Source organism: Peromyscus maniculatus, chromosome 17 (genome assembly GCF_049852395.1).
Source record: "Peromyscus maniculatus bairdii isolate BWxNUB_F1_BW_parent chromosome 17, HU_Pman_BW_mat_3.1, whole genome shotgun sequence".
NCBI lineage: Eukaryota > Metazoa > Chordata > Mammalia > Rodentia > Cricetidae > Peromyscus > Peromyscus maniculatus.
The window spans coordinates 4,847,428-5,118,608 of NC_134868.1; the positions used below are offsets into that span (position 1 = coordinate 4,847,428).

Genomic DNA, 271,181 nt, shown 5'->3' on the forward strand with positions numbered 1-271,181 from the left:
GGGCCAGTGAAGCCATTCTTTGTCAGCCCATGACCACCTGCAATTCTAATTGAGAGGGATATGACTTGTTTTTCTGTCTTTCTTGGATACCAGCCATAAAGGTAGTATACAGACATCCTATCCTGACTGTTTTATGTCAATTTGACACAAGGTACAAAGAGTTATCAAAGAGGATGGAGCCTCAGTTGAAAAAATGCCTCCAAAGGATCAGGCTATAGACAAGCCTATAAGGCATTTTCTTAACTAGTGATTTATGTGGGTGGGGCCACCCATGGGCAAGGAGTCCTGGGTACTACAAGAAAGCAAGCTACAAGTCATGGGGAAGAAGCCAGTAAGCAGCACCCCTTCATGGCCTCTGCATGGGATCTAGGTTCCAGTTTTGTTTGGGTTCCTGTCCTGGTTCCCTTCAACGATAGACTATGAATTGGAAGTATAAGCCAATCAAGCCCTTTCCCCTCCAAGTAGCTTTGGTCATGGTGTTTCATCTCATCAACAGTAACCCTAACTAAGATAAGTTGGTAACATAAGTGCGGTATTCCTGTGATAGATTTGGCCATGTACTTTTGGGGAATATTATGGAAGGACTTTGTTGACTTTGGGCAAGAAAAGCCATTGAGTGTTAACAGCTCAGTGAGCTGTTCTGTTGGAGGTTGGGAGATGAAAATTTTGAGAGCAATGTAGAGATGATGGAAGCCTGGCTTGTGAAGTTTCAGAGGAAAGCAAAGAGTCTACCAGGACTTTTTGGTTTCTGGTCAACTGGAGCTGAAGAATGTCAGGTTATTCTGTGTAGCATGAGTCAGTTGAAGAAAGGAGGCACTCCAAGATGATGTTTTAAGGCTTATATGGCAGCAAGAAGGTCCCACCTCTTTGATGGACTGAACCCAGGATAGCCAGACAAAGCATATTTATTGATTGTTACACAAAATATTTCCTCAAACCAAGGTCCTTAATTTAATTTACATATCTTACTAAAGGAAGGCATCACATGTCCTCATGACTTTATTAGTCCTTTATTATAAATTGCATGCCATACACAATAATACAAGAGCCTCGGATGTGCCTGAGGTGTCTTGTGACCAAAGTCATGGGGTGACTGCAATGCCCCTTAAGTAAAACAATTCTACAAATCATGAAAAGCAACCACTGTTTTCCACAAGGATTCTTCAGGGTCAAAGTATTTCTAGAAAACAGCTGTTCATTCTAATGTCTACCCCAGGTACAGTGACTCTGCTAAATTCCTACAATAGAAGAATCAGCTGTGACTAAGAAGAGCTCAGAACCAATAAGTAAAACCATTGCTTTGCTGGATCAATAGATGCTGCTAGCCGGGGCTGAGGAACCACCCGTGATTAAGAAGAGACTGGTGTCATTGAGGTGAAATCTTCCTGGAAGTGTCAGCACATAGAAGTTACATTCCAGAAGTGAGCAATGATGTACCTTCTGTTAGCAGCCAAACTTGGTAGTGTAAGCATCACCTAGGTAGTACTGTTTTTGAAGGCGTGTAGAGCACATGGAGAGCAGATTAAGCTTGACACTGTGTGGCAGGACTGGAGTCCCAGAAGGCAGCCCAGTGGAGACTACTGGTGAAAATATAGCCCAGTTGCAGCAGAAGTCCCCAGCAGCTTCGGAGATGACAGCACCATGGGCTGACCACCAAGAACAGAACAGTGGAGCCAGCCGGAGCCCAGGAGAAAGCTGTGTGTGCTGCAGAGGGTGCAGCTGGAGAAGTGACCCACGTCCCCTGGAGAAGCCCAGAAGACCATGCGTGGATGCCAGACATTGGACATTGTGTCATCTATACTGTTGCAGTTTGGTTTTGCTTTGTTCAGATTGTGACTGTGCCATGGTTCTCCCCTCTTGAAATAAGAAAGTACTTAATTTATTTTTAATTTAAAGGAGCCCACAGTTGAAAGACTTTAAACTTTAAAAAAAGATTTTGGAGTTTTGCATAGAATTTTATATTTTTAAAAGAGACTGGATACTTATTAGAGACAACTTTTAAAATGTTTGAATTTGTAAGGCTGTGGAACTTAAGTTTTATGTTGTAATATCTTTATTAATGTGTAATCTTGGGGATGAAGAAGATCTTTACATTCTAACCTCCCTCCCCTAACTCCTTGCTGTGTCCCAGCTCCCAACCCCAGCAGGCACCCTCTAACCCAAGGCTGTTCCTGCCAGGGCAAAAAGGAGGCTGAGGGTGGATGCACACCTCTCCTTCTGCTCCTCCAGATACAGTCCCCTCAGTCTAATCCCCAGCTCTGTAACAGAAAATCTTCTAGGTCTCTGTTTCCTCTCTGACCCCATCCCCAGTGGTTCACAAAGATCTTCTCCTTGAACCCCCCTTCCCCCAACTCACCCCATTATCCCAGCCCCCAACACCAGCAGGCATTCATTGGGAACACACAAGCTGAACAGGGAAACAGGTAAGCCAACTGAAGACTCCTCCCTCTCCTCCAAATCTAATCCCCCGGTCTCATCACTAGCACTGCAACAACACCAGCTGCAGCCTCCGCACCCCCTCATGCCCACATTTCCTACTGAGCCCAAAGGCCATCTCAGCCTAACCTCCCTCCCTCCACTCAGCGATTTACCCCAGTCCCCAACTCCCGCAAGCACCACCTGCAGATCTTCTCTTCTCCCTCTGTTCCCCTAGATCCAACACCCCATATCATCCCCAGCTCTGCAGCAGAACACCTGTGGCAGCCTCCCCTGCTTGCTGGTTTCTATCTGCTGTGGATCCCACAGATCTTCCCCTTCCCCATCCCTCTTCCTAACAGTGTAAGTGATGATGTGGTGGGACATGTAAGAAGTGTACCCTAGTGGATGATTACTGAATCTGCTGTCCTCATTAGGGATTGCTTTCTTTCTTTCTTTTTTTTTTCTAAAAGGTGTTTGCATCTTAAAATTTTTTTTTCTTTTTAAAGAAATTTTCTATTCATTTTACATTCCAACCACAGATTCCCTCCCCTCCCTCGTCCCAGCCCTCAGCCCTCTCCCATCCCAAGCCCCATTTCCACCTCCTCCAAGGCAAGGCCTTTCATGGGCAGCTAGCAGAGTCTGATACATTCAGTCAAGGCAGGTCCAAGCCCCTCCTCGCAATGACCAAGGCTGTGCAAGGTGTTCCATCATAGGCACTGGGCTCCAAAAAGCTCACCCATGCCCCAGGGACAGATTCCGATCCCACCACTAGGGGGCCCCTTAAGCAGATCAATCCCACACAACTGTCGCCTGCGCAGAGGGCCCAGTCCAGTCCTTGGAGGCTCCATAGCTATCAGTCCACAGTTCATGAGTTCCCACTAGTCTGGCCTGACTGTCCTTCTATGTTCCCCTACCATGATCCTGATGCCCCCCACTCACAGAATCCCTCCACCCTCTCTTCGACTGGACTCCTGGAGCTCTGGCTGGCACCAGGCTGCGAATCTCTGCTTCTGCCCCACATCAGTCACTGGATGAAGGCTCCGTAAAGACAGCCAGGGCATCCATCACTCCGATCACCAAGGTAGGCCAGCCCAGGCACCCTTTCCACTACAGCCCTACTAGGGTGGGGTCATTTCTGTGGGTTTCTGGGAACTTCCCTAGCACCCAGTTTCTTCTCCCTATCCCCATGGTGTTTCTCTCTATCATAGTATCTCTTTCATTGGTCTTCTATTCCATCCCTGTTCAAACTTGACCATCCCATTCCCTTATGTTCTCATCTCCATCCCCTACCCTCCATTGCTCCCCCTCACCCCCAGTCTACTCATGGAGATCTCATGCATTTCTCCTTCCTAGGGCGATCCATGCATCCCTCTTGGGGTTCTCCTTGTTAGCTAGCCTCTCTGGAGCTGTAGGTTGTAGTTTGGTTAACCTTTGCCCTCCATCTAGTATCCACTTATAAGTGAGTACATACTGTGTTTGTCCTTCTGAGTCTGAGTTACTTCACTCAGGATGATATTTTCTGGTTCCACCCATTTGCCTGCAAATTAGTCCTTCTCTTTTAAATACAAACAGATCAACAAAAAATCCAAAGTACTTTGGAAACTGCTAGATGAAAAAATAAGGAACAAACTTCAAACTATAATTACAGACAAGGACCTTTTGAGCAAGAATGCAATAGCTTTGGGAAAAAAACAACAAGGTTTGATGCACAAGACATCATGAAACTTAAAAGCTTCTTCATAGTGATTCTAGTGTTCTAGTGTTTGTTTTTTTTTTTTTTTTTTTTTTATTCTTGATGGCAGTGACTCCATGATCTCTTTCTCTGCCCATTGGTGGTACACAGAAACACTAAGTTTCGTAAGTTGATTGTGTCTGGCCACTGTGCTGAAATTCTTCATGATTTCTGTAGGTTTTCTGGTTGAATTTTTGGAGTATCTAATGTCTAGTATCACATCCTTGACTAACAGGGAGAGTTTGATTTCTCCTTTTCCTGTTTGTATCCATTTAATTTCCCTTTATGGCTTTATTGTTCCAGCTAATACATCAAGTACAATATTGAAAAGGACTGGGGTAGTGGGCAGTACTGATTCATTTTAGATTTGATTGGGACTGATTCAAGTTTTTCTCCACTGAACCTGATGCTATCTATGGGTTTGTCATTGAAACCTCCATTCTATTGAGATATGTTTCCTCTAGTACTGTGCTGTAGGACTTTTTATCATGAAAGCATGTTTGATTTTATCAAAGGTTTTTCTGTTCATATTTTAAGACGATTTGTGAGCTTTGTCTTTTTATATTATTTTTCAGAATTGAAAACAATCTTTTGAAGAAAAAAATTTTCTTATCTAGAACATAGAGCAAATGCCCATCTTGATAAAACCCTGAATCTGGAGCTGTGCATATGTAGAAAGAAACAATGAAATGTACTAGTATAAATATATCACATTTGAGAGATCACTTATTTTGTACTCACAGCTCCAGAAGGCATGGTTCTTATGGCGGGATAGTGTGGATAAAGCACCATTTGTAAGAGTTTATAAATAGCTATGTGAAATCTGTTCATGGGAAGACATCACTTTCCATTTTATACATGTGTTAGGAAATATAGGCTGATTAGAAAAAATGTTAGAAAATAATGAAAGATACTTATCTGTAGTCTCTTAGTACTCAACTCTTAACTATAGTTTCAATTATGTTTCTAATGGGAATCACTGGCCCATGAGTTGGAAACTATCAGAAGGAAGAAAACCTATTGTGAAACCATGTAGAGGGTGCTATAGCTCTCAACTTCTAGGATGTTAAACAGTAGTCATAAAAAGACAATATTGTCTCATGCAGTTAAAAGTGGGAAAGAAGAGTCCTATAAAACATAAATCCTCATGTCCTTAACAAGAATAAGATAAAATACATACACAGTGTCTGCTTTTCTGATCTCAAACCTCACATTAATTATTAAAGAAAATATCCAAAGATGAATAAAGGGACAGAGTACTTACTACTCATTCAGAAGTTTATTCATGTCATATTTCTCTGTGAGATTGGGGACCAAAATGACTGGAACACAATCTTCTTCCATGTCCTCATTTTGGTTTACTCTCCAAAAAAATTTGGTTTTAGTCAAATGACACAAGAAGAGAAGAATATTCAGGACCAAGAAGACAGTAAATAATATATGCACCTTACTCATTTTGCCCAACTCTGGGGCTGAGCAGTATAGTGTAGGGTTATGAGTGCACAGATATATCATCATATACCACAAAAGCATGCAAGCATATGTATCTATTTTACTCCCATTTCTTACTAGAAAGGACTATCTTATTCCCTACTTCTTTTCCAGTCTGTAATACTCTTACTCTCCCTATAAACTTTCAGGGTGGGGCTCTGCACCTGAGGACTTCGTGATGTTGCAAACATCACGTGAAAAACATGTGAAAATCTTCTGCTGCCTCATGTGTCATGATGTCATTCATGTACATACCATAAATGTCAAAAGGCTGAGATTCCCTTGAGAATATTCAGGACAAGGCCTGTGCCAGCAAACCATGTATAAATATTATTTTCAATCACATAAGTGGATTTCATCAGAATATCCAAAGATGAGGGATGAAATGATTGTGAAGGGGCCATGCCCATGGGATTTCATGCAAAACATGGGCCATTATTTCTACTATAGTACAAAGTATCCCCTGTGTATCCATGAAGTGCTCTACATTAGTCCTATGAGCAGAATCCTCTGTTACTGTATGTGTCCCCATGATCTTAAGATCTATTAATCCCACCACCCATTGGATCCTGTAACCTTCAAGTCTCATCCACCCCCAAACACATGGAACCCATCATCCATCCCCTGGCCAATCATCCCCTGTGGCATCAGAGGCCCCCTGAGGCACAGACACCACCTGTACTGATTGGAGGAAGAGGTGGGTGACAGGTCTGGCTGGACAGCCCCAGTTTCTAGGCTCTAGACCCTGAGGTGCATCCCATACCCTTAATTACGCATTGCAATCTGAGCAGCTGGTCAACAGGTAAGAGTCATGCAGCCAGGCTGCTCCACCATCCCACTACCCACTGGACCCTGTAACCTTCAAGTCCCACTCCTTCCCCAAACACACAGAACCCATCATCCTCTCCCCAGTCAACCATCCTCCATGGCATCAGAGGCCCCCTAAGGTGCTGACACCACCACCACCAATTGGAGGAAGAGTGGCCCTAGAGGCATAGGCACTACCTGCACTGATTGGAGGAAGAACAGCCTCAGAGGCACAGGTACCACCTGCACCTATTGGAGGAGGAATCAATACCTGTACCTACAATTACCCCAAACCAGATGGGTAGAGAGCAGTGTAATAATATAACAACATAAAGAGAAATATGGCATGACCAGAACCTAGTGGGTCTGCAACAGCAAGACCTGAATGTCCCAACACAGATGAAGCAGAAGTAAACGACCTTAAAAATAATTTTATGAAGATGACAGAGGCCCTTAAAGAGGAAATGAAAAACTCATTTAAAGAAATGGAGGAAAAGATAAACAAAAAATCAGAAGAAATAAAAAAATTCATTAAAGAAAGCTGAGAAAAAACAATCAAACAGGTGAAGGAATCACTTCAAGACTTGAAAATTAAAATAGAGACAATAAAGGAAACACAAACCATGGGAGTTCAGGAAATGGAAAATCTGGGTAAATGAAAAGAAACTACAGATGTGAACAGAACAAACAGAATATAAGAGATGGAAGACAGAATCTCAGGGATTGAAGATATGATAGAGGAAATAGACTCATTGATCAAAGAAAATGTTAAATCCAACAAATCCTTAACAGAAAACATCTAGGAAATCTGGGACACCATGAAAAGACCAAACATAAGAATAATAGGGATAGAAGAAGAATTCCAGCTCAAAGGCACAGAAAATATATTCAACAAAATCAAAGAAGAGAACTTTCCCAACCTAAAGAAGGACATGACTATGAAGGTACAAGAAGCTTTCAGAACAACAAATAGACTGGACCAAACAAGTCCCCTCACCACATAATAAGCAAAATACCAAACATACAGAATAAAGAAAGAATATTAAGAGCTGCAAAGGAAAAAGGCCAAGTAACATATAAAGGCAGACCTATCAGAATTATACCCAACTTCTCAATGGAGTCTTTGAAAGCCAGACAGACATTTTGCAGACACTTAAGAGACACATGTAAGACACCACAGATGCCAGCCCAGACTACTATACCCAGCAAAACTTTCAATTATCACAGAGGGAGTAAACAAGATATTCCATGGCAAAGCCAGATTTAAACAATACCTATCCACAAATCCAGCCTTACAGAAAGCACTAGAAGGAAAACTTCAACCCAAGGAAGTTAGCAGCACCCATGAAAATACAGGCAATAGATAATCTCACACCAGAAAATCCAAAAGGGAAACACACACACACACACACACACACACACACACACACACACACACACACACACACACCACAGCCACCATCAACAACAAAACCAAAAAATAATAGGAATTAACAGTTACTGGTCACTAGTCTCTCTTAATAGCAATGGACTCAATTCACCTATAATAAGACAGAAGGTAACAGAATGGGTACAAAACCAGGATCCATTCTTCTGCTGCATACAAGAAACACACCTCAACCTCAAAGACAGACATTACCTCAGAGTAAAAAATTGGGAAAAGATTCTCTAATCAAATGGACCTAAGAAACAAGTCTGTGTAGCTATCAAAAGAGACTTCAAACTAAAATTAATCAAAAGAAATGGAGAAGCACATTTCATATTCATCACAGGAAAAATTCATCATGATAAAGTCTCAATTCTGAACATCTGTGCCCCAAATACAAGGGCACTCACATTTCTAAAAGAAACATTACCAAAGCTTAAATCACACATCAAACCCCACACACTAGTAGTGGGAGACTTCAACACCCACTCTCACCAACGGACAGGTCTGCCAGACAGAAACCTAACAGACAAAAAAGGAAACTAACAGATGTTATGACTGAAATGGACTTAACAGATTTCTATAGAACATTTTTTACCCAATCACAAAGGAATATACAATCTTCTCAGCACCTCATGGGACCTTCTCTAAAATTGTCCACATACTTGGTCACAAAGCAAAGCTTAACAGATACAAAAAAATTGGAATGACCCCTGTATCTTATTGGATCACCAGGGCTTAAAGTTAGAATTCACCACCACCACAAATTACAGAAAGTCTACAAACTCATGCAAACTGAATAGTGTTCAATTGTATCACCACTGGATTAATGAAAAAATAAAGAAATTAATGTCTTCCTAGAATTCAATGAAAATGAATCCACAACATACCCAAACTTATGGGATACTATGAAAGCAGTGCTAAGAGAAAAATTCGTAGTGCTCAGTGCCTTCATAAAGAATGCGGAGAAATCTCACACTAGCAACTTTATAGCACACCTGAAAGCTCTAGAACAAAAAGAAGCAAACTCACCCAGGAGGAGTAGGCAACAGGAAATAAATTGAGGTCTAAAAATCAATAAAATATAAACAAAGAATCAACTTTTGAGAAAAATCAACAAGATAGACAAACCCTTATCCAACCTACCAAAAGGTTGAGAGAGAATATCCAAATCAACAAAATTGGAAATTAAAAGGGGGCCATAACAACAGACACTGAGGAATTCAAGAGAATCATTCAATGTACTTCAAAAACATGTCCTTGACAAAATTCGAAAATTAAAAGAAATGGACAATTTTCTGTATAGGTTCCATATACCCAAATTAAATCAAGACCAAATAAACAATTTAAATAGACCTATAACCCCTAAGGAGATAGAAACAGTCATTAAAAAGTCTCCCAACCAAAACAACACAGAAACAGACAGTTCCAGTGTAGAATTCTAACAGAATTTCAAAGAACTAATAACAATACTCTTCAAATTGTTTCACACAATAGAAACAGAAGAAATTGGCAAACTTTTTATGAGGCTACATTTAACCTGATACCCAAATCACACAAAGATTCAACTAAGAAAAAGAATTACAGGTCAATCTCCCTCATAAACATTGATGTAAAAATAATAATAATAAAAATACTGGCAAACTGAATCCAAGAACACATCAAAAAAAAAATTATCCACCATGGTCAAGTAAGCTTCATCCCAGAGATGCAAGGATGGTGTAACATCCAAAAATCTGTCAATGTAATACACTGTGTAAACAAACAAAGATAAAATCACATGATCATCTCATTAGATGCTGAAAAAGCCTTCCACAAAATCCAACACCCCTTCATGATAAAGCTCTTGGAGAGATCAGGAATACAACAAACATATTTAAACATAATAAAGGCAATTTACAGCAAGGCAACAGCCAACATCAAATTAAATTGAGAGAAACTCAAAGTGATTCCACTAAAATCACGAACAAGACAAGGCTGTCCACTCTCCCCATATTTATTCAATATAGTACTCAAAGTTCTAGCTAGAGCAAGAAGACAACAAAAGGAGATCAAGGGGATACAAACTGGAAAGGAAGAAGTCAAACTTTTGCTATTTGTAGATGATATGATAGTATACATAAGTGACCCCAAAATTTCTGCCATGGAACTCCTACAGATGATAAACATCTTCAGTAATGTGGTGGGATACAAGATTAAATAAAAAAAATCAGTAGCTCTCCTATATACAAATGATAAATGGGCTGAGAAAGAATTAGAGAAAATTCACCCTTTAATAGCCACAAATAATATAAAATACCTTAGGGTAATGCTAACCAAACAAGTAAATGACCTGTATGATAAGAACTTTAAGTCTTTAAGAAAGAAATTGAGGAAGATATCAGAAAATGGAAAGATCTTTCATGCTGTTAGACAGATAGGATCAACATAGTAAAAATAGCAATGTTACCAAAAGCCATTTACAGAGTCAATGCAATCCCCATCAAAATCCCAGTACAATTCATCACAGACTTTGAAAGAACAATACTCAATTTCAAATGGAAAAACAAACAAACAAAAAAACCCAGGATAGCCAATACAATCCTGTGCAATAAAGTGACTTCTGGAGGCATCACCATCTCTGACTTCAAGCTATAGTATAGAAATAAAAATATAGTATAGTAATAAAAACAGCTTGATATTGCCATAAAAACAGACCCATGGATCAATGGAATTGAATCAAAGATCCTGACATTAATCCACACACCTATGACCACCAGATTTTTGACAAGGGAGCCAAAATTGTACAATGGAAAATGGAAAGCATCTTCAACAAATGGTGCTGGCATCTTCAAGAAACTGGATGTCAACATGTAGAAGACTGCTAATCTATATATTTCACCATGCAAAAAACTCAAGTACAAATGGATCAGAGACCTCAATATAAATCCAGTTACACTGAATCTGATAGAAGAGAAATTAGGAAGGAGCCTTGAATGCATTGACACAGGAGATCACTTCCTAAATATAACACCAGTAGCACAGACACTGAAGGCAACAATTAATAAATGGGATCTCCTGAAATTGAGAAACTTCTATAGGCAAGGACACAGTTAAGAGAAAATGGCAGCCTTCAGAATAGGTAAAGATCTTTACCAATTCCACACCTGACAGAGGGCTGATCTCCAAAATATATAAAGAACTCAAGAAACTAGACATCAAAATACCAAATAATCCAATAAAAAAGGGGTTTAGATCTAAACAAAGAATTCTCAACAGAAGAATCTCAGGTGTTCAAAAGACATTTAAAGAATTACTCAACATCCTTAGTCATCAGGGATTTGCAAATCAAAATGACTCTGAGATACCATCTTACACCTATCAGGATGGCTATGATCAAAAACACTAATGACAGCTTATGTCAGAGAGGGTGTGGAGTAAAGGGAACACTGTTGGTGGGAGTGCAAACTTGTACAACCACTTTGGAAATCAGTGTGGTGGTTTCTCTGAAAATTGGGAATCAATATTCAGCAATACCACTCTTGGGCATATACCCAAAGGAGGCTCTATCATACAACAAGGACACTTGCTCATCTAGGGTCACAGCAGCATTATTTGTAATAGCCAGAACCTGGAAACAAACTAGATGCCCTTTGACAAAAGAATGGATAAAGAAAATGTGGTACATTTACACAATGAAGTATTACTCAGCAGTAAAAAACAATGAGATCATGAAATTTGCTGGCAAATGGATGGAACTGGAAAAAAAAACCCACCCTGAGTAAGGTAATCCAGACCCAGAAAGACAAACACAGTATGTCCTCACTCAAAGTGGATATTAGATGTAAAGCAAAGGATAACCAAGCTACAATTCACAGACCCAGAGAGGCTAGGTAAAAAGGAGGACCCTAAGAAGGACATGCATGGATCATCCTAGGAAGGGAAAATTGTAGCTGGAGAGTTTTCCTGTCTGGCCCACAGTCAGGACAAATCTCTGTCACCCGCCAGTCCCATAGCTGCTCAGACCCAACCAAGTAAACACAGAGACTTATATTGCTTACAAATTGTATGGCCATGGCAGGCTTCTTGCTAACTGTTCTTATATCTTAAATTAATCCATTTCTATAAATCTATACCTTGCCACGTGGCTCGTGGCTTACCGGCATCTTCACATGCTGCTTGTCATGGTGGTGGCTGGCAGTGTCTCCCTCACTCAGCCTTCCACTTTCCAGAATTCTCCTCTCCTTGTCCCACCTACTTCCTGTCTGGCCACTAGCCAATCAGTGTTTTATTTATACAGAATGATATCTACAGCACTTCCTCTTTTCTTTTTCTTTTTTTTTTTTAAAGGAAGGTTTTAATTTTTACACATCTCCAAAGCCATTTTGGTATATTTGGGAATTTGGGCATAGCTTCTCTTACTACTTCCTGCTGGAGGGGGGTGCTGTATCTTATGGGGACACAAAGAAAATTTTAGGATTATGGAGTAGTCCGTGAGGGTGTATCGTCTGAGCCAGTTGCCTTGAAACGGTTCTGGATGTTGGATCATCTGGGCCTTGGTGTCATCGGAGACCTTTCAGAGGGTCTTGGCTGGTGAAACCTGATGTATCTTAATCTGGAACAAGTCCACAGCCTCTGGCTTTCTGTGGAAACAAAAGCAGAGCCTCCTTTCCAAAGCAACATATCCTTACATCCAAATTTTGAAGTCAAGGTACCTTTAAAATATACATTTTGGCATAACTCAACAGCTTTTGCAATCAAATGTTTTTCTTCAGTTACGAATATCAAAGAGAACATAATCCAGATTCTCTGTGTGGTAGCCATCTTTACATGGCTTATTTTTTATATTACTTTGAGCCTATTGCTTTAAACTTCAGCCTTCTGAGCCTGAAACAGCGCTGGCACTGTGGCTGCTGGCTCTGCCCACTTCAGCTTCCCAACATGGTGGTGGTACGTTTTCTGTCAGCTCTGGGAGTCATTAACTCTCAGAAATAGTGGGTCGATGCTTCTATCAAAGTAGCCTGTAGCCCAGAAACTTATTTTTTTGTTTTGTACTAGCAAGGGCTAAATCCATGACGCAGCTTAATGTGCCACTTGCAGAGGCCTCATTCCTGCCAAACTGCAGGGCGAGCACACATGCCAGAAACCCGCCATAGTAGCTCAAACACGCAGGCTGCCACTAACTTGAGAGAAACAACTAGGAACTGTTTTTAGCTCCGTTTTAGAATCTTTTTTCTCAGGTTTTAGGTGGAAACTCTTGCCAACATGTTGGGTGCCAGAAAACAGATTAGATAAGATCTCCTGGGTAAAGTTGGAGACTAGAGAGGGGAGGGGATGGAGGATGAGAACATAAAGGAACAGGATGGTTGAGTTGGGGGAGGGATGGAGAGGGAGAGCAATGAAAGCGATATCTTGATAGAAGAGCCATTGTGGGAGAAATGTGGTGCTAGGGAAACTCCCAGGAATCCACAAAGATGACTCCAGCTAAGACTCTTAGCAATAGTGGAAAGAGTACCTGAACTAGCCTTCTCCTGAAATTAGATTGGTGACTACCCTACTTGTCATCATAGAACCTTCATCTAGGAACTGATGGAAGCAGATGTAGAGATCCATAGTTAAGCACTGGGCTGAGCTCCTGTAGTTCAGTCAAAGAAAGGAAGGAGGGATTATATGAGCAAGGGGGAAGGGTCAAGATCATGATGGGAAAACTAACAGAGAGAGCTGACCCAAGCTAGTGGGAGCTTAGGGTCTCAGGACTAACAACTGGGAAGCCTACATGGTACCAAACTAGGCCCTCTGAATGTAGGTGACAGCCATGTGGGTTGGTCTGTTTGTGGGGCCCCTGACAATGGTCCCAGGATTTAACCCTGGTGCATGAACTAGCTTTTTGAAGCCCATTCTCTGTGGTGGGACACCTTGTTCAGCCTTGATGCAGGGGGAGGGGCTTAGTCCTGCCTTAACTTGATATGATAGACCTTGTTGATTCCCCATGGGAGGGCTTACACTCTCTGAGGAATGGATGAGGGGTAGGGTGGAGGAGAGGTGGGCGGGGGGAGAGCAGGAAGAAGGGAGGAGGAACTGTGGTTGGTATGTAAAATGAAAAAAAAAGACCTATTAATCACAACACAGTCAATCTGACATTTCCATAATCACACTGAATCCAATAATATACTATCTTTTCAGGAGGTACATATCAAGAAGCACAAACATTATATCTGAGTTCTAAGTGACTTACCTACTCTATTTCTTCAGTTTCCATAGATGAAAAGCTTGTTATGATACATTACTTCACATATCACAGGCCTTATTATTCCATTACTTATGATTACATGATTAGAGTCAGAGCTAAGCATCAGTCTTATATTTTATGTACAAATAATATCTGTTCAATTTTATTTAAATTCCTAGTCCAGTCCCATGTAGGCTCCACAGCTATTGATCTAAATTTCATGAGTTCCCACTAGTTTGGTTTAATAGTCTCTGTAGGTTTCCCTATCATGATCTTAATGCCCTTGCTCATAGAATTCTTCTCTCTCTTCAACTGGACTCCTGGAGCTCAGCCTGGTGTTTGGCTGTGGATCTCTGCGTCAGCTTCCATCAGTTACTGGAGAAAGGCTCTATGATGACAGGGTATTCACCGATCTGATTACTCGACTAGGCCTTCTGCATGGTGAGACAGTTATGTAGCTTCATCTGCTTAAGGTGCCCCCTGGCAATAGGATCAGAATCCATCCCTGGTGCATGAGCGGGCTTTTTGGAGCCCACTACTGTAGTGGGTAGCTGTTCCAGCTTTGACCTTGAAACACTACCCCTAGAGTGACAGCAGGTAACTGCCATACCTGCCTATGACCTGTCCCTGGGGCTGACCTGCCCCTGGGGCTGACCTGCCCCTGGGGCGTGGCTGAGAGGGAGCCCCTTAAGACTGGAGGTGCTTATGTGTCCGGCCTCTTGTGGATACTTCATGGTCCTGGAAGTTGGATGGGACACCAAGCCAGAGTTTTCCACTGGATGGTACCTCATCTCGCCCTGATCCTGTAACCAACCCCTATTGGGTGTATGTAAATTATCCCAGAAATAAACCTCTCTTGATTACCAGATAAATTACATGAAATTGCCTCATTATTTACAGTAATACACTACCTATGATGGGACACCACACAGCCTTGAGGCAGGGGGAGGGGCTTGGACCTGCCTCTACTAAATGTACCTCCCCATGGGAGGTCTTACCTTCTAGTAGGAGATAATGGGGGGGTGGGTTGGGAGGGCAAGGCTGGTGGGGTGGGAGGAGGGAAGAGGAGGATCTTTGATTGGTATTTAAAATGAATAAAAAATTTTCTTAATAAAAAAAGAAATACCTTACATTTGTTTTGTTTTATAATGTATGTTGTGATTTTGAGTGTATACAAGTGAATGTGGGGTGAGAGAACTCTATAATAGTATTTTGGAGTACTGAAAAATGGTACAAATTTTTTCTAGACTCACTTGGTGTGTTTTTGATACCTTTTAGAACTTGAGGTAAAATAAAAAGGTATTAGGTTCTTCCAAACATGGTTTAGAATTTGAAATAATTTCTTAGCAGTCACAGAAGTTGGAATTTTGGGACATTCTCTTGGTAACTTTGGAGATAGATACAGATGTGTTAGATAGTAGGAGTCAAGAATTGTGGGAGAGAGAGAAGAAACAAGTTTAACAATTCCACATGGGCTTATTGAAGTTATAGTCCAGTGATGTCAACATCACTTCTTCATCATTTACCATTATGTTCAATGAGTTTCCATGTGATAGTTTCTTGTGTTCATAATTCTATATATTCCATATAAGAAAATAATATTATATTCATGTTTTTATTCTTTGATTACCCAAAATATCTATTTTGCCTTATCACTTGTATAAGTATTTAACTGTGCTAGATTCGTTCTATTGTCTTTGTGATATTATTTAAAATCATGTGTTATAACCCTTCCTACATTATACTTTCTAAGATTTGTTTGTTTCACAAGTATCCATCTGACTATTTCCTTTCATTTGTGCTTTTATAAAAATGGAGGGTTTCCTTTCATAAACATACATATATATGTAATAAATATATGTGTGTATAATTTTGGTAGGAATGCTATTGAATCTCAGCAGTACTTTTGGAAATATCATTTTTACAACGTTAACACTATTGATAACACCATTATAACATTGACTTGCTTATATATCCTAGCATCTTCTTCCCTTACTTTCTACGTTAAATTTAAATGATCTTTGTAGAGATTTTTAATCACCTGAATACAATTATTCATATTTACTATGTATTTTAGAAGCCAATTGAAATGGGGTTATTTTGCTGAATTTCTTCCATCATAATTTTTACCTGGATATAGAAACTGTAACCATCTTTGAATGTTTACCTGTGCCCTGTTAACATGTTTAAAGTGTTTATCATATCTAAGTGTTGTATGCCTTGTGCTCTTTTAAGTATAGGAGCCTATTATAGGCAAATGGTATGACTCTTACCTGCACTATTTCTTTCCTTTTTTCTTCTTTCTTTTAACTTCTTTTCTAGGTAAGTGTGTTCTTTAAATTACTTCTCACACTTAAATAATACCTGGAAGGAAGCAACTGATTAATGGAAGGTTTTAATTTGGTTTTCAGTTTGAGTAGGTCATGTCTATCATAGCAGGGAAGGCGTGATGACAATGAAGAATGAGGCTACTTAATCGTGTCTGTGTAGATCAGGATGCCGGGGGTTAACTTGACTCTCAGCTGTCTTAATTTCCCACATATCTCACCCAAGACTGCATATTGTGGGATGGAAAAGCCAATATTCAAAGATGATTCCAACTTATCATTTCATTCTCTGTGGAAGTGGCTATTTTTTTTGGTGATTGGGTGTAATATACTCCAATCAAGTAGGAAAATTATATTATGCACTGTGCTGGCTAGTTTTATATCAATATGGCATACACTAGAGTCATTTGGGAAATGAAACTTCAATTGAGAAAATATTTCCACCATTTTAGCCTGTGGGCAAGTCTGTGGGGGACATTTTCTTGATTGATGATTGATGGAGGAGGACAAGCTCAATTCAGGCAGTGCCATCCTTGGGTAGGTGATCCTCAGTGCTATAAGAAACAGGATGAGCTGGGCAGTGGTGGCACATGCCTTTAATCCCAGCACTTGGGAGGCAGAGCCAGGTAGATCTCTGTGAGTTCGAGGTCAGCCTGGGCTACCAAGTGAGTTCCAGGAAAGGCACAAAGCTACACAGAGAAACCCTGTCTTGAAAAACAAAACAAAACAAAAACCAAAACAAAACCAACCAACTAAACAAACAAAAAAGGATGAGCAAGCTATGAATAGCAAGCCAGAATAAAACACTCCTCCATGGCCTCTGTCTAAGTTCCTGCCTCCAGGTTCCTGCTCTGATTTACCAAGATGACAGACTACAAGCTTTAATATCAAATATACCCTTTCTTCCCCAAGTTGCTTTTGGTTATGGTATTTTATCACAGAAACAGAAAAGTCAACAAGACTTTTATCCACTCTGACATTAACACTGTGTAGAATGAAAATTGAAAGAATAGACATGATTGTCTAATTTGTACCTTAGTCTGTGGAAACCTCTGACATTTTTAATCCCATTAAAAATTATTTATTGTCTCTGGTTTCACACTAAGTATTAAATTTACTTAGTGATAGGTATGGGACCAGTTTCAATTTCACAGATATGTACCTCATATTTCCTTACTCATAGGATGTGGTATCTGTGCTTCAGTACATATTTTGGCTAACTGGAGAAGTATCAGATAGCTGTGAACTTTCTGCACCTACAGTGGACTTCCATTTGTTTCAATGATCTGCATGTCTCTATTGCTCCAATACAATGCTAGTTTTATTATTACAGTTCTGGAACATAGTTTGATATATATACATCTATCCCCAGCATTGTTATTTTTACTCAGCATTATTTGGGTATTTAGGGTCCTTTGTGTTTCCATATAAACTTTAGGATTTATTCTTTGTTGAATTGTGTGGTTTGGGTATCTGCTGCAAGCTGCAAAAATATACAAAGTAGAATTTCAGCTGATTATGACAAAGCTAATACCTGGAAGAAGCCAAGGGCCTTCCAGAGGTCAAGCTGAGGCTCAAGGAGCTTTGGTGATATTTGGCTTTTGATTATCAGCCATTTCCTGCTATGAGCTTCTTGTGTGCTATTGTAGCTTTTCCATCATTTATTGGGCACCATTTCTCCTCTACTAAAGGAATATTTAGATAAGCTTGTGTGTTGACAGCTATGCACAGCCAGAACCCCAGTTCAAGCCTCCCTGTAATTATTATCATTGGCAGCATCCGGCCAAGTCCATACCCAGAAGGAAGAAAGTACCTTATCAGAGACACCTCTGTACTCGCTAAGAACAGACTTAAGTGTCCAGACTACCTGTTTGAGAAAGTCTGGCAGATGTGCCAATTAAGCCTAACTTCCTCCTTTCCCAAACCTTACCTCTAGTTCCAGATCTCCCTTTAACTATCACCAGAGGCATCTAGCTGTGCACAGGTTGCCTAGCGACTGAGTTCACTTTCCCCTACCCTGCAGAAGAACAGCAGATAGCTTGGATAGATAGGAACCACAGGAAAAAAGAAGACAGTTTTATTTTCTTCCATTGACCTAGCAACTTACAGATTCTTAACATTTTCTACCAATCACATTTAAGACTATAGTGGAGCACATAAGATCCTTCTTCTTAGCTATTACCCAAATTTAGCCTTTAGTTAATTCATTTCCCCATTAGTCACTTCCCTTTTGGGTTGTAAATGATAATTAACAATTACTGCCCCTCTATGTGATTCTTATCACCCCTCTGTTTGACCCTGGAAGCCTGGTGGTCACTGCCTGAGAAAATTCTTACTTGCCTTTATGACCCTGTAGAATTCAAGCCTGGTTACCTTGCTTGACCAGGGGCTTGCTATTGCTTGGGTTTATAACTGGATTCCAGGGAGAGACTTAGGTGGAATGTGGAGAACAGAGAATGGAGAGGGATAAGGAGAGTATGTGTAGACAAGATGGAAGATGAGGAAGAGTCAGATGGGGAAGTACTAGCTGGGTAAGAACAAGATGAAAAGTACCTAGATGAGGCAGAATTAAGGCATGAGAATTAAGATAGAATTTAGAGGGAACAGTAGATAAATATAGAGAGAAATCAGGCAAGAAAGGAGCTAGGCATGAGAACAGAACTGAAGCTGTGTAGATAGGATGTTACGCCAGAGGAATTAAAGCAAGTGGACTATAGAGCTAGGTGTGCTGAGATTCTATTTCCCGAAAATAGTCCTCGCCGTTAGTAGTTTTCTCTCTTGAGCCCCTGGGATGTATAATATTAAGGCTGGTCCCTCTAATATTATACAAGAGGTATCAGGGTGACTGATAAAATAAATTTGGCATTGTTCCTTCTGTTTCTATTTTGTGGAATAATTTAAGGAGTATTGGCATTAGCTCTTCTTTGAAAGTCTGGTAGAAATCTGTACTAAAACTGTCCAGCTCTGAGCTTTTGTTTGTTTGTTTGTTTGGGAGGCTTTTATTGATGGCTCCTATTTCTTTAGGGGTTATAGGTCTATTTAAGTTCTTTGTCTGATCTTGATCTAACTTTGGTAGGTGATACCTATTGAGAAGATTGTCCATTTCTTTTATATTTTCCAATTTTGTGTAGTACAAGTTTTTAAAGTATGACCTAATGATTCTTTGTATTTCCTTGGTTTCTGTTGTTATGGCCCCCTTTTCATTTCTGATTTTGTTAATTTGGATATACTCTCTTCATCTTTCAGTTAGTGTTGATATGGGTTTGTCTATCTTGTTGATTTTCTCAAAGAACCAACTCTTTGTTTCATTGATTCTTTCTATTCTTCTCTTTGTTTCTATTTTATTGATTTCTGTCCTCAGACTATTTCCTGCCATCTATTCCTTTTGGGAAAGTTTGCTTCTTTTTGTTCTAGAACTTTCAGGTATGCTATTAAGGTTCTAGTATGACATGCCTCCAATTTATGTATATACTTAGTGCTATGAACTTTCCTCTTAGTACCACTTGCATTATGTCTTACAAGTTTGAGTATGTTGTGTATATTTTTATTGAATTATAAGAAGTCTTTAATTTCTTTATTTCTTCCTTGACCCCATAGTCATTCAGTGGGGAGTTTCCATGAGTTTGTAACTTTCTGTTGTCAAAATTCAGCTTTAATCTATGGTTTTCTGATAGGATGCAGGGGATTGTTTCAATTTTCTTGTATCTGTCGAGACTTTGTGACCCAGTATATGGTCAGTTTTGGAGAATGTTGCAAGAGGTGTTGAGAAGGTCTGTTCTTTTGTGATTGGGTGAAATGTTCTGTAGATATCTGTTAGGTCCATTTGGTTCATAACTTCTGTTAGCTCCAGTATTTATCTATTTAGTTTTTGTCTGGGTGACCTGCCTATTGGTGAGAGTGGGGTATTGAAGTCTCCTACTATTAATGTAGGAGGGTCAATGTGTGATTAAATTTTAGTAATGTTTCTTTTACAAGTTTGGGTGTTCTTGCATTTAGAACATAAATGTTAGGAATTGACACCTTATATTGGTGGACTTTTCCTTTGATGAATATGAAGTGGCCTTCTCTCTCTCTCTCTCTCTCTCTCTCTCTCTCTCTCTCTCTCTCTCTCTCTGTCTCTCTCTCTCTCTCTCTCTCTCAATACAAAGGTTGAATTTTATTTTTACTAATGTGTATGTGTCTATATCTTTGCATACTACATGTGTATGGGTGCCCAGGCCAGAAGAAGGTGTTAGCTCTCTTGCATCTTGAGTTATGGGTGCTGGGGTCAGAACTTTGGGTCCTCTGTAAAAGCAGCAAGTGTTCTTAACTGGGGACCCAACTATTCAGCCCATAATTCAGGATTTATTTTGATTTGTTTTTTTAATGATGTATTATTATCATCATCATTATTATTATTTACATCCCAAATGTAGTTTCCCTTTCCTCCTTTCCTCCAAGTCCCTCCCTACCATTTCCTTCTGCCTCCCCCACCCACTCCTCCTCTGTTTCTATTCAGAAAAGGGCAGGCCTCCCAGGGATAGCAAACCTTGATTTAAAGCCCCAGGGTTGAGCAAAGCTTTTGTTATTGTAAAGACTGAAACTACTTGACTTTGTAAACTCCTGCAAACAAAATGGACCAAGAACCTTTCTGTGGGAGGATAGATACCTCAATGGGTGCAAAAGCATGAGGACATGAATTCAAATCCCCAGCACCCCTATAAAAAGCTGCACATGGCCAACCACACCTCTAACCCCGGGGCTGTGGGAGGCAGAGACAAGAGAATTGCTGGGTTTTGTTGACTGCCAGCCTAGCTCCAGCTTCAGTGAGAAACTTTGTCTCAAAGTGCTATGGTAGAAAGTGATAAAGGAGAAATATACTCTAAACAGCAACACCCAGACATACACAGCAACACACACACACACACACACACACACACACACACACACACACACACACAAATAAAAATAAAAACAAAGCTATGGGGACGGGCACTTACTTTTGTTCTTGCTAAAGGCCTCGGTCTGGTTCCAAACACCCACATAGTATCAGCTATCATCTCTGACTCTGGTTCCAGGAGATCTGATGTTCTCTTCTGGCCACTGTGAGCCCCTGCCCACATACATACGGGAAAAGCACTCACATGAAATGAAAGTAAATAAATCTTTAAAAATAAAAAGATTTTAAAAGCAGATTAAAACAAAATAAAAGTTAAAACTATGGCCCAGCCTTGGAACACAGTCTAATTCAGAAATATTAAAATGTAAAACTCCAAACCTTACCTTTAGTATAAAATGCCTTATAATATACTATTACAAAGAGCTGAAGAGTTGACTTGGTAGTTAAGAACACAAACTGCTCCTCCAGAAGATCCAGGTTCAATGTCTAGCACTATCATGATGGTTCACAACCATCTGTAACTCCAATTCCAGGAAATCCAATGGCCTCCCTTGTCTTCTTGGGGCACTGTACTCAAACCCACACATATATACACACAATTTAAAAAATACTGTAACAAAACACATAATGCCACCCTCTCTCTGATAATGAAGTTGATTTTGTCCTTTTGACCAAGGCTGGCAGAGCAATAGGTGCCTGGGCTGGCAGAGAATGGCTCCTTGACGTCACTGTTGCTTCTCATCCTTACAAAGACCATGGTCTGTGATAGTGGCCTCCTTTTCTTTGGACCATTCCAATGATTCCTCTGTACCTGTGACTATCTAATGCATGACTAATATCTACTTCATGGGTATGCAACAAAGTACAGTTACCTCATCCCTTGCCAGCCTCTCGTACTAACCACAGCCTTCTGTTCCAGACTTAACCTCAAGCTGCCTCTCTTTGGGCATCTTTCCTGACCCAGAAGCCCACTCTGCCCTCAGCACAAATACTGACAGAGACTCATGCCTGTACATCTACCTCTTCCACGGTACCATAGTGAGGCAGGCATCAACTCACCACCACTGGCTCACCAGGTAGTGCCAATGCCTGTCGTGGACATGAAGAATGTGCACCTTGAGTTGGTAAGTCCTCTTTTTTTTTTTTTTTTTTTCTTCTTGAGACAGGGTTTCTCCATGTGCAGTTTTAGTGCCTGTCCTGGATCTCGCTCTGTAGCCCAGGCTGGCCTTGAACTCACAGAGACCTGCCTGGCTCTGCCTCCCAAGTGCTGGGATTAAAGGCGTGCGCCACCTCCATCTGGTGGTAAATCCTCTTAAAGGATCTTTGGCAGAGAAAACATGTAAATTGCTTATCCTTCTTGCCCTTGCCCATGCAGGGAAAGTACTTAGGTGTTTATTTATGTAATATGTGTAGACAAACATCTTTCCACAGCATTCACATGTGTAACCTTCTAGAAACTTTATCAAACACAGAGGTGTAAGTGCTAGAGAGTGTGTTAACCATTGTCCTTTCCTGACGGGAGCCATAAGCCTAAGCGACCCTTGACACACATGCCACCATATTTGGGCTTCTCTCCTGTTTTCTTAGATCTAGGCCTTGCTTAAGTCTCCATAACACCAGAACCTCTTCCCACAGATACCAGAACCTCTTCTCAGATATCAGGTGAATGAGCTGCAGTTAAGCAATTAGGCAGTTAGACAAGGGTAGATAGATAACCTTCAGAGCAACATTTCCTGCTGGCCGAACAGCCCACAATTAAGTCCCTTCCTGCTCACAACCCCCTTTGCCTACCTATATATGCCTTGAGAGAAAAATAAAATTTTGGAGCTTGATCAGACTTCCTGTCTTGCTCTCTCTCATTCTTTGTGTCTCTTGTCCCTCTCATTCGCCGGCCCTCCCTTTAGGTCCCTGTTGAAGACTCAGCTGGCCGGGGCACTTTCCCTTTACTTCCTCAAACAGGATTTGAAAAAACAGAAACAGACACCACATCTAGGCATGGTTGCACATACCTGTGAACCTCAGCAGAAGCATCCGGAGTGCAAGGACATCCTTGGCTACATTGGGAGTTTGAGGCCAGACTGGGCTACACAAGACATGCTTTAAAAAAACAATACCCCTTCAAACCCCTTAACAAAACAAACAAACAAACAAACAAACAAACAAACAAACAAACAAACAAACACAGAAAAACCAGACTGTGCTACAAGTTCAAAACTAATACCAGGACAGCCACAACTGGCTTCTCAGGCTTCCAAGTGCCATGTCCTCTTAGTTTATAACTCACTCTTCTGAACTTTGGGGTAAGATTCCAGAGCTAGAATGTTCACACACAGTAAGAATGAGCCAGGCATGGTGGGCAAGCCAGTAATCTCAGCACTGGAGAAGCCAAGCAGAAGGACTGCTGGGAGTCTGAGATCAGCCTGTGCTACATAGTCTATGAAGCATCTGACTGCCATTCATTCACGGGTGTTGCTTCCAACACTTGCTAAGTCTTAGCCACAGGAGTCACTGAGTGACAGGTATGCCCAGAAGGGTAAATCTGATGGAGAAGGAAGGAAGAGGACAGAAGTTAGAGACAAAGAAGTGTCAGGTGCACGTGTTCATGCCAGGAGTAAGGTCCAACATCCTGCACTGAAAGGCAGAGGCAGGAGGATCAAGGTTTCCAAGTCACACAAGCTATATAGCAAAATCTTAGCTCCAAAACAAAACAAAGCCACCCCCCCCCAAAAAAAACAAAACACCAGAGGTGTGAATGTGTTGGGGGCAGTTGCTGCTCAAAACACTCTGGATTCTAGCACCAGATACCTTATTCTCAGCCCTCCAGGGTGAGGCCAAGAGTGAGCATAAGCAAGAATCTGCAGAAAAAACTCTTTCTTAAACTCCATGTCATCCCACCTCTCTGTAACAGACTGAAACATTCTATCCTGCAAGGAATCTCTTTAAACAGGAAGGTAAATAACTCAGCATAGCTCCAGAAAGTGCCTGAAGCTGACCAGCTTCACTAGGCCTCTCCAAAACAGAGTACATTATAAAAGCTGAGAGTCACCCTCTGAAGGAGGAAAGCTGAGCTTTAGAGAATCCTCTGAGACCACAGCAGCTGCCTGGAAGCCGCAGCAGAAAGCAGTCCACCTGCTGTGAAGAGGTTAAGACCGACTGAGGCACCTGTGAAGACACTCTCCCACCCAGTGAGCTCTCTGCAGGCTGTGCAGTGGCTCCAGGCTCCCAGGTTGTGAGCTGCAACCCATGAGGAGTGGGCTTCAGTGATGCAGCTGTTTTTGAGCCATTTATGCACCATTACTGAAATGCAGGTTTGCTTAGCTATTCAAATAGCCCACTCACGATGATTCAGAGTATGACTTTCCAAATTCAGACCTAATATGGGAAGATACCCATCAGTCTCACAAAAATGTCTTTGAGAAAGGATGTTTTTTGTTTAAGAAAGAATCTTCCTGTTTAGTTGCCTAGACTTGAATTTGAAAGTATACAGCTTCCACCTCTAAAGTATCAAAATTACGGACATGGACCACTATGCTCAGCTCTTTTCTTTTCTTTTCTTTTTTTTAAATTGTCTCCCAAAATGTTGATCTTGAGCTTAGGTGTGGCTAAGTTGTATAACACGTGCCTGGCAGGCTTTAGGCCCTGGGATTGTTTCAATCCTCATTACAGCAACTGAATGAAACCAAACACTGTCATACTAACAGAAAACATAGGAAGTCACTTGTAAGACTTCTCCCAAAAAATTATCTTTAGAAGATGCCTTCCCCACAATGCCCAAAATGTGTGTCCTTGGCTGGGTGTGGTAGGACACACATTTAATCCCACCACCTGGGTGGTCAAAGCTTGGACAGCCAGAGTTACATAGTGCAATACAGTCACAAATAACTAATGTAATTAATTAACTAATTAATTAAATTGAAAAAATTTGAAAAAGAAACTTCAAGGTTGGGCATAGACTTACATGTCTTTAATCCCAGCATTTGGGGGTTAAAGGCAGGAAGATCAGAAGTTCAGCTCTCCTGGACTGCATGAGACCCTGTCACAGGCAAAATAACAAGCAAAAACCTAACGCGAACTTGGAGATCAGATCAGTGGCTCAACACCTTTGTAGCACTCTAATGTAGTCTGAGGACTCAGCTCCACGCTTCTCCTAGAAAGATCAAATTCCAGAGGCTTATCCCTAAAATGTCTTCATGGCCTTCTACCTCCTTGCCACTCAAATGTGACCCAGAGACCAGCAGCATTGCTTAGAAGCTGCGCAAGATGCATGCAGTCTCTGGCCCCAGCCTGTGATTTGGTTTTCTGGATTTCTTTCAGCTGGGAGCCTTTTGGGCACAAGCCCAGTTCTTCCACTAGTCAGTTCTCACTGGATTAAGGCAGAGGGAGACACACACACTGTCACCAGGCCCAGACATCTTCTTCTCTTTCGTGGTGACATGCAAATGCATGGGAATGTCCCAAAACATCTGATAGCAGTTTCCATAGCGCACAAGCAGCTCCTGGTCCTGGTAGATCTGGCAGCAGCTCTCATAAAATATCTGCCCTTGATGTTGCACTGCAGCCAGGTCCCACACTTTGGGGAATCATGCACAGCTGACATCAGACAATTCAGTTCCCAGAAATGTTTCCATCGACAAAATGGCTCACAACCTTCTTCAAAGATCTAAATGAAATGAGATATGATGTTTGTTTTTTATGTTTATGTTTATGTTTATTTTTTTGAGAAAGGATCTTGCTATAAACCTGATGCTGGCCTCAAACTTGTGGCCCTACCTCATCTGAGTTCAGGGACCATAGGAGCACACTGTCACCCCAACTAGGGATGAACTTTTGATTTTTACTTGTTCTCTTTGTGCCTGATCTATCAAATGAAATTTAGGATTTATAACCAAGTTTGTACAACAGAACACATTTCGAAAAATCAGATTTTCGTGGCTGAAGTTGCATATAAATCTTCTTAAACCTAAGTCAACCTTTTTTTCCCTTTTTTTGTTTGGATAGGGTCTCATGTAGCCCAGGTGGGAACTGAATTTACAATACAAAGATGGCATTGACCTTCTAATCCGTCTGCCTCTGCCTATGGAGTGCAGCTGTGTGCCAGCACACAGGGTTATGTGGTGCTGAGGATTAAACCCAGCATTTCTGGTATGGCAGACCAGCATTCTCTCCAGTCCCTGGGTAGATTAGATTATATAACAACTTATTTTTAAAAAGATTCATGCCTTTATCTCATTCTTGACCCCCGAGTTGCTGTGATTAGCCTATGTTAATTTTATAAACAAAGGAAGAGAAACAAGTAGGTTTTACTTAATCTCAGCTCCTAAAGAGTGCTGGGGAATTATCTTCTCTCTAGTGTGTGGGCATAGGGATGGAGCTGCTGTTTAATCCTCCCGGCACAACAGCTTCAGAGTGTCTCACTTTAGTGTAAACAACTGTTTAACACATGTCTTCCACATTTCCTGAATTTCAGATTTTCTTCCCAAACTGTATTCCTAGAGGTTTAGATTTAAGGTATTTAGAAGATTTTTTTTTTTTTTTTTTTTTTTTTTGGTTTTTCGAGACAGGGTTTCTCTGTGTAGCTTTGCGCCTTTCCTGGAGCTCACTTGGTAGCCCAGGCTGGCCTCGAACTCACAGAGATCCGCCTGGCTCTGCCTCCCGAGTGCTGGGATTAAAGGCGTGCGCCACCACCGCCCGGCCTTATTTAGAAGATTTTAAGTTATCTAGTTTAGTCTGGGAAACGGTTTCTGTAAATGAAAAGCTGCTATCTCACCAGCCCCCCTTGTATAGTCACTAACTTGGAGAGTGTTTGTTAGTCCTTGGCTAATTTCCTAGGAAGTCATATGAAAGTCTAAAATGTATTTTTCTTTTCTATAGAACACTTTTAGCACTCTATTTAAGACACTAGGTTTTGTCTATAAGTATAATATAGTGTTGTAATTCTTTAAATTGACATTCCAGAGTTGATCAGTAAGATTGAAATTACTTTAGTCACCACAAAACAGATTCCATGCAGAGTGATGTCCTGCTGGATTGAACAGCCCCTGTCTGTTCTCAGCAGAGGACAAGGGCCTTCAAGGTATCTCCCCCAACCTCAAGTCATCGGACCCAACTTCAGCAGACCCACTAGAAACACACTTTCCTTCACATTCTAGAATTGTCCCCATTGTTCTGGTGGAAGCTCCACCTCAACTCCCCTTCCCCATCTTTCTTTTTCTTAATTTGGTTTGATTTGGTCTGATTTGTATTGCCGCATTGGCAGAGAGGCTTATCAGGTATCACCCATGTGCCTCAAATCCGGCATTGACCACCTTACCATGAAAGGGTTCAAATCTCACTCCTTTGGTGATGAAGTTACTACAGACCAGGCCAAAGTGTGGGGCCTCACCAAATGCTGTCTTCACGAAGCAGAGACCTAGGAACTCAAGGCATGGGAGGAAAGGAGAATGGGCCAAGTGATTCAGCATTAGTTCTGGGAAATAAATCTAGGCAAGGAGTGCAGCCTGTCTTCCAGAAGCTGAAGGGGGTCTTTGTCCACAGTTTTAGGAAGATAATTAGGAAAAGACAACCTTAATTTATTTTAATTAAAAAATAACTGTATGATGAGTTGCTTGGAGATTGCTTCTGATTTGATGTGTATCTATTTCTTATTGTTTTTCTTGTTCCTTTGACACAATTGTTCATTTGAGAATTTGGGGCAAGGTTTTGTGTGTGTGTGTGTGTGTTATGATATATTACTCGAGGACCCTGAAGGTATCCTACGAATGCAGGAAAACACACTGGCATGCTGGGCAGATGCAGTAGCAGGCTGGTGGGCATGGCGGTAGGGCGGAGGGTGGACATTCGCAACCCAGACGCTACATCCATGCAAAAATGGTTTATGATAACAGAGAGACAAAGAAAAGACAGGAAAGAAGAGAGAACAAGAGAGGGAAAGAGAGGGGGGTTTGAGGGGTGCACACTTCGTGGGAGTGGAGAGAGAGAGAGAGAGAAATGGGTGGAGTTTTTCCTTAAGAAGCGGCTTCTAAGTCAGGACACAGGGTGGCCCCAAGGGGTGGGATCAGAATGGTAACGGAATGAACTGAGAGGATGACAGGGTTGCAGCCACCTTAGAGAAAGGACCGACAGGGGAGAGCAGGCCCTTAGACAAATGATTTCAGGAAAAACCACCAGAGGGTGTGCTGCCCTGCCCCTCTACCTCTAGACCCAGGCAATTAGGAGCTGTGCAAAAACAAGTTCCAGACATGTCCGGCCATAACCTGAAGGATATGATATTGGTGAAATACCATAACTGACAGACTAAACAAGCACCGGATGTGTCCTGTGGGATGTTTTCTGCTGATATAGACAGTATATCATAACTATCAGAGGAAATAAGTTTCCTGCTGATGAACGTAAGATGTCATAACTATCAGAGGATATGAATCTTCTGCTGATATAGATCCAATGACATAATTGCTAAAAGATATGGCTATTTCCTCATAGCTGCAACCCTCCGGTCATCTCAAGCTAAGCATCTCTGGTCTGAGTAAGCACCAATCCTGAGCCTCTAACTATATGGATTTGTAATTCCCCTAGCCCCCTGCTCTAACCACTATAAATATCCTACCCTGCTACTGCTTGGGGTCCCTCTTATCCCACTGCTGAGATGGATGGACAGGGGACCCGAGTTTAAACTCAAGTATAAAGACTTTGCTTTTGCAATCAGATCAGTCTCTTGGTGGTCTCTGGGGATTCTGGACTTAGGGTACAACATGAACTCCATTTTGCAAACTTGAGAATCAGAGACAACGAATGCTTTTCCAATGTCAAGAACTGTCAGGTATGAATTTCTGGAGGCCATCATGTAGATAGATATGTTGTGCATCTCCAAAGCCACTTAATGGAACCATTACCCTCCTAGTACACAGAGCTCACTAAAATCAGCCTCAGGAATTACATATCTACCCTCCCTTGCCCGCTCCAGGAAGCCTCTGGGGCCAAACAGGGTAAACTTTCCAATCCTAATTCGGAAAAATGATGCCAAAGGCACAAAAATCACCCCAAATTTCCAACCACTAAGGTAAGTCTGCCTCCATGCTGCCTACCTACTGCAAGGTGATGGTTCGGGACTTCTCCTCGGCCCCCCAAAGCACTTTGGCCAAGGCCTGCTGCTGCTCAATGCCTGCTGTTGACACCGACACCCAACTCTGTATCAGCAGAAACTACACAGCAGGGTGAGGAAGAGAGGGAACCCAACAAAGAAAGGCCTTTGCGCTGATCTGAGGAAGGAGCCCAAGGGCTTTCAGGCCCAGAGTGGGAAACCCAATTATCAAGTTCAAAACTCAAAGCTGCAAAACAAAGAACTCTTTTTTTTTTTAAGATTTATTTATTTATTATGTATACAGCATGTATGGCTGCAGGCCAGAAGAGGGCACCAGATCTCATTACAGATGGCTGTGAGCCACCATGTGGTTGCTGGGAATTGAACTCAGGACCTCTGGAAGAGCAGTCAGTGCTCTTAACCTCTGAGCCATCTCTCCAGCCCCCAAAGAACTCTTTTAGAGACCTCAGAGATCCCTCGAGGCCATGCTGGGAGCCTGTAGCCCTGGAAGGACCCCTACTACCTGGCACTGACCTTCAGGCACCCCAGTCTGTGCATCCTCCTGTTCCTAATACCCGTGCATTGAGTAAGAGGGAGAGAGCACACAGGGACTCTGGGCACTTGGACAGCAAGGACAGAGAAGGCAGCCAAAAGATCAGGCCCACCATGTCCCCAGATTGTCTGCTCTCTGTACTCCACAGCCTTTGCTGGGCACCATATTCCTCCCTTATTCCCCAGAGACCACTCACTTGATTCATTGGTCCTCCAGAAAGTTCTGTCAAGTGGCCTGGATTCACATTTATGGATCTTTGGGAGCCACTTCTGCCAGCTCCAGGAATTGAACCTTGGTCCTTGGAAACAGTGAGCGCTCCTAATCTTAGGTCATCCCTGCCAGCTCCTACTTTGTATTTTGCTGCAATTTTACCCAACATGTAGTTGTCACCGTTCCTCATGAGTGTGTGTGATGTGTGTGCAGTGTGCACGTGTGTTTATGGTGCACATGTGCAAATGAGTGAGTGGTGCACAGTATTCATGTGTGCAGTGCACGTGTAGATCATGCATGTGCGATGGTGGGCATGTTTGTGTGTCACAAGTCCTCACTGCTAGGAAATCCTCAGCCCAAGAGAGAGCTATTTCCTGTATACACATGCATATATACCTTTCTGTGTCCCCTCTCTCTCTCAGGAAGTCCTCTGTGTTACTTCCTCTCTCTGCCCAGCTACCTCACTTTCTCTTTCCATCCAGCTCTATCATTTCCTGCCTGTACAGACCTCCAGACCTCTATGGCTAACTAGTGCTGGGATTAAAGGAGTGTGCTACCACACCTGGCTCTGTTCCCAGTGTGGCCTTGAACTCACAGATATCCAGATAGATCTCTGCCTCCTGAATGCCAGCATTAAAGGCGTGTGCTACCACTGCCTGACCTGTTTAATATAGTGGCTGGCTTTTCCCCCTGATCCCCAGGCAAGCTTTATTGGGGTGCACAAATAATATATCACTACACCAAACAAAGCAATCCAAAATTTGATCTCCTTGTCCTCATTTGTTTTCTCACTAGGAATACATTTACTTTACTCAGACTTAAGAAAACTATGTATGGCAATCTATCTTTCAGAAAGTACCCACTAGGTTCCTAATACTACTAATACAGGAGCAGAATCCATTATAAAATTAGAAGCATATGAATTATAATGGGAGATTTATATTGTGCTATCCAGAGAAGGTATTATATTATGCAAACAGAGGAATAGAAATTGAATACTAGTACATCCGTACATAAATATGCAAAAGAGGGAGTGGCAGAAGAACAGACTTTATAATGCATTTATATTTATGGGAAGAAAACTAAAGGGAGAAACTAGACTGCATGACCACTTTGTGGAAAAGAGGAATGTCTGTTTATATAAGGCAACTGTTATATTAAATTATAGCAAGAGGACTCTCATCTGCTCTTACGCCATCTCCACACAGCTACCTCTAGAACTGTGGCTCAGGAACTGACTTTCGTGGCTCAGGCACTGACTTTGTATGTCAATTTCCTCTTCCCCCCTCACCACTTTCCACACCTGCAGACCTACCCCCAATCAAGCAGCTCATGGACCTTCTTCTCTGACTACACAGCTTCTGCAGTAGACCAAGCTAAATTCTCACATCAGACAAACAACTGGAGAAAGAAGTTCTTTGAATCACATTACTTGTCATGGAGGGAGAGCCACTGGTTAAGCAGGGATTTTGTAGGTCTGAGCTGCAAAGGGGTCTGCACACCCTACAGTGGTTTGGTGCTCCTCCTTAGTTCCACATCTAATGGGAAGACCTCTACCGCCGCAAGTTCTTCCTTCAGGTGGGGTATTTCTAGAATGCTGTCTGAATTTCCTTGCCTGAATGTCCCATTTCCAGGTTGAGCTTTGTTTCTGTTTATACTATGTGGAGAGCTTTTCCAGTTATTCTGACCAAAGATATCAGTGGTATGAAGCATTATATACTTATTATTTTGTCCTATAGTGGCAGATTGAGATCTCTCTTTCTTTCTTTCTTTCTCTCTCTCTCTCTCTCTCTCTCTCTCTCTCTCTCACACACACACACACACACTTTCCCTTCTCTTCTATTTTTTATTATTTAAAAATGTTTTAGTTTAAATGTATTTTTATTATGTTTTCCCCTCCCCCAATCAATAGCCCAAGGACCTATTCAAAAATGAAATAATGCTGCTCTAAAAAATCATTAATAAAATGACTCCTAGCAATATTATGATATACTCATAGATCAGTGCCTTGTTCAGCCATCACCAGAGAAGCTTCCTCCTGCAGCAGATGGGAACAAATACAGAGACCTACAGCTAAACATTGCACACAGAATTGAGAGACCTTGGAACATTTAGCCCAAAAGGATCTCCTTGAGATCCATGCCCTCAGAACTCAAGGAACTCCACAGAAGAGGAGGTGGAAAATAGTGTAAGAGCCTGAGGGGATGGAGGACACCAAGGAAACAAGGTTCTTTAAATCAGCAGGAGCAAAGCTCCTATGAACTCACAGAGACTGAAGCAGCATGGGCAGGGTTTGCATGGGTCTACACCAGGTCTTCAGAGTATATATTACGAGCTCCAGTTTAGTGTTTTTATGGGATTGCTGAGTTTGTAATCAAGTGGGTTTCTGAATCTTGTGCCTTCTCTTGGACTCTTTTCCTACTGTTGTTTGTCTTGTCCAACTTCCACGTGATAGTTTTTGTTTTGTCATATTTTATTTTGTTATTTTTTTAATGAATGAATGAATGCTTTAATGAATAAAACCTAGACATTATGGTAAAGGTCAACAACTGTAATGTCAAGAACTGAACTGAACAACTTATATCTGCTGAGAGAGGAATAATCACTTTCGCCAATACAGTGACACTGGATTGGATATTCATCCAGGACAGGCCTCATTTTTAGGAGTAATTGACCAACATACAATGGACTTCATATTTTGTATGTGTGTTTTTATTTGGCTACAGTTTTGTGAGTTGCTTTTTTTTATTTTACTTTTTGGATCTGGTTTTATTTTATTTTATTGGTTGGGGAGGTTTTTTGTTTTAACAGGATTTTATTTATTTATTTATTTATTTATTTATTTATTTATTTATTTATTTATTTATGTTTTTTTCAAGACAGGGTTTCTCTGTGTAGCTTTGCGCCTTTCCTAGAGCTCACTTGGTAGCCCAGGCTGGCCTCGAACTCACAAAGATCCACCTGGCTCTGCCTCCCGAGTGCTGGGATTAAAGGCATGCGCCACCAACACCCGGCCAACAGGATTTTATTTTATTTTATTTTATTTTATTTTTATTTTATTTTATTTTTTTTTTTGTTTTTCGAGACAGGGTTTCTCTGTGTAGCTTTGCGCCTTTCCTGGAACTCACTTGGTAGCCCATGCTGGCCTCGAACTCACAGAGATCCGCCTGGCTCTGCCTCCCGAGTGCTGGGATTAAAGGCGTGTGCCACCACCGCCCGGCAGGATTTTATTTTTTTAGAAAAAAAATAAAGTTGGATGAGTAGAGAGGTGGGAGGGCCTGGAAGGACTTGGGGAAAGGGAAGAATATGGTAAAAATATATTTAAGTTGAAAAACTTTTAAATAATAAAAACTATAATTAAAAGAGGAAAAACAAAATATAAGTATTTGTAAAATTGCAGATTCGGTTGTATTTTTAATATAGCAGAAAGAATCAGTCAATATATGATATGACCTTTTCCAATTTCCTTAATGTTAGCTATTAGGATATTTGACAAAGCCATATTTTTAAGCTTCATATATATGCATTATATATATGCACACATATATGGACTCTCATATATATGGGTTTAATTGTAGTTACTCTACAAAAAAGCTAATGCTCCTCCACAAAGCTATCGGCTGCCTAATTAACAAGAACCCCTGTGCTCATGTGTGGAATACTTTCTCTTGAGTTATTGGTCACAAGTGTCCTGGAGATCTGTAAAAGAATGCGGGCTATTCCCATTTCACTTGGTTGCCCACCAGAACTTCATAGTTAGACTCTATTACTCAAGATAACACCCCAATTTGTCAAAGGACATGGAGAAATCAAGGTGGTTCTGACCTGTAAGTTTCCATCCTGCTTTCTCATTTTTGTGGTGATGGAAGGTGCTATGTAGGCTCCAAGGAGTGGGGAATCATCAGCATCATTACCCATCCGCGAACCCTGTGGCCTGCAATAATGGCCAACATGTGAATCTATGTCCACTGGCGCAACAGTGACATGAATGTTATGGGTGCAGCCAATGCTTTCAGCTTGGAGTTGAGGCCCACTTCATAGGGGGGAACAGAGGCCTTGTACAGTAAAGCTGGTTAAGACACTATGGTTGGGGAATTTATATGTCCCAGGTGGGAGAGAGGAACTTACCAATATGATTCTGCTCAGATACAACTGATACAACAAATGATACAACTTCCCACTGTCACTTTCTAAGAAATTGAATCACTGTTCTTATCAGAATGCATCTCCCCTACCTTTGATATGAACCATCACTCATCACACACACACCTATGTCCACATGCCTGTGTTCATGACTCAGTCATATACGTGCCTACAGTATTTTTTGGGGCGAAGAAGCTGTGCATATTTTAGAGTTTTGCTGCAGAGCTTGGATAGATGAAAACCCTGAGACTTTCTTCTCCCCACACAAGTGCCTCACTGTCACTCTCCTCTTGTGGTTAAGTCTCCATCAAGCACCGGTGAGCAAGCCAGCAAGTGCAGAAGAGGAAGCCTCTGACGTCTCCTTGAAAAATTCTGTCTTATATATTTGCCAGATAATAGAACTTGGAAAGCCACCAGGCTTTCATTTTCTCTTTTTCTTTAAGAAACCCTGAGGAGGATCCTGTCCATTTTTCCCTGTCTAGATGAATTCTTAATGTTAAGATTCATTGATTCTTTGGCTGATCTGAACTTCAGTATTTGTGTATTTTACTGTCTCTAAAGGATGAATGAAAGATGCCACACAGATGTGTTTTCCAAATCATCCACGTTCCCTGCAGCCATGTAGCAATGATTGTGTTTATATATTGTTGTGACACAGGGCAGGATTGTGCATCTGTAAGTTCCTACACTCAGAAAAGCACCTAAGTTTATTAGATGCTAACCATTTTCCCCTGTAATTCATTGGCTCTCCCTTTGATGAAGGGCAAGGTTGCTATGTACATGATCTCTGGAATAATTACTCAGACTCAGGCAGAATATTTTATTATTTGACATAGTGTACAGCGTACCTTCATTTTTACTATTTATTATCAGTTGGTGTGGCAAAACATACTTACACAACCATTTTCACCAAAGAGAACATGTTCAATCCTGGCTCTGTTTATCACTGGTTTATTCTGATGTGTTTTGTCATCAAAACGAATAAGAGTGGCCTGTTGATTAAAATACTTCAGCAAAGTGTATAAAAGTCAATCTTAATCAAGATCATCAAGATCCCCAAAACAACAATTGTGTTTTTGTCCTATGTGTAGTGGAGATAAAAATGTCATTTGAGGCCATTTTCCCTCCTTGATCTATACTAATTAATAAAATTTATGAAGCCTATCATCTTCGCCATGATAAAAACATAGCAGCATTCTTCATTTATCTGACATATTAAGGATCTTTTCTTTATCTCATAAGAAAGACAAAATACTTTGTGTCTTAGAACATTCAGGAAACTCTGTTAAAATAGCATTGAACAGATCATTGATAAAAGCCCAACTTCACTCCTGACAGTTCTGTAGAAAATGCTCAAATGGTACCCTTGTTTGTGTCTTCACATTCAAATGGCAGAAACAAATCCCCCCCCCTTAAACTGATTGATAAGAGAGATGATTTTACGGAGAAAGGCGAACAAGTTAGCACAAGGTATCAAAACATGGAATATCTTAGTGCTGACAACATTAGGTTTATTATGTATTAAGATACAAATTGGAGAACATCCAGTCACTATTCACCCACCTTATACACCCGTAAGTAATTAGTCCACTCAATGGTCCAGAACTTATTGAGAAAGCAGCATGAACAAGATATTTTGCCCACTGGCAAGGCAAAATACTTAACACAAAAAGAATGAAATGTAGTACCATGCTTCACTTTTGAAACATTAGTTTTCTACTAACGTGAGTGTTACTAGTTTTATTGCAATTCCATTATATCATTATATAAAATTGGAAAATAGGGGATATTTCCTTCATTGTGTTTTTTTTTTCATCAAAAAGATACCTTCCCCTCATGTATCTAAATCTTCTTGCTCTATATTTTATTCTTTAAAAATATGGCCACATGCTGGCTGGTGGTGTTCTACACCTTTAATCCTAGTACTCAGGAGGGTGAGGCAGGTGTATCTCTGTGAGTATCAGGCCAGCCTAGATTATATATTGAGCTTTCTACAGAGAGAAAACAAAAACAAAAACAAACAAACAAACAACAAAATATGGACACCCATAAATAAACGTTTTTATAAATTCTGTTTAGGTATATAATTTGTATGTTGACTTATAGATATTCTCTTTCCCATAAAGCAAGATAAACAAGGAGCAATTCAAAACATTGTCTGTTGGTTAATATTCTCACCAGTGGATAGAAAATTCCATAAATAATTTAATATGATAACTTTAATAATTAAGTATAAAACAGATGACTATGTCTTTTATATGTATTTGACAGTATCACCCAAATAACCAGATTTTGCAAAGTTCCTTTTCAACACAATGTTATTTTAATATTTTTCGTCTGGTTGTACTCAATAGGTTTTATATTAAAAATCTCATGCACCTTTTCCACACCATCATTTACATTATCATCTAATTTCTTCAATTTCAAAGTGAAGATTTTCTACAAAGCACACTAGGTAGGAAAAGAAGTTGCAATTTCTAATACTTAGCTGCTTCTATTAATTCCATTAAAAATTACTGCTACCCATCAAAACCATGATCTTAAAAAAAATGTATTGGTACCATCCCACGAATGTGGAAATAATCATTTATATCTTCCCATAGTTTTCAATACAGACATTGACTGCAGCCTTGAGACATTAGCCTGAGTTTGCATCTCTACCTATTCTTTTCACTAGGGACTTATGAAAAGAAGAAGAGAAAATGAAACCTACTCACTGGCGTTATGCTCTACCATGGCAGGTTTTACATATACAACAACCACTCCTTTGAGCAAACACACTTTGGTCATCTGCCTCTTGTCAATCACTTTACTGGGCATTGGAAAGTAAAGACATGGAAGATTACTGTGTTGGATGTTGCATTTACTTAGCTTCAGTGCAGATTAAATGTAGGTGCATGTGGGGAATTCTCTGTGGAATATAAAATCCACATTAGTGTTTGTGTGTTAAAATGTTTCCTTCATTTATACTCATAGATCAGTACCTTACTCTGTTGTCTTTAGAGAAGCTTCCTCCTCAATAGATGGAAACAAAACAGAGATCTGAGACAAACAGCAGCGGAGACAGGGTTCAGTTTTCCCATTCCATACAACTTCACATGTGAGATTTGATACTGGTAGATAAATGGCTAAATCCTGACAGAGGTTGACTACAACGATCCTGTAACTATTGCTTGGAATTTCCTGCCTTCGAATACATAATTGCCATGTTTGTGAATTCTTTGACAAACGGAGTCATTAGACTGAAAAACATCTTCATAGCCTGATAGATACTAAAAAAGACAATTTAAAAAGATATATTGAGCAAAAGACTGGATTCTTGTTCATCTCCTCAATGGCAAAAGCCAATGCCAAAGAAGCTATTGCTTTGGAGGTAGCAAGCTTAAAAGAAAGCAGAAGAATCTTAGAGCTAGGAGTTCAAACAATATAATTTTCTATCCAAATGTAATGCGCAATGTACTAAATTTTGTCTCCCTCAGAATATAGTGGTGAAGCAATTTTCTTTAACTGAGATTGTAGAAATTGATATCTTTTGGGCATGAAAGTGTTTTGACAAGTAATGTAAAAGGATTCCTCCTAAATGGGCTGGCAACTACACAGCTCCTGTACATATGAACTCACAATAAGAGTAACTAATGGTGTTGGCTATAGCCTCAGATGTTTGAGGAGTGCGTGTCTATGGAAACTTTGGGGGTTATGATTGCACTTTCTTTTTTCTTTCTCTCTCTCTCTCTCTCTCTTTCTTTCTTTTTTTTTTGTTTTTTTTGAGACAGGGTTTTTCTGCGTAGCTTTGCGCCTTTCCTAGAACTCACTTGGTAGCCCAGGCTGGCCTCGAACTCACAGAAATCTGCCTGCCTCTGCCTCCCGAGTGCTGGGATTAAAGGCGTGCGCCACCACAGCCCGGTTGATTGCACTTTCTTAATTCTCAGTTTGTATTGGACAAATATGCTCTTTAGAAAGGATTTGAAAGTTATTTGCCTTACATGTTAATAGTGGTAGACTTTAAAGTAAATCACTAAATAGTTGTATGACAAAACTTCTCTTAGTACGATGCAACACAGTCTACTCATCCCATATAGGGAGCCCACAACAGACCAAAGCATGTATGTCACACAAGTCCACTTGATGAACCAATGAGTTGTATTGGGGTTTTACTTGGACAGTATTACATACAGAAATACTGATGAGGGGTTAATCACCAGTGCAGAAATGACTCAAGAACACTTGCATCATGAAAGCCCACTCCAGCAACAACTCACAAATGCAGGGAACCTGGAGCACAGAGAACAGCCTGAACACAGCTCACCAGGTTGGAGACAGTGTCCTTTTTGGGGGATTCAATTAATCTGTATCTATTTCAGGAAGCTGGGCTGGTTTTTGCTTCTTCCTAGCAGCTGGCCTGGTCTTAGTCTTCTTTGCAGCTTGGTTTAAGATTGACTCTCAGCAGCTTGACTTTTTATTGTTGGGAAGACAAGGCCTAGTAAATCTGGTCAGTTTCAGGGACTCTTGTAGCTATTTTGGGTTGTTTACCTTCCTGCAGGAAGAAGAGTTCCTGTAGGATGGAATATGTTTCAAATAGTTTGCTTGAGCAAACTGTTACACAGTAAGTGTCCAAAACTAGATGGAAGGTTGTGTGAGGTGTTTTGTCTGATTGTGCTTTAGAAAGGATGGACACCCTGTAGACCAGGCTGGCCTCGAACTCACAGAGATCCGCCAGCCTCTGCCTCCTGAGTGCTGGGATTAAAGGCATGTGCCACCACTGGGAAAGGTGCAAAGCTACACAGAGAAACACTGTCTCAAAAAACAAAAAACAAAAACAAACAAACAAAGAAAAAGAAAAAGGATGGACACAATTTAAGTTACTAACCTAAAGAATAAGTGTAAAGAGCACAAGTCCATGTTGATTCTGAGAGAACTTTCATCTTGTATAACCACATGATTCAATGCCACTGATGGATGAGTGGAAATCATTTCTGAGATTGATGATGCCAGAGTTACCACTGTCTGTTTTCATTTGAGATATTTTCTCTGGATTTCTTAGTTCTTTAAAATAGTTAAATTAAATGCTAAGTATGCCTATTGGTCCCCATCCTCAGTGGGGTGTCATTTAACAAGTAGATTAATGCTGTTAAAAATTTTAAAGGTGTACACAAATGATTTTAACAATGGCTATTTGCAAAATCTTCAAACTGGAGGCTGCCACATATCCTTCAGTAGTGAAATAGTTAAAATGAAGTATATACATATATGTTCCATACATATGATGCATACTTGATAGTCTATCAGTAAACCTCCATATACTACGCAGTAATACAAATCATTAAATGAACCTCCAATTATGATTGTTGGAAAAGAAAATCCAAAAGCCCAAATACAGATTATGCTCCTCAATATACTGTGTTCTTGAAAAGAAACCACCACAGAAATGGATAGATAATGCTTTGACAGCCACAAAAAGATGGTCAACATGAGAACTCAATTGATGTGATTATAAAACCAGGACCAGGCATGAGAAATGTCCTTTCAAATTATTGGTCAGGGCAGTCTAAATGACTCTTCAAGCAATGCAGTTCATTGGTCTAGCTGATGGTTTCCTTTCAGGGCTTGATCACGAGCCCACATAGCACAAGATACCACACATTATGGACACAGGACTCAGAAGATTTGAGCTGAAACTAACCTGAACGTCACTTCCTGTGGTCTAACTTCAATGGTTACAGAGAATAGTATACAAATTTCCAAAGGAGGAAAGTAAATATACAGTCCTATCTAACTATAGCATATATGGATCACAGCAATTAACAGCCTAATAAGATATGTATGTGTGTGTGTGTGTGTGTGTGTGTGTGTATGTGTGTGTGTGTGTGTGTGTGTGTGTGTGTGTGTGTGTGTGTGTAAGAAATAGCATTCACTTAGTGGCTATCCACAACTGTCTAAACTTATGTCTAACTCAAGGGGAGTGAAATCATAACTGGTTATAGAGTCCTAGCCAGCTTTTTTTTTTTTACTTTTTTTTTTAAAGTTTTTTTTTTTTTAATTTTATTTTATTATGTATACAGTATGCTGTCTGCATATTTGACTGCAGGCCAGTAGAGGGTACCAGATTTCATTACAGATGGTTATGAGCCACCATGTGGTTGCTGGGAATTGATCTCAGGTCCTCTGGAAGAGCAGTCAATGCTCTTAACCTCTGAGCCATCTCTCCAGCCCACTAGCCAGCTTTTTGAGGATAGTGAGGCTATGAACCTTCGAAAAGTGTCTCCTACCACTACTTTGCTAGACCATCTCAATTCCTTGCCAAGTTTGGTTTTTTTTTTTTTTTTAATTTATTTGTGGCTCTGCTTCTTCCTTGGGATCATTGGCTGCATTAGTCCACCAGGGTGGAATGAACAGAAACAGGGAACAGGGTTCAAAAAGGCTATGGGTACCAATGAAGACAGCCCTCTGGGAGACTACGTTTGGTGAAACAGCTAAACTTTATTCCAGAGTATAAGGAATATATAGGATTGGGAACCTGGGGACAAACCCTAATTTGTATTAAGTAGCACACTCCTATCACAAGGCTTTGTATATGGCAGTAGGTTCCTATAGCAGAGCTCCGAGCACAAGTCTTAGCAGAAATCTGTGCCAAGGGTCAAGCTAAAGATTAATCAGTTATCTGGCTTAGAAACAACTTTTAGATAAGGTCAATCCTCCAGGTCCAGGGACATTCTCCAGATAAGAGCAGATAGAGACAGGAAGTTCTGCTGGGGGGTGGGGGGGAGGGAGTCCCATGTTGCTGAGCTATTGAGATAAACTGCCAGGCCATGGGGAGGCTACAACCTCGACCAGTCAACAAATGCCTTCCAATATCTATTCACAGACAAGCATAATTACCACTACCCCCCCATCCTAAGAAGCCACTCTTCACAGCAAATGGAGACCATCTCAGAAAACCACAACTGAAAACACTACACCAAATCATGGGGTGCCCAGCCCCAGTGAATAATACATCTATATACAGCCTCTGCATCTTTGGATCAGGGAACATCACAGAAGGGGTTGGAAAGATTGTAAGAGCCAAAATACCAGGAAATTTGCTATGAAACTGTCTTTCCTATAAATGGCTTCATAAACAATGCCAGAACAATGGCACTATCAATGGACATGTTAACACAAAGGGAAAACATCTCACAGGGTCCCTTGGCGAGAAAAAGAACTACAGAAAACTAATGACTGCTGGGAAAAGGAAAAATAACATCTCTGTTCATCCTTAAAACTATTTTTAATCAGAATTTTATCTTGATAAAAACAGATGAAAGGCACATGTCATTTTGTCAGGCATGTCATGAGCCTCAGAACTGTGACGTCACAGTGGTCAGTCACCTTGACTACTGTAGAATCCCCAGACTTCAGTAGTTGGTTTGCCAACTGCTGTAGCTAACTTGGATATTTAGTGTCAAGGAGGTGTAAGAGAATTTCAAGTCCATTGAGTGGCTCTCCATTCCAGGCTCTGCTGAAAAGGTATTCTTCTAATATCTACTTTTGATCCTTACGCTAGACTGGTGGTTTCAGGAGATGTCCTATCTTGATTCTTCCAGATAATGTGAAATAATTCTTACACTTTCAGTTCTAGCTTTATGAAAAGATACTTAGGATAATAATGTTAAGTGCTGTCCCTTAAAGAAAGGAGACTTTACATGTCAGGGGAGATATGTTCTGAACTACATGGTAGGAAATGTTTGCAAGTCTCTTAAAATGGCCGTTGGAGTAATGGGGAGGATTTATGTTGTGCTTAGTCTAGTTTTAACTATTTTGACCGTAGAACATTACTGTATAGTAGTCACAGTTCATCCAAAGTTCTACAAACTCTACTGTTTTTAGGAATTTTTTGATGTTTCCAAAATTATTTGCTGTTTGTCTGCATCTGTTTCCCCAAATTTGAGCAGTGCTTATGACCAGAATGACTTTCCAAGAATCCTCATTCACTTGAATTTTTGAGACAGGGTTTCTCTGTATAGCTTTGCGCCTTTCCTGGAACTCACTTGGTAGCCCAGGCTGGCCTCGAACTCACAGAGATCCGCCTGCCTCTGCCTCCCGAGTGCTGGGATTAAAGGCGTGTGCCACCACCGCCCGGCTTGTTTGTTTCTTTTTAACCCCTTGTCCTTTTTGCCTCAGTCCTTGCTTAGTAAATGTATTATATTTATGTTATTTTTCCTTGAAGAATAGAGCATTGAAAATTAGCAAAATATGTATGGACACACACACACACACATATGGAGGTGTATATGCAAACATACTGTATAGGCAGTTATGGTGCATAGGTTACTGGGCTTCTAGTCTGGTAATTTATTCTTCAAGGTTGTGTGACTGTACATTTTCATCCCTTGATTTTAGTGATGTCTATAAAGACTGAACATGTACCTAATTGAAGCCTTTTCTTAGTTTCAACCTTTTTTTTTGCATTTTAGAATTTAATTTATTCTAGTAGTTTTTCCACAGACATTAATGCTTAAGTAATTGTGAATAGCAGTCTGATCATATACTCTAGAAGTTGCTCATTTTCATGATACCACCAAGGAAGGCAAGTTTTTTCCTTAACTTATGAAAAGGGACCTAAATACTTTTAGAATCATTTTTTTAACATAGCAGCTGTTTTTTCCCAATAACAATTAAGTTAATGTTTTTCTTTAAGTAATATAATGATTATTATTTACAAGAAAGCACTGTGACCCATGTTATTGTGTTAGAGTTCTAGTGCCCCCTGTTTTATAGTATCCTTAAAATTTTATAGCATTATAATGTTTTTTTTCTGATTTCTCTGTTTTAACCTTTTATTAAAAATAGAATTTTTCTCCTCATATAGTTTATTCTATTATGGTTTCCTCTCCCTCTACTCCTCCCAATTGCTTTTCTCCTCCCCTCCCATTCCAATCGACTCCCTCTCTGTTGCTCATTAGAAAACAAGCAGGCTTCTAGGTGTTAACGATAAAATAAAATTGCCGGGGAGTGGGAGGCAGCGCCAGCACCAGCAATGAACTGGTTCCGCAGAGGGTGTAAGGATCAGGACAGGGGAAGGTTGAATCAGAAACACCCAGATGGGAAGACTTTGTAAACCTGACTGATTAGCAATCAGAAAATTTCTTATTTATACAGATTCATGATTCCTAAAGAGATACAGATCACATCATTTTGTCCTGGGTATACTTCTCTAGTATGCCTGGGGTTTTAAGTTAAGTACAGATAGAATAGATTTTATTATCAATCCCATATCCTTATTCCTAGAATTCTATAGACCATTTCAGCTTAAGCAAACATCATATAGCAGTCTATTCTCAGGCTGGCAACAGTTTACGGTTTTAAGATGTTTTAGATAATATCTGAGTAGTTCAGATGAATCAGCATGATTTGAGCAGTATTTTATTAACTTTTAATGTTCAATCATATTACTTGCAAATTAGCGTAAGCCTGAGAGCTTTGTCAGGATTAGGAACTGTTGTAGTTGTTATTCTATTATTTATAATGTTTATATTTATAATCTCATAGGAATTTTTAAATAAAAGAATTCTTTTGTTTCTAAATTAATGCCACAGATACTTGATGTAAATCAATCTTTTTAGGAATGACTTATCTTATTTTTTTTAATTTTTTTATTTTTAATTTTTAATTTTTTTATTTTTTGGTTTTTCAAGACAGGGTTTCTCTGTGTTGTTTTGCAGCTTTCCTGGAACTCACTTTGTAGACCAGGCTGGCCTCAAACTCACAGAGATCCGCCTGCCTCTGCCTCCCGAGTGCTGGGATTAAAGGCATGTGCCACCATCGCCCAGCAAGGAATTCTTATACCACCTCTACATACTGTTATGTTTTCCTAGTCATTCCAGCTATTATGGCTGAATTCCTTTTATAGGCTTAATATACATGATCTTACAGGTTATGTTTCTAAGAAGTTCGAAGTATAATGTAAAAGGAGTACCATGCTCTGATCTGATGCCAATTCTTTTATCCTGCTGAACCTTGTCAGCCTCTTCTGAATTCATACAGTTCTGTTTTGTTCTTGAGTTTGCATAGGGGCAGAGAACATTCTCCAAGTCACAGAAAAGACTCCCAAGTAGGGTCAACTGAGGTTACTTCCCTGAAAGCAGGGGGGTAGTACATTCAGGATTTCTTCAGGGGGATACAAAAACAATTTTCTTGAAGACATGGGTGAATCATTGTGCTAATATTCCCCCAAATGTGTAACACACAGAGATTCAAACCAAAAGTAAAGGGCATCAGGTCAACAATCGTAGCATGTGGCTCAGCTTTGCTGGAACTTTGTCAAGCAGCTATGCTGGCTTCCTGACTTTCACAACTCCCCTAGGTGATGGTTGTGCCATAAAACATAATAAGATAAAAGAATATCTAACTCATTGGTATTGAAACAAGCAAGCAAACAAACAAAAACAAATAAACAAACAAACAAACAAACAGTAGGAAATGACTAAGAGAAGACACAAAAAACAGAGATCCACTTGTTTGCACATTCAGGAACGTGATAAAAACCCTAAACAATAAGTCATAATATATATGCAAAGGACCGGGTACAAATCAGTGCAGGCCCTGTGCAGGCTGCCTCAGTCTCTGTGAACTCATATGCCCAATGGTCATGCTGATTTAGAAGGCCGTGTTTTCTTTGTGTCCTCCATCCCTTTTGGCTCTCACAATCTTTCTGCCTCTTCTTCTGCAAGGTTTCCTTATCTCTGAAAGGAGGGTTTTGATGAAGTCCTCCCATTTAGGGCTGAGTGGTCTAAGATCTTTCACTCTCTTCATAATGTCTGGCTGTTGATCTCTGTATTTATTATCAGTTGCTGTAGGGGGAAGCTTCTCTAGCACCACCTGGGCAAGGCATTAATCTAGTATTTATAGCAGATTTCATTGCTACATTATTTTAATAGAACAACAGTATTGAATTCTCCCCTTGGTCTCTGGGATATCTAGTGACAGGTTTCTGTCCACCCAAATTGTGTTGGTTATGGATTACATATTGTGGGATGGGCCTGAAGTCAAATCCAGTACTAATTCTTTACTCCCACAAGCTGTGTGCCACCATTGCAGGCGGGACACCATTGTAGATCTAAAGGTTTGTGGCTGGCTTGGTGTTTATATTTCCCTCTTGGTCATGTGTAACGGAGGTGTTAGAACATAGGGATGAAGTCTCTATGTAGACATCAGCTCAACTTCTCTGTCTTCAATGAGTTGCTTAGGTGTTTTCCTCAGCAATGGGACCTTGTGATCAGTTTGTAAAGAGTAGCCTGTAGCCTTGGCAACATCCTAGTTAATTAGGGATTTCTAAGGGACCATGGGAATCCTTTGAGCAACTCAGTTAGATGCAGCCCGATCAAGGTACTGGAAATTTCATTTGGTGACAAGATATGGCTGGTTAGGACCTGTTGCCCCCATTATCTGGCAATTGCATTTAGATAGGAGATATATATATATATATATATATATATATATATGTGTGTGTGTGTGTGTGTGTGTGTGTGTGTGTGTGTGTGTAAACTTCTACTGTATTCATCTTCCACACTACCCTTCACATGGCCCTCAATTTTAGTAGATTCTCCCCATATCCCCTCCATGTCACCATCTCCCACCACCCCCTCCCCACCTGATCCTCCAGTTTGAGGCCCCATTCCATCCATCCATAACTATCTATTTCCCTTTGCTTTGACATCCATTCTCCCTAGCCACTTAATCTATGCTTAACATCTGTCGTTATATATATTTTGGTTGGTTATCATGAATTTAATAACGAACATCCACTTCTGAGTGAATGCATACCCTATTTGTTTTTCTAGGTATGGGTTACCTCACTCAGAATGATTTTTTTCTTTTTCCATTCATTTGCCTGAAAAATTTTACTTTTCTTAACAGCTGTGTACCCTCAATTGTGTAAACATTCCACTTTTTTTTTTTTTCGAGACAGGGGTTCTCTGTGTAGCTTTGCACCTTTCCTGGAACTCACTCTGTAGACCAGGTGAACTCACAGAAATCTGCCTGGCTCTGCCCCCCCCCCCCAGTGCTGGGATTAAAGGCACGTGCCACCACCACCCGGCCCACATTTTCTTTAGATGTCCCTGTTGTGGAACATCTAGGTTGTTTCCAATTTCTGATTATTATGACTAGAGCCACAGTGAATATTATTGGGCTAGTGTCTATCTGGTAAGATGAAGCAATTTTTGGGTATATGCCCAAGAGTGAGATCGCTTAATCTTGTGGTATATCAAATCCCATCTTCCTGAGGAAGCAACACACTGATTTTCACAGTGGCTATGTAACTTTGCAGTCACTTTAGAAATGGATGGGTATTCCACTAACTCCATTGACATCCTTGCCAGTATGATTTGTCACTTTTTAAAAAATTAATCTTAGCAGTTGTGACAGATAGAAGGTGAAATCTCAAAGTAGTTTTGATTTTCATTTTGCTGATGGCTAAGGATGTTGAACATTGTTTCTTAGGCATTTGAGTTTCTTCTATTGACAATACATTGTTTAGATCTATACCCCATATTTTAATTGGTTTATTTATTTTCTTTATATTTACGTTTTGAAGTCACTATATATTTTTGATAATAGACTTCTTTTGGATGTGCAGTTGGTAAAATTTATTTCCATTCTGTAGGTTGCCATTTTGTTTGGATGATGGAGTTCTTTGCTGTACAGAAGCTTTTCAGGTTCATAATAATTGATCTAAGTGCCTGTGCTGATGGTGTTGTGTTCAGAAAATCTTTTCATGTGCCCATGAGTTCAAAGTTCTTCCCTGCTCTCTCTTCTGCTGTGTTCAGTGTATCTGGTATTATGTTGAGGTCTTTGATCTATCTGGAGTTGAATTTTGAGCAGGATGAAAAGCATGGATCTGTTTGGATACTTCCACATGAAGTCTCCAGTTTGACTAGGACCATTTGTTGAAGATGCTGTCTCCTTTTCAGTGTATATTTCTGGTTTGTTTATCAAATCAAGGTTTCAATAAGTATGTAGATTTATGTATGGTTCTTCAATTTGATTCCATTGATCAATGTGTCTGGTTTTTTGTTTTGTTTTATTTGCTTTGCCAGCATGATGCTGTTTTTTTATTAATACAGCTCTGTAGTACAACTTGAAATTGGGAATTTTTTTGATCATTCAACATTGTTTTAGTGATTCTGTTTCTCTTTGTGTGTGTGTTTCACATGAAGCTGAAAATTGTCCTTTCAAGATCTGTGAAGAATTGTGTTGGAATTTTGATAAGTATTTCTTTGAATCTGTAGATTGCTTTTGGTACTGTGGCCATTTTTAGTATCTTAATTCTACCAATCTATGAGCATATGATTTCTTTCCATTTTTTGATGTCTTCAATTTTTATTCTTCCATGTCTTGATGTTCTTATCATACAAATCTTTCTGTTGCTTGGTTAGTGATACTCTATGATATTTTGTATTATTTGAGAATATTGTGGAAGGTATTGTTTTCCTGATTTCTATCTTAGTCAATTTGTCATTTGGATATAGGATGGCCACTGATTTTTGTGAGTTAATTTTGTATCCAGCTACATTCCTCAAAGTGTTTATCTATGTCTAAGTTTCCTGGTGGAATTTTTTGGCTCACTTATTTATACCATCATATTATTTGCAAATAAAGGTACTTTGACTTCTTCCTTTTCAATATATCCTTTCTAATCTCCTTTAGTTGTCTTATTACTTTAGTAAACAGTTCAGGTACTATATTGACTAGCTATGGAAAGAGTTGACAAGCTTGTCTGGTTCCTGATTTTAGTGGAATTGCTTTTAATTTCTCTCATTTAAGTTGCTGTTAGCCTTGGACTTGCTGAAAACTGCCTTTAGTATCTTGAGGTATGTCCCTTGTATCCCTTATCTCCCCAAGACTTTTATGATGAAGTAGTGTTGGATTATGTCAAAGCCCTTTTCTACATCTAATGAGATGACCCTGTGGCTTTTGTCTTTTGGTTTGTTTATATGGGGGATTACATTTATCAATATACATATGTTGAAACATCCCCACATTTCTGGGATAAACATTACTTGATATTGGGGGGTAATCTTTTTGATTTGTTCTTGGATTCAGTTTGCAATATTTTATTGAGTATTTTTGCAAATATGTTCATAAGGGAAATTGTTCTGTAGTTCTCTTTCTTTGTTGGGTCTTTATGTTGTTTGGGTATCAGGGTAAGTGTGACCTCAGAAAACAAATTGAGCAATGTTCCTTCTGTTTCTATTTTGTAGAATAATTTGAGGAGTATTATGATAACTTTTCTTTGAAGCTCCAGTAGAATTCTGCACTGAAACTATCTGGTCCTAGGCTGTTTTGGTTGGGAGACTTTTAATGACTGCTTCTATTTTAGTACAAGTTATAAGTATGTTTAAATTATTTATATTGTCTTAACTTTTGAAAGCTGTATGTATAGAAAATATTATTTTCTTTTAGATTTTCCAATTTGCTGCAATACAGGTTTTTAAAGAATGTCCTTATAATTCTTTGGAATTCCTCCATTTCTCATGTTATGTCCCTCTTTTCACCTCTAATTTTCCTCATTTTGATATTCTCTCTCTGCCTTAATTTGGATAGGGGTTTGGTAATCTTATTTGATCTTCTCAAAGAACCAACTATTTCATTTATTCTTTAAATAATTTTGCTTTTTTCTATTTTCTTGATTTCAGCCCTGAGTTTATTTTTGGGCATCTACTTCTTTGTGTGTGATTTCTTCCTTTTGTTCTAGAGTTTTCAGGAGAGTTACTATTATTGGATCTCTCCAAGTATTTATGTAGGCACTTAGTGCTATGAACTTGCCTCTTAGAACTACTTACCTTGACTTTTAATATAAGAATGTTATGAACAGAATACCATTTTTACATATCTTTCAAATGACTTGACTAAATATGTAATATCATTTTAAATCTGTGTGTTCTGCATAATCAGAGACACAATTATAATATGGATACATCACTTACAAAAACCACAAAAATACTTACAATCTCTTCCTGGAGCCTTCATTATGTGTTCTCAAGATTGTATATGCACAGTATCTTTACAATTATTACTACTACCAATATAAACTTATGATGATTCATACATACTTTAAGGAAATAATGCTTCAATTTAATGATCCATAATCCTTTCAGAGTGCTCAATAGCTGAATATTTACTTCACAAAATTCTTCATGTGGATACCAATTTGTTTGAATTAGGACAAATTTTCTTCTTTAAAATTCAACTTTTTCAGGAATCAGTTTCATGTTTCTTCCACATTTTTGGCATTGATGCAGCAGCACCAACTCATCTCCAAGTGCTATGAAATATATGTGTAACTGTTGTTAAAATCTGAATCACTGAAAATGGCACTGATAAGCTTCAAATCTATAGGTAGTAAGGGCAGGTAAACTTCAGAGTTTTATACTCAGGGTACAACAGGTTGATCAAAGATATGATAGGGCTGTATCCTTTCTTGGGGACTCAGAAGGATCTGTGAAGATGAATTTCTAAACAGTCTTATAAAATAAGAAACGTAGAGCCAAATACAGAGGAATTAGCTGAAGAGATCAGAGTGAATAGCCATGACTAGCCTTAGCTTACCACCAGCAGTAGCTTCCACAGAGAGAGCTTCTTCCCATCTAACCTGTGTTTTTATTGCCTTCCTGTTCTGTCTTCTCATTGGCTCTAAGCCCAGCCACATGACTTCCTTGTCACTGCCTGTCTATACAGACCTCCAGGTCTCTATTGTTGGTACTGGGATTAAAGGCTTGTGTCACCAAGCTTAGCTACATCCTTGACCATACAGAGACTCTGCCTGTCATGTGATCGGATTAAGGGTGTGGGCTACCACTGCCTGACTTCTGTTTATGGCTATGACCTCTGATCTCAAGGCAAACTTTATTTATTAACATACAAATGAAATATCACATTTCAGCACAAATAAAGTATCACTACAGATCTGGTTCTTGGCTCATTCAGAGTTTGAATTTGATTATTGCAGACGATGGTCACCTTAGGACTGTGGTTTCCTTAGAGGAAACTGTATTTCTTCCCATGCATTCCACTCCACTTCAGACAACAATCACAGGTTGAATCCCTATTATTCTTCAAATCTGACTCTCTCTAGAGTGACAGCTGTCAGATTCTATCTGGGTAGATCATTATGATTTATAGTATCTTAGGTGATGAAAATGGAGCTGATGGGTTTTGTGATCATAATGTTAGTGACATCTGCATAATATGTGTTCCACCTGACATATTTATAGTTTGGAGGAATGAGGAATTTGGGATCATTGAGGAAAATTCTGCATTTCGTGGTCTTTTAGACTAGGATTTCTATCATAGTACATATATTGTTTCTCTTTGGCTTAATATTCTCAGTGGCTTAAATGTTAATACTCCATTGGCCAATTCTCAAGAGTTACATGTCTTGGACTTGCTGTAGTATTTGACACAAATATTGTACACTACTTGTAATATGAATATTTCTCTTTTCTCAATTTTGCTGATTGTTTTTCCTCCAAGCTATATTACTTTTCAAATTCCAAGTCTTGAATTAGTTCTCAGTACAACTTCCTAAATGTTCTCATCTATTCTCTATCTTTAAAAACTGTTACTCAGTGGTGTCCTGCTACAAAAATTGAGCCTTGGTGGGTAGTGGTGGTACACTCCTTTAATTCCAGCACTCTGGAGGCAGAGCCAGGCAGATCTCTTTGAGTTTGAGGGCAGCCTCATCACCAAAACTACACAGAAATGAGTCTTTTTTTTTTGGGGGGGGGGTTCAAGACAGAGTTTCTCTGTGTAACAGTCCTGGCTGTCCTGGATCTCACTTTGTAGACCAGGCTGGCCTTGAACTCACTGAGATCCAGCTGCCACTGTCTTCCAAGTGCTGGGATTAAAGGTGTGTGCCACCACCGCGTGGTTTAAGAATTGAGTCTTCAGGAAGGGGGAGAACAAGGGAATCTGTGGCTGTTATGTAGAACTGAATGGTATTGTAAAATAAAATAAAAGGGAAAAAAAAAGAATTGAGTCTTTATGATTAACTTCCTGCAACTACTCAACTTTTGTGTTAGGTTATTTTCTTGACTATTGACTATCTGTTCTGTTAATGTTTGGCCTGTAACAAGAAAAGTCTCTCTACTGCAATGGAAACTGTAAATGAGAAAGTCACAGCTGGGGAGATGAATATTCAATACCTGGTATTCCATGGACCAGTGGAACTCAGAAGAGGCTGCAGCAGTAAGAAGAATCATCTTCATTAGTACAGAGACTTCTTGGTTGTGACTAATAGTTGTTATGTATTTACTTCATATTTTACTGATTAAGAAAGATTGTATTGTCTCCAACCCTTACTGTAAAACAAATCAAAGGGATTTTTACCATTCTGTGATCAAAAAAAGTTTTATTCTTTATTCATTCAATAATTTGTTAAGGTCTTATTGTGTCCTGTGCCCTTGTAGAGAATCTCATCAAAAATTTACCAAAGTATCCATTATTTGTGGCACATGTCAGTAACCCACCACTTTAGAAAATTATTGTCATAACCAGGCAAATGTGGCTCTTAAAAGGAAGAAACACATTAGGCATCCTATGAGAAAGTGCTTGAATAAAAAGTCATGTTATGGTACATTTTATATATTTCTAATATAATTGTAGATTTATCGGTAATAAGTTTATGTAATTTATCTTCTCACCTCTAATATAAGTTTGCAATCCCAATAGAAAGTCTGGTTGTTTCAGGAAGAAAAAGAAGCCAAGGCTATATAAATGAAAGTTACTTTCCTGAGCGGTGCTCCCAAACAGAAGCTTTAGGAGGCAGGCAGATGATGGGCCAGAGAGCCCTTGCAGTTCTGAGCTATCCTTGGCTATTTGATTGCCTGGTTCCAACCCTGCCTTTGCTACTTTGGGCTATTAGCAAATAGAGATCAGGTGATGTTATTTGAAGATTAAATACTTTCAAAGGTTTTTCATAAGTGGCAAGTGCCCATTAAGTACTGAAGTACAGGATATATGGCCTTGGCTTTTATACAATTTACGTATGTAGGTTTTGAGAAAGTGTTTTATTGATATAAGGGGAGTTTTTTTTTTAAATGAGTTTTTCCTGTCTATATGAATAATTTTTCAAAGCACTGTATCAAATTCACAGTATAATCTATACTTAGCATTCAACATTCTGAATATACAGACCATAGATGTTTGCAAACATGAAAAAGGTATATTTAGAACCCCCTGCTAGGCAAGCTTCCTCCAGCCCATGCTTTGTTAAGGTGCATTTGCTCATTTGCTGAGCTGCGTCTGTGGTGATAGGTATGGGTGAGTCCTGCTTTTCTGTAGCAGGAAGAATTAGGTTTTCTATTAGCCCTACTGCTTCTTTGCTTAAGAAGCAAACTAATGGATCTTCAGTTCTCATATTAGCTATAAGATAACTTTAAGATAAAATATATCATCCCACTGACTTTGTAGGCCGCAGTCAGGCCAGGAAATCCATTCTCCTGGGATGGCCCATGGAGAATTCTAGGGCCACCTTTGGTAAGATCCATAGCTTGGTCTTGTGCTGGTTGTGGAAGGACATTGTCTGTTATATGAATTGCTAAACGGTCTTATTAATAAAAATCCCAAAGCCAGATACTGGGGTGAAAGCTGAAAGATCAGAGAAGCAGAACAAGCCACAGCCAATTTCACCTCATAAACTCCTCAGTTGACTCTGTTTCCTCAGGTTGAGAGCCTCTGAGACCTCATCCGAATGGGGCTCAGCTGAACTGCTGCAGCCGCTGGCTTACTTTTATGAAATCATCAGTCTAAAGAGAGCTACTTCCTGTATACTCATGCCTTATACGCCTTTCTGTGCTGCTATCTCACTTCCTCTCTCTGACCAGCTACGTCACTTCCTGTCCGTCTGTACAGATCTCCAGACCCCTATGGTTAACTAGTACTGGGATTAAAGGCATGTGCTACCACTGCCTGACCTCTATATATGTCTAATATAGTGACTGGCTTTGTCCTCTGATCCCCAGGCAAGCTTTATTTGTTAGAGCACAAATAAAATAACACCACAATAGTCAACTTTATATTGTCCAGAACAAGTGGAAAAATGTAGATGGAAATTCTTTTTACTAGAACATTTTAAGGATAGAAATCAGTTTTATTTGGTTACAAACACACTTCCAGGTCTCTTTCTAACCTGATGTTTTGGCATTTGCTTTCCTAGTATTTACCTCCAGAGAGCTATCTTTATGAAAACATGTCTAAGTGGATCAACAGTTGACAGTTCTGAAGTCCTTCCTAAGATACGTATCCAAGGTTTGCTAGTCAGGATCTCAGCCTCCTTGTGTCAGGGGTGAGAGGGGTCTTAATGTACTGTGGAAAGAAATTGAGTGAACAAGTACTTGGCCTCCTTGCCGTCTTCTTATCCAACAACAATCTGATGTTATCTGTTTATTAAAACCACCTGAATAAGTATTTTGAGTAAGCAAGTTAGCTTTGAAAAGTTCCTTTTATATTTCCAAATGAACATTGTTTTGTTTTATAAAAAGGTAATTAGAGTGTAAATTTGTTATTCTTGAATGTCTGTATGGCAGGTTTCCAGTCTTCGCATCTACAAACAGCTTGGGAGACTGGTGTCATTAGACCATCAGAATTAGAGGTGACATGCGGGGCGCATGTTACTGTCTAGTTCACATTCTCAGGGTGGCATGGTAGATATGGAGTACCTCTGTGTCCTGGGAAGCTCTCCAGCAGAGCTGTTGCACTCAGAGGGGTCCCGCACACAGACCTGCTGCTCTGGACACCCACACAGCAGCACTTGCACTGGTTTGCACAAGAGCAGTTCATCCTGTGCACTCGACACCCTCCTTCACTCACCCTCACTCCTCTGCGCAGACCTCAGCCCCCATCAGAATTCAGTCAGCTAACACACATGCCTCCATGGTTTGTAACCTTATGGATTACCTATATTGTATTGATTACCTATATTGTTGCTGTGAAATGTTGTTGGCTTGAAGAAAGTATTTACAAAGCTTTTTAGTAAGACATTCATGCATGTGCCATTCCATACAAAAAATTTAGAATTTTTTTATTTATGATTCTTTTTTCAGTTTTGCCTAATAATATGAGCAGTTTACACTGGACATATTTGGAATGTTTGAGAGAGTCCCAAGATTTTTTCTTAAAATGTGGACATCATCTTTTTATAAGATAGGCTGGATTATATAAACATATAACTGAATATTGGGCATTTGTAACCATGTCTGACACCCAGTGTATTTCATGTTTGCTATTATTTTACCTCTATCTCTTGGTGTAATTAGAAGTAGTATCCATGCACACGTGCATTTTGGGAGTTAAAAGGATGGTCTAGATGTCAGATGAAATGGGTCTACACTAAAACACTGGTGGAAAGTCGGGGACAGCTAGCAGTACAAACAAAAATTGAGCTAGCTTTTGGGAAAAAAGAAACCTGGTGGTTCCACCGAAAGTTAAATAGAATTTTGGTGTGACTTAACAGCTCCTGCTCTGGGTGTAAACCCATGAAAATGATATTACACCACCACAAAGATATCTGTAAGGAAAGTTAACTCACAGCATGCTCCACAAATTCCAAAAGAGGTGAGAAACTAAGTATTCAGCCATGGAACGTATAAAAGAAATTTGGAGTAGAGTGTAGGAGAAGAAGAACGAGAGTAGTGAATTGGTTTAGGAATCATCTATGATAAGGAAAATGTTCCTGGCATGACCATGTTAGTTGCCACTACTGTGAGTGAATAAATATTGTCACTCTCGATCAATTATATGCTTTATGTAATTTAACTCACTTTAAAAAAAGGTAGGGTCAAGTTCATCCTCAAAATACTCTTGTTACCAGTACTAAGATCCACAATGAAGTAGCCTATTGGTGATTAGCAATATAGCATATAAATTGATCTTGGTGTGACAATCAATGTGTGAAGAATGAATATTCCATAAACTATTTAACAAAATCTGTGTCTACAATTTGCCTAAAACAGTAAGATAATATGTCTGGTATTTCTCCAAAATATATTATTTCTGTCAAGTGTTCCACTGATATTTAAAGTTCCTGAAGCATGAATTAATCTAATGCAAGCAATGTGCTTTTATATTTGAAAAGATATTCAACCAGTGAGGCTGCTTTGAAAAAGAGTTACCCCTTTAACTGTGGGGAACCTGAAGCTTAGAGAAGTTGCCTTACCTGCTTGAAATGAGATAGCTTGGGTCATAGTGTTCTTTATCATCACTGTAAGGTCACCAAAAAGGGCAGGTTCTAACAGAAACCCTAATGTGAGGAGACATTTTTATATCTTTACCCATATTGATGACTACTGGGCACTAATATTTCAGTTATGATGCATACCCTTGAAATATAACAATTAATTTAGCTTACTTTAATGTTCTTACTTTTGTATTATAGTTACTCAGCCCAATAAAGAGAGTAGTATACTTTGCTTCAAAGGGTTCTTGTAACTGTCCATATTTTACTTCTTTAATTCATTATGAAAGAATGAGATTCTCTGCTAACCAACACTCTCATCTGTTCACCTTTTTTGCTTTTGCATCTTCGAGAATTTCAAGTTTCTTAGCATATTATTGAAAAATTTACCTGTTCAACTCTTCTCAGATCTGTCCCCTATCAATGCAACATTATGCCCTTTTTCATAAAATACATTTTATCATGTTTTTCCCTCCCCCACTTTCTCCCAGATTCTCCTTAAATACCCAGCTTTAGGTAACTTTTCTCCCCTTCTCTCTTTCAAAACAAACAAATCAAAAACTAAGAAACAATCTGTCCACTCAAAATAGATACACACACTACATAAACAAAAATTAAAAGAACAAAACAAGAGGCCATTAAGGCAAAAATGCTGTAACAATGTAAAATAAAACAAAATTCACGAAATTACTATTGAGTTTGTTTTGTGTTGGCCAACTACTCCTGGAATGGGGCCTACCCTGTTGTGTGGTTGATATACCCAGTAACACCAAATTGGAGAAAACTGGTTTTCCTTATACCAGTTGTGGTATAAATAGCAGACAGCTTTGTGGTTATGGATGGGAGTTTGTATATATTTCTCCTTCTCAGTGCTGACACACCATCTTGCTTGAACCCGTACAGGTCTTATACCTGCTGTCACTATCTCTGTGTGCTCGTATGTTCATCAGCTCTGTTGTGTATGGAAGACACTGTTTCTGAGTCATCTATTACCTCTCACTCTTACATTCTTTCTGTCTCCTCTTCTCCATAAGTCCCTGAGCTATGAAGGGGGAAGCAGTTTGATGAAGACATCCATTTAAGACTAAGTGCTCCAAAGTGTCTCACTTTCTGCACATTTCCCAGTTGGGTATCTCTCTCTCTCTCTCCTTTTTTTTTAATTTTACAATATAATGCAAGAAGAAGCTTCTCTGATGATGATTGGAATGATGTGTTGATGTAAGGTATAGCAATATGCCATTAGGAGTCATTTAATGTTCCTGTAACAGAATATTTGTAGTCAGTTTTCCTCAAGGTCTATGTGTTATCTAGTCTCAGATTCTGGCTACTGTATCAGTATAATTTATGGGTACCATTTCCTGGAGTTAGCATTAAATCAATCAAAAAGTGGTTGGTTAATCCCATCACATGTGCTATTTCACCAGTTCTCTTCCAGGCAAGTCACTGTTCTAGATTGTGGAGTTCATAGCTGGATGCTGTTGAGGATTACCTTTGTCCTGTAATGGTGTGTAATACCTATACTACTTCTATGAGATTAAAGGTATCTGTTTTTATGCTGAATTTTTGAGTTTAGTTTTGGGTGGAATGATGGAAATGATTCTCTCTGGTTGGCCTACTATCATTTGTTGAAGATGCTGTGTAGTACAAATTATAATTGGTCTTATAATAAAAACCCAGAGCCAGATATTGGAACAAATGCTGAAAGATCAGAGAGACAAATGAACAAACTGCAGTCAGCTCTCACCTCACCAACTCCTCAGCCAAAAAGACTGAGCTCCTATCTCCTCCTACCTTATATTCCTTTCTCCACCCAGCCATATCACTTCCTATCTCAACCTTCCTAGTACTGGGATTAAAGTTGTGTGCCATCACTGTCTGTCTTCTATGGCTAACAAGGGGCTGGCTTTGCCCTCTGATCTTTAGGCAAGCTTTATTTTTTAGGTCATATGCAAAATATCATATTTCCACTTTTTATCTAAAATAAAAGTTATAACTAAGAAAAATGATATACAATAAGTACAATTACTATATGCAATATGTACAAAAAATTACATCAACAATGTCTAGTCCACATTTGACAAATTCAGAGAAAATGCTCCATTATTTATCCTATTTTGGTGAGTTCAAAATGTTGTACCTAATTCACTTTCTATCCTAAATTGTACTACCAACCAAAAATTATTTTTTGATATCTCTTAAACTTATATACTTTACACCTCTTTATTGAATTTCTTATCTGAATTTGTTAACAAAGAGAACTACAACTATCTAGTCTTCAACTCCATAAGAGACCCGGGAAGTAAATAACATTAACTGAGTAAATAGGAAGTGCAAGCAAGCAACTTCCAAAAAATATGAGAAATGACAGAAACAAGTGGCTATCTGGACTGTCACCCAAGGTTCCTCTTCAACATTGGAGCATCCATCTCCAGCCTACAGACCTAGTATATCTGACAGACTTTTCTGTGAAGCAGGATATTCTTGCTTTGGCAAAGTTCAGCAGTCCTGTTCTTTGTGTCCTGCTTGTCCATTGGACAGCAAACTGTGAGCAGTCAAAGCAACAGCATTTTCTTGCCCAGTGGCTAACTTTTGTCACAAAGAAAGTAAACTCCATAGGGAGTTTCTTTGAGGCCCATCATCTTCTCTGAAGTACATTGGTGCTGCCAGGAGCAGACAAGTGTCATGTCATAAAAATAATAATAACCTATATTATTAAACCATCTTAAGTGCCATATTCTGTAGGTCTCTGAAGTGTTTGAAGATGACCTTTATATCTAAAATATGTCTCTGTTTGACCTTGAAAACACACCTAATATGACTACAGGTTTGATTGCAATAACTAACTACTAACTTATATTTCTTTATATCCTAATTAGTTGGTAATAACTTTCAAGGACTAGCAATTTGCATTAGATTGTTAAATGAGATGTATAGGTACAATACCTTGATCAAGACTAGAAATGTATGTAAAGTATTTTCTAACAAAAATAATCTTACCTTTGTATCAATATACCAAGATCCATTTCAATGTAAACTATTGAAATGTAGTAGTTGCTTTTTAAAAGTAGATTCAATAATTTACCCTTTTCTCATATCATTTCTATATCTTTTTTTTTCAGAGTAGCTTCAATAATCTGTACTTTTATCATATCTGTATCTTTTTTTTTTTCAGAGTAGATTCAGTAATATACCCTTTTGTCCTATTATGTCTGCATCCCCTTTTTTCTTTTTCATTTCTTTCCAAACAAGAACCCTGGATCTATTCTCCTTTGTTTAGCTTTTTTACTGACCATTACCAATAACAACTTGTAACCAACCACCCTAAACAATGACAAATATCCATAACCCAATGAAAGACCAAAAACCACCCACCACACCTCTTGGGAATGTGGTTATCATGTTCTTAAGTTTACATCTTGCTCTCTGGGGGAAACGGCATCTTTAGGGGATCCTGAAAAAATTTGGGTTAATAGTCAAGTCCTGGGAGAGGTAGATATATCATTTGTCGTCTAGTCTCTTCATAATGGTAAAGTGCAGGGCTTGTCTCAAGTCCTGGCTAGAGTAGTCTGTGAGGTTGGATCATCTCAGCTAGTCACCTTAAAATTGCCCTGAGCAGTTTGTAGTCCAAAGCTAATCTTTAGATGGTATTTGTCAGCTTAGTGGCATTACCATAGTCCATATGGAATCATCAGTGTGGGATCCCATCATCTTTTTGGAGACCTCAGAGATTCCATTAGGTTCTTTAATTGCTCTGAGAAGGAGTTTCCTCCAAGCTGACAGGAAATGACCTAATCAAATTTGACATGGATGCCTACAAGAGGCCCCTCAAGGCATTTACTGATAGCAAAGGGTTATCTTGACTGTCCCTTGTTGATCTACATTCATTAGTCCAATGTCTGCCACACTTTATGCATAATCCAGAGGAAGTAGTGTTCTATTTGGATTATTCTTAGAAAAAACATTGTTTCTAGGAGTGCCCTGTTTACAGTCCCTTTTAGGTGACCTTATTTACCACAATTGAAATACCTAACATTTCAATTTTTCTTCAAACCTCTGGAAGTCACCTTTCCTATCCAAGCATCATTATGGTTATGAGATTCAATACTGATTGTATTTCAGATCTATTTTTCTAAGGATGCTGATCTTGCCTTTAATTGCCTAATTACCCATTTGCATTGTGCATAAGCATTTTCAAAAGCTAGAGATTAAAATTATTATTTATCTAACTTCTGAATTTGGTATCATTCTATTTACTGTTGAAGTCAATCTCTGTAAAAAAGTCAGTGAAGTTTTCTTTTGTACCCTGTATAACTTTAATAAATGACTCATTTTTTTTTTTTTTACTTCTTCAATTCTTTCCCAAGCATTCAAGGCTGTTGCATGGCATAAAGCCAGGGTATGGTCATCATATAGAGATTGCTTTTCTACATTAACATAATCTCCCTCTCCAAGGAGTTGGTCTTGGGAGATTTTCATACCTCTAGCCCTACTTTGTTGTTCAATGGTCTTAGTCTCATCTTTTCATCAGCTTGTAATTGGGGACCAGCCTTCAAGACTGCTATAACCAAATCTCTCCAGTCTTGAGGGATAATTCTATTACAAGTTGACCACGAGTTTAACATCTGCTTTACAAAAGGTGAATGCATGCCATATGAGACTATCACTTCCTTGAATCTCCTTAAATCTAGCATTTGCACAGGAATCCATTTAGCTCTTATACAGCCTTAAGGATATCTATCATTTGGAAATTCCTGTAAGGTTACTGGATAAATTAAGGCTGGTTGTTTGAAAACTTTAGACTTTCCTTCTCTAACCTTATAATGTAATACTGAGATTTTTTTCTTCTTTAAATTCCTCTGTCTGGGTCTGAATATCTCTATGATCTGTTTTAGTAAGTTTTTCTAAAAGTTTTATCTTGGCACCCATATTAACCAACTTTTTAAATGATAAAACAAAAATGATCAAATAATATTTATAATTGACATTACATAGATTCCATCTACATTAATTATGCTCTCATTTAATTGCTCAATTTTCAAACTGTCTAGCATATTATGAAACAGAGACCTAACTCCCTTCATTGTAATAATGTTCCCCATTTTTTAATGAGGGAAAAACCTCTCTATTTTTTTTTTAACTAATTCCCCCCTTTAAGAAGTCCCAATTGACTCACTAAATATGCTGACAATGACAATTCACATGACAGTGAGTGAGACAGCTACCTAGCATGGCAAAAGCCCAAGTGTGGGTCCAGTGAAAGCCACAACCCACTGAGAGAGGGAAGAAGCCAAGGAGCCTGCATCTGCATGGGGTAACATGTTAAAGCAGCTAATTCTTATAGCCTGTGGAGTCTGTTGCAGAGATGCTACAACAGAAAAAACATACCAGACTCCCTAAGAGTGCTTGGGGTAGAAAAGAAAAATCCAGCCAGTAGGGTAGGCACCATGTATGTAGCTCTGGTTTGAGCTGGTGGCTGCAATGCCACAGGCAAACAGCTTTTTCATGAATTCATGCCCCACAGGATGCATGACAAATGTAGCACGAATTCTAACTGGTCTTATAATAAAAACCTAGAGCCAGATATTGTGGCAAATGCTGAAAGATCAGAGAGACAAAGGAGCAAGCTACAGACACCTCTCACCTCATCAACTCCTCAGGCAAAAAGACTGAGCTCCTGTCTCCTCCTGCCTTATATTCCTTTCTCCATCCAGCCCTATCACTTTCTGTCTCTACCTCCCTAGTGCTGGGATTAAGTGTGTGTGTACTTTCCAACTATTGGGAGCAAAGGCATGAGATTCCAAGTGCTGGGATTAAAGGTGTGTGCCATTACTGCCTGTCCTGTATGGCTAACTAGTGGCTACCTTTGCCCTCTGATCTTTAGGTAAGCTTTATTCGTTAGAGCATACACAAAATATCGCCAAAGTGCTGTCTTTTATTCCATTGTGTGTTTTTGTTTTTTGTGAAAAATCAGGTGTGCTGATTTATGCCTGGATATTAACTTCAAGTCCATCGATCAACATGTCTACTTGTATGCTAATTCAAAGGTAAAACCCCCAGGGAACAGAGGTTATGTGGAAGGAGTAGCTACTGAATACAGGCTGCAGCAGAACTAAGTGCAGTCTACTCAGACTGGAATAAAAGAGGTGGTAGGATCCTGAGTGTGCACCAAGAGGTGGAGTCCCCAGGGAATGGAGTTAGGCAGGGAGAGGGGCTCCTGCAGGCCAGCTATAGTAGGACTCAATTGTGTCTTTAAAAAAATCATTCAAGACCTAGTATATATGAATGTTCTACACAAGTAGGTTTTCATGACATTCTTGATAGTCTTTAGTGTTGTTTGTCTTTCCCCATATTTCATTATCTTATCAGCTTCCTATTCACTCAACCCTTCTTGATTCATTATTCCCCTGTAACCCAATATACAAGCATATTATATATCTCTTCCCTAGAACATGCCCCCCTACTATCCCTTAGTAATTTTCTGATCGCTAATGATATTTCAAATTAAAGGCACATATCTCAGGAGTCTGTTTGTTTTTCAAGACAGAGTTTCTTTGTGTATCCCTGACTATCCTGGAACTTGCTCTGTAGACCAGGCTGGCCTCAAACTCAGAGATCTGTCTGCCTCTTCCATTCCATATGCTGGAATTAAAAATATGTGCCACCACCACCCAATGTGAAGAGTCTTAACATTCACAGAGGAGAGAAAATGGGTGGCTTTTGTCTATCTGCATCTGACTTGACTTACTCAAAGTAATTTGTTTCCTGCCTTATGCATTTATCTGTAAAGTTCAAATGTTCCTTTTTTTAATAGATGAGTAGTATTCCGTTCTGAAAATATACCATATTTTCCTCATTGATTCACCATTTGATGAACATTTGGCCCTTTTTTGTCTATTAAGGGGAAAGCACAAATGAACATTGATGAGCTGGTGTCTGTAGAGTAGGTTACAGAGTCCTTCAGGCATATATGGAAGAACAGTATAGTTGAATCATGTGGTAAGTTTCTTTCTTTCTTTTTGAGCAAATTGCACACCAATTTTTGTAGGGGTTTTATGGATTTCCATTCTTACCAGAAGTAAATAAGTGTTCCCCTTTTCTAATGTTTGCATCAGCATTTGTCATCATTTGACTTTTTATTCTTAGCCGTCCTAATTAGGGAAAGATTAAATCTTAAACTTAATTTTTATTTTTTAGTTGGCTAATGATGTTAAAATTTTAAAAAGTATTTTTTCTTTGTATCTTTTGAGAACTCTTTTCGTCCTATACCCCAATACCCCAACTTTTATTTGGGTCATTTACTTTCTTGTTTTTTTTTTTTTTTTTAAAGTTCTTCATTTATTCTAGATACTAACTCTATGATAACTCACAAAAACACTTTCCCATTCTGCTGGCTGCCTCTTTGCTCAAACAATGGTGTCTCTTGCTGTACAGAAACTTCTTAGTTTCATGAGGTCCCAAGTACTAGTTGTTTGTTTATTATGTCTGTACTATTTGCGTTATGTTCAGAAATTACTTTCTTGTGCCAATGAGTTTGCATTTATTTCCTAATTTCCCCCTATATAAGATCAAGGATACCAGAGGGCTTTGTGTAGGGTGAGAGATAAGGTTCAAATTTCATTCTTCTAAATGTAGTGATTCAGTATGAACTGCACTATTTATTGGATACGGTATGTTCTCCAACGTGTATCACTACCTTCTTTGTCAAAAATTAGGTGACTGTAGGAATGTGGGTTTATATGAAGACATCAGTTCTATTCCTTGGGTAAGTGCCTGTTTTTATGCCAGTACAATTTTTGTATTTATTATTTTACTGCAGCATAGCCTGAGATCTGTTATGATGATGCCCACGGCTTCTTTGCTGTGGTTTTTGATGATGTATTATTAATATTTAGGTTTGTCCTGGATATCCTCAGTCACTTGTATTCCCATATGAAATTAAAAAATGATTTTTAATTGCTTTGAAAATTTTCACTGGCTGTTTTCACTTTAATCCTGTCAATCCATGAGCATGGGAGGTCTTCCTATATGCTGGTATCTTCAATTATTTTTTCAGTGTTTTAACATTTTCACTGCAGAAATCATTAATTTCTTTGGTCAGATCTATTTCCAGGATTTTTGTTGTGTTTCATTTTATTATACTATTGAGAATGGACTTGTCTTCTTGATTTCTTTCTGTGTTTGTCATTTGTATAGAAGAATACTGCAGATGAATTTTTAAATCATCTTAATAAATAAAAAACAGAGCCAGAAATTTGGGTTAGAGATTGAGAGATAGATCAGAGGAATAGGACAAACCATGAGCTAATCTCACCCCACCAACTCCACAGTTTCCAAAGAGGCCTCCTTCCTGTACACTCACATTTACATGCTTTTGATGTTCTGTTCTCTCATTGGCTCTCTTAGCCCAGCTACATCACTTCCTCTTCTTGTCTAGCTCTGTCACTTCCTATCTGTACAGACCTCCAGACCTTTATGGTTGACTAGGTGTGTGCCATCACACCTGACTCTGTTTCCAGTGTGGCCTTGAACAAACAGAGATCCTGCCTGCCAAGTGATAGGATTAAGGGCATGTGCTACTGTTGCCCAACTTCTTTGTTTACATAAAATGGCTTGTTATTTTCTCTGATCTCCAGGCAAGCTTTATTTAAAGCACAAATAAAATATCACTGTAGGAAACTGTTACTTTTCTGAATATTTATCAGCTCTAGGAGGTGTGTGTGTGTGTGTGTGTGTGTGTGTGTGTGTGTGTGTACTCTAGGTTCTTATGTATAGAATTGTATTATCTGGAAATAAATATACATTGACTTCATCCTTTCCTGTTTGTATCTGCTTCATCTTTTTCACTTTTTTATTGCTCTAGCTAACATTGTAAGAATTATTTTGAGAAGAAGTGAAAAGAATGAACTTGTCTTGTTCCTGATTTTAGCACAGAGGCATCTCTGCATGAACTAGTATGAGTGGAATATGCCACATCCATAAAGAAAAGCACAAGTACAACATCTTAACTGCTCTGAAAACACAAATGATTCCTCATAAGATGAGAGGTCTTCAGCTGGGAATCTTATGGCTTCACTCTGCCCATTCAACACCAGAAACCAGAAGTGACATGTGTCTTTTGGATACTTTTCATGAAAAAGATCCTGATAGATTCCACTTCTTTCTTCAGTATATTCTAAAGGAATTACAATAGCAAATCAAGCTAATTTTAATTTTTAAGTTCTCATCTTTTAGTTCAAGCAATGGGATGTCATTAACTAAAACTGTTCTATGATAATTTAATTAAATCTGATTAATTAATATATTAGTTAATATAATATATGTATAATTTATATATTATACATTAATTAATGTTAATTAATTAACATTATAAGTTAAGTAGTTAAATTAATATTTCTCAAGGCAAAAGCACATATTCCCCTTGTCACAGTGGACTAAGAAAAATGGTCACATCATCTAATATCCACTATATCACTCTGAGTAGTTCTGAAAATATTTTTGAGACAGTACTGGTTATATGATTTTTGTTTTTCTTCATTGAGTTGCTAACACACATTTCTAAATCAAGAGACAGAAACTAAATCAGGGTTTCTATTGCTGTGATAAAACATCATGAGCAAAAGACACTTTGGAAAGAAAGGTTATATTTCAGCTTGCATTTTCACATCACAGTCCATCACTGAGGGAATTCAGGGTAATAAGTTTTCTGCCCCTCCTCCCATAAGAAATTTCTTCCCTGATGTAGTAGGCCAGATTAAGCTGAATTGAAAAAATATAACAACAGTGCCAGGAACCATCCCTGATGGTGAACAGGTTGCAGCAGAGGATATAAGGAGTTGGCAGGGGACAGAGGTGAACCAGGCCATGCTGGTGGTGAGAATCTTGCAGCCTGACTGACTAGCAGCCAGAGTGCTTCTTTATTTATACAGAATTTAGTAAAGAGGGATACATTCATGTTTTTCCAAACCATAGATCATATCATTTTTTTGTTTTGGACATGTGTTTCACTTCCTCTTGTTCATCTTTTAGTCATAATTAACAAACTATGACAGAACAGAGTCATCATTTCTAATGATTTTACCCTAAAGTTTTGACATCATTAATAAACAGCTATCATTTTTACTCATTAACCCTATAGCCTGATTTTTAAGACTCTAGAGGCATATGACAGCCTGTTCTCAGGCTAGTAGCTTTTGTGGCTAGAAGGACACTAACCAAAACAAAATTTCCATGCCAGCCTGGCCATATTGCCATGTCCCAAGCAGTGTATTATTAACTCTTAATGGTCAGAGTGCCCAAGAAAAATCCTCAGGCCAAAGCTGCTGCAATTATTGTTTAAATTCTGGCATAATACAACGTTTATATTTTTTATCCTTATAGACAAGTTTTATAAGGATATAAAATGTCTAATCCTGGCATTCTGTTGTTCCTTGGTCACATGACACCACATTGACTCTCTGTGTGCTGACTTTTCTAAGAAAGGGAGGTCCTGACATTTCATTCTTTTATCATCTTTCCACTCCATTCTTTGCTCATCAATAAAAGTCTCTGTGTAGGACAGAGGTAACTTCAGCCAATCTAATTGTGTTGCTGTATTTATCACATAATTGCCTGAGTGTACAGCGGAAAGAAGCTTGCAATCTGAATGGTGGTCAACTCCTCTAGCCCACTGAATCTGGCTGACCTTTTTGAGTTTACTTTGTTTTGAATATCTTGTTTCTTCATAAGTACAGGGGCAGATGGTTCAAGAATGTCTCATAGCCTCATAAAGAGACTTCTGGTTTCTTTATGTGTGTTGCAACCTCCAAGACATAAGGAAGACCTTCAAGTAGATAAGGATATCTCCCTTAAAGCAAGAGAGGGTAGTATATTCAGGACTTTGCTGGGGAAGTTTAGAAGCAATACTCTAAATAAATGATTCATAAGAAAATTTCCATCAATCCAATCAATCCCTAAATTGTACAAATATTAAAAGTTCCTCAAGTGTGCAATAGAGAGAGATAAAAACCAAAGGTGGCACAGCGGCCATCATGTGGCTTAGCTTTGCTGGATCTTTGTCAAGCAGCTGTGACCTTATGACTTTTTCCATTCCCATCAGATATGGCTGTGCCACACCAGGTATTTTTGAACTCTGCAACTCCCAGGTGGGTCCTCAGGTACCAGAGATCTCAGCCAGAGGAGTCTTCCATGGGGCCTGGATTATGTGCTTTTTGTAGGAGCAGTGTGGGAGGCAGTGACATGCATGTTAAGGTAATGAGGTATTGGTCAGGTCTGGGGTCCCATAGATATGTCCTGGGTTCAGTGGTCACTTTGGAATCTGGAACTAAGGGTCTCCTTTGCCCATTGTTGTTCTCTGGCTTTTCTTAGTACATGTTTCTGGTGGGAATCTCTCTGTTAGTTAGCGGCTGCAAGCACCAGCTTCTGGCTGGAGGGGGAGGGCAAGGATCTTTTTGTCTGGAAATCTCTAGCCTAACAAAAGGAAACACTCAAACAAGTAAAGAACCTGGCAGCAGAAGCCATGGCAGAGTGCTATTTACTGGCTTTCCCTTCATGACTTGCGCAGCTCACCTTCTTCCAGAGCCCAGAACCACCATTCCAGGGGTGACACCACCCACAGTGAGCTGAGATTTTGGACATCAACCTGAAGAAAGTTCACAGGAAAAGAGACTACAGTCTTTTTTCCACAGGCCAATTTGGTGGTGGCATTTTCTCAATAGAACGTCCCTCTTCCCAAATGACTCTTGCTTATACAAAGTTGACACAAACCTAGCTAAGACAGAGCCTTCCTTTTACAGTATGTACATTAAAATTAGGGAGTAGAAAAAAATTCGAATGGTATTCAAAAGAATAAATTCAGTGTAAGAACAGAGATATCAGGTTGCATAGAAAACCTGAAATGTCTAACTCCATGTTTAGTTATCAAATATTTGTACCTATTGACTTGTAGAAACATCCTCCTGCATGTAAGGATGTGTGCTTTCTCCCTTCTCTCCTTTTGAAGAGGATGGGGCATTAACTGCAGTAATGGGACCCGTTAGTGGCTCCTCATGCAAATGGAGTACAGCTAAGGTGGCAGTTTTGGTTAGAATGCAAAACTCACCTAAGTAAAGGTTAATATTTTATGAACATTTCTTTGACCATACCTCGAACTGTGCAGTGCTTAATATCACTCATGGGTAGGTATTCTCATTCATAATAAAAGTGATTAGAGATAAGAGCAGACAGATTTTTATTCTTTTGAAATTTTATGTATTGTATATTTATCATATTTAATCCTAACCCCTCAACTGCTCCCACATTCATGCCTTTTTTCAAACCCATCAATTTTGTGTCCTCTTTATTTTCCCTTAAAACAATTTTAAACATCTGATTTTTTTTATTGACCATATACTCTTGGGTGTGTGACCCTCCACTGGAGCATGTTCCACCAACTGGAGACCACATCCTTAAAGCAGACTGAATTTCACTATTGGGCAGATAGAAATTGTCCATAGCTCATCACATTTGGTTAAGACTTTCTGCCCAACTCCATTCTCTGTGCTGGGATTACTTCTAGAATTTTTGAGCTTGCACATGTCTTGTGCATGTTGTCACAACTATTGAGAGTTTATCTTTGCAACTGCTGTTTTGTGTGCAGAAAACCTTGTTTCACTGTAGTCAACTACTTGCTTTGTATCTTTCAGTCTTTATGCTCTTTTGTGAAAGTATCACTAAGCCATAGGAGGAAGGATTATGATTTATTGATATACCATTTAGGACTCTGCACTCTACAGCCCTGTATTCTCCTCACATTGACCAGGTGTGGATCTCTATGTTAAGTCAATATCTATTGTCAAAAAAGTAACTCTAATGAGGACTGAGAATTGCATTAATATATTGCATTAGTTATTAGGAGTTGATTTAATACTATGTACACATACCAGTAAGAAGATAGCGATAGTTTTTTCCCTAAGGTCTCAACCCATCTAGCTAGAGGTTATTGGCCCTGATAATGGTGCCAGATAAATCTTCCTTCTTGAGGATTGGACCTTAATATATTCAGAACATGATTGGTAACATCATGGCATTTGTACCACTATTGCACCACTGGGCAAATTTTGCAGCACAGTTATATTGTAGCTCACAGGGTTACTCTGAGGTAAGACTGATGATTATTCACATTCTCCAGTAGTGTACATAGCACAGTTGGAAGAAAACTTCCAGGCCATTACCAGGTTGATTTCTCCATTTCTGTGAGACAATCATGTTATCTCCAATAATAGGAGCTTAGTCTCAAGTTTGGAAAGGTAACCAAGATCAATGTCAGGAGCTTGTTGGGAATCTATGGGATTCACTAGCCAACAGCTCACAAATAGTATCCCATTTCTAGCACCACACTTGTATTTGTTAGACTATGGAGTCTAGTGTAAGCATCATCACCTGTTAGTGGGCAACTTCACTTACACTATTTTACATATGTACATGTATATATTTAGGCAGCTTCTATAATAGCTGCCAGATGGCTTTAAAAAAGTTATCCTCCTAGTAGTCATTCCTCTATGATGCCTTCTCACTCCTACATCATTTATCCTCTTTTTCCATGATTCCTCTTTCCTCCTTTATATCATTGTATGAAATTTCCCCTGCCTTGAAATTTCTCCCCATTGTCCTTTACTAATTTTCTGACCTCAATGTCTATTTCAAGGGAAACACACTTATCTAGAGCTTTGAATAACTGACTTAGTATTGGTTCCCAGAGTCAGGATGATATCTAGTACCTTGAACAGTGAGCTTAGTTTATTGAAGGAATCAATTCCAGAAAAGACAATTAACAAGGTAGATAATATATTTGGTGAAATTTCTCACGTTTTACACCATGCCCCCTCTGTTCAGTTTTAAATTATTTGATATATGCAGCTGATTTAAGCAAGCATTATAGTACCGTGTTGGGAAATCATCAAACTACTACAAGTAATGCCCTCATTCTTGTTTGGATTGAAAGAAAATAGAAGTTCTTGATAAGCTGGAGTTTTCAGTGAGGTGCTAACTATGTCCTTCTGAACACACCAGCCCCAAACTCTAGGCACCTTTTTCAAAAGACCATTATGGCTATTTGAGAAGATAGTGAGTTGCCTGATCCAATTCTGGTAAGCATCATTTTTTTTTTTTCCTTCTGTGGCCACAGTATTTCCAGAGAATATAGCACTTTCAAATCTTTTCTCTAATTGGAAGAACTATTAGACAACCCAAGATTAGGGAAGAGAAACTGTAAAATATCACTTTTAAAGAGAGAATACCCCATTTTGATTTTACTGATTTATATTAGGCAAGCATGAGAAGAAAATACATACTTGTCTTTTCTGCTGGTTTAAGCATAGACACCTCCTTCTGGATGATGGCAGGGGGCACAATGGACATGGCTCTGTGGATTTACCTCTGCCTCACATCACCTTGTCACCTTCTTCCTTGAACTCCACACTAGTCTGATATCTCCTTTCATGGCCAATGATTGCAATGAGGGTGCTCATTTTTCTAATGTGAAAAATTTGACAAGCTTTCATTTGCATTTTAAGTGATTCAACATGCAAAAAGTTTCACGTGGTGAGTATTAATCCTTTAATCCTAACAAAATGCATTAAAATATGTCCCATATTTGAGCTTCTTTATTTCAAATAAGCTACTAAATTATCTGTGGAAATATTTATTGAATATCCAACATCCCTCCAAGCACTATACTAGATATAGGAAAGTTTATGCTGCATGGGAACAAGTTTATCATATTAGGAACAAGATTTACTACAGTAAGCCTTAAATGTTTTATAAAATTTAGCAATAGCCATGACTGCCATAATCCTACTTCTGAAAGTTAAAAAAAAAATTCAGTAAGTTTTGTGTCATGCTCACTGTAACAATAAATCAGTGGCAGGATAGATTGCTGTCACTGTGGGTTTGTGACTCTGACAGCATCTTTGTACACTGAAAGCTATAAATACTAAGAGAGTAGAAGGAAATGAAAGATTTATTCAAAAGAAGTATCATCAATAAGACATCCATAAATCCAGATAGTTGCTAATCAAATGATAGAAGGATCTGGTCATACCATTTTATGACTAGATTTGGGAACTTTTACAATCAAATCTGTAAATGGAATCTATGCATTTATATGATCAATACTCCCAGTTGAATCCTATGTGAGGTGCTCACTATACTGAAGTTCATGCCTTAACTTTTTACTTCCTAATGATCCATGGGACTACACAAGATGGCAGAGTGCTTTGAAATGAATGAAAGAATTAAAATCTTTGAGAAAAAATTACTTGATTAAAACAATCATTCTAAAGAACAAAACCCTGTGGCAATATTTACTGTGCTGTTACTTTCAAAATATTCTGTCACCCTACTTGCTTCATCTCAAATACAGATAAAATACCTGAAAAATAGCCATGCTAAATGGTGTAAATAAAATATATTCCACAATATTTTTCTGAAATAATACATTGAGTGTGGTAAAGTTTTCTTTGAAGTCAGCAGTTAGCATCACACAAGCCCAGAGATTTACAGCTAACTACCAGTTCAGAATTCACTGTCTTGAATAGAGATGAGATTCATAACTTGAAGTTGTATATATTTATTCCTTTCATCTTCATATTCCTGACATTTCTTTGCTTGATGGTATTTGTCTAATTGTTTTTAGAAACTCTTTAGAGTTGGGCGGTGGTTGGCACACGCCTTTAATCCCACCACTCGAGAGGTAGAGTCAGGCAGATCTCTGTGAGTTCAAGGCCAGCCTGGTCTACAGCAGTGAGATCCAGGAGAGGCACCAAAACTACACAGAGAAACCCTTTCTCAAAAAACCAAAAAAAAAAAAAAAAAAAAGTCTTTAGAATCTATTTCAATAAGAACTAAGGTAAGTCTAGTTTCTCATAATATATTTGTACTAAAATAACATATTTTTCATTCAACAGTGATTATGGAACAACCTTTTGAAGACCATTAAATTCCATAGTGGCCTGCACAAGAGACAAATGCAGGAGGGTGTCTGAGGCTCCATATGGATAAGTCCAGTTAGTTAGCTGTCCATAATTTTTTTCATTCATTTTGAGACTAGAATCCCTGTAATCACATATTACTTCTTTCTTCATTTATTGTTACACTATTATTCTTTCTTTTTCATTTGGAAATAGGATTTATTATTCAATTTCTCCTGTTTTTCATTATGCTTCAATGAAAATAGTGTACAATTTAAAAAGAAGACAATATTTTACTGATTTAATGTTTCAGCTAATCTTATTTGAGTATCAGTAAGACAGCTCTGTTGGAAATATCTGTCTTGTGCAAGGCTGTAACCTCATCTTGATCACCACATAAAGCTAGACAAAAGTAGACCCCACAAAGTTATCTTCTTGTCTCCACATATCTGTCATGGCTTAAAAAACCGGTAGTCACATTACACAAATACACAGCAAAATGTTTTTAAATAAATCTCATTGCCATTACATTATTCAGCATTTCTGGATAATTCCCTTAGAAGGCAATACTTCAAGATATGATGCCAAATAGATAACTGATGAGGACATAAAAATGCATGGAACTTCAAGTCATATATACATACCCATAGTACATTAAGTTATATTGTGAAATATACAGTTGATTGCTGATTATATCTTATTACATCACTTGCAGATAGATGAAAATGTTTCTTTGGATACACACATGAGGCATTTAATGTTTCCTATATTCTTTTCTATGTTTAAGCATTTTAACATTAACATTCTTTTTTTTTTTTTTGGTTTTTTTCGAGACAGGGTTTCTCTGTGTAGCTTTGCGCCTCTCCTGGGACTCACTTGGTAGTCCAGGCTGGCCTCGAACTCACAGAGATCCACCTGGCTCTGCCTCCCAAGTGCTGGGATTAAAGGCGTGCGCCACCACCGCCCGGCAACATTAACATTCTTAATATGTGTTGACAAACAGAAAATGTTGGGAGTCCATTTTCTACCCTTAGACTTGTACTGAGAAGACTGACACATGAGGATCATGAGTTTGATTTTATCTTTAATTACTACCATCCAAGTGAGGTTGGATAAAAATAACATTTCTAGGGAATTTTTGAAAAAATATGAAAAATAAAATCAGAAATAAAAACCCACCACCCTTTCACAGACACACTTACTTGAAAATATGACCACATATTGCCTAATATTTATATAAAAATGTACAACTTAGATGATGGCCATCCCATTCTATACAGTGCAGCAGAAAAATACCTTTCACTCAGTGAAAGCACAATAGAAAAAGAATAAAAGCCACAGAAGGAATATAAGGGCTACAAATAAACTTCACTAAATGAATTTGCCACACATAGAACATACTATAATATCTGCCTCAAATGTTGCAAAATCAAAACAACAATAGAATCTTCACATCAGTCTTTAGTGAACTTGGTTAATAATATATTCACTTCAAGGTTATGATGAAAAAGAGGTGAAAAAAGGTTTTTTTTTTTCTTGAAACTGAAGACAATTGTGATGTCTAAAGTCTTTACCAAATTATTTATGCAAACAGGGTTTACCTCTTGTGTAAGTTCCTCCCTATTTCCTGATATAAAGATGATATTAAAAAGCTATAGAATATTTACAATATTCCAGATATTAATATTGTATTAATATATAGAGACATGGCTAAGCCTTTAATTCAAGTCCATTCCCAGGAGCAAGGTCAGGTTTTTGACAACTTCCAGTAATTTGTGCTACAAAAAACTCCCAGGGACTGACCTGTTTGGGAACCAGAATGCACATGCACATACCCACAAAAAGACACAATAACATTGCATTATTAAAATTAAAACAAATCTTTGAATTAATTTTCACTTATGAATGTTTATCCCTTGTAATTCCTGTAACACAGATGGTGAGGCGTCTGAAGGCTTACAGCATTTTTCCCCATCATGAATTGGTTCATATAACAGAAAGTAAGCATTTAGGCTTGAAGACAGAGAAACAAATCATTCTCAGTATGTGGTATCATTTGGGAAGATTTAGAAAATGCTGCCCTGCTGGAAGAAATATTTCACTGAAGGTTGGGCTGAGAGTTTACATCTGCACGCCATTTCCAATTTACACTTTCTGCTTCATGCTGCAGGTTAAGGATGTGAATTTTTAGCTTCCTACTTTAGCTGCCGTGTCTGACACTTGTTTACATGCCACTTTCATGGGGATTCTGCATCGCTCTGGAACCAGGGGACAAACTGAACACTTTTTAAAGCAAATATAGATATGATGTTTTATCACAGCAACAGAAAAGGCACTAATACACATCCATGAAATTTTACATCTGGATTCATTATCTCATGTAACTGAGGAGTTATGAAATCTAAAAGGGTTACCTGTGGTGATATTTTATTTGTACTGAAATGTTATTTTAATTTTATGTTAATAAATAAAGTTGCCCTGGGGTCAGAGCTATTAGAGCCATAGTAAGAGCGTGGTGGTTAGAAGAGCTAGGTAGATTTCTGTGTGTTCAGGGATACAGCCAGTATTGGAGACATACGCCTTTAAGACCTGGAGGGCGGTACTTACAGGCAGTGATGAGGCAGTCATGTGGTTGGGTTTACAACCAATGAGAAGGCAGAACAGAAAGATTATTTAAACAGGGACACAGGAAGTACCTCCCTCTCTCGGGGAAGCTAGGAGCACTGCAGGAGGTAAGATTTTATCTCTGAGCTCTGACCTCTCGGCTTTCTCTTTTACCTTGGCTCTGTGTTTCTTATTTTAAAAAGACGATTGGTTACATCAACAGTTACCTTGTCATTTAAATTCATAGGACTTGTGTCTATGTGAGCTTGCAGGTGTAAACAAAATAAAGAGGCACATCATATTGCTAGAACTAGTTGTTGACACTTGTCAGATTGTTTTCTACAGAATAAATCATCTTGTGTAACTGAATGTAAGTGGGCTGGCTAAAGATCTTACCAAATCCTTTATATTCAGATTCCTTTCAGCATGAGTTTTTCCAGATCCTCAAAATCTAATGTTATATTCCAAGGCTTTAAAAGACCAATTACACACAAAAAGTGTTGCTCATGTAGAGTTTCTCTCCAGTGTGTGTTCTTTTATGCATTTGAAGAGTACTATGAAATGTAAAGGATTTATCACATTGATTACATACACAGGGTTTCTCTGCAGTAAGCGTTCTTTCATGGTTTCAGTGACTACTGTGACATAAAAAAGCTTTACTTCACTGATTACATTCATAGGTTTCCTCTCCAGTAAGTGTTCTTTTATGCACTTGAAGAGCATTGTGACGTGCAAAGGCTTTAGCACAGTGATTACATTCATAGACCTTCTCTCAAGTATGTATGTGTTCTTTTATGCCTTTGAAGATGACTGTGTCCTGCAAAGGCTTTAGCACACTGAGTGCATTCATAAGGTTTCTCTCCAGTATGTGTTCTTTTATGTCTTTGAAGATTACACTGTTGTGCAAAGGCTTTACCACATTGAGTGCATTCATAGGGTTTGTCTCCAGTGTGTGTTCTTTTATGCACTTGAAGACTTTTGTGCCTGGCAAAGGCTTTACCACACTGAGTGCATTCATAGGGTTTCTCTTCAGAATGTGTTCTTTTATGTTTTTGGAGATAACTGCGTTGTGCAAAGGCTTTACCACATTGAGTGCATTCATATTCATAGGGTTTGTCTCTATTGTGTGTTCTTTTATGCATTTGAAGACTTCCGTGCCATGCAAAGGCTTTACCACATTGAGTGCATTCATAGGGTTTCTCTCCAGTATGTGTTCTTTTATGTTTTTGGAGATAACTGTGTTGTGCAAAGGCTTTACCACATTGAGTGCATTCATAGGGTTTGTCTCCAGTGTGTGTTCTTTTATGCATTTGAAGACTTTTGTGCCTTGCAAAGGCTTTACCACATTGATTACATTCATAGGGTTTCTCTCCAGTATGTGTTCTTTTATGCAGTTGAAGATCACCATGAAATGTAAAGGCTTTACCACATTGATTACATACATAGGGTTTCTCTCCAGTATGTGTTCTTTTATGTCTTTGAAGAAGACTGTAATATGCAAAGGCTTTACCACACTCAATACATTCAATACATTCATAGGGTTTCTCTCCAGTATGGTTTATTTTATGAATTTTGAGAGAACTGTGTTGTGCAAAGGCTTTACCACATTGATTACATACATAGGGTTTCTCTCCAGTATGTGTTCTTGTATGCCTTTGAAAATGACTGTGATATGCAAAGGCTTTACTACATTGATTGCATTCATAGGGTTTCTCTCCAGCATGTGTTCTTTTGTGCCTTTGAAGTTGACTGTGTCGTGCAAAGGCTTTACCACATTGAGTGCATTCATAGGGTTTCTCTCCAGTATGCATTCTTTTATGCCTTTGAAAATGACTGTGATATGCAAAGGCTTTACTACATTGATTGCATTCATAGGGTTTCTCTCCAGTATGTGTTATTTTGTGCCTTTGAAGTTGACTGTGTCGTGCAAAGGTTTTACCACATTGAGTGCATTCATAGGGTTTCTCTCCAGTATGTGTTCTTTTATGTATTTGAAGATGATTGCGACAACCAAAGGCTTTACCACACTGATTACACTCATGGAGTTTCCCTCCAGTATGTGTTCTTTCATGCCTTTGAAGATGACTCTCACATGCAAAGGCTTTAACACATTGAGTATATATGGAAGGTTTCTCTCCAGGTTGACTTCTTTCACACCTTTCATGTCTTCTAGAACTTTGACAATGTTCTTCAATATTATGTTCTTCCCAACCATATCCCACAGTAGTGAGGTTTCTGTAGGTTTCCAGCATCACATCTTTGTAGAGATTTTTCTGGGAAGGATCCAGCAAAGTCCACTCTTCCCAAGTGAAGTCAACATGCACATCATCATAGGTCACCACTCTCATATCATGGTTTTCCCACTCACCCATGTTCTCTGCTCAGCTCCCTGAAGCAGTCCTTGCGGCACAGTACAAAAAACCACTGGCACCAGCTTCTCTTCAAAGCCAATACAATATTCTTCTAACAGCTATTTTTCAAAATGCTGGCAGGATTTGTCCGAACTTGATTTAAAGCACACCTGTACAGAAATAAGTAAATTCTTCAACAAAAGAATAAAAACACCGAGCCAGCAGATGGTGGCACACGCCTTTAATCCCAGCACGTGGCAGACAGAGGCAGGTGGATAGCTGAGTTTGAGGCCAGCCTGGTCTACAAAGTGAGTTCCAGGACACCCCAGGATACACAGAGAAACCATGTCATGAAAAAAATTCCCCCAGAGCAGGCAAACAAACAAGCAAAAAAAGAATTAAAACACCAATAATAAACTAAAAGAAACATCTGAGTTGATGCCTCCTTCCATTTATTCACAACTGAGGAACATCTACCTCCAAAATATATCCTCTGTTTTTCTGTTTTATATTATTAATTCTATTCAGTATATTATATGAATTAAATATATTTAATTATGTTGTATTAAACATATTCTTTATTTTAATAATAAATATTCCATAATTTGATGTCTAGACAGTCATGTTTTGTTTATGACTCACATAGTTTTTGTAGGATGATCAGCTGAGCATATTATCTGGTCTTGGCTGTGGAACTCATGGACATGTAGTCATTTAACAGCTCAACTGGGGTTCATTAACATGTCTGTCATTTGAACTGGCTAGTAATTTTTTTTCACAGTCTTTATCAGGTTAGTTCAGCCTTCTTCACATGGCAGAAGTTTTCAGAAGCAAGAGTAGTCAATGTTTACAAATGTTCCATTTGTCAAAGATTATTATGCTGCCACACCAACTCCAGTGCCATCCATGTGACATGAACAATTATGTCAATATTAGCGGACGGGAGATACGTGTCCCATGGGATTAAGCTCCCTGGAAGTCCGTGGCAGAGTGCCCGTGTTATGCCTCCTTCTTGAAAGAGACGTGCTTCACAGATCATGAGCTCCCTGGGCTATGGGTTCTGTATAACTGCTTTTCTGATAATAGTCTAATTAATCTATGAAGCATGGCCAAAATTAATGAATGCTTGGGTTGTGAACTATGGAGGAAAGGGGAGGTTGGACATGGATCTTAATCGATACAACAAAATGAGCTATTTTTTAAGGCCTCAAGCTGCTAGATAAAGAAAGTATAATAATTCAGGCCTTCTAGGGAATGAACACTCACCCACTAGGAATCCTTTAGGAATCCCAACTAAAGTGATTTATGGCAGAAGACCTTATTTCATAGGAGGCAGATGGTGGGCCCCTCTGTTGAGGAAGTTCAGCATAGGAAACTTGAGGACTACAGCAAAACTCCTTCCCCTTACAGGCGAAAAAGTATGAGTCCATATTCCATCAGGTAAAAATGTTTTATATTAGAAGAGATATGTGGTGGAAGAACTAAAGAAAGACTTAGAGAGGATCTACAGCATCCAAATTGGCTAAGTGGGTCATAAGAACCAGAAAAGTAAAAACAAATACTAAACTAGAGAGTGGTTGAGATAAAGATGAAGGACACAGCTGCAACCACAAGGAAGTCTACACAAGTCTAGGGACCATACTAAGTTTAAAAAACACAGACTGCTCGTTGGGTCATAAAGTTCTTGTAGGTGAAGGGATATGTCTAGTGCCAATTAATAATTGTGTGCTTGCTGTTTTTTTAAAGATGATGTAATTGAATTATTGCCAAGCTCTTGCTGTTCCTTGTATGACTTGATAGTTTTCTGTATATAAACTACTGATTTGCAGAAGTAAAATTGCAGCAGATTCAAACCACTTCTGAGTGTGTTGTCTGTCTGTCATTTGCCAAATCCTTGCCTTCCTGACTACCCAAGCCCTGGTTCCCCTACAGTCGTGGTACCCCCGATGGGTCAGTCCGTGGCATTATGCCATGGTTCAATCAAAAGTTGACTTAGAAGGTACCTTTGAGATGCAATATATGATCAACTACAATAGATAAAAAAAAAAAAAGACCTTCATGGGCTGGGCAATGGTGATGTATGCATTTAATTCCAGCACTTGAGAGGCAATGTGGATCTCTATGAGTTTGAGGCTAGCTTCATCTACGAGCAAATTCCAGGACAACTAAGGCTACACAGAGAAACCATGTCTAAAAAAAACTAACTAAATAAATAAATGAATATAAAATAAAATCTTTATTTTTATGGAAGGCTCTTAGTGATTATGTGTGATACTGTTAACCAAAACTGAACATAACTAACAACACATAACTTTCTTCAGATTTAGGGACTCTGAATGCACTGAAAACCTAGTGCTAAAAAATTGAACACAACACAGATTTGGAGAAATAATTTAATTAACTCAAATGGATCAAACAAGACCAACAATACAAAAGCTTATTTAAAGTTGGTGTGTTGTATACTATATATATTATAGAAATAAAATCCTCAAAATTCAGAAGAATTCTAGGCCTTGAGTGCTATATGGAAATAGACAATAACAGAGGATCCTGTAGACACGAGAATAATTAAATCTACAAAAGCTCAAATCAAGAAATATTTGTGATCCTGCCTGGAGTCCCCATCTGGACCAGAGCTCCAATCCGCCTCAGAACTCCCATCTGGACAAGAGAGCCCCGCCACTTCCTGAGACTTAGAGACCAGCCCCCAGCTTCCATCTAGCCCGGAGATCCCATCTAGACAAGAGGTGAGTGCCTGGGGTCATATCCAGAAAGGCCTGCTCCTAGGTCCCATCCCTGGGCGCCAGCCATTTTGGGGAAGACCTGCCCAACTTGGGCCCAGGTTCTGGCCATAGGGCAGGCCCCCCCACCCCCACTGGGAAGGTTCCCCTTCTCGAAGACCCCCGGCAGACCCTGCAATCTCCACACCCTGCCCCACACTCATCTGCCTGAGACCCCAGCCACTTCCTGAGACTTAGAGACCAGCCCCCAGCTCCCATCCTGTCCGGAGTCCCCATCTGGACCAGAGGTGAGTGCCTGGGGTCATACCCTGGGAGGCCTGCCCCTAGGTCCCATCCCTGGGCACCAGCCATTCTGGGGAAGACCTGCCCAATGTGGCAACAGGTTCTGGCCATCCGGCGGGACCCCCCTGCCGGAGGTTCCCCTTCTCCAAGACCCCCCCAGCAGACCCAGCAATCTCCATGCCTTGCCCCCACACCCAACTGCTGGAGACCCCAGCCACTGCCTGAGATTCTGAGACCAGCCTCCCAGCTCCCATTTGGCCCAGAGCTTCCATCTGGACCAGAGAGAGGCTTCCTGAATCTGTCAGCTCTGTCTGGACCAAGAGCACTGATAAGACCAAGAATGAATCCACCAGTAGATGGGGAGACATCAAGGCAGAAGTACATACAACAAAATGAAGAGCAATACAGCATCACCAGAACCTAGCCCTCCTCCAACAGCTAGACCTGAACATCACAAAATGGAAGAAACAGAAGAAAGCAACCTTATGAATAACATCACAAAGATGTTAGAGGCTTATAAAGAAGAAATCAAAAATGAAATTGAGGAAAAGACAAACAAAAAATGGAAAGAACACTATAAAAAAATAGAGGAAAGGACAAATAAAGCAGAAGAAAACAATAAATCCCTGAAAGAAAATCATGAAAAAGCAATGAAACAGATGAGGGAAAGTCTAAGACCTGAAAAGGGAAATAGAAAAAATGAAGAAGACACAAACAGAGGGAATGCTGGAAATAGAAAATCTGAGTAAATGAACAGGAACTTCAGATGCAAGTATAGCCAACAGAAGACAAGAGATGGAAGAGAGAATCTCTGGTATTGAAGATACGGTAGAAGAAATAGATTCATCAGTCAAGAAAACACCAAAGCCAAAAAAGTCATGACCTAAAATGTCCACGAAATTTGGGACACCATGAAAAGAGCAAATCTAAGAATAACAGGGATAGAGGAAGGAGAAGAATACCAACTCAAAGGCACAGAAAATATATTCAACAAGATCATAGAAGAAAACTTTCCCAACTTAAAGAAGAAAGTGCCAATGAAGATACAAGAAGCCTATACAACACCAAACAGACTAGACCTCCCAAAAAAGTCCCCTCACCATATAATAAACAACTAAACGTACAGAATAAAGAAAGAATATTAAGACCAGCAAAGGAAAAAGGCCAAGTGACTTATGAAGGCAAACCCATCAGAATAACACCCAATTTCTCAATAGAGACTTTGAAAGCCAGAAGGACTTGGACAGATGTAATGCAGACACAAAGAGACCATGGATGCCAGCCTAGACTAATATACCCAGCAAAACTGTCAATCATCATAGACGGAGTGAACAAGACATTCCAAGACAAAGTCAGATTTAAACAATACTTATCCACAAACCCAGCCACAGAAAGCACTAGAAGAAAAATTCCAACCTAAGGAAGTCAGATACACCCACAAAAACACAGGCAAGAGATAACACCACAGCAGTAAACCCCAAAGAAGAGACATGCACACAAACTACCACCAAAAAAATAATAGGAATGAACAATCACTGGTCATTAATATCCCTTAATATCAATGGACTTAATTCACCTATAAAAAGACACAGGCTAACAGAATGGATATGAAAGCAGGACCTATTTTCTGCTGCATATAAGAAACATACCTCAAATTCAAAAATACACAACCTAAAAATAAAAGGCTGGGAAAACACTTTCCAATTAGTCTTAAGAAGCAAGCGGGTGTAGACATCCTGATATCCAGCAAAATAGACTTCAAACTAAAATAAAAGAGATCAAGAAGGGCATTACATACTTATCACAGGAAAGATCCACCAAGATGAAGTTTCAATTCTGAACATTTAAGCCCCTAACACAAGGGCACCCACATATGTAAAAGAAACATTACTAAAGCTTAAACCACATATAAAACCACACACATTAATAGTGGGAGATCTCAACACCCGACTTTCACCACTGGACGGATCTCCCAAATCGAAACTTATTAGAGAAATAAAGGACTTAACTGATGTTATGATTCAAATGGACTTAATCGATATCTACAGAACATTCCATCCTAACAAAAAAGAATGTACCTTCTTCTCAGCACCCCATGGGACCTTCTCTAAAATCGACCACATACTTGGCCACAAAGCAAATCTCAGCAGATACAAACAATTGGAATAACCTCCTGCATTCTATCATACCACCATGGTTTAAAGTTAGATTTCAAAACAACAAAAACTACAGAAAATCTACAATCTCACGGAAACTGAATAATGCTTAACTGAATCACCAATGGGTTAAGGAAGAAATAAAGAAATGAAAGACTTCCTCGAGATCAATGAAAATGAAGACACCACATACCCAAACTTATGGGACACTATGAAAGCAGTTCTAAGAAGGAAATTCATAGCACTAAATGCCCACAGAAAGAAGTTGGAGAAATCTCAAACTAGTGACTTAACAGCACACCTGAAAGCCCTAGAACAAGAAGAAGCAAAGTGTCCCAGGAAGAATAGACGCCGGGAAATTATCAAATTGAGAGCTGAAATCAATAAAATAGAAACAAAACAATACAAAAAATTAATGAAACAAAAGAGTTGGTTCTTTGAGAAAATCAACAAGATAGACAAGCCCTTATCCAAACTAACCAAAAGACACACACAAAGAGAGCATCCAAATTAACAAAATCAGAACTGAAAAGGGGGACATGACAACAGACAATGAGGAAATCCAGAGAATCATCAGGTCATACTTCAAAAACCTCTACTCGACAAAACTGGAAAATCTAAAAGAAATGGATAATTTTCTGGAGAGGTATCACATACCTAAGTTAAATCAAGACCAAATAAACTACTTAAATAGTCCAATAACCCCTAAGGAAATAGAATCAGTCATTAAGAGTCTCCCAAACAAAAAAAGCCCAGGACCAGATGGTTTCAGCACAGAATTCTACCAGATCTTCAAAGAAGAGTTAATACCAATACTCTTTAAATTGTTCCACACAATAGAAACAGAAGGAACAATACCAAACTCCTTCTATGAGGTTACAATTACCCTGATTCCTAAACCAAATAAAGATGCAACAAAGAAAGAGAACTACAGACCAATCTCCCTCATGAACATTGATGCAAAAATACTCAATAAAATATTGGCAGACTCCAAGAACACAAAAAACAATTATCCACCATGATCAAGTAGGCTTCATCCCAGGGATGCAAGGTTGGTTCAGCATACGAAAGTCCGTCAGTGTAATACACCATATAAACAAACTGAAAGAAAAAAACCACATGATCATCTCACTAGATGCAGAAAAGGCATTTGACAAAATCTAACACCCCTTCATGATAAAGGTCTTGGAGAGATCAGGAATACAGGGTACATACCTAAACATAATAAAGCTAACAGCCAATATCAAAGTAAATGGAGAAAAACTCAAAGCGATTCCACTAAAATCAGGACAAGGCAAGGCTGTCGGCTGTTCCCATACTTATTCAATATAGTACTTGAAGTTCTAGCCAGAGAAATAAGACAACATACGGTGATTAAGGGGATACAAATTGGAAAGGAAGAAGTCAAGCTTTCCCTATTGGCAGATGACATGATAGTATACATGAGTGACCCAAAAAATTCATCCAAGAAACTGATACAGCTTATAAACACCTTCAGCAACATAGCAGGATACAAGATCAAGTAAAAAAAAAAATCAGTAGCCCTCCTATATAAAATTGACAAACAGGCTGAGAAGGAAGTCAGAGATACATCACACTTTACAATAGCCACAAATGATATAAAATACCTTGGGGGTAACTCTAACTAAGAAAGTGAAGGACCAATATGACAAGAACTTTAAGTCCTTGAAAAAAGAAATTGAAGATGTCAGAAAATGGAAAGATCTCCCATGCTCATGGATAGGCAGGATTAACATAGTAAAAATGGTAATCTTACCAAAAGCAATTTACAGATTCAATGCAATCCCCATCAAAATACCAACACAATTCTTCACAGACCTGGAAAGAATAATACTCAACTTCATATGGAAAAACAAAAACCCAGGATAGCCAAAAGAATCCTGTACAATAAAATAACCTCTGGAGGCATCACAGTCCCTGACCTCAAGCTCTACTACAGAGTTACAGTAATAAAAACATCTTGGTACTGGCATAAAAACCATGTGGACCAATGGAATCGAATTGAAGACCCTGACATTAACCCACACACCTATGAACTTATAATTTTTTGACAAAGAAGCCAAAAGTGTACAATGGAAAAAAAGAAAGCATCTTTTCTGTGCTGGAATAACTGGACATTAACACGTAGAAGGCTGCAAATAGATCCATATCTGTCACCGTGCACAAAACTTAAGTTCAAGTGCATCAAAGACCTCAACATAAATCCAGTTACTCTGAATCTGACAGAAGAGAAAGTAGGAAGTAGTCTTGAATGCATTGGCATAGGAGATCACTTCCTAAATATAACACCAGTAGCACGGACACTGAGAGAAACAATCAATGGGACCTCTTGAAACTGAGAAGCTTTTGTAGAGCAAAAGGACATGGTCACAAGACAAAGTGACAGCCTACTTTATGGAAAAAGTTTTTCACCAACCGCACATCTGACAGAGGGCTGATATCCAGAATATATAAAGAACTCAAGAAATTAGACATCAAAATGCCCAACAGTCCAATTAAGAAATGGGCTATAGAACTAAACTGAGAATTCTCAACAGAGGAAGCTCAAATGGCTGAAAGACATTTAAGGAATTGCTCAACATCCCTAATCATCAGGGAAATGCAAATCAAAACAACTCTGAGATACCACCTTACGATTGTCAGAATGGCTAAGGTCAAAAACACTAAAGACAGCTATGTTGGAGAGGATGTGGAGCAAGGGGAACTCTCCTTCACTGCTGGTGGGAATGCAAGCTTGTATAGCCACTTTGGAAATCAATATGGCGCTTTCTTAGAAAATTGGGAATCAATCTCCCCCAAGACCCAGCTAGACCACTCTTGGGCATATACCCAAGGAATGCTCAATCATACCACAAGGGCACTTGCTCAGGTATGTTCATATCAGCATTGTTTGTAATAGCCAGAGCCTGGAAACAACCTAGATGCCCTTCAATGAAGAATGGATAAATAAAATGTGGTACATATACACAATGGAGTACTACTCAACAGAGAAAACAATGACATCATGAGGTTTGCAGGCAAATGGGTGGATCTAGAAAAAAAATCATCCTTAGTGAGGTAACCCAGAGTCAGAAAGACAAACATGGTATATACTCACTCATAGGAGGATACTAGATATAAAACAAAGATGACTAGACTGCTAATCACAACTCCAGAGAGGCTACTTAGTAAAGAGGACCCTAAGAAGACACAGGGATCGCCCAATGACAGAGAAATGGATGAGATCTACATGAACAACCTGGACTCGAGTGGGGGTAATGAAGGGCAAGGTTTGAGGGAAAGAGAGCTTAAGGGAGTGGGAGATTCCAGCTGGATCAAGAACAGAGAGGGAGAACAAGGAATAAGAGACCATAATATTGGAAGACCACATGAGAATAGTAAGAAGCAAAGTGCTAGAGAGGTCCACAGAAATCCACAAAGATACTTCCACAATAGACTACTGGCAATGGTCGAGAGACAGCCCGAACGGACTTACTCTGGTGATAGGATGGCCAAACACTCTAACTGTCGTCCTAGAAATCTCATCCAATGACTGAGAGAATCGGATGCAAAGAGCCACAGCCAGGCCCCAGGTGGAGCTCCAGGAGTCCAATTGGCGAGAAAGAAGAGGGATTGTATGAGTGAGAATTTTTGAGACCAAGATTGGAAAAAGCACAGGGATAAATAGCCAAACTAATGGAAACACATGAACTATGAACCAATAGCTGAGGAACTCCCAACTGGATCAGGCCCTCTGGATAAGTGAGACAGTTGATTAGCTTGAACTGTTTGGGAGGCACCCAGGCAGTGGGACTGGGCCTGTCCTTAGTGCATGAGCTTCCTGTTTGGAACCTGGGGCTTATGCAGGGACACTTCATTCAGCCTGGGAGGAGGGGACTGGACCTGCCTGGACTGAATCTACCAGGCTGAACTGAATCCCCAGGGGAGTCTATGCCCTGGAGGAGATGGGAATGGGGGGTGGGCTGGGGAGAAGGCGGGTGGGGGGGGGCGGGAGTGGGAGGACAGAGGAATCTGTGGCTGATATGTAAAATTAAATTAAATTATAAAATAAAAATTAAAAAATATTTGCAACAAATACGTGTATTAAATATAAAATAATAAAACAAATTATTTTCACTAGTGCATCCAAGCATCATATTTATCCTCACACAATCTTAAGTAGTAAGTCCCTTCAATGCCATATTTGCTAATGATGAATAAAGGATTATTATTCTTAAGAATAAGCAATACAATTCACCTCAAATTCTAAAGTTATAAAGGCTGATAAAAATGCACAATGCAATAGTCAAGAAAAATAATATAATACTTTTAAATTATTGTTTAAAGAAACTTATTTAGTTTCCACATTATTGGCCAAATTCACTTTGGTCTTTTACATGAAGCAATGGTGGTGACTGGATATAATTTGTCACTTGTCCACAAGACAGTGATGTTCATTTAACATCATACCCAGGAGAAAAAGGATTCCCTGTTTCTACGAATATTTTATGAAAATTTAATATATGTATCTCACAGTCATATAAAGTTATGAGATTCTAATCAAATTTATTAAATTACCTATCAAGTATCTTTCATACATAATCTTTAAGAGTTAGAATAAGTTTTAAGTCTATAGCTTTCTGATGACACTTAGAAATTCTAATTTCTTTTATAATACTCACGCATTTAAGTATTAAACATCATGGACAAATTCAAGTCCTAGAAGAGATGATGTGTCAAGATGAAAACAACTAAAACTGTTTCTATACAGGATGTCCCCAAACCAGCAACACCTCAAGGAACTCATAATATAGTAAGTTTTTAGAACACAAAAATAGGTGGAGATCCAGTATTTTCCAGAAATGACAATATAATTAATAAAACCAGATACAATAGATGGCACCACTGATAAAAGGAGACAACAGATATACATACAAATTTAACATGGTACCTTAAACAAGAACTACCAGACTCTAACCAAAATCAAAATCAAAGAAATTACTGGCTAGCACTCACCCTGTGCACTCTGCTTTTATTCCTTTTTCAATAATAGAAAATGGGTTTGGTGAGGAAGGATCTTCCACCAAAATTGAAGAGATTCACTTGAAGCCTTCTGAGGTTTCAACATTGTTGAAAATAGTTTTGACTGCTAAAAGTATCATATTCCTTTAGAGTAAAAAAAATATGTCTGTTAGGATTACCTAGAAATTATTTTTTTCCAATGATTGAAGATTGGATGTAAGGCTGCACCAGAGTGAGAAAATGTAAACTTTTAAAAAACAAATGCAAGATAACAGATTTTTAAAGAAATGATGTATGATTTGTATTATATACCTAAAACAACATATTTTGCTCAAATTGCTTTATAATCACAAGCACTTTTGAAAACAAGTCTATCTCCATCTTTGTGTGTATGTTTGTATGCGTAAGAATGTCTTCTATGTGTATATAGGTGACACACCAGAGAAGAGGATGTCAGATCCCCTGGATCTGGAGTAGCAGGTGGTTATGAGCTTCCCGACTTGGATGTTGGTGTCTGAACTCTGGTCAACCCCATGAATAATGTTGATTGGCCTGTCCTGACCACCCAGTAATTTGTATCCAATAAACTGAAAGTCCTTTACAGATTAACAACAAAAAACTAAATAAACAAAGAAAAATATAAATGATCACTGTGAACCTGATGCCTCAGTATTAAGATATTGGGTATGAGACCAGGTAGGCTGCCCACAGACATTCACCACTCTCTGTGACTAGAGACAAATACTCAAGGTTTTCCCTAGTGCTGCAACACCAGGTGCAGGTTCCTCTCCCCCATACCCACACCTCTTATAGATTCCACAGACCATCTCTACCTGCACTTCCCTTCACTTCCTGCCCCCAACTTGGGCAGATAACCCCTGCTCAATCATAGGCCATGCCTGTCAGAAGGCTAGGTAGGTGCCCAAAGAACTACCCCAACTGTCTGTTACCACAGACCAAATTCTCACAGTTACCTTTAGCACTGGAACAGAATACCAGGAAGAGACTACGAGGAGTACCTTTATCTTCCCCTGTCCACATGTCCACTCATACCATCCCCACCTGCCTCATCTCTATGTTCCAGCACTCAACTCAGGCAGGCAGCCCCTGATCAGCCAAATGTCATGCCTGCCAGAAGACCAAGTAGGCTGCCTGCAGATCTACCACACTATCTGTTACCACAGATCTAATTTTCACAGTTGCCCTTAGCACTGGAATAGAACACTAGGAACAACTTCCCGCCCCCTTCTCCACTCCTGTAGATTCCTAAAATTTTCTCCCCCTGACCTGCCCTTCACCCTGCTTTGAACAGCAGCAAGCATTCCCCCATGAACACACAGCCAAGCATGCCAGTAAGAAATGCAACATTCATCCAACACACCCTCTGAAAATCCAGAGAGAAAACAGGAACAAAACCACCACACAACCAAGACAATCCCAGAAATCGGCACCTAGGCCTATAATCACCTCCAAACCAGATGTCTAGATGCCAGGGTAGTATGTCACCAACAGAGCCCAGCTATGTTACCACAGCAGGTCCTGAAGATTCCAACATAGCTGAAGCAAAAGAAAAAGACCTTAAAATCAACTATATGAAGATGATAGAGGTTCTTAATGAGAAAATGAATAAACCCCTTAAAGAAATCCAGGAAAACAATTGGAGGAAATAAAAAAAAAAATCACTCAAAGAAAGCCAGAAAAACACAAGCAATTGAAGAAACCAATAAATCCCTTAAATTAACACACAATTGAAGGAAACAAATATAACTGTACAAGATCTGAAAATGGAAATAGAAGCAATAAAGAAAACACAAATTGAAGGAATACTGGAAGTGAAAACTTTAGGACTGCAAAGAGGAACTACAGAGGCAAGGTTCACCAACAGAATACAGAGCTGGAAGAGAGAATCTCAGGCATTGAAGATATGATAGACTAAATGGGTATACCAGTCAAAGAAAATATTAAATCTAAAAAATTCATGACACAAAATACCCAGGAAATATAGGAAACTATGAAAAGACCAAACTAGAAGATGAATGCCAGCTCAAAGGTCCAGAAAATATTTAACAGAATCATAGAAGAACAATTTCCTAAACTAAAGGAGTAGGTGCCTATCAAGGTACAAGAAGTATACAAAAGAACAAATAGGTCAGTGTGGGGGCATTCACCCACCAACCCCACAGCTCTCCAGAGTTTTCTTGAGTGTGAGCAGCAGGAAATATTAGATAGAAGGATTTATTGCGGAGAATATTGCAGAGATAAACAGATAGAAAATATAAAGGATAGCCTCGAAAGAGCCTGGAACCTTTTCCAATGGGCCCTGACTGTCTCTGCCCCAGGGTATTTATAGAGATGCCAAGGGGTGGAGCAAATGACCTTCCCCCGAGCACAACCAAGTGCAGACCATCTCAGACACCTGGGCCCGTGGTCCTAATCATCCTCTATGTGGACATGCTGGGTAAAGCCATGAGGAACCCGAGAACAGGCTCCCACAGGTCCCCCTTCTTAATATATAAAGAATAACTAATTATTAATGGCTTACAGCAATCTCCATAGCTGTTACACCTGGGAGTAGAGGATGATATAGAGGCATTTCTCTTTTGAATTAGGTCCAAGGTGACTACAGCAGTCTTAGCTGCCTCAAGCCCTTTCCAAACCCAAACTACAAACTTAAAGAATCCCTTAGCTTCATCATTACCATTAACAGGTTAACATAAATATTGCTACACATAGTCACAATTCTCCCAATCTTACAACACAAAGCACGCCTTTAATCCCAGCACTCGGGAGGCAGAGGCAGGCGGATCTCTGTGAGTTCGAGGAAAGGCACCAAAGTGAGTTCCAGGAAAGGCACAAAGCTACACAGAGAAACCCTGTCTTGAAAAACCAAAAAAAAAAAAAAAAAAAAAAATCCTGAATAAGTGTCAATGGTCACATGTACATATTTTAATTTGCCAAATTCTACAATATTTGTAACATCCATTTGCCATAGATGATTAGAAAGAAGACCTTGAGGGTTTACCCCTAAGTGAGGGGTAGGAAAATATTTTGGACATACCCCCACATCGCTTAATTATTTGGCAAGCTGCTTCTTTGGTAAGATTGAATTGCTTTCTTAAGCTTTTGCTATTCTGATAAAGAGCATGTGACTGTTGAGCCATTTCCACTTGGGATAATGTTACTATCTTTGTTAACTTATCAGCCATTGCATTACCCTCAGCTAAAGGACCAGGAAGATTGGAGTGAGCTCTAATATGGCCCACAAAGCATGGCAGCTTTCTTTTGTGGAATAGCGTCTTGAATTTGTTGAAACATTTTGACTTGATTGTTGTTAGTTCCAATGTTTTTACCAAAACTGTTACTATTCAAAGGAGTCAAGAACATAGATGTTCTTTCGTGAAACATAACCTTCATTAACCTCTTTGGGAAAAAGCATTTTCAAGATTTAGTATTTTCTCTTCATTAGCTTTAACTCCTGATATTAGCAGCTGTGATATTTAGCTGGCCACGAACTCACAGAGATCCGCCTGGCTCTGCCTCCCGAGTGCTGGGATTAAAGGCGTGCGCCACTGACGCCCGGCGCAACTATGTTTTTAAGACAAATTTTTCTGAAGTTTGTTTCTCATCTATAAAGCAGTCATTTCTTTTTGAATGACTGTTTCCTTGTCTCCTTATTAGATTTGCAAAGGAATTACTCATTGCAGGCAGTTTGTTCAAAAGGCAAAGAACTTTTTAAATTTCAACATAAGTTTCTTCATATCTAAGACAACGTTCAGTGTATAAACTGCTTTCTCTTGCTTTCTTAAGGATTTTAAAGTGGCTTGTTTGCTCTTATAGATAGCTTTTTGTCTTCCAACTACTGTAAAAACCTTGCACAGCTATTAGGGTAAATAAGGCATTTTACCAACGGAGCCCCAAACCGCGAAGTACCTAGTTCCTTATCCTTTCAATTTTTCATTGGAACTGACACTTAAATTCTTAGATGATTTTCCTCCTTATTCTTTTAAAAGCTGTATTTTATGTTTACCATGAACCTATTTTCGAGCTGACAAAAGTGTTTCAGGGCAATGTCACCATCTTTAGCGGAAAAACTACCTTTCCCAGAATGCATTTCCCTTATATCAGTCCCTTATTGCAAGCTAGCTTTTGGACTTCATTTCCCATAGTTCTTTTCAGGTCTGAGAGTCAACTTCTAAGTTCCTTTTTTTTAAGCAGACTTGCTTACAAATTCTTGCTCGGGAGGGTTTTGCTTTTGCAACGGGAGATTTGAACAAGCATTTTACATTTTCAACTATGGGACATTGGGAGGTTTCTGGTCTCTCCTCAGCTGGCTTTAACAGGTGTCTCTCCTTCATTTGACACTGGCCCTGGATCAGAACCGCACCTGCCTTGTTAGTGCACACTGAGGCTGGCATTTCTGATGGTAACTTTCCTCGGGGCTTGTGTTTGCCTTAGCCAGTCAGTGAAAAACAAACATTTACAACAGAGCTTTTCCATAGCTCCTTCAGAGAGATTTTCTCCCACTGATCTATCTCATTTTGCTTGTTACCACCACCACCCCCCCCCACCGCCCCCCCCCCCCCCCCCCCGCCATGCAGAGCTTTCAGGTATCTCAGGCTGCTTTGTTCCTCTGCTAGCTGCCTTTGGAGGTAGGGGCTTTCTTCACCCCAATCTGCCTCAAATTATTAGCAGCTTTCACAGGTCATGCATTTTCTGGGGAGGATTATGTCCCTTCTCTGTTTCTTTAGAGTCTTTCTCCCAGACAGTTCCCAGTTTGGGCTCAATTTATCCCCTCTACCCCAGAAACAGTTTCCGACACTACAGTGGCAGCTTTTTTGCTTCTGAAGGTAGGGGCTTTAGTCCATTTCTGTTTTCAGGGTCTGTGTGGTTTGTGTACAGACTGAAAATCTAACAAGGGAGGTTTTTGCCGTTTCTAAACTCCCATTAGGACAGGTGTTTTGCCTCATCAGGCCTTCACCTGGCCCAGTCCCCCAGTGGGTTGTGTTTGCTTGTCTGGGTGCTCAAGGACTGAGCTTATATCAGAGGCAATCACCCCGCAGGGCTATACTCCCTCATCTCACTGGGAGTCAGTTGAAACAAAGCTTTTCTCAAAGAGATGCTTTCTCTGACAGAAAAGAAAGCTTTACTCCTAGATAGTTCTGTTCTGCCCTGGCTGGGCTCTTTCCCCAGACAGTGTTCTGACTCAGTAGCACGACTGCTTCAGACACAGTTCCCAGAAAGGTCCTTATTCTGACAGGAAAGCTTTTTCTCAGATTTCTTTTTGCAGCTGTGGACCTATCAACTCGGGGCTTGTAGGAAAGTGCACAACTGTGCCGTTCCCACCGGCTTTAGCTTTGTTCATTAGCAATCTTCCCCTGGGTCCTGCACCTTCCTGCCTCAGCTCTGGGCTCCTTCAGGAAGTTTACAACTGCAGGAACCCTAGTATCCCTGAAATGTACTCCAACTCAGACGCTGGCCAGTTGCTTCTTAGTTTTTGGCTAGAATCGAGGATACAATGCTAACAGTTTGCATTGCTTCAGGGGATCTTTGCATTAAGACGATTAGGAGCACCTTTTCATAGCTCACTCAGAAACAAAACCCTTGATGCCTCAACTGAAAAGCTTGGCTTTTTTGCTTTTCTCAGGTAAAGTTTCCTGCCCTTTTGGGCTCTCTGTAGCTCTTCACCCACACTCTCCCAAGTGTTCCTCAGGGGACTTTGACCCACTGTCTTTTACTAGCTTGAGACAGAGCTTAGAAGAAGATTTTAGGAACTCCATCTCTGCCTCCTGTATTGCAGGGAGGATTTTTAAAGCTTGAAAGACAGAACTTAGAGAGGTTTTGCTGTCTTAAGAGGTTTGTTGTTTTCCCTTAGAGCTAATCACAGGTGGTCCCCATACTAATATCTTCAGGTGATTCCTTCTGAGAGAGAGTTCTGAAAGGCTTTTCCCCCAAATTTTCCAAGAAAAGCTTTTTAGTTTAAGAGAAAGATTTTTTCCCCAAGACAGAAAGACCAACTTTCCCCCAAAACTTCTGAACTTAAAACTTTTTGGCTTTTTACACCCATTTTTGCCTCAGAGAAAACAGCAGAAATTTCTGCTGCTGCTTGGACTTAGCATTTCAGCTGTCTCGAGGTCAAAAGCTTCCATAGGAAACTTTTTCTTCCCCATAAGCTCAAAGAGCTTTTATACTACCCATAAAGCTCAAAGAAAGATTTTTCCCCCCAGTTTGCGTGCATAGCTTCCAAAGTTAGAAAACTGAAGTTTTTCTGTCTAGTTGCCTTTTTTTTCTACATGATCTTACACTTATAAGTTTTTCCTACACTATATTACTACCCTATACCTTATACTTATTTTTCACAGAAATTGAGAAAGGGATAGAAGATAGAAAATTTTGACATAGAATTTTGCACTGCAGCATCGGACATCCTTCTAGTCCATTTTCCTTTTCTCTCGAGGATAAAACCCCTGCCCCTCAATACTATATATATTTTTTTCCATAACCCTGGCATGCCACTTTCCACTGGCAGGGCTGACTCAGTACTTTCGCCAAAAACTCTGTAATAAAACTATTATTTTCCTTTTTCTATAGTCCCTATTACTTTGTCTTTAGTCCCTGTTCATTTGTCTTTAGTCTTTTTTTCTTTTGCCCCCCCCCCCCAATTTTTCTTTAGTCCCTGTTCAGGCGCCATTCTGTGGGGCATTTACCCACAAACCCCACAGCTCCCCAGAGTTTTCTTGAGTGTGAGCAGCAGGAAATATTAGATAGAAGGATTTATATTTCGGAGATAAACAGATAGAAAATAAAGGATAGCCTCGAGAGGGCCTGGAACCTTTTCCAATGGGCCCTGACTGTCTCTGGCCCAGGGTTTTTATAGAGACGCCAAGGGGTGGAGCAAAAGACCTTCCCCCCAGCACAACCAAGTGCAGACCACCTCAGACACCTGCGCTCAGGCCGTGGTCCTAATCATCCTCTTTGCGGACCTGCTGGGTAAAGCCATGAGGAACCCGAAAACTGGCTCCCCCAGGTTAGCCCAGGAAGAAAAAGTCCCCTCACTACATAATAATCAAAACACTAAACATACAGAACAAAGAATATTAAAAGCTACAAAGGAAAAATATCAAGTAACATACAAAGGCAGACTTGTGAGAATTGCATTCGACTTCCCAATAGAGACTTGAAAAGCCAGAAGGGCTTTGGAGACATACGTGGCAGACTCTAAGAAACCACAGATCCCAGCCCATATTACTATACCCAGAAAATTTTCATTCACCATAAATGGAGTATAAGATATTCTATAATAAAGTCAAATTTAAGCACTATCTACCTACAAACACACTACAGAAGGTACCAAGAAGGAAGAATCCAACGCTTGACTACACACATGAAAACAAAGGAATAATTTCACAGCAGCAAAACCAAAATAAGAGAAACACACACACACACACACACACACACACACGTACACACACGTACACACACGTACACACATTAACATACCACCACCACCACCACCAAAGTAACAGGAATTAACAATCATTGTTTATTGATATTGCTCAATATCAATGGGCTCAATTCTCCAATAAAAGACACAGATTAACAGACTGCATGTAAGAAGAGGATCCAACTTTGTACCTCATACAAAAATATAAAGGATAGACATTATCAAAAGGTAAAAGCTGGGAAAAGATATTCCAAGGAAATGGACCTAAGAAGCAAGCAGGTGTAGTTATTTTAATATCTCACGAAATAGAATTCAGACAAAACTTAATCAAAAGAGACGAGGAAGGACACTACATATTCATCAAAGGGAAAATCCACCAAGATAACATTTCAGTTCTTAACATCTATGCCACAAATTCAAAGTCACTGTTAGCATTCAGACCCACCCATCCAGCATCCTGACAACATCATTTTATGTAAAGTCCTCTTTAAGAGAAAACTCCTTGTAGTTCAAATCTTAAAGGGTCTTATTCATAAAGACAAACCTGGAGTGAGGTATTGGGGTGAATGCTGGAAGATCAGAGAAGCAGAACAAGCCACAGCCACCTCACCTTGCCAATTCCTCAGCTGATCCTGTGTCCTCAGACTGGAAGCTTCTGTGTCCTCATCTGAATGGATGCCAGTTGAACTGCTGCTCAAAAGCCTAAAAGCTTAATCAGCCGAAAGCTTCTAGTTCCTGGTCTTCATGCCTCATATACCTTTCTGCTATCTGCCATCACTTCCTGGGATTAAAGGTATAAGTCACCATGCCTGGCTGTTTCCAATGTGGCCTTGAACTCACAGAGATCCAGAGAGATTTCTGCCTCTGGAATGCTAGGATTAAAGGCGTGTGCTACCACTGCCTATCCTCTGTTTAATATTGTGGCTGTTCTCTGACCCCAGATAAGTTTATTAGCGCACAATATTTTGGGGAACACAATACCACCACAAACCCTCCCCCCTTCGTTTTTATTGCTACACGGGTGTGCGCACCTCCTCCCTCCCCTTTCTCTCTTTCCTTCTCCCTTCCCCCTTTAATAACAAAACTTTTCTCACCAGGCGGTGGTGGCCCACACCTTTAATCCCAGCACTTGGGAAGTAGAAACAGGCAGATCTCTGTGAGTTGGAGGCCAGTCTGGTCTACAGAATGAGATCCAGGACAGGCACCAAAAGTACAAAGAGAAACCCTGTCTCAAAAAACCAAAACAAACAACCAACAACAACAACAACAAAAAAAAAAAAAAACAAAAAACTTTTCTCATTAGCACTATCTCATGGTGTGTATAACTTTCTACCATGCTCCTTAACTCCACTCACTAAGGCTGCCTCAGCCATTTTTAAAATACAACAGTCACCACCTTTGTAAAAGTAATACCTCTGCAGCTTAAGTCACACATTGACCCTCACACACTGATAGTGAGAGACTTCAATACCCCACTCTCATCAATGGAGAGGTCCTCCAGACAAAAACAAAACAAAGGAAATGCTAGAGCTAACCAGAGTTATAAACCAAATGAACCTAACTGATATTTCCAGAACATTCCACCCAAACATAAAAAAATATACCGTCTTCTCAGCACCTCATGAAATTTTCCAAATTGATGACATACTGAAAGACAGTGCAAGTCTCAACAGATATGAGGAAATTGAAATAATCTCCAGCATCCTATCAGACCACCATGGATTAAAATGAGACATAAACAACCACGGAAACAACAGCAAGCTTAAAAACTCATGGAAACTGAACAATTCTCTACTGAATGACTACAGGGTCAAAACAATAATAAAGGAACTAAAGACTTTCTAGAATTCAGTGACAATGAATACACAACATCCCCAGATTCCTGGGACACAATGACAGTGGTGCTGTGAGGAAAGTCCCTAGCGCTAAGTGCCTACCTGCTATCAACTTCCCAGCACACCTGAAAACGCTACAACCAAAGGAAGTCATGTTGATAAACCATTTCATGCAGGACAACCAAAGAAAGAGAGACACCTGAGGACATAATGACGTCTTAAAGGGGCAGATAGGTGAGCCTCAGTGGACTCAACCCCAAGCAGCCTTGCAGAAGCCTTTTTATTGATTGTTACACAAACAGTACTTTTTTAACAAGTCAGTATTCACATACTAGAACATTTGATCTGATCTAGGAGTTGTCTGAAGGAACACATCACCCAAATAATTCTTAGCCATTACATGACTTCCTTGTTTGCCAGGAATGTCTTGTGACTGAAGTTTTGCAAAAGCTCTGGAAATACTACAGGAAAAACAACTCTATAAATCTCAGATAATAATTACTGATTATTTACGAAACAATTACTTCAAAGCTTAGGTGAGACATTACTCTGGAGTTTACACCAGAAACAATAGCCCTACTCAATTTCTCACTACAAAGTAAGCATACTAGAAAGGAGCAGACAACAACCTATACAATTGACGGCTAAAATTAATAAAACAGAAACAAAAAGAATACTGCAAAAAATAAATGAAACACAGAGTTGGTTCTTTGAGAAAATCAACAAAATAGACAAACTCTTATCCAAACTAACTAAGAGACAGAGAGAAAATATCCAAATCAATAAGATCAGAAATGAAAATGAGGACCTAACAACATACACCAAGGAAATTCACAGACTTATAAGGACATCACTTTAAAAACCTGTACTCCACCAAATTGGAAAATCTAAAAGAAATGGATAATTTTCTCGGTAGGTACCTCTTACCAAAGATCAATCAAGACCACGTAAACAATTTAAATACATATTAAACACCTAGTGAAATAGAAGCAGTCATTACAAGTCTCTTAAACCAGGGCCAGTTTTAGTGCAGAATTCTACACTTGAAAGAAGAGTTAATGGCAATACTCCTCAAATTATTCCATATTATAGAAACAGAAGGAACATTACCCAATTCTTTCATGAAGCCACGGTTGCCCAGATACCCAAAGCACATAAAGACTCAACAAAGAAAGAGAATTACAGACCAATTTCACTCATGAACACTGGTGCAAAAATACTTGACAAAATACTTGGAAACAGAACCCCCAAATACATAAAAAGGAACATCCATATGACCAAGTAGGCTTCATCTCAGTGATGCAGGGATCATTCAATGTATGAGAATCAGTAAATATAATCTACCATATAAATAAGCCAAAATTTAAAAAATGCACAGGATCATCTCATTAGACACTGAAAAGGCATTTGACTAAATGCAACACCCTTTCATGGTAAAAGTCTTTGTTGAGCCGGGCGTTGGTGGCGCACGCCTTTAATCCCAGCACTCGGGAGGCAGAGGCAGGCGGATCGCTGTGAGTTCGAGGCCAGCCTGGGCTACCAAGTGAGTTCCAGGAAAGGCGCAAAGCTACACAGAGAAACCCTGTCTCGAAAAAAAAAAAAAAAGAAAAAAAAAAAAAAAAAAAAGTCTTTGTTGAGATTAGGGATACAAGGTACATATCTAAACATAAAGAAGACAATTTACAGAAAGCCTATAGCCAACATGAAATTAAATGTAGAGAAACTCAAACCAGTTCCCCTAAAATCATGAACAAATCAAGGCCATCCACTCTCTCCATATTTATTCAATAAAGTCCTTGAAGTTCTAGCTAGAGCAAAAAGACAGCTGAAGGAGATCAATGGGATATCATTTGGGAAAGAAGTCAAAGTATTATTCGTAGGTGATATGATAGTATACATATGTGACCCTAAAAATTCCACTACTAATTCCCTCCTATATACTAATGAGACTGAAAAAATAATTCATGGCAACAATATCTTTCACAATAGTCTCAAATAATATAAAATATGTTGGGGTAACTCTAGAAGAGCAAGTTAAAGTCTTGTATGAAAGACTTGTCAGAAAAACCCTTGGAAGATGATTGCTTCAGCTAGATTCTGTGTTCTTTGTGTCCTTCAGTTTTTATTTATGTAATGTAGACAGGATGTCTGAAGGTCTCAGAGCTGGCTGACAAATGAGAGTGCATTAGAGACTAAAATTGGATGGGAGAAAGAGGTCGGTTGACAGCCTAAGTTGTAATTACATGCTGTTCCATCACCAATACAACACTGACTGTCAGAGTCCTCTATAAGTGTCTAATCTTTTAACCATTGCTATTGTCCTCTTTCATGTACCATAATGTCCTCCTGAGATACCCAGCTTGTTCTTAACAAGTAATCATTTAGGTTATTTTCAAATTTAGGCAGTCATTTTCCTAATTGCCATGAACATGGGAATTCTGATATTTTATAATACTACTTTCAAGTGTATGGAAGTTACACTAAAACAGTTGCTGGGATCCATAGCAATTCTGTCATTTTATGAGAACTCTGTATACTGTAGACACACATGAACACATGGATAGAAAAAGGAGGTCTGGTCAATATGGTTTACTCTGTTGTTTGTGGTAATGTTGTGGGGTTGGTGAATTGAGGTAATATGCCCAAATGTATCAGAACACACACACTAAAAATGTGCAGTTTTACATCAACTATAACAATGCAACATGGTTTTAACTAATTATATTTGCCATCTGTGGAAAATTCTAAAGTACTGCTTTCAGAGTTCTCAATAGGATTATGAAGAAATAGTACACACACACTGACAATGGACTTCAGCTACAACAATTAAGCTACAACAATTAAGAATATATACAATATTTGTGAAAGAATAAGAGGATAGAGAGAAAAAGCCAAAAAAAAAAAAAAAAGACCCAAGGCAACTCAGAGAAAATGTACTCTTGACCAATGTAACTTATGATTGTAGGTGTATAGAAATTAAACAAAAATAGACTTCACAAAAATAACTCAAAGTGGTCCCTAAACTCTTATATTTCTGACCCTTCAGTTAGTGATCTCTCATGTAAGCAGAGAGGCCCCAGGTTCTGGAGCTCTCTCTGGAAATGGAGGTCTTCAGAAAAGGTAGGTATAGTTCCATAGTCCCTTCCTGTTGCCCACTGTGATTTCAGTCAAACCCAGCCTCACAGAGGCCCACACACAAAACAATGTTGAGGGATAGTTTAAAGTCTGCTTCCTGCAACATGAACTATGGCACAATATATGGAATCTACTCTATCTACCTGCTCAACCCCATGCACCCCTGAAAAACCTCTGCAGTTCAGAAACTCCTTTTGTCCCCTGGAACTGAATTTTCCCAATCAAGTATTACTGAAGTATGCTCCCCCTTACTTCCTTTCTACCACTTTTTAAAGTAAAGTCTGTCACACAAAAGTGAATGTGAAATGCAGTATTCAGAACTTCTAGAAACCAGACTTTCAGTTTCCCAATCTCTCTTCCCACTGCAAACCAAAAGCAACGCCTGTGTGTGCACACTGGACAGTGATATTACAAGCACCACAGCCTCCCATGGCAGAGCAGCATAGTCTTCCCTCTCCAGGGAATCCATATTCCCTGGCTACCACATATAGCAACATATAGCAGGTCACCACATATAGCAACAGAATCAGTAGGGCTCATGGTCCATCCCAGTCACAGTACTTGGGACTCTGATAGCAGAGCCAACATGCTCTTCCTGATCTGGGGACAGTGGCCACCACATTCACCATTGCATGGCTGTGGTTTTCCATACAGCTGCCTATAGCAGAATCAAAGAAAAATCCTGGAAAGAACCTGCAAGCTACCCGCCACTAGTCCTGATTTCTAAGCCTTCCCAGAGTACAATATTAGCTAGAGTCACCCAGCTGGGCCTCAAGACATTAGCAGCTCCCCTACTGGATGAGCAGAGATAAAATGACTCAGACAACTCATGCCTTCCCAGCTCTGTCCTTGCATCCAAGGAGTAGACGGGGCCCTAGTCTGGGAAAATTGTCTTTCAGTAGAATCTTCTATTCTCCTAGCAAATTTCCTGTTCCTCTTCCAGTGGATAGGGTCTTTTGTGTGCACATTACAGTACACACTCAATGTCCAGTGCAGTCAACCCTTCAAACCTCAGAAGTCCTATAGCCAAACACAGGTCACATTCAAACAGTAGGTGTTGTTAAAGCCAAGAGAAGCCATGAATTACAAAGAAAGGAGGAGTGTATGAGGGGTCTTGAAAGCAGGAAAGAGATGGTGGAAATGGTGTAATTGTAATCCTAAAGAATTATTTTTAAAAGATGAAACAGTCTTTATTGTTATGTGCTCTAGAGAACAGAAATTTGTATTAGAGCACACCAAGTATTATTACTCATGCCTCTTCTTTTAGGCTGTACATCTTAAAACTGGAAAATATAGTAATGTTAGGCAGGGCCACACCATTTTACCCAGTTCTTCTATTTTGGTTGAACGGGTGTAACTACAGTAACTTGGCTTCACAATAAGTTCAGTTCTTTATCCAAATTCTTGATGTCCTCATCTGTGGACCAGAGAAATGGCCAGTCAGGACACTTATCGATCATCTAAAATTGATTACCTCACTACAAATTGCTGATGTCAACTCCTTTCATAGCAGGAAAGCTTTCACCTTCCTTTTTGCCATCTTTTTCTGTGCTGTGACCACATCTACTTTATAGTTGGCCAGTGAACTCATTGCTTACACAATTTCCTCTCCATTTGTAAGTTCCAGTAAAAGCCAGAAAGGTTGGAGGACATTCATTCTAGTTCTAGTTTTCCTTCTCAATGGCCAGTCAAGGACTAGCCTTGAAGCAGGTGCAGAACTGTCTTTCCAGCACTGGCCAGAAGAGGCAGGATTAAATGTTCAAAGGAATTCTCAATTACATAGTGTGAAGCAAGCCAGAGCTACAGGAGATATTACTCCAAACTAGTGGTTCTAAACCTTCCTAATGCTGTGAGCCTTTAATACAGTTCCTCTCATTGTGGTGACCACCCCAGCTACAAAATTATTTCACTGCTACTTCATAACTATAATTTTACTGTTGTTGTGAAACATAATATAAATATCTGTGTTTTTGGATGGTCTTTTCGAGACAAGGTTTCTCTGTGTAGCTTTGGTGCCTGTCCTGGATCTCGCTCTGTAGACTAGGCTGGCCTCGAACTCACAGAGATCCTTCCTGGCTCTGCCTCCTGAGTGCTGAGATCAAAGGCGTGCATCACCACCACCACCCGGCTATCTGATGGTCTTAGATGAATCTGATAGGATCATTTGATTACCCCAAAGGGAGCCAGGATTCTCCAGGTTTAGAACCACTGCTTCTTCTTTTTTTTTTTTTGGTTTCCTAGACAGGGTTTCATTGTGTAGCTTTGCGCCTGTCCTGGAACTCACTCTGTAGACCAGGCTGGCCTCGAACTCACAGGGATGCACCTGGCTCTGCCTCCCGAGTGCTGGGATTAAAGGTGTGCGCCACCACCGCCTGGCCCTAGAACCACTGCTTCTAACTGACATAAATAAGTAAATAAATAAATAGCACTAAGGAAAAAAATGGAATGACAGTTTAATGACTGGGAAACATTGGAAAATATAAACAAATAGAGATTAGAGCAGTAATTTAAAGAAAATGAAATTTAAAAGAGGAAACTAATAATTCAATTTCTAAAATCATAACAAATAATTAGAAGAACACTTAGCTATATTGACTTTGAAAGAGAGTAGGTACTTCCTTGGTAGGGAGAACGCCATTAATAAGACATTTTATCACTTGTCCATGTAAAATGTTAGCTGCTGAGTGCTGTAAGCTGATCTAGATTTATAGCCAATGGCCTGTATCTCAAACCTCTGAGCTGATTTAACTGTGTCAATCAGGACTGCACATATCTACATAGAAGAGTTCCCTAACTGAAAACTAAATACTTAATAGTTCAAGTTACCCACCCTAAATTGTATAGCCATCAATTCTGTCTGCCTTCATTCACAAGGAAGAAATTGATACATGCTGGGAAATTACATATACAGTCCCTCACCCTGCCCCAGCAGGTCCTTCTTTATGATGGAGACCCCTGCAGCTCACTGCCTTAAACTTCAGTCTAGATCTAACTATTGCCTAGTCTATTTTTCACTGCAGGGCACACAGTACACTGTTCTTCCTCTTCTGGTCTGAAGAGAGAAGCAATGCTCCACACACAATACTTTTTCCTGTTACTGCAATAGACAGTCCACTATGTGACACAAACTGGTAATTTTAGAACTCTGTGTGCTACAGACATGTAATCCAAAAATTTAGGGTAGTTAGTCAGAAGGATAGCAAGGGCAATGCCCTGTGGGGATGCAGAAAGGGTTCAAGTCCACCTCAATCAACGTAAGAAACCTCAAAACCACTTTTCAAAAATGCTGGAGATGTAGCTGTTAGAAAATTAATATACCTTTATGGCACACTGGTACTTAATGTTGGTTGTGACCCTTTAATGGCCCCTTGAACAGCATATTAGAGGTTTGTTCTTTGATGGGGGTAGAGAGGAGCTTTTGGCTGGTTGTAAATCAGGGTCTTCACCTTTGTTTTGGAAATGTAGTTTAATGGCTGGTTAATCCTGGTGAACAAACATTTACAATCTTATCACACTATTCTCTAACAGGCATGGTTAACATACTACTTATCCTTGGGGATTTGGGAGGCAATTACCTAAATTCTACTTTGTGTGACTTAATGTCTCCTAAGAATTGGTAAATGCGTATACCATCAATTCTACTCATCTACATCACAGTTTAGCAGTGGAGTACTACTCTACATAGGAGATAACATTTACAAGTTCCACAAAATAACTTCAGATGGATCCTAAAAAAATGTTAAATATTAAAAGTGCAGAATTTCTGGAAGATATTAGAGAGACCAGGGCTCTCCGAATTTGGCATTTCTGTCTTCCATACAAGCATTGTAGGCACCAGCATTTTACAGTGATGTCGACAACAAGGAATCGCTAAACACAGAACCACCACAACAAGGATATCTCTAAACACAGAACCACTCCCAAGGCTCTGCACAGAGGCAGACCTTGAAGAGAAGTTATTCACAGGCTGACACTCAGCCACAGGGAGTTACAAAGAACACATAAGAACACACAGGACCACACAAGATTATGCTGAACTCTGCATTTGGCGCTGGCTCCCACCCAGTCAGAAGAGGATCCACCACACCTTCTCCCATAGCTCCACTGGCCGCTTCTCCCAGTTTGGGGATGGAGGTTCCTTGCTCACCTTGGTGCTGCAGCCTAGATCGCTCATGCTTTTCCCACCGTTCCCCTTAGAGAAGCCCAGGGCACAGCACACAGGTCAACTTCCTACTTCCGGAGCCAGAAGACTGGCTCCTGGAAGAACCCTCCCATCTGACTGGCAGGTCTGTGTGAGGCCCTGATTGGCTAGTCAGGCCTGAGTGACAGGAATAGTTCCTTTGGGGACCAGGTGAGCTGAAAAGGTCACCAGCTCTGGCTTCCACCCCAAGCACAGACCTACCCTATATTGGGTGGAGATGTGTGCCAAATTCCACAGCAAGTCTCTTTTTAATGTAAACCAATGGATTCCGTTTTAAAAGAAAGTATACAAATTCAGAAGGTGAAAACAAATGTTTCACAAAAGAAACATAGGATATCTCAAGCACATTGTAAACAAAGTCCACAGTGGTGTTGGGAGTGGTAACCACAACCCTATGTTTGGAAAGAGTTGGGTTCTCAGGACCTGAAGAAATGCCCCCAGACCTTCACCAGCTCTCCCAAGCATATTCCTGGTTTTTGAGAAGGAGCTCTGTTTTTACTTTATACATCAGGGCCTTAAGAAAACCTCCCAAGGCCTGGGCAGGTTGCCAAACTCAGTGAGGCCTAGTTTTTCAAGTATCTTCTAGAAGTTCTGCATTTTGAATTTGATATTTAAGTATAAGATCCATTTGGAATTAACTTTGTGGAGGCTATAAATGGCATCTCATTAACTGGGTCATGGATATAAAGGATTTAGCAATGTTTGGGAGATAGTAAGTCACACAAAGTGGAATTAAGCTATGGGAGGGCTACCTTTAAAATACCCAAAGGTAAGTAGTATGTTAACCAGGCCTGTTAAGAGATTAGGATGCTAAGATATATTTGTTCACTATTTATGTATATTGTTATTGATCATATGTCTATGGTGAAAAAAGCTAATGGGATGCTAATCCACAGAGAAGATAGAGAGACCCTCTGTGTAAAGCTCTCTCTGTAGTAAGATGGAGCATCATAGCTTTAAGAAGGATTTCTTAAGTTGTGTTGTGCTAAATGCTGTAACATTAATTTGATTTTTTAATGTATTTGTTGTTTATTTGTATTGCCTATACAGACCCATTAAAAACCAAAAGCATGGTTATAGTAGTGATGCCATGTATTGTATGAAGACTGTCTTGTGTTTTTTCTAAGCTTTAGTTTAACAGCTTTTACCTAGGAAATATTAATTTATTACATTATCTTATATACAGTCTGTTCAGCTTTCTTTTATTTTATTCTTGTTGCTCAGCATCAGTATCTTAAGACAAACAATTGGCACCTTCCTAAGATCAGCTGTGCCTGCTTACAAAGGGTGACCACCACCAGGTTTGCCGACTGTTGATATTCCATCATAAGAGGCATCCCCTCCTTCTGAGTATATAGCCTCTTTCATAGAGGCAGTGCAATTAAGCCCTAATGACATCTTACCCTATGGTTTGGGGGAGGAGATAGAGTACATAGCCTGGGGGAAAAGACCTGGAAGGAGGTGGATTCTGTATATGCACCTATGAGGAAGCCATCATAAAAGTGGGAATTTAGGCCGGGCGGTGGTGGTGCACGCCTTTAATCCCAGCACTCGGGAGGCAGAGCCAGGCGGATCTCTGTGAGTTCGAGGCCAGCCTGGGCTACCAAGTGAGCTCCAGGAAAGGCACAAAGCTACGCAGAGAAACCCTGTCTCGAAAAACAAAAACAAACAAACAAAAACAAAACAAAACAAAACAAAAACAAAAACAAAAGTGGGAATTTACCTTGAGGGCTTACTGGCTGTGTATGCTGAGGAATGTAATGTAATGCTAAGTGTACGGGCAGTGGAAGTATAGAGAGAAGGTAGGGTCAACATATGCAGCTATGGGAAAGCCATTGTACATAGTAAGTGGAGAGAGACATTCCTGTGTGGTTGCTTTTGGGTATGCATCTTAGAGTTTTTCTTTCTATGAAGAGACGCCATGACCACGGCAGCTCTTATAAAGAAAAACATTTCATTAGGGTTGACTTACAGTTTCAGAGGGGTTAATCCATTATTGTTATGGTGGAAGCATGGTGGTGTTATGCCTACATCATGAGTGGTCCCCTCTCCCCGCCCCCAACAACATTACCAAGGAGCCAACTTCTGATGCAAAAACAAAAGGTTTCTTATTCAAGCCAAGTCCAGGCAGGGACTTTGTCTGATACTCAGTTACAGTGAGTGAAAGAGGAAGCCCCACATATTCATCACAAGGGGTCTATACAGGAAAAGTTTACATGCAGTGGGTTACATATCTTAGTGTCTTAGAATTGGATGAGGGAGCTAGGAATGAGGTAGTTCTCTGAAGTTACTGGCTGAACTATAGGCATGGAATTACAGCCTGCATGGCTGACAGGATGCAGGGTATCTACAGAGACATAAATTTCTCACTCCCCATATCCTGTTCACTGGGTCCAGGATATATACATTCAAATTTATTATTCCAGTCTAAGTTCACCTACTGGTCAGTTTCTGGGTTCATTTATAGGCTAACTCTAAATTATGGTCAGGTCTAAATTCATCTACAGGTCAGCAGATACCTTGGGATGGGAGCTGACTCTTTAAAGGGCTACTGATTTTTCCCCTTCAGTGGTATGCAGGCAGCCATGGTGCTGGAGAAAGTGCTGAGAAATCTACAGCCAGACCAGCAGGCAGAAGAAAGTGACAGTGACACCAATCCTCCAACAAGAATACACCTCCTAATAGTGCCACTCCCTATGGGACTAGGAGGGCCATTTTGATTTAAACCACCCCAGTATCCAAACTCCTATAAGTACTTCCTCAGTTATGTCCAGTAAGTAAATTTCATAAACTCATTGGTTCCCCAGGGTGGACTTAGGTGAAATTTTCCTTTGCAATGTCATTGGGACTTATGGGGATGGGATAGACATTGCTTTGTACCCCTCCACTGGGGAGAAAATTCTCACAATAGATCATAAATATATTTGTTTATGACGCTATATCTCATGGTATTAGAATAAAGAAACAGTACATAAAAGAACATGTTAGAAGAATGTAAATATGGAAATGGCCTTAGTAAAGAAGGACTTAGATATATGAAGATGATAATGATTGGATTGCTCCAGAATAAAAAAAGGCAGAAAAGCTTTTGCAAGTTATGATGTTCTCAGTAAGTTGTTTAAGGTACATAAAGGATGAGATTTAGAGATCATACATTGTGCCGGGCACTGGTTGTGTACGCCTTTAATCCCAGCACTCGGGAGTTAGAGGCAGGCAGGCGGATCTCTGTGAGTTCGAGGCCAGCCTGGTCTACAGACTGAGTTCCAGGAAAGGTGCAAAGCTACACAGAGAAACCCTGTCTCGGAAAAAAAAAAAAAAAAAAAAAAAAAGAAAAGAAAAGAAAAAAATTGTACTAATGTCGGCAAGGTCACATATCAACTATTTCAAATACTCGCTAAACTGTATGTCAAACAAAAGTTTGTTATGTCTGGCTATTGAAATGTTATACATCAGTTAAAACTGGTGTAAAAAGTGATCTTGTAGGTGTTTCATAATCATTCTTGGAGGTTATACTAATGTGGTTAGAGGTACTAAATGGAAGAATATTTCTCCTCCTTCCCTACAAGGTCAATGAGGTCCCTGGAGACTAAGGCTATTGATGGAGGCCATGGAGTTCCCACTCATGAATTTGAAACATTGTTCAGTCTACAAAAAGGAGGGTTAATGTGGGAAAGATTTCCTTAAGGCTTCAGAAGAAGCTACAGTACATAAAGGAAAGCCTTTGACTTACCCTCACATTGATGGACATCTGTAAAGTAAAGGCTAAAAGAGTCTGAGGTTCCTCTTAAGCCCAAGTGACTCACTGAGGACTAGTTGCTCAACTGGCCTTGGCAGTACAGGAGGAAATACTAATTTTGGCCTTGTGCATGGTCTTCAGCACTCAGCAGAAAAGGTTAACAGGACTAAGAGAATTGCTAACACCCCAAGGGCTCGCACTCTACAGACATTAGGTGTGAGTCTACATGAGAGATTATTTAGAACGACCAATCTCATTACTACTTTCTTCATCACAAAAGATGTTGCCCAGATGTGAGATGTCAGACTTGGCTTACTGAGCACCTGCTCACAGCCAAGGAAGACAGATCCATGATTGTCTTAACACCCAAATTAAATGATGGCTAAAAACCTCTTTTTTTTCCTTTCCAAAAGCCCCATGGGAGGGGCACCATCTGACTTTTGGCTGATGAAACAGTTATGAAAAGGTGTGAAAGCTGATTGTGGGTTCATTACTTTGAAGACCAACCATAGAAGACAAAGAGAAACATCTGATAGATGAGGGATACCGGAGCCCATCATGGATGTCTTAGGGACTTTGGACATTTTAGTTCTTTCCAGGCACCAGTGAAGGAATTCCTTTCCTGCCTATACATCTGAGAGTTTGCATTTAATGAGAGGCCCTCTGGAAGGGCCACCTGATACCAAATTCAGCTGGAAGAACCCAGATTGGTCATCATCCCAACCCCTTAATGGCAGTTAGAGTTACCTCTTAAGAAGGACATGGGATAAGAACTGTAGTCAATACTAGGCAGTTTAGGGTAAAAAAAGACCCCCCCAAAAACTAACTGGTTGTTTCTTTAATAAAAGCCAGAAGTGTCACTGGGACTCTTAGCAGTTTTACCTTGCCAGAGGCCAAAGAGGCCAAAGATGCCAAAAGTGTTTTGGGAGCTCTGATTTCTGATGCTAAGTGATTCTGGGGGCCTTAGTAAGGAGAAATGTTAAAAGTGATAAGGAAGGCCTGTTAAGAGAAAAATGTCCTTGTTCAAGAGAACAGAATCTCCAGGGCAAGAAACCTGGACTGTGGAGCTTAAGAAATGGCCACTCAGGACATATATAGATCACCTATAATTGATTAACTGATTGCACATTGGTAATCCAAACTGCAGACAAAACTGGAAAACTTTCAAGCTCCTTTATGTGACCATAATGGCTTGTCATGTGTGTGCTGTGGGATAAGGCTCTTGTACACTGTAAAAATTTGTCACTCAAATGGGTTTAATAAAATGCCAATTGGCTAGTAGCCAGGCAGAAAGTATAGGCAGGGCAACTAGACTAGAAGAATTCTGGGAAGAGAAAGGGCAGAGTCAGGAGTTGCCAGCCAGGTGCAGAAGGAAGCAAGATGGGAATGCCACACTTAAGGTACTAAAGGTACCAAGCCATGTGGCCAAACATATATAAGAATTATGGGTTAAATTAAGTACAAGTGCTAGTTAGTAATAAGCCTGAGTTACTGTTGGCAGGAAAGAAAGTTCTGCCAACATGTCGTGCCCAAACTTTTGGCAAGAATTTTCATATAAAACCTGAGAAATCTTAAAAAAAAAAAAAAAAGGATTTTAAACATACAAAATTGGAGTAAAAAGCAGCTTCTTGGTAACCATCTTTTCTCTGGTAGGCTCTGTTTGCTGGCAGTGAGCAGAGGTACAGCTCCTTTAGGATATAGTTTGCTGACTCAGTATTAGTGATAAAAATGGTGTGGCTCTTTTAAGAAGCCCTGTTGCCAAACACTTAAATGGAGTTTATGAGCAGCAGGTGGCACACTACTCAGTGGCAGCACAGACCCAAACTTCTCAGAGTTGGAGCAGTAAACATGGCTTTCAGAGCTGGTGGTAAACATGCCTCTGACATGAGACTAGTATCTCAAGGAACCAAGGATTAGGGCAGAGTCAGCCACCAAAGTTGCAGCTTTAGTACTAGCCATGTCCAATTAGCAGCTTAAATGCTCATGTGGTCAGAAAAAGATTGAGATATGCAATAAAGACAGATTAAAACAAAAACAAAAACCCTCTAAGTGGATTATAGTGTGTTTAAAAAGACTCTCACATAGGCTTGGGAGAGTAAAGAGAAGGTATAGACAGTCATAAAAAAGGAACATACAGTTTTAAAATAATAAAGTAAAATTCTTAAAAAGAGTAAATAATATAAGAAGCCATGTAAAGATGGAAATACAGAGAGTCTGGATACTGTATGCTATTGTGCTGTCATTGAAATGTTTGACAGCTGAGGAATGAGCAACATCTGCTAAGAAATATTTGATTATAAATGTTGCTGGTTAAGCTATATATTTTGAAAATGCTTTCCTTGACTTAAAAAATTAAGTCAAAAGATGTTATTTTGGAGAAGAGGTTATGCTTTTATTTCCACAGGAAATGAGAGGCCATGGATTCATTCTGTGTTAAGAAAAATCAGACTTGATCAAGGAAGACCCCCTGAAAAATCTCCAATGGGAATGGATGGCCCAGATGATCCAATGTTTCAGAGCACCTCTGATGCAGATTCCTCTGAGTTCTGCATCCAGAAAGGTTTCAAAGCTGCTGGCTGAGGTGATCCACAGACTACTCCAGTCAAGACTTGACCATAATCCTAAATTTTCTCAGGGTCCCCATAAGATTAACAGCACCTCCAGTCAGCAGGAAGTAGCCTAAAAAGCTACACCACATTCTCAAAAAATGGATTATGGGTGTTTGTCTTTGTTTAGGGGTTTGGTTACAAATTGTTATTGGTCATAGTTAATCTCTTTATAAAAGAAGAAAGGGGGGTATGATATAGGAATGATGGGGGAAAAGGGTAGGTTATTAAATCTACTTTAATCCAAAAGACAACTGTTAATCTTAAATATTTTTACATTAGTATGAATTTTAGTTTACTGATACAAATTTAAAGTCAGTTTTGTTATACTGTATGTATCCTTCAACTCTTGCTTATGCAGCTTATTTAAGAATGTAATAAGTAGCCGGGCAGTGGTGGCGCACGCCTTTAATCCCAGCACTCGGGAGGCAGAGGCAGGCGGATCTCTGTCAGTTCGAGGCCAGCCTGGGCTACCAAGGCGCAAAGCTACACAGAGAAACCTTGTCTCGAAAAACCAAAAAAAAAAAAAAAAAGAATGTAATATGTAATTAAGAAATACAGATTAATAGTCATCTATAATAGCAAACTTAAAGACATGTTAGATATGTTTTCAAGGTCATACAGAGATATATTTCAGATAGATAGGCAATCTTCAAACACTTCAAAGACCTATAGAATATGGCACTTAAAATGTTTTTTTAAGAACTTGACTTTTCTCCACAGTGAGACATGTCTGTTCCTGGCACAACAATTACTTCAAAGAGGATGATGAGCATTGAAGAAATTCCATATGGGCTTGTTTTTTTAATGGCAAAAGCTAGCCATGTGGGCAAAGAAAGTGCCTTGTCTTGACTGCTGACAGTATGCTGAACAAATTGGACAAGCAGGACACAAAAGTAAAGACTAGCAAACTATAACAAGACAAGGTGGGACAGTCCTTCAAAAATCCTGTTTCATAGATAAGTCTGTCAGATATGCTAAGCTTGTTTGCTGAAGATAGATGCCCCACCACTGCAAAGGAACTTTGGGTAACCATCCAGGCAGCCTGATGTCCCTGTCATTAGGTAACATGACATCCTTCTGAAGTCTTTAATGGAGTTGAAGACTAGACAGCTATAGTTAGTTTTTTTTTTTAGTTATAATAATAGACAAATAAGATACAAAATTTTAGACTTGCCAAGATAGATAATTAAGTGTTTTCTCTAATTTTGTCAAATGCAAAAGGATAGGCTGTGTTACTTTTCTTCTTAGTAACTGTTTTTGCTTTACTATATTAAGGTTAAAAATCTTCCTATTTAATTAGACAAAAAAAGAGAAATGCTCTGGGATAACACTCTTGTACACTGTAAAGATCTGTCCCTCAAATCAGTTTAATAAAATGCTGATTGGCCAGTAGCCAGGCAGGAAGTATAGGTGAATTCTGGGAACAGGAAGGGTGGAGTGAGGAGTTGCCATCTAGTTGCAGAGGAAGCAAGATGGGAATGCTGCATTGAGTGAAGGTACCAAGTCATGTGGCTAAGCATAGATAAGAATAATGGGAGCTGGTTGGTAGTGGTGCATGCCTTTAATATCAGCACTTGGAAGGCAGAGCCAGGCGGGATCTCTGTGAGTTCAAGACCAGCCTGGGCTACAGAATGAGTTCCAGAACAGGCTCCAAAGCTACACAGAGAAATCCTGTCTCAATAAACCAAAAAGAGAGAGAGAGAGAGAGAGAGAGAGAGAGAGAGAGAGAGAGAGAGAGAGAGAGAGAATTGTGCGTTAATTTAAGTGCAAGAGCTAGTTAGCAATAAGCCTGAGTTACCAGTTGAGCATTTATAAGTAATATTAAGCCTCTGCGTCAATTATTTGGGAAGTGGCTGCTGGGTGTTTGGGAACAGGCAGGCAGGAGAGAATCTTCCACTTACAAGTGTGAACAATAAATTCCCATTCTTAAACAAGCACCATTCTTCAATAAAAGCCTGGGCTGCATTAGGACACTTACTCCATTTCTTTTTCCTTTTCAGTGACCAGTCAAGGCCTAGTCTGGAATGACTTACACATTTGGGCTTTGAGGCAGGAAAGAGATGGTGGAAATGATGTAATTATAATAAAAAAAAATATGTTTAAAAGTTAAAACAGGCTTCATGGCCATGTGCTCCAGAGACTAGAGATTTGTATTACAGCACATCAAGTACCACTCAGGATATTTCCCTCAGGCTGAACATCTTAAAGCTGGAACATAACAGTCCTGTTAGGCAGGGGCACACCATTTTACCCAGCTCTTCTGGTTTTGTTGAACTGGAGTTAACTACAATAATTTGTTTTCACAATAAGTTTTATTCTTTATCCAGATCCTTGGTTACCTGGTCTGTGGCCAGTCTGGACACTTACCAATCATCTAAGATGGATTACTTCAGCACTCATAGCTAATGTCAACTACTTCCAACAGGAAAGCTTTCACCCTCCTTCGTGCCTCTCCGCTTCTGTGCTGTGGCTACACCGGCTTTCAAGTTGGCCAATGAACTCAATTATTGCACAGGTCTTCTTCATTTGTACATTCCCAATAAAAGCCAGAGGGATTGAAGGACACTTATTCACTACTTTTTTTTCTCACTGACTAGTTAAGGCCCAGACTGGAAGGAGTTGCAGGACTGTCTTCCCAGCCCTGGGCAGCAGAGGCAGGATTAAAATGATCAAAGCAATTCTCAGTTATATAGTATAAGGCAAGCCTGAACGACAGGAGAAATTTCTCTAAAGAGAAATAAATAATCAACATCACCTGAGAAAAATCGAAAGGAATTCTTAATGACAAGGAAACATTGGAGAATAAAACAAATAAAAGATTAGAAAAGGCGTTAGGGAAAATCAAATTAAATAGTGAAACCAATAACTGACTTTTTAAAATGAAATTATAACTGAAAAAACATATAGCTATCTTGACTTTGGAAAGGAGGAGTCCATTCCTTGGGAGATGGAATGATATTAATAAAATACTGTTTGACCTTGCCCTTTTGTGTAATGTTAGCTGCTGAGATCTGTAACCTGACACACACGGCTACAGCCAATGGCCTGTGTCTCAACCCTCTGAGCTGACTTCACTGTGCTGACCCAGATTGAACATATCTGCAAAGGAGAGCCTCCTAGTAGAAAATCAGATGTTCACTGGCTACAGATAACCTCAAATTATACACCCATCAATCTGGCCTGCCTTTATTCACATAACATGAATTAGTATATGCTGTGAAATTACAAAAATCACTAACCCTACTGTGATACCTCAGTAAAACCCCCCACTCTATGCCTTACAGACAAAGAGAAGCTTAAACCAGGATTCCTAAGTGTAGATAAGAACTTAGACCCCCTTTCCCCAGGTGGCTGTATCTGCTACAGGGACTTTGGAAAACAGTCAGGATATTCGACCAAAAGACTAAAAAGGGAGGCGGATTAAAATAAATTATATGGTCTGTGCCTTTAAGAACTAGCCTCACAAAGAAAGGAGAGCACTCCTTCCAACCTCCCTGCTGTGAGTGAGAGATTTGGAAGAGCCTCCCTGGAGGCTTGTAAACTTAGAAAACGCCTTACTTTTGCATTCTGTACCTAAAGTCTCCAGTGGCGGCTTTGGGGACATGATCCAGGCACAAGACCCTCACTCTATTGTCTCAAAAAGGGAGCCTTAGACAAAGATATCTCAATATAGATAGACCCAGGCCAGTTTCAAGTCCCCAGAAATGATGGCGCCAGCCCCAGGAACAAAGAACAGAATCAGGATGTCTGATGGTAACCAATTAACCACGAGATGCCCCTCTCCGGAGATAACATGACCAGACCCTGGAGAGGAGTTGTAAAACTCCTGACAGGGCAAACAGATAAGCTAGAATAAGATAAAGTCCAGGCCCGGGAAAAACTGGACCAATCAAGGATGGACCCGTACTAACCCCCTCCCCTCTAAGAAATTTTATGGGTTTTGCCTATAAAAACTAACTTCCCCAAGAAAGAGGAACTCTTCTCTGCCTCACTTGAGATGGCTTGAGTTGAGTTCCCTGTCATGACTTGTAACAGATAAACCTTGCTTTTGCATTCAGGTATGCTTGTCCTTGGTGGTCTCTCTGGGGGTTACGATCTGGGCACAACACCTACCACAATCAGGTCTTTTTTCACAAGGTGATTCTACAGCTGATTGCCTATCCTGTTTCCCCCTCCAGTGTACACAACAAACTATTCCTCCTGTTCTGACTTGAAGACAGAAGCCATGCTCCACACACAAATCCTACAGTTGACTACATGACGCAAATGCGAAATTTTAAAACTCAGTGGTCATACAGCTCTTTAATTTAAGAATTATTGTGGCTTAATCAAGAGCAAAGTAAGGTCATTCCCTGGGGAGCAACAGGCTGGGATTAAGGACATCTGGACCAACCAACATAAGAGATTTTTGTCTCAGAAACATTAAAAGGCTAGAGTTACAGCTCTTCTAGAATTAATATGCCTTCCCAGGGAGAAATAACCCCACAAAGTTAAAAGATTAATGAACAAAAAATCTCTTTAATAACAGCTTGCATCCAGCTCCAGCTAATGCTAAAAGTGGAGCCACCCTAGAACAGATTTTGCATTCTATATATGATATCATCCTTAAGTCTTTTTTAGGATCAGGCCTCAGGTTATAATTGAACAATTTAAATAGGAACAGGAGACTGCAAGTCTAGCCACTTAGGCAGATGAAGATTTACACAGAAAATCTATCTTTTAGATCATACATTATGATCTACATTTAAAAGATGTATCATTGCCTTTAATCCTCACACACACGAACAGCAGAGAACAGAAATACAGAAAATATCAGGGAAAAGTCACCTATCAGCACTGTGGATGATGTTCTTAGATGAACAGTACTGCCAAGCTATTCTGACCTCAGAAAGAATGATTTTTGCCTCTAGGCATGCTGGCTCAGAGGAAGCCCACGGTTGCTTCAATGCAGTCCCAGAAGGAGTTCATTTTAACTAGCCTTGCCTGCAGTCTGTTTCAGGGCTGTGACATCACTTCAGAAAATTCTATTTTTCTAAACTTTATTTTTGTTTTTGTATATGGGTGTTTGCCTGCAAGTGTCTGTGAGCAGTACCTGCAGAGGCCAGAAGAGGGACTGTAGTTACAGGTGGTTAGCTACTAGGGGGATTCTGGGAATGGAACCTGGGCTCTCAGTGCTCTTAACTGCTAATCTATCACAGTGGCTGCTTTTTTCTTTAAAATTTATTTTTATAATTTTAATTAAAATGTATATATCACTTTCCCCCTTTCTTGTCCTCTATCTTTTCCCAATTCCTTCCCTTTCAATTTCTTCCTTGTTAAGCATGTGTGATTAAATATGCACAAATACATGAATAAAATCTGCTGGGTCCACTTCTGTTCACTGTGTGTATATGGTTTCAGGACAGAACATGCTGCCCTGCATATGCCATTAGAGAGCTCATCCCTGCCTGAGGCTAATTCTCCCACCTGCTGGAGAATTCCACATTTCAATGAGCAGCAAGTCTGACCCCAAAGTGACCTAGGCTACCTTAAATAGGAAACATTAAGAGTAGAAAAATTGGGGAGTAAATACCTCAGCTGACAGTTGCTAGTGTCATGGCTCTGAAGTTCTGGAGCTGCAGGGAATAGAGACATTGTCCTGAGCCAACCACAGTCTCCCGTGGTTCCATCGGCCTCTCACCATACCCCATTGATCATTCTCACCTTGGATGACTTTGAAATCCAGAAATTCCTGCCTCCACTTTCTAAGTACCATGATTACAGGTCTATACCCCATAACTGGCTTAGGTGGCTTCAACTTCATTTGGTGAGGGATTAGAATGACAATGAGTAAGATGAGCAATTACACTTAACTATATTCAAAAACTACTTATCTGTATGCCTGGGTTTCACCATCTGTGAAATAAGGGCAGAACTCTGTGCAGGTCCTTTGATGAATTATAAAAGACTTAGTGATAAAGAAAAACAATACTACTCATAGTTGGAAGACAGGGGAATTTAAGGAAGGAGGGCTGCATGTGTTGGTAACCTTCTTCTGTTACTGGAATTAGGACCAGAGCCTGTGTATTGGCTACCCTAACAACTAGGCTCAGTCACTCATCCTCAGTAAGCCAAAAAGAACCAAGTTATCCAGTTGTGACCTGCCTACCTACATAATATAGGCACACTGGAGGCAAGGCGGGCAGATCTCTCTGATATCCTAGGACAGTGTAGTAGGACTATTCTTTAAAAAAAGAAAAAGAAAAGAAAAAAGTATATTATTAATGAAAACTGAAGACATGATATTTAATCAGTGTGACCAATTTGGAACAGTGATAAAAATAAAAGTTAGCCTATCCATCCTTGGGGTGCTAACAGGTTTAGATAGAATACAAAAGATATGCAAAACTAAGTAATCTAATGAAGCCATATAATGAAAATTTCCCATCCCCAAAACCCTTCCCCATTCTCAACTCGTTTATCCTGCATGGTGGTCAGATAAAGAATAAATATTTCTTCAGTAGAGACATTCTCATCTGGGGTACTCAGTCATTTTCCACAATGAGACTTCTAGGTAAATTAGAATTTCATGGGGTGTACTGTTTCATTAATTGTTAGCCAAAGGGAGAGATATAAATATCTCTTTAGAATATCCTTCTTCCTGGCAGGAAGGCAGGTGACAGGGATGACAGGGTGAAGACTGAGGAGCTTTAAGGTCCAAGTGGGTACTGCAAGTGGGGGCCTTCAGGGTATTGTCACTGACAGGTAGTTGCCAAAAAAAGGAAAGAGTTGAAGATGTGATTGGGGCTGACGCTCCATAGCTGAGTGGAAACAGCCTAGCAGGAATCAGCTTGTCCTCGGGTACACCCTGGGCATTGCCTGCTGGCCATTTGATCCTCAGCCTTTCACACCTAAAGCTGCCTGATTGCTCCAGCCTTAGAATGACTTCTGTTTAAGTCTCAGGACCTCCTGATAACCTTGATGTCATCTGAAGTCACCATTACTCAGGGATCTTATATGAAGGCTTTACAGGCATCAGCCAAGTCAATCTTCATGCCTGCATGTTCCTTTTCTATGCTGGAGGCATAATCTCCAGTAGGGATACTCCTGACATGTGTACTTTTGGGGCTCCCATTGCTGCCTATTTATCACATGGGAGATAAACTCAAGTCTTGTGGGTTTGATTAAGCATTCATCCACTTTTTAAAGACTTGTGTTAGTTTCTCTCCTGGTCATTTTTGTACTCTTCCCTCATTTTGTGGAGATTTGGGCTCAGAAACTTCTTTAAGCACCATGTCTAAGAGTTTCTGATGCCATAAATCTTGTATTTCTTCTGGATCATCAGGACTGACATAAAGATGAACTCAGGATCATACATTCACACCTTATTGCTATAATGACATATTGATGGGGCCAAATAGATGGCTCAGCAGCTAAGAGCACTGGCTGCACATTCACAGGCTTAACTTTGATTCCCAGTACCCACAAGACAGCTCACAACTGTCTATAACTACAGTCATGGAGGACCAGAAATCCTCTTTGGGCGTCCACTGGTACCTGACATGCATTTGGTATAAACATTGGCAAAAATTACACACATAATTTAAACTTTTTTTTTTTTGTAAAGTAACATACACAAAGAAAACTTTTTAAAAAAAATACGGAATCTTGTATATGTCTTTTCACTATTTGTACATCTAAGCCCCAGAAGGCCAGAGAATGCATCAGATCTTCTGGACCTGTAAATGCGGGTACTTCTGAACCATCTGAAGTGGGTGCTATGAACCAAACTTGGGTATCCAAGAGAAGCAGTACTACTGAGCAAACTCTCCAGCTCCCATATATGTCATAATGCAGATGAAAATGTCCCATTACTCCTTTTGTCTCCTGTCACTTGAAGATGGGAAAAGTCCCCATTAGATTGCTTTCAAAGGATTCAATGGATTTCTAGCCCTCTGTGAATTGACTCTACACATTGCTTCTCATTTTCATTGTTAACACAACTTTCTTTTTTTTTTTTTTTTTTGGTTTTTCGAGAAAGGGTTTCTCTGTGTAGCTTTGCGCCTTTCCTGGAACTCACTTTGGAGACCGGGCTGGCCTCGAACTCACAGAGATCCGCCTGGCTCTGCCTCCCGAGTGCTGGGATTAAAGGCGTGCACCACCACCGCCCGGCTAACACAACTTTCTTAACGTGAATAATAACAAAAGGTTCTGTTGAAACCAGTCAGAGTATATTAGAAGAAGTTCCATAATTTGAGATGTGCCTTTTCTTTTGGGATTTTTTTGAGACCGGATATCACTACATAGCTATGGCTGTCCTGGAACTCACTATGTGAATCAAGCTGACCTCAAATTCAAACACATCAGCCTGCCAATCTCTTCCAAGATCTGGGATTATAGGCATGTATCTATAAACCCAACTGAGATGTTGTAAAATTGCCCTATCCTTGAATCAGAGAATTAAATGATAAAATATTAAAAAGGAGCCATCAATGTTTTGATGAACAGTAATGCTTCTTGAAATTCTATAATAATTTAAACTGGCAGATGATTTCATATGTTCTCAATAATTGGCCTATTTTCTTTGTTAATTTAACCCATTCAAATATGTTTGAACTATGTTTGCATGTATATTCCTGTGCCATGATGTGTATGTGGCAGAAGCAGGACAAATTAGAGATGTCTATTATCTACTTCCCCTATGTGAGTTCTAGAGACGAAACCAGGGAGTCAAGTTTGGCTGCAAGTGACCTCAATTTCACTTATTTGGGTTTAAAATTTATTTGTGTATGTGCTAGTATGGAAGTGTGCATATACAACAGTCCAAGTGAAGAAATAAGATAAATTTTGTAGGAATAATATGGGTCTCCCAGAGATTAAACTCAGGTAATCAGGTTTAGTAGCAACCAACTTTACCCACTGAGACAATTCTCTGGCATTCATTTGTGGGTCTGAAAAAGTGTTATGAGCAAGTGTTTAGTGCCTCAAATAAACTAATACATTCCAAAAAAAAGAGAAAAGAAATATACAGAAGTATTATCATTATCACTTGCAAATCAGATTTATTATTCAAACTGTCCTGTTTTATTCCATCCTTGGATGAAAATATGTTTACAATCTGAAAAGATAATATTTTACTGATGTAATGTTACAACTAATTTTATTTGAGCATCACTGAGACAGCTCAATGGGAAACGTCTGGTATACAAGGATGGTAACCTCATCTTGATCACCATATGAAGATGACCAGAAACCCCACAAAATTATCTTCCAGTCTTCACATATCTGTCATGGCCTAATAATCTCTAATCACATTATACACGTGTGCGCGCGCATGCACACACACACACCCCAGAAATATTTTTTAACTTTGTTTTTTATTTATTCTGTGTCTTTCACATCATGTATCTCAATCCCATTTACCTACCCATTCCTTTGCATACACACTTTGCCTTTGCAATCTGCCCCATAAAATAAAATTTAAGAGAAAAAAAAAAAACAAAGAAAAATCTTGTCATGGAACCTGTAGTGTGACACAGTGAGTCACATAATTTACCCTTTTATCCATATATCTTTACTTGCAAGTGTTCATTGCAGACACCTCTGGTTTCTGCTACACTACTGATACTGGGCCCTCATTGGGACTCCTCTTGGATATCCTGTTGTCGACCTGTGTCATGGAGATCCTGCAGAGTTGGGTCTGTAGGACTGACCCCTTCATGTACTCCAGGAGATAAAAAACAGTGGACTTTGGGGTGTGCTAACTCATAACCCTAGTTCAGAGTTTGAGTAGTTGCAGGGTTGGTCAGCCTACCAGCTCTCCCTCATCCTCAAGACCACAGTGAGCTCTCTGTCATTGTCCTGGCCAGTTCATCCCTTGCAGGAATGGGCAGGGGGTGTGGCCAGTCCACCTGCTCTCATGCCCTCAGGTTTAGCACTCCCACAACGACACCAGCAGGGTCAGCTTTACTGTGTTGCCCAGGCAAGGTACGGGGGTCACTCTTCCAAGTGCTGCAAATGGTGATGGGCAGGGATAACTTCCATTTTCTTGACCTCAGGACAAGTTCTCCCACCTACTGCAGGTATCACGGGGCATCTCTTCCCTGCCCACATTACCATACTGCAGACAGGAGGTGGGACCCGATCTCCTGAGCTCACATTCTTGGGGTCGGTTTATTCTCACCCATGCCAATAGGCTCAGCTTTACTGTGCTGCCAAGGTGAGGTGCAGGACCTGCTTTCCCAAGTGCTGCAGCTAGTGGGGGAGGGGGGGTCCCAGATCCCTCACCTACCACAGGTGCCAGCATGAGTGGGGGATGGCATCTTTCTTTTGCCCTCCCTACTACATGTCAGATGTGGGTGGCATGGCCAACTATCCCACTCTCAGGTCCAGCTCACCCACATCTCCACCAACAGTTTCAGCTCCACTGTGGCTGCCCAGGAGAGAAGCAGGGCACAATTTCCTGAGTGTCCCAGCTGGGAAGGAGGAGGGGGTCAGCTCTGTCTGCCAAAGACAGCAAGGGGTGAGGGGGAAGGGGGGCATCTCTCCAACCGTGCCATGGCATGAGAGATGAGAATAGTGGGGCTAGCTCTCCCATCCTTACAACTTTGGGGCTGGCTCGCCTGCACTCCCAACAACAGGGCTGGCTCTACTGTGCTGTCCAGGTGAGTAGCAGGACTTGCAGTGCTATAGCTGGTGGGGGGCAGGAGCAGCTCTCCTCTTAGAACTTCAGGGCAGGCTCTCCCACCCACCGTAGGCCACGGTGGGTGGCAGGGGTGGGTGGCAAAAATGGGTTTTTAAAAAATAAACCTCATTACCATTACATTATCTGGCATCTCTGAATAATTTCCTTAGAAGGCAGTACTTCAAGAAGAAGTGCCAAATAGACAACTAACGGGGACATAAAAAAATACATGGAACATCAACTGATATATACATATCCACAGCACATCAAGCTATGTTGTGAAATATACAATTGATTGCGGATTATCCTACATTATTACATCTCTACCAGACAGATAAAAATGCTGCTTTGGATACACATATGAGGTATATAATGTTTCTTATATTCTCTTCTATTAAGCATTTTAACAAAAAACATGTTGACAAAACAGCAAACATTGGTGGTACATCATCTGTGCTTGGACTTGTACTCAGGAGGCTGCCACATACTGTCATGAGTTCAAATGTATCCCGACTAAATACTGACATCCAAGCCATACTGGATAACAAACAACATTTCAAAGGAATTTGTAAATATGAAAAACAAAACTGGGAATAACAACCCACCACCCTTTTACAGTCACACTGCCTGATATTTAATAAAAAATGAACCACTTAGATGATGGGTATGTCATTCTATACATTACAGCAGGAAAATACCTATCAATAAATAAAAGCACAATAGAAGATGAACAAATGCCACAGATGGATTATAGAAACCATAATATACACACTTCAGCAAATGGATTTGCCACACATATATCATGCTTAATATCTAGCTCAAATGTTCCAAAATATAAAACACAATACAGTGGTCTCCACCATCGGTCTTGAGTGAACATGGCACGTAATTTACTCCCTTTAAGACTATGATGAAAAAGAGAAGATAAAAGATTTTTTTTCTTGAAACTAAAGACAATTGTGATGTATAGACTCTTTAACAAATCATTTACATGAATAGAGTTTTTCTTACCTATTTCCTGATATAAAGATGATTTTAAAAGGCCTTAAAGTATTTACAGGGCTAGAGACAGAGCCAAGAAGTTATGACAAGTTTAATCCTAGGACCAAGGTCAGGTTTTGGACAACATCCTGTAATTCCTGCTACAAGAAAATCCAATGGTCTAAACCTACTTGGGAACTAGCATGCACATGTCCATATACACACAAAGACACACTGACATCACGTAATTAAAATTAAAACAAATAAGCAAGTAGGAATGAAATCAGAAAAATCAATCCTTCTTAGTTGGTGGTATCATTTGGGAAGATTTAGGAAATGCTACCCTGCTGGAAGAAATATCAGTGGGGGTTGGATCTGAGAGTTTACACCCACACATCGTTTTCAGTTCCTCCTGTGTGTTTCATGCTGCAGATTGAAGATGTAAGTTCTTAGCTTCCTGCTTTAGCTGCCATATCTGGTACTTGTTGCATTGCCACTTTCATGGTGATCATTTATCCCTCTGCAACCAAGGGCCAACTCTTTCATAGGATGACTTAGACATTATGTTTTATCCCAGCAACAGAAAAGGCACTATTATATATCTATAAAGTTTTACACATGAATGAGTTATTTCACATAATTGAAGTGTGAAATCTAAAAGGGCCACCTTATCATTTAAGTTCACAGGGCTTTTGTCCACATAAGTTTGCAGGTACAAACAAAATAAAGAGAGATATCATAATGCTTGAATATATTGTTGACAATTGTCAAATTTTTTTTCTCCACAATAAATAATCTTCTGTAATTGAATGTAAGTGTGCTGGCTACATATCTTAACAAATCCTTTATAGTCAGAGTACCTTAGTACGAGGTCTTTCAGCTTCTCAAAGATTATTGTGATATGCCAAGTCTTTAGCAGACCAATTAAACACTAAAAGTTTTACTCTTGTATAGACTACCATGAAGTACAAAACTGCCACACTCACTACATTTATAGTTTTTCTGTGATGATTTGTTCTCATGATTTCAAAGGCTGTAGATATATGCAAAGACTTTATCATATTTATTACATTTGTATGGTTTTCCCTCAGTATGTGTTCTTTTATGTCTCTGGAGACTGCTGAGATGTGCAAAGGCTTTATCACATTGAGTACATTCATAAGGTTTCTCTCCAGTATGTCTTCTTTTATGTATTCTGAGACTACTCTGACATGCAAAGGCTTTACCACATTGATTACATTCATAAGGTTTCTCTCCAGTATGTGTTCTTTCATGTATTTGGAGATAACTGTGATGTGCAAATGTTTTACCACATTGATTGCATTCATAAGGCTTCTCTCCAGTATGTATTCTTTTATGCCTTTGAAGATGATTGTGACGTCCAAAGGCTTTATCACACTGATTACATTCATAAGGTTTTTCTCCAGTATGCGTTGTTTTATGCATTTGAAGATGACCATGACATGCAAAGGCTTTGTCACATTCAGTACATTTGTAGGGTTTCTCTCCAGTATGTGTTCTTTTATGTATTTGGAGATAACTGTGCCGGGAAAAGCCTTTACCACATTGGTGACATTTATGGGGTTTCTCTCCAGTATGTGTTGTTTTATGTATTTGAAGATGAGTGTGACAAGCAAAGGCTTTACTACATTGATCACATTTGTAAGGTTTCTCCCCAGTATGTATTCTTTTATGCATCCTGAGAGTACTGTGACACGCAAAGGCTTTACCACACTGATTACACTCATAATTCTCTCCTGTATGTGTTATTTTATGCATCTGAAGATGACTGTAACATGCAAAGGCTTCACCACATTGATTACATTTGTAAGGTTTCTCTCCAATATGTGTTCTTTTATGTATTTGGAGATAACTGTGCCGGGAAAAGGCTTTGCCACATTGATTACATTCATGGGGTTTCTCTCCAGTATGTGTTGTTTTATGCCTTTGAAGATGACTATGACGTGCAAAGGCTTTGCTACATTGATTACATTTGTAAGGTTTCTCTCCAGTATGTATTCTTTTATGTTTTTGGAGATAACTGTGTTGTGCAAAGGCTTTGCCACATTGATTACAATCAAAGGGTTTCTCTCCAGTGTGTGTTCTTTTATGTATTTCAAGATGACCATGACTTCCAAAGGCTTTACCACACTGATTACATTCATAGTGTTCCTCTCCAGTATGACTTCTTTCATGCCTGTGAAGATAAGTGGCATATGTAAAAGCTTTAATACATTACACAGTTGAATCTTCATATCTCTATAAATTAATTTTACAATTTGGTCTAGTTTTAGAGATCAATCAGATATTAAGGTTTATACTTTTGGTGTTCCATTTCAGTAAGGGCTGTTTTGTGTCTTTAAAGATACCTGTAATAGTAAGAGCTGTTTTTACATGGCCCACATTTATACCATCTTTTTTCTATATGAGATTTTTCACATATTTGAAAAGAACTGGAAAAACTCAGAGCTTGACCACACTTATTGCATTCATAAATTTTCCTATAGTGTGAGTCATACATTTGCAAAGTGAATCATGACAAACAGACATATTCATATATCCGAATACTCATAGAGATTTTTCTGCAGTATGAGGTGGTTGATATATTCCCAATAAAGTTGGAAAACCAATTAATTGTAAACTTGTAAATTCTAAATTGTATCACATTTAACAAGTCTACTCAGAGTGGGGACTGCTACATATCTTCTAATTGTTCTGGGAGACAGGGAGGAAAACTTCTTCTTTCCATATCCCTATGTGCACATGGCTTCTATTCAGAGTGACATATGGGAAATCTATTAAAGAAATGGTTTCCACATTGTATATACAGTTTGACTTTCTGTGGTACAGGGACTAAGGTTTCTCCACAACAACCTTCTTGACTCTCATAAACTGCCCCTCTGAATAAACTTAGTAAAGTAACAAGTACATGAGTAACACTAGCCTTACTATGGAAGATTGCTTATTAGAAGGTTTGAAACATATACTTATGACCTACTCAATGTCTATACCTTTTGCAATATCTGAGTATTATGAAACTAAATGGATTGGCAGTTCTACAGTACAGTTCTCATGGGACTATGATTCAAATGGTGATATCTGTTAAGGCATTGTTTCCTTTTCTTCTTTCTTAGAGGAATGTCTTGCAAACATAGATCAGCTACCTGACATGGAGGTATATGGTTTTGTGAGAATTTAATAATCATCAACACACGTTAAGCTGTGTTTATTTATACTGTTGCTTTTCTTTAAAACTTGCAGGACACATTAAATTTTCTTCAGAGGCACATTTGCATCATGCTTGTACATGAAAATTACCTTTCATGTCTTCTAGAACTTTGACAACCTTCTTCAATATTACAGTCTTCCCAACTGCAGCCTAAAATAATGTATGAGAAAACGTATGATATATTATTGGAAATTGTGCAATATTTAAGTCACGATTTCCAGTGAACCTTAAAACCGTACCTGATTTATTCACCTCATACTTCCATTTTCTCGATCAAAATTATAGAAGTGTATCAACAACCAAGAAACAGTTCTTCTCTTATTTTAAAATGTGAAGGAAAATTCAGTATTACCTATAGCAGTGAGGTTCCTGTAGGTCTCCCGCATCACATATTTGTAGAGACTCTTCTGGGAAGGATCCAGCAAAGCCCACTCTTCCCAAGAGAAGTGAATATGTACATCATCATAGGTCACTCCATTCTAAAATATCCCATACATGTGTAGAAAAAAAAGCATGATGCTGAAAAAATTATAAATTTATACTTCTTTGACAACATATTTATAAAATTCTGGTGCTCCCCACACTTATTCCATGACATAGAACTTCAAATGTAATCACTAAGTCATTTTAGAAGGAAACTAAACAAAAGGTTCACCTCTGTCCTTTTTGCACCCTTTGACTAGGATATAATCTTGAAAGAGAAATGCCTATTAACAGACATAGAGAGGCAAGCAAACAGGTCAACAATACTGAGAACACATCAGAGTAATTGAGTGAACAATTACAAAGTATAAAAAAGGTGGGCAAGCTGGGTGTCTTCACTCATGCCTTTAATCCCAGGACTCTGGAGGCAGAGGTAGGTGAATAATTGAGTTAGATGCCAGCTGGGCATAAGCAATGAGTTTCAGGACAGCCAGAGTTACATATTAATAAGACCCGCCGGGCGGTGGTGGCGCATGCCTTTAATCCCAGCACTCGGGAGGCAGAGGCAGGCGGATCTCTGTGAGTTCGAGGCCAGCCTGGGCTACCAAGTGAGTTCCAGGAAAGGCGCAAAGCTACACAGAGAAACCCTGTTTCGAAAAACCAAAAAAAAAAAAAAAAAAAAAAAAAATAAGGAATAAGACCCATCTCCACCAAAGGAAAAAAAAATCAATCAAACAAAAAAAAGGTAGAAAGAACTGAGAGGTTTTTACTAAAGTTCTTACAAAGAGGTATGCACTCACTCTAGTTCTGTATTACTCTTCCAGAAACCTGAAGTGCCTCAGTTTAAACTGTGACATTAAGATCTTACTAAAAGGGAGTGTAGTTACACATGAACAGGTGAAAATATTAATAATGTAAATGTTGGTCATTAATATACAACATAGGGAAGGATAGATGGTTCAGCAGTTAAGATCTCTTACTGCTCTTACAGATAGGAGGTTCAATGGCCAGTACTTACATGGGGGTTAACAACTGTCCATTACTCCAAATGCAGGGGTTTCTGAGGCCATTTTCTGACTACTGTAAAAACCAAGTACACATGTGGTGCAGATCCATGCATACAGGCAAAATATTCATATTTGTTCATATGAATTCAAAATAAACACATAGGCAAGAAGAATGTCACACATCTGCAATCCAATGACTCAGAAGGCTCAGGCAGTATTAATGTCATGAGTATCATCAACATGGGAAAGGGAATACCCTCTGCCAAATTTCAAAATTCAAGATGTGAGTGGGTGGAACTTGGCACAACAGCATATGCTTGACATGTACAAAAACCTATATTCCAGGCCTACCAGCCAGTTTTATACATATTTCAGGAATGTTGGCCCACCTTTAAAATCCAGCACTCCAGGATCCAGAATCAACTGGATCTCTAATTTGAGGCCAGCCTGGTCTACTGAGCTACTTTCAGGACAACCAGGGCTACACAGAGAAACCTTGTGTTCAAAACTAAAATTAGAACAACAATAAAAAAAAAAATCAGGCTAGCAAAATGGCTCACCACTGAACAGCAGTTGTTTAAACTGTAACTTATGTGCCTCAGTGACATCATGTATAACAGTGGTGAAGGCATGACAGCAGGACACAAGGACCAAGAAATGGGCTGAGGCCTTGACATGCAAATCCTATCCCCAAAGAGGAACTTTACCCACAAAGACTCTTCCTACTAAAGGTTCCACAAAGATAGCCACCAAAGGGAAACAAGAATTCAAACCATCCTATCTAGGAGATTTTCATTCAACTGGCTACATTCTGACCCAAGTCATTATAGGTTTAGGGTCATCCCATGATAAAAATGTATCTACTCTAACTTCAATGATTATCATAGTCTGCAATAGGCCATATATGTTTAAATGTCCAAAGTCTCTTCTGGCATTCAAGGCAATAGTTTGACAGTGACATCTTGTGAATTCAGAAAGCAAGTTACAATGGCACGGAATGCCCAATCCCATTCCAAAAGAGAATAATGGAGACAGTGAGGGAAGACTGGACCAAGGCAAGACTAAAAGACAGCAGGGTAAACATCAAATCTTTTGGCTCTGTCTCAGACACACGGGGCTTCTGTTTCAAAGGCCTTAGATGGCTCGTTTTTTCCTGCAACTTATCATATATCTCTCCATTTGGCTACTTCTACTCCCTATATGCAGCAATCCATGGCACATATCTCATAGCTTAGATATTTCAACATCTTGTAGTCTCAAAATGCAACCCAGGCTTCATTCTCACAGCTTCATGCAATGAACTCTCAACACTGGATCTCTGAATCTGCCAAACATAGATACGTGCAACAGTGCTGAACTGAAACCACAGACTAAGAACTCATAACCTGAAATTTTGATTCCTTTTTGTTTCTAGCACCAGCACAACATGAGTGATCCTGCCAAGTTCGGCTTCTTAATTAGGATAGACAATTCCTCACTTGGATCACAACTGCAACTGGTTCTGTATGAAGCTGCTTTCTGGGACTAGGAATCACTTTGACTCATCCTTCCATTAACTGATGGAGTATTACCCTTAGAGCACCTTCCTAGGCTTCCACTGAAAATGCAAGGGCATTTTCTTTAATGGTGAAAATCTCCTTGAAAATTCCTGTCTCTATTTTAGTACTTCATTGCCATCTGAAACCACATTTTCATTTATTTCTGCCCCACTTGTTGATACTTTTCACTGTAGTCCTAAATGAGTCATCATTAAGAGCCATCCCACAGATTCAATATTCCATCTAAGAAATCAGTCCATTACATTTTAATGTTACCTTACTCAATTTCTCAGGGAATAGGCAAAATGAGAAAGATTTCTGGTCAAAATATCACACAAATGACCTTTAACTTAATTTTTCATGGACTCTATTTCCAACAGAAATCCCATGACCTCAACTTCCACTGTCTGCATTGCTCTCAACACTCCCATCTTCTGGGTTTTATAAGAAGAGCCAGTTAAGCTCTGTTTATGCCTTGTATACATTTTGCCAACTAACGTCTGGATATCTTCCATTTTCCTCCAAAAGACAATATTCCCAGGTTCTGACCAGTAACAACATCACTTTTTTGTTCCATTTTTTTTTTATTCTAACTTGCTTCTTTGTTGCTGTCATTAAATTCTTTAACCAGATAATGAATTTTTTTTTTCTTGGCTGATTCTTGTCAGATTATAGTCCATCACTTTGTGAGCTTAGGATAGAAACTCAAGCTAGCAACTGAAGGCAAAAACCATGGACAAACATTGTTTTCTGGCTGTCTCACTGGCTTGGTCACTGTCTCATATCAACTAGCTCTCATATCCACCTGAGGCCCACTTGCTAAGGAATACTCCTCAGTGGAAGAGCCTTCCCCCATCAATCATCAATCAACACACTCTCTGATAGACATAGTAGTTTCTGGCTAGTATGAATAAAGCTGCTATGAACATGGTTGTGCAAGTGTCCTTGTGGTATGATGGCAAAGCATCTTTTGGGTATATGTCCAAGAGTGGTATAGCTGAGTCTTGATGCAGATAGATTCCCAATTATCTGAAGAACTGCCATACTGATTTCCACAGTGGCTATACAAGTTTGCACTCCAACCAGGAATTAAGGAGTGTTCCCCTTGCTCCACATCCCTGCCAGCAAGAGCTGTCACTTCTGTCATCTCTTTTAGTCATTCTGAAAGATATAAAATCTCAAAGGAGTTTGGATTTCCATTTCCTTGATGACAAAGAATGTTGAATATTTCTTTAAGTGTTTATCAGCCATTTTAGATTTCTCTGTTGGAGTTCTGTTTAGATATGTACCCAATTTTTATTGAATTATTTGGTTTGTTAATGTCTTTTTATTTATCTATTTATTTTTGATTTTTCGATACAGGGTTTCTCTGTGTAGCTTTGTGCCTTTCCTGGAACTCACTCTGTAGCCCAGGCTGGCCTCAAACTCACAGAGATCTGCCTCCTGAGTGCTGGGATTAAAGGTGTGCACCACCACCGCCCAGTGTTAATTGTCTTGTTTTATGAGTTATTATCTCAAGTGAAGCAACTCAAACCACATAGACACATGATATGTACTCATTATAAGTGGATAATAGCTGTTAAGTAAAGAATAATCACAGCAAAATCCACGGATCCAGAGAGGCTAAGTAACAAGGAGGGCTGCAGGGGGCATGCATGTATTTTCCTGTATCTTACTTAGGGTTTCTATTGTTGTGCCAGAACACCATGATCAAAAAGCAAGATGGTTAGAAAAGGGTTTATTTGAGTTACACTTCCACATCATAATCCTTCATTGGAGGAAGCCTGGAAAGGAACTCAAGTAGGGCAGGCACCTGGAGCAGGAGATGATGCAGAATCCATGGAGAGGAGTTGCTCATTGGCTTGCTTTTGGCCACAGTATTTTGGTACAGCAATAAAATCCCTAATTAAGACAAATGGGTACCAGAGACTGGAGTATTGTTGTGATATGCCTGACCATGTTTTAGTTTGGAGGAATTTGGACTTTGGTACTTTGGATTAGAAAAGCAGTGGAATGTTTTAAGTGCTGCTTAATGGGCCATGCTAGTAAAAGCATGGAAAACAGTGGTGCTGAGTATGATTTGATGCCTGGATCAAGAGATTTTAGAGATGAAGAATTTTAGTATGCTGCCAAGAGATTTTTTTTGTGATATATTGGTGAAGAAAGTAGCTGCTTTTTGCCCTTGTCCAAAAACTTTGCCTGAAGCAAAAATGAAGAGTTTTGGATTAATTCCATTGGCAGAGGACATCTAAACAACCTAGTATAGACTCTCTTGTATGATTACTAGTGTTAACTGTAATGAAGATATATAATACAAAGGAGCAAGCTGAGCAAGGAAAAAATATTTGAGGAGAAAGGGAGCACCAGAAGGTGGAATGGAGCAAATTCCTGTATTTAAGGAGATAAACAAGTTAAGAAATAGAATAAATGGAGTGATGACTTCAGGGCAAGATCCCACTCAGCTAAATTTCCAATCTGTGAAAAGGAATTAAAGAAAAGCTTAGAGCCAGGTGTGATGGTGCATATCTTTAACATCAGCATTCAGGAAGGCAGAATCTTGGGGGATCTCTGAGTTTGAGGACAGCCTGGTCTACAGAGCAAGTTCAAGGACAACCAAGTTTAGGCAGTGGAGAAAAAGAGAAAGAGGCTAAAGATGTAAGTAAACGAGGTGGCCATGTTCCAGGTCCAGCAAGGAGCAGAACTTGGCAGCTTTGGCCACATGGTTCTGAATTAAGGATAGAAGAAAGGGCCTATGAAATCTGCCCCTGAGACTAAGGAAATCCACTGAGGCCAGGTATTTGTCAGTGAAAACCATGAATGGAGGCCCAAAGTGGCCATTGCATGAGCTGTGAAATTAAAGTCTGGATTGCCTTGGATACCCCAATATGTTAGAGATGCTAGAACCCTGAGATACCTGTCAAGGAGAGTTGCTAACAGAGAATGGAACTGGCCCAAGAGAAAGAAGTATGTTACAATCACGAAGCTGAAAGGAGTCGGAGATCTGAAGAATGTTTTGACATCAGATATGGAAATGCAGAGTTTGCCCAACTGGTTTTCAGTGTTGCTTTGGTCCAGTATTTCTTTACTATGCTCCCTTCTCTATGTTTTGGAATGGTAATGTATATCCTGTGCCACCACATGTTGGAAGTATGGGATCTGCTTGATACTATAGGAGATTATAGTTAAGAGAGTGCATGAATCTCAGAAAAGACTTCGAACTTGGGACTTTTAAACATTGTTGAGACTGTGATACACTATAGGGACTTTTAGATTGAATCCATGTTTGCATCATGATATGGCTCTAAGTCTTTGGGGTCATGGAAGTGGAATGTGGTGGTTTGAAAGAAAATGACCCCCCAAAAGGAGTGACACTATTAGAGGATGTGGCTTTGTTGGAGTTGGTGTGGCCTTGTTGGAGGAAGTGTGTCACTATGGAGGCAGGCTTTGAGGTCTCACATATGTTCAAGCCACACCCAGTTTCTCACTTTACATCTTATTGCCTGCAAGATGTAAGACTATCAGCTACCTCTCTAGCACTATGTCTGCCTGTATGCTACCATGTCCCACTATGATGATAACAGACTGAACCTCTGAACTGTAAGTAAGCCACCCGAATTAGATGTTTTCTTTTATAAGAGTTGCTGTGGTCATGGTATCTCTTCACAGTAGTAGAAAACCAAACACAAGAGAAAGAGAAAATAGATTTTGTAGGTGGATTGGTGATAGGAAATGAAGGATCAGGTAAGTAAGGGAGAGACAGAGGAAGAGAATGCAAGGAGAGACGACTAGAATAGGGGAGCTTTTAGGAGGTGATGTAGAAGCCTACCTAGTGCAGTGGAAACTTCCTGGAAGCTATGAGGGTGATCCTAGTAAGAACTACAAGTAATCAAGAATATGGAGCCATATAAGGTTCAGAGCTTGTGTAGTGGCCAACCAATGAGGTTGTGGCTCAAGCCAAGAGGAAACCCATGCCCAACACTGCCTGGATGAATAGGAACCAGAAATCAGATGGCTTAGAACTAGGGTAGAATCAAATATAGCTGACCCAAAAGACAATCAATGAAATGATTCCTAACTATATTCTACTATAATTGAAGACTTATGCTTAGTCCAATTGTCATTAGAGGGGCTTCCTCTAGCAGCTGATATGGAGATCCTCATCTAACACGAGCTGGGGCTCTGAGAACTCTACTGAAGACTGGTGGAGGGGAATGTAGGAACCAGAGGCTAGAGGGGATTGTAGGAACCAGAGGGTAGAGAACACTAGGAGAACATGGACCACAAAATCAACTAAGCAGGGACTATATGGGCTCACAAAGACTGAAGCAGCAATCACTGATCGCATGTGTCTGTACCAGGTCCTCTGCATACATGCTGTGGTTTGTTAGCTTGGGTTTTTTTGTGGAACTAACAGTAGGAGTAGGCGGTGTCTCTGACTCTTTTGCCTGCTCTTCAGACTGGTCTCCTCCTGCCGGGTTGCCTATTCCAGCCAGGAAATGAGGACTCGTGTCTAGTCTATTGCACCTTATGATGTGTTTGGTTGATGATATACCAAGAGGAGCAGTGGATCTGGGGGAGTGGGAAGGAGGAGGGGCTGGGAGGAGTAGAGGGAGGGGAAGCTGTGGTAAGGATGTATTGTATGAGAGAATAAATAAAAAGAAAAACAAACAAACCAAAGAAATGAAAATGCATTTAGCAAAATTTCAGTGACCCTCATAATCTGTAACAGCCCCAACACTGTTTAAATGTCTCTTCTGATATTAAATACAATCTCTTGACAGTGACATTTTATAAAATCAAGAAATGAATTAAACCTTTCCAACATACAATGGCACAGGATTTATTCCCATTTAGAAAGAAAGGAATGAGGCCATGCTCCAGCCCCTAACTCAGGCAGACATCCCATGCTCATGTGCATGCTACACCAGCTGGAAGAGGTAGGTAGGCCAGCAACCCAGGGAACTTGCTCATTCCTTCAATTCCCACAGAAACAATCCTCCACCAACACTTCAGCCACCACCCCTGTAGCCAAATCCCCACCCCAAAAACTCAGTGGACATCCCCTGCTCAAGTGCAGGCAACACCAGGAAGAAGAACAAGTAGGTAACTCCTTGATTGACCAGAGGCCAAGCCAGCCAACAGAAATCCAAGTTGAATGCCCACCCATCAACCTCTTCCACTCTTTCCATATCCCTCAACACTATTTCCAGTCCTACTTGCCTCTTTGTTGCTGTGTCCTAGCCCCCAACTTGGGCAAAGATGCCCTGCTCAAACAAAAGACACACCAACTGTCAGACATCCATGTAGGCCACTTGCTCACAGACCTGCCCCCTCTCTTGTGGTGCCCCCCAATACTATTGCCAATCCAACTCCTCTCTTAGCCTTTTCTCAGCCCCTAACTAGGGCAGAAACTTCCTGCTGGCACAGAGACTACACCTGCTACCAGGTTTCCAGCCCTCATCATGGGTGGATGGGGAACCTCTGTTCAACCATAGGCCACACAGTCCAGAAAAACAGAGAGCAAATAGAAGCCAAAGAACAAAATACCCACCCATCCAACAAAGACAAACTGAGATTTAGTCACCTAGACCCATAATCACTCCAAAACCAGATACCTAGATGACAGCTTAAGAACACAATCTATAACAGCCAAGGTAACATGTCACCACCAGAGCCCAAGTATCCTACTGCAGCAAGCCCTGAATATTCCAACACAGCTGAAATACGAGTAAAAGATATTAAGACAAACTTTATAAAAGTGACAGAGGACCTTGAAGAGAAAGTAAATAAATCCCTTAAACAAAGGAAAAGATAAAATATTGGAAAAAATGAATAATTCCCCTAAAGAAAGCCAAGAAAAAACAGTTGAAGGAAATGAATAAAAGTGTTCAAGACCTGCAAATAGAAATAGAAGCAATAAAAAATCACAAACTGAAGGAATTCTGGAATGAAAAACCTAGGTAAGTGAATAAGAAACTACAGAGGCAAGCTTCACAAACAGAACAGAAGAGATGGAAGAGAAAATCTCAGACATTGAAGATATGATAGAAGAAATGACTATATTGATCAAAGAAAGTATTAAATCTAAAACATTCCTGGATCACTATGAAAAGACCAAACCTGGGAATAAAAGGAATAGAAGAAAAATTCCTGCTCTTAGGCCAAGAATATATTTTCAAAAAAAATCACAGTCCAAAATTCTCCTAACCTAAAGGAGGACACCAAGAGAACACAGCCCACAAGATCAATTAAGTAGAGCTCATAGGGACTCACAGAGACTGAATCATGGAACCTGTATGGGTCTGTGCCAGTTCCTCTGCATGTATGTTTGTGTATCTTTGTGGTTCTTGAAGGACTCCTAATAGTGGAAGGGGGGGGGGGTGTCTCTGACTCTTCACCTGCTCTTGGGCCTCTTTTCCTACTGGGTTGCCTTGTCCAGCCTTGAGGTGAGGATTTGTGCCTAGTCTTATTATAACTTGTGCCATGTTTGGTTGACATCCCTGGGAGATCTGTTGTTTTATGAAGGGAAACAGAGGAGAGGGGATCTGGGGAAGAGGAGATTAGGGAAGGGCCCTGGGAGGCATAGAGGTAGGGGAAATATAGTAGGTTGTATTGTATGAGGGAAGAATAAATAAAAAAAAAGAAAATACAGGAATGTTGACACAGTGAGGGAAGATTGGACCAAGGGAAGACTAAAACTCTTCAGGGCAAACATCAAATCAAATCCTGTAGCTCTGTCTCAGACACATGGGGCTTCATTCTTAAAAGGCTTAGATATTTCTATGCCTGCAACTTTTCATACATGTTTCTCCTTCCACTTCCAGCATGCAGCTCTCCACAGCAGATGTCTCATAGCTTGGATATCTCAACATCCTATGGTCTCAAAACAACACAAGCTTCATCTTCATAGCTTCATGCAGTGAACTCTCAGTCTCCTCACTGGGTTTCTAACTATGAAAAACATACATGAATCTAACAGTGTAGAACAGAAACCACAGAGGAGGAATACATGGCCTTTAAGTTTTGCATCTTTCTAGTTTCTAGAACCAGTACAACATGGGTGATCACCTCAAATTTGGCTTCTAAATTGTGATGGACCTTATCACACTTGGACCAGAGTTGCAGCAGGTTCTGTATGAAGTTGCTTTCTGGCACTAGGAATCACTTTGCTTACTCCTTCCATAAATTGAAGGTTTAGCTGGATGGTGTCTTAACCTTAGGGCACCTTGATAGGCTTCTACTGTAGAGGAAGGGCGGGGACAATCTCCTTGAAAGTTCCTGCCTGTTTCACCAATGGACTACTACTCAAAACTACCTAGTGCTGTTTTTCTCTACAAAACACAGACTTTTCACTTCTTTCTGCCCCATTTGTTTTGTTTTCACAGTAGACCTGAAATGAGATGAGTCATCAGTATTAACCATCCAATAGAATGATGGAGTCTATTTCCCACTGAAATAGTATGACCTTGACCTCCACTGTCCGCATTACTCCCAACACTCCTATCTTTTCAGTCCTACAGGAATAGCCAGTTATGCTCCATGTACAGCTTTCTATGACTTTCCCTATTTAAAGTCCTAATATCCTCAACATTCCTAAAAAGTCATCAATCTCTGGTCCTCTGCAGCAACAAAATCACTTTTGGCTCACCATTTTTTGTTCTATATTGCTTGTTTCTTACTGTGATTAAATTCTCTAATCAAAAGCATCTCAGATAATGAATGGGTTTATTGACTGATACTGCCAGACTACAATCTATCATTGTGGGAGCTTAGGAGAGAAACTCAATTTATCAGCTAAAGGCAAAATCCATGAGAGAATTTTGTTTACTTGTTTTCTCTCCTCTTGGTTTCTGTCTCTTTCTCATGTTCAACTAGCTCTCTTATCCACCCCACACCCACTTGGTTAGGGATATTGCCATGCTCAGTGAAAGAGCCTTCCTATATCAATCATTAATCAACACAATTTTTCACAGGCATAGTAACTAGTGATTCTTATCTGGGCATGCCCTCAATTGATGTTCTCTCAAATGATTCTAAGCTATCATGTTGACAGCTAAAGCTATTTAAAACAAAGAGACAATAATATATGAGAAAGTTCTAAAAACAAAACAAAACAAAAAACCAAAACCAATGTATTAAGCATATCAATAACTTAAGCAGCAAAAATCTAAACATGAAGACAGAAATAATTGGAAAACACAAATATGCCTAGAAATGAGGATAGGCAAGCCTCTAAGACCAAGAAGAGGAAACTAAAACTGTGACTCTACAAAAATTTCCCAAACCAACAAAAACTCAAGGAACTCATAAAATAATACAGTAAGATTTCCAAATACAAAATAGGTGAAGGTCCCATCATTTTCCAGAGAAAGAACAATATAATTAGATGATAATAAAACTAACAACATAGATGACACCACTGGGAAAAAAAAATGACACATAAAGACATCCACACAAATATATAACATGGCCCCTTAAACAAGAATGACAAGATTACATTCAAAATCAAACTAAAAGGAACCACTCACCAGCACTCATCCTATGCACTCTGATTCTCACCTTTGCTAATAAAAGAAAGTGGGTTGTGTGAGGAGGGCCGTTCCACTAAAACTGGAGAGATTCACTCAAAACTGTAGAAAATAGTTTGAGTACTAAAATGATCTCATTCTCTTATAATAAAGAAATGGATATTTGTTAGGATCACTTAGACACAATTTTGTTTCCTGAAATTGATAACTGCCTGTAAGTCTGCATCAGACTGAGGAAATAAAAACTTTTCCAAATCAAATGCAAGGAAACAGATTTTTAAAGAAACATTGAATGACTTGTATTACATGCCAAAAGCAACTTGTTTTGCTCTCATTGTTTTATAAATCACAAGCAATGTTGAAAACAAGTTTATCCTCATTTTGATGTATATATTTGTGTGTGAGGGAGAATGTCTTCCATGTGTGCAGGTGACACACAAGAGAAGAAGATCTGGCTCTGGATCTGGAGTATCAGGAGGTTATGAGTCTCCTGACTTGGGGGCTGGGATCTGAACTTATGTCATCAACCAAGATTATGTGCTGACCTACCTGCCAAACCTCATAATATTTTTATCCAATAAAAAGTTTTTCACAGATAACAACAAGAACAACAATAACAACAACAAAACCCCCTAAATAAATAAAGTAAATAAATCCCTGGAATGTGATGCATCAGCATTAAGGGGTTGTATATGGTCAATTTGCAGCATATATTGAATACAATCCAAAGAAAATTCCCAATAATTTGTAACAGGATACCTGATTCCACAGCTAAATGCAAAGTGGAAACACATAGAACGTTGAATAGGATTATGAAAAAATAGTGCACACACTGACACAGTGTAACTTCTATACTTACCACAAAGCTACAACAGTCAAGAATGTGTACAATATTTGTGAAAGAATAAAGAGTATGGAGAGAAAAAGATAAGGATAAAAGCAGGAGAATATAGTCTACTTTTATTCAAAAGACCAAAGGAAACTCAGTCAGGAAAAGTGTTATCTTTACCAATGTTACCCAACTACCAACGATTCTAAAAGTAGACACTGACTTCACAACTCCCACAAAATTAACTCAAAGGGACCCTTAAACTGTTATGTTCTTGACCCTCCATCTACTGGTTTCTCCCAAAGAGGCCCCATGCTCTAGAGCCCTCTCTGTAAGTGGAGGACATCTCATGCTATGCCTCCATAAACTCTCATGTCCCCTATGGTTTCAGGAAAATCTGGCCCCACTGATGCTCAATTACAAAACAATATAGAATTTAATGTCTCCTTCCTACCACATGGACTATGGCACAAGATGTGGAATGTGCCCTATCCACCCATACAATACCACGCACACCTAAAAAACCTCTGTAGCTCAGAAACTCCTTTTGTCACCTGGAATTGAACTACCCTGAACCAGGCCATTGTGGCTGGTGGTAGTATAAAGTTAAAGGCATTCTAATCATGTATTGCTGAAGGATCACCTTTTTCTACCAGTTTCTAAAACTGTTTATAACATTTATAAGACAAACCCGAAAGTGGAATGCAATGTTCAAAACTTCAGGAAATTCAACTTTCAGTTTTCCAATCTGTCTTCCCACTGCACAACAAAAACAATGCCTGTGTGTGCATCCTGGACAGTGATTATTATAAGCACCACAGATTCCCACAGCCAAGGCTGCAGAGCCACCCCTCCTCAGGAAACCCACACTCAGCAAGGCTCAGTGGCCCAGGACCTCTGCTCCGGTAACCACATCCACCAACCAAACCACAGACTAGCTCAGGGTCCAGAAGCTCTGATAGCTCAGCAGAGCTGCTCCATCTGCTTTGTGTCATTGAAGAGAGTGAACCCATACCCTTCAAGGCATGGGTTGTGGTCTCCTTTACAGCTCCCTACAGCTGCTTTAGAGGAAATCCCTAGAAAGAATCTGAAAGCTACCTCCCACTGGGACTCCTGATTGCTAAGCATTCTGAGGATCCCACATTAGCTAGGACCACCCAGCTTGGCCCCAGGACATTAGCAACTTCCCTACTAGGTGATCAAAGATCAAATGACTCAGACAGCACCTGCCTTCCCAGTTCTGCCCTTCCACCCCAGCAGACAGGGCCCTAGTCTGAGAAGTCTCCTAGAGCACTTCCTGTTGCTATTCCAAGCCACGGGATCCTTTGTGTGCACACTCCTTTACACACTCAGCATAGCCAACCCTTTGCTCCATAGCAGTGAAGTCTTACAGTCAAACATGTTGCATTCAAACAACAATTGTTTTTACTGTTTAACTGTTGTTAAACAAAAGACAGTGAGGGGTCAGGGTAGGGCTTGGAAGCAGGGAAGAGACTGTGCACATGATGTAGTTATAATCACAAAGAATTATTCTGAAAAGTTGAACTAGGCTTTATGGTCATGTGCTCCAGATACTAGAGATTTGTATGAGAGCACACCAAGGATTACTCACACCTTTTCTATCAGGCTGAACATCTTAAACCAGAAAGTAACAGTCCTGTTAGGCAGGGCTACACCATTTTATCTATTTCTGTTGAACTAGTTTAACTGCAGTAATTTGGTTTCATGATACGGCCAGTCCTTTATCCAGATTCTTGATTTCCCTGTTGTGTGGACCCCAAGAAATGGCCAGTCAGGACATTTATGGATCATCTAAAATTGATTACCCGACTCCACCTTGCTGAGTCCAACTACTTTCAGTCTCCTTCAGCTCCTCCCTTTCTGCACTGTGACTCCACCAGCTCTACAGCTGGTCAGTGAACTCAATACTGGCACAGGTCCCTCTTCATTTGTAAGTGTGCAATAAAAGCCAGAGAGATTGGAGGACGCTCATTAACTGGTCTATTTTTCTTTCTAACTGACCAGTCAAGGGCCAGCTTGGAAGGAGTTACAGGACTGTCTTCCCAGCACTGGGCAGCAGAGGCAGGATTAGGTGTTCAAAGCAATTCTCAATTACATAGTGTGAGGAAACATGAGCTACAGGAGACATTGCTCTAAACAGAAATAAATTAGTATCATTTGAGAAAAAAAAGAATGAAATTCTTAATGACTGAGAAATATTGGAGAGCAAAAACAAATAGAGATTAGAGAATGAATGCATTTAAAGAAAATGCAATTTAAAAATAACACCAATAATTGATTTTTTAAAATGGTAAAAATATTTTTAGATGAAATAACTTAGCTGTATTGACTTTGAAAAAGAGTAGGTGTTTAGGTGGAAGCTCCACCTCAGCTCCCTCCCCATCTCTCTCTCTCTCTCCAAACCCTGCCTCATCTCAGAAAGCCCACCACACAGTGGCCTCTGCCCCAGAGATGCTCAAGACCACCCCCACAGGGTATTTAAATTGCCCTCTACAGAATAGATGTGATTTTTCGGCCCCTTCCCCATTTCCTCTCGGGGGCTGAAAAATCATCTGGGAGCATTTTACTCATTAAACCTGGGCTTTTTCTTAATTTGGTTTGATTTGGATTACTGCATTGGCAAAGAGGCTTAATGTAGGGGTAGGGAAACTTTTCAGTAGGTCCTTCCTAGTTGAGGACGTTGAGGAAATGCCACAAATAAGAGACAGATTAACCTCACCCATATGTACCTGTTGGCTACTAAAATCTGTAATCTGACACACAGAGTTTCAGTCAATGGTGTTTCTTAAACCTCTGAGCTGACTAAACTGTATCAAGCAGGATTGAACATATCTGCACAGGAGAGTTCCCTAATTGGAAATTCAATATTCACTGGCTGAAGGTAACCTTCCCAATAAGAATACCCACCAACCTGTTCTGTCTTCATTCACATGACATTGATTAATACATGCTGGGAAATTAAAAAAAAAAAAATCACTCTGCCTGCCACAACCAGGTCCCTTTCATAATTGTGACTCCAGCAGCTTCCCTGTTTCCCCTCGCAGTGTACACAATCAACTATTTCTCCTATTGTAGTCTGAAGGCAGAAACCAGGCTTCACATGCAAATCTTTTTTCTGTGATCACAACGGATAGCTTACTACATGACTCAAGTGCATAACTGTAAAATTCTGGGGTGGTATAATCATTTAATTTAAGAATTTTGGAGGTGTAATATAGAGAACAACAAGGTCATTGACCTGAAGAGCAAAAGACTGGGAACAAATCCACCTGAGAAAACATGAGAGCTTGTGACAGAAACATTTTCCTGAAGGCTGGAAGTACAGCTATTCTAGCATTAATATACCTTCCCGGCGGAAATCACTCTCACTCCACACATTTAAGCTATTAATAAAAAAAAATCTCTCTAACAATTTATCAATGGCTAATGTTCAAAGGGCAAATAGCCTAGAACATATTTTGGATTCCACATATGCTGTCATCCTTTGTTTTAGGTTCATGCTGCAAGTTACATTTTGAACAATTTAAATATTGCCTGGAGACTGTCACTTAGTCTAGTCACTTAGGCAGATGGGAGATTTAAACAGCAAAGATATTCCTACAATTTTTTTTAAGTATACCAGTGATGTAAAACATCAGGTCACTGTTCAGTGATGAGGTAGAGGTGCCAGAAGATGAGAAAGATAGGAAAAGTAGAAAGAAAAGAGAAAAGGTGAGGCAGGGAGGTCTTGTACAAGCTATGGGTATGCCATGTTAGCTTCTTAAGAATAGCATCTTATATACTATTGCTAGTGGGAGAACTGGAAGGAAATAGGGGACTTCTATGAAGTAAGCAGAAACTATTCATACAATGAGACAAACTCAGGAGAAGGCTATTCAAACACTGCTACACAAGGGGAACACAAAATATCTCAAGAAAATTACTGACCAAGCCAACAGTGTCCTTGGGCCTGATAACTACAGCCCCATGTGATACAAAGAGTTGGGTTCCCAGGATCCGAAGCAACCCCTTCACAAAGACCCTGGCCCCAGACCATTACCCGTTCTCCCAAGCATATTCCTAGTTTTGGAGAAGGAGCTGTTTTATTCTCAATACATCAGGCCCTTAGGGGAAGTTCCCAAGGCCTAGGCCCCAGGCTGTTACTGGCTCTGCCAATCATGTTCATGGATTTGAGAAGGATCTATGCTCCTTCTCCCTGCCTGAGTGCTTATAGGGAGGTCCGGTTGATCAGGTCAGCTCTCAACACAACAGTGTTTTTCATTTCCAAATAGTTGTCATGCAGTTTCCTGCCTGACAGAACATACTTTTCTCAAGTAGAAAAGTGGAACTTTATGGCACACCAGGCCTTAGTGTTGGTTTTAGCTCTGTAATGCCCCATTGAGCAACTTTCAGAAGCCTGTTCTTTGATATGGAGATGGGCCTAGTGGCTGGTCATAAATCAGGGGTGTCTCCTGTGTTCTGTTTCGGAGACAAATGCCTGGACAATCGTGGTGAACAAACATGTATCCAAGTATCCTAACTTCTCTCAGGCCTGATTAGCATACTACTTACTTTTGGAGTATTTTAGAAGCAGCCCTCCCTTAGCTAAATTCTACTTTGTGTGACTTACTATCTCCCAAGCATTGGTATATCCTCTATAACACCAATTCTACTCTTCTATATAACAGCATAGTAGTTGAGTGCTACTCTACACATGAGATGCCATTTGCAACCTCCATAAAATTAACTACAAATAGATCTTACACCTAAATGTTAAATGTGAAGTGCAAAATGTATAGCAGACACTAGAAAGACTAGGCCCCTCCAAGTTTGTCAACCTGCCTAACATGGATGTACCAAATGCATGCTGACATTGACTACAAAGATGTTTCTACATACTCCCTGTTCTCAATGCTCTGCATTGGTGCCGCCCACAGGGCAAAGTTTTTCAGAGGCAGGCTCCCGGGTCCAGGGAATAGAAAGGGCTGCATAGGACCTCACAGGACACCTATTCTGGCAGCAGGTTCCCAACCAGCCCCAGGAAGAATCCACCATACTAACACCAGGGGCTCGCCACCTATGGCTCTTGGAAGGCAGAGACAGAAGGGTCAGAGTCCAAATAAAAACCTGCCAATAAAAAGTAAAAGAAAACATCCCTGTTATGGTTGTTGGGGCTTGCCTTATAGGGCCACTACATGTGAGCTTTACTAAAGATGGTGCATTTGCCCCCCACCTTTAATGTTACCCCAGGGGCTCACCTATCCTACCCATTTGGAGACAGCAGATGCTCACTCATGTTATGGCTTCCAATCTCCCCCATACTCCCTTCACAGCTTCCCTCCCTGCAAAGGCACTCACAGCATACACATAAAACCACTTGTGCCTGTTTAGCTGCAAGGCCAAGACTGCAGCCTGGCTGCCAGAAGGACCTTCTATCACTTCTGATTGACAGATTGGCCTGGGATGCCCTGATCAGCTAGTGAGGCCTGAGTGACAAGAGCACCTCTCACAGGGTTAGAGTGTGCTCAATGGACACAGCACAATGGGTATCGGTTATGGCTTCCACCTCCACCCAGAGCATTAAGATTCAAAACAGGAGTGATAAAATACAAACACATGATAGTAAGAATGTTTACACCAGTTCTTAAAATATTTATTATTCCTTCAAAAGAAACCATTTCAGAGCCTCTAACATCCACTCAAATATAACCTAATTCCTTTATCAGTAATGACAGGCCTAACAAGGGAAATTAATGAAAAAATTGTGGAATACACAGCTTGGTTTTCTGTGTTTCATGTGAAAATCGATTGTGATTGAAGAGACATTGAGTTATCTACCAAATGGCTTTGCAACATTCATTAGTCAAATCAGTCTCAAAGACATTTAAACACTGAACCATGCTGAATGAGGATAGCTTTTATGCTTTCAATGGGTTTACTTTCAATAGTAAATTTATTGTAAAAATGAGAAAGACAACGTTTCTCATGTAGTACTGGCATTCTCATCTTTTTCTGATTCAAAAGGACTATCAGTTAACATTAATCACTTCAGGAATAACATCCCAACCACAATTCTCCAGCACCTTATTACTTTAATTTTTAATGATATGCACTGTGTTTGGGAGTTCTCGTAGGCTTTTTCTCTTAGGCTTTTTCCTTTGGGATATTTTGTGTAGGCCTTGAAGGATGAAAATGGATACAATGGCAGTCCCTCTGAACAAAATAATTCTTTGGAAAAAATCCCCATTACAGTGCAAACATATTCTGTGTGATGACTGCACACAGGACTCCCCATTGTGCCCTCCTGGTTAACCAAGAACAGGAAAGTTAGAGATTTAAACAGTTAGTAAGTATAGAGAAATCAGAATGGTGTGGTATAATTAAAAAGGAGTAAGACATCAGGACCTTCTCTTTTGAGAGCACATGAGGGAAATATGCCCGTATTGTAAGACTAGGACACAGAGGAATGCATTAGCGAACAGCTCAGTGCCGATGCTGCCCCCTGAGGAATGAATATTGCTCTTAAACTGGAGTATAATGTCTGTCCCTAAGGAGGTCTGCTTCCCAAGGTCAGGTATTTGGATAAGGACCTCCATTCCCTCAAGGGCTTAAGGAAACTATCTGCTTGATAAAAGCAGTCATTCTCCTTAGCTCTGGCATGAGGAACTTGTGGCCCTTCCACTGATCTAAGAAGGTACCTGGTGGAGTTACTGAACCTTTGAGAATAATAAGAATTTAGATATTTGCTCAATAATGGATTGGATCTGCTCAAAGGCAGAGTCCTTTGCAGGCTTAGCTATGGAAGGAAAGGTACCACAGTGGAAATGGTACCTATCTGGATTCCATGGTGACCAGGATGTGGTAACAAAGGAGTCTGAGCCTTCAGGCACTAAGGAAATAGCTCAGGTGCCTCCTAAGTCACTCACCCCTCACCCAAAAGAAGCACCTATTGGACTGTGGGAACCAACAGAATGGTCACAGCATTTGGCCAGCAAATGGTTTACTGATGACTCATGAACCACTCAAGGAACCAAAACTGAATGGAAAGCAGCGGTGGTGGGGAAGGGGAAGGTAGGGGATGGGAATAGGAAGGTGGAATGGTAATTACTGAGGAAGGAACTACCAAATCAGCACAACATGCCGAATAGCAACACTAGCTATAAGTCAAACAGCAAAGAAAGGGAAAGGGAAAATCTTTATCTTCTCTGATTCATGTGAGGGTGCAATGGTACAGCTACTGGTCATCAAAATGGAAAACCACTAACTAACTGGTAGATAAATGACAAAACATTTGGTCAAGGGAGGCATGGATGGAAATGGCAGAACATAGCAAAGACATCAAAATTTATATAACCCATGTAAACTCACACATAGGCAACACAGACAAGACATCCAAAAATAATAAAATAGCAGAAAAATTGGCATAATGTTCAATTAAGATTAGATTATCAAAACGTCCTGGGGAGCAAGTTCAGAATAAATTATCAAGGATGCACAGCTGGTAAACTTGAAAGTTTACTCCTAACACTAAAAACTGAGGGGGAGGGAGAACCAAATTAAATCCAGACAGATCTATGAGAACGACTATTAAAAGGAACCCAGACTGGAAAATTAAGAAACCTGAGAATGTTAGCATAATTAGTAAAGAAGAAATTCTAAGATCACATAAAACATTGGGACATATAGTCACATATGCTTTGTTCCAATGGTTTTATAAAAGTATCCTTAAGTTATCCTGGCAGGCCTGTAAAGAAGCCATTAGACACTGCCTCCTTTTTCCAGCACTTGAAACTGGATTCAGACATCGAGTACCAGCTGTAACATGGTTTCCTAAACAATTTAATTATGAACTACAAATAGATTTCATTGAACTCTTGAGTACTCACAGGGGCCTATATGCTTGCACTCTTGAAGATGTAAGCACAGAGCTTGGATTAGCTAGAGAAAGTCAGACCAGACCAATTAGCAACAAAATACACACTCTGGTGTTGGATAGCCAGATATAGCCCCTCAATAATTACTTATATACATCAAGGAACACACTTCACAGGTTCTAAAGGCCAGAGGAGGTTGCAGACTATGGACACACAGTGGATCTTTCATTTAGCATATAACCCAAGTGCAGCTGGCAATATAGAAAGATGGAATGGACTGCTTAAAATCAACTTATTACAACTCAAAGATTTCCCCTTGGAAGATGCTATTGAAGTTGCATGTTATGAGTTAAATAGTAGACAAAGATTGAATAGAGCTTCTCCATATGAAGACACTTAAGTCAGACTTAGAGAGAGAATAACAACCAGATATTTCCTGACTGTGCAGAATAATTCCCCATAAACATGTTTATCAAGACAGAAATACCAAGACTGAAAGGAGACAAGCCATGGCACCAGTAGTAGGCAATACAATCTGGACTACAGATAAAAAGGGAAATGTGGACCCTAGAAAATTAGATGACGTACAAACATAATGTGTCTAGGACCAAACCCAATATATATGATTTGCACTTTCATAAGGATAGTAAGTCTTAAAATTAATTTACTCAGCACTGGTGCTAACTGGGCATTATACAGAGAGGGAAATAGAACAAGGCAATTCCATAACAAATTACACCCTATGTCTCATAGAAACTTTAACAAGAAAATAAAAGATAACACAAGATGGAACAATGTCATAGTATCCATCTCCTGGGCCAAAGAACCCAGGACACTATTCCTGGGACTCCTCTTGTTAAATTCTGTAGGTTTAACATTACCCAATAAGCCAAGCTCAGGATCTCTGACAACACCATTGTTCACTTTACTGTCACCATGACCACTGAGATGGTCAAAGTCAGAATAATCATCACCTTAATCAACAACCACATCTACAGCATCAGCAACAATGAATGAAATAACCACTATACCAACTGCTACAATAGAAATCAACCAAGAGTAAAGTGTGATATTGTGACATACCCTACTACATCTTGGATGGATTCCTACCATAAGACTGGGACCATGAACCTCACATACACCAGGAATACATTCTATGTTCAATATGCTCATTGTGAAGCTTTTGGAAATACAATTTATTGTAGTTACTGTGATGAATGAGAAAGGCTAATTGCCATATTGCACCAAGTTTGAGAGCCATTGCCATCAATGACCAAGAGGATACTGAAAACACCAGTTTTAAAGAAAGAAACACATTGAAATGCCATTTAACACAGATTGGGAAAAATATCACAGCAGCATCAGCCATCTACAACTTCCGCTGAGAGAAATTGCTCTTAAATCATCCTTACACCTTACAATTACAAAGAACAAGGGAGAATAAGATTTGAGATTATTAGACATTGAAACAGCAGCAAACACAAAATTCTGAAGAGGAACCCTGTGTTTGTCCCCCAGCACAATAAAACTACCAAGATTGCAAATTAAAATGTATACAATTGCTGGGCAACAGTGGTGCATGCCTTTAATCCTAGCACTCCGGAGGCAGAGCCAAGTGTATCTCTGTGAGTTTGAGGCCAGCCTGGTCTACAGAGTGAGATCCAGAACAGGCAACAAAACTACACAGAGAAACCCTGTCTTGAAAAACCAAAAAGTATACAATTATCTAGATTGGGGCCAGAATAAGGAGGCAGGTTACTTGACTGAGGAGACATCAACATCAATCACAACAAATCCATGTGAACACATGATTTGGCAGAATTGTATGTACCTTTGACCCAGACACTGATAGGAGAATACCCAGAAGCATTTTCTCTTTTGTAACACAATACCACAACCACATGGATTCAAATGCCCAAATTCACTTTTTAGACTATACCAACAATTGAATAGGCCAAATGTGACTGTAGTGTTTATGGCCAAATTTCCCAACCTACCCTACTATGGTAGGATGAACATATGAAATAACCACCTGATAGGGAAGGCAGAAAAATGATTCATTTCTACCTATTAATGACTGACTAGAAATTATATCACTGGGGTCACAACATTATAGATTTCCATGATCTTGATTGACATGCTACCACAATCCTTCACATCTTATGACAATGAAGCCCCACCTCCTGAGGAGAATTCATGCAGATACCCAGACACTTTGTGCCTACATGGGACTCAGATAATACCTTAGCACAACCAGCCGTATTTTGTACAGACATGGCCTATATACCACCAGTTTTTAATGCAAAAGGCCTCAACCTTCATAAGAGAATCTCTGGGATGGTTACCAACCATGGTAAACAGGACTACTGTCTACTGTCACCTCTTGCATACTGGGATTACCTCAATGAAATCACCCACTTCACACTGGACTTGTGAGGGTAAGTCTGACCAAATGCCTTGCAGTCCATCAATGCTCTAACATCAACTGGACCACCACTACACAAGGTTTAATACACCACCAATGAAACAATAAACTTACTGGTGGAAGAGACGATGGAGTAACCTAGCTGACCTATCAGTCTTTTTCTTACATCACTGCCAGAAGATTTACAACTTGACAACTACATTTACTGACATATTTTTAAGAAAATGATGAAACCAAAGGCACAATGGACTCCACTAATTATCAATGACACACTGGAAACCATTTTTATAACCAAAAAAAGAAAAAATCTGCTTGCTAAATGAGAAAGAATTTTTGTACCTGTGATATCATGTATACACTCTCTATAACAATGAAGCAATAGATTTCCCAATTCCTCTGGATATACATGCCAGGAACAACAAATTGTCCATTCCTCCTAGAATATGGAACATTAGTTCCTGGCCTGTTGAAATTCCAGTCTGAACTTATTATACTCGCTACCAAATTGATTCCATTAGTTCAAGAGTGGACATGTTACAACTGGCAACCAGAGGATGCCCTAGATCCCATGATTTTGTGCCAAAGTATCACATAAAAAAGGCAGACAATAGCCAGGCAGTGGTGGCGCATGCTTTTAATTCCAGCACTCGGGAGGCAGAGGCAGGAGGATCTCTGTGAGTTCAAGGCCAACTTGGGCTACAGAGTGAGTTCCAGGAAAGGCGCAAAGCTACACAGAGAAACCCTGTCTCAAAAAACCAAAAAAGGCAGACAACAGAAACTTACATTGGTGGAAAACAGCAGGTATGGATCTTTCAAAACTGGAACCCTGGAAACATACACACCCCAGACTTTCCTATTATTTCTACATGATTCTTCCGCTACCACAGGTCAAGACATGGGGCATTGGAGACTTTGTGGCCCATAAGCCTATACTCAATATATCACATGCAGGGACTCTGAAGAAAGGACCTCAATTTGATGAGGGGTATGTCTTCACCATGAGATAGAAATCCTGAGAAATCAAAGAAGGTAGCCTAACACCGTGCATCACTGATAGAGGAAGATGGGATGAAAACAAAATTTTCACAGCCCACTATAAGGTGGTATTTGTCAATCCCTTTATTTCCCCAACAATTGTTACTTGGGAGACCATGGTGATGCCTGATCTTAGCATAACTGCAAGACTTATAATTACACCTAGGGTCCAGAAGATCTTACTTTCAACTCCAAATCATGGCTCCCACCTGAAGAAATCTGCCCAGAGCCCGAATTCAGGAGACTACAAATCTTCTCTTATTCCCCAGGAAATAGATTTGCTGCAAGAAAACCTTTACAATTGATGGTTGCTGGGCTGGTCAGCTCCTTATATGGAGCTGGCATAGGATCTTTAGTTCTTTTGGACATCAATGCAGATACAGCAATCATCATCTTACTGAATAACAAATATGGGCTATTAACTCCTTGTCTGATGGACTAGCTACTTCTCACAAACTGATTACATGCAACTTATCTGCAACTAAATGTATTAAAGCAATCATTGGCAGAGTCTACGCCAATTTGTATACAAATATACAGCTAAAAGTTTGATGAGACTAGCTGTAGCCAACCAGATCTCTCAAAATTTTCTGCTACAACTTATTTAGAGGAACAGACAGAGAAGAATGTATCCAAGCAATATATCAAGCAAGACTCACTTTTACATGAGCACAGAGACCTATCTCTGAATTTTTGAAAAGGATTTGGAACAAAATCAAGTGATCTGTAAGTCTCTACTGGACCCAAGGCAAATTTCTTCATGTTATTATGGATTCTACAAAATACATTTACTTAATCTTAGTCTATATGAATGATGCAGTATTAGCTTATCACAAACACCCATTGCCTAGGAAACCTGGGGATGGATTTGTTATACCCACTGATTCTTCCCTATAGACTAGGTGGACTAATACAGAGGTTATCTACTACTCAGAATATACCATCTCATTTGGGGCCAACATCTTTGGGGCCACCCATCCTCTGTCTAATGAGCTTCAACTGTGAGAACTGACCACTTAGATCTTTGCAAGCCAACTTACAGACCTTGGCAATGGAGTCTTTACTGCATGCTCCATGAAGGCCTTCAACCTCACAGTTGACATCTATAACATCACCAGGCATATATTGGACTCCACTTTTTATTCTGAAGAACTTGGTTGTCTGACTATATAAAATGCTACTAGAGCTTTTTCCTAAGGACAGGTAAATATATCTAAGATCTCTAGCCTAACGTTTGAACAAAGACATGTTTTTGACTCAGGTACCCTATTCTAATAATGAACACAAAGATGACTTGCTAGGAAATGCTAGGAAAGCCATTAATGATATTTTTACTGTTCTTTCCTTTAACATACCACAATTACAGTCAATGGATTATCAGATTACTACGGATATTGAGAGTACAGAAAAACAGATAGACTAAGTCCAACATTTATCAGCTGTACTCAAAGCAGACACTATTGCCTATCCCCATAAATTTATCAAGCTTAAAATATGCTCTTTATCTGATGTGATTGGTAGGATATTTAGCTTTGACTATACTTGGTTCCCCTCATAGATTATTTGACTAGCTAAAGGAGAGCTTTTGGCTTTTTAAAAAAAATACATCATATTAGCCCCTTTGAAATATAAATTCCTTATTATTTTGAGTTTTTTTAGTAAACATCATTTTAGGAGCAACTATGACAATGAGCTCCAGAGACTACTATCACCCCAGAAGGAAAAAAACAGCTATTGCTGATTCTAGCAGACATATCTGTGCAAACCTTGATAAATAAATTCATTCAGGAAATGTTTCATCTCCATTATGACACCCTAGGCCAGAAATATTGTAGTCCACATTCTTGGCTCTGCCTTATTACAATATTATCATTTTTGGCAAAAGAGAGGGTATATATACATTGGTCATAGACAGTAGATAGATCCCTCTGGAAACTCACCAGATTGCCTGGTGCTTTATATTTTTCATTATTTGCTTTCTCATAATACTAACACACAAAAAAACAGAAACAACACTGGAAGCTAATTATGAAGCTTACTGGACTTTTAGTTGCTCTTTTCCTTAATAAAAGAAGAAATACCTGTCCCACAGCCATAGGCCACATGCTTCTACCCGACACTGAAGAAGTTAAGATGATGCTCTACTATGATTTCCTTAGCTCTGAGTCCTACAGCTCAAACCCTGCCATGCCCCCCTTTACAACATTTTTGTTTGAAAGTAATTGCACTTCCTTTTATTTCTGAAAGTATCTTCAAATTGGTGCATGCCAAACCTAGAAAAATATAAATTTGGAAAAATACATATATGCCAGCAGGATCACAGCAATATCCTATAATCTACATTGATTTGACCATTTGGCTTAATTATTGTTTTAGTGCCTGCAATTTACTTTCTTGCATTTATTTGTCTATTAGTAATATGCTTTCTTCTTTTCCTGCTGTGGCCCAAATTTGAAGATTCCTAATAATTATTATGTGTGGTCCTCATTGTCACTGTGTATGCCTCAAGGATCATGGGAAGGAATATAATGAGCATAGGAAAAAAAAGTCTTTTAGTTATATAAAAATAGATTAGTCAAGAACCCCACTGCACCTAAAGCTGTACCTGATAACAAGAGACCAGTGTTACCACTCACTCAAGATAACCAGTCACAGCCCTAGAATACTGATGCCCATTGGACAGTATATAAGCAGAGACCAAGAGCAATGCTCTGCTCTGCATATCTAGAAAGGCATCACTTTGATCTGTCCTGCAGCTGGAACATTTCTCCCAGGATCCTGACCCTTGAATCAGAGACTTCTATTAGAGACTGAAGCTGACCTTCAGCTAAATTTACATCACACAGGTGAGCAGCCTTTGGGATACAGCCTTAGGATCTTAGTTTGGAATTGAGAGTATAAATCTAATGTGATGACAACCAGCATAATAAAATATAACATTTGTTACACTAATGACACATATCTACCTTCTTACTCAGGAAAGTTAGGATCACTTTTCTATGATGGATGATTAGATGTAGTTCTGCATCAGTGTGAGGAAAGGAAAACTTTTCCAAACCAACTACAAGGTAACCGATTTTTAAGGAACCATTGTATGGCTTGTATTATACCCAAAGCAACTTGTTTTACTGTAGCTGCTTTATAAGGTACAAGCACTTTTGAAAACAAATTTATCCCCATTTTTATGTGTATTTTTAAGTGTTGAAGTGAATGTATTCCATGTGTGTACAGGTGACAAACCAGAAAAGAGGGTTATCAGATTCCCTGGACCTAGAGTAAGCAGGTGGTTATGAGCCTCCCAACTTGGGTGCTGAGATCTGAAGTCATCCCTAAAAAGAACATGCACTGAGCAACCTACCAAGCCTCAAATGATCCTTGGGAATAGGATGTATCAATATTAAGATGTTATATATGGTCAATTTGCACCAAAAATTTAATACAATAAGGCAAAAGTACCCAACCATTTATATCAGAAAAGCTGATTCTAAATCTACATGTAAAGTGGAAACACTCAGAAGGCTCAGTGGGATTATTAAAAAATAGGACACAGATCGATACAATGTGACTGTGCTATATTTAGCACAAAATCTACAATAATCAGGAATACGTACAATATTTGTTAAAGAATAAAGGAGGAGAGAAAAAGCCAAGAAAAACGAAGGAATATATAGTTAACTTGTAATCAAAAGACCAAAGGGAACTTACCCAGGAAAAGTTTGATCTTGACCAATGTGTATCTATGTGTATAGAAATTAAATAAACACAGACTTCACAACTCCCACAAAATTAACTCAAAGAGACCCTTAGCCCTTAAACTGTTCTGCTCCTGACCCTTCGGCTACTGATATTTCTTCCAGAGAGGCCCCATGCTCTAGAGCTCTCTCTGCAAAGGGAGGTCATTCCCTGCAGCACCTGCTATGGCTCTACAGCCACCCATGCTCCTTTGTGGCTTCAGGCAAACCCAGCCCTAATCACGGCCAATCAAAACACAAAGTGGAAAAACAACTTAAGATCTACTTCCTGCCACATGAATTATAGCAGAAGACGTGGAGTCTGCCCTATCCCCCTGCTTAACACCATGCTAACCTGAGATACCTCCAGAGCTCAGAAACACCTTCTGTACCCTGAACTGAACTTCCCTGATTCTCACCATGGTGGCTGGTGGTAGCAGAAAGGTAAAAGCATCCCCATTATGTATTGCTGAAGGATGATCCCCATCACCTCCTTTCTACTGTTTTCTAAACCATCTGTAACATTTATAAGACAAACCTGAATGTGGAATGCAATGTTCAGAACTTCTAGAAACCAGACCTTCAGTTTTCCAATCTGGCTTCTCACTGCACACCAACAACGCCTGTGTGTGCACATTGGACAGTGATATTACAAGCAGCATGGCCTCCCATGCCAGGGCGGCAGAGCCTCCCCCTACCCAGGAGATCCATACTCACTGAGGCTCGGAGGCCAAGGGCCATTGCCCAGGTCACTACAGGGACCAAAAGACCCACTGTCTAGCTCACAGTCCATCCAGTCCCAGCAGCTTGGATTCTGACAGCTCAGCCAACTTGCTCTTCCTGGTCTGGGGACAGTGGCCCCCTCACTCACCATGGCATGGCTTGTGGTCTTCCTTATAGCTCTTTACAGAAGAACCAGAGAAGAATACTAGAAAGAAGCTGTAAACTACCTCCCCTCCCACCGTTACTCCTGATTACTCAACCTTCCAGAGTCCCTCATTAGCTAGGACTACCAAGCTGGGCCTCAGGACATTTGCAGCTCCCCCACTGGGTAAGCAGAGATCAATTAACTGGCAGTAACAGGCCTTCCCAGCTCTGGCTTCCACCCTAGCTAGGGTCAGACAAGGCCCTAGTCTGAGAAATTTATAGTTTAATAGAATCTTCCATTCCCAGAGCACTTCCTGTTCCTCTTCCAAAGGCACAGGGTCCTTTGTGTGCACATTCCATTACACACTCAATGTCCCATGCAGCCAACCCTTTGCTTCATAGCTGGGAGGATCTACAGCCAAACACAGACCACATTCAAACAGTAACTATTGTTAAAGCAAAAAGAGGCCATGAATTAGAAAACAGTGAAGGGTCTATGGGAGGGCTTAGAGGCAAGAAAGAGGTACTGAAAATGATGAAATTATAATCCTAAAAAATTATGCTCAAAAGTTGAAACAGGCTTTACGCCCACATGCTCCAGAGATGAGGGATTTCTATTAGCACACACCAAGTACTATTCATGGCATCTATTTCAGGTTGTACATCTTAAACCTGGAAAATACAGTCATGTTAGATAGGGCCACACCATTTTATACACTTCTTCTATTTTGGTTCAACTAGTGTGACTACAGTAATTTGGTTTTGTGAAAGTTCAATTCTTTGTCCATATTCTTCATTGTCTGGTCTGTGAACCCAAGAATTGGCCATTCAGGACACTTACATATCATCTAAGATTGATTACCTCACTACTCATTGGTAATGTCAACTACTGTCATAGCAGGAAAAGTTTCTTCTTGCCCCTCCCTTTCTGTGCTGTGACTACACCTGCTTTACAGCTGGTCAGTGAACTCAATTCTTACGCAGTTCCCTCTTCATCTGTAAGTCCCAATAAAAACCTGAGAGATTGGAGGACACTCATTAACTGGTCTATTTTTCCTTCTCACAGACCAGTCAAGGCCCAGTCTGGAAGGAGTTGCAGGACTGTCTTCCCATCCCTGGGTAGGAGAGGCAGGATTAAACGTTCAAAGCAATTCTCAGTTACATAGTGTGAGGCAAGCCTGAGCTACAGGAGACATTGATCTGAATCAGTGGTTCTCAACCTTCTTAATGCTGTGACCCTTTAATACATTTCCTTAGGTTGTGGTGACCCCCCCCCCTTAACTATAAAATTATCACTGCTACTTCATAACTATACTTTTGTGACTGTTATGAGTTGTAATATAAATATCTGTGCTTTCCAATGTTCTTAGGCCACTCCTGTGATAGCGTCATTTGATCCCCCAAAGGGAATCACAATCCCACAGGTTGAGAACTACTGCTCTAAACTGATATAAATAAAATAAAAAAAAAATAAATAAATAGCACTTAAGAAAAAACTCTAATGAAATTCTTCATGGCCAGGAAACATTGGAAAATAGAAACAAATGAAGATTAGAGCAGTAATGCATTTAAAGAAAATGAACTTTAAAAAATGATACCAATAATTGACTTTTTAAAGTGATAAACATAATTACAAGAACACTTAGTTATACTGACTTTGAAACAGAACAGGCATTTCTCTAGTAGAGAGAATGCCATTAGTAAGACATTGTATGACTTTGTCCATGTAAAATGTTAGCTGCTGAGTGCTGTAAGCTGACACAGATTGACAGCCAATGGCCTGTGTCTCAAACCTCTGAGCTCACTTAACTGGGTCAGCAAGGATTGCACATATCTGCATAGGAGAGTTCCCTAACTGGAAACTGAAGACTCAGTAGTTCAAGTTAACCTCCCTGAATTGTACACCCACCAACTCTGTCTGTCTCCACTCACATGGAAGGAATCAATAGACACTGGGAAATTACACAGACAGTCACTCACCCTGCCCCAGCAGGTCCTTTATAATGGAGACCCCTGCAGCTCACTGCCTTAAACTTCAGCCTATGATCTGGCTATTGTCTAGTCTGTTTCCCCCTGCAGTGTACACAGTACACTGTTCCTCCTCTTCTGGTCTGAAGGGAGAAGCCAAGCTCCAAACAAATCCTTTTCCTTTTAATGCAATGGACAGTCCACTATGTGACTCAATTTAAATTTTTTCAACTCTTCGGTGCTACAGATCTCTACTCCAAGAATTTAGGGTGGTTAGTCAGGAGGATAGCAAGGGCAATGAATGCCCTGTAGGGCTAAGAGACAGGGTTCAAGTCCACCTCAATCAACGTAGGAAACCCTGACTCAAAGCTACTTTTCAAAAGGCTGGAGATGCAGCTGTTCTAGAATTAATATATCTTTCTGGCACACCAGGACTTAATGTTTGTTGTAACCCTCCAATGGCCCCTTGAGCAGCACATCAGAGGTTTTTTCTTTGATGGGGGGCTTTCCAGTAGTTGTAAGTCAGGGTTGTCTCCTTTGTTTTGGGAATGGAGCTTAATGTTAATCCTGGTAAACAAACATTTACATCTTACCATACTAATCTCTAACAGGCATGGTTTGCATACCACTCATCTTTGGGGTATTTGGGAGGCAGTCCTCCCTTACCTAAATTCTACTTTGTGTGACTTAATGTCCCCTAAGAATTGGTAACTCCGTATACCATCAATTCTACTTGTCTACATCACAGTTTAGCACTGGAGTGCTATATGCACGTGTGATATCATTTACAACCGCCACAAAAGTAATTGAAGACAGATCCTAAACCTAAATGTTGAACGTTAAAAGTGCAGAACATATATGATCCTAGATAGATCAGAGCTCTCTGACTTTGGCAAATCTGCCTTCCATGGTAACAATATAATCTCTACAGGCACCAGCATTTCACAGTGATGTCAACAAAAGATATTTCTAAGTACAGTCCCATTCCCAACGCTCTTCGCAGATGCAGCCCACGGAGTGAAGTTATTCAGAGGCTGCCGCGCAGGCCTGGGGAGTTGCAAGAACCACACAGGACCTGCAGGAAGAAGCCAAACTGTCTGACCACTCACTGCTACCCAGTCAAGGATGCACCAACCCCACCGGCTCCCCCTGGCTCAGCCAGCTGCTCCACCGAGTCTGGAGATAATGCACCCTCGCTCACCATGGCTGGTCACTCCTCGTCTGGGGACAGCTACCTGTCGCTCACCACGGCATGGCTGCAGAGCTCACCCACGTTTTCCCTAAAACCGAGCACACAGTGGCATACACAAGCCAACTTCCGACTTCCTCAGCAGACCGCTAGAGCCTGGCACCCGGAAGAACCCTCCCATCTGACTGGCGGGTCCACTAGGAGCTCTGATTGGCTAGTGAAGCCTGAGTGACAGGACCGGTGAGTCGCAGGAGCAAAGCACGGGGATACCCAGCCCTGGCTTCCACAGTAAGCACAGACCTGTCCCAGATTGGCTGGAGATTTGTGCCCAATTTAACAGCAAGTCTCTTGTTAATATAAACCAATGGGTTCAATTTTAAAAGGAAGTATGCAAATTCGGAAGGATGTTAATCAGACAACTTTGCACAAGAGGAACACAGGATAACTCAAGAAAATTAAAAACAAAGTCCACAATGGCATTAGGACTGGTAACCACAGCCCCATGTGTGGAAAGAGTTGAGTTCTCAGGATCTGAAGCAACGCCTCACAAATGCCCTGGCCACAGACCTCCACCAGCTCTCCCAAGCATATTCCTGATTGAGAGAGGACGCTCTGTTTCCTTCCCTTTCTACCAGGGCCTTAAAGAAAACTCCCAAGGCCTAGGCAGGTTGCCAAACTCAACAAGTCCCAGTTTCTCAAGGATGATCTAGAAATTCTGCACTTTGCATCTAAACTTAGGTGTAAGACCCATTTGGAGTTAATTTTGTGAAGGTTATAAATGGCCTCTCATGTACTGGGTAGCACTCCACTAAAGCTGTGATGTAGAAGAATAGAATTGTTGATATAAAGGATTTACCAATGATTAGGAGGTAGTAAATCATGCAAAGTAGAATTTAGCTAAGGGAGGGCTGCCTCTAAAATACCCCACAGATAAGGAGTATGTTAACCAGGCCTGTTAGAGGTTAGGATGTTAGGATGTAAATATTTGTTCACCTTTTATGTATACTATTATTGGTCACACATCTGTGGTAAAAACAGCTAATGGGATGCTCACCCACAGAAAGGATAGAGAGACCCTCTGTGCAAAATTCTCTCTATTGTAAGCTGGGGCATCATAGTTTTAAGAGGGATTTCTTAGTTGTGTTGTACTAGATGCATACACATCAATTTGATGATGTTTTGTTATGTATTTGTTGTTTCTCTGTATCACCTACATACACCCATTAAAATCCAAAAGCATGGTTATAGTAGTGATTCCATGCACCATATTAAGACTGTCTTGTGTTTTCTAAGGTTTACTTTAACAAGTTGTACCTAGGAAATATTAATTTATTATATTATCATATGTACAGTTTCTATTCAACTTTATTTAATTCTTATTGCTCAGCACTATATTAAGACAAGCAATTGCACTTTTCCAATGATCAGCTGTGCCTGCTTACAAAGGATGACCACCACCAGGTTTGCTGACTGTTGATATTCCATCATAGAAGGAGAAATCCCCACTTTCTGAGTATACAGCTTCTTTTCCAATTCAGCCCTAATGACATGTGGCCTTGTGGTTTTGGGGAGGAGCTAGAGTACATAGCCTGGGAAAGACTTGTGAGGAGGTGGAGTCTGCATATGCAGCTATGATAAAGCCATTGTAAAAGTGGAAATTTCCTTTGAGTAACATCAGACTTACCACCTATGTACACTGAGAAATGTAGTATAATGATAAGTACATAGGCAGTGGAAGTATAGAGAGAAGGTGAGCTCCACATATGCAACTATGGGAGAGCCATTGTACATACTAGGTGGAGACATGCCTGTGTGGCTGCTTTTGGGTATTTGTCTTAGTTATAGTTTCTATTGCTGTGAAGAGGCACCATGACTACAGCAACTCCCATAAAGGACAACATTTCATCAGGGCTGGCTTACAGTTTCAGAGAGCTTAGTCCATTGTCATGATGGCAGGGAGCATAGTTGCATGCAGGCAGACATCATGCTGGAGGAAGAGCTGAGAGTTCTACATTCAGATCATCAGGCAGCAGAAAATGACTGTGACACACTTCCTGCAAAAAGGCCATACTCACTCACACAAATCCACACCTCCTAATAGTGCCACTGCCTATGGGTCTACGTGGAGCATTTTAATTTCAACTACCACAGTATCCAAAGTCCTGTAAGTATCTCCTCCACCATGTTCAGTAAGTAAGCTCAGTAAAACTCATTGGTTCCCCAGGGTGGACTTGGTCAAATTGTACTTGCATTGTCATTGGGACGTATCGCAATGGGACAGATATTGCCTTGTCCCCCTCCACTGGAGAGAAACTTCTCACAACAGATTATAAATTTATTTCTTAATGTTCCAATGTCTCGTGGTATTAGAAAAAGGAAGTGGTACATAAAAGAACATGTTAGAAGAATGTAAATATGGAAATGATCTTTGTAAAGAAGGACTTAGACGAATGGACTTGATAATGACTAGACAGCTACAGAATAAAAAAGACTAGAAAGTTTTTGGAAGTTATGAAGGACTGACTAAGTTGACTCAGGTACATAAAGGATGAGATGTAGCGATCACATATTGTATTAAAGTTGGCAAGATCAGATAACAGCTGTTTCAAGGACTGGCTAAAATATATGTCAAATGATAGTGTATTGAGTTATGTCTGGCTATTGAAATAGTATATAGTAGTTGAAATTACCAAACTGGTGTAAAATGATCTCGGTGTTTCATAATCATTCTTTGAGGCAATTCTAATGTGGTTAGAGAGACTAAAACAGAGTATTTCTTGTAGATGTAACTAATCGTCTTATTAAAATAAGAAACACAGAGCCAATGTAAAAGAGAAAGCCGAGAGGTCAGAGCTCAGAGCTAAAATCTTACCTCCTGCAGTGCTTCTAGCTTTCCCGAGAGAGAGCTACTTCCTGTTTGTCTGTCTTTAAATAGTCTTTCTGTTCTGCCTTCTCATTGGTTGTAAACCCAACCACATGACTGCCTTGTCACTGCCTGTAAGTACCACCCTCCAGGTCTTAAAGGCATATGTCTCCAATACTGGCTGTATCCCTGAACACACAGAAATCTACCTAGCTCTTCTAACCACCACGCTCTTGCTATGGCTCTAATAGCTCTGACCCCAGGGCAACTTTATTTATTAACATACAATTAAAATCACATTTCAGTACAAATAAAATATCACCATTATTTCTCCCCTTCCCCTATGAGGTTGATGAAGTCTCTAGCTGGGAACTAAGGCCATTGATCACTTGTCTTGTTAATAGAGGCCATGGAGACCCCACTCATTGAATTTGAAACACTGTCCAGTCTACAAAAGGAGGGTCAATGTGGGGAAGATTTCCTCAAGGCTTCAAAGGAAGCCATAGTACCTAAAGCAAAGCCTTTAACTTACCCTCACATTGATGGACAACTGGTAAAAGAAAGGCTAGAAGAGTCTGAGGTTCCTCTAAAGCCCAAGTGATCCCTCAGGACTAGTTGCTGCACTGGCCTTGACAGCATAAAAAAGAAAGATTAATTTTAGCCACCTGTATGGTCTTCAGCATCAGCAGTAAATTTTAACTAAAGACTAAGAATTGGTAACAACCCATGGGATCACACTCGACAGAAATTAGACATAAGGCCACATGAGATGTTATTTAGACAACCAATCTCACTAATATTTTCTTCTTTACAAAAAGATACTATGTAATTGTGAGCCATAGGACCTTAGTGTAGCATAAATTCTAACTGGTCTTAATAATAAAAACCTAGAGTCAGCTATCAGGGTGAAATCTGAAAGGTCAGAAAGCAGAACAGCTAGCCAATAGAGTTCTTACCTCTACTGAATCCTCAGCCTGAAAAAGACCGAGTTCCTGTCTCCTACTCCCTTTTATTTCTTTTCTCCACCCTGCCATATCACTTCCTGTTTCAATCCTACCCACCCCCCCAGTGCTGGGATTTAAGGTGTGTGTGCCCCCCAACTACTGTGAGCAAAGGGGTAAGATCCTAAGTGCTGGGATTAAAGGTGTGTGCCACCACTGCCTGGCCACTATGGCTAACTAGTGACTGGCTTTGCTTTCTGATTTTCAGGCAAGCTTTATTTGTTAGAGCATACATAAAATATCACCACACCTTGGCTCACTGAGCAACTGCCAAGGAAGACAGGCCCATGATTATCTTCTCTCCCTATCCAGAAGACACATGGGAAGAGCATCATGCTGACTTTTGGCTGATGAAAAGCTATGAAAGGGTGTAAAAGTTAATTGTGGATTCATCACTCTGGTGACCAAATATAGAAGTCAAAGGGAAACATCTAATAGATGGTAAATATTGTGAGCCCATCAAGAATGTCTTATGGACTTTGAACATTTCAGTCCTTTCCAGACACCAGTAAGGGAATTCCTTTTTTGTCTGTATTTGAGAGTTCAGTCTTTATGAGAGGCCCTGTGGAAGGGTATCCCAATACTGCCACTTGATACCCCCAATTCAGCTGGAAAAAGTCAGATCAGATTGTTCATAGCCCCAATCCCATAATGGCAGTTAGGGTTACCTTTTCAAAGGGAGGTGGGATAAGAACTGGAGGTAGAAATTGACTAGGCAGTTTAGGGTTAAAAAGACCTCAAAGAAAAGTAACCAGTTGCTTTCTTGACTAAAAGCCAGAAATGTCATTGGGACTCTTAGCAGTTTCATCCTTACCAGAGGCCAACGATGCCAAAGTGTTTTAGGAGCTCTGATCTCTGATGCTAAGTGATTCTGGGGGCCTTAGGAAGGGGGACTGTTAAAGGTGATAAGGAAAGCCTGCTAAGAGTAAAAGGCTCTTGTTCAAGAGACTATAGTATCTCTGTCCTGGATGCAGACCTAACATTTCAATAGAGAAAGGTCAATCTTATGGCCAAGAAACTTGATCTTTTGGAGCCAAGAAATGGCCACTCAGGACATTCATACATCATCTATAATTGACTAACTGATTATAAACTGGTAATTTGAACTGCAGACATAACTGGAAAACTTCCAAGCTCCTTCCTGCCTCTTTCTGTACTGTGAAAGTAATAACTTGTAATGTGTGGACCATGAATTCCCATTCTTACAAAAGTGCTTCTGTATTGTCATGACCCAATAAAAGCCTGGGCTGCGTTAGGACACTCCTTCCCCATCTCTTTTTCCTTCTCACTGACCAGTCAGGGCCCAGCCTGGAATGACTGACACATTTGGGCATGGATGCAGGAAAGATATGTTTAAATGATGTAATTATAATCTCAAAAATTATTTTAAAATGTTAAAACTGGCTTTATGGCCATGTCCTCCAGAGAGTAAGGATTTGCATGAGAGCACACCAAAGATTACTCACATCTTTTCTCTCAGGCTGAACATCTTACACTTGGAAAATAACAGTCCTGTTAGGCAGGGCCACACATTTTACCCAGATCTATTTTGGTTGAACTAGAGTAACTGGAGTAATTTGGTTTCACACAACTTTAGTTCTTTATCCAGATTCTTGATTGCCTGGTCTCTGGCCAGTCGGGACACTTGTTGATCATCTAAGATTCTACTCATGGCTAATGTTAACTACTGTCACAGCAGGAAAGCTCCCACCCTCTATCTTATAAATCCCTGTCTGTGATGTGACTACACATGCTTTAAGGTTTGTCAATGACCTCAGCTATTGCACAGGTCCCTCTGAATTTGTAAGTTCCAAGTAAAAGCAAGAGAGATGGGAAGATACTCATGCACTGGTCTATTTTGACTTCTCACTGACCATTCAAATCCCAGACTAGAAGGAGTGGCAGGATTGTATTCCCAGCCCTGGGAAACAGAGGCAGGATTAAATGTTCGAAGAAATCCTCAATTGCATAATGTGAGGCAAGCCTGAACTATAACAGAAATTGCTCTCAACAGAAATTAATCAATAGCACCTGAGAAAAATGGAAATAAATATTTAATGACTGGGAAACATTGGATAAAAAACAAATATGAGATTAGAACAGTGATGCATTTAAAGAAACTAAAATTTAAAAAGTGTAACCAATATTTGACTTTTTAAAAAGAAAAATATAATTGAAAAGAAAAACCATATAGCTATCCTGACTTTTAAAGAGAGCAGGCCATTACCTGGTATAAGGAATGGCATTAATAAAATACTGCTTGACCTTGTCCTTATATGCAATGTTAGCTGCTAAGGTCTGTAACCTGACACACACAGCTACAGCCAATGGCTTGTGTTTTAATACTCCAAGCTGCCTTACCTGTGGCAAGCAGAATTGAACATATTTGCTAAGGAGAGTCCCTAGTTTGAAATTCAATATTCATTGGTTCAAGCTAATCTCTCCAAACTGTACACCTACCAATCTAGCCTGCCTTCATTCACATGATATGAGCTAATATATGCTGGGAAATTGCAAAATCACTAACACGACCACAATTAGATCCTTTTTCCTTCATCAGCTGATTGCTTATCGTGCTTCCCCCTAGAGTGTACACAAGAAACTATTCCTCCTAGTCTAGTCTGAAAGGACAAGCCATGGTCCATAAGCAAATCCTTTTCTTGTTACTACAATGGACAACTGACTGCATGACTCACATGGCTACTTTTAAAATCAGTGGTGGTATGGCCCTTTAATTTAAGAATTTAGTTGGTTTAATCAAGAGGACACTACTGCTTTGGGGAGCAACAGACTGGGATCAAGGCCACTTGAGTCAACATAAGAGAGTGTGCCTTAGAAACATTTTTTAAAAGGCTGGAGGGACAACTGTTATGCTTTCCCAGGGAGAAATCATTCCACATACTTAAAAGATTAATAAATAAAAATCTCTTTAATAACAATGTGCGTCCATCTCTTACTAATGTTAAAAGAGGAGCCAGCCAGAACAGATTTTACATTCCATATATATCATCCTTAAGTCTCCTTTAAGGTCAGTCCCCAGGTTATACTTTGGCAATTTAAATAGGGACAGGAGACTGCAAGCCTAGCCACTTAGACAGATGAAGATTTACAGAGAAAATCTATCTTTTAGATCATACACTATGATGTACATTTAAAAGATGTATCAATACATTTAAGATGCATCATCACCTTTATTTTTTATTTATTTTATTTTTTTTGGTTTTTTCGAGACAGGGTTTCTCTGTGTAGCTTTGCGCCTTTCCTGGAGCTCACTTGGTAGCCCAGGCTGGCCTCGAACTCACAGAGATCCGCCTGCCTCTGCCTCCCAAGTGCTGGGATTAAAGGCGTGCGCCACCACGCCCGACCGCATCATCACCTTTAATTCTCATACATACAAAGAGCTGAGAGCACAAATACAGAAAACATCTAGGAAAAGTAACCTATCACCATTGTGGATGCTGTTCTTAGAGCAACAGTCCTGCTGAACTATTTTAACCTTGGAATAAGGCTGCTTTTTGCCTCTGAGCATGCTGGATCAGAGGAAGGCCATACTTGCTTCCATGAAAGACCAGAGGAGTTCATTTTAACTCACCCTGCCTGCTGTGTGTCTCAGGGCTGTGACATCACTATAGAGAATTCCATTTTAAGCTTTATTTTGTTTTATATACATGGGGTTTGCCAATGAGTGTCTATGCTCAGTTCCTGTAGAGGCAAACAAAAGGCATCATATCCTTTGGAACTACAGTTACAGGAGATGGTTACCTACAGTGGTTGCTTGAATTAGAATGTGTGTCCTCTGTAACAACATCCATTGCTCTTAAGTGTTAAGCCATTTCTCTAGCTGCTTTTTTATTTAAAATTTGTTTTTATATATTATGATTAAAATATATTACTTCACTTTTACCTCTCTTCATCCCTTCCCAAATTTTTTCTTCCAATTTCTTTCTTATAAAATATGAGGATATGTATGTACAAATATAGGAATGAAACCTGCTGATTCTATATCTGTTGGTTGTACGTATAGGGTTTCATTGCTGAACATATTACATTGAACAGGAAACTGCCTGAGGCAAATTCTCCCACCTACAAGAGAATTCCACTCTTTAATGAGCAAGATGAGTCTGACTTCTAGATGATCTAGGCTGCCTTGGACAGGAAACATTATCAAGGGTAGAAAACTTGGAGTGGTAAATACCTGAGCTAACACTTGCTGGTCTCATTGCCCTGAACTTCTGGAGCTGCAGGGAAGACTATGGACACTGTCCTGAGCCAATCAGAGTCTCCATTGGTTTCATGGGCCTCCCACTCTGTTGACCACTGTCACTCTGATATCCTGAAATTCCTGCTTCCACTTTCTAAGTACTACGTCTAAGGGCCTGTGCCACTATGCCTGGTATAGGTGGCTTCAGCATAATTTAGTGAAGTGTTAGAATGACAGGATGAGTAAGATGAGCAGTTACACTTAACTATATTAAAAAAAAACACTCATCTTTGTGGGTCTGGGTTTTGTCGTCTGTAGAATGAGGACAGAACTCTGCCAAGGTCCTTTGATGAGTTATAACAAATTCAATGATAAAGGAAAACAATATTGCTCACAGTTGGAAGACAGTGGACTTTAAGGCAGGAGGGCTGCATTAGATGGGGGGAGCCTTCTTCTGTTAGAACCAGAGCCTGTGTCCTGGCTGCCCTAACCAGCCAGACTCAGCCACTCTTCCTTAGTAAGCCAATCAAAAGAACCAAGGTATCCAGTTGTGACCTGCCCATCAATAATGCAGGCACTCTGGAGGCAAGGTGGGCAGATCTCTCTGTCCTAGGACAACCTAGTCTATAGACTGAGTACCAGGCCAGCCAGGGATTCATAGTAAGAATATTCTTTAAACGAGAAAGAAGTGAAAAAAAAATAGAAAAGAAAAAACCAAATTATTAATAAAGACTGAAAATATGGTATTTATTTTGTTTGACAAATTTGGAAAAGTGATGTAAATGTAAGGTAACTTATCCATCTTTGGGGCCCTAACAGGTTTAGATAGAAGGCTGGAGATAAGCAAAACTAAGTAATCTGATGAAGCCATACAATGAATTTTTGTCTTTATTTATTTTTTATTTTATTTTTTAAAAGAAAATTTCTATTCATTTTACATACCAATCACAGATACCCCTCTCTCCCCTCCTTCCACCCCCCAGCCTTCCTCCCCAAACCACCCCCCATCTCCACCTACTCCAAGGCAAGGCCTTTCATGGGAAGTCAGCAGAACCTGGTACATTCAGTTGGGGCAGGTCCAAGTCCCTCCCCCTGCATCAAGGCTGCACAAGGTGTCCCCACCATAGGCACTGAGTTCTAAAAAGCCCACTCATGCACCAGGGATGAATCTTGATCCCACTGCCAGGGGGGATCTAAACAGTTCAAGCTAAACTGTCTTGCCTATCCAGGGGGCCTTGTCCAGTCCCATGGGGGCTCCACAGCTATTGGTCCACAGTTCGTGCTTTTCCACTAGTTTGGCCTGGCCATCTCTGTACTTTTCCCCACCATGATCTCAATGCATCTTGAGATCATAGATCTCATCATAGATGCATCATAGAATCCCTCCTTTCTCTCATCAAATGGACTCCCGGAACTCGGCCTGGTGCCTAGCTATGGATCTCTGTATCTGCTTTCATCAGTTACTGGATGAAGGCTTTATGATGACAGTAAGGATATTCATCAATCTGATTACCAGAGTAGGCCAGTTCAGGCACCCTCTCAACTATTGCTAGTAGTCTAAGCTGGGGCCATCCTTGTGGATTTCTGGGAACTTCCCTAGAACCCTGTTTCTCCCTATCCCCATGATGTCTCCCTCTATCATGGTATCTCTTTCCTTGCTCTCCCAACTCTGTCTCTGTTCCAGCTCTACCATCCCATTCCCTTATGTTCCCATCCCCCATCACCTACCTTCTATTGCCCCCTCCTCACCCCCAGTTTGCTAATGTAGATCTCACCTATTTCTCCTTCACAGGGTGATCTAAGCATCCCTTGTTAGCTAGTTTCTCTGGAGCTGTGGGGTGCAGTCTGGTTATCCTTTGCTTTACATCTTGTATCCACTGATGAGTGAGTACATACCATGTTTGTCATTCTGAGTCTGGGTTACCTCACTCAGGATGATATTTTCTAGTTCCATCCATTTGCCTGCAAATTTCATGATGTCATTGTTTCTTATTGCTGAGTAGTACTCCTTTGTGTCACCTCTCCCTGATCACCTGCTCACTGTCATGCTCTATCACCTCTGTTGTGTCCTATGGAATTACACTGATCATTCTTTACCCCAGCCGCATGATAATCTGCCCCGGCCAGTGGGGTCTTCAATGGGGACCTGAAGGGAGGGCCGGTGAATGAGAGGGATAAGAGACACAAAGAATGAGAGCAAGACAGGATGTCTGATCAAGCTCCTAATTTTTATTTTCCTCTTAAGGCAGATATAGGTGGGGGGCAAAAAGGAGTGCAAGCAGGGAGGGCACTTTAACCATGGGTTGTTCAGCCAGCAGGGGATGTTGCTATGGGGATTATCTATCTGTTCTTGTCTAACTGCTTAACTGCAGCGTAGTTACCTGATTTCTGAGAAGAGGTTCTGGTGACTGTATGACTGTATTAAGGTTCTGTATGAACACTTAAGCAAGGCCTAGATCTAGGAAAAGAAGAGAGAAGCCCAAATATTGCGGCATGTGTGTCAAGGGTCATTTAGGCTTATGGCTCCTGTCAATAATCCATGCCCACCCCCAATCCACATTGGGGATCAGGCTCTTCTTTCCCCTCCAGGCCAGTACCCCTCACCCCTTCCCCCTAAATGGCAGGGACCTTTCAAGGTAATTCTTGTAGCCCCCACAGCTGCTAAGCTCAAGGGCTTTCCCCACTGGATTCATCTGTCTCACCTGAAGCCTTTTATCTTACCTTCACCCCAGGAGAATTCCTCCTCACACACAGTGGTGCAAACAGGGCCCTGCTCTGTTAACTTCCAGAGGACACCAGGATCAACTGCCTTGTTTCCAATTCCAGAGGAATGAGGTTTCATCTCACAACTGTACTCAATCCCACTGGATTGGGAACCCCATATGTTTTTTCTTCCTGATTCCCACTCCGAGTTCTCCTATCTCTACTAACCATGTTCTGCTTCATCAGTTTCCCTCTGTGTCTCTAATAGCATATTCCATTTTCTAATTAGTACTCAGCTAATTGTTACAGGACCAACATCAGCCATAGAGCTGGAGGCCCAAGACTCAAAAGTGTCTGAACTCTACAAAAAACAGACTTTAATACAACAATCTATTACTGTTAAATACCTTCAGCAATCAATCACCTGTCTCTCCTGAATGATAAAATAATAAAGGAAACAGGTGCTTTAACGTGGTGAAGATAAAAAGCCTAATTGATAATAATTTAAAAAGCATGTTCCAGATCTCTCTCTCTCTCTCTCTCTCTCTCTCTCTCTCTCTCTCTATCTCTATCTCTATCTCTCTCTATCTCTATCTCTATCTCTATCTCTTTTCTACAGTGTGAGTTTGTTAATATATTTACTGCCAATGAAATTGCAAAACCAAATAATTGTAAATTTGTATCATATTGACCAAGTTTACTCAAAGTGGGAATGACTACATAGCTTCTAATTGTTCTGGGGGAGAGAAAGATATGTTGCTTCTTTCCATCTCCCTATACTCATATGGTTTGTATCCAGAGTGACATGTGGTAGGCCTATTAAAGGAAAAATAACAAATAAAACATTTCCACATTGCATCCACACAGTTTGTCTTTTGGTTCCTGAAAGACATTTGGCATAGGAATTAAGGTTTCTCCACAACAACCTTCCTGACTAACATAAACTGTTCCTCTCACTAAACTTAGCAAGTACATGCGTAACACTAGCTTTACTATGGACTATTTGATTATTAGAAGGTTTTCGACATATACTTATCAACTATTCAAAGTGTATACCTTGAGTGGTATGAAACTAAACAGATTGGCACTTTTACAGCATAGCTCTCGTGGAGCTATGGTTCAAATTATAATATCAGTTAATGCATTGTTTCCTTGTTTTCTTTCTTACAGTGTCTTGCAAACCCAGATTAGCTATCTGACATTGAGGTACATGGTTTGTGAGAATTTAATAATCATCAATACACTTTAAGCTATGCTTATTTACACTGTTGCTTTTCTTTAAAACCCCCAGGTTCACATTAAAATTTCTTCTGAGGCACATTTGTGTCAGCTTGCACTTGAAAACTGCCTTCCATGTCTTCTAGAACTTCAAAGATGTTCTTCAGTATTATGGTTGTCCCAATTGTGGCTTAAAAAATAGTACCAGAAAATCTATGATATATTATTGAAAATTGTGCAATATTTAAGTAACTGTCTTCAGTGAACCTTAGAATCATGCCTGATTTATTCACCTCATTCTTCCTCTTTATCAATTATAATTATAGAAGAGCATCATTAACCAAGAAACAGTCACCCCCCCCTTTTTTGTTTTGTTTTGAGACAGGGTTTCTCTGTGTAGCTTTGGTGCCGTCCTGGATCTTGCTCTGTAGACCAGGCTGGCCTTGAACTCACAGAGATCCACCTGGCTCTGCCTCCCAAATGCTGGGATTAAAGGCATGCATCACCACTGCCCGACCCCTTATTTTTAAATGCAAATGAAAATTCACAGTCTTACCTATAGCATGAGTTCTCCAGCATCACATCTTTGTAGAGAATCTTCTGGGAAGGTTCCAGCAAAGCCCACTCTTCCTGAGTAAAGTCAACATGCACATCATCATAGATTCTAAAATATCCCAAAAATGTGTACAAAGAAAGTGTGATACTGACAGCATTGTAAATGTATACTTCTTTGACAATATAGTCATAGATTTTTTGGTCCTCCCCACACTTATTCCATGACACAGAAGTTTTATTCTAATCACTCACTTTAGAAGAAAGCTGAAAAAGAGGTTCATCTCTGCATTTCTGCACCATATGAATAGGATATAGGCTTGAAAGAGAAATGCGAATTAACAGACATAATGAGAGAGACAAACAAACAAATCAATGTACTGAGTACACATCAGAGAAATTGTATGAAATATTACCAAGTAGGAAAAAGATGGGCATGCTGGATGTCATGGTGCATGACTTTAATCCAGCACTTGGGAGGCAGAGGCAGGTAAATTTAGTTGAGTTAAATGCCATCCTGGCCTGTGTTGTATGTCTCAGGACATCCAGATGTACATATTAAGAACCTTTCTCAAGTGCAGAAATCAATTAATCAAACAAATTTTCCATTATAGATGATAACACTAAATCACATAAGAAACAACTGAAGCAATTGCTAATCAATGCTAAGCCATTTTGCTAGCTTGTATTTTTTTTAAATGTTACTATTTATTCATTTTTTTACTTTACAGTTTTCTCCTTCCCCCCTTTTTTTTAATTAAGAAGTTTTTTTCATTCATTTTACACAGCAAAGATCCCCCTCTTCCCTGCTCTCACCTCTCCAGCCTCCCCTCCCAACCCATTCCCCACATTCTGTAGAGGCAAGTCCAAGCCCTTCCCCCAGCCTTAAGACTGCATGAGGTGTTCCATCATAGGTGTCTCACAAAGCCTGCTCATGCACCAGGCATGGATTCTAGTCCTACCACCAGGGGTCCTCTCAAGCATATCAAGCTATACAACTGTCTCACCATGCAAAGGGCATAGTCCAGTCCCACATAGGCTCCACAGTCATTGATCCAACTTTCATGAGTTCCCTCTAGTTTGGTTTGGTCATCCCTGCATGTTTTCCCATCATTATCCTGATGCACTTGCTCCTAGAATCCCTCTGTTCTCTTTGACTGAATTCCTGGAACTCTGTCTAGTGATTGGCTGTGGATCCCTGTATCTGTATCCATCAGTCATTGGAGAAAAGTTCTGTGATGACAGTTAGTGTATTCCCCAGTCTGATCTCTGGGCAAGCCAGTTCAGTTCAGTCACCCTCTCCACTATTGCTAGCAGCCCAGGCTGGGGTCATCTTTGGTGATTCCTGGAAACTTTCCTACCACCGGGGTTTTTCTCTATCCCTATGATGCCTCTTTCTATCATGGTATCTCTTTCATTGCATTCCCCCTCCCTCCCCGTTCCAGTTTAACTATCCATTCCCTTATGCTCTCATCCCCTATCCCCTACCTTCCATTGCCTACCCCTCATACCCAGTTTATTCATCTAGATATCATCTATTTCCCCTTCCCAGGGCAGTCCATGCATCCCTCTTTGGGTCTTCCCTGTTAGTTAGCTTCTCTGGAGTTGTGGGTTGTTGCCTGATTACCCTTTGCTTTATATCTAGTATCCACTTATGAGTGGGTACATACCATGCCTGTCATTCTGAGTCTGGGTTTCTTCACTCAGAATGATATTTTCTAGTTCCATCCATTTGCCTGCAAAATTCATAATGTCATCGTTTCTTATTGCTGAGTAGTACACCATTGTGTATATGTACCACATTTTATTAATACATTCTTCAATTGAGGGGCATCTAGTTATTTCCAGGTCCTGGCTATTATAAATAATGCTGCTATGAACATAGTTGAATATGTGTCCTTGTGGTATGACTGAGCATTCCTTGGGTATATGCCCAAGAATGGTATAGCTGGGTCTTGAGGTAGATTGATTCCCAATTTTCTGAGAAACCACCATACTGATTTCCAAAGTGGCTGTACCAGTTTGCACAACAGTGGAGGAGTATTCCTCTTGCTCCACATCTTCTCCAACATAAGCTGTCTGTGATGCTTTTGATTTTAGCCATTCCTGCAGGTGTAAGATGGTATCTCAGAGTCATTTTGATTTGCATCTCCCTGATAATTAAGGATGCTGAACAGTTCCTTAAATGACTTTTGGCCATTTGAAATTCTTCCTTTGAGAATTCCCTGTTTAGCTCTATAGCCCATTTTTAATTGGATTTGTTGTTATTTGTCTAGTTTCTTGAGTTCTTTATATATTTTGGAGATTAGCCTTCTGTCAGATGTGGGGTTGGTGAAGATCTTTTCCCATTCTGTAGGCTGTCATTTTGTCTTATTTACTGTGTCCTTTGTCTTACAGAAGCCTCTCAGTTTCAGGAGGTCCCATTTATTAATTGTTGTTCTCAGTGTCTGTGCTACTAGTGTTATATTTAGGAAGTGATCTCCTGTGCCAATGCATTCAAGACTATTGTTTACTTTCTCTTCTATCAGGTTCAGTGTAACTGGTTTTATATTGAAGTCTTTGATCCACTTGGACTTGAGTTTTGTGCATGGTGATAGATATGGATTTATTTACAATCTTCTACATGTGGATGTTCAGTTATGCCAGCACCATTTGTTGAAGATGCTTTTTTTTTTCCATTGTGCAGTTTTGGCTTCTTCATCAAAAATTAGGTGTTCATAGGTGTGTGGGCTAATATCAGGGTCTTCAATTTTATTTCATTGGTTCACATGTCAGTTTCTTTTTTCTTTCTTTCTTTCTTTCTTTCTTTCTTTCTTTCTTTCTTTCTTTCTTTCTTTCTTTCTTTCTTTCTTTCTTTTTTTTTTTTTTTGGTTTTTAGAGACAGGGTTTCTCTCTGTAGCTTTGCGCCTTTCCTGGAACTCACTTGGTAGCCCAGGCTGGCCTCGAACTCACGGAGATCCGCCTGCCTCTGCCTCCCGAGTGCTGGGATTAAAGGCATGCGCCACCACCGCCCGGCCGCACGTCAGTTTTTAATACCAATACCAAGCTGTTTTTATTACTGTAGCTCTGTAGTAGAGCTTGATGTCAGGGATGGTGATGCCTCCATAGGTGGTTTTGTTTTGCATGTTTCTTTTACCTCTCCTGGGTTTTTTTTTTTTCATATAAAGTTGAATATTATTCTTTCCATGTCTGTGAAGAATTGTGTTGGGATTTTTATGGGGATTGCATTAAATCTGCAGATTGCTTTTAGTAAGATTGCCATTTTTTACTATGTTAATCCTCCCTATCCATGAGCATGGAAGATCTTTCCATTTTCTGACATCTTCACTTTCTTTCTTCAGAGACTTAAAGACTTGTCATACAGGTCTTTCACTTGCTTAGTTAGAGTTACCTCAAGGTATTTTTTATTATTTGTGGCTATTGTAAAGGGTGATGTTTCTCTGATTTCTTTCTCAGCCCATTTATCATTTGTATATAGGAGAGCTACTAATTTTTTTTGAGTTAATCTTGTATCCTGCCACATTACTGAAAATGTTTATCAGTTATAGGAGTTCCCTGGTAGAATTTTTGGGGTCACTTATGTATACTATTGTATCATCTGCAATTTTGAAAGTTTGATTTCTTCCTTTCCAATTTGTGATTTCCTTTTGCTGTCTTATTGCTCTATCTAGAACTTCAAGTACTATATTGAATAAATATGGGGAGAGTGGACAGCCTTGTCTTGTTCCTGGTTTTAGCTGAATTGCTTTGAGTTTCTCTCCATTTAATTTGATGTTGGCTGTTGGCTTGCTGTAAACTGTCTAATTATATTTAGGTAAGTTCCCTGTATTCCTGATCTCTCCAAGACCTTTATCATGAAGGGGTGTTGGATTTTATCAAAGGCCCTTTCAGCATCTAATGAAATCATCATGTGATTTTTTTTCTTTCAGTTTGCTTTTATGGTGTATTTATTACATTGACAGAGTTTCCTATGTTGAACCATCCTTGCATCTCTGGGATAAAGCCTCCTTGATCATGATGGATAATGTTTTTGATGTATTCTTAGATTCTGTTTGCCAATATTTTATTGAGTATTTTTACATCAGTGTTCATGAGGGAGCTAGGTTGGTAATTCTCTTTCTTTGTTGAATCTTTGTGTGGCTTGGGAATCAGAGTAACTATAGCCTCATAAAAGGAGTTTGGTAATGTTCCTTCTGTTTCTATTGTGTGGAAGAATTTGAAGAGTATTGACATTAACTCTTCTTTAAAAATCTGGTAGAATTCTGCGCTGAAACCATCTGGTCCTGGCTTTTTTGGTTGGAAGATTTTTAATGACTGTTTCTATTTCTTTAGGGGTTCTTGGTCTCTTTGTATTGTTTATCTGGTCTTGATTTAACTTTGGTATGTGGTACCTATCTAGAAAATTATCCATTTCTTTTAGATTTTCCAATTTTGTGGAGTACAGGTTTTTGAAGTGTGACCTGATGATTCTCTGGATTTCCTCATTGTCTGTTGTTATATCTCCCTTTTCATTTCCGATTTTGATTTGGATGCTCTCTCTCTGCCTTTTGGTTAGTCTGGATAAGGGCTTGTCTATCTTCTTGATTTTCTCAAGGAAACAACTTTTTGTTTCATTGATTCTTTGTATTGTTCTCTTTGTTTCTATTTCATTGATTTCAGCCCTCTATTTGATTATTTCCTGGCATCAATTCTTCCTGAATAAGTTTGCTTCTTTTTGTTCTAGAGCTTTCAGGTATGCTGTTAAGTCACTAGTGTGAGATTTCTCCATCTTCCTTATGTGGGCATTTAGTGCTATGAGTTTCCCTCTTAGCACTGCTTTCATAGTGTCCCATAAGTTTGAGTATGTAGTACATTCATTTTCACTGAACTTTAGGATGTCTTTAATTTCTTTCTTTATTTCTTCCTTGACCCAGTGGTGATTCTTTTGGGCATTATTCGGTTTCCATGAGATTGTAGGCTTTCTGTAATTTTTGTTGTTGTCTGATAAAATACAGGTGGTTATTCCATTTTTTGTGTGTCTGTTGAGATTTGCATTGTAACCGAGCGTGTGCTTAATTTTAGAGAAGGTTCCATGGGGTGCTAAGAAGAAGGTATATTCTTTTTTGTTAGGATGGAATGTTCTGTATATATTAATTGATTAAGTCCATTTGAGTCATAACTTCTGTTAGGTCCTTTATTTCTCTCTTAAGTTTCAGTCTGGCAGATATATCCAGTGGTGAGAGTGGAATGTTGAAGTCTCCCACTACTATTGTGTGGGATTTGATGTGTGATTTAAACTTTAGTAATGTTTCTTTTACAAATGTGGGTGCCCTTGTATTTGTGGCTTAAATGTTTAGAATTGAGACTTTATCTTGGTGGATTTTCCCTGTTATAAGTATACAGTGTCCTTCCTGATCTCTTTCGATTGATTTTAATTTGAAGTTTGTTTTATTAGATACTAAGATAGCTACACTAGCTTGCTCCTTAAGTCCATTTAATTGGAAAGTCTTTCCCCAGACTCTTACTCTGAGGTAGTGTCTGTCTTTAGAGTTGAGATGTGTTTCTTGTATGCAGAAGGATGGGTCCTGTTTTTGTATCCCTTCTGTCAGCCTGTGTCTTTTTATAGATGAATTGGAATTGAGACCATTGATATTAATGGATATTAATGACCAGTGATTGTTAATTCCTGTTATTTTTTGTTGGTAGCGTTGTGTGTTTCTCTTCTTTGGTATTTGTTGGTGTGGGATTATCTATTGCCTGTATTTTCCTGGTAGTATCTAACTTCCTTTGTTTGGATATTTTCTTCTAGTGCTTTCTGTAGGGCTGGATTTGTGGATAGGTATTATTTAAATCTGGTTTTAACATGGAATATTTTGTTTACTCCGTCCATGGTGATTGAGAGTTTTGCTGGGTATAATAGTCTGGGTTGGCATCCATGGTCTCTTAATGTCTGTATAACATCTGTCCAGGACCTTCTGGCTTTCAGAGTCTCCATTGAGAAGTCAGGTGTTATTCTGATGGGTCTTCCTGTATATGTTACTTGGCCTTTTTCCTTTGCATCTCTTAATATTTTTTTCTTTATCTGTTGCTAGCATTTTCCTGGTCTTGCGTGGCCCACAGTCAGGACAAATCTCTCTGACCCACCAGTCCCACAGGCTCAAACCCAACCAAGTAAAAACACAGAGACTTATATTACTTATAAACTCTATGGCCATGACAGGCTTCTTGCTAACTGTTCTTATATCTTAAATCAACCCATTTCTATTCGTCTGTAAGTTGCAACATGGCTCATGCCTTACCGGTATCTTAACATCTTCTCATGGCAGTGGCTGGCAGCGTCTCTCTGACTCAGCCTTCCTGCTCCCAGAATTCTCTTCTCTGCTTGTCCCATACTTCCTGCCTGCCTACTGGCCAATCAGCATTTTATTTATTAACCAATCAGAGCAACACATTCACAGCATAGAGAACATCCCACAGCACCTCATCTTTTCTTTTTTTCAAAAAGAAAGGTTTTAACTTTAACATAGTAAAATCACATACAACAAAACAATTATCAAACAATAATCATATCTATAACATCTAGTCTATTTATAATATCTAGTCTATTTGTATTTGGAAAAATTAAAGAAGATATCCTATCTACCCTATATTTGTGAGTCTAAGGTTTCATATCTAATTTATCTTCTATCATAACTTGTAGCAGGAATCTTAAAAGTTCTTATTAATAAAATCAAACCTGAGGCCAGTTATTGGGGTAAATGCTGGAAGATCAGAGAAGCAGAACAAGCCACAGCTAACCTCACCTGGCCAACTTCTCAGCTGGTCTTGTTTCCGCAGACTGGAAGCTTCTGTGTCCTCATCCCAATGGCTCTCAGCTGAACTGCTGCTTGAAAGCCTGAAGCTTAACCAGCTAAAACTTCTAGTTTCTTGTCTTCATGCCTTATATATCTTTCTGTTTTTGCCATCACTCCCTGGTATTAAAGGCTCACTTTCTGGGATTAAAGGAATTAGTCACTATGCTTGACTGCTTCCAGTGTGGCCTTAAACTCACAGAGATCTAGAGGGATTTCTGCCTCTGGAATGATAGGATTAAAGGTGCATGCTACCACTGCCTATCCTCTATGTTTAATATTGTGGCTGTTCTGTCTCTGACCCCAGATAAGTTTATTAGGGTGCACAATATTTTGGGGAACACAATATCACCTCAATAACTAAGAAAAATATAACTATCTAGTCTTCAACTACATCAAAAACCTCAGAAGGATATACTATTACCTGAGAAATGGGAAAAGTATGCAAGCAATTTTTGGGAGTCTTGCAAGAGTAGACAGAGACAGCTGGAAACCTGGACAGTCATCCAAAGTTCCTCTGTAAAGTTGGGGCATCTGTCTTCAACCCACAGGCCTAGAGTCTCTCAGTCACTTTTCTTAGTGTCTTGTAGAATGTCTGTTAGTTTACTCTGCGAAGGAGGAATCTGAAGGACCATTTCACCAAGCAAAGTTCAGTGGTCACCTTCCTATGGGTCCTGCATGTCCAGTCAATCAAGCAGTCCAGGCAAGAACAGTTTCTTGCCCAATTGGCTATTTTTGTCAAGGTGAAGATTAAACTCCATATGGAGTGTCTTTGATGGCCATCTTCCTCTCTGAAGTAAATTGGTGCTGCCAGGAGCAGACATGTCTCATTGTCCAGAAAGTCCAAATTTTTAAGATATTTTAAATGCCATATTCTGTAGGTCTTTGAAGTATTTGAAGATTACCTACCTAATTGAATTATATTTATGTATACCTAGAAAACTTAATATGACTATAAGTTTGACTATCATAGAAGACTAATTATTAATCTGTATTTCTTAATTATCCATTACAATTTAAATGAGTTACATAACCATAATACCTCAAACAAGAGTAGAAATATACACACAGTATAATAAAATTGAGTTTAAACTTGCATCAATAAACTAAAATCCATAGCAATGTAAAACATTTTAAACAAGTTGCTCTTTAAAAGTAGATTCAATAATCTACTCTTTCATCTTATCATATCCCCTTTTCTTCTTTAGAAGGAGATCGCATTTATAATCAACCTGATTTAAATAAAAATATTGGTTTTTCTCTGTCCCACACCAGAGGGCTCTTCTGATATGGGACACAAGAATCTCTTAACCTTTTCTTTTAGTAATATGCTTGGGTTTAGTGAAGGAGTGAGCCAGTTCCACCTCCAAAGCCAGCTTGATATATTTGGGAACTTCGGTGTAGCTTCTCTTACTACTTCCTGCTGGAGGGGGGCGCTGTATTTTTATGGGGACACAAAGAAAATTTTAGGATTATGGAGTAGTCTGTGAGGGTGTATCATCTGAGCCAGTTGCCTTGAAACCACTCTGGATGTTGGATCATCTGGGCCATGGTGTCATCAGAGACCTTTCAGGGGGTCTTGGCTGGTCAAACCTGATGTATCTTAATCTGGAACAAATCCATAGCCTCTGGCTTTCTGTGGAAACAAAAGCAGAACCTCCTTTCCAAAGCAACTTATACTTATATCCAAATTTTGAAGTCAAGGTATCTTTAAAATATACATATTGGCTTAACTCAACATCTTTTGTGATCAAATGTTTTTCTGCCGTAAAAAATCCCAAAGACAACACAATCCAGATTCTCTGTGTAATATCCTTCTTTATGTGGCTTATTTTTATACTACCTTTACTGTCTCTTTAAAGACTTTATTTTTTAAACTATTTCTCTATATAACTGTATATATTTCTTTTTGTCTCTCTTGGAAGCCTACTTAGACTTTTACACATATTGTAAACTATTTCATCTGAATATGTCTTATTGTGAACCTATTGCTTTAAACTGCAGCATTTGTAAGACTGAAACAGCCTCTGTGGCTGCTGGCTCTGTCTACCTCAGCTTTCCAACATGGTGGTGGTACAGTTTACGGCCAGCTCTGAGTCTGGAGCCATGTGTGCCATCAACTATCAGAAGCAGTTCTATCAAAGCAGCATGTAGCCCAGAAACCTTTTTTTCTTTTTTTGTACTAGCAAAGGCTAAATCTACCACACAGCAGTGTAATGTGCTGCTTGCAGGCAGCTCACTCCCACCATACTGCAGGTCAAGTATGCATGCTGTGGATAACTTGAGAGAGACAACTAGGAAGCTGTTTTAGAATCATCTTTCTCAAGTTTTAGGTGAAAACTCGAGCCATTGGGCGCCATTTGTTGCTAGCATTTTCCTGGTCCTGCCTGGCCCACAGTCAGGACAAATCTCTCTCATCTGCCAGTCCTGCAGCTGCTCAAACCCAACCAAGTAAAGACACAGAGACTTATATTACTTATAAACTGTATGGCGATGGCAGGCTTCTTGCTAACTGTTCTTATATCTTAAATCAACCCATTTCTATTCATCTGTAAGTTGCCACGTGGCTTATGGCTTACCAATATCTTAACATCTTCTCATGGCAGTGGCTGGCAGCGTCTCTCTGACTCAGCCTTCCTTTTCCCAGAATTCTCTTCCCTGCTTGTCCCACCTATACTTTCTGCCTGGCTACTGGCTAATCAGCATTTTATTTATTAACCAATCAGAGCAACACATTCACAGCATAGAGAACATCCCACAGCATTTATCCTGTATGTTTAGTGGTTTGATTATTATGTGGCAAGAAGACTTTTTTTTTTTTTTTTTGGAATTTAGTCTATTTGGTGTTTTGGAAGCTTCTTGTATCTTCATAGTCATTTCCTTCTTTAGGTTGGGAAAGTTTTCTTCTATGATTTTGTTGAATATATTTTCTGTGCCTTTGAGTTGATATTCTTCTCTGCTGTGGATGTCTTTTATATGCTGTGAATATGTGTTGCTCTGATTGGTTAGTAAATAAAGTCATTTGACCTATGGCAAAGTAGCTTAGAGGCAGGTGGGAAATCCAAACAGATAAACAGGAAGAGAAAGGAGAGGCAAGGCAGATGCTGTGAGCCACCACCAGGAAAAGCAAGATATAATGGTACTGGTAAGCCACAAGCCACGTGGCAAAATATAGATTTATAGAAATGGGTTAATTTATGATATAAGAGCTAGCTAGCAAAAGGCTGGCCATAGACTATACAATTTGTAAGTAATATAAGCCTCTGTATGTTTAACTGGGTTTGAGTGGCTGCAGAACCTGGAGTGACACAGAAAAATTTCCAGCTACACTTCTCTTCCTTCTATCCCTATTATTCTTAGGGTTGGTCTTTTCATGGTGTCCCAAGTTCCCTGGGCATTTTGTGTTATGACTTTTATGGCTTTAATGTTTTCTTTGACTGATGAATCTATTTCCTCTATTATATCTTCAATGCCAGAAATTCTCCCTTCCATCTCTTGCATTCTGTTGGTTATGCTTGCATCTGAAGTTCCTGTTTGTTTACTCAGATCTTCCATTTCCAGCATTCCCTCAGTTTGTGTTTTCTTTGTTGCTTCTATTTCAGTTTTCAAATCTTGGACTGTTTCATTCACCTGTTTAATTGCCTTTTCTCGGCTTTCTTGAAGGGATTTATTGATTTTGTCCAATATTTGTTTGGCTTTTCTTCAATTTCTTTAAGGGAAATTTTCATTTCCTCTTTAAATACCTCTATGATCTTCTTAAAGTCATATTAAGGTCCATTTCTTCTGCTTCTTCTGTTTTGGGATGTTCAGGTCTTGCTGATGTAGCACCATTAGTTTCTTATGGTGCCATATTGGTCTTTATGTTGTTGACTGTATTTTTGCACTGGTGTCTACACATCTCTTCCTTCACTCCATGCAAGTGGTGTCTCTGTCTGAGGGAGCCTTTTTTGGTCTGATTGATACTCTTGGTTTAATGGGAGTTCTTGGTTTAATCCGGGCTCTTGCTCCAATCGATGCAGATGGATTCTGTGTCTCAGGGAACAGACCTTAGTCCAATGGACACCAGTGGGCTCTGTCTCAGGGAGCAGCTATTCTCAATCTGTACAGGGTAGGACATGTTTTCTTGGTGAGGGGTTGGGGAAAGAGGCAGCTGGCCAATCTCTGGGACTCCAATGGATTGAGGGAGGGGCACAGTATGTGCCCCAGGGGCCTAGGGACTAGGAACCTGGTCTGTCCATCCCTGAGATGAGGCTTTACTGTTCCCAATCAGTGAAGGGTGGGCTTATTGACTTTAATTTTCTCATTGCTGCTTCTTAATATGTTCAAAAATTTTCCAATTTTGAGAGAATCCACCTGGACAGGTCAGTGACCTCTGGAACCAGCTTGAATCCACTTGGACAGCATTTTGTCAGATGATTCCCAAAGCAACAGACAACATCAACATCAGGATGGTTGTCTACCTCAGAAGCCCCCTTCCCTACCTTGCCAAGAATCAACCAATGCCCACCAAGTCAGCTGGAAGCAGTTTTTTTTTTTTTAAGGAGAAATGACATCCCTATTCCTGTTCACGCACTTTTTTATAATAAACAAAAAGTCGGGAATGGTAGGATTCTAGCCACTCCTCCAGCTATATGACCGCACATGTGCAGTTCGGTAGCTAAGTAAGGGGTAGCTAAGTAAGCACACAGCATGGTCATGTAATCTGCTCATGTGTGGCATAGTTCCATAAGCTCACATGCGCATGGGTAGGGAAATTCTTAAAAAGCTGGACACAGATTCCTCCCCTCTCTTCTGCTCTCTCCTCCTCCCCACTTTGTCCCTTCTCCTTATGTGTCTCTTCCACAGGCCTGGCCATGCTTTATTCTGGCCCCTCCTCCTAATAAAGCTCTGATATTGGCTTTTGTCATGCCTTGTTTCCTATCTTGCATGGCAACAGTGCCACTTATTATTTAAAACCAACACATAGGAAACCTCAAACTCCACCCAAAGTGACATACTTCCTTCAACAAGGTCAAAACTCTTCTAACAAAGCCACACTTTCTAATAGTGCCACCCTCTATGAGCATATAGGGGCCAATTATATTCAAACTACCACAATCCCTGACAAAATACTGGAGAAACTAGAGCTACAAAGGACATACCTCAACATAATAAAAGTTATTTACAGCAAGCCCACAGCCAACTTCAACCAAAATGAAGAGAAAAATTAAATATCGTACTTGTAGTTTTAGCTAGGGTGCTAGGGTAATAAGAGAACTGAAGCAGATCAAGGGAACACAAATAGTAAAGAATAAGTCAAAGCATCTTTATTTTCAGATGATATGGTTGTATACATGAGTGACCCTAAAAATTCCCTTGAGAAAATTCTACACCCGATAAATGCTTTCAGCTAAGTAGCAGTATCCAAAATTAACATACAATGTTAGTAACTTTTCTGTATAAAAGTATAAAGTAGACAGAGTAAGAAATCAGGGAACTAGTTTCGTACAAATACTCATAAGATTCCTGCTAACTCAAACCAAAATAAGTCAAAGACTTGCATAATAAAAAACTTTAAGATACTGAAGAAAGTAATTGAAGATATATCAGAAGATATAAAGATCTCCCAAGTAAAAATGGCCATCCTATCAGAAGCAACTACATATTCAATGCAATTCACATTCAACTTCCAACACAATTCTTCACAGAAATTGGGAGGATACTTTTCTACTTCTTATGGAAACACAAAAAACCCAGGATAGCTAAAAACTCTCATGAATAATAAAAGAACTGCTGGAGGGATCACCATCCCCAAATTCAAATTATACTGCAGAACTCTAGTAATAATAATCATCATGGTATTGTCATAAAAATAGACCTGTTGATCAATGGAAATGAATTAAAGAACCAGACATAATCCACAAACCTAGGGAGGACTGATTTTTTTTTTTTATAAAGAAGCCATGAATACACATTGGGAAAAAGACAACATATTCAGTCAAACTGGCTGGCTGCATGAGGAAGAATGTAAATAGATCTATTTTTATTATCTTGCACAAAACTCACCTCTGAATGGATCAAGAATTTAACATGAGTGTAGAGATACTGAATCTGTAGTAAAAAAAAAAAGGGAGAATAGTCTTGAACTTATTAGTGCAGGAAAAAATTTTTCTGAACAGAACACAGGCACTAAGATCAACAATAAATAAACATCATCCCATGAAACTGAAAATTTGCATGGCAAAGGGCAGTGTGTTTCAGACAAAGTGGCAATCTACAGTGTAAAAAGCTTTATCAACTCCACATCTAATAGTTGGATAATAACTAAGTTGTGTAAAAACTAAAAAAAAAGTGATCATCAAGGAACAAAAAACTAAATTAGAAAATTGTATACAGGTATAAACAAGAGTTCTCAAATGATGAAAAACAAATAGTTGGGAAACATTAAAAATTTGTTCATCATCCTTACTCATCAGGGAAATACAAATCAAAACTATTTTGAGATTTTATGTTAAACCAGTCAAAATGGAAAAATTTCAAGAAAACAAATGACAACTCATTTCAGACACAGATAAGGGGTATATGGAACACTCATCCATTGCTAGATGGCGTGCAAATAACCATTATGGAAATGAGTGTGGTCGTTCCTCAGGATGGTGTGTAACACAAATTGCTAAACCATCTTATTAATAAAAAACCCAGAGCCAGACATTGGGGTGAAAGTTGAAAGATCAGAGAAATAGAGCAAGCGAGCAACAAGTTCTTACCTCTATGAAATCCGCAGTCCCAAGAGAACAAGTTCCTGTTTCCTCATGCCTTATATACCTTTCTGTTTCCTGCCATATTACCTCCTGGGATTAAAGGCATGTGTCCTTCCGAAACAAAGTCATAAAATCTCAAGTGCTGGGATTAAAGGTGTGTGCCACCATGCCTGGCTCTGTTCTCAGTGTGGCCTTGAATGCACGGAGATCCCGATGCATCTCTGCCTCCAGAATGCTAGGATTAAAGGCATGTGCTGCCACCGCCTGACCTCTATGTTTAATAGAGTTGCTGGCTTTGTCCTCTGATCCCCAGGTAAGCTTTACTGGGGTACACAATATATCAGCACAACGGAGAGACTAATTTTACCTCAAGATGCAGCTATCTCCCTTTTGGGTATATATCCAAAGGCCTCTACATGCTACTGTAGCAACACTTGATCAACTATGTACATTTGTGATCTCTTTATTAGCAATAGCCAAAAGGTGGAAATAGTTTACTTGTGGGTTAAATAGTTTACAGTGGGTTAATGGATAATTAGAATGTGGTACATTTACACAATGGACTACTACTTGCTTGTTTAAAAAATCATGGAATTTTCAGGTAAATTGATGTAGCTAGAAAAAAATAATCCAGAATGAGGTAACAGACTACAATAGACAATATTGTATATTTTCACTTATTTATGACGCTAGCTGTGAAATACATGATAAACCAGATGCAATCCATATAACCACATAGGTTTTCATTTTAGAGTAAATGACTGGAGAGAGGGGAGAATCTTCTTCAGAACAGAAAATAGAATAGATAGTTATGGAAAGACTGGGAGGGAATATGTAACAGGGGGACCAAAAGGGGAGGGAGAGAATAGAGAAGGATAAAACAGGGAATACAGGGAAGGACAGCTAAAACTAAGGGCCACTTTAGGGGGACATATGGAAACCTACTACAGTAGAAGCTTCTTAAAATATGTACAAATCTGAAATAAATCTCAATGGAATCATAAATAACGGGGGAGAGAAAGCCCAGCTAGATGTCTTCCACCAGCAAATGAAAGTTCCAGTGCCAGTAATGCCTTATTATGCTTGATTTATTGGCCAATTGGGCAATAAGGAAACATAAACATAGTGCAGGCTATTGGTTGCTTTCCACAGACTCATACAATGCCCAGTTGCTGAGAACAATGCCGGGATAATTCACTGGATATTGGAGAAGCTGGGCTGGTTCCTGCATAGAGCCTTCAAACTTTATGTCTAATATTCATGGTACTTGGAAGGCATTTTCCTGTTACCATAGGAGAAAGCTACAAGCATCAACCTGGCTACAAACCCTTTGATCTGCAATGAGAACAAACCACTCCTAAGGGCAGGCTCCATGCCCACTTGTGGATGGTCAACACATAAAGAACTCAGTGGCATCTTTGGAGGGTCATTGTCTCATAATGTTGTGGCAGACAACTTTACTTTTTTTCTTTTTCTTTCTTTTTACCCTACAGGTATGTTAGGTATGTATTATGGTATTCAGTTTTGTGTTTTCCTGGGCTTCTTAAATATCAAAACTAGTGTGTCTCTGCATCTATATGGGTTGTTTTTTAACTTCTGTTTGTATTGTCAAATTCTAATTAGTTCAGTTTTGTTAAATCTTACTGTACTTTCTTTTATTTTTATCATTATTCCCCAGATATGTGTGTATTTTCTAACGTGAGAGAGAAGGAGAAAGATAAAGTATGGGTTTAGGTGGATAGAGAGGTGTGGCAAATCTTGGAGTAGGTCAGGTAGAGTAAATTGTAATCTAGATATATTGTATAAAAATCTATTTTTAATATAAGAAAAAAGAAAATAATACATACTTAACCACTGTGATGAGGCTGTGGAGAATGATCATGACAAATATTGATTCATGATGGAGAAATACACATTGCAACCACAATCAAAAAGACAAATTTCAAGAAACAAACAGGAGAGTTGACTTATATATTGACCTGGGGTAACTGACTTGAAATTTCTAATCAATATGAACTTCCCAAACAAGACAAAACACATACATGTCTATTGATATTTTTAGATGAGTTTGGTACTCATATTTGAATGTGTTATAAAAAAGTTCCTTGACTCCACTGATCACTGATTGAGTGTAGCTGCTCCACTTTATGCATGACTGAATGATCTGGATAGACGTGATACACTAATAACTTTGAGCCCTAGCATGCTAGGGCCTACTTTCATTCTTTCATCTACTATCTAAAAGGCATCATCATTTGAAATCATTTTGAAATATTTTCATGCTATAGTTTCTTTGGACTGGTTTTAGAAAAACTGCCCTAATGAGGTGAGATATTTTCTTCAGCCTTATTCTATGTGGTCTTGAATATAACATGACACCTGGGAATGAGAATAACAATCCTCAATCATATTTTTCAACTTGTGATTCTGTTTTGAACAAGTTCCTCAGATGCAGAGCCCCAGGGTGGAAAGTGTTCCACACTCCTCTAGAGGATTTTAGCAATCTAAGTAGAGACACATTGACGGGGGTGGCGTTCAATTGGGCATTCCAGTCAAGATAAAATATGCTCACATATACATACAAACTTACCAGGTATTCAAACATCCCAAAGTTGAAGCCACCAACTCAACCTCCACTAAGGCTTAGGTCTTTTAATACTTATTAATGATGTTTCTGATGGTTTTTATCTTCCTTATCTTGCTGTTTCCTCAGCTTATGTATTCTTATGACCCTATTTCATGTGCTTTGATGAAGAAATCAAGTCTATTCCAAGAGGGGGATGTCATGATTGCTGCACTGCTCCCTTTTTATTCTTGGCAAAGACAAACCAAAGCCACAGGTCATTATCAGAATGTCAGAATGTGAGTACCTTCTTATATTTACTCATTTTTTTGTACTAGGTATCAAGGATATGATGATGAATTCATCAACGCCTGTTGTAGCCTTTCTTCTGAATTCTTTCCCAAATCCATAGAACAGTTCTTAATGCATTTCTTTCACTATTGTTTGGTTTTATAAATTAGTGAAGGACAGATTTTTTTTGACATTTCTTCCTTAGCTTTTCAAGGATTAATGCTCTCAACTTACTCTAGCATGCTCATCCTTCCCTAGTATGGGATGTAATTGCATAGGATCATGTGATATACACTAAAGTATAATATGAGCCAATTTTCTAAGGTTTGTTATGAGAGTTTACAGCAAAATTTCTGTGCTCAGATGTCCAGTAGATGATTATGTCCCTTTAATCACATGTGCCAGTTTCACCTGAGAAACCACTGCTACTTCTGTTCATATATAACAGCAGGCTTAATTCTATAGGGTCCACTTATACATTTCTATGAAATTTATACTTTTACTTCATGTTATGCAATAGTTTAAGCATCTGGAACAGCAATCTCAGAAGGAGAAAGAGAGCAGGCAGTTGTGAGATATTTTTATTTCTGAAATTTATTTGTTTTACTTGGACACATTCATTTCTGCATGTAATAAAGACACTCAATGCACTTTTGCAACAAAAGTCTGATTTGTAGATGCTTAAGAATAAATTCACTAGAATCACAGCATTCTGTTTTTGCCTGTGAATGAATAGAGTATTATTGAAATCAGCAATCACTGAAATTCCTGATTAGATGCTAGACTGACAGTTATAGCCCAATATTTGTTAGCATGGAACACAGTTATAAACTGGAGCATCTTTCCAGTTTTAGAAGACTTTTCTTCCTCTTATATTTAAGTGATAAGGTATTTGTATGCTTAACTTTATTCAGTTTAACACTTTCCTAAGGTTCCATGCTAAGTTGATTTCAACATTTTCTGAGGTTGAATTTCATATTATTAATGTGTAGCACTTTTATTTCTGGTAGCTATTACTGAAAATTATTGTAACTATAGGCAAATTAGTAAGGTTATCAGAGATTTCTGGGGTAATTCTTGTAAGACTACTTAGATAGATTTCAGAGACCTGTGGTTCACGATAGCTATAGTGAGGAATAATTTATTTCATCGAGGGCGTATGTGGATATTTAAACACTTATAAAGGTGTTTTTCATGGAGAAAGAAAAAGTATACTCTGGTATGGAATGGATGGTTAGAATCTGTATTCCACGATGATTCTAGTGTCAGTAGTAGTACATTTTTTAAAAGAATAGACAGGAGTTATTCTGTCTTAAATAATATTAGAACATTCTTCTAAAAGCCAGTTTGTTACAACTTAATACTTTGTGAAAGATAGATGAGTGAAATAACTAGAAATAATATGCTATATGGAGTATTTTTTTTATCTAAGACAATTGGACAGAACAGGAAATTTCCAATACATCCACTGAAATACAAAATTATAGCTCTAAAGCCGGGCGGTGGTGGCGCACGCCTTTAATCCCAGCACTGGGAGGCAGAGCCAGGCGGATCTCTGTGAGTTCGAGGCCAGCCTGAGCTACCAAGTGAGTCCCAGGAAAGGCACAAAGCTACACAGAGAAACCCTGTCTCGAAAAACCAAAAAAAAAAAAAAAAAAATTATAGCTCTAGTACAGTCCTGGGAGGCATTAAATATTCTCAGGAATAAACTCTTTTCAAGATCTCTAGGCACAATTGTTGTTAGAGGGAAAGTTCATTTATCTTGGTAGCAGAGAATGTACTTGGGTGTTTTCATCTTTGCTTTTCAGTCTCACTACCCCATACACCAATGTGCCCCAGCTGTTTGCTTTCTCCAAAAATGCAGAGTTGAATCTAAGATAGAAAAGAATCCACTTCCAATTTTCCAATAATTTATTAAGTATAAATCATTATTGAATGTTTTATTCAGTAGAATAGTACATTTTCAAAGCATAATTTGCAACCTTAATGTTAGATGTGGCAGGAAAGTGCATGGAAACCTCTGGACAATGAAATTATTCCATGTATTGTTAATTGCTAACAACATTCACATTGTGTGCATGTGGAAATCCATTTAAAAAATTGTCTTATCCTCTTCTGTAGTGGGTATTTGCTCCACCAATGACCTTGGGCTACCTGGCCCGATAGAGGTGGTGCGTCTTGTCTGCCTACGTGACCTCATAAAAGGGAAGAGACAGGGGGATCACGCTCTCTCTTGGGTGGTAAAGAACAGGTCAGGCAGCATGAAGCAGCTTGTTATCGGTTCCCAGTTTTCCAAAGGCTCTGCAATGGGATTTACCATATCCTGTATTCATGAGTGTATTAACTCATTTCACATCCTAATAATTTCCTGAAACGCCTTAAACAAACTCTTGTGAATTTTTCTTACACTCTTCCATTTATCTTGCATTGTTTTAAAAATAAATATTTCCTTTTTAACAATTTATATACTATAATTTCTGGTTTACACAAAAGTGTATTCTGTAGAAAGAAAAAAAAACCTGTTTATTCCTAATACAATGTCCAATTTGTGTTTGTTAGACTTTGTAGCTTCTTAAAATCAGTATGATGCTATCATATAGTTTGACTTCTGCCTGTGCTGTTGATATATATAATTTACTATCGAGAACCTGGAGAAGTGGAAAGAAGGACATCAATGTTTACATGTTTACTTTTAAATTATATTTATTCATTGGGGAGAGGCATTGTTGCAATTTATGTTCTCACAAACAGGATGTAGCATTTTCTGATCCTCAACATTCTTCCAATTTTTTCTCAGTTTTATACTTGCTTTAAAAGCTGGCTTATGATGATAAGTGGTTTTTATTTGCACATTCCTGACAGGTAATGAATTTGAGTAATTGCTGGCATTAATTTAGTAGTCAATTGAATTTATCTTTTATTGAAAATAGATTTTTTTCCATACAACATATTCTGATATGTTTCTTTTTTGGAAAATTGTTTATATCTTCAAGCCCTACTTCATTTAGGACTTTATCATGAAATTATTAGATTTTTGCCAAAGACTTTTTCCTTATCTGTTGAGAAGATCATTTAATTTTCACATTTATATCCATTTATGTGGATTTTTTAATTGACTTATGTATGTTGAACTGATGCTTCATTCTGGAACAAAGCTAACATGATTATGGAGAATGACCTTGATATGTTCCTGTATGTGGTTTGCTAGTATTTTATTGAGAATTTTTACACTTATGTTCAACAGGGATGTTGGTCTGTGTTTATTTTTCTATTGCTGTTGTTGTGTCTTTATCTGCTTTGGATATTAAAGTAATTTGGGCTCCACAGAATGACTTTGAGTATTATTCTGTTTCTATTTTGTAAAAGCACATTGAGAAGTATTAGCTGTAATTCTTCTTTGAAAGTGTGCTATAATTCTGCTGTCAATCCATATGTGCCTGAATGTGGGTTTTGTATATGTTGTTTTTAGATTTTTGTTTTTGTTTATTTTCAGTTAAAGGATTTTTATTACTCTTTTTGTCTTTTTAATATTAAATTATATAATTTTTTCTTTTATTGAAAATAGATGGCTCATGAGTACTGGCAGCTCTTCCAGAGGACCCAAGTTCAATTCCCAACACCCACATGGTGGCTCACAGCTGTAACTCCAGTTCCAGAGGATCCAACACATTCACACAGACATATATTTCAGACCAAACACCAATGCACTTAAAAATAAAAGTAAATAAATAATTCTTCTAATGAAGGAGAAAATGGATTTTTTTCTCATAAAATATATCCTGATATTCCCCTTCCTATACTCCTCCCAGGTTGTCAGTACCTCTTCTCAAGTCCAGATCTACTCCCTTTCTGTTTCTCACTAGAAAAGATCAAGATTCTAAGAGATAGCAATCAAACATAACAAAATTAGATATAATAAGATGAAGAAAAACTAGCATAAGTACAGTGGACAGGACAACTCAACAGGAGGAAAAGAGTCCTAAGAGCAGGTACAAGCATCAGAGACTCACTTGTCTTCATAGTTAGGATTCCCATACAAATACTAAGCCAATAGCCATAGTATATATGCTGAGGGCCTGGTGCAAGCAATCTGGGCCCTGTGCTTGCTGTTTCAGTCTCTGTGAATCCAAATGATCCTTAGCTTTGTTGATTCAGAGGGTCTTTGCTCTCCTGGTGTCTCCCATACCCTCTGTCTCTTAGAAACTTTCTGCTTCCTCTTCCACAGGATCCCTGAGATCTGATGGGAGGGATTTGATGGAGACCTCCAATTTAGACTCTCTCTCCACATAATGTCTAACTGTGGGTCTCTGCATCAGTTCCCATCGACTGCTGGAGGAAGCCTCTAATGATGATTGGATAAGGCACTAATCTACAAGTTTAGCAGACTATCATTAGGAATTACCATATTGATTTTTTGAACATTTTTCCCCCCAGGCCTCTGGGCTATCCAGTATCTAGTTCTTGGTTATACAAGCAGTGTCCTGTTTGGGTTCCTTCTCAGTGGGCCTTAAGTCAACCCAAGCATTGCTAGACTACTCTAGCAAGATCAATGCTACCATTGCCTTAGCATATTTTGGAGAGAGGATGGATTGTAGTTAAAAGGTTTGAAGCTGGGTTGGTCCACATATCTCTGTTGGTAGCCTCCAGAGTACCTTTCTATATCAGAGATGGGAACATAGGGGTAAGGACTGCATGTAAGCACCAGCTTGGCTGCTGCCTGTTCAATGAGTTGTGTGGTGTTGTCCTTGGCAAAGGAGCCCCACTGTCGATTTGCGGATATCATCCTTTTATTTTAGCATCAGCCTGGATTATATTTCGTGATTTCCATGGGATGTTTTTGGCCCACAACTTAATTGGCAAACACCAGCACATTCCCTCCCCTGGAAACCTTACCTGTCTACAAGAGATGGCCAGTTGAGACTCGGTATCCTCCATTACCAGGAGTCCTCATTAGGATTACCTTCATAGATTACATGAAGTTTCCACTGCACTTGGTTTCCATATTACCCACCAATATCTTTCCAATTCAAGCCTTCTCTCCCTACACTATCTCCCTTTACCTCATCTCCTCCCAAACTGATCACCCCACACTTATACCCAACAACACCAAGTCTACCCATAAAATTTATTTCTCCCTCCCAGGAAAATCCCTCCATCCCCCCAAATCTCTTCAAACTTCTCATGGTCTAGTTATTATAATTTGGTTATAATTTTCTTAACAGATAATATCCCTTTATAAGTGAATACATGTTATATTTGTCTTTCTAGGTTTGGGTTACCTCATTTAGAATATTTTCTAGTTCCACCCACTTGCCTGTTAATCCATGATGTAATTTTTCTTTTTCCTTTTCTTTTTCTTCGTTTTTCTTTTCCAGACAGGGTTTCTCTGTGTAGCCATGGCTCTCCTAGAACTTACTCTTTAGATTAGGCTGGGCTCTAACTCAGAGATCTGCCTGCTTCTACATCCTGAGTGCTGGGACTAAAAGCTTGTATTACCACCACCCATCTTTAATATCTTTTAAAAAAAGTACCTGAGTGATACTCTTATAATTTTTGCTGTGAACATACCCTTTAACTGCTGAGTCATCTCTCCAGCTGAACCTCTTAAACTTTACTCTTTTATGTGTATAGATGCATGTCTGTGTAGTGGCCTTGGAAACCAGAAGATTTTGGAATTCCCTAGTGTTACAGATGGCTGTGAACCACCATGTGGTACTGGAAGTTGAATTCATGTCCTCTGAAAGAGGAGCCAGTGCTTTTAACCATTAATTCATCTCTCTAGCTCCTGAGTAATAGTCACTGTGTAAATAAACAACATTTTCTTTATCTCTTCTTTGGGTAAGGGTCATCTAGGTTGTTTCTAGTTTCTGGCTATTGTGAATAAAGCCACAATAAATATAGATGAGCAATTGTCCTGGTAATAGGATGGAGTGTCCTTTTTGTTTATGTTCAAGATTAGTATAGCTGGATCTTGAGGTAGAAAAGTTCCCAGTTGTCTGAGAAACCACCCTATTAGTTTCCATAGTGGCTATATGAGTTTACATTTCCACCAGTAATGGAGGAGTATTCCTCTTGTTCCATCCTTTCCAACATGAACTGTGACTTGTGTTATTGAACTTAAACATTCAATGGTGTAGGATGGAATCTCAAAGTAGTTTTGATTTGAATTTCCCTGATGGCTAAAGATGCTAAACCTTTAATTAAGTATTTCTCATCAATTTGAGATTTTTCTAATGAGAATTCTCTGTTTAGATCACACCCCATTTTATGACTGGATTATCTGGGTTTTTTTGAACTTTACTTTGTTGTGTTGTTTATATATTTACTGTATTATTCCACTACCGGATGTGGAGTTGGTAAAAATATTTTCCCAATCCATAGGCTGCTGTTTTGTCCAGATTGACTGTGTCCTTTGACTTATAGAAGATTTTCAGTTTCATGAGTTCTCATTTATTAAATGTTAATCTTAGTTCCAGAACTATTAATGTTCTTCTATTCAGAAGATCATGTCCAGTGCCAATGCATTCATGAATATTCCCTATTTTCCCTTTGATCAGGTTCAGTGTACATGGTTTTATGTTGAAATATTTGATCAACTTGGGATTGACTTTTGTACAGGGTAATGGATGGTAACCTATTTATATTTATCTACATGGAGACATGTAGTTTGACAAAAACATTGGTTTCAGATACTGTCTTTTTTAAAATGTGTATTTTTGACTTCTGTATCAAAAAATCATGTGCCTATATGTGTGGATTTATATCTCAGGCTTTAATTCAGTTCCATTAAACAATGTGTCAATTTTTGTGCCAATTGCATGCCATACGGAATGCTATATAGTTCTGTAATACAACTTGAAATTATGAATGGTAGACCATACATTAATGTTCAAGATTGTTTTATTTACCCTGCTTTTTATATGAAGTTGTGAATTGTCATTTCAATATTTGTGCAGAATTGCATTGGCATTTTAATGGAGATTTTATTGAAGATATGTATATTCCTTTTGGTATGGTGGCCATTTTTACTACATTAATTCTACTGATCCATGAGCATGGGAGATCTTTTTTATCTTCTAATATCTTATTCAACTACTTTCTTCAATGACTTGAAGGTTGTTTTTTTTTTTTTAATCATACATCTTTCCCTTGCTTGGTTAGGTATTGCTATCCGGAGGGCCACCGTATAGGCAGAACTAGCTTATGCAAAAAAAAAAAAATCCATGAATGCAGTGGGGGCTAGACTTTTTCTGAGGGGTAATAGGAGAAAAGCACTCATGCATTCTGATGGTAACTTTCTCTTTTACTTCATCTTAAAAAATCCTCTCTGAAAATCTTTCTTGCTCTCTCTCCTGCCTAGCTATTCATCTGCTCTCCTCAGCTCCCTCTACACACACACACACACACACACACACACACACACACACACACTTCCACAGACTCCCACACACTCTTCCACAGACTCCCACACACTCACTTACTTTGCTTAGCTTTTTACACAGAAACTCTCTACATAGCTCTACCCAGAACCCCCCACCCCCCAACACACACACTCACTAGAGCCAAACTCTGGACAATTGTATGTTACATTTTTAGGGTCTGACCCATTCTTATAATACATGATAAGTCACCCAGTTTTACTCAGGCTAGGGAGGTGACATTGAATGACCAATAGGTGATACTTGTCTGTGCATGTAGCTCTTACCCAGACAGAAAGTGCCATTGAAATTCAGGACTTAAAAATAACAGAGCCAGGTGTGGTGGTGCATGCCCTTATTCCCAGCAGTTGGGAGGTAGAGGCAGGTGGATCTCTGAGTTTGAGGCCAGTTTGAGAGTGAGTTCCAGGACAGGCTCCAATGCTATACAGAGAAACCCTGTGTAGCTTTGAAAAACAAAAACAAAAACAAAAACAAAAACAAAAACAAAAACAGCAACAGTTAGTTGGTTGAACCTTGAATGGTAGGGATATGTGCAGAAAGTCAGTTGCTGTGTGGGATTATGTCTACCAGAGTTGCTTCATGTCTGACCTCGATTCAGCAAAAAGCACCTGGGAATTTGTCTTTGTGTATTCTCCGCAGGGGCAGCTAGTCTGTTTTGAATTTGATCTGAAGTCTAAAATTAGCTGTACTTGAGACTGAAAATACTGTTACTTTCCTGTATCAGCTATGAAAAATATTCTAGTATTATTTCTCTTCATCAGAATTATACAGTTTAAGCAGAATTCATCTTCCTGACCACCCACAGCTATATGTGTACCCAACATGGAATATTTTCATGAGATAACCAAACCACAAACCAGTGGGGAGAATACCCATGACAGTTATTGTGGAAGAAATGTAGTGGCACAGGAGTGAAATTACAGACATAAGCAACCAGTCATTTACAGTCAGTAACTCCATGGCTTTGCCAAGTGGGTCTCCCCATGAGAGAATTATTCATCTGGTAGATCGACCTGTTGAACACTATTTGTTACCTGCTATATATTCCCATGGCCCTTGGCAGTTAAGCTTTGACCATGATATTTTATATTATTTGAGGCCATTATGAAATGTGTTATTTCACTGATTTCTTTATATGCCCATTTTTGCCATTTGTGTATAGGAGGCTATTTATTTATTTTCATTGATCTTGTATGCAGCCACTTTTCTGAAAGTGTTTATCAGCTATGGGATTTTTTTGGTGAATTTTTAAGTCATTTATGTATATGATCATATCATCTGCAAATAATGATACTTTGACTTCTTCCTTTCCCCTTTAATCTCCTCCAGTTGTCTTATTGCTCTAACTAAAAATCGAAGTACTATATTGAATAGATATGGAGAGCATAGAAAACTTTGTCTCAATAATGATTTTACTGGAAGTGCTTTGTGTTTCTCTCCATTTAATTTGATGTTGGTTACCAGCTTGATTTAAATGGCCTTTAGTATGTTTAGATATATCCCCTGTATCCCTACTCTTTCTTGGACTTTTATAATGAATTTGTGTTGACAAATGTCAGAGGCCTTTTCTAAATGCAGTGCAATTGTTGTGTTTTGGTTTCAGTTTGATTACATAGTGGATTACATTTGATTTTCAAATATTAACCATTCCTGTATCTCTAGAATGAAGCATACTTGATCATGATAGATGATCTTTTTATGTGTTCTCATATTCAGTTTGCATATTTTTTGAATCCATGTTCATAAGAGAAATTGGGCTGTAATTCTAATTTTTTGTCAAATGTCTATGTATTAGAGTAACTGTGATGAATTGGCAATGATTGATTTGGGCAATGTTCCTTCTGTTTCTATTGCGTGGAGTCACTTGAGAAGTATTGGCATTAACTCTTCTTTGAAATTCTGGTAGACTTCTGTACTAAACCCTTCTGGCCCTGGTGCTTTGTTTATTTGTTTGTTTGTTTGTTTTGTTTTGAGACTTATATTTACTGCTTCTTTTTCCTAAGGGGTTATAGGTCTATTGAACTTTTTCATCTGATCTTGATTCAACTTTAGTATGTAATATCTACTGAGAACATTATCCATTTCTATTAGGTTTTCAAATTTTGTGGAGTTTAGGTTTTTAAATATGTACTTATGAGTCTCACAATTTTCTCAGTGTCTGTTGTTATGTCCCTCCTTTCTTTCTGCTTTTTTAAAGTTTAGATGTACTTTCTTGGCCTTTTATTTAGTTTGGATAATGGTTGCCTATCTTTTTTATTTTCCAAAAGAACCAACTCTTTGTTTCATTGATATTTGTGTTCATTGATTTTTAACTCTTAGTTTACTCACTTTTTGCAGTTTACTCCTCTTGGATGTGATTATATCTTATTCTTTTAGAGCTGTCAGGTGTTCTCTTAAGTTGCTGGTATGAGATCTTAGCATTTTTTTGTTTTATGTAGGCACTTAGTGCTAAGAACATTCCTCTTAGCTCCACTTTCAGTGTTCAATAAGTGTGGCTGCATTATATATTCACTTTCATTGAATTCTAGAATGCCCTTAATTTCTTTATTTCTGTCTTGACCCGTTTTTCATTTAGTAGGGAGATATTCAGTTTTCATGAGTTCATAAGCATTTTTGTTTCTGTTGTTGGTATTCACCTTTAATCCATGGTGTTCTGATAGGATTCAGGGAGTTATTTCAATTTTCTTGCATCTTTTGAGATATGCTTTGTTACTGAGCATGTTAGTAAATTTGGTGAAAGTTCCATTAGGTGATGAGAACAAGATATATTCTTTTGTGTTTTATGAAATTTTCTGTAAGTATCATTAGTCAGGTCCATTTGGTTTATAGTATGTATTATCTCCAATATCATTCTTCTATTGTATTTTCAATGTCTGATATTCCCACCTCCAACTTTTGTATTCTACTGTTGAAGCTTGTGTTTGTAGTTCCTGTTTGAATTCCTAAATTATTCAGTTCCAGAATTCCCTCAGTCTGGATTTTCTTTGTTAATCCTGTTTACAATTTCAGGTCTTGAATCATTTTATTTATTTCCTTACTCTGATTTCCCCTGAATTTCTGTAAAGGATTTATTAAATTTGCTCTATATGGATTTTTATAATATTCATAAAGGCTGTTTTAAAGTCTTTTCCTTACATTTAGCTATGTTATTGTATTCAGGTCCTGCTTTTTGGAGGGTAGCTGGGCTCTAGTGATTGTGTTTTTACATTGTCTGTTATTGATTGTGTTTTTACACTGGCATCTCAGCTTCTGGGTTTGGAATAATTTTTAGGTCTAGGTGCTGAACCTGGATTTGTCTTTGTTGAGTGGGTGATTTGTCCCTTGGTTTCTGTTTACTGTCTGGTGTTTGAGAGTGTGTTGATTGTTTCCTGTCCACTTTCCTGGCCTATTCTGCTGGTGAATTCCCAGGGATGGCTGCTGGGTATTGCAGGCTGGGATACTGAGTTGGAGAAAGGATGTCTGGAGAAGACCACAGTGGGGATGTGATCAGAGAGAAAAGTGAAAGGACATTAGGTTTTCTGCTACAGAGCTGCATATGAGACTGGGGGCATTGGATCTCAGAAAAGGTAGGAAAGGTATGGGTCCTACCTTTAAGCCTACTTGTTGCCCTGGACAGAGCACCCCTTGGGTTAGCAGGCAATGTCTACCAGAGTTGGGGTCTGAATCTGTTGGGGGAGGGATGATAGAATGGGTGTCTGTGGAATCCAGAGATGTTGTGGGAAATTTTGAAGGAAGGCTGAAACTGGTGTTCTGTTGCTGTGCTAGGAACAAGACTGGGAGATTGGATTTGGGAAAACACACAGAGAAGAGGTCTGTGGGCAGCCTACCTGGCCTACTGAGCTACTGTTCTCGTCTCAGTTTGGTCTGGATCCATTATTCTGTATATGAGCACTAATGTTCTGTCTTCTCATTGAGTCATTCTAATTGCATGGCTGTCCTGTGCCGTGGATGATTGATTGATAAATAAAGCTGATTGGCCAGTAGCCAGGCAGGAAGTATAGGTGGGACAAGGAGAGTGGAGAATTCTGGAAGTGGAAGGCTGAGGGAGAGAGACGCTGCCAGCCACCACGATGAGAAGCAGATGTTAAAATACCGGTAAGCCACTAGCTATGTGGCAACTTATAGATTAATAGAAATGGGTTAAGATATAAGAATAGTTAGCAAGAAGCCTGCCATGGCCACACAGTTTGTAAGCAATGTAAGTCTCTGTGTGTTTACTTGGTTGGGTCTGAGTGGCTGCGGGACTGGCGGGTGAGAGAGATTTGTCTTGACTGTGGGCCAGGCAGGACCAGAAAAACTCTAGCTACAGTCCTGTCAGCTTTTACATTAGGATACTGAGTTTTTCAATTCCATCTTTATTTCAGCTAATGTTCTCTTCAATATATATATTGAATGTATATATACATTCTTCATAGTATGTATATATCAGTTCTTATATCCCAAATTATCTCTGTCATTTTATTCATTCATTTATTTATTAATGTATTTATATCTTCTTGAATGTCACTCAGCCATTATTATTATATTCTTAGAGTTCAATGAAATGTATGTTAGTATCCTTTTAAAATTTTTTTTAACAGTGTATTACTGCTACTTTAAAATCTTTGCCTTGTGGTTCATTTAGGTACTTTTCACAAGAGAACACTTCCATAATACTTGATAGTTTAATGGTTCTTAGCAATTATTTCTTCTTTTCTTCCTCCTCCTCCTCCTTCTCCTCCTTCTTTTTGTTTTTGACATTGGCATACACACTTCTTTGTTTGGGTGGCTGATGTGAGAATATTGTTTTCTTAGATGGGAGCAGTTCAGATCTGTGAACTGAAATGGTTAACCAGTTAAGGCTGGTAGGTGATCTGTTTAATTGGATTGGGCAAAAATGGCACCCAAAACATGGGTCTGGAGCTAGGCCTGTTTTTTAAGAGATGGCAGTGGGAAGAGGGAAGGATATGGAAGGAAAAAACTTCTCACCAGTCAATTGCAGTTCTTGAACTAAGTGAGTTCAAAGGTCAAGTATACCTAATGAGGCTTCTATATGGTAGACATAGCTGCAAGCAAAGTGGAAATGGGAGAGGATGGAGAGAGAATGTGAAAGGGAAGGAGGTCCTTAAGCAAAAAGTTAGTTTACAAATAATAATGGATATATGCAGTATCATTTCTTGGTTTCTATATTTCTCTATATGTTTTTCTCAAAATATGCACTGTAATAACATTTAATATTTTTGATAACAGTTAAAATTTTCATTGTTGTTTGTTAGATTATTGGGAAACTATTAGGAGGACTTGACAATGAACAATTCCTTGGCAATTCTGTTATGTTATTGGCCATATCACAACTCCATAGTTTCCATTGACATCCCAGGTAAGCAGTCTCATTTTCTACAAAGTAATACATTCCTCACAGCCTTCTCTATTCTTTAGACCTCAATTTTACAGCATATCTTGTGGCTAAGGAAATTCAGAAACATAATAAACAGGAAAAATGTTACAATGTACCTTTCAGTGTCATTATTTTTTGCTGGATACTAAAATAAAGACATTATTATTGACATTGAACTCATGTGAAATTTCAGTGACACTACATCAATAGTGTGCTTCATATAGTACACAATGCCAGATCTCCTAGATACTGAGGAATCCAGAGCAGAGACATTCCTGACAGGACAACATTTCTTTTCTTCTCACCACCTTAGTATGGTTTTATCTTAGTATCTTAGTATTTTATTTCATTATTGAAAAGAATTATTAATACAATGTCTTCTGATAATGGTTTTCCCTCCCCTGTCTTTTCCCAAGTCCTGTCCAAAATCTATCTGTCTGTCTGTCTGTTTGTCTCTCTCTTTAAAAAACTAATAGGCATATGAAAATACAAATGAGGTTAAAACAAATCAAACAAAGGAACGGAAAAAAGATGCAAGGAAGACATACACATGAAGAGACAAACACATGTTTACACACACACACACACACACACACACACACACACACACACACAAAACTCATAAAAATCAGAAAGCATTATGTATAAGCGAAAGTCCAGTAAGATAAAAAATACTCAAAGAAAAAGTTTCCTGACAAAAGAAATCTTTAAATTTACCAGGATTTACACTGTCTTGGTTATCTCCTGCTGGCCATGGGGCCTGTCTACAAGTATGGTTTATATACCAAGTGAGAGTCCATTTGGAAAAAATAATTTTCCTTTGTGTGTGGTTATCAAATTGGGATAACTTCTGGATTAAGGATGAGGACTCATATCTATCTCCCCTCTCAGTCCTGGCATCCTATCTGTGCAGGGACCTGTGCATGCTGCACAGTCTCTTTGAATTCATATGTGCATCAACCCTGCCTCCTCCTCTACATACTTCTCTGAGCCCTAATGGTAGGGGACTGATGAAGATACCCCATTTATGTCTTAGTATTCTAAGATTTCTTCCTCTCTGAACATTGACTAGTTCTGATCGCCTGTATTTTTTCCCATCTAACTGCAGGAGGAGGCTTTTCTGATGATGGCTGGACCATTGACTTATGCGTATAGCAGAGTGTCATTAGGAGTCACAGATTTCTAATTTCCTTTAGCAGAACAATAGTATTGTGTTTTCTCATAGGTCCATGTCCTATTTAATGTCAGATCTTAACTATCCAAGTAGTGCCAGGCATGGGTTCCCTCTCATGAAGTGAGACTTAAATTTGATAAGACAGTGTTTGCTTACTGTGGCTTTCTTTTAATAATGGCTCCTATAGGCTCATGTGTCTAATTGCTTGATTGACAGTGCATGGAACTGGTTTCCAAGGAGTAGTAGGTATGGCCTAGCTGGAGTTAATATGGCCTTGATGGAGTTACAACATTTTTAGATGGGGCGTGTCACTGGGGCTGGACTTTGTGATTTTAAAAGTGCTTGCCACGCCGGGAGTCTAATTAGCGAGAAAGAGGAGGTTTTATATGAGCGAGAATTGTTGAAACCAAGATTGGATAAAGCACAGGGACAAATAGCCAAACGAATGGAAACACATGAACTATGAACCAAAGGCTGAGGGGCCCCCAACTGGATCAGGCCCTCTGAATAGGTGAGACAGTTGATTGGCTTGATCTGTTTGGGAGGCATCTAGGCAGTGGTACCAGGTCCTGGGCTGATTGCATGAGTTAGCTGTTTGAAACCTGGGACTTATGCAGGGACGCTTGGCTCAATCTGGGAGGAGGGGACTGGACCTGCCTGGACTGAGTCTATCAGGTCGATCTCAGTCCTCAGGGGAGGCCTTGCTCTGGAGGAGGTGGGAATGGGGGTGGGCTGGGGGAAGGGGAGGGGGGCAGGAAGGGGGAGAACAAGGGAATCTGTGGCTGTTATATAGAACTGAATAGTATTGCAAAATAAAATAAAATAATAATAATAATAAAAGTGCTTGTCATGCCCAGTCTCTCAATGCCTGTGGAATAATATGTATCTCTCAGATACTGTTCCAGTACTATACCTGCCTTCCCAAGGCCATGTTACCCAACATAATGATAATGGACTAACATTGTGAAGTTGTAAACTTCAAAATATTAAATCCTACAGTTAAATGCTTTCTTCAATAATTTGCCTTGGTCTTGGGATATCTTCATAGCAACTAACTAAGACAATTACTTCAATAATTCTTGTGCTAATATTACACAGGCATATCATGTAGGCATCTCACTATTGTGGACACAGGTTTGTAACTGGATTTATAATTACCTTTTTTCTCGGTTGGTGTACAGAGTACCTTCCAGTAACATGAACACTAGTCAGCAGGGCTGAAGGCACTAGGTAGGCACAACTGGCCTACTCTGTATTCAGTTAGATATGTGGATGTATTCAGCAATAGGGCTTTACCATTAGTTTGTAGAGTGCAATAATCTTGGCAATAGCCTGAATTATTTTTTTGAGGGGGGGGGGGGTTCTATTGGCCTATTTGGCAAAAAACTCAAATATATGTAACCAATTCTTGGAACTGGAAGTTTCATTTGGGGGCAAGAGATGTCTAGTTGGGTCTTTCTCCCCCGTCTTATTTGGTAATTCCATTGACATTATTTTTATATGTATTTTAAGATATTTATTAGTTTTCTATACAATCCCCACATTGTCCCTTAGTTTTTCCTGCCCCTCCCTTCATTCCATTTTGTATCTCAATATTCCCTTTTCTCCCCTTTGGATTCTCCCCAAATGTTTCTCCATAACTATATTCTATTTCCTGTCCCTAGGGAGATGCTCTATAGCTTGTCTCTGTGGTTGTACATATTTTTGTGTCTACAGAATGCCTTTGGAAGGCTAAAAATCCAAAATCTACGTTAAGTGATACATACTACATTTGTCTTTTCTGCTGAGTCATATCACACTTGTATTTTTTCTAGCTCCTTCTGTTTACCTGTGAACTTCCTAACTTTGTTGTGTTAAACATCTGAGCAACATTCTATGTATAAATGTTTCACATTTTCCTTATCCATCCATTGACTGGCATTTGGGCTGCCTTCATATGTTGACTATTATGAATGGAGTGGAAGTGAACATGGTTGTACAAGTGTCACTGCAGTCTGATGGAGAGTCCTTTGGGCATCTTCCCAAGAGTGGTATGGCTGGACTTTGAGGGATATCTAGTCCCTGATTCCTGGGGAGTCTCCACAGCTTTTACAATGATTTATTAATTCACACATTTAAGAGTAATGGGTAAGTGTTCCACTTTCCCCACGTCTTTGTCTATATGAGCTGTCATTTGTGTTATTTTCTTGATGATTCTGACTGGATTAAAATTAAATCTGTTTCTAAAAAATTGTTCTTTTCTCATATAATAATACTGACTGCATCCTCCCCTCCCTCCACTCTTCCCAGTCCCCTTTACTTCCCCTCTCCCCCACATCCACTTCTACTCCATTTCCCTTCAGAAAAGAGAAGGCCTCCCAGTGATATCAACATAACATGGCATAACAAGGTGCAACAAGACTAAGCAAAAAACCTCATATCAAAGCTGGATGAAGCAACATGGTAGGAATAAAAGTTCCCACAAACAGGCAAAAGAGTCAGAGATACCCCTACTCCTATTGTTAGGAGTCCATCAAAAACCCTAAGCTAAACTGTCACAGAATGTATGCAGAGGGCCTTGTGCAGATTCATTCAGGTTCTGTGGTTGCTGCTTCAGTCTCTGGGAGCCATTATATTTAGTTGATCTCATGTTCCATGTTCTCCTGGTTTCCTTGATATTTCTAACTCCTACAATCCTCCCTCCCCTTCTTCTGCCTGATTCCCTTAGCTCCACTTAATGTTTGGATGTGGGTATCTGTTTATGATCTCACCTGCTTCTGGAGGAACCATTTGATTATACTAGGGCCACGCACTGATTCTATGAGTATAGGAGCATATTAGGAATCATTTCATTGACATTTTTATCAGTTGGGTTTAGTTCTACCCTATGTCTGTGAGCAATCCATCTTTGAGATCCTGGCCATCTAGGCAATCTTGGGAATGGGCTTCCTCTCCTGATATGGGCCTCAAGTCATTGGTTAGACACTCCCACAAACTCTGAGCCAGCATTGCCACAGAGCATCTTAAAGGTACAACATGTTGTCGGTCATAGGTTTGGTGACTGGGTTGGTGTCCTAGTCCCACCTTTGGGTGCCTACCCTAGTTACAGAAAATGACCTGGTTCAGGCTTTATGTCCTCTAGTGCTAAGTGTTCTTACTAGGGTCTCCTATCCTCTGATATACATATTTGTTACCAGTGAGTTCACAGTGGTTGCTACCTCCTACTAACTTGGTCCAGTCAGGATAATGTCATTCATATGGTGCACCAGTGTGATATTTTGTGAAAGAGACAGATGATGAAGATCCCTTCTAACTAAGTTATGAGAAAGGGCAGGGCATTTAATATACCCTTGAGGTCAACTGAAAGTGAATAGCTTCTGGTGTTCCATATGGACATGTACAGAGACAAAGGCATTTGCAAGATTAACAGAGGCATACACTGTACCAGGAAATATGTCAATTTGTCAAATAAGGACACTATGTCTGGTACAGTAGCTGCATTCAGAGTTACTACCAGATTGAGTTTTCCATTGTCAACTGTCATTTTCTAAAATCCATCTGTCTTCTTCACTTGCCAGGTAGGAGTGTTAAAAAGGATATATGTTGAGAATCACCACCTTTGCATCTTTCAAGTCCTTAATTGTGGCACTAATTTCTGCAATATCTCTAGAGATGAGATAGTGTTTTTGATTTGCTTTTTTCTTTGGCAGAGACAACTCTAAAAGCTTCCATTTAGCCTTTCCAACCATGATACCCCTCACTACACAAGGCAGTGAACCAATCTGAGAATTCTGCCAACTTAAGTATATCTATTCCAATCATACATTCTGGAACTGGAAAAATACTCACAGGATGAGTTCAGGGACCTGCTAGACCTACTGTCAGTCGGACGTCATCCCAAAACTCCATTAATCACCTGGCCTCCATAAGCCCCTACTTTAACTGAAGAGCCACAGTGTTTGTTGGAATCTTCTGTAATCAACTCATAACCAGTATCCAATAGACTCCAGAAAGTCTGATTATTTCCTTTTCCCCAATATACAATTACCCTTGTGAATGGCCATAGGTTCTCTGCAGAAGTACTGAAGAAAAGCTAACCATAAAATTTTTAGGTGTCTTACGTAGGTCTTGTACTGTGGGTCTGACCCAGCATTTGACAGGTTTCAGACAGGAGGCAATGAATAAGAAAGGGACAGTTGAGACAGGCACAGTGGTCAGTAGAATCTTGTAGCTCTGACTGCCTGGGAGCCAGGGTACTTTCTTATACAGAACTCAATAAGCAGGGATAGATTTATGATGTTCCAAAATACAGATCATGTCATTTGTATCCTCAGACATGTGTTTAACTTCCTCTTGCATATCTGGTGCCATGAGTTTATTAAATATCAATAAACACTGATAGAACAGTATTATTTTTACAATGATTTCTCCTCATCAACTCCATAACTAACTTGTAAGAATCTAGAGACATATATTGTCAAAACAAACATATATAGTAAATGACAGCTCAATCTCAGGCTGGAAGCTCTTGCAATTTCAAAGGCACTTGGGAGAAAGAAAACATTGAAGCTAAAACAAGCAGATTGGCAAGTCCCAAGCAGTGTATTATTAACCATTAATGGTCAGAGTGTCAATTAGCAATAAGTCCAAGAAAAATCCTCAGGCCAAATCTGCTGCAGTTCTTATTCAATTTCTGACATAATACAATGTTTACATTTTACATATGTATAGAATTTATTTCTATGTCTAATGCTGGCATTATTTTGTTCCTTTTTTGTATGACACAGTGGCTCTGCACCAGCTAACTTTTGTAAAAAAGGGAGGTCCTGACACCTCATTCTTTTATCATTTTTCCATACCATTCTTTGCCCATCAATATAAGCCCCTGTGTAGGGCAGAGACAACTTCAGCCAATCTAACTTTGTTACAGTATCTTTTCCTTGAGGGGCATACCATATGCAGCCCCCAATCTTCTCTGCCATGTAATCACCTGAGCATAAAGTAGGACGAGACTTGTAATCTGATCTGCTGCCTACTCTTCTAGTCCACTGAATCTTGTTGACCAATTTAAATTACATTATTGTGTTTATCTTGTTCCCAAGTAAGTACAGGGGCAGATGTCTTAAGAATATCTCAGAACCTCATAAAGATATCTCTGGCCTTTTTGGGTGAATAACAACCTCCAGGGTGCAAGGAAGGTCTTCATGTAGACCCGTAGACCCCTAAATGAAGGAGGAGGAGTATGGTCAGGGCTTTCCTGGAGAAGCTTAGAAGCAGTACTCCTGCGGAAAGCATCAATGATTCATATGAAAATTTCCATCAATCCAATATACCCAAGTTGCACAAATATTAAATCTCCCCCAGTGTGGAACATATGGAGAATAAAATCAAAAGTGAAAGAAGACCTGATGGCAATCATGTGACTCAGCTTTACTGAAATTTTGTCAAGCAGCTGTGATGATTTTACGGTCACTATTCCTGTCAGATATGACTGTGCCAGTCCAGCCTCAGGGGAGCTTGGCCACCCCTTCCTTCAAGTGGTTCTGGGACTGAAAACAGGCACAAGTCTGGACATTTGTAGACTGGCTGACATTGCCTTTGTTATGATACAATGTAGCTTTTCTTATGTTTGTTTAATTATTTTCCTGATTACATAAGTCAAATGAAAGTGTAGTAGATTTCTTATCAATTTCATGGTTTGAAACACCATGATTGGTTAGTACAAAAGTGCATATGACTCATGCCACTATAAAATTCACCTTTCCTATGTTGACCATTATGTTTTAGGTCATTATGAACATTATTTTTGTCTATGCTTCCCATTATGTTAACATTGCCTTTGGTGGTACAATGCCACCACTTGGTCCCCTTTACCCCAGGTCCCAATTAAACCCATTGCATTTAATTCACCCAATTCAGCAGCAGCATTTCCAATCTTAAAGTCTGACATAAAAAAATGCTTGAAAAGGAAACTCCTCAAATGTGAGGGTGCCCTCTCACTGTTTCGCATCTTATAGGATTATTGAAGGGTATGTCTTCTTCCTCTTTCCATTGTGGAGGATTAAATTTTACACTGTACCACTCTAGCATTGCAATTTCCCTGGGTCTATTTGTTTTGTTTTCTTTTCTTTCTTTCTTTCTTTCTTTCTTTCTTTCTTTCTTTCTTTCTTTCTTTCTTTCTTTCTTTCTTTCTTTCTTTCTTTCTTTCTTTCAAGACAGGGTTTGTCCATGTAGTTTTGGTGCCTATCCTGGATCTTGCTCTGTGGACCAGGCTGGTTTCAAATTCACAGAGATCCGCCCAGCTCTTCCTCCCAAGTGCTGGAGTTAAAGGCATGCACCACCATTGCCTGGCCCCTGAGTCTATTTTTATCATTATTAATTGTTTAATTTATTTTATATACCAAGCACAGTTTCCCTTCCCTCCTCCTCTCCTGTTCCCTCCCCCATCCTCTTTCTACCTCCCCATCCATTTCTGAGTGGGTAAGGCCTCCCATGGGAGTCACTAATACATAGCATATCAAGTTAAGGCAAGACTAAGCTCTCCCCTATTTGCATCAAGCCTGAGCAAGGCATCCAACCACATGGAAAAGGTTCCAAAAAGATAGCTCATGTCCCTGATACAGAACCTGGTCCCACTGCTAGGGGCCCCACAAATGGACCCCACCACTGTCATCCACACGCAGAGGGCCTATGTCGGTCCCATGCAGGATCCCTAGCTGTTGGTCTAGAATCTGTAAGCTCATACAATGTCAAGTGATTTGTCTCTGTGGGTCTCCCCTTCATGATCTTGACCCCTTCTTGCTTATATTATTCTTCCTCCCTCTCTTCAACTGGACACCCAGAACTCAGCCCAGTGCTTGGTTTGTATCTGCATCAGCTACCATCAGTTACTGGATGAAGGTTTTAGGGTGACAATTATGGTAGTCAGCCACCAATCTCATTACAGAAGAAGGCCAACTCAGGCACCCTCTCCACTATTGCTAGGAGTCTTAGCTGGGGTCATCTTGGTGGATTCCTGGGATTTTCTTGGGCACCATGTTTCTCAATAATACCATAATGGGTACCTCTATCAAGATATCTCTATTGGTGCTCTCCCTCCCCATCTCTCCCCCAGCTGGACCATACCAATCCCTCTTGTTCCCATCCTCTTGTATAATATTAGAGGGACCAGCCTTAATATTATACATCCCAGGGGCTCAGGAGAGAGAACTACTAACGGTGAGGACTATTTTCAGGAAATACAATCTCAGCACACCGAGTTCTATAGTCCACTTGCTTTAATTCCTCTGGCATAACATCCTTTATACACAGCTTCAGTTCTGTTCTCATGTCTAGCTCCTTTCTTGCCTGATTTCTCTATATTTATCTATTGTCCCCTCTAGGTTCTATCTTAATTCCTTCATCTAGTTCTGTCCCTTCTAGGTTCTCATCTATCTAGTTCTTTCCCCTATCAGCTCCTCTCACATCTCCTCTCTCATCTGGCTCTTCCTCATCTTGTTCTTCCCCATCTGACTCTTCCTCATCTTCCATCTCATTCCTCTAGTCCTCTCTTTTACCCCTCCATTCTAGTTCTTCCCCATCTCATTTTGTTCCTCTCAAGTTCTTACCCATCTAGTTCTTCCATTCTCTTTTCTCTTCTCCTCTGCCTCCTGGAAGTCTCGGTATATAAAGGGAGGGTCCGAGCTAAATTGTGTAAAGCTATTACTTAACGTCCACCTCTCCAAGGCGGTGTCTCCTTGTGGAATTTACCGTAAATCAGGATACTTGCATGTAGGCTGTTATCATTGTTAGTCCACCTGGGACTAACAATGGGCGCCCACCTGGGTGGTGTTTCCTGTAGTCCTTGAAAGTAGCTAAGGGAGATAATCTGATTCCAGAGAAAGTCTTTCCTGAGGCTGTTCTCCAAATACCTGGAATGTGTATGTCCAGAGAGTGATCAGTCCACACTGTTAGCCCTTCTTAGGGAAAAGTCAATTGGGAAAGCTATGAAGGCACACATGATTTTCATAACAGAATACAGCTGATATATAACAAGCCAAGTAACACCAAAAACTCCTTGGGATTTGGCTTCCTTGGAGGAATTCCCTGATCCCTCCAGGTAGTGACTTTGCCATAACCAGCTGAGTTCTTATGATATATTCCTGCGGCCCGCAGCACCATCCCCCATCCTCTCTTTGTATACCTCACCTTTAGTTTGCCCAGGAGATATTACCTAACTCCCCTTTCCATGGCAATTCATGCATCCTTATTAGGGTCCTCCTTATTACCTACTTTTTAAAGGCTGTGGATTGTAGTCTGGTTGTCCTTTGTTTTGTATCTACTATACACTTATGAGTGAGTACATACTGTGTTTGTCTTTCTGAGTCTGGATTACCTCACTCAGGATGATATTTTCTAGTTCCATCCATTTGCCAGCAAATTTCATGATGTCATTTTTTTTTACAGCAGAGTAATACTCCATTGTATAAATGTACCACATTTTCTTTATCCATTCTTCAGTTGAGGGGCATCTAGATGGGTTCTAGGCTCTACTTACTATGAATAATGCTATTATGAACATAGCTGAGCAAGTGTCTTTATGGTATGATTGAGCTTCCCTTGGGTATATGCCCAAGAGTGGTATCATTAGGTCTTGAAGTAGATTTATTCTCAATTCTCTAAGAAGTCACCATACTGATCCCCAAAGTGGCTGTACAAGTTTGCATTCCCACCAACAGTGGAAGAGTGTTTACCCCTTCTTCCACATCCTCTCCAACATAAGCTGTCATCAGTGTTTTTGAACTTAGTCATTCTGACAGATGTAAGATGGTATCTTAGAGTTGTTTTGATTTGCATTTCCCTGATGACTAAGGATATTGAGCAATTCCTTCAGTGTCTCTTGGCCATTTGAGATTCTTCTGTTGAGAATTCTATTTAGAACTGTACCCCCATTTTTAACTGGATTGTTTGGTATTTTCTGTCTAATTTCTTGAGTTCTTCACATATTTTGGAGATCAGCCCTCTGTCAGATGTATGTGGGGTTGGTTAAGGTCTTTTCCCATTCCGTAGGCTGTATTTTGTCTTATTTACTGTGTCCTTTGCCTTACAGAAGCTTCTCAGTTTTAGGAGTTCCCAGTTATTAATTATTGTTCTCAGTGTCTGTGCTACTGGTGTTATATTTAGGAAGTATTCTCCTGTGCCAATGCATTCTCAACTACTTCCTACTTTCTCTCTGATCAGGTTCAGTGTAAATGGATTTATGTTGAGGTTTTTGATATGTTTGGACTTGAGTTTTGTGCATGGTGACAGATATAGAACTATTTGAAATCCTCTATATGTTGACATCCAGTTATGACAGCACCATTTGTTGAAGATGCTTTTTTTTCCATTGTAGAATCATAGGTGTGTGGATTAATGTCAGGATCTTCAATTCAATTCCATTGGTCCATAAGTCAGTTTTTATGCCAATACCAAGCTTCTTTTTATTACTATAGCTCTATTATAGTAGAGCTTGAAGTCAGGGATGGTGATGCCTCCAGAAGTTGCATTATTGTAAAGGATTGGTTTTTTTGTTTTTCCACATGAAGTTGAATATTGTTCTTTAGAGGTCTGTGAAGAATTGTGTTGGGATTTTGATGGGGATAGCATTGAATCTGAGGATTACTTTTGGTAAGATTTTCATTTTTATTATGTTGCTTCTACCTATCAATGAACATTGGAGATCTTTCCATTTTCTGATATCTTCATCAGTTTCTTTCTTCAAAGACTTAAATTTCTTGTCATACAGGTCTTTCACTTGCTTGGTTAGAGTTACCCCATGTATTTTATATTATTTTGGACTATCATAAAGGGTGACGTTTCTCTGATTTCTCTCTTGGCCCATTTATCATTTGTATATAGGAGGGCTAATGATTTTTTTGAGTTAATCTTGTATTCTGCCTCATTACTGAAGGTCTTTATCAGTTGTAGGAGTTCCATGGTAGAATTTTTGGGGTCACTTGCCTATACTATCATGTCATCTGCAAATAGTGAAAGTTTGACTTCTTCCTTTCCAATTTATATCCCCTTGATCTCCTTTTGTTGTCTTACTGCTCTAGCTAGAACTTCGGGTACTATATTGCATAGATATGGGGAGAGTGGGCAACCTTGTTTTGTTCCTGATTTTAGTGGAATAGCTTTAAATGTCTCTCCATTTAATTTGGTGTTGGCTGCCAGCTTTTTGTAAATTGCCTTTATTTTGTTCAGCTATGTTCTTTATATTCCTGATCTCTTTAAGACCTTTACCATGAAGGGGTGTTAGATTTTGTCAAAGGCTTTTTTCAGCATCTAATAAGATGATCATTTTTTTGTTTATATGGTAGAATATATTGACAGTTTTGTATGAAGAACCATACCTACATATCTGGGCTGAAACTTACTTGATTGTGGTGGATCATCTTTTTTATATGCTCTTGGATTCAGTTTGCCAGTATTTTATGAGTATTTTTGCATCAATGTTCATGGGAGAGATTGATCTTTAATTCTATCTTTGTTCCATCTTCATATGATTTTGGTGTCAGGTAGCTATAGCCTCATATAACCCATATGGAAATAGAAGCAGCCTTAATATTATTAATGATTTTAATAAATAATCAATAATGTCTAGTCCATTTGCATTTGAAAAATTCAGAGAAAATTCTCCATTATTTATCCTATCTTTGTGAATCCAAGGGATTGTATCTAATTCACCTTCTATCCTAATTTGCATTACCAACCAAAAACTTTTGATGTCTTTCAAACTTATACACTTTACACATATTTAGTGAGTTTCTTTTCTGAATTTGTTAACAAGGAAAATTATAACTATAACAATGTAATCTTAAACTCCCTTAGAGACCTAAGAAGGAAATAATATTAACTGAGTAAGCAGGAAGTGCAAAGAAGGGACTTCCAAAAAATGTGAGAAATGACAAAAACAACTGGCTGCATGGATGTCACCCAGGCTTCCTCTGCAATGTTGGGGCATCCATCTTTGACCTACAGGCCTAACATACCAGACATATTCATCTGTGAAGCAGGATTTTCTAAAGGGCCTTCCTACATTGTCTTGGCAAGGATTGGTTGTACTTTCTTTTGTGTTCTGCTTGTCCATTTTGAACAGCATACTATCGGCAGTTGCTGTAAGGGAATTTTCTTGCCCATTAGCTAACTTTTACCACAATGAAAGTAGACTCCACATGGAGTTTCTTCAATACCCATCATTTTCTCTGAAGTAGATTGATGCTGCCAGGATCAGACATGTCTCCTAGTCATAAAAAGAGAAAAAAATATGTGTTATTGAAACATCTTAAATGCCATATTCTGAAGATCTCTGAAGTGTTTGAAGATGACCTATATATCTAAAATATATTTCTGTTTAACTTTGAAAACATACCTAATATGACTACAAGTTTGATTGTAATGATTAATTATTAACTTGCATTTTTATATCCTAATTAGTTGGTAGTAATAAGTTTCAAGGACTAGAAATTTATATTACATTTTTAAATTATAATATATACAATATTTTCCAACAAAATAAATCTCAAATTTGTATCAATATACATAATTTGTATACAATATACAAAAATCCAATCCAATGTAAAATATTTAAAACTAGTAGTTGCTTTTTAAAAGTAGATTCAATAATCTACCTTTTTATCTTGTATCTAAATCCTCCCCTTTTTCTTTTCAGAATAGATTTAATAATCTACCCTTTTATCCTCTCATTTCTATATCTTCTTTTTAAAGAGTAGATTCAATAACTTACCTCTTATCTATATCATCTTTTTCCTTTTTTTAAACAAGAATTCTGAATCAAATCTTCTTCTTTAGTTTTTTTCCTTACTATTATCAATTAATAACTTGTAACCAACCATTCTGAACAATGACAATTATCCATAACTCATTGAATGACCAAAAACCACCCACCTCACCTCTTGCAAATATGTGTGTCAGTTTCTTAAAAATACTTCCTCCTGTCTGGGGGCAATGGTATCTTTAGGGGATCTTGAAAAAGAATTTTGTGGTTAAAAGTAAAGTCCTAGGAGAGTTAGCTGTATCATTTGTCCAGTCTCTGCATAATGGGAAAGTGCAGGGCTTGTCTCAAGTCCTTGCTCAAATAGTCTGTGAGGCTGGATCAGAGTAGTCTTCAAGGCTGGATCATGTCAGCTAGCCATCTCAAAATTGTTCTGAGCAGTTTGTAGTCCAAAACTGATCTTTGGATAGTGTTTGCCATCTTAGTGATATTATCATCGTCCTGATGGGATCATCATTGTGGAGTCCCATTAATTTTTGGAGACTTCAAAGTCACCAGTAGGCATGGTCATGATTCCGTGCAGAAAACTGATAAAGACTCAAACCCAAAATCGTGTATAGGAAGCTAGATGAAGCATTTTTTTCTAGAATTAGTTAGTATTCTATATGACCATTAACATCATGATGAATGTTTATTATGTATATCTTATAAATTTTGATATAAAACTTATACCCTAAGAAAAGTTTTAAAGAGTAAGGATAAAACCAAAGAATTATGAGATTAATAGCAATAGAATAGTCCCTTAAGTTTGGCTTTTCTTCTGTACCATATCAGGTGGCTCTTCTGACATGATACAGAGATTTGCATTTTCTTTTAACAAGCATGCTTGGGTTTAGAGAAGGAGAGATCCATACTCCAACTCCAAAGCCAGCTTTAATTTTTTTTTTTTTTTTTTTTGGTTTTTCAAGACGGGGTTTCTCTGTGTAGCTTTGCGCCTTTCCTGGAACTCACTTGGTAGCCCAGGCTGGCCTCGAACTCACAGAGATCCGCCTGGCTCTGCCTCCAGAGTGCTGGGATTAAAGGTGTGCGCCACCACCACCCGGCTCCAGCTTTAATTTTTAATTGAACTGGGACTACATAAAGATCATTTACATTGTATGTCTGTAGAGAACAACAGAAACAAACATTTAGGAAGACTTAGGAAATTTTATCCTGTTAGATATGTGATATACCAAGAGGCCAATTTACTCTTTTTCTTGGGATATTTTTTCTGGATGATTTGTTCTTTTTCTTCAGATGTCTCATTTGTTCAGTGTTCTTCAGACTCCTTAGTCTTCATTCTTGTGAAAGACAAAAAACAAAAACAACAACAACAACAAAACCCCCAAAAAACAAACAAAAACCCCCAAAACAAAACAAAAAAACAAAACAGAACAAAAACAAACAAACAAACAAAAAAACAAAAAACCTTCCCCAACCTTAATTTTGGGGAGGTTCCCTTTTGGCAAGTTATATCTGATTAAATGAGCATTTTTTAGTGGTATAAATTAGTTTAAATTGAATAGTCATGCTGGTTAATGAACTCTCACCTCTTTGGTTTCATATATATATATATATATATATATATATATATATATATATATATATATATATATATTGGTTTTTTGAGACAGGGTTTCTCTTTCCTGGAACTCACTTTGGAGACCAGGCTGGCCTCGAACTCACAGAGATCCTCCTGCCTCTGCCTCCTGAGTGCTGGGATCAAAGGCGTGCACCACCACTGCCCGGCTTCTTTCATATTTTTTGTTCTCTCTTCTATAGCTGTTCTATCGCCCTGAGCAGTATGGTTTTTAAAATAGGCATTAGGTTCTTATTTATTTATTCATTCATTCATTCATTTATTTATTTTACAATACTATTCAGTTCTACATAACAGCCACAGATTCCCTTGTTCTCTCCCTTCCTGCCCTTCTCCCCTTCCCCCCAGCACACCCACCATTCCCACCTCCTTCAGATCAAGGTCTCCCCCGAGGACTGGGATCGACCTGATAGACTCAGTCCAAGCAGGTCCAGTCCCCTCCTCCCAGATTGAGCCAAGCGTCCCTGCATAAATCCCAGGTTTCAAACAGCTAACTCATGCAACGAGCCCAGGACCTGGTACCACTGCCTAGATGCCTCCCAAACAGATCAAGCCAATCGACTGTCTCACCGATTCAGAGGGCCTGATCCAGTTGGGGGCCCCTCAGCCTTTGGTTCATAGTTCATGTGTTTCCATTCATTTGGTTATTTGTCCCTGTGCTTTATCCAACCTTGGTTTCAACAATTCTCGCTCATATAAACCCTCCTCTTTCTCACTAATTAGACTCCCAGCACTCCACCCGGGGCCTAGCCGTGGATGTCTGCATCCAGATTCCTCAGTCCTTGGATGGTGTTTATGGCACAACTATTAGGGTGTTTGGCCATCCCATCACCAGAGTAGGTCAGTCCTGGCTGTCTCTCGACCATTGCCAGCAGTCTTTTGTGGGGGTATCTTTGTGGATTTCTGTGGGCCTCTTTAGCTCTTTGTTTCTTCCTTTTCTCATGTGGTCTTCATTTACCATGGTCTCCTATTCCTTGTTCTCCCTCTCTTTTCTTGATCCAGCTAGGATCTCCCGCTCTCTTTCCCTTGACCATCGCCCTTCATTGCTCCCTCTCATGTCCAGGCTGTTCATGTAGATCTCATCCATTTCTCCGTGTCTTTCTTGGGGTCCCATTTTCCAGGTAGCCTCACTGGTGATGTGAGTAGCAGTCCAGTCATCCTTGTTCCACATCTAGCATCTTCCTATGAGTGAGTACATACCATATTTGTCTTTCTGAGTCTGGGTTACCTCACTCAGGATGATTTTTTCTAGATCCATCCATTTGCCTGCAAACCTCATGATGTCATTGTTTTTCTCTGCTGAGTAGTATTCCATTGTGTATATGTGCCACAATTTATTTATCCATTCTTCAGTTGAAGGGCATCTGGGTTGTTTCCAGGTTTTGGCTATTACAAACAATGCTGATATGAACATAGCTGAGCAAGTGCTCTTGTGGTATGATTGAGCATTTCTTGGATATAAGTCATTAGGTTCTTTAACTGCTCTGAGAAGTCATTTCATCTATGTCAGTAAAGGACTGAACCAAATTTGTCATGGGGGCTTCTGAGAGGCAAAGGATTACCTTGTCTGTCACTTGTTGACCTACATTTTTTAGTCCAATGTTTGCTTTACCACATCTTCTGCATAATCCACAAGGGGCATTCTGTTGCCATTATTTCTTGAAAAAAACATTGTTTTACTAGTTTTCTTCAAGCCTCTGGCGATCACTTCTCCTATCCTATTCTCATCATGGTCATAAGATTCAATATTAATTGCATCTCAAATCCATTCCTCTAAAGGTGCTCTTCTTGCCTTTAACAAGCTAATTATTCTTTTGCATTGTGCATTAGCATTTTCAAATGCCAGAGATTCAATTATTATCTGTCTAGCTTCTGAATTTCATATTATTCTATTTACTGCTGAGGTTTCTTTAGGGCCCTGTGTAACCTTTGTAAATGACTCAGTTTTCTTTCCTACTTCTTCATTTCTGTCTCAAGCACTCAAGGATACCATGTGGTATAAAACTAGGGTATGGTCATCATATAAAGATTGTCTTTGTATATTAGCATAATTGCCTTCTAGCCCTACATAGGTATTCAATAGTTTTAGCCTCATATTTCCATCAGATCCTCCACTGTAACTGGGGACCAGCCTCTAAGACTGTTGTAATCAAATCTTTCCAGTCTTGAGAGATTATTCTATTACAAATGGACCACTAGTTTAACGTTTGCATCATGAATGTAAAATGCATACCATATGACACTATAGCTTCTTTGAAGCTCCTCAAATCTAACATATCCACAGGAGTCCAATCAGCTCATACACAGCCATGAGCATTTGGCAATTTTTGCATAGATTAAGGTTGGTTATTTGAAAGCCTTAGGCTGTTTCTCTGTGACAGAATAATACAACATTGAGATTGGTTCACCTTTAAATTCTTCTGTCTGGGTCTGAATTTCTCTATGATCTGTTTTAACAAGTTTTTCTAACTTTTCATCTTGTCACTTACGTTAACCAACTTTTTAAATGATAAAACAGAGATGATCAAATGAATAATATTTATAATTGACAGTACATCTATCCCATCAACATTAGTTATCCTCTCATTTAGTTGTTCCATTTTCAGACTGCCTAATAACACATTAGGCAAATTGATCTAAAACAGAGACCAAACACCCCCATTGTAAACATGTTTCCAATTTTTTTAATGTGGGGAAAAAAAATCTCTTTTAACTAATTTCTTCCTTTAAGAAATCTTAATTGACTCACCAACTCTGCCAACTGTGTAGAACAGTAGACGTTCAAGTGGATTTCAAAGCAGCTACCTAGTGTGGTAGTAGTCCCTGATGAGGATCCACGGAGAGCCCACAAACCACCAGGAGAGAAAAAGTGAAAGATACAGCTGTCCAGATTTAGCTGGTTAGGGACTCTGGCCACGTGCAGCTCAAGACTGAGTTGGGGCCTGCAAGGCCACAGGCAAGCAGCCTTTTTGTGAATTTGTGCCAGATCTAAAATAAATCTTAAAAGAACTTGTAATAAAAACCCAGAGCCAGATATTGAGGTGAAAGCTTAAATATCAGGAAAGCAGAATAGCCAGCCACTAGCTTACCTCTACATAATCCTCAGCCTCAAGGGAGCAAATTCCTGTTTCCTCATGCCTTATACCTTTCTGTGTCCTGCGAAATTACTTTGTGGTATTAAAGGTATGTGTCACCACTGCCTAGTTCTGTTTCTCTCATGTAGCCCAGAGTGGCCTTGAATTCACAGAGATCCAGATGGATCTCTGTCTCACAAGTGATAGGATTAAAGGTGTGTGCCACCACTGCCTGACCTCTATGTCTAATTTAGTGGCTGAATCTGTCCTCTGATCCCCAGGTAAGCTTTGTTGGGGTACATAATATATCACCGTGTATCTCGTATATATGTTGTCATAATTTCCATGATTTACTATCTGGAGCTGCCTGTTCTGTTGAGAAGACACTATTTTCTTATAGTCTTTCAACTCATATAGCTTTTAGATTGCTTCTTTCTCTTGTTTTGCAATGATCCTTGAAGTTGAGAGAATATGTAGTATACCTAGGCCAGAGCATCCATAATTTCTTATTCCCTGCATTTGGAAAGTTGCAGACCTTTCTGATAATCATTATTTATCACCAAATGTATCTTTTATAATGGGGTTTGAGAGATGCATTAACCTGTCAGCATCACCAGAAGTTATTAAGAATTTAATACTTTGTACATTTAGACAAAAAAAGAATTATGTTCTTCCCTAAGACCTCTCTTTCTACAGGTGTTTTTTGTACCATTGACAGCAAATGCCATGGCTTTTATGTTTTGGGACAGGACTTAAATATATTCTGAAATGTATTGTTTTCTGTCACATCACTGTTGTACTACTGGACATGTATTGACAGGCCAATCAATTACTGTTGCATCTTGCAATGTTATTATGGATGATTACTTTTCTTTGGTGGTTTATGGACATTCAAGCAGTGGGCAGCTACTCAGTGTAAATAAAGCTTCTGTGTCAATACCAGCTTTATTTCTTCATGTTCTATGACTCGTGTGTGTGTGTGTGTGTGTGTGTGTGTGTGTGTGTGTGTGTGTGTTTTCAGCATTAGGATCTTACTGATCTTACTGTCATGTAATAGAGAGCAATGAAGGACACTGAGAGTAGCCTGTAATATGTAGGGGTATATGGAATCTTATGTCTATCAAGTCTAAAACAAAAATAAACTATTGCAATTTCTATTTATTTGTTAGCCTAAGGTGTCTACTAAATCCATTGTTGCCCTATTAGTATAACTACATTTTAAGGCTTTACTATCTCATATTTCTAACAATATATCTATATATCTACATCCATATGTAATTTTATATCTGTATATATACTATCAGAAATACCCAGATATATCAGGGATACACACAAACACACAGACACACACACACACACACACACACACACACACACACACACAAACATATACATATAAATATATATATGAAATATTTTACAGTGTTAGAATTCCTTTTGTCTTTTTCAAAAGGTCTCCCTCCTGTATATGGTCCTCTGCCTTTCCTATCTAATTTAGGACTTCCTACTATATTATTAACTTTGAAATTTTATTTCAGTGAATTCTATCTCAACTTCCTTAAAAGCATACCTTACCATATGGCCAGTTCTTCATTCCCTGACTTCCATGTATATTCCAGTTGAACCATACCCTTCTGCAAATTCAAATGTAGCATGTACTAATGAAAGAATACATGCATTTTTTTTGTCTTTCTGGATCAGTGTTACCACAACAAATGGTTGTTCCACTCTCTCCATTTACCTATAAGTTTCAAATTTCATTTTTCTCAGCAATGAATAACATTCAGGTGTGCAAATGTACCCCACTTTTTTTGTCCATTCATCAGATGATGAACATCCAGGCTGTTTTAATTTGTAGTTGTAAGTGGAAAAGGTACACAAATAAATAAAATGTTTTATTATTTAAAATTAGTTTTGTAAAAGTATGAGTGTTTCACTGTTCTTTCTGAAGAATTAATTGTGTTTGTTTTTTCTGTCATATTAGAAATGTGTTTTATAAATTTTTACATGTACTTTGATTCTCATCCATTGTAGATGTGTTTTAGATATATTTTTTTCTAATTTTTTTAGTTGAAATCTCAAATACCTGGCTACATTTTAACTTTTAATTTATGCTGGATAATACTCGATTGCCAAATTTTCATTTAGCAATCAAGGTTTTTAATTTATTTTCAGTTTCCTTGTCTTTAAGTTTCATATATATGTTGCTATCATGTTCTAAACATATATGTGGTTTATTTTCACATTAAATTTATTCATCATTTCAGGCGTTGATTTAGGCGTTGTATATGTTATTTAGTGGACATCAATATAGAATGTCACTTTTTAGTCCTTGCCTATTTCAACTATCCCTGTCAATGTGATAAACTACACCTGAATGTTCGAAATTACAAACAACACATATTTCTACTTTGATTGCTTAAGTGATCCAACATAATGAATGCAAAACTTTGGAAATTGTGTATTGGAGAAATTATTTTGGCCACTCCACGTATAAAAGGATATTTATTTAATGGCATAACTCACAAATTAAGTGAAAGGTAGGTCACAGGGTCTGGGGAAGGTATATCGCAGTCCAGCGGTGTTCTCCGGAGCTCTGCCCAGTCCATCTTCTCCGTTCAGCGTCCCGGCACAGAGAGAGCACACAGAGAGAGAGCTGGCCCATCCAGCTCTTGGGTCTCCAGGTGCCTCCCCTGGCCCCGCCTCGTAGGCGTGACAGTTGCCAGAGTCTCAATGGGGATTGGAACTTCCAGATCCAAGCTGGAATGGCTACCCACTACAATTATGTCCTCTGCATCTAACCTATTAATGTAGTTATTCACAGGTTTCTACTTTTCCTGGATACTTTTTTCAAGTTTACATATGCTATGGTCATATGGGAAGTTGCTACCTCAACTTACAAAATTCCTCCATTAGATTAACTGTAGGTGAGACCATAGGACATTTTTTATTAATGACTGATATGGGAGGGCCTATGCCAACAGAGGCATCACCACCCCTGGGTAGATGGTCCTTGTTTTATAATAAAGCAGGCTGATCAAGTCATGTAGAGCAACAAGGTTGACAGCATTCTGCTATGGTCTCTGTTTCATTTCTTGCCTCCAATTCCTGCCTTACATTCCTGTCTGGACTTTCTCAGTATAACCTGAGTGTTCTAAGCTGAAATAAACACTTTACTCACCAAGTTGCTTTTTGCCATGGTCTTTTATCACAGTGACAGCAATCTTAACATAAAGAGTGCTGATGTTGATGTTGTTGACATCAGTAATAGGTGGGATATAATATCACATTTATAATCATTGCAGCAAGATTTTGAAAGTGGCTACAGGTTATCTTATTCTTTCTGCTATCTGGTCATGTGCATGGTGTTGTTTTCCCAAAGGGTCCTCCATAATGTGCTCTATTAGAGACGGCATAGAAGAAATGAAAAAGGCCAATTAGACAATGAGACCTCTGAATACATGAGCCTTAAAAAGTCTTTTCTCTAGGTAATTGGATAATATTTAGGTATATATTATAGTAGTGGAAAGATGAATTACACAGAGAAATTTCACAAAGAAGTGAGCTCTCTTTTTCATCAATACATACATGATATCAGGTGAAGAATACCTCATAGAAGGAGACTAGGAAAGATTGAAGGTACTGAACAGGGAAGTTGAAAATGATTCAAGAAGTGAATAATTTTCCCTGTTAATACTAGTATTATTTCATATGAAATCAATCTTGTAATTCAATTTTTATGAAGTCAGTAGGAAATAAATAATTATTTGATGGCTAATTAGGAACATTTCCAGTGAAAATCAAACATATTCCTGATAATTTCATCAATTACACGATACATTTTACATTTGTGTAAAAAAAGTTCTGAATTTTACCTTAAATTCAAATTTAGAATGTCTATTATTTCTAGCTTTGGGCAATACTATCTATAAATTTGTTTTCCCCATTAATAAAACTGCTTTGTATTTTACGATCTACTTCAATATACATTTATCTTAGTATGTTTGAAAACATTTTTCTATGTTTTGGCATATACATTAATTTTTGTGATAGCATTTTTGTATTTTAAAATATATTCTGACATATTATAATAGTATACTTTGACAAAATTCCCATGCTTTTGCATATACATTAATTTTTGTAATATCATGTCATTTATCTTTACTAATAATTCTGAGAATTTATCATGAATCACAATCAGTGGCTTATTGAAATAACTGGACTATTGGAATTAAGAGACATCTTTTCTGATTTCTTACATTTTGTTGGTAGACATAATTAGAACTTCCCCTTGGAGATAGAAATCTAATATTTATCCTCTTTCCCCCCTCATATTCCCTAGGATAGTATAAAGTTTAACAATTGAAGGCTCTTTCTTTTCCCCATCTCTCTTCTCCCTCCCCACCTGTTTCTCTTTGTATTGATTATATCACAATGTAAGCTCAATATAAGTTTTTTTTCACACTTTAAGCATTGCCACTAAGACAGTCTTCAGATATAGAAATAAAAGAATTAACTACTGAAAAATGTGGTCAACATGGAGCTAGTTGAAATTACAGAGATTCATCATCCAAGTACATGCAGTTGAAATGCAATTGTATGGCAATAAACACAGTTGTATTTAATAGAATTAAATTATCTGGATCATGAAACTCAAATAGAGTCAGGATAGAATTAAAAACAATCTACACGTGCCCTGCAAAGTAGCATTCAATGCTTGCTGTTAGGCATGGTCATGCTTCCCTGCAGACTTTCTTTTGTGTGTGTATGCCTCTGTGGTTTGGAGCAATCACAGTCTGATAAATGTCTGTCTCTCTGAACCATGAACGTTATTCCCTAGAAGAGAAAATCTTCACAGCAATTTCCCCCACCATTTGTCTTGCCAAACTTTTCTAAACTGACCTTTGCCAATGCTTTCTTGTAACATGATAGTCCTGGCAATTCTTCTCTGAACAAGCAGCAGTAAACCCTTTGTTCCAGGTAGGAGCATCACCGCAGCCACCAACATGATGAGAAGGAGCCAGCAAGTCAGAGCAGCAGCCTCTGCCTCCATGGTCCCACCACTGTTTGTGACTTGGCCCCGGCCAAAGCTTCTCCTTAGCAAGCCTCAAACTCTGGATCCTCCTGCCTCTGCCTCCTTCAGCAAATCCCATGGGAATGAACCACCACAACTGGCCGAGTATAGATAGGGGCAGAGCTGGGGCCTGCAAGGCCACAGGCAAGTGGCTTTTTCATGAATTCATACCATGAATGTTGGGTGCCAGAGTGAGGAGGCATTCCATGAGCAAGAAATATCATGACCATGATTGGAAAAAGTACAGAGACAAGTAGTCAAACTAGTGGAAACACATGAACTGTAGACCAATAGCTGAGGAGTCCCCATGGTACTAGACTTGGCCCTCTGGATAAGTGAGACAGTTGTTTAGCTTGAACTGTTTAGGGGGCCCCCAGGTACTGGGATCGGGATCTGTCCCTAGTGCATGAGCCAGCTTTTTGGAGCCTAGTGCCTATGGTGAGACACTTTGTACAGACTTGGTGCAGGGAGGAGGGGCTTGGACCTGCCTCAACTGAATGTACTAGGCTTTGCTGACTCCCCATGGGAGACTTTGCCTTGGAGGAGGTGGGAATAGGGGATGGATTTGGGGGAGGGGGAAGGCTATGGGGTGAGAGGAAGGAGGACAGGGGAATCTGTGGCTGGTATGTAAAATGAACAGAAAAATCTCGTAATAAAAAAATTTAAAAAAAAAGAATAATAGGGATAGAAGAAGGAAGATACCAGCTCAGAGGCACAGAGAAAATATTCAGCAAAATCAAAGAAGTAAACTTTTTCAACCTAAAGAAGGAAATGCCTATAAATATACAAGAAGATTACAGAATACCAAACATAACAGACTCCCCCTCAAATCTCCTCACCACATAATAATCAAACCAGTAACATAAAGAATAAAGAAAAAATATTAAGAGCCACAAAGGAAAAAGGTCAAATAACATATAAAGGTATATCCATCAGAATAACCCACAACTTCTTAATGGAGACTCTGAAAGACAGAGGTCCTGGAAAAACATTATGCAGGCACTAAGAGACCACAGATGCCAGCCCAGATTATTTTACCCAGCAAAACTCTCAACAACCAGAGGCAGAGTAAACAAGATATTTCATGATTAAACCAGATTAAACAATACCTATTCACAAATCCAGCCCTACAGAAAGCACTAGAAGGAAAAATCCAACCAAAGGAATTTAGATGAACCCATGAAAACACAGACAATAGATAATACCACACCAACTAATCCCAAAGAAGGGAAACACACAACACTACCACCAAAAAATAACAGGAATTAGCAATCAATGGTAATTAATATTTATTAATATCAATGGACTCAATTTGCCTATAAAAGCTAAAAGAATGGATGTGACAAAAGGATCCATCCTTCTGCTGCATATAAAAAACACACCTCAACTTCAAAGACAGATACTACCTCATAGTAAAAGTCTGGGAAATGTCTTTCCTTTCAAATGGACTTAAGAACAAGCTGATATAGCTATCCTAACATCTAGCAAAGTAGACTTCAAACTAAAATTAATCAAAAGACATGAAGAAAGACATTAGATATTCAACACAGGAAAAATCCATCAAGATGAAGTCTCAATTCTGAACATTTATGCTTCAAATACAAGGGCACCCACTTATGTAAAAGAAACATTACTAGAGATGAAATCACACATGAAAACTCACACACCAATAGTGAGAGACTTCAACACTGCCCACTCTCACCAATGGACAGGTTTGCCAGACAGAAACATAATAGAGAAATAAGGGAACTAACAGACATTATAAATCAAAGGGACTTAATAGTCATGTACAGAACATTCTACCAAAAAAAAAAAAAAACAAACAAACAAAAAAAAAAAAAAAGAGAATAAACCTTTTTCTCAGCACCCCATAGAACTTTCTCTAAAATTGACCACATACTTGTTCACAAAGCAACTCTCAACAGATACAAAAAAAATTAGAATAACCTTCTGTATTTTATTGGACCACCATGGCTTACATTCTGATGAATTAAAAACAACACAAATTACAGAAAGCCTACATACTCATAGAAACTGAATAATGCTCAAGTGAATCACCACTGGGCCAAGGAAAAAATAAAGGAAAAAATTTAAGACTTCCTAGAATTCAATGAAAAAGAATGTACAACATACCCAAACTTGTGGAGTACTATGAAAACAGTACAAAGAGGAAAGTTCATAGCTCTAAATGCCTACATAAAGAAATTGGAGATCTCACACTAGCAACTTAATAGAACACCTGAAAAGTCTAGAACAAAAAGAAGCAGACTCACTCACCCAGGAGGAGTTGATTCCAGGAAATTATCAAATTGAGGGCTGAAATCAATAAAATAGAAACAAAGAAAACAGTACAAAGAACTGATGAAACAAACATTTGATTCTTTGAGAAAATCAACAAGATAGACAAGCCCTTATCCAAACTAACCAAAAGACAGAGGGAGAATATCCAAATTAACAAAATCAGAAATGAAAAGGGAGACATAACAACTGACAATGAGAAAATCCAGAAAATCATCAAGTCATACTTCAAAAACCTGTACTCTACAAAATTGGAAAAACTTAAAAGAAATGGTCAACTTTCTGGATAGGAACATATTCAATTAAGTCAAGACCAGATAAACAATTTTAATAGACCTATAACTCCTATGGAAATAGAAGCAGTCATTAAAAGTCTCCCAAACAACAACAACAACAAAAAAAAAGCCCAGGGTCAGATGGTTTTAGTGAAAAATTCTAAGTGAATTTCAAAGAAGAACTAATACCAATACTTCTCAAATTGCTCCACACAGTAGAAACAGAATGAACATTGTCAAACTCTTCTATGAGGCTACAGTTACCCTGATACCCAAACCACATAAAGATGCAATAAAGAAAGAGAATTACAGACAAACCTTCCTCATGAATATTGATGCAAAAATACTCAATAAAATACTGGCAAACTGAATCCAAGGACACATCAAATTATACACCATGATCAAGAAGGCTTCATCCCAGAGATGGCTTCAACATATAAAAATCTGTCGCCAGGCGGTGGTGGCGCACGCCTTTAATCCCAGCACTTGGGAGGCAGAGCCAGGCGGATCTCTGTGAGTTCGAGGCCAGCCTGGGCTACCAAGTGAGTTCCAGGAAAGGCGCAAAGCTACACAGAGAAACCCTGTCTCGAAAAACCAAAAAAAAAAAAAAAAAAAAAAAAAAAAAAAAAAAAAAAATCTGTCAATGTAATACACCATATATACAAACTGAAAGAAAAAAAATCACAAGATCATCTCATTAGATGCTGCAAAAGGCTTTGACAAAATTAACACCCTTTCATTATAAAGATCTTGGAGAGATCAGGAATACAAGGAACATACCTAAACATAATAAAGGCAATTTACAGCAAGCAGACAGCCAACATTAAATTAAATGGAGAGAAATTCAAGGCAATTCCACTAAAATCAGGAACAAGACAAGGCTTTCACTCTCCCCATATCTATTTAATATAGCACTCAAAGTCCTAACTAGAGCAATAACACAACAAAAGGAGATCAAGGGGATACAAAATGGAAAGGAAGAAGTCAAACTTCTACTATTTGCAGATGACATGATAGTATAGACAAGTGGCCCCCAAAATTCTGCCAGGGAACTCATACAACTGGTAAACCCCTTCAGTAATGTGGCAGGATACAAGATTAACTAAAATAAAATCAGTAAGCCTCCTATATACAAATGATAAAAGGGCCGAGAAAGAAATCAGAGAAACATCATTTTTTTTTTACAATAGCTACAAATAATATAAAATAGCTTCGGTAACTAACCAAACAAGTGAAGGACCTGTATGACAAGAACACTAAGTCTTTGAAGAAAGAAACTGAAGAAGATATCAGAAAATGGAAAGATCTTCCATGTTCATGGATAGGTAGAACAAACATAATAAAAACGACAATCTGACCAAAAGCAATCTAAAGATTCAATGCAATCCCAATCAAAATCCCAACACAATTCTTCACAAACCTCTAAAGAACAATACTTAACTTCATATGGTAAAACAAAATACCTAGGATAGCTAAAACAGTCCTTTACAATAAAGCAACTTCTGGAGGCATCACCATCCCTGACTTCAAGCTCTACTATAGAGCTATAGTAATTAAAAACAGCTTGGCGTTGGCATAAAAACTGTCATGTGGACCAATGGAATTGATTGAAGATCCTGACATTAATCCACACACCTATGAAGATCTGATTTTTGACAAAGAAGCCAAAACTGTACCACAGGGAAAAAAAGCATCTTCAATAAAGGGTGCTGGTATAACTAGATGGCAACACATAGAGAATTGCAAATAGATCCATATCTGTTACCATGCAAAAAACTCAAGTCCATGTGGATCAAAGACCTCAACATAAGTCCAGCTACACTGAACCTTATAGAGGAGAAAGAAGTAGCTTTGAATGCATTGGCACAGGAGAACACTCCCTAAATATAGCACCAGTAGCACATACACTCAGAGCAATTCATAAATGTGACCTACTAAAACTGAGAAGCTTCAGTAAGGCAAAGGACACAGTAAATAAGACAAAGCAACAGCTTACAGAATGAGAAAAAAATCTTTACTAATCCCACATCTGACAGAGGACTGATCTCCAAAATATATAAAGAACTCAAGACACTAGACAGCAAAATACCAGCCAATACAATTAAAAAATGGGTTACAGATCTAAACAGAGATTTCTCAACAGAAGAATCTCAGGTGTCCAAAAGACATTTAAAGGATTACTCAACATCCTTAGCTATCAGAGAAATACAAGTCCAAAGGACTCTGAGATACTATCTTACACCTGTCAGAATGGCTAAGATAAAAAACACTGATGACAGTTTATGTTGGAGAGGATGTGGAGAATAGGGAACACTCCTCCACTGTTGGTGGGAACTCAAATGCGTACAGCCACTTTGGAAATCAGTACAGCAGTTTCTAAGAAAATTGGTTATCAATCTACTTCAAGACCCAATGATACCACTTTTGGGCATATAACCAAGGGATGCTCAACCATACCACAAGGACACTTGCTCAACTATGTTCATAACAGTATTATTTGTAATAGCCAGAACCTGGAAGCAACTTAGATGCCTCTCAACCAAAGAATGGATACAGAAAATGTGGTACATATACACAATAGAGTATTACTCAACTCTAAAAACCAATGACATCATGAAATTTGTTTGGAAAATGGATGGAACTAGAAAGTATCTTCAGTGATGTAATCCAGACTCAGAAAGATAAACATAGTAAGTACTCACTCATAAGTGGATACTAGATGTAATGCAAAAGATAACCAGACTACAACCCACAGCTCCAGAGAAGCTAGAAATGTCTTGGGAAGGAGAAACAGCAGATCTCCATGAGTAAACTGGAGATGAGTGAAGGCAATAGAGGGGAGAGGATGGGTGATGAGAACATGTTGGAATGGGAAGGCTGAGCTAGCTGTGGGAGGGATGGAGTGGGAGAGCAATGAAAGAGATATTTTGATAGATGGAGACATTAAAGGGTATGGAGAATCCTGGTACTTGGGAAATTTCCAACAATCCAGAAGAAAAACTCCTAGCAATAGTGGAGAGGGTGCCTGTTCTGGCCTACAATGATCAGATTGGTGAATGCCTTGTCATCATAGAGCCTTCATCCAGTAACTGATGGAAGCAGATGCAGACATCCACAACCAAGCACCAGGCCAAGCTCCAGAAACCCAGTAGAAGAGAGGGATGAGGGATTTTAAGAGCAAAGGAGGGTCAAGGTCATGATGGGGAAATCTACAGAGACAAATGAATTGAGCTCATAGGAACTCACAAACTTTAGAACAATTGCTGTGGAGCCTGCATGGGAGTGTACTATACCTCTGCATGTGGGAGACCATTGTGTAGCATGGTCTGTTTGAGGGGTCCCTGGAAGTGTGATCAGGATCTATCTCTGGTGCATGAGCTGGTTTTCTGGATCCTATTACCTATGGTCAGACACCTTGCTCACTCTTGATGCAAGGGGGGCGGGTTTGGTCCTGCATCAGCTGAATTTGCCAGGCTTTGCTGTCCCTCATGAGAGGACTTACCATTTTGGAGGAGAGAGTAAGAGGTTGTCAGGGGGAAGGCATGGAGGAGCAAGAGGAGGGAAGAGGGAGTTCTGGGGTTGGTACGTAAAATGAATAAAGAAAATTTAATTTAAAAAGGAAGAAAACAATTTCTGAAAGATGTTCTTGGCTATCTCTATTTGTGTTTTGGTACTTACATGTCTTGTTCCCAAAGACAGAAACAAAGATATACTAACATCAACAAGTAAATAAAAATAAAAACATAGCCAAACTATGATTTGAGTTCCTATTCAATACTCATTTTTATAATAGTTATTTTTCCTTTAAGTGAAATATCATAATATTTTACCTTGCACAAATTAGGACATAAAATTTTATCATGAGATAGTCAAATGTTGAAGTAGATAGGCTCAAATGGCTACATGGTTATCTAAATTTCAGTTATAAATTAGATAGCTACAGCAGCTATTTAACCACATATCCAGTATTAGGGGAGTTATATAGGAAACATTTAGTTTTCTCAATATGGCAGCTGAGAAATCAAATAAGAAAATAGGGCTTGAAGTGTGTGTTCATTTTCTGATTCTGCAATTTAGTATTTATATGTATTTATGTGGTGAAATGATAACCCTTACTCCTCAGGAGGACAAAAATCTCATCTCTAACAGATGCACCTTCCTGAACTCACATAAACCTAATAACACATTATGTTCTCAAATTCTTAGTCCACAGAGTTATGATTTATTATCTAAGTATAGATGTCGATATCCATAATCCTGCTGTTGCTAGACTTAGATGATATTCCCTTCACAATTCATCTCCCTTCTTATGAAAGGTACCACCAAAACATGGCCTGTTTTTTTATGGGACCATATAGGCACTACCCATGCCAATGATCCAGGTAGGCTACATTTACTGTCTGCCTTCATACCTCCTGAATTGTAGTACCCTTCATCCTTTTACCACTCACCTGGGGCATTCCTCTTATACCATCTACTTCCTCTGAGACTCACCACCAAACTGAACCACACTTTCTATAAAGGCATCTGTAGCCTGCTCATGTGGCATAGACAATTTTTGTAATGTTATTCCTACTTATCCATAAGCCTGGAACATCTTTCCATCTTATGGTATCTTCTTCAATTTCTTTCTTCAAAAACTTGAAGTTCTTGGGATACAGGTCTTCACTTGCTTGATTAAAGATGCTCCAAGATATTTTATATTATTTTTGACTATTGTAAAGGGTGTTGTTTCCTGATTTCTTTGCAACATGTTGTGGGAGATCCTGATTTTTTTTGAGTTAACATTATATCCAGCCACTTCCCTGAAGGTGTTTATCAACTGTACCAGTTCTCTGATAGAATTTTTGGGATCACTTATATAAAATAGCATATCACCTGCCAATAGAAATATTTTGATTTCTTCCTTTCTAATTTGTATCCCCTTGATTTATTTTAGTTCTCTCATTGCTCTAGCTAGAACTTTCAGTACTATATTGAATACATGTGGAAAGACTGGACAGTCTTGTCTTGTTCCTGATCTTACTGGAATTGTGTTGAATTTCTCTCCATTTAAGTGTTGGCTATAGACTTGTTGCAACCTGCATTTATTATGTTTGGGTATGACCCTGGTATTGTTGGTCTTTCCGAGACTTTTATTATGAAGGGTCATTAGATTTTGTCAAAAGCCTTTTCTGCATCTAATGACCATGATTTTTTTTTTTCAGTTTGCTTATATGGTGAATTACATTGACAGATTTTTGTAAGTTGAACCATCCCTGTATCTCTGGGAGGAAGCTTACTTGATCATGGTGGATTATCTTTTTTATGTGTTTTTGGATTCACTTTGCAAATATTTTAATGAGTATTTTGCATCAATATTCACGAGGCAAATTGGTCCAGAATTCTCTTTATTTGTTGAATCTTCATGTGGTTTGGGTGTCAGGGTGACTCTGGCTTCATAAAATGAATTTGCAATGTTCTTTCTGTTTCTATTTTATGAAATAATTTGAGTAGTGTCAGTAGTAGCTCTTCTTTGAAGATCTGGTGAAATTTTGTGCTAAAACCATCTAGCCCAGGCCTTTTTTTGCTTGGGAGATTTTAACAACTCTATCTATTTCCTTAGGGATTTTAGTTATATTTAAGTTGTTTATCTGATCTTGATTTAACTTTGGTTATTGGTATTTATTGAGGAAGTTATCCTTTTTTTCTTTTAGAATTTCCAATTTTGTGAAGTACAGGTTTTTGACGTCTGACCTAATGATTCTTAGGAGTCCCTTGATAACTGCTGTTATATCCCTCTTTACATTTCTCATTTTTTAAATTTGGATATCCATTGTCTGCCTTTTAGTTAGTTTGTATTGGGGGTTTCCTATCTTGTTAATTTGTTGTGAAGAACCATATCTTTGTTTCATTAATTTTTGTATTGTTCTCTTTGTTTCTGTTTTATTGATTTCAGCCCTCGCTTTGATTCCTGCAGTCTTGGGTGCATTTGCTTCTTTTTTCTAGAGTTTTTAAGTGTGCTGTGTGGTCTCTTGCATGAGATCTTTCTAATTTCTTTATGAAGGCCCTTAGTGCTATGAACTTTCCTCTTAGCACCACTTTCATTGTTTCCCATAAATTTGTCTGTGTTGTGATTCATCTTCATTGAACTCTAGGATGTCTTAGTTTTTTATTTGTTCCTTGACCGAGTGGTGATAAACTAGAAAGTTGTTCAGTTTCCATAAGTTTGCAGGCTTTTTGTCATTTCTCTTGTAGAACTACAACTTTTATCCACAGTGGTCTGATAAGGAACAGTGGTATATGTGAATTTTCTTGTATCTGTTGAGACTTGCTCTGTGACCAAGTATATGGTCAATTTTGGAGAATGTTCCATGAGGGGCTGAATAGAAGGTATTGTCTTTTGTGTTCCTATAAAATGTTCTATAGATTCTGTCAGCTTCATTTGTGTGAAAATGTCTGTTAGTTCCATTATTTCTCTTTTTAGTTTGTATCTGGATGAACTGTGCACTGGTGAGAGTGTGGTGCTGAAGTCTTCTCCAATGTGTGAAGTTCAATGTGTGATTTTTTAAACTTCGATAGCTTATCTTTGACAAATATGGATGTTCTTGTGTTTGGGGCATAGATGTTCAGAATTGAGACATCATCTATGTGGATATTTCCTTTGATAAGTATGAAATGTACTTTTTTTAAAAATCTCTTTTGATTAAATTTGTTGGAAGTATATTTTCTTTGATTAGAATAGCTACACCAGCTTGCTTCTTTGGTTCATTTGCTTGAAAAATCTTTTCCAATCCTTTATTCTGAGGTAGTTTATCTTTGGTGTTAAGGTTTATTTCTTGAGTGCAGCAGAAGGATGGTATCTATTGTGTTAGCCTGTGTCTTTTTATTGACAAATTGAGTCCACTGATATTGAGAGATATTAATAACCAATGATTGGTAATTCCTGTTATTGTGCTGGTGGTAGTGTGTGTGTGTGTGTGTGTGTGTGTGTGTGTGTGTGTGTGTGTGTTAGTATTTCCCTTCCTTGTATTTTGTTGGTGTGAAATTATTTATTGCCTGTGATTTTGTGGATATAAACTCCCTTGGGTTTGTGTTTTCTTTCTGTTACATTCTGTAGGGTTGGATTTGTGAAGAGATATTGCTTAAATTCGACTTTGTCAAGAAATATCTTGTTTCTCTCTCCATCTATGGTGACTGAATGTTTTGTTGGTAGTCTTGGATGGTATCCATGGTATCTTAGGGTCTGCAAGACATCTTTCCAGGCCATTCTGGCTTTTGTGTTCTCTGATAAGAAGACTAGTGTAAGCCGGGCGTTGGTGGCGCACGCCTTTAATCCCAGCACTCGGGAGGCAGAGCCAGGCGGATCTCTGTGAGTTCGAGGCCAGCCTGGGCTACCAAGTGAGCTCCAGGAAAGGCGCAAAGCTACACAGAGAAACCCTGTCTCGAAAAACCAAAAAACCAAAAAAAAAAAAAAAAAAAAGAAGACTAGTGTAATTCCAATGTATCTGCCTTTATAAATAACTTGGAATTTTTCCTTTGCAGCTTTCAATATTCTTTCTTTATTCTGTATGTTTAATGCAATTATTATATGCCATAGGGACTTTTTTCTGGTTCAATCTATTTAGTTTTCTGTTAGCTTCTTCTATCTGTATAGAAATATACATTTTTAGGTAAGAAAAATTTTCTTCTATGATTTTGTTGAATATATTTTCTGGGTCTTTGAGTGGGAATTCTCCTTCTATTATTATGTTTAGTCCTTTAATAATGTCCCAGATTTCCTGAAATTTTGTGTTACAAATTTTATAGATTTAACATTTTCTTTGACCAAAGAATATGTTTCTATTGTATCTTCAATGCCTGATACTGTTTCTTCCATCTCTTGTATTCTGTTGGTGATGGTTGCATTTTTATTTCTTGTTCTCTTGCCCAGGTTTTCCATTTTCAGAATTCCCTCTGTTTGTAATTTCTTTACTGCTTCTATTTCCGTTTTCAGGTCTTGAACAGCTTCCTTCACCTGTATGTTTTTTCTTGGTTTTCTTCAAGAGATTTATTGATTTTATCCAATTGTTTTTGGTTGCCTTTTCCTCAATTTCTTTAGGAGATGCTTTCATTCCTCTTTAAAGATGCTATTATCATCATAAAGTAATTCTTAAGGTCATTTTCTTGTGATTCAACTGGGTTGGAATGTTCAGTTCTTGCTGTCATGGGATAACTGGGCTCTGGTGACGCCATATTGCCCTTTCTGTTGTTAATTGTGTTCTTAGACTGGCATGTAGGCATCTGGGATGACTGTAGCTCTAGTTGTTGGTTCCGGAGTTTGTCTTTGTTAGATGAGTGTTTTCTTCCTTGGTTTCTGTTTCATTTCTGGTCTTCTGGACTATGAGGCAATGGGTTCTGGTAATTAGTGAGTCTTCAGGTTGAGCAGAATGTCTCTGCTTTTGTTTTTGTCACCTTCAAGACCTCTGAGTCTTTGGATGAAAACTTTACTTCTGAGGCTCCAAGAACCTCTGTGGCCTTTGGGGTTATGGGTACCTGCTTGGTCTCTGTGATTTCTATAATTGTATAGTTTCCAGTAAAGTAGAAGTTTTCTGTGGAAGTTGTGGGCTGGGATATGTAGCTCAGGAGAGAGGATACAGCTGGGGGCTGTTGGACCAGCTTTAGAGATTGTTAATTGGCAGTGGACATTATCTGACCTAGGTTCCCTAGAATCAGGCTTTTCTTGGGTTAAGCAGAAGTTTTGTGTCAAAGTTGTGGGACAGATTATGGAGCCCAGGCAAGGGGGTACAGCCTGGAGCTGTTGGGTAGGCTTTATGGAGTGTTGGTGGGCAGTGGGTGTTGTCTTACCTGGGGTTCATTGGACCAGCCTGGCTTCTGGTAAAGAAGCTGGAGCTGTGGGTGGGAGTATGCAGCCCCATGGAGAGGGTTCAGTCTAGGAATAGGTTTCCTAGATCTATACAGCCTCTGGTAAGACAATTAGAGTTGTGGGCCAGAGTATGAACACAGGGGAGGTAGTTAACACTTTCTTAATCCAGTATCATTTCTAAGCACATTCTAAATACTTACTTTTGTACTTATAGATAAATGTAGTTTTCATTCTCAATTTTCATTGAAGAAATTTCTTTTTGCAATAGATACAGAAAAGTAAATTACAGAAATCCACAGTTTGTTGGTATACAGAGAACAAATGACTAAGGGGTGTGTAAACCCAATGAATAGATACATCTTCAATTCCTATACATATGTCTGGGAAATACCATGGAAGAGGGATTAGAAGTATTCTAAAAGACAGAGGATGAGGACATCTTTTGTGAGACTGTATACTCTACACAGGAAGGAAAGCTGTTCAAATGAACTCTCAATTGTATGGTAGCCTAAATAAGGCTTGAGTAATGGCAACACTAGAAGACATAGCCACATGAGTAGAGAAAATACCATTAATCCCTAGCCCTTGTCCTATAGGTAATTAGAGACTGCCAAGAGAAGGAAAATCAGTCTTTTACAGGAATGAATCACCTAATTGGTTATCCAATACCCACTATTCTGTCCTAAAAACATATATAAATTAAATATATATGAATGATAACAACTCATATTCATATATGCATACATTATGAGCAAAATTAAATGGAGTCAGCAGTATCTAGTCTTTCAGGTATCAGTATGTATACACAAAACAGTGTAGTTAAAGATTTCCTGTGTCCACCTGGCTCCTGTAGCCACTCTGATCCAAGTAAACACACAGAGACTTATATTACTTATAAACTGTGTGGCCATGGCAGGTTTCTTGCTATCTAGTTCTTATATCTTAAATTAACCCATTTTTATTAATTTATAAGTTGCCATGTGGCTTGTGGCTTACTGGTACTTTTACATCTTGTTTCCTTTGTGTCTGGCTGGCAACTCCTGACTCAGCCTTCCTGTTGCCAGAATTCTCTTCTCTCTTTGTCCCACCTATACTTCCTGCCTGGCTCCTATCCAATCAGTACTTTATTTATTAAACAATCAGAGCAACACATTCATAGCATACAAAGCAATATCCATAGCATTTCCCCTTTTCTTTTTTTCAAAAAGGAAGGTTTTAACTTTAACATAGTAAAATTGCATATAAGAAAACAATTATCAAGCAAGAATTATAGTTACAATATCTAGTCTATTTATAATATCTAGTCTATTTGTGTTTGGCAAAATTAAAAAAGATATACTATCTATCCTATATTTGTAAGTCTAAAGTTTCATATCTAACTTATCTTTTATCATAACTAAGGAAACTGTAACTATCTAGTCTTCAAGTACATCAAATACCTCAGGAGGATATAATATTACCTGAGAAACAGGAGAAGGACACAAGCAACTTTTGGGAGTCTTGCAAGAGTAGACAGAGACATCTGGCAGCCTGGACAGTCATCCAAAGTTCCTCTGTAAAGTTGGAGCATCTGTCTTCAGCCCATAAGCCTGGAGTCTCTCAGTCACTTCTCTGTGTCTTGTAGAATGTTTGGCAGTTTCCTCTGTGAAGCGGGAACCTGAAGGACCATTTCGCCAAGCAAAGTTCAGTGGTCACCTTCCTATGGGTCCTGCATGTCCAGTTGATCAAGCAGTCCAGGAAAGAACAGTTTCTTGCCCAAATGGCTATTTTTGCCAAGAAGAACATAAACTCCGAATAGAGCGTTTTCGATGCCCATCCTCCTCTCTGAAGTGAATTGGTGCTGCCAGGAGCAGACATGTATCATTGTCCAGAAAGTCTAAATTTTTAAAACATATTAAATGCCATATTATGTAGGTCTTTGAAGTGTTTGAAGATTACTTACCTAATTGAATTATATCTATGTATACCTAGAAGACTTAATATGACTATAAGTTTGACTATCATAGAAGACTAATTATTAATCTGTATTATTTAATTATCCATTATAATTTAAATGAGTTACATAAACATATACCTCAAATGAAAGTAGAAATATATATATAGTATAAAAAAATTAATTTTAAACTTGTATCAATAAACTAAAAACCATAGCAATGCAAAATATTTCTAAACAAGTTGTTGCTCTTTAAAATTTAAAATTAATTTACTCTTTCATCCTATCATATCTATACTATCCCATTTTTTATTTAGAAAGAGATTACATTTACAATCAAACCGTTTTAAATAAAAATACTGGTTTTTCTCTGTCCCGCACCAGAGGGCTCTTCTGATATAGGACAGAAGAATCTCTCAACCTTTCCTTTTAGCAGTATGGTTGAATTTAGAGAAGGAGTGAGCCAATTCCATCTCCAAATACAGCTTGGTATATTTGGGAATTTGGGCATAGCTTCTCTTACTACTTCCTGCTGGATGAGGGTGCTGTATTCTTATGGGGACACAAAGAAAATTTTAGGATTAGGGGGTAATCAGTAAGGCTGTATTGTCTGAGCCAGTTGCCTTGAGACCATTCTGGATGTTGGATCATCTGGGCCAAGGTGTCATAGGAGACCTTTCAGGGGATCTTGGCTGGTCAAACCTGACGTATCTTAATCTGGAACAAATCCATAGCCTCTTGATTTCTGTGGAAACAAAAGCAGAGCCTCCTTTCCAAAGCAACATATCCTTACATCCAAATTTTGAAGTCAAGGTACCTTTAAAATATACATATTGGTTTAGCTGAGCAGCCTTTACAATCAAATGTCTTTCTGCAGTTAAAAATCCCAAAGACAATACAATATAGATTCTCTGTATGATATCTATCTTTACATGGCTTATTTTTTATATTACTTTTACTTTCTCTTTAAAGACTTTAATTTTTAAAACTATTACTTTATATAACTGTATATATTACCTTTTATCTCCCTTCCAAGCCTATGTGCATTTTTACACACATTGTAAACTATTCCATCTGAATCTGTCTTGTTGTGAACCTCTTGCTTTAAACTGCAGCATTATCAAGACTGAAATGGCAGCTGTGGCTGCTGGCTCCACCCACTTCAGCTTCCCAACATGGCAGTTATACATTTACCACCAGCTCTAGATCTGGAATCCATGTGTACCATCAACTCTCAGAAGCAGTGGGTTTATGCTTCTGTCAAAGCAGTGCGTAGCCCAGAAACCTCTTTTTTTTTTTTTTTTTTTTTTAGCAGCAAAAGCTATATTTACCATACACCATATTGCCCAGCTTGCAGAAAACTCTGTAACTTGGCAGGAATATGCCATGGTGTAGCTTCAGTCCACATGTCGCAAACCCACCATAGAGTAGCTCAAGCCTGCATGTTGCAGCATCTCGCCACCCGCATGAGACATGAAGTATTTTTAGGTTTAAGGTGGAAAATCAAGCTATTGGGTGCCATTTGTAGTTGGAGTTTTCCTGTGTCCACCTGGCTCTTGCAGCAGCTCTGACCCAAGTAAACATACAGAGACTTACATTACTTGTAAACTATACGGTTGTTGCAGTCTTCTTGCTATCTAGTTCTTATATCTTAAATTAACCCATTTCTATTAATCTACAAATTTCCATGTGGCTGTGGCTTACTGGCACTTTTACATCTTGCTTACTCCTGACTCAGCCTTCCTGTCCCCAGAATTCTCCTCTCTCTTCGTCCTGTCTATACTTCTTGTCTGGCTACTGGCCAATCAGCACTTTATTTTTTAACCAATCAGAGCAACACATTCACAGCATACAAAGCAATATTCACAACAAAATGGTAGCTATTCTACTAAATATAACAGTGGTAATAGAACAAAGTATAAGGAGAACTTATAGTGAAGGAAGGGGAACCATAGGACAGGGAGGACTATTTTGCTAATAGCAGATTTAAAAAGAGAAAATTATATTTTAAACATCTATTAACTATAATGATAAAATCCATTAATTTGTACAATTAATAAGTGCTAGCAAAATAAAATTTCAATGTGTTAAATTGGTCAATATATGAGCTATAAATCTATAAACTCATTACATTTTCATTAAATAAAATCATGACTTGCACTTTCCTCTGAATGATTCTTTGTTATCTTTACAGAATTAAGCCCAAGACCTACTTGTTTTTTCTGTCCCTTCTCTTTGCCATTGAAGAAATCAACAGAAATGCTCATATTTTACCCAATATAACTTTGGGATTTGATGTGTATAATATCCCATTTATTGATGCAGACACAATGTATGTCTTTTTAAAGTGGATCTCAGGGATTGACAATATGATTCCTAATTACAACTGTAAGAAAGAGAGCAAGTCTGTAGCATTGATTACAGGACCATCATGGACAGTATCTACTCTTATTGGAGAACTGTTAGAGATGTACAAGTTTCCACAGGTAAGTATTGTAGCCATGGAGTGAAATGAATTGATTATTTGTTCAGTGATAATGACATATTCATGAGTAAAATGAAAAGTGGAGACTGGATTTATGCATTAGGCAAAATGTATGTTTAAATGTAATTACTCAGGAGTCTTCATTAGAAATAGACCACAGGTAGAGGCTGTAGAAGACAATGCATTTTTCTGAATCTGAGTCTAGTCATTAATATTACAAAAATTCTGAGGAAAAGGATGGTGACTATAACTATGAGATAAACCAATCTTCCTTCCTAAAACTTATAGCTATTGTTAAGTGCAAATCAGGTCTCATAATTGTGTAAGACTTACCTTCATATTACTATTAATATTACTTACTGTTACTATTAATAATCTTAATATTACTATTAACTCTCTTATTCCTTCAGCTCACCATTGGGCATTTTGATCCCATCCTGAGTGGCAATGTCCATTTAACTTCTATATATCAGATGGCACCTAAAGACACATTTCTGACCCATGCTATAACCTCTTTAATCCTCCATTTCCACTGGAACTGGGTGGGGCTTTGTATCTCAGAAGATGAAAGAAGCATTCAGTTTTGGTCTAACTTTAGAATAGAATTGGACAAGAACAGTATCTGTGTGGCCTTTGTGGAAATCATGTCAATTGGTAGATCATCATTATCTCCAGATATTAAGGTGGATCATCTTCATCACATCTGGAAATCATCAGTAAATGTGATTATAGTCTATTTTGACTCTGATTCTCTGGTGACATTCTTTTACATGGTCGAACAATCTCTAATGACCCAAAAAGTCTGGGTCATGGCCTCACCATATTATTCTTCCAAAATGAAACATAGTGTATTTTTACACCCAGTTCATGGATCTCTGATGTTTTCACACCACCATAAGGAAATAGCAGGTTATAGAAAATTTATCCATAGTGTTAACCCCTTAAAATACCCAAATGACATTTACTTAGCTATATTCTGGTCTTTCTTTTTTGATTGTTCATTTTCTGAGTCTGACTGCACAAAACTGGAGAACTGTCCACTCAATGCCTCCTTGGAAATGTTACCTAATCCACTTATTGGCATGGCCTTAAGTGAGGAGAGTTACAACCTATACAATGCTGTGTATGCTGTGGCCCATGTTCTTCATGATTTATTTCTTCACCAATTAGAATTTCAGGGACTAGGAGGTGTAAAGAGACTTGTGCATTTCCCCTGGAAGGTAAAGTGCATTCTTGGATGGCACAAATTATAAGAAAGACAGTTTCATAAGGAAAGAATTTATGGGATCAGAAAGTGAGCAGTTTAGGGTGTGTTTTGACAGAAATCTCAGAAACAAATCCCTTGAAGAACAAAGTACTATCATGAAATAGGAAATGCACTTTAAGTGAACATTCTCATTTTGTTTTTTGTAAAATTTATACACACGCACACACACTCACACAGTGTGTGTGTGTGTGTGTGTGTGTGTGTGTGTGTGTGTGTGTGTGTGTGACTACATCAATGTAAATATGGGGCTGGGTTTCACAGCACTCACATAGAAATCAGAAGACAAATTGCTAGAGTCGTTTCTTTCCCATTACATGTATTCTGACGATTAAACCAATATTTTCCAGCATGGTGTCATTAACCATGTCTGGTATTCCATTCCCCTGATCTTAGGGTTTTGCCATTTAAGTAAGTTAACATCTTCAGCAGAAAATATTTTCTATATAAAAATGATGATTTAATTACAATTTGCTGAAGAGCTGTCAATATACAAAATAACTTCAGGAATGTCTAAACGCTGATGAGATAACATGGGCACTGTATATAAATGATCTCTTATAAAGTGAATTTTATGTATCCCTAGATACACAAGTATCCTTATGTCCTGTATACATTTTGAATATGTCAAGCTTTCACTACACTACTGAGATCTGGATGAACAACAGTTAACCATGTTCTGATTCATAGTACATTTTGTTTCATCTTACTGAATCTTGTAATATTTTGATATTTCAGTTTTCATACCATTGAACTTTTTATGCTTTACTATTGTTCTAAATCTGCCTTGTGATGTAATAGATAAAAAACAAGAAGGGCTTTTCCATACATTGCTTTCTTTGTTAACCTGAGCCATTCATCTCTCGTAGCTGCACTCCTTTCTAAGGAATATTCACTTTTACCATTTGGATTCTAACCAAGTGATTTTGGATGAGAAAAGGGAATCTGTGGCAGAATATGATATTCTCAACTATTGCCATTTTCCAACACATTTTGTACACGTGTTGAAAGTAGGGATGTTTTCTCCATTTGCTCCACCTGGTCAGCAATTGTCCTTACATGAGGACATGATAGAGTGGGCCTTAGGATTTACAGAGGTTGGTGGAAGCTAACATAATATTTTGAACTACAAACAAATAAGTAGCACCATAATTATGTTTTTATTATTCTTGATTTCTGGTTTCTCTGTTATTGGCCTTCAATGTACTTTTCTCAACTACAATTTAAGGAATTTTTGTTTACACTGATAGAATTGGTCTTGTGTATTTGTCAATCTTTGCATAAGATTTATGTCTTTCATAAGATCCAAATACAATGCCTTTGTCAACATTTAGCACTATGAAATTGTCTAAGGAACTGAACCTATAAAAACACACATAGTATAGATCACTGTGTACCATAGTCAGTTATTTTATTGATATTTGTCTTGTAGGGTAGTATTACAGTGGAAGTCCATGGCAGAAGAAAATATGTGGGGACATGATAATCAAGGAGCAAGTGAAAAACATCTGGTACCAGGTTCAAAATATCCACACTCAAAGCATCAATTTAGTGAGCTTCTGTTTATCAGGATCCAAATTGTACAGTTTCCACCAATTCTCAGAGAGTTTCAGGATTAGAGCACTATCTTTAGGCCATGAACATATATACAAACAAAAAACTTCTAAAGAATCAGTTTAACTGAAGAACACAGTGTTATGTTGTAAAGTTGCTGTTCACTGAGTCACTGTATTTATTGTTATGTTGCATGAATGATGAAGTAGTTACTAGTGCATCTCTGATTTTCCTCAGACCCCACAATCACTGTGCAGTGAGAGTTGCAGTCCTGGATTCAGGAAAGCACATATGGAAGGAAAGGCTATCTGTTGTTTTGATTGTACTCCTTGTCCAGAAAATGAGATTTCTAATGAAACAAGTAAGTGTAAACCTTATGAACACAGTCATCCTTTCTCTTTAGTATTCCTCTTTAAATCCAATAAATGGATATCACTTAGAAAATATCTAAAATCAAATTAATGTCCTTGTATTTAGTTATTTATTTTAAAAATCTATTACTAAAATGAATTACAAAATTACATGATAAGCAGAACACAATCACAAATCTGTCTTGATAATTATTATATTTTTGGGAAAGTAGGTATCACTGTGTATGCCTTTGGTGACTAGAATCCTTGTGCTGTCTTGTTTGTATAAAAATTAGAGGCACCTCCCACCTGTGTTTCATCTTCAGTTATTTCCTTCCTTCCTTCCTTCCCTCCTTCCTTCCCTCCTTCCTTCCTTCCTTCCTTCCTTCCTTCCTTCCTTCCTTCCTTCCTTCCTTCCTTCCTTCCTTCCTTCCTTCCTTTCTTCTTTCTTTCAGTTTTTCAAGACAGGGTTTCTCTGTAGTTTTGGTGCCTGTACTAGATCTCGCTCTGTAGACCAGGCTGGCTTCAAACTCACAGAGATTTGCCTCCTGAGTGCTGGGATTAAAGGTGTGGGCTACTGCTGCCTGGCTTCAGTTATTTTCAAAGGTTTTATTTTATTAATACATTGGTTTTCAAATCCTGGGTTGTCTCCATTTTTGTCAACCTTATGTTTTAGTTTCTGTGAAGATCATTCAAGTGTTTTTTCTCCTTATGTTAATGCTTCTTAAAAATCATTCAGCTCTTTCTTCATGTCATCTTTAAACTCCATTTATTCTTTGATGCTTATGATGGTTCTCTCACATTCTTTTTCCTATATTTTATCTGGGTGATTCTTGTTTGAGAACATTTCTGTTAGACTTTTGAATTCAGAGAGGATGGGATACTGTCTTGCTCTTATTTATTTTATTTGTATTTTTATGATCAGTTCAGTGTATGCAGAATCTTTTTTCCCCAATTTTCTGACTGTCATAGACAGAGTAGGGTGGAATAGATCACAGAATGTACAGTTTGGGTAGGGAATAAAGGCTGGAGATGGCTTAAGGGAATGAAATCAGATGGACACCATAGGTTGGGCTGGCATTCATGATACATGTACAGATTTGTGTGAAAGAAGTGTTGTCCTTTCCAGACAAGGTGTATGAAGAGGGGGATCACACAGACTCATATGTCTAGAAATGTCTACAAGATATGTAGGCTCTGTCTGGCAGAGAATTTTGGTGTGGTATTCCAGGGATATATAGGTTGTGGGAGGGAGACATGAGTTGTGTCCAGACCATGAATGCTGGAGTACAGTGGATTGGTTATTCAGAATAGGCCAGGACACTGGATGTGGGGCCTTCTGTAGATCTCAGGGTTGGGAAAGTCATGGGGAGGAGAAGATAAGGTAGTTTTTTCTGATTAGAATACAAGATGTCCAAAATGTGGGTTGGAGCAGTGGTTATATGAATGCATAAGGGAACTTTAGTTTGATTTTTTATCTTGTGAAAACTGAATGAAAACATGTCTAACATTTCTTTCTCTGAATATAATGTATCTGTCTCTGTAAATGTACTGATTTTGATCTAACAATTTTAAAAAATGGCATGTTCTTAATTTACAGTAAGTTTTCTGGTGCTATTTATTGATCTTTTTGTATGTATGATAACATATGTAAACAGGGAAAATTTAAATTATTTTCCTATTTATATTCCTTTATCTTCTTTATCTATTTATTTTTTCCAGCTATGATTGAACACTGTAATTAAGAGTATACATAGTGAACTTATTCCTGATTTTATTAGCATGGTTTTATTTTTTTCCTCTTTAGGACAATATTGATTTTGGGCTAGTCAAATATATCCTGTATTATGTTGAAGTATGTGCCCTTACATCATTTCCTCCCTAGATATTTAAGCATGACAGGCTGATTTTTATTAATGCTATTTACTCAACTATCGTGGTCACCATGTTATTTTTGTTTTTTAGTCTATTTGCATAATGTACTATTTTTATTGACTTTCATATATTGCAACAGGAAACTTGATTTGATGGATGATCTATTTGCTTCATGTCAATATTTGATTTGCAATTGTTTTACTGAGAATTTGACATGAATTTCATCAGTGATACTGGTTTATAATTATTTTTTTCATTGTTAAATTTTTACCCTGCTTTCTTATTGGAATAATTTTGGTGTCTTAGAAGCAGTTTGCAAGTATTCCTTCTATTTCGATCTATTTTAAATAAATATTTTATTTTATAATTAATTTAATTCTACATATCAGCCACAAATTCCCTTATACTCCCTCCTCCCACCCCCCCAGCCTTCTCCCCCAATCCACCGCCCATTTCCACCTCCTCCAGGCAAGGTCTCCCCTGCGGATTCAGCACAACCTGGTAGATTCTGTTGAGGCAGGTCAGGTCCAGTCCCCTCCTCCCTGCACCAAGGCTGAGCAAAGTGTCTCAGCATAGGCCCTAGGTTCCAAAAAGCCACTTCATGCACCAAGGACAGGTCCTAGTCCCACTGACTGGGGGGCCTCCTAAACAGTTCAAGCTCATCAACTGTCTCACTTATCCAGAAGGCCTAGCTCAGTTCCATGGGGGCTCCTCAGCTATTGGTTCACAGTTCATGTGTTTCTGCTAGTTTGGCTATTTGTTCCTGTGCTTTTTCCAATCATGGTCTCGATATCTCTTGCACATATAATCCCTCCTCTCTCTTGCCGGATGGACTCCTGGAACTCCAAAGATTCAATAAAGAAAGAGAACTACATCGATCATGAACATCTATGCAAAAATACTCAATAAAATATTGGCAAACAGACTCCAAGAACACATCGAAACAATTATCCACCATGATCAAGTAAGCTTCATCCCAGAGATGCAAGGGTGATTCAACATACAAAAGTCTGTCAATGTAATGCACCATATAAACAAACTGAAAGAAAAAACACACATGATCATCTCACTAGATGCTGAAAAGGCCTTTGACAAAATCTATCTTTTGAAAAATTACTGAAGTACTGGTTGTAATTCTTCTTTGAAAGTCTGTTAGTTTTTAATTTTGAATGCATTTGAAACAGGGCTCTTTTATATTGAAGACTTTTTGATTCCTGGAACAATCAGCTTATTTGTGTTTGTGTGTTTACATTGTTCATTTCTTCTTAGATTTTCTTTGGTCATTCAGATCTGTAATGAAATTCATTTGCTTGTTATACTTTTTCCAGTCTAATGAGTTGTAGGCTATTAAGTATTCCCTTAAAACATTGTAAAATACTTTGGTGCTTGTTGTAATATTTTCCTATTATGTATGACTTTTATTTATTGAATCTCTTTTGTTTGTTAGTTTAATTTTGATAAGATACTGTCAAGATTGTTTTCTTTTGAAGACCCAGCTCTTAGTTTCATTTGTTGTGTTTCTCTTACATTAATTTCTGTACAGGTTTTTATTATATAGTTTAATGTACTGGATTTAGGATTGTTTGGTTTTGCTTTACCAAATTCTGGAGTTTAAAAATAAAGAGATGTATTTGCACAATTTTAAATTTTTTTGCAGGCATATATATTTCTCTCAGAGCACTGCTTTTTGCATGTTCAAGATATTTGGTGTTTTTCTATGTGTTTCTAAGAATATTTAACTTTCCTTCTTATTTACTTCTCGAAACACTTATCCTTTGATAGTGTTTCATATAGTCTCTATAAGTTTATGTATTTTCTAGAGATTTTTATTGTTTATTCCAATTTTATTATATTTTGAAGAGACACAATCAGTGAAGTTACTGAAGTTTTATTGTATTATTGACTTTTGTTTTGTGATATTAATATATGTGACTTGTCGTCTATTTCACAGAAACTTCCATGGGCTGCTGGATGCAATTTATAGTCATTAGTCTTTAGTTTGGAGTATATGTGAGGTATTGATATATAGTGTCATTTAGATCTTGTGTCTCTACATTTATTTTTATCTAGGTGAGCTGTGTATTTCACAATGCAGGATATTGAAACCAATAATACTGAATCGAAGTCAATCAGTCCCCTGAGTTCTAGTAATATATTACTTTAGAAATTGGGTGTGTCAATGTGTAGACTTCATGTGCTTAAGATTGTAATGTTTTCTTGGCTTCTTGGTCCCTTGACTAGAATGAAGTATCCTATAGAATGTCTTCTGATTAATTTTGCTTAAAGTTCATTTTGTAAGATTTTAGGGGATAGAAACCAGCTTGTTTCCTGGTTTCATTTGATTGGAATTGTTTTTCCAATCCTTTAATTCTATGGTGTTAACTAACTTTGTAGACAAGTTGAATTTCTTGAATGCAATGAAAAGATATATTTTGTTTTTTAATCCATTGAACTTTCAGTGTCTTTTGGTTGGGGAGTTGAATCTTTTAAAATTTAGTTACTGAAAGATGTGAGTTTATTGCATTCACCTTGATGCTTTTGGGCTATCTTTGTTCTTAGTCTTATTTTTACTTCAATAATTATACCTTTGTCCTTTGTTTTCTATCCCTCTTTGGTATGCTAATTCCTCTCTTCAGGCCGAAGTATTACTTCTAGTATTCTCTGTAGATCAAGCTTTTTGTGCATGAAATCCTTAGATTGTTTATATCTTGAAAAGTTTTTCTTTCTTCTTCAATGATGCATATAGTTTTTAATGGTAGAATAGCCTGCATTGGCATCTGTGGTGTTTTTGAAGTTGAAGTACCTTGCACTGGGATCTTCTGATTTTAAAATACTCTAATGAAACTTTTCTCTCATTCTAATTATGTCATGATTTTTGTTTGTTTTCTGTGATGAATGAGTGTACAAAATATATTAAATTCTAAAAGTGTAAGATTTGATGTGAAACTTTCCAGTTTCTCTTTCCGATATAAATTCTAACAGTATTTAAGTACGTTATATTGTATATGCTTTTTGTATGCTTAATTTTGGTTTGCAATTCTTATATTCATTTACAGACCCTTTTGTAATAAAGATTACAAAAATAAAGTTTATTGTTTTTTAAATTGATTTTATATCAAATATTCTGAGTATGTTTTTATCATCTTCCAACTCCTTTCAGATTTTATCTACTTTTCTATCCACCCAACTCACACTTTCCTTTTATCTTTCAATAGAAAACAAATGGAAATACAAAATAAACTAGAAAGAAATAAAAATAAATAAAATAAACCAGAATAAGACAAAACAAACAGAGAAATAGGAAAGTAGAGTAATAAAAGTGCACAAGAACATATGGAGATACACACATTCACACACTGAGAAATCCCATAAAAGCACATAATCAGAAACCTGCAATACAATAAAATAAAAAATGCCCAGGCAGAGCATTGTGAGATGAAAAAATAGCCCAAAACACCAAACCAAAACTACAACAAAAAAACATTAAAACAAACAAAAACTAAAAAAAAAATTATACTTTGGTTTTTGCTATTTATCTATTCCTTGTCATAAAACCCCCACTTAAGTAAGGAGATATATATAGAAACTTGTGTCCATTTTCCTTCTCAGCATAGAATCCCCATCTTGCTTATATGTGTGCCAGCCCTGTGCATACTGCTACAGGCTGAATTCTTATACATGTCATTCCTCTTGTGCCTATAAGGCCTTGTTTCCTTGATGCCTTCCATCCCCATTGGCTTTTACATACTTTCAGCTTCTTCTTTGGCAAATATCCTTGAGCCCTGATGGGAGGATTTAATATACATCTCATTTAGGACTGAACATTCTGTTTTCTCACTCTGTATATTGTTAGTTCTGGGCCTTTGCATTTGTTTCAATCTACTGCCGGATGAAGCTTTTCTGATGATTACTGAGAAAGATCGAGGATGTTTTTAGCTGTCATTTTATTGCTGCATTCCATTAGCTAAACCGTAGTGTTCGGTTTTCTCTTCTTGGGAACCAGAGCAGTGTCAGGCATGGGTTCCCTCTCATGGAGTGGGCCTTAAATCTGAATAAATAGTTACTCCCACAATGTTTGTGACACTGCTACACCTGTTTATCTTGCAGACACATCACCATGTTGATTAAAGTGTTTATAACTAAAGTAGTGTTTACCGTTTTCTTTTGGTAGATTTCAGAGTAAGTTCTAGTACCATCAACATTAGTAATTAGGGCTGAAGGCTCTAGTTAGACAACCTGTCATTTTCTCTATGTTTAATGTATTATCTAGGCATTGTCTTCAGCAAGAGGACCTTTCTTTTAGTTTTTTGAAGAGGAAAAATTAGCCTAGGTGCCTATGTTGTTTGACGGAGTTAATGGAGCCCCCATTGACAAAAATTCCATTTGATGTAAACCGTTCCAAGCACTGAAGGTTTCATTTGGTGACAAGAGATGACTAAATGTGGAATCTCTCCATTTTCTGGTCTCTTACTAATAAATTTCCCTCAAAACTTTTTATTTCACAACAGATATGGGGCAATGTTTGAGGTGTGGAGATAAGCAATATGCCAATATGCAGAGAATTCACTGCATTCAAAAAGGTGTCACCTTCCTATCCTATGAAGATGCTTTGGGGATGATTTTAACCTCCTTATCCTTGTTCTTCTCTGGACTGGCAGTTTCCATTCTTGGGATCTTTGTAAAACACCGAACCACTCCAATTGTCAAAGCTAATAATAGAACACTTAGCTATATTCTGCTCATCTCCCTCACCCTCTGTTTTCTCTGTCCTTTGCTCTTCATTGGTTATCCCAACACAGCCACTTGCATTCTACAGCAGACAGTATTTTCAGCTGTGTTCACTGTGGCTCTTTCCACTGTCTTAGCCAAAACTGTTACTGTGGTTCTGGCATTCAGCGTTACTTCTCCAGGAAGAAGGATGAGATGGTTGTTGATATCAAGAGTACCTAACTTCATAGTTCCCTTCTGCACTCTGATCCAACTTATTCCCCTTGGCATATGGCTGGGGACATCACCTCCTTTTGTTGACATAGATACACACTCAGAATATGATCACATCATCATTGTGTGCAACAAGGGTTCAGTCACTGCTTTTTACTGTGTCCTTGGATACCTGGGCTGCCTGGCAGTGGGGAGCTTCACCCTGGCTTTTCTTGTGAGAAACCTGCCTGATACTTTTAATGAAGGCAAGTTCCTGACCTTTAGCATGCTGGTTTTTTGTAGTGTCTGGGTCACCTTCCTTCCTGTCTACCAAAGCACCAAGGGCAAGGCTGTGGTGGCTACAGAGGTATTTTCTATCTTGGCTTCTAGTGCTGGTCTACTAGGATGCATTTTTCTCCCAAAGTGCTATATTATTTTGTTAGGGCCAGAAAGAATTTACAGTTATCATTGTAGGAATAAGAAACATTTTGAAACTAAAATGTCTTCAGAAAATTAAACTTGTTTGTTTCCTAATTTGAGGATCTTGGGACAGTTACAATACACTTCAATCATCACACTGTACTCTTTGTTTTGCGGGTATGGACATATGGCTCTGGGACTATTCTAACATTTGAAGCACTACAAACCATAGCCATCAGCCCTTCACCTCTTATTCCCCCCTCCATTATTTTTAGAAATATATGATTCTTACTTTATATATGAACCTTGTGCTTGTCACCTTGGAATATACAACAGGCATTTTGTTTATCCAGTCTAGATATTTACTTTCCTGACACTATTTTATCCAAACCAAACTTTGAATATCTGCAGTCCATTATCTCATATTGTGTTTTGGAAAATAACTATTGTTACATTGTATTTTGTATATACTAATGTATTAAAATTTGCATGCATTTGTGTGTTTTCTAATTTTCATTAAATGTCCACATGTACTTTTTTCATATACTAACTGTAACCCTATTATTTAAGAGCAATTATTGGATCATCTTTCAATTTTTCAAACAGTTTCAAACTTTAACTCTCTCTGAGTCTTCACCTGTTAATCACTGACTTAATTTGCTATATTGATTTTTAGAGATTATTCATTTGTGCCTATTTTATCTTCCACCATTTGCTGTTTGAAAAAACATCAAACTCAGCCAATCATAGCAGCAAACCCTCAGCTAATCCAAAGAATGTATAAACAGTGTGTCCAAATGAAAAAAATGCAGAGCTTTTATCGAGCTACCCATATCTGCAGCTTAAGCAGTTTCTGTACTTAGAAGATTTCCTGTCTGCTCAACTCCCCCCCACAGCCCCCGCAAAAGATCACTCTTTGTTTTGGTAGAAATGGTCTTCAAAACTAATCACCTTCTTAGAATAAGAAGCTGGACATTACTTTTAGTGATTCACCTCTTTCTAAATCTTTATAATGGGCATCTTTCTGCCATGATCCTACCTATAACTTTGCATTTTCACTTTTCAAAATAATGTCTACATAATTATTAAAATTTGCCAATAAACATACTATACTTTATTCTTTGTTTAAAATGTGTCAACACAACTAGGCTGTCCCTTACACTACACAGTAATATAGGAGAATGTCTTTGAGAATCATTTCATAGTAGCAGAATGCTTGAGAAAAATGCATGCAGCTGGTACATGGTAGTACTTCAGTTCCTTTCTCTAGAAGGTAGTTTTTGCAAATTTAGGTAATAAATTTCTAGAAGATTGAGCTATTCAAACATGTAGACAATGGGCATTAAGCTGGTTGTCAAGATTACGTGATGAAATTCGCAGGCAAAGGAGTGTTTTTTTTTCTTATACAGCAAGAAGAAATGTCTTTTCTCTGAGAAGGGAAACCTGACTGCTTTAGCCCGTGGTGATATTAGGCAGGGTTTTCTGAAACACCAGAGAACAGAGAATAGTTGTATATTTCAAAAAATATTAACTGATTATGTTTGTCTAGGCAAAAGTGGCTGTGTAGTCTTTGTCAATACTCATGGTCAAGAGTCTGAGGACCTACATCTACTTAGACCACCCCATCTTCACTCATCCTGATCAATGTCCTTCAATCATTAATCATATGATATTTATTGTGGTAGTTAATCTATACTGTTAAGTTGATAGGATCTAGAATCTAGTAGGAAAAAATGTGTCTTGAGGGTGTTTCCAGAAATGACTCCTCTGAGTTTGTAGTATGTTCCTACGAGTGAACTAAATATGAAGACAAGTGAGGAAAAATCATTGCTAGCTTCCAACATTTCTGCAGTTGATTTTTGGTTAGCATGTGTCTCAATACCTATTGCTGTTGCTCCTTCAATCATTAACTGGCATAAGAATTTTAAGTTCTTTAGTCATTCTCTAACACTGAATATCATGAACTTCAAGGACTCTCCAGGTTTAGTGCCAGAGAAAGATTTCTCATGCCACTAGTTTTGTGTTCTAATTGGATATAGGTCCTCAGACCCTTGACCATGACCATTGCCAAAGACTACACAGCCACATTTCTCTAAGCAAACCCAGTCAGTCAATTTTTGTCATATATTGTGGTGGTATTGTGTTCCCCAAAATATTGTGTACCTTAATAATCTTATCTGGGGTCAGAGAACAGAAAAGCCACTAGTTAGGCAGTGATAGCACATGCCTTTAATCCTAGCATTCCAGAGGCAGAAATCCACCTGGGATCTCTGTGAGTTCAAGGCCACATTGGAAAGAGCCAGGCATGGTGACTCACACCTTTAATCCCAGGAAGCAAGCCTTTAATCCTAGGGAGTGATGGTAGAAAGCAGAAAGGTATATAAGGCGTGAGGACCAGAAACTAGAAGCATTTGGCTGGTTTGGCATTTGGCTGGTTAAGCAATCAGGCTTTTGAGTTCAGCTGAGAGCCATTGGGATGAGGACGTAGAAGCTTCTAGTCTGAGGAAACAGGACCAGCTGAGGAACTGGTGAGGTGAGATAGTTTTGGTTGTTCTGTCTCTCTGACCTTCCAGTATTCATCCCAATAACTGGTCTCGGGTTTGATTTTATTAATAAGACTCTCTAAGATTCATGCTACATCTGGCCCCAAAGCAGAAAGGTATATAAGGCATGAGGATGAGAAACTAGAAGCATTTTGGCTGGTTAAGCATTTGGCTGGTTAAGCTTTCAGGCTTTGGAGCAACACAGTCCAGCTGGGAATCATTCTGGATGAGGACTCAGAGGCTTCCAGTCTGAGGAGAGAAGACCAGCTGAGGATCCAATGAAGTGAGATAGCTGTGGCTTGTTCTGTCTCTCTGATCTTCCAGCACTCACCCCAATAACTGGCCTTGGGTTTTATTTTATTAATAAGAACTTTTAAGATTCCTGCTACATCTGGCGCCCAATGTTCGTGTTACGAATTCATGAAAAAGCTGTTTGCCTATGGCCTTGTGAGCCCCAGCTCAGGCGCAAGCTACACTCAGCCAGTTGTGGTGGTGCACGCCGGTAATATTTGCTGAAGGAGACAGAGGCAGTAGGATCCCAAGTTTGAGGCCAGCCTAGGAGGCTAGGGAGCTTTGGCCTAGACTGAACCACAAACATTGGTGGGACCATGGAAGCAGTGGCTATTGCTCCACATTGCCAGCTCCTTCTAATCATGTTGGTGACTGTGGTGATGCTGCTACCAGAGACGAAGGGTTTACTGCTGCTGGTTCAGAAAAGAATTGCCAGGACCATTGTGTTACAAGAAAGCATCGACAAAAGTCAGTTTGGAAAAGTGTGGCAAGACAAATGGTGGGGAGAAATTGTTGTGAAGATTTTCTGTTCTAGGGAAGAATGTTCATGGTTCTGAGAAACAGACATTTATCAGACTGTGATTGCTCCAAACCACAGAGGAGGCACAAAAAAAGTCTGCATGGAACCATAACCATACCTAACAGCAACTTTGAAATCTTCAAAAGGACTATGGTAAAGCCATTAAGCTGATTAACACCACGGAAAGATCTGCTTTGGACTACAAACTGCTTAGGACAGTTTTGAGATGGCTAGCTGAGATGATCCAGCCTGACAGACTACTTGAACAAGGACTTGAAACAAGCCCTGAACTTTCCTTTTATTCAGAGACTGGACAAATGATACAGGACTTGACAATTAACCCAAAAATTCTCTTTTCAAGATTCCCTAAAGATATCTTGACCCCTAGAAAGCAAAAAGGAAAAGAGAATATAGATATGAGACAGATCATTGAATCTACTCTGAGAAAAATGATAAAAATAATAGGATAAATAGGTAGATCATTGAATCTACACTGAAGAAAAAGGGGAAGATATAAAAATGACAAAAGGTAGACTATTGAATGTATTATGAAAAGAAAAAAGAGAGAATATAGATATGAAAAGATAAAAAGGGAGATTATGGAATCTACTTTTCAAAAGGAACTACTTGTTTTAAATAAGATAAGTAATGAAAATTTTTTGGTCTGAGTTTATCAGATGTTACTGGACTGGACATTGTTAATATATATAATGGAGTTTTTATCTGAATCTGTCAAATGTTAATGGACTAGACATCATTAATGTAATTTTTGGCTGTATATATTGTATATACTTTTTGGATAGTTTTTCTTGTATTAGTTATAAGTTTTCTTTAATTTTAGACACAAAGAGAGGAAATGTGGTGGTATTGTGTTCCCCAAAATATTGTGTACCTTAATAAACTTATCTGGGGTCAGAGAACAGAAAAGCCACTAGTTAGGCAGTGATAGCACATGCCTTTAATCCTAGCATTCCAGAGGCAGAAATCCACCTGGGATCTCTGTGAGTTCAAGGCCACATTGGAAAGAGCCAGGCATGGTGACTCACACCTTTAATCCCAGGAAGCAAGCCTTTAATCCTAGGGAGTGATGGTAGAAAGCAGAAAGGTATATAAGGCGTGAGGACCAGAAACTAGAAGCATTTGGCTGGTTTGGCATTTGGCTGGTTAAGCAATCAGGCTTTTAAGCAGCAGTTCAGCTGAGAGCCATTGGGATGAGGACATAGAAGCTTCCAGTCTGAAGAAAAAGGACCAGCTGAGGAATTGGCAACGTGAGATAGCTGTGGCTTGTTCTGTCTCTCTGATCTACCAGCATTGACCCCAACAACTGGCCTCGGGTTTGATTTTATTAATAAGAACTTTTAAGATTCCTGCTACAATATATGTACATTCTTGGTTTTCTTTTGTTCTAGAAAACCCTGTGTAAAATCACCATGGGCTAATATTGTCAGCTGTCCCTATCAGAGAATGAATATTTCTTCTTGCTTTATAGGAATGAAACACTAATTTCTCAGAAAATTTCATGATACTCTATTTTTAACAGCTGAGTAATACTCCTTTGTGTAAGTGCACCACATTTTATTTATCAATTCCCAGTTGAGAGACATCTAGGTTGTTTTCAGTTTCTGCTTATTTCTGATAAAGCTGCTAAGAATATAGTAGAGTAACTATCTTTGTGGGAGGATGAAGTGTCCTCTGGGTATATTTGCAGGAGTGGTATAGTTGGGTCTTGAGGTAGATTGGTTCCCAATTTTCTGAGGTGTCTGCATAGTGATTTTCATAGTGGCTGTACATATTTGTACTTCCAAGCAATGAAAGAGTGTTCCCCTTGCTCCACACCATTAGCAGTATGAGCTGTCACTTTTGCTTTTGAGCTTAGCCATTTTGACAGATGTAACATAGACTCTCAGAGTCATGAAATTTGCAGGCTAATGGATAGAACTAGAAAAAAACATCCTGGGTGAGGTAATCCAGACCCCAAAAGACAATAATAGTGTATACTCACTTTTAAGTTTCTATTAGCTATAATAGTATAATAAGAATAATAAGTAAAGATAGTCATGATACAATCCACAAACCCAGAGTAACAAGGGGAGATGCATGGATCACCCTGGGAAGAGGATACAGAATAGAATCCATGGGAAGACTAGGGGCATATACGGAAGGGAACAGGATTGATTAGGTAGGGGGATTTGAGGGAGAATACAAGCAGACATGACTGGAATTGAGAGATATTTTAGAGGTGAGATAGAAACCTAGATCATTGAAAACACCCAGGAAGGCATGAGGGTGACCCTAGTGAAGACTCTGAGTAATGGGTATATGGAACCTGGACTGGTCATCTTCTGTAAAGAGGCATTGTAGATGACTTGATAAATGGTCTTATTAAATAAAAAAAACATGGAGCCAGATATAGGGGTAAAAACCTGAGAGATTGGGAAAATAGGAAAAGTCACAGCTAACCTCACCCCACCAACTCTGCAGCTTCCAAAAAAGAGCTACTTCCTACACACTCATGCCTCTATGCCTTACTGTTCTGCTCACTCATTTGCTCTCTGAGCCCAGCTACACCACTTCCCCTTCCCTCCCTGTTCTATCACTTGCTGTCTGTCTGTACAGAACTCCAGACTACTATGATTGGTGCTAGGAGTAAAGGCATGTGTCACCATGCCTGACTCTCTTCCCCAGTGTGGCCTTGAACTCACAGAGATCCAGACAGATCCCTGCCTGCCAAGTGATAGTATTAAAGGCATGTGTTACTGGTGCCTGACTTCTGTATAGTGGCTGGCTTTTCTTCTGATCTCCAGGTAAGTTTTATTGGGGGACACAGTGTATTGGTGAACACAGATAAAATATCACCACATTTCCACTTTTTTGTCTAAAATAAAAAGTTATAACTAGTATAAGAAAAATTATATAAAATAAATACAATGACTATGTAGAGTATATATGAACAATAAATACATCACAATGTCTAGTCCATTTTCATTTGGAAAATTCAGCGAAAATATGCCATTATCTTTCCTATTTTGATGAGTCTAAAATGTACCTAATTAACTTTCTATCCTATCTTGTATCAACAACAGAAAACTATCCTATGATGTCTTTCAAATTTATACACTTTATACCTCTTAGTGAGTTTCTTTTCTGAAACTGTAAACAAGGAAAACTGGAACTACAACTATCTAATCTTCAACTCCCTCAGACCTGAGAAAGACATAATATTATCTAGTAAAACAGGAAGTGCAAACAAGCAACTTCCAAAAAAATGTAAGTTTTAACACAAATAGCCAGCTTCCTGGACAGTCACCCAAGGTTTCTCTGCAATGTTGGGGAATCATCTTTGACCTACAGTCTTAGCACATCTGACAAACTCATTTGTAAAGCAGGATGTGCACAGGGCCTGCAGCTTGATCCCACAATCAGTGTCAGTATTCCATGTACCTGATACACTTGAATTTTGTCAGTGTCATGTCATGACTTAGAACTTTACATTCTGGAAATTGGTGGTATTTTTGAATTTGGCTTTCCATTCTTCTCAGCTTCTGGGTGACTTTATCTTTTTACTAAATGCCAGTCTACCATTGAGAGGTCAGACTCTCTCAGCTTAGTTACTCTTCCAAGAATAAGCCTCAGAGGCTGCAACCACACTTGTCTTGGCAAGGATTGGCAGTCACTTTTTATTTATTTGTGTGTGTGTGTATGTGTGTGTGTGTGTGTGTGTGTGTGTGTATCCTGCTTGTCCATTTTGGACAGCATACTGTCAGCAGTCAATACAAGGACACTTTCTTGCCCAGTGGCTAACTTTTGCCACAATGAAAGTTAACTATATGTGGAGGTTTTTCAGTGCCCACATCTTCTCTGAAGTAGATTGATGCTTCCAGGAGCAGACATGTCTCATAGTCATATAAAAAAGAAAAAAAATCTATGTTCTTAAAACATCTTAAATGCCATATTCTGTAGATATCTGGAGGGTTTGAAGATGACCTGTCCATCTAAAATATATCTCTGCTTGACCTAGAAAACATACCTAATATGACTACAAGTTCAACTATAAGGTCTAACTACTAACTTTCATTTCTTTACATCCTAATAGTTAGTAATAATAGCATTAAACAATTAGCAAATTCCATTACACTGTTAAATGAACTATATAAGTACAATACCTTGAACAATATAAGAAATATACATTCAGTATTTTCTAACAAAATCAATCTCAAATTTGTATCAATATAGACAATTTGTAAGCTACATTTTTATCTTATCGTATCTATATAAATCTATCTCAAACTTGTAGCAATATACCTAATTTATATACAATATACAAAAATCTCATCCAATGTAAAATATTTAAAACTAGGGGTGCCTTTTAGAAGTAGATTCAATAATCTACCTTTTTATCTATATCATATCTATATCCTCTCTTTTTTTCTTTTCAGAGTAGATTCAAAAATATACCCTTTATTCTATCATTTCTATATTTTTAAGAGTAGATTCAGTCATCTACCTCTTATCTATATACTCTTTTCATTTTCCTTTTTGATAAACAATAACATTAAACCTAATCTCCTTTGTTTAGCCTTTTCCCTGACCATAAACAATAACAAGTTGTAACCAATCATTCTAAGCAATGATAATTTGTAGGGCAAACAGGATGAGGTTGGCTGCAAAGGTGGTACTAAGAGGAAGTTAGCCCAGGTTGTTTATGCTGAGATTAGATGCAAAGATCAGGAGATGATTTCAGTGCATAAACAACTTGTAAACAAATGAGAATATGGTGATCTTTAAAACAATTGGTTGGCTCCTTCTATTCCTTCCTAGGGTTCTGAGGTTTTTGCTATAAAAGAGGGTTACTGCCTGATAAAAAACAAGTTCTTGCTTGACTTGACTCCCCATTGCATCTGATTGTCTCAGGGTAAGAGGAAGGCTGGGAAACAGGCAAGCAGCTCACTTACGGTTTCTCGGTTCCAGGCCACCTCTTCAGAGGTGACCTCAGTTCCCAGTGAGGCAAGACCCCAAAGCTGGCTATCTAATGTGGGGCTCAAAAGGACGTTTAGCCAAGGCCAAGCAGCCTTCTAGGGTAAGTGAAACCATCAATATAGGTAATGCAACATCCTCAAGTGATAAGCCAGCTCTGAATGCCCTGTATTATATGCTTAAGTCTAGAGGGCTCACCTGGGAGACTATAATTCTCTTTGCCTCTTGGATACCTAGTGCCAACCTTTTCTTCTGCAGCACCTGGGCCCAAAAGGAAAAGCTGGCAAGAGAAAGGAAGAAACATTTCAGCATACTGCCACCCCTGGGCTTCTACACCACTGTCACAGCCCTTAAGGCAGCTTTTCACCTGGATTCTCTGCCACCCCCTACTCAGGAGTCAGAGAGAGAGAGTGATTCTCCCTAAGGGTTAAAAAGGAAAAGAGGCCACTGCTGGGGGCTGAAAATGATGGGGAAGGTTCTGAGAGTTAAAAAAAAAATTGGGCCAAATTCGGCTAGGAGAATGTGAGATGCACAGAAAACTACATGGTAGAGGTTAAAGCAGTCATAAAAGTCACTGCACTCAAGCCCTGTGATCCAAAGGATTCTGGCCCTCTGCCTTGCAACCCCAGGGTTGAGGCTGCTCAACCCTCATACATGGCATTAAGGACAGATATCAATGATGTGGGCACCTACAACCAGCCCCTCACCGGGAGCCATGGGTCAGGAGAAAACTTGGCCCCAGGCCCTAATAGACCTCTGGAGTGGTACCCCTGGAAGGCAAAATATCTCAAAGAACTCCACAAAGTAGGCTCTCCATGGGCTCATACCTTACTACCGGGTATTGCCTATAATCCCTGTGTCCCCAAGGACTGGTTAGATCCGGCCAAGGCTTTCCTTTTCAGCACCCAATGCATCTTCTATCAGGAGGAATGCCGGACCAGGGCAGAGGCCAATTGGGTGGCCAACACTTCTATCCCTATCACCTATGGCATGCTAGCAGGTACAGCTGAAGGGTATTTGACAGGGGTCCAACAGGTGGTCCTGCAAGGGCTGCACTGAGATCAGGTTTGACAAGTGGGGCTTGTAGCCTGGAGCAAATTAGATGAAGGGTCTACCAACTCTCCCATAGCATGGTAAGACAAAAAACCAACAAACCCCTACTGGAGTTCATAGATAGAGTCCAATAGAGTATGTAGTTAATTTCCCCACTCATGGTTGCCTTCAGGAAATTACTGGAGGGACAAGAATGCCCCATACAACATATGAGGGGGCATTCTGGGCTATCAGGATTTTTATCTGTGGGAAACCATCAAGCCAATGAGCTGGCATCAGGATCTAGGATACTGACCTTAAAAGATAGTTTAGGAAAGGCATGTCAGCTCTTCCTAAAGGTACCACCCTTTACACATGCAGGGAGTTAAGCACAGAGGCCTAGAGCCAAATATCCTCTGACAAACAGATGTTATATTTTGTTTCAATAAAACAAATAGGGAATTAGCCCCCATATTCAGTTACTCTGCACCCCGTGGCCATCACACTCTAGCCTTGGGGCTACAAGGACACCTGCATTGGGCCCCAGTCAGGGTCTTCTGCTCCTCAGCCACCCCTTCAAGGGCCTTGTGGGGCAGGAGCTCCTGGACTGACAGTCCATATAGAAGTGATGACAGAATACAAGTTGTAGTGGTGGGTGATGGAGGCATGGGAAAGAGTGCCATGACCATCCAGCTGATCCAGAAACATTTTGTGGATGAGTATGACCTCACCATAGAGGACTCCTATTGGAAACAGGTGGTCATTGATGGGAAGACATGTCTTCTGGACATCTTAGACCCAACAGGTCAAGAGGAGTATAGTGCGATACAGGACCAGTACATGTGCAAAGGAAGGCTTCCTCTATGGGTTTGCCATCAACAACATCAAGTCCTTTGAAGACATGCATCAGTACAAGGAGCAGATCAAGTGGGTAAAGGATTCCGACTATGGATGTGCCAATGGTGCTGGTGTTGAACAAGTGTGACCTGGCCACTTATACTATTGAGTCTCAGCTGGCCCAGGACTTTTCCTGCAGCTATGGCATCCCCTACACTGAAACATTAGCCAACACCCAGCAGGGTGTAGAGGATGCCTCCTACACACTAGTGCGTGAGATTTGGTAGCACAAACTGCAGAAGCTGAACCCTCCTGATGAGAGTAGCCCTGCTACATGAGCTGCAAGTGTGTACTATCCTGATGCCAGATGGCAGTACTCTTGCTGATGGTCATCCTTTTCTTTGTGTCTATGGCTGAAGCCCAGAGGAACCAATACCAACCTCACCATGTGATCTGGGCAGTGGTCAGTGCTGGCAATGGACCTGGCCAGAGGATCCTGGGACATTGGGGATTGGACCGCCCTTTCATAAAGGACTTCAGTTCTCCCAAGTCCCTTAAACCTGGCACCCATAGTGGGGACACAGTGGGCTTCATGAGTGGCCTTCTTTCCCCAGAGGTCTCATCCCCCTATCCACCACTGCTCCCAATGTTCTTTGGCTTCCCCCTCTTCCCTGCAGCAGCCTCTGACACCAACCCCAGGAGAGATCTACCACCTGCCTCCAGCATCCACTACCACTTCTCAGGGCCCCATTGCTGGCTCCTCAAGGTCCTTGGAGCCTGGGAACAATGGTGACTATACCAAGATAGCCCTTGGTGTGGCTACATCTCACCGCCAAGACCCACCCACTCTTCTACCATGATCCTCACACTCATGGCCAATGGTGGTGGCAAAAGCTAAATGTGGCACCCCAGGGCTGGGGCTAAAGCTGTTTTTGATGCTCCTGCTCCTGGAAAAAGCCCCCCCCCCCACCCCGGGGCCTCTACTTCTCAAGAGATGCTTACTGGGAGAGGCTGTATGTGGCCCAGACATCTGGCACACATCTACTCTATGTCCATGCTCTACAGGATACCCCGAAGTAGTCCCCAGTGTAGATGTATCCAACTGTCTTTTTAAATAAGAAACACAGAACCAATGTAAAAGAGAAAGCCGAGAGATCAGAGCTCAGAGCTATAATCTTACCCTTCCTCCTGTGTGCTTCTAGCTTCCTGAAAGAGACCTATTTCCTGTGTGTATGTCTTTAAATAATCTTTCTGTTCTGCCTTCTCATTGGTTGTAAACCCAAACACATGACTGCCTCGTCACTTCCTGTAAGTACAGCCCTCTAGGTCTTGAAGGCATAGGTCTCCAATGCTGGCTGTATCCCTGAACACACAGAGTTCTATGGGATTAAAGGCTTGAACCACCACCACGCTCTTTCTATGGCTCTAATAGCTCTGACCCCCAGGCAATTTTATTTATTAACATACAATTAAAATCACATTTCAGTACAGATAGAATACCACCATATTTCCCCTTTTCTATTTTAATAAAAAAAGCAAAAGGTTGTAAATAACAAAAGAAAAACTATATACAAAAGTACAATAACTATATACAATATATACAAGTAATAAATACCTAAACAATGTCTAGTCCATTTGTATTTCACAAATCAGAGAAAATAATTCCATTATCTATTCTATTTTGGTAAGTCTAAAATGTATCTAATTCTCTTTCTATCCTAGTTAATCTTCAACTATAACTAACCTTCAACTATAACTAACTAATCTTCAACTCCCTCAGAGACCCAAGAAGGAAATAATATTAGCTAACAAAAATAAAAACAGGAAGTGCATGCAAGCAACTTCCAAAAAATTTGTGAGTTGACAGAAACAGGCAGCTGCCTGGACAGTCACCTGAGGTTTCCCCACAGTCTTGGGGCATCATCTTCAGCCTATAGGCTTAGCATATCTGATAGACTCATTTGTGAAGTAGGATAAACACAAGGTCAACAGTTCAACCTCACATTGGGTAAGAGCAGTCCATGTACCAGAAACACCTGAATTCCACTAGTGTCATGTCATGATTCAGGATTTTAAATTCTGGAAATTGTTGGTGGTTTTTTTAATTCAGCTGTTCATTCTTCTTGGCTGTGTATATATGGCTTCATCTCAGCATCCCCTTCTTCTCCACATCCCTCTATTAAATGCCAGTCTACTATCGAGAGGCATGAGCTTTCAGCTGCTGTTCCATTGCACAAGAGAAGCCATCGGCCCTCTTCTTGTTAAGCTGCCTTCGAAGAAAAGTGCATTATACCTTTTCTGGATTGCAAAGACCACTTCAGGGATGGTGCCATATTGTCCTGGCCTCAGAAGATGCCTTTTGATAAAGCCATAACCACACTTGTTTTGGCAAGAATCAGTAGTCCTTTGTTTCATGTTCTGTCTGTCCATTTTGTCCTGTTGATTCGAGGATACTTTGTTGTCCAGTGGCAAACTTTTGCCACAATGAAAGTTAACTCCATATGCAGTTTCTTCAATGCCCATATTTTCTCTGAAGTAGATTGGTACTGCCAGGAGCTGACATGTCTCAAAAAAGAAAAATTTTCTAAGTTATTAAAACATTTTAAATGCCATATTCTGTAGATCTCTGAAGGGTTTGAAGATTACCTGACTAAAATATATCTGCTCAATTTTTAAAACATATCTAATATGACTACAAGTTCTATTGTAATGTCTAACTACTAACTTTCATTCATTTATATCCTAATAGTCTGTAATAGTAACATTCAATGATCAGAAAATTGCATTACATTGTTAAATGAATAGTATAAATACAATTAGAAATATACATATAGCATTTTCTAACAATATCAATTTCAAATTTGTATACAATATAAAACAATCCAATCCAATGTAAAGTATTTAAAACTAGTAATTGTCTTTTTCTTTTCTTTCTTTTCTTTTCTTTTTTTTTAAACAAGAACCTTAAATCTAATCTCCTTTGCTTAGCCTTTTTCTTAACCTCTGACAACAACTTGTAACCAACCCCCCTAAACAATGAAAATTATCCCAGACCCCAAACCCATTAAAAAGACCAAAAACCACCCACCCCACATAATCTCTTTGGGAATGTGGGCATCATATTCTTGAAATTGCTTCCTGCTGGGTATGGGCGAAGTTATCTTTATCCTGAAAGAAAAATTTTTGGTTAATTGTCAAATTCTAGAAAAGGTAACTATGTCCTTCATTATCCAGTCTGTTTATAATGCCAAAGTTCAGGGTTTATCTTAAGTCCTTATTCAAGTAGTCTTTGAGACTGGATCATCTCAGCTAGTCATCTCAAAATTGCTCTGAGCACCTTGTAGTTCAAAGTTGATCTGTAGATGATATTTGTCAGCTTAATGATATTATTATTGTCCACGTGGAATTGTTGTTGTGGGGCCCCATCTTCTTTCTGGAGACTTCAGTTGATGTTAGCCCTGGCCGTGATTTCCTGCAGAAAACTGATAAGAGACTCGAACACAAAGACATATATATGCAGCTAATTGAAGCCTTTTTTTCTAGAATTAGTTAGTATACTATATGACCATTCATATCTTAACAAAGTTTAAAATGTACATATATATATATAAATCTTGTAAATTTTGATATAAAATTCATACTTTAAGAAAAGTTTAAAGAATCAGAATAGAATCAAAGAGTTGAGATTAGTAATAGAATAGTCCCTTAATTAATTTGGCTTTTGTCCTGTCCCATAGCAGAAGATGGCTCTTTTATTCTGGCATGATACAGGGAGTTTGCATTTTCCTTTTAACAACATGCTTGAATTTAAAGAAGGAGAGAGCCATTCTCCAACTCCAAAGTCAGCTTTAAATTTTAATTGAACTGGGACTATTAGAAGACCAATAGTGTTCAATCTTTAGAGAAAAGCAGAAACAAACATTTAGGAAGACATTCAATTTTTTAGATAATATATACCCTTACGCCGTTTCACTCTGTTTCCTGGGATAGATAATTTGTCTCTTTTCTTCAGTTGTCTCATTTGTCCAGTGTTCTTCAGATTCCTTAACCTTCATTCTCCTAAAAGACAAAAACAAAAACCTTTCCCCAAGACTAATTTTGGGGATGTTCCTTTTTGGCAAGTTATCTGATTAAATGAAAAGGTATGTGTTACTGGTACAAGTTAGTTTAAATTGAATGTTCATGCTGGTTGATGAACTATCACCTCCTCTAATTAAGAGGTGTCTTTTGTTCAAATTGAACCTTTATCAATTTTGATGGTTCCCACAGCTTATCTTCTCCTGTAGAAACAAAAGCAAAACGTCCTCAATGTTTCCATTCTGAGGTCAGCACATCCTTAAAGTATATAGGCTGATTTAATTCTGTAGTTTTTTCTATTATCCAATGTCTCTCTGCAGGTGTTGTTCCTTTCTCATTGGCATTCAGAAAATTCAAAGTTAATAGAGCATTATGCACTCTATTTCTGGGGTTTTTGTTACCCCTTTCTGTATATTTAGCATATCCTTTAAAGTTATGTTTAATCTTTCTACAACTGCTTGACCTGTAGGATTATGTGGTATGCTTGTAATATGCTTTATATTGTAATAAGCAAAAAACTGTTTCATTTTGACAAAGACATATGATGGAGCATTGTCAGTTTTGATTTGTGCGGGTATAGTCATGATGGTCATAACTTCTAGCAAATGAGTGATTACAGAATCAGCTTTTTCAGAACTCAAAGAAGTTGCCCATTGAAATCCTGAATAAGTATCGATAGTGTGGTGTACATATTTCAATTTTCCAAATTCTGCAAAGTGAAACACGTCCATCTGCCAGATTTCATTCCTCTGAGTACCCTTTGGGTTACATCCTGCTGATAATGGCGTTTGATTGTAGAAGGAACAAGTAGGACATTTCTTTACTATTTCTTTGGCTTGTTGCCAGGTTATGGAAAAATCCTTTTTTAAACCTTTACTATTGACATGATTTTTTATGAAATTCTGAGGCCTCCAGCACATTTCCTATCAATAATTTATCAATCTCATCATTGCCTTGTGCTAGAGGGCCTGGCAGACCAGTATGGGATCGAACGTGAGTGATATATAAAGGATGACTCCATTTCATGATTGTATCTTGTAATTGAATAAATAGTGAAGTTAATTCTGAAGCATCAGGGAAAAATTCTGCAGTCTCAATATGTAATACCACTCTTTCAGCATACTGAGAGTCAGTTACAATGTTGAGAGGTTCTGAAAAATCCATTAATACCAACACAATAGCATACAATTCTGATTTTTGAACTGAATTATAAGGACTTTGAATCACTTTACTTAAATTTTCTCATTTGTAACCTGCCTTTCCTTCTTACTTGGCATCTGTATAAAATGTACGAACTTCAGATATGGGTTTTTTTTCTGCACAATTCGAGGCAAGATACCATTAGCTCTCTCTATAAGATCAATTCTATCGCTTTTGGGATACTTGCTGTTAATTTATCCCAAAAAATTACTGCAAGCTCTTTGCCAATGTTCACTTTCTCTCCATAATTTTTCAATGTCCTCCTTAGTTAAAGGTATGACAATTTCTTCTGGGTCTATTCTTGCTAATTGACAAAGTCTCAATTTTCCTTTCCAAATCAAGTCAGAGATTTTTTCCACATAAGTGTTTAATTTTTTATTTGGTTTATTTGGTAAAAATATCCATTCCAATATAATATCTTCCCTCTGCATTAATATTCCAGTAGAGAATGTCTAGAAGGTAAAATAACCAAAATGCAATCCAGCTTTGGATCAATACGATCCACGTGCCCTTCATGTACTTTCTTTTCTACCAAGGCCAATTCCTTCTCAGCTTCAGTTGATAATTTTCTTGGACTATTTAAGTCCTTGTCACCTTCTAAGGTTTTGAACAAATTAGTCAGTTCATCATTTTTTACCCCAACAATAGTTCATAGATGAGAAATATCTCCAAATAATCTTTGAAAGTCATTAAGAGTCTGTAGTCTGTCTCTCCTAATTTGCCCCTTTTGGGGTCTAATTTTTTGTAGCTCTATTTTATATCCTAAATAATTAATAGAATCTCCTCTTTGTATCTTTTCAGGAGCAATTTGTAATTCCCAGCAAGGCAAATTTTTCTTTACTTCTTCAAACATTCTTTCTAAAGTATCTGCATTTGAGTCAGCTAGTAAAATATCATCCATATAATGATAAATTATAGATTTAGGACATTTTTTATGTATCACTTCCAATGGCTGTTGTACAAAATATTGGCACAGAGTTGGGCTATTCAACATTCCCTGTGGGAGGACCCTCCATTGAAATCTTTTAACCGGTTGAGAATTATTATAAGTAGGCACTGTGAAAGCAAATCTTTCTTTGTCTTTTTCTTGTAAGGGTATTGAAAAGAAACAGTCTTTTAAATCAATAACTATGAGAGGCCATACTTTTGGTAGAAGAGTAGGCAAAGGAATTCCAGATTGTAGAGAGCCCATTGGCTGAATTACTTTGGTAATTGCTTTAAGGTCTGTTACCATTCTCCATTTACCAGATTTATTTTTAATAACAAATACATGAGAATTCCAAGGGCTGGTTGATTCTTCAATATGCTGAGCATTTGACTGTTCTTCTACCAGCTCTTCTAAAGCCTGGAGTTTCTCTGTTGTTAAGGGCCATTGCTGAACCCATACAGCCTTGTCTGTTAACCATTTTAAAGGTAGAGCTGTTGGTGTCTTTGGAAGATCATCAGTTGTGCCCTGTTCTTGTATAATATGGATGGCTGGTGACCACTCATTAGAACAATATCTTCTAATATTTCTCTCAGAAACATGTGCTGGTTTATGATTTGTTTCTGAGATTGGAGGGATGTTAATCTGAGTATTCCATTGTTGCAACAAGTCTCGACCCCACAGGTTCATAGCTATGTTAGCCACATACGGTTTTAATTTTCTTCTCTGTCCTTCTGGACCTATACATTCAAGCCATCTTGCACTCTGTTTCTCCTGATATAATGTCCCAATTCCTAACAGTTGAAACTTTACCTCCTGAAGAGGCCAAGTTGGATGGCAAAATTCTGGTGCAATTATGGTAATGTCTGCACCTGTGTCTACTAGACCAGACAACAAAACACCATTTATTTTTATCATTAATTTTGGTCTTTGTTCATTAATAGACGTTTGCCAAAAAAATTTCTTTATGTTTTCTCCTGAATTTTCTATTCTCTCTGTTTCATCATCCTGACCAGCATGATTTATTCCAATAGGCATTTGGTTATTTAATCGCTCTGAGCAAGGGTTTCTTCTACGGCTGCAGGAAAGGTTTAAACTGGATTTGCTATGGGGGCCTGCATGAGGCCCCTCTGGGATTTTCCCGAAGACTGCGGCAAAGGATTACCCTGTCTGTCCTTTCTTGATCTACATTTGTTGGTTCAGTGTTTTCCCTTACATCACCTTCTGCATTCTCCAGAAGGAAGGGACATTCTGTTGCCATTGTTCCTTGAAGAAACGTTGTTTCTAGGAATGACCTGTTCACAGTCCCTTTTCAAATGTCCTTGCTTTCCACATTCAAAACATCTAACATTCCTCAAACCTTTTGAAATTGCTTCTCCTACCCACATATCATCATGCTCATCAGCTTCAACATTAATTGTTTCTCTAATCCAATCTTCCATAGGTGCAGATCTTGCCCTCAATAGCCTGATTATTCTTTTGCATTCTGCATTCGCATTCTCAAAGGCCAAAGATTCAATTATTGCCTTACCAGCTTCTGAGTCCGAGACCATTCTCTTTACTGCTGAAACCAGTCTTTGTAAAAAATCTGTAAAAGATTCTTTTGGGCCTTGCATAACCTTTGTAAATGACTCAGATTTTTTTCCTGGTTCCTCAACTCTGTCCCATGCATTCAAGGCTGCCGGTCGACATAAAATTAGGGTTTCGATATCATATAAACATTTTGTTTGTACTGAAGCATATTGGACTTCTCCAATAAGCTGATCCTGGCAAACTTGTATTTATTTATCCCTCCATTGTTTTTCTATGTTTTTAGCTTCATCCTTGAACCACGTTAGAAATTGAAGCCTCTGGCTGGGTTCCAGAACAGCTTGTGCAAGGTCCCGCCAGTCCTGTGGTACAATCCTATTATATGTTGACCAAGAGTTTAACATTTGCTTTACATATGGGGAATGCATGCCATAAGATACTATTGCCTCCTTAAACCTTTTTAAATCCAACATTTCAATTGGAGCCCAAATATTTTGTGTAGTCATTTGATCAGGTATCTGCTGTACGGTTACAGGATAAATTAAGGGTGACTGTGTGAAAACAGGCTTTCTTTCTGTAACTTTATGATCCAAACTTGAAACAACTTCACTGTTAATTACTTCTGTCTGAATTTTTACAGGTTTAACAAGTTTTTCTAAAGCTGTTATCCTGGCACTTAAATTGACTATATTTTTAAATATTAAAATGAGGATAAGCATAGTGATAAACTGCATAATTCCAACAATACTAATCTTCCCATATAGTTGTTCCATTGTCAGACTGCCTAAAATTTCAAACAAAACCCAATTTTCTTCCAATGTACACATAAACCCATTTTTTTAAATGTGGAAAAAATTTCTCTTTTAAATAGTTTCCTTTAAAATATCTGATATGTTATGACTTACCAAATCTGTGTAGAACAGTAGAAATCTAAGGAAATTTCAAAACACCCACCTAGTGTCCGAGGTGTGAATCCACAGAGAGAGAGAGAGAGAGAGAGAGAGAGAGAGAGAGAGAGAGAGAGAGCACAAGAATGCGTAGCTGGCTAAAGCTTAAATTCAGCCACGTGTTCCCTCTTGAGCCTAGTCAAGGCTTGGCTCTGGCTTACTTAAGCTCCGACCATGTGCATTGGCTTTACAGGCAGGGGCTCTGTTCGGCAGGGCAGGCCTGAGTTGTTTGTAGCACCAGCTTTAAGCAAGCAGGCTTTAAGCAAGCAGCTCACAGTTAGTCCGGCCTGAGGTCAAGCAGACCTGGTCCTGGACTAGGACGCTGGCCACTGGCTGGACACTAGGTAGCCAGCTGCCCTTGCGGGAAACCACACCTGTCACCAGGCAAGCGGTTTTTAATGGATTCTTGCCACGTTGGGTGCCAGATATAGATGTAACCAACCGTCTTATTAAATAAGAAACACAGAACCAATGTAAAAGAGAAAGCCAAGAGGTCAGAGCTCAGAGCTAAAATCTTACCCTTCCTCCTGCGAGCTCCTAGCTTCCCGAAAAAGAGCTATTTCCTGTGCGTAAGTCTTTTCATTGCCTTTTGTTCTGCCCTCTCAGTGGTTGTAAACCCAAACATGTGACTGCCTCACCACTGTCTGTATGTACAGCCCCTCAGGTCTTAAAGGCATATGTCTCCAATGATGCCGGTATCCCTGAAAACACAGAGATCTACCTAGCTCTTCTACCAAGTGCTGGGATTAAAGGCATGTGCCACCACCGCCACATTCTTGCTATGGCTCTAATAGCTCTGACCCCTGGTCAACTTTATTTATTAACATACAATCAAAATCACATTTCAGTACAATTAGAATACCACCACAGAAAAGACCTCTGACTTGATTTTAAAGGAAAATTGAGACTTCATCAATTAGCAGAAATAGACCCAGCAGAAATTGTAGTACCTTTCACTAAGAATGCTACTGGCAGCATCAATCTACTTCAGAGAAGATGTGGGCACTGAAAAATCTCCACATATAGTTAACTTTCATTGTGGCAAAAGTTAGCCACTGGGCAAGAAAGTGTCCTTGTATTGACTGCTGACAGTATGCTGTCCAAAATGGACAAGCAGGTTACACACACACACACACACACACACACACACACACACACACACACACAAATTATTAAATAAATAAATAAATAGATAGATAGATGATAGATAGATAGATAGATAGATAGATAAATAGATAGATAAATAAATAAATAAAAAGTGACTGCCAATCCTTTCCAAGACTAGTGTGTTTGCAGCCTCTGAGGCCAGGACAATATGGCACCATCGCTTAAATGGCTTTGCAATCCGGAAAAGGTACAGTGCCCTTTCCTTTGAAGGCAGCTGAATAGGCAGTGGGCTGATGGCTCCTGGTGGGCAGTAGGACAGTAGCTGGAACAGTTATACTTGGAAGAGTAACTAAGCTGAGAGAGTCTGACCTCTCAATGGTAGACTGGCATTTAATAAAGAAGATAAAGTCACCCACAATCTGAGAAGAATGGAAAGCCAAATTCAAAAATACCACCAATTTCCAGAATGTAAAGTTCTAAGTCATGACATGACACTGACAAAATTCAAGTGTATCAGGTACATGGAATACTGTCACTGATTGTGGGATCAAGCTGCAGGCCCTGTGTACGTCCTGCTTTACAAATGAGTTTGCCAGATGTGCTAAGACTGTGGATCAAAGATGATGCCCCATCATTGCAGAGAAACCTTGGGTGACTGTCCAGGAAGCTGGCTATTTGTGTCATACTTACATTTTTTGGAAGTTGCTTGTTTGCACTTCCTGTTTTACTAGATAATATTATGTCTTTCTCAGGTCTGAGGGAGTTGAAGATTAGATAGTTGTAGTTACAGTTTTCCTTGTTTACAGTTTCAGAAAAGAAACTCACTAAGAGGTATAAAGTGTATAAATTTGAAAGACATCATAGGATAGTTTTCTGTTGTTGATACAAGATAGGATAGAAAGTGAATTAGGTACATTTTGGACTCACCAAAATAGGATAGATAATGGCATATTTTTCTGAATTTGCCAAATGAAAATGGACTAGACATTGTAGATGTATTTATTGTTCATATATATTCCACATAGTCATTTTATTTATTTTATATAGTTTTTCTTTTACTAGTTATAACGTTTTTATTTTAGACAAAAAAGTGGAAATGTGGTGATATTTTATCTGTGTTCACCAATACACTGTGTCCCCCAATAAAACTTACCTGGAGATCAGAGGAAAAGCCAGCAACTATATAGAAGTCAGGCAGTGGTAGCACATGCCTTTCATACTATCATTTGGCAGACAGGGATCTGTCTGGATCTCTGTGAGTTCAAGGCCACACTGGGGAAGAGAGTCAGGCATGGTGACACATGCCTTTACTCCTAGCACCAATCATAGTAGTCTGGAGTTCTGTACAGACAGACAGCAAGTGATAGAACAGGGAGGGAAGGGGAAGTGGTGTAGCTGGGCTCAGAGAGCCCCACAAAGATAGTTGCTCTACTATATTCTTAGCAGCTTTATTAGAAATAAGCAGAAACCGAAAACAACCTTGATGTCTCTCAAGTGAGAATTGATAAATAAAATGTGGTGCACTTACACAAAGGAGTATTACTCAGCTGTTAAAAATATAGTATCATGAAATTTTCTGAGAAATTAGTGTTTCATTCCTATAAAGCAAAAAGAAATGTTCATTCTCTGATAGGGACAGCTGACAGTATTAGCCCATATGATTTTACACAGGGATTTCTAGAACAAAAGAAAACCAAGAATATACATATATGACAAAAAAATTGACTGACTAGGTTTGCTTAGAGAAATGTGGCTGTGTATTCTTTGGCAATGGCCATGGTCAAGAGGCTGAGGAGCTATATCCAATTAGAACACAAAACTAGTGGCGTGAGAAATCTTTCTCTGGCACTAAACCTGGAGAGTCCTCAAAATTCATGATATTCAGTATTAGAGAATGACTAAAGAACTTAAAATTCTTATGCCAGTTAATGATTGAAGGAGCAACAGCAATAGGTATTGAGACACATGCTAACCAAAAATCAACTGCAGAAATATTGGAAGCTAGCATTGATTTTTCCTCACTTGTCTTCATATTTGGTTCACTTGTAGGAACATACTACAAACTCAGAGGAGTCATTTCTGGAAACACCCTCAAGACACATTCAGATTTTTTCCTACTAGATTCTAGATCCTATCAACTTAACAGTATAGATTAACTACCACAATAAATATCATATGATTAATGATTGAAGGACATTGATCAGGATGAGTGAAGATGGGGTGGTCTAAGTAGATGTAGGTCCTCAGACTCTTGACCATGAATATTGACAAAGACTACACAGCCACCTTTGCCAAGACAAACATAATCAGTTAATGTTTTTTGAAATATACAAATATTCTCTATTCTCTGATGTTTCAGAAAACCCTGCCTAATATCACCACGGGCTAAAGCAGTCAGGTTTCCCTTCTCAGAGAAAAGACATTTCTTCTTGTTGTATAAGAATAAAACACTCCTTTGCCTGCAAATTTCATCACGTTATCTTGACAACCAGCTTAATGCCCATTGTCTACATGTATAACTAGCTCAATCTTCTAGAAATTTATTACCTCAATTTGCAAAAACTACCTTCTAGAGAAAGGAACTGAAGTACTACCATGTACCAGCTGCATGCATTTTTCTCAAGCATTCTGCTACTATGAAATGATTCTCAAAGACATTCTCCTATATTACTGTGTAGTGAAAGTGTAAGGGACAGCCTAGTTGTGTTGACACATCTTAAACAAAGAATAAAGTATAGTATGTTTATTGACAAATATTAATAATTATGTAGACATTATTTTGAAAAGTGAAAATGCAAAGGTATAGGTAGTGTAGTGGGTAGCCATTTCAGCTTGGAACTGGAAGTTCCAACCCCCATTGAGACTCTGGCAACTGTCACTCCTATGGGGCGGGACCAGAGGAGGTGCCTGGAGACCCAAGAGCTGGATGGGCCAGCACTCTCTCTGTGTCCTCTCTGGGCTGGGACCCTGAGCAGTGGAGGTGGACCGAGCAGAGCTCCAGAGAACACTGCTGGACTGAGATACACCTTTCCCAGACCCTGCGACCTACCTATCACTTAATTTGTGAGTTACACCATTAAATCAATATCCTTTTAACTTCGTGGAGTGGCCATAATAATTTCACCAATATCTGGCACCCAACATGGGGCAAATTCCAAAGGCCTGGGCGGCTCCTGCCCTCTCCTCCCTAGCTGGTGGGTACCTAAACCCGCCTGCAAAGTTCCATATAACCAGGGAACACCTACATGGTTCCATTCCTGAAAAAGGGAGAAGCTAGTCTGATCTCAGTTTTCTAGCTTAGCCCCGAGACCAGCGAAAGAGGCAGGGGAGTTCTGGCTCCGATTTCTGCCATCTCCGACTCCAGCCAAGATCGCCAGCAGGCCCTGTTTTGGAGCTGTACCAACGCCACCTGCTGGCTGAAAAGTGCTACTACATGCCCCCAAAACCACGAAAGGTAAGCATATTGTTTCAAGCAAAGGTACTTGATAATTTTACACCTTAAAATTGACTAACAAATTTTGAGTAATTCGTGTAATATGGCCGACAACATTACCTCACAAGAATTTAAAAACCTTTTTGCCTGTATGATGAATGACATCTTCCTGGAAATATACAACATTCTTAAGGCTTATCTGGCCTATACCATTTTGGCATTCATCATAATAATTCACACAGTGTTCAAACACTGGTTTAAGAACAAAGATGAGTCATTATTGGGTCTGATACAGGCTTTAAAAGATAGTAATGAAGGCTTACAGAAAAAGATTCTCCCTCTGGAATCTGCTTTCAAAGATAGCAATGAATGCTTACAAAAAAAGATTCTCTCTCTGGAATCTGCTAACCAGGATTTACAGGCTTTCAAAGATAGCAATGAAGGCTTACAGAAAAAGATTCTTTCTCTAGAATCTGCTAATCAGGATTTACAAAACAGGCTTGTACCCAAAATTGATTTTATTAATAATAAATATGAATATTTAATGGATAGAGCACTCACTCTCCATAGTGAAGTTATGGGTACTCAGACAGTATATAAGGAAGAAAGATTATCATTAATTGATAAGATAAGGTCCATGGAATCATATGTTTCTGAGGAACATAAAAACTTCTATGATTCCATAGAAATCTGGAGTCCCTTACAAGAGAGGAGGTTCACTCCCTAGAACAGACCCTAGGTGCTCATTTGCAAGCCCTAAAAGAAACTCTCAGTAAACATGACAAGGGAACTAATAAACAAATGGTCAAAACCATAGAGGTTGTAACATCTCCAAATGGCTCTCATACAATGGATTATTCTGTTATCGTCCATGAGAAGCCATCAGATGGCACACACCCCGAGCCATATATGACATACATTACAACCAATTTCAACAAGGGACTTTAGAAATATCAAGAAAGCAGTAGTTATGTATGGGATACACTCCACATATGTAAAACAGATGTTAAATTCGTGGTCTACCTCACATAGAATCATTCTAGATGACTGGCATCAGTTAATTTCAGCTGTTCTAGAATTTAGCCAGCAGTTACAGTAAAAAAGATGGTTGGGAAAAGAGACAAAAAATTAAAACAACAAGGTAAAATGAAAGGTTTTATGATCTCCCAAGATCAAATACTTGGTGAGGGATGTTTCGCTGACAGGAATGTACAAGCCACTTATGATGAGCATACAATATCCCTATGCCG

The 271,181-nt window shown here is 39.0% G+C and overlaps 2 protein-coding genes, 1 long non-coding RNA gene and 1 pseudogene across 5 annotated transcripts; 2 read left to right on the top strand and 2 right to left on the bottom strand.

The window, feature by feature from the left end:
- The first annotated feature begins 41,552 nt into the window (after positions 1–41,552).
- LOC121823515 (uncharacterized) lies at positions 41,553–71,723 on the top strand. Of its 2 annotated transcripts, none has more exons than XR_013045271.1 (3): positions 41,553–41,774; positions 51,383–69,602; positions 71,421–71,723. It is a non-coding gene; the product is annotated as an uncharacterized LOC121823515 (long non-coding RNA). The 2 variants fall into 2 exon arrangements; XR_013045270.1 differs by having other exon boundaries at positions 51,383–62,475; positions 63,192–71,723.
- On the bottom strand, positions 65,133–155,966 carry LOC121820853 (uncharacterized). Its single transcript, XM_076553242.1, is given in 4 exon segments — positions 65,133–73,837; positions 74,255–74,799; positions 74,801–76,548; positions 155,836–155,966. Coding segments are annotated over 2 exon segments (1,710 nt in total). The 5' UTR covers positions 76,400–76,548; positions 155,836–155,966; the 3' UTR covers positions 65,133–73,837; positions 74,255–74,688.
- Positions 122,284–155,966, bottom strand: LOC102907579 (uncharacterized; annotated as a pseudogene). The gene is made up of 4 exons (XR_013045269.1): positions 155,836–155,966; positions 124,762–124,888; positions 124,499–124,559; positions 122,284–123,377 (listed from the first exon to the last, which is right to left on the bottom strand). The product of XR_013045269.1 is annotated as an uncharacterized LOC102907579 (transcript).
- A 28,618-nt stretch (positions 155,967–184,584) lies between these two features.
- Positions 184,585–253,088, top strand: LOC143269139 (vomeronasal type-2 receptor 116-like). The gene is made up of 9 exons (XM_076553826.1): positions 184,585–184,771; positions 193,065–193,083; positions 231,939–231,965; positions 235,857–236,133; positions 236,543–237,352; positions 238,266–238,493; positions 239,188–239,311; positions 245,684–246,549; positions 253,059–253,088. Exons 1-9 carry the CDS (start codon positions 184,597–184,599, stop codon positions 253,086–253,088), a joined length of 2,556 nt encoding a protein of 851 aa, XP_076409941.1. The 5' UTR covers positions 184,585–184,596.
- Positions 253,089–271,181: the final 18,093 nt, after the last annotated feature.

What these genes read in the sequence shown, in the direction of transcription:
- LOC143269139 (XM_076553826.1), top strand. Translation starts at nt 184,597, where the DNA reads ATGATGTTTCTGATGGTTTTTATCTTCCTTATCTTGCTGTTTCCTCAG. An exon ending in TCTCAATTTTCATTGAAGAA is followed by an intron (nt 231,966 to 235,856) that starts ATTTCTTTTTGC and finishes TAAGCCCAAGAC; the next exon opens with CTACTTGTTTTTTCTGTCCC. An exon ending in TTTTGTTAGGGCCAGAAAGA is followed by an intron (nt 246,550 to 253,058) that starts ATTTACAGTTAT and finishes ACTATCTAATCT; the next exon opens with TCAACTCCCTCAGACCTGAG.